This window comes from Dendrobates tinctorius, unplaced genomic scaffold, assembly GCF_039654945.1.
Source record: "Dendrobates tinctorius isolate UK_male_01 unplaced genomic scaffold, ASM3965494v1 ptg000028l, whole genome shotgun sequence".
NCBI lineage: Eukaryota > Metazoa > Chordata > Amphibia > Anura > Dendrobatidae > Dendrobates > Dendrobates tinctorius.
The window spans coordinates 95,450,667-95,739,024 of NW_027361696.1; the positions used below are offsets into that span (position 1 = coordinate 95,450,667).

General features: G+C 42.9%; 2 protein-coding genes across 5 annotated transcripts in view; one reads left to right on the top strand and one right to left on the bottom strand.

The window, feature by feature from the left end:
- The first annotated feature begins 23,638 nt into the window (after nucleotides 1–23,638).
- Nucleotides 23,639–200,807, top strand: FAM83E (family with sequence similarity 83 member E). Of its 2 annotated transcripts, XM_073571184.1 has the most exons (9): nucleotides 23,639–23,707; nucleotides 32,123–32,326; nucleotides 34,103–34,234; nucleotides 34,331–34,543; nucleotides 75,158–75,727; nucleotides 102,625–102,792; nucleotides 162,502–162,626; nucleotides 167,482–168,247; nucleotides 200,557–200,807. In XM_073571184.1, exons 5-9 carry the CDS (start codon nucleotides 75,278–75,280, stop codon nucleotides 200,785–200,787), a joined length of 1,740 nt encoding a protein of 579 aa, XP_073427285.1. In that variant the 5' UTR covers nucleotides 23,639–23,707; nucleotides 32,123–32,326; nucleotides 34,103–34,234; nucleotides 34,331–34,543; nucleotides 75,158–75,277; the 3' UTR covers nucleotides 200,788–200,807. The 2 variants fall into 2 exon arrangements, with proteins under 2 accessions (XP_073427285.1, XP_073427284.1); XM_073571183.1 differs by having other exon boundaries at nucleotides 34,103–34,543.
- A 73,499-nt stretch (nucleotides 200,808–274,306) lies between these two features.
- The window catches only part of LOC141085645 (uncharacterized), a 43,393-nt gene continuing 29,341 nt past the window's right edge, over nucleotides 274,307–288,358 (bottom strand). For 2 of the 3 annotated variants that reach the window (XM_073571185.1, XM_073571186.1), the window contains exons 3-5: nucleotides 288,105–288,166; nucleotides 281,922–282,741; nucleotides 274,307–276,163 (exon numbers count right to left, since the gene is read on the bottom strand). In XM_073571185.1, coding sequence (XP_073427286.1) covers nucleotides 274,764–276,163; nucleotides 281,922–282,741; nucleotides 288,105–288,166 — 2,282 coding nt within the window. In that variant the 3' untranslated portion in view covers nucleotides 274,307–274,763. The remainder of the gene's footprint in view (nucleotides 276,164–281,921; nucleotides 282,742–288,104; nucleotides 288,167–288,358) is intronic. The other variant, XM_073571187.1, reaches the window with a different exon arrangement.

The window sequence follows — 288,358 nt, forward strand, 5'->3', positions numbered from 1 at the left end:
GCCGGGATTGCCCGTGACTCATTATAATGCTGCAGCCATCTTGGTTCTGGCATTACTGTGGTTGGCTGGCCTTGTGACATGATCAGAGGTTACAAAAGAACAGGCGCCGCCCGGCTCGGCACACTGACGCCATTGCACAGCTCTGTGATGCTTTGTATCGGAGGGAGAGAGTGCTTGTCAAGGATTGTGTGCGCAGTATAATGAATCAGAGGCCTGTAGGGTTAAAACTGATGCTGAAGCTGAGCCATACTACTAACTAATAACTATTAATCATTTGCAGCACATTCAATCTGCATTTAGCCTAGGGAGGGAGAGAGTCGCAGGACCAGGGAGAGTGACAGAATCCAGTCTGTAGACAGGCATTAGGCCTGTGCAGTCCGTTGGCAAATACACAGCTGCAGCTTTTTTTGTAGGGGCTGAAAACATGGAATATATTTTGATCCATCAAGCATTATGTTCTTTGAGGTCCTTTTTGTGTTATATAACACACCCAAAAATCATTTAAACATTTTCCGGGGCTACATTTCTCAGCCATATGCAATTCTGTAGTGTGGAGCACATTTCTGTGATCTCTAAAGCTGAGAAAAAGCTTTTAAAAACTTTGCAGCCTTCTGTTTCTCAGCCATGCAGTGTTACGTGGACTGGCAACATTTTTGTGATCTCTAAAACTAAAAAAAAAGCTTTTAAAAATGCTGTAGGGTTACATTTCTCTTTACAACATCATTTCTTGATTGTGGCCTCTCAAATTGCATGCTCCAAGAGGGAAAGGAGAACATGCTGTTTAGTGATGCAGAAATCTTAAAGCAGCCACAGCCACAAGAACATGATCGTGGAGAACAGCACATTTGAGATAAGGATGAAGATGTTGAAGAGACACAGTTGCCACTAAGTCTTATTGTTGTTAAGTGAAGACATGAGGAGGACCAATGTGCGGTGGTGGATGACAAAGTCACGGACAAAACCTGCGAATCTGGCATACATAGCGAGGCCAGCAGCACAGAGGGGGAGGGATTGGCTGCACCAAAACAGGCAGGAAGAGGCAGTGGGATGACCAGAGGGACAAGACGAGAAACTGTTCAGCAGAGCACCGACACTCACGCAGTTCACCAAGTTAGGTGTTCCCCAGTTTGAAGAGTGAGGTTTCTGGTTGAGGTGATCTTACAGCACTGCCCACAAATATCCAGCCTAGAACGAGAAAAGTAGGTTTTAAAAACTTTATTTACTTTGCTTGCCTGAAGAAGGACCAGGAACTGGACTGGATGTCTGTGGGCAGCGCTGTAAGGTCACTTCAACCAGAAACCTGCCTCTTTAACATATTCTGGATTCTGTGGGGAATCCAGAGGGTGAAGCAGCAGGATGGATTCACACATTTACCACAGGGTTGTGCCTGGATGCACAACCAGTAAAGGTGAGCCTTTGACTAACCTTTATCATTCGTGGTCTTGGTTGATGTGCACATGTTGTGCTTTCTTTCCTTTTATTTGTGTTCCCCAGTTTGGGACATCTTAAAGAAAGTTTTGAGACTAATAAAATGGTCATTTTCAACTTGTGCCATGTCAAGATCAGCAGGAGCATGACCACTAAGAACCTAACCACCACCAGCATGATCAGGCAAAAGTTATCTAACCACCTGACTCATTGGGCTGAATGCCTGGGTCCACGATTGGTACCATTGAGTGAAACCACATTCTATTCCATTATGCTAGGGCTTCCCAATTCCGTGTCTAAAACACTGGCGCAGATGCCTCCTGCCCTGCACCTGCATATATCTTTGTACATTTTAGCTTACCATCATCAGGCACTTCCAAATCCTTGTCCCAGCGCAGCATTCAACTGTCCCTACAATAGGCTTTGGAATGAAACAAAGTTCCCAGCCACCAACTCACAGGCCCAAATGTTAATCAAGTATATTATGACAAGACAAGTCACTCCGAAGGTTAGATGAGGGGTGCACAGAAAAGGATACCAGTCCCAATCTAATATAGAGAAAAAATCCGCCACTCCCAAATGCAGAAAAATTAGAAGATTCGTTTTATTCACAGCTAAGTAATCCACAAGATTTACAGATTCTTTCTGCCATTCTAATAGGGATTCTATGCATTTTTATTCTGCCTATATAATTATGGTATTTGTGTAATTGCTTTACAATCTGATGTACATAAGATTCATTCATGTGGAACTTGTCATTCTATGCATCTCTAATTCTGGTTTGACTACACTGGTTTAATATATATGTCAGTTTGAAACCAGCTGTGTATTATATCACATGTCCTATTTTCAATGGTTATTTATTTTTGTTTTCTATCTTTTTGCTACATTACATTTAGTCTAAAGAAGTGAATGCAACACCTGCTCCAAATGTGGACGCACCCCAATAATCCTTTGAACAGACGAAAATGAGTGCCACCTGTTCCCATTATTTAGAGGCTGATACTTCCATACTGTTTGCCTGTGAAGTGAATGCAGGGCCTGCCCTGGCCCAAATTTAGATGCACTCCTGTAACCCTTTGAATAGATGTACAGGATGGCCACCTGAAAGCAATTTTCCCACCAGAGCAGTGAACAGAGGTACTGGTGCCATACTTGATGGGGAACCCCAGAAAGCATACTATGATTTAGCTTTGCAGGATGCTAAAGAGTATGGCAAGCTAAAAATGGAGATTCTTGCATGCTTGAGAGTAACAATGACTATTAAGACACAGTGAGTTCACTGTTGGTCGTATCACCGGGACAAACCACCATGCTCCCAAATGTTTGACCCGTTGCACCTTGTCCAAAAGTGGATACAGCCAGAGTCCTCTACGCCTGCGCAGATAGTAGAATGGGTGGTGATGGACCAGTTTGTGCACTCCCTTCAGAGTCTAGAACACACTTGGATTGCCCAGGGTGATCCCTGGAATGCCGATGAACTGGTCGAGAGATACCATGGCATGGAAGGTTCTGTGGGAAAGCAGCACACTCCATACTGGGTCCCAAACATGAGGCAGAGGGGTGGGGTGCCCATAATGTTTGCTTATGCAGTGAACACAAGAGCTGCCACAAATTTGGACACACCCCAAAACCCCTTGGAAGAGATGTCAAGGAGGGCCTCATAAAACAATTTTTCCATTTTTAGGAAGTGGTGTTGTGAGTTCATTTTCCCCTTCGTCACTGAGGTCTGGTGAACTCCCTATTCCTGTAAAGGAAGGTAATGAGCCTGATTATCAGGCACCTGAGCCTAATGAGAATGACTGGCTGAGTGGAGTCACGGACTGGATATAATGCTGCCGACGACCTTCTGCCCTGCGGGTGATTTCTCTGTGGACTTCTAGGACACCAGTCTGATTCCTGCTCCTCTAAATCTAAGTTTTCTGCTTTGCCTGTTAGCATTTGTGTTTTGTTTTTGTTTTCCTTGCTTTTCTGGATTCTGCCATTCCCTGCTGGGGTGAGCAGAATCTCCTTTTGCTCTGTCTTCAGAATATTCCTGAGTACTGACATAGCTTTTTTGAAGCCTAGCGTCTTTAGGGCCTTTTTCACTGTCAGTCCGTTGGCTCTTATTTTCATAGGGTTTTTCACGGATTGCAGACAGCAGCCTTCCTGTCTAGTTAGCTTGGGCCCGTCTATCTTTCTGTCTGTGTTAGTGTTTTCATCTTGCTTCACCGTCATTATATGTTGGGGGCTGCCTATTGCTTTGGGGTCTGCTCTGGGGCAGTTTAGATTTCCCCTTTCTTTCTTTAGGCCTATTTAATTCTCCAGCTGTGATCGAGGGGTCTAGGGCATCGTAGGAACCCCCCATGGCTACTGTTAGTTGTTGTGGATAGGATCAGGGGTCTGCAATCCGATAGCTGCCAACCTCTCTGGTTTTCTGGACTTAGCTAGCATTTCTGTTTTTGCCTCCTACGGTGACTCAATCATAACAGAATCACCCGCCATACCGCAGATCCTAGGGTACTCAATAGCAGGAAAGAATTGTGTTTAAAAAAAAAAAAAAAGTGTGTGTATATTCTTTCCTCTATATCTCTGAGGCCGTAGGGGGAATTTTTTTTCTCTCAATGGAGATAAAGCAATTGTCTGATCGTGTGGAGCAGCTCGCTGCGGAAGTGCGGGGAATTTCCGCCTACCTTACTCGTTCGCATGCTGTTGAACCAAAGATCCCTACACCTGATGTATTTTTTGTGGATCGATCTAAATTTTTGAGTTTCAAAAATAATTGTAAATTATTTTTTGCCTTGAAGCCTAACTCGTCAGGGAGCTCCGCACAGCAGGTTAAAATTGTCATCTCTTTGCTGCGTGGCGATCCCCAGGATTGGGCGTTTTCTTTGAAACCAGATGATCCTATTCTGACTAATGTGAACGCATTCTTTCAAGCTTTGGGGTTGTTGTATGACGAACCTAATGCTATTGATCAGGCTGAAAAGACCCTGTTGGCATTTAACCAGGGTCGAGATTCTGCAGAGTTGTACTGTCAAAAGTTCCAAAAGTGGGCGGTCCTTACTACCTGGAATGATAATGCCTTGCTGCTCTCTTTCGGAAGGGTTTGTCAGAAGCCGTAAAAGATACTATGGTGGGATTTCCTGTTCCCCCTGGTCTGGACGATTCTATGTCATTAGCCATTCAGGTTGATCAGCGTTTACGTGAACGCAGGATTGCACGAGAGGTGTTGCCACCGGTTGAACAGACGTCTGAACCTATGCAATGTGATAGAGTTTTGTCTAAGGCGCAACGTCAGGAGTTCAGAAGGCGTAATAAGCTGTGTTTTTTCTGTGGAGATGCCTCGCATATTATTTCTGTTTGTCCTAAACGAGAAAAACGCTTTGCACACACGTTTTCTGTTGGTGGTGTTCAACCTAAGTTTCTTCTGGCAATTACTCTGATCTGCTCCCTGTCCACATTTTCCACCAAGGCTTTTGTGGATTCGGGAGCAGCGCTAAACCTAATGGACTTGGATTTTGCTAAACGTTGTGGATTTCCGATGACACCTCTGCAGACGCCTATCCCTTTGAGGGGGATTGATGCTACTCCTTTGGCTAAAAATAAACCTCAGTTTTGGACCCAGGTGGTCATGCGGGTCGCCCCAGACCATCAAGAAAATTGCAGATTTTTGGTGTTGCATGGTCTGCATGATGCCGTTGTTCTGGGGTTTCCCTGGTTGCAAATTCATAATCCAGTTTTGGATTGGAAATCTGTGTCTGTGGTGAGTTGGGGTTGTCGGTGTGCCTTTAGTGAGGCTCCGGTTTTTTCCACCTCTCCTCAGTCGCATGATGTTCCTGACTATTTGGCGGACTTTTATGATGTATTTAGTGAGAATGAGTCTGCGTCTTTGCCTCCTCATAGGAGTTATGACTGTGCAATTGAACTAAGCCCGGGGTGTAAATTTCCCAAGGGTCGGCTCTTCAATTTATCTGTACCCGAGCACGAGGCTATGCGGTCCTATATTAAGGAGGCGTTGGAGAAGGGTCATATTAGACCATCCTCTTCACCCTTAGGGGCCGGTTTTTTTTGTGGCCAAAAAGGATGGTTCTTTAAGGCCTTGTATTGATTATCGTGCCCTCAATAAAATTACTATTAAATATCAGTATCCGTTACCCCTGATTTTGGATCTATTCTCTAGAGTTAGAGGTGCTTGCTGGTTTACCAAGCTTGACCTCAGGGGGCGTATAATCTTATCCGCATTAAGCAGGGGGATGAATGGAAGACGGCGTTTAATACTCCGGAGGGACATTTTGAGTACCTGGTGATGCCTTTTGGGCTCACTAATGCCCCTTCTGTCTTCCAGTGCTTCATGAACGATATTTTCCGAGACATTGTCGATAAATTTTTGATTATCTATCTGGATGATATTTTGATCTTCTCCAAGGATTGGGATTCTCATGTGGAACATATTCGGACTGTGTTCCGGATCTTGAGGGAGAATTCCCTGTATGTCAAAGGATCGAAATGCCTTTTTGGAGTACAGAGGATTTCATTTTTGGGATTTATTTTGTCTCCGTCAACTATTGAAATGGACCCGGCCAAGGTACAGGCCATTTATGATTGGGTTCAGCCCACTTCTTTGAAGGCCCTCCAGAAGTTTTTGGGTTTTGCTAATTTTTATCGGAAATTTATAGCAAAATTTTCTAGTATTGCCAAGCCATTGACTGATCTGACTAAGAAGGGTGCTGATGTGTTGAATTGGTCTCCGGAGGCTGTTGCTTCCTTTCAGGAGCTGAAGCGAAGATTTACCTCCGCCCCGGTTTTGCGGCAACCTGATGTCTCACTCCCGTTCCAGGTAGAGGTGGATGCTTCTGAGATTGGTGCAGGAGCTGTTTTGTCCCAAAAGGATCCTGTAACATCTGAAATGAATCCCTGTGCTTTCTTTTCCCGAAAGTTCTCTCCATCTGAACGTAACTATGATGTGGAGAATCGGGAACTGTTGGCCACGAAATGGGCATTTGAGGAGTGGAGACATTGGTTGGAGGGAGCTAAACATCAAGTTGTGGTCCTCACTGACCACAAGAATTTGATTTACCTAGAGTCGGCTAAACGCTTGAACCCTAGACAGGCTTGGTGGGCCTTTTTTTTTTTTTTTTTTTTTTACACGTTTTGATTTTGTGGTCTCTTTTCTTCCTGGAACTAAGAATGTCAAGGCAGACGCCCTCTCTAGGAGTTTCTTTGCCGATTCTCCTGTGGTGACCAAGCCTGCTACCATCTAAGGCGAAGGGGTAGTTCTTTCTGCCATCTCGCCCGATTTGCGACTTGCTCTGCAAGAGTTCCAGGAGGACAAACCTGAGCGTTGTCCCAGTGGAAAGTTGTATGTTCCTGACCAGTGGAAGAAGAGAGTGATGTCTGAAGTTCATTGCTCTGCGTTGGCTGGTCATCCAGGTATTTTTGGTACTAGAGATCTGGTGAGTCGCTCTTTTTGGTGGCCCACCTTGTCTCATGATGTCAGGAATTTTGTGCAGTCCTGTGGGACTTGCTCCCGGTCTAAATCTTGTTCTCGCTCTAGTGGGTTGTTGATGCCTTTGCCGGTCCCCAGGAGGCCATGGACCCATATTTCAATGGATTTCATCTCTGATATGCCGATCTCTCAAAGAATGACTGTTATTTGGGTGATTTGTGATAGGTTCTCTAAGATGGTTCATCTTGTACCACTCCCTAAGTTGCCATCTTCCTCTGAGTTGGTGCCCCTGTTTTTGCAACAGGTGGTTCGCTTACACGGGATTCCTGAGAACTTTGTATCTGACAGAGGAGTTCAGTTTGTGTCTAGATTTTGGAGGACCTTCTGTTCCAAGCTGGCAATTCAGTTGTCCTTCTCCTCTGCTTTTCACCCTCAGACCAATGGGCAGACAGAGAGAACAAACCAGACCTTGGAGTCGTATTTGAGATGTTTTATTTCCGCTGATCAGGATGATTGGGTTTCATTTTTGCCCTTGGCCGAATTTGCTTTAAATAATAGAGCTAGTTCTGCCACTTTGATGTCACCTTTTTTTTGTAACTTTGGGTTTCATCCTCGATTTTCTTCAGGGCAGGTGGAGCCCTCTGCCTGCCCAGGTGTTGACACTGTGGTGGAGAGAATGCACCAGATCTGGGACCAAGTGGTGGATAAGTTATCTCTCTCCCAGGAAAAGGCCCAGCGGTTTTCCAATCGACATAGGACCATTGGTCCCCAGTTTAAGATTGGTGATATGGTGTGGTTATAATCAAAAAATATTGCTATGAAGGTGGCTTCTCCTAAGTTTAAGCCTAGATTTATTGGACCTTACAAGATTTTGGAGATTATTAATCCAGTCTCTTTTCGTTTGGCTCTTTCTGTCACATATAAAATCCATAATGTGTTCCATAAGTCCTTGTTGAAGAGGTTTGTTGAACCAGTTGTTCCTGGGGTGGCACCTCCTGACCCTGTATTGGTTGAAGGTAACATGGAATATGAGGTAGACAAAATACTGGATTCCCGTCTGACTAGACGGAGACTCCAGTATTTGGTTAAGTGGAAGGGTTATGGTCAGGAGGATAATTCCTGGGTCTCTGCCTCTGATATTCATGCCAAAAGATTGGTGCGTGCCTTTCATCGGGCTCACCCTGATCGCCCTGGTGGCGTGGTTGAGGGTTCGGTGACCCCTCCTCAAGGGGGAGGTACTGTTGTGAGTTCATTTTCCCCTTCATCACTGAGGTCTGGTGAACTCCCTATTCCTGTAAAGGAAGGTAATGAGCCTGATTATCAGGCACCTGAGCCTAATGAGGATGACTGGCTGAGTGGAGTCACGGACTGGATATAAGGCTGCTGACGCCCTTCTGCCCTGCGGGTGATTTCTCTGTGGACTTCTAGGAAACCAGTCTGATTCCTGCTCCTCTAAAGCTAAGTTTTCTGCTTTGCCTGTTAGCATTTGTGTTTTGTTTTTGTTTTCCTTGCTTTTCTGGATTCTGCCATTCCCTGCTGGGGTGAGCTGAATCTCCTTTTGCCTGTTGCTCTGTCTTCAGAATATTCCTGAGTACTGACATAGCTTTTTTGAAGCCTAGCGTCTTCAGGGCCTTTTTCACTGTCAGTCTGTTGGCTCTTATTTTCATAGGGTTTTTCACGGATTGCAGAGAGCAGCCTTCCTGTCCTATCTAGTTAGCTTGGGCCCCGTCTTTGGTCAGTCTATCTTTCTGTGTGTGTTAGTGTTTTCATCTTGCTTCACCGTCATTATATGTTGGGGGCTGCCTATTGCTTTGGGGTCTGCTCTGGGGCAGTTTAGATTTCCCCTTTCTTTCTTTAGGCCTATTTAATTCTCCGGCTGTGATCGAGGGGTCTAGGGCATCGTAGGAACCCCCCACGGCTACTGTTAGTTGTTGTGGATAGGATCAGGGGTCTGCAATCCGATAGCTGCCAACCGCTCTGGTTTTCTGGACTTAGCTAGCATTTCTGTTTATGCCTCCTACGGTGACTCAATCATAACAAAGTGGGTTTCCCATACTGTTTGCCTATGCAGTGAATACAAGGGCTAGCAAAAATTTTGAGCCACCCCAATGCGCCATTGAAGAGACGTGGAGGAGGGCCTCATGAAAAAAGTTTCCCATTATAAAGGAGCGGGTTTCCTATACTTGTAATGCCCATACATACATACAAGTGTATGGGCTGACAAACATTTACCCCTGGGTGGTATACATAAACATACCGTATAAACATTTTTTGTACGGGAATCATAAACACCCTTTAAAATAATTATGTCTGTGTTGCATCACGGACCATGGTTACCCTGGTGATCTTGTGGTGGTGGATGATGAGGATGAGGATAAGGAGGAGGACAACAACAAATAGCCAAAATCAGGAAGCGCATACCCAGGTGTGGGAGTGAAGAGGTGCATGGGAATAGACCTCCCAAAAAAAGACACTGGATTTGAGTTTATGTTACGTTGCTATCATTCGGTAGTGTACAGAAGTCTGGCCCAATCCAGCCCTTGTTCATTTTTATAAGAGTCAGCCTGTCAGCATTTTCAGTTGACAGGTGGATGCGCTTATCTGATATAATTCCACTAGCTCTCTGACCAGTAGCATAGCTACCGGGGGGGCAGAGGGGGCAGTGGCCCTGGGCCCCGCACTCTGAGGGGGCCAACCTGGAGCTATGCTACTGTAACTGTATCGACGTGCGCAGCATGCAGATACAGTTACATTCTGCAGCAGAACAGGGAGAATCTATGTCCCTGCTCTGCCGCCCGGCCGCTCTGGGCCCCTGAGCAGGCGGGGGGCACGATGCCAGCAGTGGGCCCCCCACATGTCATCAATTGCAGGTTCACCTGCTGATACAGCTGACCTCCCATCATCCTCCTCTCGCTGACAGCAGACGCTATGATGTCACTGCCCGGCGCCTGCTGTCAGGAGATGAGCGGGAGCAGTGAGCAGCGCAGGAGTCGGGAGCAAGAGAGGCGAGTACTGGATTTATTTTTTTATGGGGGTGCATTATACTACAGTCTGCCTATTGGGGGCCTGCCTTATACTACAGTCTGCCTATAGGGGATGGGGAGGCTGCCTTATACTACAGTCTGCCTATAGGGGATGGGGAGGCTGCCTTATACTACAGTCTGACTATAGAGGATGGAGGGCTGCCTTATACTACAGTCTGACTATAGGGGATGGGGGCTGCCTTATACTACAGTCTGCCTATAGGGGGGTGCTGCCTTATATTACAGTCTGCCTATGGGGGTAGTGCTGCCTTATATTACAGTCTGCCTATAAGGGGGTGCTGCTTACATTAGTCTGCCTATGGGGGGGCTGCATTATACTGTAGAGTCTGCCTATTGTGGTTGCATTATACTATATTGAGGACTATCTGGTGTATTATACTATATGAAGGCTATCTAGGGGGGTATCACACAGTGTGGAGATTACAGTAAGGGGGGCCATCATATAATGTGGAAATTACAGTGAGGGGACCATCATACAGTGTTGGAGCCATCATTGGGGCATTCTAAAGGGGTCAGTATGTATACAGTTAGGGGATATTATACTGTGTATAGGGGAGCTGTACAGGGGGGGGAGACTCAGGACATTATTAAATGTAAAGTGGGCACTTATTGTTATAGGGGAACTCAGGTTACTGTGACTGTCAAATGGGGCACACAGAGGGCATTATTACATTCTAGGGGACAAAATGTGGGCACTGTTTTCTAGGGCACTTGCACCCGGCATTACTATATTATAGAGGGATGCTTTAGAATTTAGAGGGTACACAGAACCACACAATAGTTGAAGTAATAGGGACACATACAGCAGCAACGGCTCAGCATTGGGGTATCAGGTACAGTAATAGGGGCACATAAGGCAGCAGCGGCTCAGCATTGGGGTATCAGGGCAGTAACAGGGAAATGGATCACCCCCAGGGCAAGTGGGTGGTTCACTTGCTCAGTACTGGGCCGGTGTCTCAAAGGGGATGTGTCCTGGTGGCAATGGCCCGGTCCATGGCCCTGGGTGTCCATGTAAAATGGGTGGATTGAATAAAGTTTATGTATGGATAAGTTCGTGATGCCACCTGTGGTATCTGGACAGAAGGGGACTAGCGCTGCAGTGCAGATCCTCTAGGACAGATGGTGGGGTGCAGCAGAGATGAAATAGCTCTCCACAGGCAGAGCTGTAGTCCCAGGGCAGCGATAATAAATGTGGAAGTAGATGGCGTAGTGTTTAGGCACAGCTGTGATGAAGGGGTTGGCGCAGGAAGGCAATGACACAGCTAAATGCAGTTCCAATGCTTTACTCACGTTTCTGGCATAGACAGGTGCCTGCTTCAGTGCTGTGTCCTCCAGGTCAGGGGCTCAGCCAATTCCCAGGCAGATGGAATACACCCTTCCAGCACTCCCTTTCGTGTGCCTTTTCTGAACGTCTCCTTTCTAGCGCTAATCTGAAGTACTTGTAGTTATGAATTACACTCAAGTTCTTCTTTCTTGCTGTTACTCAGAACTCCACTCGCATGACAGGCAGCTGTAGCCTACTTTTGGGACTCCATACAATCATGTCCCGGCTCACACACGTTGCTGCTGTGTCGTTGAGTCTTAGGAAGGAATAAAGTGGTCACAACTTCTATTCCTCCGGTTTCTGCTGGAAGATAATTACTATCACATACAGCCTCGGATACCGGTGCCCAGCCTTTGGCGCATTAAACTTAGGAAAGGGCTCTGATCTAGCTCTGATCCCAGTTCTCTCCTCCTCACATTCCGTTCTTTTCTATCTTTCTTCCGAAGAACTGATCCTTCTCTTTCTCGCCTTCCTTGCCAGCAGCTCCAGCTCACATGAGGCTTCTGCATCTGCGTCCTTTCACTCCATCCCTCTCAGGGATTCTGCTCTAACTTCCTGTCAGCTTTCCCCTCTTAGTGGAATCTAAGCTCCACCCACCTCCCAGTACCCTTCATGAACCAAGCAGAGGCCATAGATGGTGCTCTGCTGTTCTTAGGTTTCCGTGCTGGGTGCAGGTTGCTGGAGTCTGGTCAGATGTTACTATCTTACCAGAATAGTGAAGCACCACACCTCAGGAGGAGGTGCAGTACCTCTGTGGTGACTGAACCCTCAGGGGCGCCACAGACACAAACAGCAGCAGCGGCTCAGCATTGGGGTATCAGCAGGATGATGGGTTTGTGCAGGTTGGGGATATATGGTGATGGGGCAGGAATATGAGAAGTGAAACGTGTCTTTGTTATATTCTCTGTAGCTGAGTCCTGGCTGGAGACATCATTGTTGGTCTGGGCCAGATGGAAAAGATGAGAAAAGTGAACGATTCCATCAGAAAGAATGTCAGCTGTAAGTCACCAGCTATAACTGTGCAGTAATCATTTATATGTTTTGTAGATCTGGTATTTACCACTGACCATATGGCGGTAATATCCATGTTAGTCTTTATATAGAGATTATTTTCAGTAACAGCGCAGTCATATCCTACATCCACTATTAGGGTGCGTCACCAAGTTGTAATCAAAGTTACATAGGGGCTCACTCAGAATTTTCGCAACCCCCCCGGAACCAAAACTCTAGCTACGCCTCTCGCGCTGACAAAATGCTAGCGGCTAGCATTGCCTGCCTTCTGTCTGCGGCCACCATACTGCTTCTTCCTGCCTCTTAGGGTGCTATACCTCCCTCCCCCGTATGCTGCTGTCCTCACTCTGCATGTCCTCCTGCCAGGTTGGGTCAGTTACTATATCATCCACCACATCGTCTTCCACTTCCACACCCTGGTCCTCCTCCTGATTTTCTGGCAATTGTGTCTCATAATTGTCCACCTCTTGTGACACTTTTCCACCATCGCCTTCATGTGACCATGGCTTCTTAACTATGTGGGCATCGCTACATGCGATCTCCTCTTGCCCCGCTTCAAGTGGAAAAGGCGAGAGACCCAAATCTGTAAATAGAAAAGTGAACAGCTCTTGAAGTGTTCAAGTTTGGGATTAGTTGTCTCCAGGCACTCGGCATGGTGGGAGGAAGGAGGATCAGGGTATGGAATATGCAGTCCAGAGTCACAGCTACTGAGTCTTAACCGTGTGAAAGACTGGGTGGTGGTGGTGGCAAAGTGACTGGAAGCATTATCCACTATCCAATCAACAACCTTTTGATACTGCTCTGGGTCCAATAGTGGTGTGCTGCGGTCCTCTAGTAATTGGGACAGGAAGGTCATGCGAGAAGTGGGTGATTTTTGTGGCACAATTTCAGCTTGCCCACAGCCTTGGTCTCTGCACGCACCATCACCATCACGTCCAGTTCCCCGTCCCTTGCCACGTGCTTTGTCCATTTTAAATAGAGGACAATATTTTCCACGTTCACCACAAATGGCTGAATTTGGAGTGAATTTATATGTGATCCATGTGACGGACAAACCACAGTTTGAAATAGTTGGCCTGTAGGTAACTATTTTGAACAGTAAACTGGTGTTAATCACTTCGCTAACACACTGCAACAAAATTTAAAGGGAGGCCAGAAATGGCAGAATTATGAGCGAGCTTTCTAGCTCTGATCCGTGTGATGGATAAACCACAATTTTAAATAGCTGGATTTTTAGCACTGTAATATGGAAAGGATCTGCTTGTATTCTACAGTGCCAGCTAGCAAATGGAGCCAAAAAACGGTGTTCTCTGGATTGCTTTTTAAGCAAGTAATCAGGATTAAACTCCAAAAAAGCTATTCCTGGCCCCTGATATCTGGGGCTATGTCTAAAAATATCTGTAATAGCAGTAGCAGGCAGAACTGTAATGGACCCTGTTATGAATGGGTCACCGAGGAGGAAAAAACCTAAACATGCTAAGCCCAGAAAAACCAGAGAGGTTGGTAACTATGCAGATTGCAGATCCCCGATCCTAACCACACAACTATCAGCAGCCGTGGAGCGGACCTACGATGAACCTAGTCGCCTCGTCACGGCCGGAGGACTAAATAAGCCTAAAGCAAGAAAAGGGGAAAACTAACTGCCCCAGAGCAGACCCCAAAGGAATAGACAGCCCCCACACATGTATTGACCGTGAAACAAGATAAAAACACAAACACAGGCAGGAAAATAGGCTGAGCAAACGATGGGGCCCAAACTAACTAGAAAGGAGAGGAAAGGAAAGACACTGTCTACAATCTGCCAAAAAACCTACAAAATAATGTCCAACACTTCTGATAACAAAATTAACCCTGAAGTCACTAGACTTCTCCCACTATATCAGCACTCTGAAATATTCTGAGACAGAGCAAAAAGAGGCCAATCTAATAAAGGACAAAAAGCAAATTGGCAAGTACAGATAAATAAGAGTGGAAATTCAGCACAGGCCCAGCCGGGGCTGGCTGACCACACAAAAAACTGAATAGAACAACAAAATCAAGTGTGAACAATAGCAGAGAAACTTAGCTTGAGCTGACTGGAACAGAGCTGAGAACCAAGACTTGACAAGCAGAAGGAATCACCAGCACCAGAGTAGGGCGTCGGCTGTCTTAAATCCAATCTGAGATTCCTGAGATCCAATCATCATCCTCATTATCAGGTGGCAGATCTCTACTGATTAAATCAGACTCACTACCTCCTGTCACCACCAGAGGGAGCCTGGAAGGAGAACTCAATGAACTCACAACAGGACCCTCTTGCTATATGCACTGAAGTCTGTCACATACACTGCCTGCCTAGCACTGATATCTATGCAGCTTTAATAGTCCTCAGAAGGACTGTTAGTTGAGATGGATATGTATATAATATATGGTATACCCACAATAAGTAAGAACCGAGCAAATCTCTCCCTAGCTCAGTAGCAACTCTCTCTACACTGCCTGATTCCAGAGTAGACTGTAATCAGCATGGCGGCACCAGGTCTGATATAGACCTGATGATGCTGTACGACCAGTCAATCACTGTAATACCACAATTATGCTGCGGCATTACAGTGTGTGGCAGAAAATCCCTGCATGTTCATTGACTCTCTAAAGACCGCCAAACATGCAGGGTGGTGACTAGAGCTCCGACCAAGCAACCCTGGAAATACTTGGGCGAGTACCAAGTAGTGGCGAGCATGCTCGCTCATCACTAGTAGTTACAAATAGGGCAGAAGAGACAGTGATATGCCTTATAAGTATAAGGTTTATCTGAATATTATATGATACAAATAAATGTTTGGGACAAGCCCATAAGAGGAATGGGTCTAGTGCCAATAGGAAAGGGATGACTTCCTGATAGTTAGCTAGCCATAATGATAGTGTTTGTTGGTCACAGTGACAAGCTCATATGAGTATATTTCTTCTGGGCAGTATGAGACCTTACAAGACTCACTGTAGACATTCCTGCAATGTTTGGAGCCTAGAGCTCTAAATAGGTGCTATGGAGAGCACCTTAAACCCTTCCAAACCGAAGAAGATGGAAGTGGAAAAGTAACGGATCTTGGCAATACTGCGGAACTGTACCGGAAATCACTAGGAGTTGAAGGAACCAGTAAGTGTAGGGCTAGTGGAGTCAGAACTTAAACTAAAGTGGGACATATACTGTATTACGGAAACAAGAAACTGAGAATGCTATACCTGTCACTGCGTGTTAAATTCTTTTTAATGTTGAAATGAACTGAGTGTCCCCTGATTTGTGTGCCGCGGAGGCCTGCAAGTGAGTGTAAGTACCTTACATTAGATAGCCCACTGGGCCTGGGGAACATTTTCCTATAAAGTGCCAGGACTAGAGTTGAGTGAAACGGGTCAGTCAATTTAAAAAAAAAAAAAAAAAAAAAAAAAAAAATCGCCAACTTTCGCCAAAGTCGGGTTTCATGAAACAAAACCCGACCATAGCGTGAGGTCGGCCATGATGTCGGCGACCCGAGCGCCAAAGTCGCATTTCAAATGATGCTTCCAGCGCCTTTTTTCAACCAATGATGGAGGACGCACACTGTGGGCAACGCGATGACATTGGCAGCGGCAAGCACCATCTTAGAGAAGGGCATTGAAGTGATTGGCTGGCTTTGTGTGGCGTCACAGTGGGTATAAAAGGCTGTGAACGCCGACCGCCATCTTACTTCTGCTGATCTTACAATAGGGAGAGGTGCTGCTGCTGATTCTGAACAGGGAGAGCATTAGGCAGGGAAGAAGAAAAAAAAAACTGCTTCTGCTGATAGCGCTTTTCACTGTACAGTTAGTGTGCAGTGAAAGGGGAGGATTTTTGTTGTGTGCAGCAGCGCTGGTGGTGATTATGCTGCCTTTTAAGGCTACCTGCATTGCTTTGTGCACACTGGTGTTCAAACTGTTTTTTTCAAAGCACTCCAAATTTTATTATTTTGTCCTGGTGAGTTACTGAGAATTCATTTTTTCCACACACCGCCTAGCGGTGTACGCTCCTCACACACTACCGTGTACCGGCTGGTATCACGGACAAATAGAAGCTATCTGGGTGTGACTCTGGAAGAAAAAGCCGAGGAGTTTGTCCGTTTTTCCAGACCTACACCATAGAGTAGTGTCCATTTTTCAAACAGTTTCGTATATCTGCCGTTTGATTAAGGTCAAAACGAGACAGACAGCGGGTGTCAGTCCGTATACAAATACACTGAGCTTGACAATTTTACATACACACATTGTATAGAGCTGTCTGATTCTCCAACAGTATTGTATATCTGCCGTTCGCATTACAGTCACTTTTATACCTAGTCAGCGTGTGTGTGTGACACTCCTTAAATACATATACGGAGATTTGTTTGCACAAAAATCATATACAGCTGTACACTTCTGATACAGTTCCGTATATCTGCTTGTTGGATTACGGTCCAATACATACTGTGAGAGCGTCTGTGACTAACACCTTACACAGCTGGACGCTCCTCATACAGTACCATCTCTCTGCTGGTATTTTTGGTACATTTTCCCAAACATGAGGAAGTATGGTGGAAAAGGCCGTGGACGTGGGCAGGGGAGCACAGCTGGTACTGATGGTGGTGGTGCATTGGCTGGTTCTTGCAAAAGCACAATAGAAGCTAAGGCAGGAGGTGTTGAGCCTGCGTCATCCTCTGGCCCAAGAAGGCCTGTAAGGTTGCCTTTTCTTGGAGTAGGAAAACCGCTTTTAAAGCCGGAGCATCAGGAACAGGTTTTGGCGTACATTGCCGAAACAGCCATCAGCTCTATTGCCTCCTCTTCTGAACGGTTGAAACCTGCAAGCACGGAGTCGTCAGTGCAGGGTTCTGGTCAAAGAAAACCCCTTTCCTTGTGTCCTTCACCCCCACCAAAAGTTAAGGATGCGGCAGCCCACACTTCAGATTACTTTTTGGAGCTCTTTTCACATACCATGCCTGGGTTATCCAGTCAAATCCTGAATTCCCCAGTCCAAGATGAATCTTACATGGAGTGCACTGATGCACAGCCACTGCTAGATGATTCTGCTGGTACATTGATCCACAGCACTACATTGCTCTCGCAGTCTATTGAGCCAGAATCTGACCCTGATGAAACTCAGGTGCCCCTTCCCACATGCTATACCATCTTACACGGTGACACAGAGGAAGGTAAAGAGGAAGGTGCTGATGACTTTGAAGAGGAGGTGATGGATGACCCAGTTCTGGACCCGGATTGGCATCCATTAGGGGAGGAGGGTGGCTCTGGCAATAGTTCAGATAAGGAGAAGGATCCGCAGCAGGCATTGGCATCGCAGCAGCGGTTATCTAGCAGGCCCGTAGCTGTCCTAAAACGTGGAACAAAAAGTAAAAGAGTTGCAGGACAGCTTGACCAGACGGTCAACTTAGCACAGCGTGCAAGGCCAGACAATGTTTACCATAGTAGGAAGAGTGCAGTGTGGCACTTCTTTGTCCAAAATCGTACTGATGAGGCAAAGGTTACCTGTAAGAAGTGCTGAAAGACCTTTAGCCGAGGTAAACAACTCAGAAATTTGAATACCAGTTGCATGCTTAGACATTTAATCAACATGCTCTTGCAAGCGTGGACGGACCACAAAACCTCAGGTAGAACATGTGCACCTGCTCCGACTGAAGGTAGCCAACAACGCTCCATCGCTACCGCCACTGTAAGACCACTGCCACCATTAAGCACATCACCAACACTAAATGTGGAGGTGTTGTCGCAAGGCCAAAGCATTCAGGGAATCACAATGGTTTTGCAACACAACACTAAATCTAGGCCATCACCACCAATACCATCACCAACCCCCTCTCACTCCATCCGGTCCACCGCTACTTCCCCCATATGCAGCTCTCCAGTCCAGCTCACCCTACCAGACACTCTGAGTAGGACAAGAAAGTACTCATCCTCTCATCCATGTACACTGTGTTTGAATGCCTACATTGCCAAACTAATCTCATTAGAGATGATGCCCTACCGTTTGGTTGAAAGCGAAGCTTTCTGCAACCTCATGGCCTACGCTGTCCCACGCTATAACCTACCCAGTCGTCACTTCTCTCAAAAGCCATCCCTGCCCTCCACCGGCATGTGAAATACCGCATTGTCCATGCACTAAAACAGTCAGTGAGTGGAAAGGTGCACCTCACAACAGATGCATGGACCAGTAGGCATGGCCAGTGCCATTACGTGTCCATCACTGCGCACTGGGTTAATGTGGTGGATGCAGGCTCCACTGGGGACAGCGCCGGTGGAACAGTGCTGCCTATCCCACGGTATAGGAAATAGTTGGCTGTAGGCTTTCGCTTCTCCTCCTCGTCTATCAGCGAAAGCTCGTCCACAGAGCACAGTCGCACAAGCACTACATCCGCAGCTGGCAGTGTTGCACACAAGGTGTCCCACTATCGAACAGCTAGTGGTAAGCCTCAGCAGGCTGTGTTAAAGATGATGTCTTTGGGCGACAACAGACACACCGCAGAGGTATTGGCCGAATACTTGCAGCGTCAAATAGAGTCATGGCTGGGCAGTCTACATCTTGAGGCAGGCAAGTTAGTCAGTGATAACGGCCGTGATTTTGTGGCAGCCTTAGCCCGTGCAAAACTCAGACACATACCTTGCCTGGCTCACACTTTGAACCTGGGTGGTGCAGTGCTTCCTTAATAATTATCCGGAGTTAACATCCCTGCTCCATAAGGTGCGAAGACGGTGCTCGCACATGCGTCCCTCGGTCATACACTCCAGTCGTATGCAGAAGCTGCAGCGATTGCTCCACCTTCCCAAGCACCACCTAATCATAGACGTTGCAACAAGGTGGAACTCCACCCTGCACATGGTTGAGAGGCTGTGCGAACAGAGGCAGGCTGTAATGCATTTGTGGGAGTATACACGGGCAGGCAGTTTGAGGGAAGACATGGAATTGTCGGTTGTGTAGTGGTCAAAGCTGAAAGACCTCTGTAAAGTCCTTCAGTGTTTTGAGGAATGCACATGGCTGGTAAGCGCAGACGATGCCTTCATAAGCATGAGCATCCCACTTATGCGTCTGATCATGCAAAGTTTGACACACATTAAGGATCAGGTGTCTGCAGCAGAGGAGGAGGAGGAGGGAAGCCTTGATGACAGTCAGCTATTGTCTGGTTAGGGAACTGTCCTGGACGAGGTGGAGGAAGAAGAGGAAGAGGAGGAGGAGGATGAGGGGGATGACTATTTTGGGCAGGAGGATGTTTCTCATGGGGCAAGAGAAAATGTTGGCGTTCCAAGGTCAGGTACAGTGTTTGTGCGTGACTGTAGGGATGTGGATTTGCCCGAAACTGCTCCTCCACCCACCGCGGGCAGTGCATCATTGACACCTGGAACATTGGCCCACGTGTGCGATTATGCCTTGTGGATCCTAAAAAGGGACCCCCGCATTGCCAAAATGATGAGGGATGACGACTGCTGGCTGGCCAGCATCCTCGATCCACGCTACAAAGGCAAATTACACAACATCATGCCGCAGGAGAACCTAGAAATAATATTGGCTAACGAACAAGCAACTCTGTTAAACCATTTGTTTGAGGCTTTTCCAGCACTCAGCAGCGGTGCTTGTTCTCCCATGAGCCGTAGTGGGCACAATGGAAGCGGTGTTCGTGATGCACACAGCAGAAGTGGCGTTGGAGACAGGGGTTTAATGACCATGTTGTGGAATGATTTCTCAAGTACCGCTCACACGACTGCTAATACTGCATTGATTAAAAGTGACAGGAGGCAGCAGTTGTCAACTATGGTTACAAACTACTTCTCCTCCCATATCGATGTTCTCCCTCACAGGTCATTCCTCTTTGACTATTGGGCCTCTAAACTGGATGCCTGGCCTGAATTGGCACAATGTGCCTTACAGGAGCTCGCTTGCCCTGCTGCTAGTGTGTTATCTGAAAGAGTCGTCAGTGCTGCTGGATCAATCCTGACAGGAAAAAGGACCCGTCTGTCAACCCAAAATGTTGATGATCTAACCTTCATTAAAATGAACCATGCATGGGTTTCAAAGGATTTTGCCCCACCTTCCCCTGATGACACATAGGTTACCAGAAAAGTGCCTCGGTTTTTTCCTCCTCTTCCTCAGACTTGCCCAATTACGCCCTTTGCAGCAGCTGAATGTCCAGCCAACACATCAACATATGCCAATTTTTAAACCTCCCTAACTGGACTGCCCACCCCTCCCCCAATGGCCGGGGTCAAGACCTGGTGCACCCGGGCAAGTGCCGTTGCTCTGAACAGGTGGATGGGCCCACTAATGGCCGACGGCAATGGCACAGGGCCCCTCATAGTACAATACAGTGTCTCAGACGGTGGGAGGGCCCACTCACCGTCAGACACACCAGCGTACTATGAGGGGCCCTGTGCCAGTACCGTCGACCACGATTGTGCCCCCCTGCTTGGTAATGGCCACAGCACTTGCAACTTGCAATACTTACCTCTCCCTGCTCCACCGCTGTGCAGTCTGGGCAGTTAAATCCTTCACAGGGACGGCCACTAGAAATTTGGTGAATTGATCAATGATGGTTAAGATGTAGCTATGGCCTGTCCTGCTGGCCTCTACCTTCAGATGATCAATGGCTACCATTTGAAATGGACGTCAACTTACAAGCGGATGCAGTGGTGGTTTATGATCACCTTTCACAGTTGTGATAGTCACAGACGTGTGACATTCCTGCCACCATTTTTCAATGTCTTCTCTCATGCCAATCCAATAGAATTGCCTACGGCCTGCGGCTTGTCTTTTGCATTCCAAAATGACCAGACACATCATGATAGGCAGTGAGGACCATGGGTACCTCTCTCCCTGTGATCACAATTTGATGGAGACGAATAACGGTGATGTGATCCACGCTACTGCGATAGAGCAATCCTTTCTTCACAAAGAACCTTTTTCGCTTTCTCCACAGACACAGTAATTGAGGGTCTGCATTGTCTCTGCAACATCTACCGGGAGGTTTTCCCACGATGAGTAATTCCAAAATTTCTGCTAACACTCGACTTTGCATCTATACTTGTATCCATGTAGTTTCCATTAGCGGAGATTCTGGACTGGCTTACTGAGATTGAAATATGTACGAAGATTTAAAAGTACCACAACACTGTATACTGGTGTACGCTATGAATACCTTTCCCTTTTTCTACTTTTTTAATTCTGGTGTAATACATAGTGAGCCTGTGAGTGTCTGTGTCTGACTCCGGAAGTATAGACAGAAATTTAACCCTAGACTGGACACACCTGGTATGTGCTGATGCAGTACCTTGTTTCAAAAATGATTATTAAGGTATCATCTGTAGGATAACCAACTGTTGGGGGGACCCTCTTCTTGCCGCAGACAAACACGAGACTGAGACAGAGTTTGTATTGAACAGGTCCGTTTTTAGTGCCCATCCTTCTGTCGACAACAGCAATTCACCACAGCCGTTTCACATTTCTCTGTACACAGGCCCCAATACCTTCACTTCCTTTGTAACTATAATCGTGGCATCCTCTGTGGCTCTTCCACTGTGGCTGGCCTAGGCCCAACCACCACAGCGCTGCACCAGTCTGAGCACACCGTCCGTATGATAGCCCCAGGCCATCTTCGTCTGCGGCTACCGTCCTCTAGGCCACCCCCCCATGACCACCTCAACTGTCCTTCCTCTCTGGAGCCTTTCCACTGTCTCTATTTCCTCAGCAGAACTTCCTCTTTACTGTGCTCCCTTCGCTGACTGACTCTTCCAGAACCTTCCCTCAGCCTTTTATACTTCCAGTTCTGGTAACACCGCCCACCATCACCTAACAGTTTCTCTGACCAATGGCAGTAATTCAGTCCCACTCCTACACTCTCCACTGCCCTCCAATGGGCAAGCTAAAACACTGCACCATTTCTCTTTATCTTAGCGGTTTCACACCTACACTGTGCTACACCTCTGCTTCTCACTACAGACTGGTTTGTCTGTCAGTCCACCTTCCCTACATCATCCATAGTGAATGAGCGTGTGTGAGTTACGCCTCTATATATACATTGAATCGCAGAAACAAATTTTTACACTATACTCGATACAGCTTGTATCTTGTTATACAGTACCTTTGTTCGACATTTAGCATTACGGTCAAATCCATACTGTGTAAGCGTCTGAGAGTGACTACGGGACTATTTATACGGAGATTCCAATTGTCCCCTAAAAAATATATACTTGCTATCTTGTTATCCAGGACCTTTTTTACAACATTTTTTATTATGATCAAAACCAAGCAGAGTGAGCAAGCAAAACCAAAAGGAAAAAACAATGTGTGTATATACCCTAATGAAAATAAATAAGTAAAAAAGCAAGTGCATCAAATAACATAGGGTACTTGGTAAACACTATTTTGATCAAAAAAGTATAAAGCTGTCCCACCACGGCAAGGTGTACCCATTTGAGACAGTAACTACACTAACGGTTAAAACCTACCTAGTGTGAATAGTGGCAGAGTCTCTGAGTCCCAAATGGACATCCAGCTTCAGAGGGACTATAAGTGAACTACACAGCTCAGTAGAAAGGAGGCCACACCCTATTTGTACTGAATACAAAAATGCTGAAGAAAAAACAAAAAACTGAACTGGAGTCGAATTGAATGACATGCATGATGTAAAAGCATGTTCACACTATCCATAAAAGCAAGCAAAACCAAAAGGAAAAAACAATGTGTGTATATACCCTACTAAAAATAAATAAGTAAAAAAGCAAGAGACTCTGCCACTGTTCACACTAGGTAGGTTTTAAGGTGTAGTTACTGTCTCAAATTATATATGTATATACCCTTATTTTCATTAGCGTATATACACACATTGTTTTTTCCTTTTGGTTTTGCTTGCTTTTATGGCCAGTGTGAACATGCTTTTACATCATGCATGTCATTCAATTCTACTCTGGTTCAGTTTTTTGTTTTTTCTTCAGCATTTTTGTATTCAAATAGGGTGTGGCCTCCTTTCTACTGAGCTGTGTAGTTCACTTATAGTCCCTCTGAAGCTGGGTGTCCGTTTGGGACCCAGAGACTCTGACACTATTCACACTAGGTAGGTTTTAACTGTTAGTGTAGTTATTGTCTCAAATGGGTACACCTTGCCGTGGTGGGACAGCTTTATACTTTTTTGATCAAAATCATGTTTACCAAGTACCCTATGTTATTTAATGCACCTGCTTTTTTACTTATTTATTTTCATTAGGGTATATACGCACATTGTTTTTTCCTTTGGTTTTGCTTGCTTTTATGACCTGTGTGAACATGCTTTTACATCATGCATATCATTCAATTCTACTCCAGTTCAGTTTTTTTGTTTTTTCTTCAGCATTTTTGTATTCAGTACAAATAGGGTGTGACCTCCTTTCTACTGAGCTGTGTAGTTCACTTATAGTCCCTCTGAAGCTGGGTGTCCGTTTGGGACCCATAGACTCTGCCTCTATTCACACTAGGTAGGTTTTAACTGTTAGTGTAGTTACTGTCTCAAATGGGTACACCTTGCCGTGGTGGGACAGCTTTATACTTTTTTGATCAAAATCATGTTTACCAAGTACCCTATGTTATTTAATGCACTTGCTTTTTTACTTATTTATTTTCATTAGGGTATATACACACATTGTTTTTTCCTTTTGGCTTTGCTTGCTTTTATGGCCAGTGTGAACATGCTTTTACATCATGCATGTCATTCAATTCTACTCCAGTTCAGTTTTTTGTTTTTTCTCAAACTGAGTGAGGGTCTGAGGGTGACTACGGAAATATATACCGATATTTTCAATTTGGCCAACACTGTATATAGCAGAACGCTTCTGATATAGTAACCTTTTTAGCTATTTACGGTAGATTCTGGTGTAATCCATAATGAGCCCGTAAACATCTGTCTGTTACTCCAGCAATATATTTGGAACTTTAAAATTACCCCAACACTGTATACCGCTGTATGCTTGTGTTACATAACCCATTTACAGCTTTTCATATTCTTGTGTAATCCACTCTGGGCCTGAGAGAGTTTGTGTCTGCCTCCTGAAATGTATACAGAGAATCAGAATGTTTACACTATACTATATATACCTTGTATCTGGTGATACTGTACCCTTCTTCAACTTGTTATTTTATTGGGTAATCCATACTGAGCCTGTGAGCATCTGTGTATGCCTCATGAAATATATATGGAGATTTACTGTTATCCATAGACTGTATAGAGCTGTGCGCTTCTGATACAGTACCATATATCTGCTGGTATTTTGGGTCCATTTTCAAAATTATGAGGAAGTATGGTGGAAGAGGACATGGATGTGGGCGTGCAGGGCCACCTGGTACTGATGGTGGTGGTGGTGCATCTGCTGGTAGTGCCAAAAACACAATAGCAGCTAAGGCAGGAGGTGTTGAGCCAGCATCATGGTGTAGCTCTGGAAGGCCTGTAAGGCTCCCTTTTCTTGGAGTAGGTAGACTGCTTTTAAAGCCGCAGTATCAGGAACTGTTTGTGGCTTACATTGCTGAAACAGCCTCCAGCTCTATCGCCTCCTCTTCTAAAGTTGTAAAAAATGCAAGCACTGAGTCCTAACTGCAGGCTTCTGGTCAGGAGCAACCCCTTTCGTTGTGTCCTTCACACACACCAAAAGTGAAGGATGTGGAAGCACACACCTCAGATTACTCCATGGAACTCTTTTCACATACCATGCCTGGGTTAATTAAAAATAGGGCCCATCATGTACTGGAGCAATGTAAATGGGGAAGATCAGACACTGGAGCAGCATCTAAGGGGCCCATTATACACTGGAGCATTACAAATGGGGCCCATTATATATGGAGCATTATTAGGGCCCATGATACACTGGAGCATCATCCATGAGGCCCATCATGTACTGGAGCAGTGTAAATGGGGCAGATCAGACACTGGAGCAGCATCTAAGGGCCCATTATATACTGGAGCATTACAAATGGGGCCCATTTTATATGGAGCATTATTAGGGCCCATGATACACTGGAGCATCATCCATGTGGCCCATCATGTACTGGAGCATTGTAAATGGGGCAGATCAGACACTGGAGCAGCATCTCAGTGGCCCATTAGACTCTGGAGCATTACAAATGGGGCCCATTATATATGGAGCATTATGTGGAGCTCATCATATCCTGTATGGAACATTATATGTGACCAATTATTCTGTATGGAGAAATATATGGGGCTCATTATTCTGTATGGCGCACAATGTGGTGGCCATAACACTGCATGGAGTAATATACTGTCCTGTTTTTGAACTATTGTACAATTTAAAATAGATCAGTCATGTCATGTAAGCAGTGAAGTATGTGTCATTGTACTATACCTATATTTCTGTGGTGTATCGGAGCATCATGAGTTGTGGTATGTATTAAAGGGGAGCACTGTCACTCGTTGGCCCTGGGCACACGAAAACCTGAAGCCAGCCCAACCCCCCCCACAACTTTAGCCAAATAACCCCCAGTTTTCAATGCGTAACTATTATTAGGAAGTAAATTAAGGTTGACAAGCTTCAGTTATAAGAATTGATGTTTTTGGCATTGAAATGGGCACTGTAGGTGTGTTTACTGTCTTCCACTCCCTGCCGACTTTGCTTCCCCATTGACTTGCATTGGGTTTCATGTTTCTGTCGGCCTTCGACTTTTCCCTATAGTCGGCCGATTTTGTTCGACCCGACTTTTTGCGATAGTCGGGTTTCATGAAACCCGACTCGACCCGAAAAAAGGCAAAGTCGCTCTTTTCTAGCCAGGAAATAATGGGGCAGCAGCTTGACCACGGCTACCTCCCTCCAGCACCTTACATCAATAAGTCCCATTTTTGTCTTGGATGCAATGATAAGTGGAAATTGGTCTGGAGCCATTAAGATGCCTTAGCGAGGGAGCGTGAAGTATCCTGGAGCTGTAAATCAACACAAGGTCACATGTTGCTCGTGCTACTGTGAGAAGCCTACATGGTCTAAACATGCTACCATGGCTTGCAGTATTTCCGAACTTGTCTTGCATTGAGCACTTCTGGGACGTGATTTTTTTGCCAATTGCCAATTGATATCAGTCAAGGTGTGTAAGTACGGTGATTTCTGTACATGCCTGTCATAGTCATCACTGAATAATTTGAGATATTCTGAAAATTTAGTTTCAATTTTCCCATAATTTGCATATAATTACCGTGCTTATCCATTGTGTGATTTACATATATCCAGGGCGTTTCCTCCTCCTGCAATGTTGGGGAATGTATGGATAGAAAGAAATAAAGTACCCAAGAGACATTTATTTTAGAACTTTCCAGTCCATATATTGTAGTTATCAATCATACTTGAACAAACATTATCTGAATGAGTGACGTCTGTAGATATTTCCAGGTTTGGACCAGAAAAAATTGCCTGAAACGAGTTAGTAATAACTAGTAGTTTAGCCAGTTTACAAATCTTCAGTCATATTTCTACCAAGCTGACAGGTTTAACATCATTTTTGCCTATTCCTCACCCCTTTCACTTGAGAAAGTCAATAAGCAGGTATATAGAAGAATTCAGCTTCAGGCATGGCTGGAGAAACTCTGCAACATGATTTTTTATATTACTGAACAAGACAGCAACCCAATAAGGTCTACTATATGCTATCTTGCTACAGTTATATCTATTCTCTACACGTGAATTCTGATAGGAGCAACTCCTTTACTGAAGTTCATAAACGTTTTGAGGAGCCCATTACTCCAATCCTGTGTATACAGTTTTACACCTTAATCCATCTGTGACAAGCAATCTGACTGATGAAGGTCTAGATATGACCAAAACGTTTACAGACTGCAACAATAAAAAACTCTTTTGCAATGACATACTAAGTTGAGTGCCAAATTCTTTATTTTACCTGCCCCTTTTTCCTGACCCATAAATGTGAACTTGGATGAAAATGCACAGTCTGAGGACAAAGTATTGACAGCACCATGCACATGAAACCTTCCTAGACCCCGAGGGAAGAAGAATTGGCAAGTATGTTGTATCGAAAAGAAATGTCAGTGTGGGATGATTACTTATATTTACTGGCATATAATTTAGCACCAAGTTTCATACCTATAGTTGATCATTACATTTAGTTTATGGGAAGTATGTAATCAGGCATCTCCTTACTACAACATCACCTACAAAGAACTTTTATGAGTTAACAAAAAAGCCCAGTTTTAAGAGACACTCAAAAAATCATCACACAAAAAATGTATAATAGATTTTATTATTAATATATAAAAATACATATAAGTACAAAACCAGTGACTATATATAAGGTGGAAGACTAGGCAGCGGAACCACCCGACACAAAGTACAACACCACACAAAATTGTGACCAGAGAGCAAAGTCTAGTGCAGGACACATAGGTACAGGGCTTTTTAATAAAGTGCATGTGCGTTTTAAGTACCAAAATCTCACAATGGTGGTGTTGAAACATCATATATTGTCAAAGCAACTGGGAGAAAACTCCCTATACTCATTACTAACACCCACCAAAAGAAGGCAAGATCGCCCTATCCGTACTGTCATTTGCAGCTATGCCCAAATAATCACACTAGCAGTGTGAGTGCACAATGATAGTATATCTTACCCATGTGGGGGGGTCGAGTGGTGCTGGCTCTGCCCGACGCGTTTTGCTCAAAGTGCTTCCTCGGGGGGCTGTATGGCCTATGTTATGGGCCAGGAACCTTTTATACCAGCATGAATTCAATAATGCCCGGTGTGTGCGGCCATCATGGCGGCGCATGCGTGGTGGACGCGATGTCCCCGCCGTGTCATTTCCGGCCATCCCGGATGTCGACGCGCGTCATAGCGTCCATGTAACCATGGAAGCCCGACGAGCACCGACACTGTATGGATGCCTTTTACGGCACGGCAGGCGCGCGCACAGCGCATGCGCCTCCCAAAACAGTCAAAAGAAATCAGCAAAGGGGTAACAATACTAATGCAGATTTAATCCTTATATCCCAGTAAACTTTAAATCACGCATAAAAGGGATGTAATACATGTCAGGAAAGAGGGTAACATACAATTTATCATGATGATACCACCATGCATAATTTATATAAATGTGCACATATAACACAAAAAAATATATATGAAAAGAAAACATAAAAAAGATATATAACACAGATATTGCTCGTATGGTTGAAGAGGTATGGGCAGAAGTAGCATGCAACAGCGCATTAACCGCAGTATCTTTGCGAAAAATATCCGTCAGAACTCTGCACTCCCCATCAACCACAGTCTTGATATCCAGAAATTCCAGAATTTTAGCGTCAATCTTGTGTGTCAATTTGATATTAATTTTATTTTGGTTGAGTTCATGGATGAAGTCCTGAAGGCCAGCCTCGGACCCCTGCCAAATCAAAAAGATGTCATCAATGAACTGGTACCAGCACTGCGCATGGGATGCGGCCTACGCGCCGCCACCGAAAACCTCACGCCCCCACTACCCCAAAAAGAGGTTTGCGTATGCCGGTGCACAGGCCGCACCCATCGCAGTACCCCGTTGTTGTAAATAGTACTGGTCCTTAAAAGTAAAATAATTGTGTGTCAGCACAAATTCCAAAAGCTCCAGGATCAGTGAGCGCAAAGCGGGTTCATAGTTGCTCATGCCCAAGAAGTACTCCACCGCCAACAGGCCATCTGAATGTCGAATGCTAGTATAAAGCGATTCGACATCAATAGTAGCTAGGAGCATATCTGAATCAATACACAGGCCATCAATCTTCCACAGGACATCCATAGTGTGTCTCTGACATGGGAGGGGAGCGACTCAACCATAGGTTGTAAATAATGATCTATGAATTTACAAATGGAGTCGCATAACCCTCCGATGCCAGAGACAATTGGACGCCCTGGGGGTACCAAAGGATCTTTATGTACCTATGGTAATAGATAAAATGTGGGGATAACCGGGTTTTCAACCATCAGACCATTAAATATTTTCTTGGGGATTATACCCTGTGTTAATGCCTCATCCAAGATTCTGAATAATTCTCCCTGGAACTTCTCAGTCGGATTACCCGACAGCTGGGTATATGCCTCCCGGTCTCTCAGCTGTCGGAATGCCTCTCTTTCGTTCATCCCTGATGGCCAAACGACCACGTTCCCCCCCTTATCTGCTGGTTTAATTACAACGTCCTAGACTACTAAGTTCCTTTATTGCTTTTCGTTGGACATTAGTAAGGGTACCGTTACACTTAGCGATGCACCAGCGATCCCAACAACGATATGGATCACTAGTGCATCACTAAGTGGTCGCTACTGGGCTGCCAAACAGGCAGTTCTCACCAGCGACATAGCAGCGGTCTGGGGTCGCTACTTACCTGTCAGACGCTGCGATCCTGACGTCCTCCCGCCCGCGTCCACGCGACGCTCGTCGGCACCACAGGATGCCCAGCAGGAAGCGCCCGACAAGAAATGGTCCAGGACGTTCTCGCGCGATCAGCAATAATCAGCAGGGGAGCCGGTCGGAGGTAAGTATCACATGTAGCGATATCGCTAGCAATATCGCTGCTACATCACAAAACCAGTGATGTTACAGTGCTATTGCTAGCGATATTGCTATGTGTAACGGGCCCTTAAGATTCTGTCCTCCTCTCTTTTTAGGTAGATTCCTAAAGTCCTCAAGGACCAATTTGTTAAAGATATCCACCTGCGGGCAACTAGAAAAGGAGGGGAACGTGGTCGATTTGGGGAGGATAGATATAGGAAAGGTACCTGTATTATAGGAAGGTATGCCAGTCTCCAGTTCCTCCAAGATGGTTAAGGCTTCTTGTTCTTGGATGGTAGGTAAATCCTCACAGCCCTCATGTTTAAGATGTATTTTGCGCAAAATCACTTTCCTTAGGAAAAGTTGCAAATCCTTCATTGCTGAGAAGAAGTCAAAGGAATTAGTGGGAACAAATGATAAACCTTTACTTAAAACCTCTAATTGAGGCTCTGAGAGAATGTGATTGGATAAATTTATTACCTCTAGGCTGTTTTTTGACTTCTTCTCCAGTGATTGTGGTGGAGTAAGTTTTCTTTTATGCTGTCCTTTCCCCTTTCTTGGGCCAGATTTCACATTTCCGAATCTTTTATTCAAAAGAGATGGGAAGGAGGGCCCAGCCGGCCCCTCCTCATACATAGAGGATGCCGCTGAAAATGAATTGCGATGAATTTTAGAAGCCCCCCTGGCTGGTGCCTGTTTCCTCCTCCATTTATACACATGGTCATTAGAGTAATCAGCCACATCTCTCTGGTATTTTTAAGTTTTTGAGGTAACACTATCCTTCTCCCACCTTGTAAAATCATCCTCCAGATCTTTATTCAATTTAGCAAGGGCTTCAGTTGTCAGTTTCTCTTTTAAACTAATCTGGAGAGAACCAATTTCAATCTCCAGTTCCTTAAGTATTTTATCATTCGATTTAATCAGAAGACCCATGAAGCCTCTTGAGCAATTGGAGGACAATTCCTCCCATTGTTTTTTAAAAACTTCATCTTCAGTAGAAAAAGAAAGAAAAACTTCTACCCGAAGTCCCCTAGGTACCAGGCCTTTATCTATATATCGCTCCAGAAACGATTTGTTCCACCATAACCTCGTTTTTTTTTGTTTAAAAAGTTGTTTTAATTTTAATATTTGATCCTCAGTTTCTCTTGAATTAACAGCAACACTCTGGTCTCCACCAAATACCTCATTTAGTTTTGTAAGCCACGCTTTTTCGCGGGTCTTATGATCCATATGATCAGGTAGAAAGGCTGTGAATATACACAGAAAAACAATTAATTTAGCACCAAGATTCATACCTATAGTTGATCATTACATTTAGTTCATGGGAAGTATGTAATCAGGCATCTCCTTACTACAACAACACCTACAAAGATGATTACTTATTTACTGGCATATTGTATATATTTTTGCACAGGTCACTAAGGAAATATGAAACTGGATCAGGAGCTGAGCCTGCTTCATTCCAAGAAATTGCTGGTTGTATTATATAGGCAGCATGTGTCTGTACATGAACTTGCACCAATCACTGCAATTTAACCCATCCTGCTGTCAATATCTGACAGTGGCAGTTAAATGATGCCATTGCTGATGCACACACACTCCACTTCCTGTTGCTCCCCACAAAGTAATCACAGGGAAGCAATAGGTTATTACAGAAACCATGGGCCCGTAACTGCCATCTTAGCCCTCCTGTTAAGCTAAGTCACAGGCTGGACTTCATAGGAGAACCACCATTTCGCTATATATTGCAATATTGTGGAGATGCAGTTTATAGTATAAGCAATCAAACAATCCCAGGTTCAAGACCACTGAGGAGACTAATAAAAAAAAGGTTTAAAAAAATATAAAAAAAAAATTGTCCCATTTGAGACCCCTCTCAAATGAAACTTCACAGAAAGAAAAAAAAAAAAACAGATATAGGAATTAGTTGTATTGGGAGAGTGGTGGGTAAATTTACATTAAAGTAAGTGTTTAGGGCTTAAAGGGATTGTCCGGTCCCAATCAATACAAGTGTATGGAGCAAGGCCACGCCCACTGGCCAGGAGTATGTATAGCTCATACATACTCTCCGGTCCCAGGTCTGAAACCCACAAATCCTCGTAGCGCATAGTGCGTGTGTTCAGCGAATTCACAAATCTGCAGTTACTCAGAGCTACTGCAGACTTAACGATTTGCACCCCACAATCCCTTTATAGGTAGGTTTTTATAAAGGGCATGATAAATATCGGGTAGCCCCTTTAAAGGGTTAAGGAACATATAGCAGAAATGAAAGCTTCATTTAGGGGATCATAGAGAAAATGATATCGAGAAGCTAAAATTGAGTGCAACTTTCTTTACCCTTTTCTCTTGCCTCTACCCAAAACCACAGGAACAGGACTGGAGTCATACATTAGGCAGCGCGGTGTAAGAAGCCATTATGGGCATGAAAGCTTTTCTATGTTGAGTAAATAACAATTCCAGGAACATCCATAGATCGTATTGATTATTCTAACAAAGACAAGGTCTGTCTGATAATCAGGCTACACATGGGATCTGCGTTATCACAATCCATCCTCCGATGTGACAATAAGAGGTAAATTATCTCATTGTGTTTGTTGTGAATGTTAATAGTAGTCTGTCGCCAAGTGTTCGTGTACTAACAATAACCCTCATTGTTATGTATAACCTGATAATAGGAAATTCTGAATGTAGAATGAATTGCTATCTGCTGTGTAATAGGTGTGATACATAGATATGTAGGCCAGTAGATCATTATGGGAAGTGCTTGGGAACAGATCTCTACCTTCTTACCTATCTGTAATATGTATCTTCACTGCGACTCTGTTTAGCATATACTATTCTGTGACAACTTAAAAGGGTTTTCCATGATTTTTACATTCATTTCCCATCTTTAGGTTAGGACATTAATATCTATTTGATAGGGGAGTGATACCTGGCCCGTTTACTGATCGGTCGTTCCCAGTGTTGACCAGGAATGCTTTGTTGTGAAGCTGCACAGCTCAGTCAACTGTACAGTGACCGAACAGGGGTACTGCACATGGCCTCCTATCAATTTTGAATTGGGGGTGGATATCCAGTACTTAGGTGCAGCCACTGTACTGTTGACGGAGCTGTGCTGTCCAGTACCGGAACTGAGCACTTTCAGCCACCTGAAATAGTTAATTGACAAAAGTGCAGGGTGTCTCACCCCCATTGATCAGATATTGATCGCCCTCCCTGCAGATAGGCCATCAATTCAAAAGCCCTAGACAACTCCTTTAAAAACTTACCATGCAGTTAATTTTTATTTCATAAACCAATAGTGCATGTGAAAAGAATTAACTATGTAATATATCTTATCAGAGAAATTCACTTCTTTCTCCTTCAGGACCAGGACCGATCATTCACTCTGAATTCATGAGTATAGTCTGTAAAATCCGTTTCCAGTGGAGACAAATTTCCCCATTACCGAGATAGGAGATGACAGTTGGTGCTTTTAAAACTCCATGGAGGGGAAGAGATAGAGGCAAGAGATGAGCGACTTTGCCTTTTTTAGGGTCGAGTCGAGTTTCACGAAACCCGACTTTCTCAAAAGTCGAGTCGAACAAAATTGGCCGACTATAGGGAAAAGTCGGGAAAAGTCGTGAAGCACGAAACCCAATGCAAGTCAATGGGGAGAATAGTCGGCAGTGAGTGGAGGACTGTAAACACACCTGGCATGAATTTTAACCCTAGAGGCGGTGAAATCTCTCACTCTCTCTTCTCCCTCTCCCCCTCTCTCTCTCTCACTCCCACTCCCGCTACGCTACGCTCCGCTTCTCTCATTGGCTGAAAAAAGTTATGTGCAAGCATTCGGCGAAACCCGACTTTGGCGCTTGGGTCGCCGACCGCATGGCCGACTTCACACTGTGGTCGGGTTTCGTTTCATGAAACCCGACTTTGGCGAAAGTTGGCGACTTTTGAATCTGACCGACCTGTTTCGCTCAACTCTACTAGAGGCAGACACAGACATTATGCCGCAAGTTTTCTTGAAAATATGGTTAGTTCTCCATAGAACTTTATGGAAAAGGCTGTACTTACTGAAGACAGGTTTTACCTATGAATTGAGAACTTTTGAGAATGAAAAGCTCAATCCAGGAGAAGCAGATTTCTCTGATAAGATATATTACAAAGTTTCTTATTTTCATATGTAATATTAATTTAGGAAATAAAAAATTACTCTTTAATAGAAGGAAGAAGAGGCAGCTAATAACACTAGTCAACCATAAAGTGATATTAGGAACCTAACAGAATGTCTGGTCCGACTCTCTATAAGTCTATCTAGAAGTCTTTCTTGCTTCCTCTCTGTTACCTTTATATTGCAAATAAGTCAACTGATCTGCTGGAGGAGAAAACACTTCCTGGTTGCTGCCGGTAGCTGCACGACCTGCTGGTGCGTCTCTTGTGTCTGGCGTTATGACAGGAAGAACAAAGGCAGTGAGAGCAGGTGGAGAGCAACAAGGTACAGAGAGCCAGTCACTTACAGCTATGCTGACACCTTTCCCACAGTCGCTCACAGATAAAATCAGTAAAAATATTTTCTGTTTCTGCCTACAAGTCTTCAGTCGGAGTTGAATCTGACAAGCACGGCTCAGAATATTCATGGGATTTTTAGGATAATTTCAAATTATTACGAACTTGAAAAGGAGAAACAAGTGGCTCCATAATAAAACCAAGACTGACGAGATGGAAAATAAGACTCCCGACGGGAAAATGATGGCTGAGCATAGAAGATCCTGTGGACTATCTGCACATTGAGACGTCTTTCCAGGTACTATGTTGTTATCATTGTTATTTGTGTACTTTATGAGGTCCCCGTAATATGCCGGTAGGGCGCAGAGTTACTTTGAGTAAATGTTTTGAAATTTCATAAAAATATATCTTCTAATACGTTGTTAACAAAATTTTCCCTATTAGAAGCTGATATCTACGACTTCGGCCGATCGTTGAAGGCCAGGACAATTTATTATTGGATGGCTATCGATCCGGCATGTCTACTTTCAGACTGCCAATCGTATTGTCGTCTGTAGTTAAGACACCACCAGAAATATGGGTCTCTCACAGAGAACAGAGGAGGGCTAGGGAACAGAAAGAGGCAATAAGATTCTAGCCGACAAGCATTGGGATAAGTAAAGAGGATACGCTCACCTCATTCAGTTGTGTGAGACACAACATCGATACCGTATATAGAACAACTGCTGCAGCCCCACGGGTTGAAACAACTGGTAAATGGTCAGTAGGGGAAGGAGAGGTGGGTATTCTACACTGTTGATGAGGATCAAAACGAATAATCAAAGGAAAGTTCCATGAACCAGATGATGTGTAGATATGGTTTTATTTTGAACGTGTTTCTAAATCATCCGACCTCTTCATCAAATTGGGAAGCTGTACAAATGACGCTCTTAATCAGATTAATCAGATATTTTTTTCCTGATGAAGAGGTCGGATGATTTCAAAACGAGTTGAAAATAAGACCATATCCACACCTTATCTGGTTTGCGGAACTTTCATTTGATTGTTTGCTTGGAACCTCATCAGTAGCCCAGAATATCCACCTCTCCTTCCTATATCGGCTGTGTGTGGCACAGCCAGCCAAGATGGCTGCCAGCTGAATGATCATCTGTAGCATCATTAGGCCGGCAGTCATCTGATGTGTATGGTCGGCTTTATCCCACAAATCAAGCCGGACACCAGAGGGAATTTCAGTTGTCGTTCTGGTTTTGTGATAAGCAGACTGTAGACTGTCAATAAAAGTCGGTTGCTTTAAAATAGGACTATTGAGAGTCAGCTCTCAGACTGATGCAGAAAAGTCAAAGGCCGCCTATGAAATTTACATGACGCCAACAAAGGCCCTGGATGGGTATTGTCTGGAGTTTTGTTTTTTGTAGGCAACTCAGTAATCTTTTGCTTTTGCTTCTGGCCCAGAACGTACTAAGAGGGGAAACGTCAGGCTGTTACTTTTATTGTGTACTTGGTGTCAGAAGTGTAAATTGATACACCTGGACCCCTGGGTAAAATATTTCATGGTTTCCCCCAATCATCATGTCTAAATCATAATACAGCGGTCCTGTCCAGCACCATTGTGCCAGATGTGTATTGGGCCCTTCAGACACCAAGACGTAAGTGCAGCTGCAATCCCTATACCCACTATAACTTTTCTCCATGTCTGCACAGTGTTCATTTCACGCAAATTTTGTTTTTAGCTGTGCATCCGAGAAACCAAAGGATTTTTGTGCCATAGTTTTGCAAACGGATGCAAGTCACTGCAAATTTGTATTACTACTACTTTTCAATACTAAATTTTATCCCAGTTTTGTGGACGTCTAATAATGCTAAAATATAACATTTTGCTGTTTTTTTGTGACATCATCTCAAAATTGAAATTTGGCCTTAAGTCATACCTCAATCATTTCAATAAACGTATTGTCTCAAAAGATTTGTGGCAAAAAACTTGTTTTAAAACCGGCCATGATATACACATTGGGGGGATCTTAATGTCACAAGGCTGATCAAGATAAAACTAGAGTGGCAGACGGAAACTGTGCCCCATTCATCTCAGCGGTGCACACAATATATGAAATTTGGTGGTTTTGCCGAACATGTTTCTTTTCCTCCACCGCCACTTTTTTTCTGGCTTATTATTAACCAGTATTTAGCCTGACATGATGATGCACACTCGACATCAGACACTTTTCCAATCAGTCTAGTAAGGTGGAAAAAATTAGAAAAATTTGGGTGGTTTTGAGCACATTTTTGAAAGGTAAATTTTCCCTACTATCAATAACAGTAATAATAATTTCTTTGGTATCTATGATACTATATCTTTCAGATTTGACTCATAGGAGTATATTTACCATAGTATAAGTTCACATTCACATTTGCATTCACAGCATAAAATGAAGGGTCATATATCTTGGCCAAAAGACCCCTCGTACTAGCAATTGATAGGCATTACATGACACAGATCCCTCCAGCATCTGCAGATATGCTTCACTGACATGTCCTGTGTCAAGGTGAACTTCCTTTTAAGAAATTCTAGCACTTTTTAGCTATATTAAAGCCCTCTTCACACATAGCGAGATCGCTGATGCGTCACCGATTTTGTAACGCAGCAGCGATATCGCTAGCGATCACGCTACATGTGACACGTACCTGCGACCCCGCCCCCGTTGGATATCGCTGATCGCGCGAGATCGTCCTGGTCCATTTCTCATCGCCGGCTTCCTGCTGGTGCCGACGAGCGACGCGTGGATGCGGGTGGAAGACGTCATCAGAGCTGCGTCTGACAGGTAAGTAACGACCGCCGACCGCTGCTGCATCGCTGGTGAGATCTGCCTGTTTGGCAGCTCACTAGCGACCATTTAGCGATACACCAGCGATCCTGACCGGGTCGTATCGTTTGCGGGATCGCTGGTGCATCGCTAAATGTAACGGGACCTTAAGCATTTAAAACGCTTTTTTGTTACTTTTTTTTAAATGTTTTTATTTTTTTCCTTCACAGCACAAACTTTATTTTAAAAAAAAGTAGTGATACTGCAATTTTCACACTGGCCATTGGGGCTTTTTTAGACTTTCAGGAAAATTTCTGAGCAAGGCTGCTTATCATCAGAGGCAGGACTATAATGTCAGGTAACACCTCAATACACAGCGGAGAACACCGGATCTGTCAATCACAAAAGTTGATTCATCCATCAATTCATCAATCACAAAAGACCTGACCCAGTTTTTTTTTTTTTGCACATGCACATTAGATGCTTCAATACAAAACATAGGGTTTGAATGTCAGATCTTTTTGGCTAATGTACATTTGTTGTTTCCTAAAACAACAGGAAATATAACTCTGAAATAGCCCCAATGGCCAGTGTGAAATCTGCAAGATTATTCATTTTATCTTTCAATAAAGATCATGATGTGAAAAAAATACTAAATATTAAAAGAAAATACATATAACACTTTCAACAATAGGTTATTTTCTGATTAACGTATATCTTCGCTTTAAAGAATCACTTTAACATATAATGAGATTAATCAAGGAAGATCTCGTAATCCTTGACTAAAATCTATTTGCAGCTTGCTTGGTCGCCTGCTGTGAGTGCGCCACATTTTCCTTATATCTCTTTTGATTACTGTCCTCCAATGAGTTAAAATTTCATTGCAGCAGAAGAGAATCATTACATAGTAATAAAAATATCCGCAGTCTTATATTGTTTACATCAGAGTATGGGACGCTGCAGCCAGTAATTATCACTGCTCGTTTGATATCCAGTATCCGCCCTTCACAATTCCGTGTTAATGGATAAATACAGCCAAGTTGGCGTCGCGTACTGTATGTGCTGCTGGGAAAACAATCGTCTTTAAAGTGAAGATAAATGATACAGCAAATTAACGCCCTTTTCTCACTTTATACTGTGTTGTTTAACATTTAGTATTTTGATGCAAGATCTTGAATCCAGTAGATTCAATAAAGGGGTTGACCGGGACTTTAACATTGATGGTCTATCCTTAGGATAGATCATCATTGTCTGAGTGGTGGGGGTGTGACAACCGGCACCTCCGCTGATCAGCTGCTCCCAGTGTTGGCGGAAATGGTCAGCTATGGAGCAGCACAGCTCCGATGACAGTATAGTGGCCGTGGTTGGGTACTGCACATCCTCCTCTTATTCAAATAAATAAGGGGGTGGATGTGCAGTACCCGGCTGCGGCCACTATTCTGTCAACAGAGTTGTGCTGTGCAGCTCCGGACCATAAGTGATCAGTTCCAGCCACAGTCGACACCTGGAGCAGCTGATCTCTGGAGGTGACGGATGTCACACCCCCACTGATCAGAGATTGATGACCCTTCCTAAAAATGGGCCATCAGTGTTAAAGTCCCGGTCCCGGACAAACCCTTCCTCATTTAATGCCCCTCGCAAATCTCATTATTAAGTTGAGGGTTAGACAGCACCTTTTGTCGCCCTATGACAAATCTCTGAAAAGTCTCATAATAAAACAATTCTGCAACGTTCTGCTTTTTGACTATAGTAGAGCTCTGAATTTGCTGTACAATTAACGGATAGCACTCAGCCATGCAAGTCAATGAGTCAGTGGAAACCATGAGACTGCACTTAGCTGACATCTGAGTGCAGTTTAATTTCCACAGACTGACAGAATGGCGAAAATAGGCATTGGAGACATTTTTTTCCCCATATTATCATCTGAGAAAATCAGATCACACTATGCTCACACTCTGATCAAACTCCAATCAAAGCGTGATTACCATATTTGTCCCGATCCTCTTGGATGGGAGAATATACACTGGTGTGACCCTATCCTAAAGGGAACCTGTCATTAAATTCATGCTGCTTGAACCATAGGCAGCATGAATCCAAACCCAGTTGAGCGATTGCAGACAGATATGTTTTACACTGAAAAGCTGCGTCATTAGAATCGAAATTTATTGTGAAAAGCTAGAAGTGAACTACAGAAAGACAGCTGACGCATCCCTGTCTCGCATCTCATCCCAATTGATTAATACTTCTCTTCCTATGTAAACACATAGGAGAGACTTATCAATCAGCTGGAGTGGGGCAGTGAAAACCCTGCCGGGGGACCTCATCAGACCAATCAGGTCTCTTTCTATAAAACCCTGCAGTGTTTCAGAGTAAAAACATACCTGGCTGCAATTGGTCAGACCGGATCTGATTCATGCTGCCAATGGTTATGGCAACATCAATCTAATGATAGGTTCCCTTGAAAATGTGAAGACAAACAAAAGGTAAGGTAAGGAATATGTTAGGTATTACAAACATGTAGTTGGTGACTATACAGCCAGTAGTAACCATGCATCAAACGTTAATTTAATCACTGCAAACTGAAAAGTTTACCACTTACTGTAAAGAAGTAGAATTTCACTTTTAACTCAGCGTCATTTTAATGGGGAAATAAAGAAGATGTATTACAATAGATAATTACGACGGACACTCATCTGGAGTCATCATGCTACATAACTACACAGTACTTACATATTTGCCCAGCATTTACAGTTTTTCCCCTATAGTTGGTATGTACAGTACTCAATATTGCAATATTATCTGTTGCCACTGGATAAAACCGCTATAGTAGGGACTAGAGATGAGCGACTGCCTTTTTTAGATTCGAGTCAGGTTCATGAAACCCGACTTTCTCAAAAATCGAGTCGAACGAAATCGGCCGGCTATAGGGAAAAGTCGGGAAACACGAAACCCAATGCAAGTCAATGGGGAGAAAAGTCGGCAGTGAATGGAGGACTGTAAACACACCTGGCATGAATTTTAACCCTAGAGGCGGCGAAATCTCTCTCTTCTCTCTCCCCCTCTCCCTCTCCCTCTCTCTCCCACTCCCACTCCAGCTACGCTCCCACTACGCTACGCTCTGCTTCTCTCATTGGCTAAAAAAAGTCACGTGCAAGCATTCGGCGAAACCCGACTTTAGCGATTGGGTCGCCGACTTCACACTGTGGTCGGGTTTCGTTTCATGAAACCCGACTTTGGAGAAAGTCGGCAACTTTTGAATCTGACCGACCTGTTTCGCTCAACTCTAGTAGGGACAATGAGGGAGAGCTATAGAAGGAGCTGGCAGCAGGAAGTCACCGCAGTGTGTGGTGTGAAAGCAGCTATGAGCAGGAGGTCCAACTGTTACTAAGTACACAAGAGAGACATGGTGCTTGAAACATGGTACATCACCTAAAGAAGCAGCCTGAGAAATGGAAGTCTCTTAAGAGCCTTCTGTAAGTTGTACATTTACAAGGAGATATTTTACTGGCAAAATGGTTGCACAAGTCCCCAATGAGTACCTACAACATGTGCCTGAGGCTGCTGAAAAATTATGGCACAGGAGGCAACCGCCAAGAGGCCATTGGGTTGCAGTTCTGGAGATAATTTTTAAACTTTGCCAATTGGGGTGAAGAGGACTTTAGTCTTCAGGTCTCCATGGTTTTGGAGACTCTGTTCCTAGAGATTGTGTGATGTGACCATGTGTTGCACTTAGGAAGCCTGTGTAGTATAATCACAGGCTCAAGCAATGGAACTCAATCTCTGTGTTAGTACAATTAAAAAAAAGTGTTGCGTTGTAAATTGAGTTAACTTGTGAGATGTTACGGTTACAACTGTGCTGCTGTATTTCTCCTACTACAAGTAGAGTTGTGCAGAACATAATGTGATCAGACATCAATATTAGATCACTGATGGTCTGATGTCCTCCCTTGTCCTACTCTATTGCTTAGGGTACCGTTACATTTAGCGATGCACCAGCGATTCCGACCACGATACAACCCGGTCAGGATCGCTGGTGCATCGCTAAATGGTCGCTAGTGAGCTGCCAAACAGGCAGATCTCGCCAGCGACATAGCAGCGGTCGGCGGTCGTTACTTACCTGTCAGACGCGGCGATGAAGACGTCCTCCCGCCCGCGTCCACACGTCGCTTGTCGGCGCCAGCAGGAAGCCCAGCAGGAAGTGGCTGACGAGAAACGGTCCAGGACGGTCTCATGCGATCAGCGATAACCAGCGGGGGAGCCGGTTGGAGGTAAGTATCACACATAGCGATATCGCTAGCAATATCGCTGCTGCGTCACAAAATCGGCGACGCTTTAGTGATATCGCTAGCGATCTTGCTGTGTGTAACGGGGGCTTTACTGACTTTGGATTATCAGCTGCCCAGCATGTGAAACACAATCTCTCCTCAGACAGAGAGCGAGAGTTGATATACTGGGAGCAGTGGAGATAAGAAGCAGTTTTTATTTTAGAGAAGTTAAAAGATATGTAGAAGGTGCAGCATACCTTTTGGGAATTAAATAGTTCACTCTACTTTTCTTTTCAAGTATACAAGCTGGTGCTGGTCTTGCATCCAGCTGTGTACATAATAAAATTCCTAACTCAAACAATCTTACCACCAGTCAGTGGGTCAAAGTAGCTCTCATAGCTTCCATCTATAGAATTGTTGTTGGGCCAATTAGTCTAAAGAAAGCGCAGGAATACAATTTGTGAAATATATAGATAAACTAGCTGAAGAACCTGGCATTGCCTGAGCATAGTAACTAACTGTGGTTAGTTATAACAAATAACGGCGGCAGTTAAGGGGCCTTATTTCTCCTGCAACTCATGCTCCTTCTTTTTACACAGCCTCTTCCTGCACCTCATGCTCCTCCTTTATACACAGCATTTTTCTGCAGCACAGCTTTTATATACACACAGTGGCAGGCAGTGTCACCGAGTAGACAGTGCTGTCCTGTGCCCTACATGTCACCACTGCCCCATCATTTCCATGCTAACACTGCCCCGTCCCCTTCATGCCAGCACTGCCCTGTTCCCTCCATGCCAGCAGTGGCCCTCCGTCACTCTCATTCCTGTTAACCTCTATTAGGCCTGCGAGGACCCGTCTCGGGTCACAGGTGTTACTCATGTCTTTTGCACGGGTTTGCTCCTCTTCCTGCTGGCGTACATGATGTTGGTGTTCATGTCACTGCTCTTTTCCAGCGCAGACTGATAGTGGCACATTTGCCTATGTGTGGTGGGTTTCTTCTTTCCTCCTTCCTACCCGGCCAGCAGTTGGTGTACAGATCCAGTCCCGGGTCTGGAGAGTGTGGGAGGAACAGCCCCCGTCGAGTGTCCGGGCTGGAACCAAAGGAGCCGTCATCTGGGTTCCGGGGGAAACTGTCCCCGGGGGACAGAATTCGGGGACGGACCGTTCTGACAGACAGATGGGCTGGGGGAGGGACCAGTATAAAGGAGGCGGGGAATTCCCCAGGCGATAAGTCAGCAGACTGGGACAGAGACTGCAGGAGAGCGTGGGAGCGACTGGAAGCTAGAGCGACCCACCTGGGCCAGAGAGGACGCTCACCGAGGACTCCAGAGGTACGGTGCCAAGGCGACCGGCCGAGACTTGCTTCCCCGCTCTAGCCTGCGGCCACTGCTGCCTCAGTTCAACCCGCGGCCACTGCCACTTCCTCTCAGCCCGCAGCTGCAGCCTATCCGCAGTCACCCGCGGCCGCTGCCGCCTCCCCTCAGCCTGCGGCTGCGGCCTGTTCCCCGCCACCGGCAGCCGCCCCACTCACCGGCGGCCACCACTGTCCCGCTTCGGTTCGCATCAGGGGCCGGGTCTATGCTGACCGCGGACTCCCCGTCGCAGCCACTAGCTGCGCAGTTGGCCTGTCATTCGCCACCACCCATCGCTACTGCTTGCCCCAGTCCGAGGCCAGTGGCCCACCCGTCCAAGGACTCCGCCGGTGCCTGAGGGGCTCCAGTGTCACCAGAGCCGAAGGGTGCGAAGACTCCGTTAACACCTCAGCAACTGGGCCCAGCAACTACTACGCCGAAAGACCACCAACCCGAACAGCGAGGGACGTCTGGACAGCTAAGTTGACTTTACAATTAAGGACCCGTAGTCGGCCATACCGCGGCCCTATAGTGACCGGCTATTGCCGGAAGTAGTCGTGTTCTACCCATTTGTGTTTGCTTGTCTAGAGCCCGTGCGAGAGCAACCCGTGTTACCCCTGTTGGTGATTAAGCCGTGACTGAGGAAAGTTTCCTCTAGTCTTATAAACGTTATTTTAGAAAGCACCAAATTGTCTCGCAACTTGTCACTGCATCCTGCGTACCTGCGAATACCACATTTAGCATAGTCAGCAGGATGCTGTCTCCGAGCGCAGACGGCAGTGCGCCTGATCAGAGTGGGGCTGCGGGCTCGACGGATGATGGGGGTCCCTGCTCCAGCATCTCCCTCGGGGCTATGCTGAGTAACCTGCCCCGGGTTTCTGGCTCCAATACGGTCTTGTGGAGCTGGACAGAACGTATCGCGGGTCTTTTCCGCATGCACCCCATGACCCCCGAGACTGAGGTGGCCCTTATGGCGCTAGATGGGGAGGCCCAGAAGTCGGTAATGTTGAGACCCCCAGGGTGTCGTAACACCTTCGCCAGGGTCCTACAGATCCTGGAAGAGACCAACGGGGATCCAACAGACATGGGAGAGTTGAGAACCCGGTTGTTTAGTCTGATGTAGTTGGAGGGGGAGACCATCACCCAGTATATGAACGCCCTCCAGGAGCCACACACCGCTATAGAAAGGAAGGACGGAATAGGGGTAGGGCCCATCGACATTACCCTGCATGACCTGCTAGTGACTGGACTCTGGGACCCGCTAATCACGCAGGCATTGCGGGAACAAGTCCAAGTGAACCCACGTTTAGCCTTTTCCGAAGTGGGGAGTCAGGCCCGGGAGCGAGAGCAAGAACAGGGGATGACGGCTCCTGTGGGGAAGGCACGAAGCATGGAGTCCTCCAAAAGTGTTGTCGAAGAACCTCAATGGATTGAGGAAATGAGACAAGAACTGAAGAGTATCCGGGGTGAGCTGGCCAAAGTGAAGAAAAGAACGGAGCCCGCGCCCAGCCGGCCTGGCTACATTTCTGGGCCCTGGGGGCCTCACAATACCCGGGGTGGCCGAGCCCCACCGCCCCGGTGCTATGAGTGTGGAGAACTGGGCCACTTCGCACGGGAGTGTCTGCAGCATGGGAGATACCCACCCCGGCGGGCATTAAACTAGAGGGCTCCGGGCATGGGGGACGCCGCTCGGAGCCAGAATCCACAACGAGGGGTGGTGGAAGTCCTGAAGAACTGGTCGCTAAGTGCCCAATAGTATCGGCCGAAGTGGAGGGTCGTGCTGTGCAGTGCCTAGTGGATACAGGGTCGCAGGTAAAGACCATGCCGGCAACGTACTTCCGGCAGCATTTCCCGGAAGCGGCAAGGCCCCAGTGGGGGTCCATGATACAACTAGTGGCCTCAAACCAACTGCCGGTACCTGTCGCCGGGGTGGTGTGGCTTCAGATGACATTGTGTGGTAAATCCCTCGGTTGCCGGGGAGTGGTCCTGACTCAAGGAGAGACTAACGACCATCATCCGATCATCTTGGATATACCAACATGACCCCGCAATGTGAGATCTAAAAAAGAGATTGAAAAACTGTCAGATTCACAGGTAAACCTCAGATTGAATTCATTGCTGTTCAGATAATTGACAAATTCCGGTATGGCAGATACATCGCCCCTCCAAATAAGGAGGGTATCATCGATATATCTGCCATACCAGAATATAGAAGACACAAAAGGGTTACATGAGGAATAAAGAAAAAGTTCCTCCCAATAGGACATTACCAAATTAGCCACCGAAGGAGAATGTTTGCCACCCATGGACACTCCTCTGCATTGAAGATAAAAATTCTGATCAAACAGAAAATAATTATGATGTAATAAAAAATGCAACACCTGCAAGACAAATTGTGAAAAATCAGACATGTATTCACTATACTTATGCAAATGATGTTCCACAGCCATAATAGAAACCCTTTCAGGTATTGATGTATATAGTGAAACTACATCACAACTAATCCAACAAAAATTATCCTTCCATACCACATCTGACAGTTGTTCAAGAAGATCCTTAGTATCCCTAAGAAAGCCAGGTGTGCAAATGCAGAGGGGTTCTAATATAGAGTCAAGCCACTGACTGAGATGTTCAGTGACTGATCCTATCCCAGAAATAATAAGGCGCATTGGTGGCGGTAAAACACCCTTGTGAACTTTAGGCAAAGCATGCATGATTGGAAGTACCGGGCAATCAATCCTAAGATAATCATACTGTGATTTACTGATAACCCCTAGAGAAAGTCCCTCCTCAATCAATTTAAATGTTTCTTTTTGATATTGTATAGTGGGGTCACTTCTCAGTTTGATATAGGTAGTATCATCCTGTAATAAAAAATTAATTTGATCGCGGTAAACAGAAGAATCCATTGCTACTACTAAGCTCCCCTTGTCAGCCATTTTTACGACTATATCTGTCATGTTTTCAATTTCATTTATTGCTTTATATTGAGAAGGGGTTAAATTGGCATGACTGTTGTTTTTGGTTAATCTATCTAGATTTTTTAATTCTCTTTCAATGACATTCTGGAAGCGATCCATACATTCAACACGAGAATTAATAGGATAAAAATCAGAATTTTTTACAACCAGTCTATCAGATTGATGAACATTTTTTTAACCCTTGACACATCCTCTTGATTCAGTTCTTGTAGATTCTTCAAGGCCATCTGCTCTGCAAAGGAAAACATACGGTATTCATTGATGAAGTATAGTAACCCCGTATACATGGGATCAGAGGGTCCTTGCAACAGAGTTGTGTATGCAATGTATGTGAGACCAAACTGTGTGTCACAACTGTTGTCGGCTGTCCCTGGACCAGGGGCTCTTTCCCTGTAGCTTTGTGGAGTGGCTTGATACATACATAAACACATACATACATACATTCTGTTAGGGTTGGTGGATTGCACTAAATTAAAATAAATTATAAAGTGCAATCGCAACCCGGGGTCCACAGTGCAGAGATGTAAACCTGCTGCTAGTGTGAACAATGATGGATAAAAAACTAGTGAACACACTGCACTTAAACCTCATAGAGCGAACGGGACGCAGAGTTCCAAGCTCAGCAGACCACCGAGCATCACTGCAAAATATAAATACCAAACTCAGCTAACCACCGAGAGGCACAGAAAATATAAGCAGCAAGCTCAGCTAACCACCGAGCAACACTAAAAAATGAAGTGTGCAATACACTGATAAACCCTCAGGGAATAAGCATGTGGGTTGAGCTTGCCCCGAAACTGACCAGTGCTATCTGCACACGTGGCTGAGACAGGTGCTATGTCAAGTGTAAAGGCAAAATCTACACTACCTATCCGAAGCTGACCAGTGCTAACCACACAAACGCATACAGACAGAGCAGTAGAGTATCCGCCCACACACACCAAAACACAAATGACGTTAGCACCACCACGTGCGCCGCTGGAAGTCTTATATGCACTAGGCTCCACAGTAAACACTCACATGCAGTCAGACGGGGCATCGCCCATGGGCCAATCCGGAGCTACCACATCACCAGAGCAGTCTTGAGCACTAATAAGAAGGTGCCACATAACGGACATGCTCAGTCAGTGAGATGAATTCTGGACTTAGACTCGAGAGGGTAGGGCTGCCTCTGTATGCCACTGGTTATCATAGACTTTAGCTGGAGACCCATCAGTAACCACATAGACACTACAAAGCAGTGCAAGATGCTGGTACTGACGTTTGTGCTCAGCAACAATCCCAGTGGCCGGGCCTGAATCGAAAACCATGGAGGCAGTAAGGCTTGGGATCTATCTTGCGCAGAGAAATAATCTTGGTGCCTAACACACTCAACTATACATAGATAGAAGCTAAAATATAGCTTTTAATAAATAACCTTTAAAATGTGAGTAAAGAGAATAACCAACCCACAACCCAACATCCCACCTTGTATTTAAAACTTAAAATGATCTGGGACCCTTAGTCTTAGGCTAGTTTCACATTTGCGGAGAAGGAACTGACCGGAGGAGGTGCGGCCGTGGGTGGAGCTTCACGGAGGACGTCCGCATCCCTCAGCTCCAGGGTACGCAAATGTGAAACTATCCTTACCCCATCAATTAGCCTAGTCTATTGTATATCTCATAGATGTAAGGCACAGAGGGTAAATCAAATAACGAAGGGGATGGCTCTAATAGGATACGTCAAAATTGTTCAACATGGAGAATAAAAATTAGACTAAACTCTAGAATGTAGGATTTAAAAAAATGGAACATCCAGCAATCATCCTTTGGCATAAAACAAGAAGATTTTATTACAGACTCAACAAACTATTTATATAGAAAAAGGAATAAAACATAATTTTTGTGAACATGTATTCCCATAAAAATTAGATTTTAATAATAAAATTAAAAAACACCTATTCCCATGAACAATTGATAAAAAAGACAAAAAATTGAAAACAAAAAAAGCCCTAATTAAGGCTACAATAAACTATCTGTACCCTTCCTTACCGTGGAGGTTGGCATCCTAATAGATACGATTGTTTGGCGCCCCCACTCAACGTCGACTGACCCTGTCTCCCCTATCTCACCCTATGATCACAGGTGGGAAAACAATGTCCAATAGATAAGAAATGAAGGAAGGGAAAAAAGGAAAAACCTTTAACCCCTTCACCCCCAAGGGTGGTTTGCACGTTCATGACCGGGCAAATTTTTACAATTCTGACCACTGTACCTTTATGAGGTCATAACTCTGGAACGCTTCCATGGATCCCGGTGATTCTGACATTGTTTTCTCGTGACATATTGTACTTCATGATAGTGGTAAAATTTCATTCAAATAACTTGCGTTTATTTGTGAGAAAAAAGGAAATTTGGCGAATTTTCCAAATTTGAATTTTTATGCCCTTAAATCACAGAGATATGGCACCCAAAAAACTTGATAACTAACATTTCCCACATGTTTACTTTACATCAGCACAATTTTGGAACCAAAATGTTTTTTTGTTAGGAAGTTATAAGGGTTAAAAGTTGACCAGCGATTTCTCATTTTTACAACACCATTTTATTTTTACGGACCACATCACATTTGAAGCCACTTTGAGGGGTCTATATGATAGAAAATACCCAAAAGTGACACCATGCTAAAAACTGCACCCCTTAAGGTGCTCAAAACCACATTCAAGAAGTTTATTAACCCTTTAGGTGCGTCACAGGAATTTTTTTGAATATTTAAAAAAAATGAACATCTAACTTTTTTTCACAAAAAAAGTACTTCAGGTTCAATTTTTTTTATTTTACCAAGGGTAACAGGAGAAATTGGACTGCAAAAGTTATTGTGCAATTTGTCCTGAGTACGCTGATCCCTGATATGTGGGGGGGGACGACTGTTTCGGCGCATGGCAGAGCTCAGAATGGAAGGAGCGCCGTTTGACTTTTTCAATGCAAAATTGTCTGGAATTCAGATCGGACGCCATGTCACGTTTGGAGAGTCCCTGATGTACCTAACAGTGGAAACCCCCAAGTGACCCCATTTTGGAAACTAGACCCCCCAAGGAACTTATCTAGATATGTGGTGAGAACTTTGAACCCACAAGGGCTTTACAGAAGTTTATAACGTTCAGCAGTACAATTAAAAAATAATATTTTTTCCACAAAAATGATCTTTTCACCCCAATTTTTATTTTCTCAAGGGTAACAGGACCCTAAAAGTTATTGTGCAATTTGTCCTGAGTACGCTGATACCCCACATGTGGGGGTAAACCACTATTTGGGCACATGGCAGAGCTCAGAAGGGAAGCAGCGCCATTTGACGTTTTTGGCTGGAATTGAGATCGGACATCATGTCGCGATTGGAAAACCCCTGATGTAACAAAACAGTGAAAACCCCCCACAAATGACACCATTTTGGAAACTAGACCCCCTAAGGAACTTATCTAGATGTGTGGTGAGAACTTTGAACCCCCAAGGGCTTCACAGAAGTTTATAACATAAAGCCGTACAATTAAAAAATCATATTTTTTCCACAAAAATGATCGTTTCACCCTCAATTCTTATTTTTCCAATGGTAACAGGACCCTAAAAGTTATTGTGCAATTTGTCCTGAGTACGCTGATACCCCACATGTGGGGGTACACCACTATTTGGGCGCATGGCAGAGCTCGAAAGGGAAGCAGCGCCATTTGACGTTTTTGGCTGGAATTGAGATCGGACACCATGTCGCGATTAGAAAACCCCTGATGTACCAAAACAGTGGAAACCCCCCACAAATGACACCATTTTGGAAACTAGACCCCCTAAGGAACTTATCTAGATGTGTGGTGAGAACTTAGAACCCACAAGGGCTTCACAGAAGTTTATAACATAAAGCCGTACAATTAAAAAATCATATTTTTTCCACAAAAATGATCTTTTCACCCTCAATTCTTATTTTTCCAAGGGTAACAGGACCCTAAAAGTTGTTGTCCAATTTGTCCTGAGTACGCTGACACCCTATATGTGGGAGAAAACTACTGTATGGACACATGTCGGGGCTCGGAAGGGAAGTAGTGACGTTTTGGAATGCAGACTTTGATGGAGTGGTCTGCGGGTGTCATGTGCGTTTGGAGATCCCCTGATGTACCTAAACTATTGAAACTCCCCACAAGTGACCCCATTTTGGACACTAGACCCCCCACAGAACTTATCTAGATGTGTGGTGAGCACTTTGAACCCCCAAGTGCTTCACAGAATTTTATAACGCTCGGACGTGAAAATAAAAAAATCATTTTTTTCCACAAAAATGATATTTTTGCCCCCAATTTTTTATTTTCCTAAGGGTAACAGGAGAAATTGGACCCCAAAAATTGTTTTGCAATTTGTCCTGAGTAGGCTGATACCCTACATGTGGGGGTAAAACACTGTTTGGGCGCATGTCAGAGCTTGGAAGGGAAGGAGCACCATTTGACTTTTTCAACTCAGAATTGACTGGAATTTAAATCAGACGCCATGTTGCATTTGGAGAGCCCCTGATGTGCCCAAACAGTGGAAACCCCCAATTCTAACTCCAACCCGAACCCCAACACACCCCTAACCCTAATCTCAGCCCTAGCCCTAACCCTAACCCTAGCCCTAACCCTAGCCCTAACCCTAGCCCTAACCCTAGCCCTAGCCCTAACCCTACCCGTAATGGAAAAATGGAAATAAATACATTTTTTTTATTTTATTATTTTTCCCTAACAAAGGGGGTGATAACGGGGGGTTTGATTTACTATTTATGGCGGTTTTTATGTTTGGCGGCTGTCGCACGCTAAAAGACGCTTTTTATTGTAAAAATAGTTTTTGCATCACCACATATTGAGAGCTATAATTTTTCCGTATTTTGACCAACCAAGTCATGTGAGGTCTTATTTTTTTGCCGGACTAGTTGACGTTTTTATTGGTACCATATTCGGGCACGTGACATTTTTTGATCACTTTTTATTCCGATTTTTGGGACGCAGAATGAACAAAAACCAGCGTTTCATGAATTTCTTTTGGGGGGGTGCGATTACACCGTTCCGCGTGCGATAAAATTGATAAAGTGGTTTTATTCTTCGGGTCAGTACGGTTACAGCGATACCTCATTTAGGTCGTTTTTTATGTTTTGTCGGTTTTATGCAATGAAAACTATTTTATATAAAAAATAATTATTTTTGCATCGCTTTATTCTGCGAGCTATAACTTTTATTTTTTCGCTGATGATGCTGTGTGGCAGCTCGTTTTTTGCGGGACATGATGAGGTTTTCAGCGGTACCATGGATATTTATATGCATCTTTTTGATCGCGCGTTATTACACTTTTGTTTGGCGGTATGATAATAAATCATTATTTTTTGCTTCGTTTTTTATTTTTTAAGGGGTTTGCTAAAGGGGTTAACTAATGGGACAGTTTTATAGGGCAGGTCGTTACGGACGCGGCGATACCTAATATGTGTACTTTTATTGTTTTTGTTTTTTTTATTTTCAAAAAATGGATTTATTTGGGGGAATATTTTTTTTTTTTTTTTTTGTAATTTATTTGGCGATTTTTTTTTTTAAAATTATTTTAACACTTTATTTTTATTTTTTTTTTACTTTATTAAATAGTCCCAGGTGGGACATCACTGTTCTGTGACAGATCACTGATCTGTCACATCACAGATCACTGTGACAGATCAGCGATCTGTCACAGGCAGTGCACAAGGCTTCCTCATGCCAGCTTCCTGCAGGCCCCCGAAGGCCCCCGTCACCATCTTGGATTCGGGGGCCTGCAGGAAAGGAGCCCCCGGCAGCAGCACTGCACATTGCGCTGCCGTGGGGGGCTCAGGGAAGCACGGAGGGAGCCCCCTCCCTGCCGATGCTTCCCTTTAACCCCCGGTACACCGCGATCATGTTTGATCGCGGTGTGCAAGGGGTTAACGTGTCGGGGGCGGTCCGTGACCGCCCCTGACACATTGTGCCGGGTGTCAGCTGTGATAATCAGCTGACACCCGGCCGCGATTAGCGGCGCTCACCACGTGGGCGCCGCTGATCGCGGTAGACGTACTATCCCGTCCATGGGCATAGGGGCCCGGGTCCCATGGACGGGATAGTACGTCGGATGTCAGGAAGGGGTTAAAAACAAACAACATATATAACCACAATACAAGAGTAATCAGTGCGATATGCCCACACCTAAATTGTAATAGAGGCTACCTGATTGAGGCCACTAACACTAAACCTCACAAACATTGAATAATGTCCAAAACAATTATTTGCCTGATGAAGAACAATGGGCCAAAAACCACCATACGTTGCTAAAAGCATGATTCGCAAGATATATATGAACCAAGGACATAAATAGTCCAATAAATAGAATGATAGCAATATATGGCGGAAAATGGATGGTCACCTCTGATAGTTAAAATGACCACTAAGTAGTGCAATAGAATAAACCTAAATAGTCATGATATTAAATTGTCCCATAACAGACAAATAGATGAAAACACAAATAGGACACCACCTAGTGGTTTTACTTATCGTTTAAAGTTGTCCCGACGCGTTTCCCCGGTGTAATGGTTTATCAGGAGGCCACAGACTTTAGTACCACTGATACTGGATATACTCCATGATGCCCCAGATAGCAGGATGTAAAAAGGCCTATTTATTGGACTATTTATGTCCTTGGTGCATATATATCTTGCGAATTATGCTTTTAGCAAAGTATGGGGTTTTTTGGCCCATTGTTCTTCATCGGGCAAAGAATTATTTTGACATTATTCAATGTTTGTGAGGTTTAGTGTTAGTGGCCTCAATCAGGTAGCCTCTATTACAATTTAGGTGTGGGCATATCGCCCTGGTTACTCTTGTATTGTGGTTATATATTTTGTTTATTTTTAAAGGTTTTTCCTTTTTTCCCTTCCTTCATTTCTTATCTATTGGACATTGTTTTCCCACCTGTCATCATAGGGTGAGATAGGGGAGACAGGGTCAGTCGACGTTGAGTGGGGGCGCCAAACAATCGTATCTATTAGGGTGCCAACCTCCACGGTAAGGATGGGTACAGATAGTTTATTGTAGCCTTTATTACAGACTCACCACAATACAGATCAAGGAGAATGTTTAGACTATGTTCACATGTTGCTTTTTTGGTGCATTTTTTAATGCTAATTTTAAGGTGCATTTTACAGTACCTGCACTCACATATTTTTCCTGAATGAAATGGAAAACTGCTGCATTTTTGAAAACTGCAGTATGTCAGTTTCTTCATTTCTGCAACATTTTTTCACCCATAGAAAGCAATGAATAAGTGCAAAAATGCAGGTTTTGCTCCATTTTTAGTGAAAAAAGCAGGCACAGCAGTATGAAACACATTTATTTTTTGTGATTTTCCCAAGTTTAAAACATAATATCCTTGTCTCCTCGCCTGAAAATGTAATTTAAGATTAGTACAGTTTAATCAAATTAGTGATATGTGTAAAGTAAGCATTGGCTGACCAAGCTGTGAAATTGAACCATACCTATCCAACTCAAGGGCCAACCAAAGTGTAAAAGTAAACAGTGTCCTAAAAACTCAATGCTCTGCTAATGGCTTAGGAAAACTATTCCCGACCAATTCAATTCCCCTTGCTGTTACAAAGCTGAACTGTATGATGGCTTGTTTTTGTGGGACAAAATGACATTTTGAGCGGTACCATGTTCATTTACAGTATATCCATTTTTTTGATTGCGTGTTATTCCACTTTTTGTTTGGCGGTATGATGATAAAACATTGTTTTATAGGTCGGGTCATTGCGGATGCGGTGATACCAAATATGTGTACTTTTATGTTTTTTTGTTTTTTTTTTCATTCAAATATTTATTTAGAGATACAATATGTTTTGATTTTTTTTTTATTATTTTTGATTTTTAAAAAAAATATTTTTACAATTATTTAAAACATTTTTTTTAACTTTTTTCTTTTTATATTTTTATATTATGAGACCATCAATTTTTGCAGGCTGATCGCTTCTACAGCATGGAGATGAAGCAGCATCTGCATGCTATAGAAACTGTCAACTCTGCACTGATAAACTTGCTCATCATGCATTGGGCATGATCAGCAAGATTACTACATCTGGTGACCCAGATGTCATTGTAAGGGAGGGACAAGACTGTAGTCGTGACCTGAATAACCGCAATATCTATGTCCAGTCCTTCCCCTACAGAAAACTGTACTCTTCTCTTCAGCATACCTGCATCTCCAGATTCAGCTTCCTCTGGGCACTTCCCAGGCAACCCCCAGCAATGGAGACACAGTCCAAGTTAACTTTAACACTTTCTTTACTTGGTACTTCACACGTTACATCCACAGTTGGTACATCGTGACATTTACTGGTTTCCTCATCTTTCCCTTTCTGGCTGTCGCTTCTGTGCAGTGCACGCCCAGACTGGACTGTCCTAGACTGCTCCCCAGTTCCTTCCTGACTTGACCTCACCATGATGACAATTGTTTCTGCCTGTTTCACCCCAGACTCAAGTCTTCAGTCACCAGTTTTGGTTGCCTCTGGTAAAGCATCCGGCCCGTCTGTACCGATCTCGTCGAAGCTCCAACTTCCTTCATCTCATCAGACCAAACGACTCCTGCTCTAAAAGTGCAATCAGAGGAAGGGAAGCAAGAAGGACATTATATCTCATCCCCTTACATCGTCATGACGACATTGGGTCACCATTGCAACTATCGGGACCCCACATCACACCGCAGGGTCTCCGATCCAAAGACAGGGGTGCTGTCAGCCATCTGCCAGCTTTCAGAATGCTGTGATCATGTTCAGTCGCAGTATTTCGGGGGTTAAAGTGCCAGGAGTGGTGTGTGACCGCACCTGGCACTTAGTGTCGGATGTCAGCTGTCAGAATCAGTGTGCGTGAGCGATCGCTCAGACATAAAATTCCATCCATGATCAAATAGGCTCAGGGCATATGGATGGAATATTATGTCAGATGTCAGAAAGGTGTTAAGTATACTGCTCAAAAATAAAGGGAGCACTAAAATACCACATCCTAGATATCATTGAATGAAATATTCCAGTTACAAATCTTTATTTATTACATAGTAGAATGCATTGAGAACAATAATAAAAAAGTAATCATTGTAAATCAAAATTAATATCCCATGAAGGATTGGATTTGGAATGATGCTCAAAATCAAAGTGGAAAATCAAATTACAGCCTTATCCAACTGCAGTGGAAATTGCCTCAAGACAAGATAATGATGTTCAGTAGTGTGTGTGGTCTCCACGTGCCTGTAGGACATCCCTACAATGCCTCGGCATGCTGCTGATGAGGCAGCAGATGTTCTCCAGAGTGAACTCCTCCCAGACCTGGATTAACGCATCAATCAACTCCTGAACAGTCTGTAATGCAACATGGTGTCGGTAGATGCAACAAGACATGATGTCCCAGATGTGCTCGATTGGATTCATGTGTGGGGAAAGGACAGGCCAGTCCATAGCATCAATGCTGTCATCATGCAGGAACTGCTGCCGCTCTTCTGCATTAGCATTGTCATGCATCAGAAGGAACCCAGGGCTCACTGCACCTCCATATGCTCTCACAATGTGTCTGAGGATCTCATCTTGGTACCTAATGAAACTCTGGCTAGCACATGGAGGGCTGTGCAGCTCTACAAAGAAATGCCTCCCCACACCATTACTGACCCACTGCCAAACTGGTCATGCTGGAGAATGTTGAAGGCAGCAGAACATTCTCCATGGCATTTTCAAACTCTGTCACATCTGTCACATGTGCTCAGTGTGAACCTGCTCTCATCTGTGAAGAGCACAGGATGCCAATGTTGAATCTACCAATCTTGATGCTCTATGGCAAATGAAAATTGCCCTGCATGGTGTTGCGCTGTAAGCATAAAATCCCACTTGTAGATGCTGAGCCCTCATACCTCAGCCCTCATACCACCCCTCATACCACCATGGGAGGAGACACAGATTAGATATTAGAAAAAACTTTTTGACAGTTAGAGTGATTAATGAGTGGAACAGGCTGCCACGAGAAGTGGTGAGTTCTCCTTCAATGGAAGTCTTCAAACAGAAGCTGGACAGACATCTGACTGGGATGATTTAGCGAATCCTGCTTTGAGCAGGGGGTTGGACCAGATGGCCCAGGAGGTCCCTTCCAACTCTACGATTCTATGACCCTCATGGACTCTGTTTCTGACAGTTTGAGCAGACATATGGATGTTAATGGCCTGCTGAGGTAATTTTGCAGGGTTTTTGCACTGCTTCTCCTGTTCCTCCTTGCACAAAGGAGGAGGTAGTGGTCCTCCTGCTGGGTTGCTTCCCTCCTACAGCCCTCGACAAAGTATACTGATATGTCTCCTATTATCTACTCCATGCTCTAGATACTGTGCTGGCAAGACACAGCTACCCTTCATGCCAAATATCACATTGATGTGCCATCCTGGTTGAGCTGTGCTACCTGAGCAACTTCTGTGGGTTGTAGACATTGCCTCATGCTACTGTAAAGTACCTCTAGAGCTGAGAGCAATCGTAAAATGCAAAATTGACCAAAGTAACAGCTAGAAAGTATGAAAACAGAGATCACCTGTGGTCACCCCCCTGCAGAACCACTCCTTTATAAGTGCTTGTCTTGCTAATTGCCGATTATGTAAACCTGTTGTCTGTTCCATTTGCACAACAGCAGGAGAAATTGATTTATAATTGGTGTTGCTTCATAACTGGACAGGTTGATTTCACAGAATTGTGATTGACTTCGAGTTACATTGTGTTGTTTAAGTGTTTTCTTTCGAGCTGTGTATGCCTCCAGGCAAGCCAACATGGAGCAAAATAGAGTTGTGATGACTAGAGTTGAGCGACGTGGGCAACGTGATGACATGGGCAGCGGTCACCACCATCTTTGAGAAGGGCATGCAAGTGATTGGCTTGCTTTGTGTGGCGTCACAGGGGCTATAAAAGGGCATGAACCCCGACCGCCATCTTACTTATGCCGATCTTCGCATAGGGAGATGTTGTGAGCTCACCTGTTCATTCACCTTTTGTGTCCGAGGATCTCCTTCTTCTGGTGAAGGAAGGTAGTGAGGCTGATTTGGATGAAAGAAACCAAACACCTGATCAGGTGGATTGTGACTGGGTAACAGGAACTTCAGACTGGATATAAGGCAGCCGACGCCCTTCTGAGTGGCTGGTGATTTCTCTGCTGGATTCTTGGAGACCAGTCTGATTCCTGCTTCCCAAAGATAAGTTTTTGCTCTGCTATTGAACTTATTAGTTTTGGTTTTGTTTACCTTGTTTTTTTTAGTTCAGCCATCCCCGGCCAGGGGTGTGCTGGACTCTTATTCCTTGATCAGTGTTCTCTTTTGCTCTGCTTTCAGAATACTCTGAGTGCTGATATAGGGTTTGAAGTCTAGTGACTTCAGGGTCCTTTTTGCTTATCAGTTGTGTTGGTAATATTTTTAGCAGGGTTTTCTCGGATTGCAAACAGCAGCTTCTCTGTCCTATCCTTTTTAGTTAGCTTGGGCCCCATCGTTTGCTCAACCTATCTTTCTATCTGTGTTAGTGTTTTCATCTTGTTTCACCGTCATTATATGTTGGGGGCTGCCTATTGCTTTAGGGTCTGCTCTGGGGCAGTCAGATTTTCTCTTTTCTCACTTTAGGCTTATTTAGATCTCCGGCTGTGACGAGGTGTCTAGGATCACCGTAGGAACACTCCACGGCTACTGCTAGTTGTGTGATAGGATTAGGGGTCTGCAATCCGCTAGTTTCCAACCTCTCTGATTTTCTGGGCTGAGCTTGTGTTTTGTTTTTTCCTCCTTGGTGACTCAATCATAACAGGGAGAGCTGCTGCTGATTCTGTAGGGAGAGAATTAGGCAGGGAAGAAGAACAAAAAAACTGCTTCTGCTGGTAGCGATTTTCACTATACAACACAACAGTTTGTGTCCAGTGACAGGGGAGGCTATATTTTTGTGCATCAGCTCTGTTTGTTATTAGGCTGCCTTATAAGGCTCCCTGATAGCTGCATTGCTGTTTGCACACTGCTGTGCAAACTGCTTTTTTAAAAGCAAAAATACTTTTCTTCCTCTTTTCTGCACAGTTACCAAGCGTTCATTTTTCCAGACTTTTGTGTGCAGCTGTCCTGCTTATTAGGCTGCCTGCTGCCATACTTGGACTGAGAGCCTCATTGTCAGCCTCCTAAAATATCTAGGGAGATTCAAATTCTCCCCAATACTATATACACCTTGTACTTTGTCATACACCAGCCAATTTCAGCCTGTTAAATTGAGGTGTAATCTATAGTGGGCCTGAGATAATAGTTTAGCCTCCTAAAATCTCTAGGGAGATTTAAATTCTCCCCAATACTATATACACCTTGTACTTTGTCATACACCAGCCTATTTCAGCATGTTAAATTGAGGTGTAATCTATAGTGGGCCTGAGATAATAGTTCAGCCTCCTAAAATCTCTATGGAGATTCAAATTCTCCCCAATACTATATACACCTTGTACTTTGTCATACACCAGCCAATTTCAGCCTGTTATATTGAGGTGTAATCTATAGTGGGCCTGAGATAATAGTTTAGCCTCCTAAAATCTCTAGGGAGATTTAAATTCTCCCCAATACTATATACACCTTGTACTTTGTCATACACCAGCCTATTTCAGCATGTTAAATTGAGGTGTAATCTATAGTGGGCCTGAGATAATAGTTCAGCCTCCTAAAATTTCTAGGGAGATTCAAATTCTCCCCAATACTATATACACCTTGTACCTTGTTTTACAGTACCATATAGCTGTTGGTATTTTAGGTACATTTTCCAAAAAATGAGGAAGTATGGTAGAAGAGGCAGTGAACGTGGGTGGGGGTTGCCAGCTGGTACTGATGGTGGTGGTGGTGCATCTGCTGGTAGTGGCAAAAGCACAATAGCACCTAAGGCAGGAGGTGTTAAGCCTGCGTCATCGTCTGGCTCCACAAGGCCTCGAAGGCTCCCTTTTCTGGGAGTAGGTAAACCGCTTTTAAAGCCGGAGCTTCAGGAACACATTTTGGCTTATATTGCTGACACAGCCTCAAGCTCTATTGCCTCCTCTTCTGAAGTTTCAAAAAATAAAATCACTGAGTCGTCAGTGGTGGCTCCTGGTCAGGAACAACACCTTTCCTTGTGTTCTTCACCCCTACCAAAAGTGAAGGATGCGGCAGGCCACACTACAGACTACTCCATGGAGCGCTTTTCACATACCATGCCTGGGTTATCAAGTCAAATCGTGAATTCCCCAGTCCAAGATTAATCTGACATGGAGTGCACTGATGCACAGCCACTGCTAGATTTTTCTGCTGGTACATTCACTCAGAGCACTACATTGTCCTCACAGTGTACTGAGCCAGAATCTGACCCTGATGAAACTGAGGTGCCCCTTCCCGCATACTATACCACCTTACACGGTGACACAGAGGAAGTTGCACATGAAATTGAAGAGGAGGTGATGGATGACCCAGTTGTTGACCCAGATTGGCATCCATTGGGGGAAGAGCGAAAAGGAGATGAATCCAGCGAGCCAAGTTTGAAGTACATAAAAAATCTTTTTCTTTATTTCAAACGTAGATTAAAAATATTTATCCATAGCAGCATATTATAAATATAGGCAGAGATAGGAAAAATTACTGCTGTGAAGCGCACCACATTACAGCAGTAATTTTTCCTATCTCTGCTTATATTTATAATATGCTGCTATGGATAAATATTTTTAATCTACGTTTGAAATAAAGAAAAAGATTTTTTATGTACTTCAAACTTGGCTCGCTGGATTCATCTCCTTTTCGCATTTATTGTTGGCAAGAGCTCCTGTCATTTATCCGTTGCTGAGAGCCTATACAGTATAGCAGCTTATCTTTTGAACCAACCGGGTAAGCTGGCATTTTTTCTTTTTTATTGGGGGAAGAGGGTGCCGCTGCCAATAGCTCAGAAGAGGAGGAGGAGGATCGACATCGCAATAGCTGTTATCTGGCAGGCCAGTAACAGTCCAGAAACGGGTTACAAAACCAAAAGAGTTGCAGGACAGCTTGGCAAGACGGTCAAATTAGCACAGTGTGCAAGGCCTCAAAATGTCTTCCATAGTAGGAAGAGTGCAGTGTGGCACTTTTTTGAACAAAATCCTAATGATCAGGCAAAGGTTATCTGTAAGAAGTGCGCAAAGACCTTTAGCCGAGGGAAAAATCGGAGAAATTTGAATACCAGTTGCATGCTTAGACATTTAACCACCATGCACTTGCAAGCATGGATGGACTACCAAACCTCACATACCACATGTGCACCTGCTCCAAATGAAGGTAGTCAGCAACGCTACATCGCTTCCCCCACTGTAAGCCCACCGGTTAGCACACCACCAGCAGCAAATGTTGAGGTGTGGTCGCAAGGCCAAAGCAGTCAGGGAATCACAATGTCATTGCTACGAAAGACTGAATCTAGGCCATAAGCAAGACCACCAACATCATCACCATCACCAACCCTCTCTCAGTCCGCCATGTCCACCGCTAGTTCCACCATATGCAGCTCTCAAGTCCAGCTCACTCTACCAGAGACTCTGAGTAGGAGAAGAAAGTACTCATCCTCTCATCCGCGTACACTGTGCTTGAACGCCCACATTGCCAAACTAATCTCGTTAGAGATGATGCCCTACTGGTTGGTTGAAAATGAAGCTTTCCGCGAGCTCTTGGCCTACGCAGTACCACGCTATGACCTACCCAGTCGGCACTACATTTCTCTAAAAGCCATCCCAGCCCTCCACCTGCATGTGAAAGACCGCATTGTCCATGCACTCAAGCAATCAGTGAGTGGAAAGGTGCACTTCACAACAGATGCATGGTCCAGTAGGCATGGCCAGGGCCATTACGTGTCCATCACTGCACACTGGGTTATTGTGGATGCAGGGACCACAGGGGACAGCGGCGGTGGGACAGTGCTGCCTAGCCCACGGTATAGGAAACAGTTGGCTGTAGGCATTCGACCCTCCTCCTCCAGAAGTGAAAGCTCGTCCACAGAGCGCAGTCGCACCTGCACTCCATTCGCAGCTGCCAGTGTTGCACACGAGGTGTCCCACTATCGAACAGCTAGTGGTAAGCGTCAACAGGCTGTGTTGAAGATTATGTGTTTGGGATACAACAAACACACCGCGTAGGTGCTGGCCGACTACTTCCAGCGACAAACTGAGTCATGGCTGGGCAGTCTACATCTTGAGGCAGGCAAGGTAGTAAGTGATAACTGCCAGAATTTTGTGGCAGCCATAGCCCTTTCAAAACTCCGACACATAACTTGCCTGGCTCACACCTTGAACCTGGTGGTGCAGTGCTTCCTCAATAATTATCTGGAGTTAACAGCCCTGCTCCATAAGGTGCGAAGACTGTGCTCGCACAACCGCTGGTCGCCCGTACACTCTAGTCGTATGCAGCAGCTGCAGCGATTGCTCCACCTTCCCAAGCACCGCCTAATTATCGACGTTGCAACAAGGTGGAACTCCACCCTGCACATGGTTGAGAGGCTGTGCGAACAGAGGCAGGCTGTAATGCATTTGTAGGAGGATACATGGGCAGGCAGTGAGGGCAGACATGGAGTTGTCGGGTGTGCAGTGGTCGAAGCTGAAAGACCTCTGTAAAGTCCTTCAGTGTTTTGAGGAATGCACACGGCTGGTAAGCACAGACGACGCAATCATAAGCATGAGCATCCCACTTATGCGTCTGCTCATGCAAACTTTGACGCACATTAAGGAGCAGGTGTCTGCAGCCGAGGAGGAAGAGGAAGAGGAGTAGGGACGCCTTGATGACAGCCATTGTCTGCTCAGGGAACTCTCCTGGACAAGGTGGAGGAAGAGGAGGAGGAGGATGATGGGGATGATTATTTAGGGAAGGAGGATGCTTCTCAGGGGGCAAGAGAAAATGTTGTCGTGGCAAGGTCAGGTACAGGGTTTGTGCGTGACTGGAGGGATGTGGATTTGCCAGAAAGTGCTCCTCCACCCAGCCCTCGCAGTGCATCATTGACACCTGGAACATTGGCCCACTTGTGTGATTATGCCTTGCAGATCCTAAAAAGGGACCCCTGCATTGCCAAAATGATGAACGATGACGACTACTGGTTGGGTAGCATCCTGGATCCACGCTATAAAGGCAAATTCCAAAACATCATGCCACAGGAGAACCTAGAGCTAATATTGGCTAACAAACAAGCAACTCTGGTAAACCGTTTGTTTGAGGCATTCCGAGCACACAGCAGCGGTGATGGTTCTCTCACTAGCTGTAGGGGGCAACATAGAAGAGGTGTTTGTGGTGCACACACCGAAGTGGCGTTGGAGACAGGGGTTTCATGACCATGTTGTGGACTGATTTTTCAAGTACCGCTCACACGACTGGTAATACTGCATCGATTGAAAGTGACAGGAGACAGCAGTTGTCAACTATGGTTACAAACTACTTCTCCTCCCATATCGATGTTCTCCCTCACAGGTCATTCCCCTTTGACTATTGGGCCTGTAAACTGGACACCTGGCCTGAATTGGCACAATATGCCTTACAGGAGATCGCTTGCCCTGCTGATAGTGTGTTATCTGAAAGAGTCTTCAGTGCTGCTGGATCAATCCTGACAGAAAAAAGGACCCGTCTGTCGACCCAAAATGTTGATGATCTAACCTTCATTAAAATGAACCATGCATGGGTTTCAAAGGATTTTGTCCCACCTTCCCCTGGTGACACATAGGTTGCCAGAAAAATGGTTCGCTTTTGTCCTCCTCTTCCTCGGACTTTTCCAATTCCTCCTTTGGCTGCTGCTGAATGTCCAACATCAACATATGCCATTTTTTCAACCTCCCTAACTGGGCTGCCTCCCTCCCAGGGCCCGGGTCACCACCTGGCGCACGCACCCGTGCGAGTGCCGTTGCCCTGAATAGGTGGGTGGGCCCACTCTTGGGCGACGGCACTGGCACAGGGTCCCTCATAGTACAATCAAGTGTCTCTGATGGTGGGGGTGCACACCCGCTGTCAGACACACCGGCGTACTATGAGGGGCCCTGTGCCAGTACCGCCGCCCACGAGTGGGCCCCCCTGCTTGCTCAGGGCCCCAGCACTTGCAATACTTACCTCTCCCTGCTCCACCGCTGTGTTAGTCTGGGCTGTTAAATCCTTCACTGGGACTGCCACTACAAATTTGGTGAACTGATAGATGATGGTTAAGACGTAGCTATGCCCTGTCCTGCTGGGCTCTATCTTCAGATGATCAATGGCTTCCATTTGTTATGGACGTCGACTCACAATGAGATGCAGTGGTGGTTTATCATCAGCTTTCACAGTTTTCCTACTCACATACGTGTGACATTCCTGCCCACATTTTTAAATGTGTCCTCTCATGCCAATCCAATAGAATTGCCTACGGCCTTTGGCTTCTGTCTTTTGCACTCCAAAGTTACCTGACAGATCATGATAGGCAGTGAGGACCATGTCTACATCTCTCCCCGTGATCACAATTTGATGGAGATGAGTAACGGTGATGGGATCCACGGTACTGCGATACAGCAACCCTTTCTTCACAAAGAACTGTTTTCGCTGTCTCCACAGACAAAGTAATTGAGGGTCAGCATCGCCTCTGAGAATTCTCCCGGGAGATTTTCCCGTGATTAGTAATTCCAAAATTTCTGCAATCACTCGACTTTCCGTCTGTACTTGTATCCATCTCGTTTCCTCTTGCGGAGAGTCTGGACTGTCTTACTGAGACTGAAATATATATGAAGATTTAAAAATACCCCAACAGTGTATATTGGTGTACGCTTTGAATACATTACCCTTTTTCTACTTTTTAGATTCTTGTCTAATCCAGACTGAGGCTGTGAGTGTCTTTGTCGGACTCCGGAAATATACACAGAGATTTTTCATGTTTAAACTATGCTATATATACCGGTTATCCGGAGATACTGTACCCTTTCTCAACTTTCTACAATCTTGTCGAATCCATACTGGGCCTGAGACCGTCTGAGTCTGCCTCCTGATTAGAGATGAGCGGTGTTCGAGTCGAATTGTTCGCCAAGTTCAAATTCGAGCTATTTTGGGCGGTGTTCGAGCCGTTCGTCGAACTCGAACACTTTGCTTAAAATTCAGCTGTTCGAGATTACGTTCGAGAACGGTTCATTCACCAAAAGCGTAACTTTATTTTCACATTAATAATGGTTTTCAATGTTAATAGACAGTTTTATGGCATAGTAGCAGTGTCTGGTAGCCAGCGGTGTAGTACAACTGTCAAGGAGCTACACCGTGTGTTTCCAATAATTTTTTACTGCATCTTGTCCAGAAAATCCTTTAGGGCCTTGTAGCACTGTCTGCTACTCAGCAGAGGAGTCCACCCATGAACCTAGCTATGCCGCCTGTTTAAGAAAGAACCAGTTTTTGACTGCATTTAGTCCAGTTAATACTTTGGGCCTAGTAACTGTGTCTGTTACTGAGCAGAGGAGCCCATCCGTGAACCAAGCTGTGCCGCCTGTTTATGTAAGAACCATTTTTTAACTCCATTTAGCCCAGTCAATACTTTGGGCCTAGTACCTGTGTCTACTGCTCAGCAGAGGAGCCCATCCGTGAACCTAGCTATGCCGCCTGTTTATGAAAGCACTGTCTGCTACTTAGCAGAGTTGCTCACCCGTGAACCAAGCTATTCCGCCCAGGAAGGAGCCCAGCTGTTAAGCAAGCTACAGCACCTATGGTTTGGACACTTAATTTTTGCTCATTCTTTCTGGAATGCCGGTTAGGCCTAATTCCAGTTGACCTGCACTTACTGGGAAATCCTCGTTCGCGGGGAAGAATTGGAATCGAGGATCCCCATCACTAACGGGGTTCAGCGGGTTATCCGCACCTGTAAGCGACACACGCTGGTCATTTCAGTGTAGTGCGCGTGTAGCCCCAGACATGTAAGGGCATGACAGACCTGTTATTGCTCGATCTCGCGTGCCAGAGCCTCGCGTGTCCCTCTAGTAAGCTGGACGCGGACCACGGGGGCATGCCGGAGTCTCGTTCGTTAACGGAATTAAGCTGACAAATCGCTAGCACATCTAAAAACGGCCATGCACCACCACCCACAGAATTGAGAAAGCTTGCAATCTGTCCATCCTTTCCGTGGCTGGCATGGTTGAGGTTGCCCGTGTGGAGTCCAATTAAGCTGCACGCTCCACTCCTTGTGGTGGCGCCCTTCTGGACATTCCTTTAAGGTTCATCTTTGCAACCATACTGCCCCTGTAAACCAAACACTTTGCCTTCATGGACGCTGTTCGGAGGGTCGTGGGAATAACGCCGCCCGATCGGCAGTCGGCATAATTTATGGTGGGAAGTCTGACGGTATATGATCGTCTTCGATTTTAGAATTTTAGAAATTTTTTTGTATTTTAGATTTTTTTTCCAGCCTTTCTTGACTTTATAAGGGCATGACATGCCTATATCTGTGTCTCCTCCTCATCCTTTTACCCCTCCACCTCTTTTCTACATGTAGTTGCCCTTTTCCATATGTTATTTGTGTCTTCTGAGCATTTTGTCTGCTTTGGGACACCTTTTAAGGTGTTTTGTATGTGTTTTCTATGTGTTTGTATGTGTTTGTGTTTGCCTGCCATTGTCTTCAATGGGGTTCGACGGTGTTCGTCGAACGTTCGACGAACATTCAATGAACTTGCCTCCTGTTCGACGAACCGAACCGATCTCGAACACTAGTGGGGTGGCTCAACACTACTCCTGATATATAGACATACATTTTTAATGTTTAAACTATGCTATTTATACCTGGTATCTGGTGATACTGTACCCTTTCTGCCAGAAAGTCTTCCTCCACCCACCACTCTAAGTGCATCATTGACACCTGGAACATTGTCCCACATGTGTGATTATTTCTTTCGGATCTTCTTTTTATATTGTGGTGTGATCCATCCTGAGTGTTTGAGAGTCTGTGGGTTACTCCTGCAATTTATATGTAGATTTAAAAATTACCCCAACACTGTATACAGCTCTACGCTTGTGATACATTACCCATTTATTGTTTTTTATATTCTGGTCTAATCCAAACTGACCAAGTGAGAGCCTGTTTCTGACTCTGGAAATAAATACTGAGATTGACAATGACCCCTACATTGTATACAGCTGTACGCTTCAGATCCATTACCGTTTTACGGCTTTTTATATTGTGTTGTAATCCATACTGAGCCTGAGAGTGTCTGTGTCTGCCTCCTGAAATATATACGGAGATTTAGAATGTTTAAACTATACTCTATATACCTGCTATCTGATGATACTGTACCCTTTTTCTACTTTTTATATTCTTGTCTAATCCATACTGAGCCTGTGAGCATCTCTGTGTGACTCATGAAATATATACAGAGATTTACAATTATCCTTTGACTGTATACAGCTGTACGCTTCTGATACAGTACCTTATATCTGATGTTATTTGGGGTACATTTTCTCCAAAATTTGGAAGTATGGTGGAAGAGGCCACGGACGTGGGCGTCGGGGGGGCCAGCTGGTACTGAGGGTGGTGGTGCATCTGCCGGTAGTGGCAAAAGCACAATAGCAGCTAAGGCAGGAGGTGTTGAGCCTGCGTCATGGTCTGGCTCCGGAAGGCCTGGAAGGCTATCTTTTCTGGGAGTAGGTTAAACTCTTTTAAAGCCGGAGCATCAGGAACTGGTTTTGGCTTACATTGCCGAAACAGACTCCAGCTAATATGCCCTCCTCTTCTGAAGTTTCAAAAAATGCAAGCACTGAGTCGTCAAGTGCTGGCTCCTGTCAGGAAGAACCCCTTTCCTTGTGTCCTTTACCCCCACCAAAAGTGAATGATACAGCAGGCCACACTTCACATTAGTCCATGCAGCTCTTTCTCACATACCATGCCTGGGTTATAAAGTCAAATCGTGAATTCCCCAGTCCAAGATGAATCTGACATGGAGTGTGGGTCACCAGCCAGGGCAGTGGGGTTAATCGGTACCGGGCCGGTGTCTCAGAGGGATGTGTCACGGTGGTGGTGACCCAGTCCGTGGCCCTAGGCGTCCATGCAAAGGGGTGAATAACGTTTATAGGTGAATGATACGTGACGCCACCTGTGGTTTCTGATCAGATTGACCAGTGCTGCAGTGTTGCTTCTCTGGGACAGATGTTGTGGTGCAGCTAAGATGTAGAAGCCCTGCACAGGTAGAGCCGTAGTCGCAGGGCAGAAGAAAGAGTTGGTAGATGGTGTGCAGTGCAGGATGTAGCAGAGCCGTGTGCCAGGCGCAGGAGAAAGATGACAGACACAGTCGTGCAGTTCCTTTACCTGTACTTGGTAAATGCCATCCAGGACCCAGAGTACAGGTGGAGAAGGAGTTGGTCAGCCTGGAAGCAAATTAGGTATACTCTCTCTGCAGATAGGTAGTGTGGCCTCCGTTCTAGCGCTTATCTGAGGTACTCGCAGTACTGAGTTCACTGAAGTTCCCCCTGTTGACTCTCTTTTGGAACTTTCTCGTATGGCAGGCACCTGTAGCATTTTCCTTCTGGCTCACACAAGTCGCTGCTGGGGCCTCCGAGCCTTAGTTGGGAACAGAGCATTTACAGCTGCTACTTCCTCCGGTTTCTGCTGCAGGACCGTCAGTGTCACTACAAACTCGGAGACCGGAATCCGGACCATGCGCTCCAGCTAGGAGTGAGCCTTACCTCTGCTCTTCCTCCAGCTCCCCTTCTCACGTCCACACACTTCCCCTACCTTCACAGACTGCCCAAACTTCCCTCCTCCCAACCACAGAGAGCAGCTCCTCAGCAGTCAGGTTCAGAGCTCTCCCTGCTGGCCTGGAGTGGGAACTGTGTTGTGTGTTGGTTTAACTGCTACAGAGATCCTTCGTTGCTCCCAAGCATGACATCACACTCCCTAGGAGGAAGGTAATGCCACTGTGGCGACCGTACTCCTGGGGGCGCCACAAGTGCGCTGATGCCCAGCCACTGCTAGATGATTCTGCTGGTACATTGACCCAGACCACTACATTCCCCTCGCACTCTACACAGCCAGAATCTGACCCTGATCAAACTCCCCTTCCCACATACTATACCACCTTACACGGTGACAAAGAGGAAGGTGCAGATGAAAGTGCAGGTTCCTTGAGCAGGTGGGGGGGCATACTCATGGGCGATGGCACTGGCACAGGGCCCCTCATAGTACGCAAAAGTGTCTCTGCCGGTGGGAGGGGAGGGCCACCCCCACCCGCCGTCAGACACACCGACGTACTATGAGGGGCCCTGTGCCAGAGCCGTCGCCAACGAGTGGGCCCCCCTTGCTTGCTCAGGATCACAGCACTTGCAGAGTTGAAATACTTACCTCTCCCCGCTCCACCGCCGTGACGTCTTCCGCGTTTCCTGACAGTGACATTCTGGTCAGAGAGTGCGATGACATCACGTCTGTACGCCCTCTGCCTAAACAGTCCAAGTGCAGAGAGATGGAAGATGAGGACGATGAGGAATCCAGAGTACAGGGATTCCCTAGCAAGGAGACTTATTTAATTGTTTTAAAGGTTGGGAGCAATTTTTAGGGAGCACTATACTCTGGAGAATGATATATGGGGCCCACCATACACTGGAGCATTCCAAAGGTGGACATCAGACACTGGAGCGGCATTTACAGGGCCAATTATACATTGGAGCATTAGAAATGGGGCCCATTATATATGGAGCATTATTTGGGCCCATAAGACAGTGGAGCTTCATCCATGGGGACCAACATATACAGTAGCATTATGTGGAGCTCATCATATACTGTATCGAACATTATATGGGACCAATGATTCTGTATGGAGAAATATATGGGCCTCATTACTCTGTGTGGCGCACTATGCGGTGGCCATAACACTGTATGGAGTAATATACTGTCCGTTTTTGGAGCTATTGGAGAATTTAAAATGGATATCAGTCATGTGATGTAAGAAGTGAAGTATTTTTCATTGTACCATACCGCTATTTCTCTGCGGTATCAGAGGATCATGAATTGTGGCATGTGTTAAAGGAGCTCAGTGCCACTCTTTGGCCCTGGGCCCACGAAAATCTGGAGCCAGCCCTACCCCCCCACAACTTTAGCCAAATAACCCCCATTTTTCAATGCCTAACTATTATTATAAAGTAAATTAAGGTTGACAAGCTTAAGTAATAAGAATTGATGTTTTGGGCATTAAAATGGGCGCTGTAGGTGTGTTTCCTGTCCTCCACTCACTGCTGACTTTTCTTCCCCATTGACTTGCATTGGGTTTCGTGTTTGAGTCGGCCTTCGACTTTTCACGATAATCGGCCGATTGCGTTGGACCCAACTTTTGCGAAAGTCGGGTTTCATTACTTCCAACTCGACCCGAAAAAATGCAAAGTCCCTCATCTCTAGTGATGACACAGCATTTAATTATACAACATGTCTAATTTCAGTAGCCCAGAAGACATAGGCTATTGTCTGAATGTTGACTATTAAATTTGTGTTTTTCTTCAGTGGGTCAAGAACCATAGATTGTTGTGATATGCATCTTAAAGTTAACTTTTGAAATTGATGAATGACTGCTGTTTACCTGTTATATCAGCTCCTACAGTTTAATATGTTGATAACCCATAGTACCAGGCTATGTAGCTTGTTGACCTGCAAAATAGTGAAGGACGAACTATTTAGATTGATTAAATACTTAAACAATAAGAGTTAAACTCATCCCACCTCCCCCCTGACCTGTGAATGATGACCTGAACCATAGATGTGGAAAAAGGCATGTTGATCCTTCTGCAAAAAGAAAAAGGAGAGTCTCTACAGAACAACAGCCAAGACACCATTGCACCATCAAGGAGAACACAGATTTGGCATTCTACAGTATGGCATCTTAAGAGACCTCGGCCCTAGCTGAAGGAATACAGATCTGCTTCATTGACTATCGCTGAACCCATGGAAGCATTTGGGGAAGCCGGGATTGTGACTCTCCGGTCATTTGGCCCCATTGATCTGTTTGGAGAAGCCAGGATTGGGGCACACCGGTCACCAGGTCACGTACCTCAATGAACTGTCAGCTTCCTAAGCTCGTCATTACCTCCTCTCTGTGGGTGCTCGCCAAAATGCAGGGTGCTAATTGGCCCTGGAAGACCCAAAATCGCCGCTGTGCTAATCCCGGTGAGCCAGTGGAAGGGTGAGACTCTGTAATTTGCACCACCTTGTGTACTTTCTGGGATGGTACTATATGTTATTGTCTGTTGATGGTTCAATTAAGTGTTGCCAGACTGTTTTACTCTCCCCCTGTGCTGTCTGAGTAGTATTCTACCCACAGAAAAGGAGAGTGGATGTTCATTGAGATGAAAGAATAAAAAATTCACAGCACCTCATAGCAATAAGGGGTTAACTTTACCCACAATAGAGGCGCACATCAATTCCGGAGAGTCCTTCCTGGAAAACATCCAGACATTCAAATAGCAAATGAAGACAATGCCTCATAAGTTGGTGAAAAATTTCCAGTTCCTTTACTCTGCCCTCTGTGGCGATGTTTCGATCTATGTGCTTGAAAAAGATCATGTAGATTGAAACGTCGCCACAGAGGGTAGAATAAAGGAACTGCAAATTTTTCACCAACTTATGAGGCGCTGTCTTCATTTTCTATTTGAATGTTCAGTGAGATGAGTCCTGGTCTATGTGATGTTGGGCCAGAAAGACAAGAGAACCCATTGAACCTTGTGTCACCACAAGAGGGCAGCAGACCCAGGAGAAGGGAGCAGAAAATATAATACCTGGGTCAAGTGTGTAACAGAGACCTTGTTAGAATCTTTGGGGCTCCTCAGATTGCATATTGAAGAAAGAAAAAAATATTTGATTGTTCATATTTTTAAATAATTCATAATTTTAAAGGCTATTTATTAAGGGTTATATTTTAGATTATATTTATCATTATTTTCCAGAAAATGCATTTAGGACCTTTATTATATAATTTCGCCTATGGTTATTTATCAGGCATTCCATGGCTGATATTGTGTGGGTCTGAGATTTATTGTCAATTAGCCTATGCCTGACAGGATCTTTCCTGAAAGAACCAGTGAGGCTAACAGCTGATTGGTAGAGCCCCATAAGTGATCCTTATATAAGGCATAAAAAACAACTCTAGATGTTAAGATGGAGGGAGTTCTATTTATTGACTTTGGCTGGAATAAAGGATGTGTCACCTCAAGATAAATTAATAAAGCAGGCAGGTGCTCTGTGTATGTGACTTACTGTGCACAAATAGAGTACAATATATACAAGTAGCAATATGCGATAATTCTCAAAGAAAAGTCAATGGAAAACATAAAAATATACACGTGATACAGAGAAATGGGTCCTGTTGTGTACCTGGTTCGTTCAAAATCCAGTTCTGTGAGATTCCTGGGTCGTCTTGCACACACTGATATTTTGGGATCTAGCCACAGATTTTCAGTGTTGTTAAGATCAGGGTACTGTGAGGGCCATTGTAAAACCTTCAGGTTGCACCTTTTGAAGTAGTCTGTTGGGGAATTTGACGTGTTTAGGATCATTATCCATTTATAGAAGCCATCCTCTTTTCAACTGCAGCTTTTTTACAGATGGTGTTATTTTTGCATCAAGAATTTGTTGAAATTTCACTGGATCCATTCTTCCCTGTCCCATGAAATGTTCCCCTTGCCATTGGCTGCAACATAACCCCAAAGCATGATTGATCAACCCCTATGCTTAAAGGGAATCTGTCACCCCATTTTTGGCCTATAAGATGCGGCCACAGCCATCAGGGACTTATCTATAGCATTTTGTAATGCTCTAGATAAGCCCCCGATGTAACCTGAAGGATAAGAAAAAAGAGATATATTATACTCACTGGGGGGCGTGGTCCGGTGCGGTGGGTGTCTCGGTCCGGTCCGGCGCCTCCCATCTTCTAGCTATGGCGTCCTCCTTCTTACTTCTGCTGCAGCTCCTGCGCAGGCGTACTTTATCTGCCCTATTGAGAGCAGAGTAAAGTACTTCAGTGCGCAGGCGCCAGGAAAGGTCAAAGAGGTCCGACGCCTGCGCACTGCAGTACTTTACTCTGCCCTCAATAGGGGAAAAGTACGCCTACACAGGAGCCACGGCAGAAGTATGAAGGAGGACGCCATCGCTAGAAGATGGGAGGTGCCGTACTGGACCGCGACACCCATCGGACCAGACCGGACCCCGGGGTGAGTATAATATAACTCGTTTTTCTTATCTTTCAGGTTACATCAGGGGCTAATCTACAGAATTACCGAATGCTGTAGATAAGCCCCTGATGGCAGTGCCAGCTTCTTATAGGCCAAAAATGGGGTGACAGATTCCCTTTAATGGTTGGCGAGATGTTCTTTTCCTGAAATTCTTTGCCATTTTTTCTCCATGCATACCTTTGATAATTGTGGCCCAAAAGTTCTATTTTAACTTCCTCAGTCCACAGGACTTGTTTCCAAAAGGCATCAGGCTTGTTTATATGTTCTTATGCATGCTTCTGATGCCAAATTTTATTTTGAGGACGCAGGAGAGGTTTTGCTGCATTTTTTCAGCACGGAAATGGGACAAAAACGCTATGGAATCCTTATGCAAGCAAATTCAATGACGATACTGAAGTGTTGTGCACATGATCAGTAATTTTCCCTGAGTATTTGCAGTGTGTTTTTTGGTGCAGCATGTCAATTCTTTGTGTGTTTCTGCAGTGTTTTTCACCCATTAATTTCAATTGAGTCAGTCAAATCTGCAGCAAAAGCTCAGGTGTAAAAATGTTTGCGGATTTGCTGAGTTTTTGTTTGCGCCTTACCGGCTTCCTATGGTGTTTCCCACACTGTCATCTGTGTGACAGCGTTTGAAATGCCAGCATGGTGGTTCTTATCGGCGGTAATGCTACCGTTGGTAAAGCTGTCAGAGCCTTGCGGGTTCATGCTGTCAGATGTCAGCATGACCCTGCGCTGTGACTGTGACCCGCAGCGGTGACCTGTGGTAAAAAGCTTACCACAGGTCAGCAGGTGTGGGCTGATAAGACTACTGCTCTCATCGGGCTACATCTGCTGCCACTGATAACAGTGATGGCAGGAGCCACTGATGGGAGACATAGTCTCATCAAGCGGTGCCAGAGCTCACAGTTAAAAAATAAAATAATTACATACATGTTCAAATAAATATAAAACAATCCTTTATACTCACCTCACACCAAATCCCTGATCCCCTGTTCTCCTGGAAAAAAAATGTAAAATAATAAACCAACAAATACTTACCTGTCTGTCGTAGTCTACATAATCCTGAGTGTCCCACAGTAATCTCACGTGTAGAACAGTCACATCGTGAGACTGCGCAAAACAAAAAAACTTTTTTTTTAATTATCTTCATTTGGCTAAAAAAGCCATCATTACTGTAAAATGCATACAAAAAATGCAAACAAAAAATCAGCAAAAACACGAGTTCTTAGCGCGGCACTTTTTTTGCTAAGTGATGCATAGACCGTGCAGAAATTTCTGCATGCAAATACTCAATGTGCACACATAGCCTTAATTTCCATGTATTTTGTCTTTGGTCAGGATCGGTTTCTATTTTGGAAGTAATATTATTATATTAATCAGTGATATTTTGCCAATTAATGGTCTACTCCCAAAATCACAAACATTTTCCATAGCCTACATTTTATTTCCAATGACATCTGTAAACTATTCTACAATAAAATAAACAAGAAGCATTGTGCCGTAATTGACAAGGTTATTTCTTCACAAACGCAATTTTATTTGTGCGAGTGCATGTTAGTTCTCTCCTTACATCCTCCAGAAAAGGATAGAGAAACATTGCATGCTGACTGGTACCCTCTAAGACAAAACTACTCCCATACGAATATATGACATCAGTTTTGTGATCAGATGTTTTGACACTGAACAACACAAGGGGGATTCCTTATGAGGGGAATTTATGAAGGCAGTTTTGCTTGCGGTTGTGTTGGTCGTTATTTGTGCCAAATTGATCAGTGTTGCTTAATGCTTCAAATATTTGTCACATCTTTAGATATAACACTTTTATCTACCGCTGTTATTTCACATCGTAGTCCACCCCCTATTGGGTTAAATTGCTACATTTTTGCAACGTCAAAAAAAAAATAAAATAAAAAAAACAGCAAGAGTGGTGTAAAATAGCAAAAAAAAGGTTGCATGTTTTTGCACAAAGACAGCACTTGACAAAAACTTGCTACTTTTTTGAAAAAAAATAAAAGTATAATCATTCCCTACAAATGTATTATCTAAAATATTGGTTAAAGGGAACGTGTCACATCAAGAAACATTATTCACATGCAACTATAGGGGCAATACGGAGGTAAATCCCTATGTACTGGAGCAGTGGCTACAGGGAAAAAATTTAGGTTTATTCACCTTGAAGCCGCTGACTTCCACTTACAGGGGCGGCACAGGAAGCAGTTACAGCCGCCACTTACTACACAGTGAGTGCTGCTTAAAATCCCTCTCCGACACTGTAATCCACACATCCACACGCACGGGGCACATACATGCTGTAGAGCAATATATTCATAAACCCCTCAGGAAGCACACTTGAAACTTGCACTGGGGTCTGTGGGCCACATTGAGACAGATTGAGTATGGTTTACCAGTTGTATAAGTGAATATGCTTTGGTGCAGTCCATGAATTATTTTATTCAGTTTTGGTAAAAGGAGGAATAGTTAGTATTAGAACCTTTACTTATGCACACTAATCTTCGTCTATATTACTATAATGCTATACTTACAGGTATTTTTGTATTTCATATTACTATTTTTGCATACTTTTACCTTTATCTGACTGCAACGTTTGATTATTTTTTCTTGCCCCTTTATACAATGTCCCTATTTGTGTCCATTTCTATTTGAGCCCTGATTTTTTTTCTTGTATTGATGCAGTTACATAATTTTTGTCATTAAAAAAAAAAGTGACATATTTTTTACCCAAGCATTTTAAGTAAAAATTTGTAATAGTCATGCTTTGGTTTTAATTTTTTTTTTTTTATAGATATTGATATTAATTTTCATGAGGCCCATGATCCCCTAATACTATTTTCCATTTTCTATGTTCGGATATTCATCTTACTAACTGTATGATTTCATCCAGGATCATTCTGGGGTTTCAGAGAAAAATGCACATTAAAAGCCATCAGGGACCAAACCCCATGGCAGACTAAATGGACAGGCAGGGGCACAGCAGTGGCTTCTACTGCTCCCCTGGACTGACAGGTTTATCTCTATGCAAGGCAGACAGGGTGAAACCTCTGGGCTCCCGCCTATCCGACCAGTCTTCTATGAGGCTCTGTTCCCGGCAGCTTTTAAAGTATGTTTTTCTTTGAAACACTGCAGTGTTACTGGCTGGAATCATGCAGCCCGTATCTAATACATGCCTCTTGCCTGTGGATTATACAGCAGGAGTCAGTCGTCAGTCTCTCTTTAACTTTTGCTCATAATAGATACCGTAAATTCAACTACTAATTTTACCTTCATTTTTGTTTTCCTTTCCAGAATTTACCTTCAATGTACCGAGTCCTGCAATTACGAGACTTACAAAGTATTAACAGATAAACTGAATACATGTTTTAATTTCTCATTAAGAACTTGCTAAAAAGATCCCTAAGTCTTGAAATGGCCAACTCTCAAGTGAAATGTTTGGAAGATGAGCTGGAATTTGTAGACATTTCTGACACAAGTCCTGAATTTTATTATTCGGAAAAACAACGAAATGCCTTGGAAATACTTTTATCCACCGGGGAAGCGGCTTTCTACAATTATCTTAAAAATGAAGGAGCTCGACAATTTGTATCCCGAGAGGAAGTTATTTCTCTAGGAAGCTCAGCGGTTGATTCTCAACTAGGAAAACTGGAATATGGGGACGATTCAGAACTAGATGATGATTTAAGTGTGAGCTACTGGCCGGGAAACTCGGATGTACCAACTCCAATGCTGGACCTTGGGTGGCCAGAAGGAGAAACATGGAAAGGAATTACTCGAGCAGAAGTTTACACACATCCTCCTACCAATAATGCTGCTCACATTAAAGTGGTGATTAGGAGAACGATTCAAAATTCTGCCAAGGTATGTGCACAGGGATCATCATAAGGCTTTGCCCTTGTTCACAATTTCTGTGATTGCATCGGTCTATTTTCTTCCATTTCTATCCTTTCTTAATACTAAACAGACAACAATTGTCTGATCGGAGGGAAAAGCACTTTATCTTTTTATGGTGATCTTCCTTGACTGTAACATGATATATGAATAGACAAACATATGTCCTAATACAGAACTCAGGCCACAGAGTTCATTGTTTATTTTCCTCATTTTTTTACTTCCTGTTCCTGTCAAAGCAGTTTGAGGCGGTTCTGTTACAAAACTCATTGTTCTAAACTCTTGGTAACATTTCAGCACCATGTGTAAAAATGTAATTCTTTTACACTTAAAAATACAAGTAGGCATGTACTGCGATGATGATGATCACGGCACAAGGCTACATGTGTTTTTAAATTGTGAATCAAAAAAGAAATTCAATTTTTCTAACAGATGCTCACATTTATTTTTTTTTGGTTAATGAAAAGTAATTCATGATCCAGGAGCTTCTGTGCAAATGAGATCCAGATCCTCCAATACAGAAGCTTCTAGCCTGGTGAGATATAGCCCCTTCTTTTTCTTCTATGTTCTGAACTGGAATTAAAGGGATTCTGCCAGTAGGATCAGCCCTCTCAAACAATCTATATGAGCATGTAGGTCATAGGAAGTTGAATAAAATGATACCTTAATGTAAATGAGCTGTTAAGAGCTATGGGCAGGACACTATTCTGCATGAGAATCTGCTCAGAGCTCATTTTCAATGAATGGGGCGTTATCAGTGAGAGACATGTAATGACTGACAGTCTGCTCTCATATTCACACACAGCTCTGCAGCAAAAAGAAAGATTATTTAATACTACAGAGGGATTTGGAGAAGCTGGAGACCTGAGCGGGAGTATCGTAACAAATGATTAAAGTGGATAAATGAGAGTTTATATAGTAGGAAATCAAGCTGACCCATACAATTATGTATTAAATCACACTGAAAAAAAATTGTGATATTGGCGGACAGCAATCTCAATTCTTGGTATAAGGGAAGGGCAGCTGTTATCAAAGCAAACAAAATTGTGGAATACATCAAAAGCGGCATAGATGCACATGCAAGAACAAAGACTCTCCTGTCTATAATTCCTTATATCTTAGTAGTTTCCCTATGAGAATTGCAGACCCATGTATTTTAAATAGATTAGCTTGTAAAATAGTTCCCTGGCCTATTTTGCTTATCTCTTCTTCACATACCGTGCCATAGGAATCCTATTGGTTAGTGTCACTTACACACAATTGACTATACAGGATTGAGTAAATGGAAGAATGAACAACTGTGTAACCCTCTTTATCAAGTCACTTTACCCCATAAATACATTGCTTCATATAGTATAGTTACCAACTAACTGTCCCGGATTTCACTGAGCACCTCAGCTGAAGGGGCGTAAATGTAAAACTACATCCAAAATTGGGCATTTTGTTGTGGGCTGAGGCTTATTGGGTTGTAAGGAGACTTGATCAGGACTTAGGAATTATGGTAAATATGCCCAGAGGTCTCACCTGACAAACAACTTCCCACTAAATTCCAGAAGTTTTTTCTTCTAGCCTAAGCCCAAATCTTCAGAGCTCCAACTCAATCAACAAGTCCCCTCTCTTAAAATTCTTGCCTTATCCCACAAAGGCTCTGTCCTCAAAAGCCGTAATCTTACAGTGGGTACGGAAAGTATTCAGACCCCTTTAAATTTTTCACTCTTTGTTTCATTGCAGCCATTTGGTAAATACAAAAATATATTTTTTTCTCATTAATGTACACTCTGCACCCCATCTTGACTGAAAAAAACAGAAATGTAGAAATTTTTGCAAATTTATTAAAAACTAAAAACAAAAATAACATGGTCATAAGTATTCAGACCCTTTGCTCAGTTTTGAGTAGAAGCACCCTTTTGAGCAAGTACAGCCATTATTCTTCTTGAGAATGATACAAGAAGGTTTTCATACCTGTATTTGGGGATCCTCTGCCATTCTTCCTTGGAGATCCTCTCCAGTTCCGTCAGGTTGGATGGTGAACGTTGGTGGACAGCCATTTTCAGGTCTCTCCAGAGATGCAGTGGATACTGTGTACGGTGGCACAAGTGCCCGATTTTCATGCACAACTAAGATATTTTGCAGCTCTATATGCTCAGCTTCCAATACAGATCTCCGCTATATTATAAAGCACATCAGGTCTCGCATCAGAGATATTCTCGTACCTTGCATACTGAGTGTAACACGTAACTAAAGGTCACAACAGACCAAAACGTTTTTTCATGTGCTACAATAAAATAGTTTTTTCACGCATCTAAGTTGAGTGCTAGGTTTATACTTAATTTGCACTGAGGAGAAGCTTCCATTGGGCCACTCTGCCATAAAGGCCCAACTTGTGGAGGGCTGCAGTGATAATTGACTTTGTGGAACTTTCTCCCATCTCCCTACTGCATATCTGAAGCTCAGCCACAGTGATCTTGGGGTTCTTCTTTACCTCTCTCACCAACGCTCTTCCCTCACGATTGCTCAGTTGGGCTGGATGGCCAGGTCTAGGAAGACTTCTGGTGGTCCCAAACGTCTTCAATTTAAGGATTATGGAGACCACTGTGCTCTTAAGAACCTTGAGTACTTCAGAAATTCTTTTGTAATCTTGGCAAGATCTGTGCCTTGCCACAATTCTGTCTCTGAGCTCCTTGGTAATTTCCTTTGACCTCATGATTCTCATTTGGTCTGACATGCACTGTGAGCTCTGAGGTCTTATACAGACAGGTGTGTGCCTTTACAAATCAAGTCCTATCAGTTTAATTAAACACAGCTGGACTGTAATGAAGGAGTAGAACCATCTCAAGGAGGACCACAAGGAAATGGACAGCATGTGACTTAAATATGAGTGTCTGAGCAAAGAGTCTGAATACTTATGACCATGTGATATTTTGGGTTTTACTTTTTTAATATATTTGCAAAAATGTCTACATTTCTCCTTTTTTTCAGTCAAGATGGGATGCAGAGTGTACACTAATGAGGAAAAAGAATGCACTTTTTTGAATTTATCAAATGGCTACAACAAACAAAGAGTGAAAATTTTTTAGGTTGTCTGAATAATTTCCGTACCCACTGTATTTGCACAGAACCTGCAATTCAGAGGCCCCTTTCCATTTTATCAAGGCCTCTCCAACCCAGAGCCACACCAGTTATTTCAGAGACAACTTTGTTGATGGACCACAAAACTGAACTACCCAGTGCACACCAGGGGTCAGCTATAGTCTCAGCATCATTCACCCGTCCCTGGTTCCCTCCAGGCTGATAATATCTCTGCAACCAAGTTCTCTACCATACCCTTCTACACCTGCTGCTTTGTCCCATTCATGTATGATTTCCCATATTTTGTAGGCACAATGATTTACTTATGTTCCTTGTAAATTGACTATAACTTTATAATGAAATTAAAAAAGTAGCATTGGCTAAACTTGCACAGGCAGAGTATATGAAAGAAGAAAGAACAATGTAAACAAGGAAAAGGCCTCAGTCCTAGCTATTGTGATCCAAATAAATCCCAATAAAATCACCATAAAAACCATACACAATCCCACGAATTATATAATTCCACTGATGTCAGAGCAGTCTGTTCTCATTCTGTTCTCATTCTTGATTATGCGTATCACAGGACACTCAAAGATAATTTAAAGAATGCCATTTAGCTACTGCTCCTTTCCATATGACCTTTCAGTGTCTCAATCTATCAGGAGGCCACGTGTAAGAGTGTGCCTGTCTAAAAGAAGAATATTCAGAATTGAGAGTCCTCAGTGGTTGATATCTTTTAATGGCTAACTGAAAAGATGGTGACACATTGCAAGCTTTCGAGACTACTCAGGTCTCTTCATCAGGCTAGATTAAAGGTACTGTCGCACTTAGCGATGCACCAGCGATCCCGACCAGCGATATTACGCGGTCAGGATCGCTGGTGCATCGCTAAGTGGTCGCTAGTGAGCTGCCACACAGGCAGATCTCACCAGCGACATAGCAGCGGTCGGGGGTCGTTACTTACCTGTTAGACGAGGCGATCCTAACGTCCTCCCGCCCGCGTCCACGCGTCGCTTGTCAGCGCCACAGGAAGCCCAGCAGGAAGCTGACGACGAGAAACTGCCCAGGCCGTTCTCGCGCAATCAGCGATAATCAGCGGGGAGCCGGTCGGAGGTAAGTATCACACATAGCGATATCGCTAGCAATATCGCTGCTACGTCACAAAACCAGTGACGTTAATATATCCGTTTTTGTGAAGACACGTTTATTCCATCCAAATCTGTCCACTTTCGGGGAAACAACAAGCCGTGGTTTACAAATAAAGTCAGGTTGATCCGTAAGAGAAAAGAGGAGGCTTATAAAGCAGGCGATATTACTGAATTCAAGAAACTTAGGAACTCGCTATCTAAAGAGATCAAGTTAGCCAAACACGAGTATGCAAAGATTCTGGAGGAAAGGTTCTCATCAAAAGATACTAGATCTGCATGGAGAGGATTAAGAGAGGTCACCAATTATAAAAGCCACCCCACTATAGTGAACCCCAGCAGAAGTCTGGCAGCAGAGTTAAATGAATTCTACTGCAGATTTGAGGCAAGCTCTGCACACAGTGGCTATTCATCTCTAAGCTCCTCAGTCTGTTCATATAAAGATCATTCATTGTGCAACACCCAAGTAGTGATCTCCGAGGCAGAGGTGATACGCATCCTGAAGGGACTTAAGGTCAAAAAGGCACCTGGCCCTGATGGTGTATCTCCAATGTGTCTGAAAGTATGTGCTACCCAGCTTGCCCCTATACTGACAAATATATACAATGTGTCACTGAAAGAGTGCGTTGTACCTCAGTGTTGGAAAAATTCCACAATTATCCCTGTCCCCAAGAAAGTGGGATCCTCTGAGTTGAACGACTATAGACCAGTAGCACTCACATCTGTAGCTATGAAAGTCTTCGAAAGAATTATGATGTCCCACCTGATAAAATTCACGCAGAAGCTATGGGACCCGCTTCAGTTTGCCTATAAGGAGAATCGTTCGGCAAACGACACTGTCAATCTGGCACTGAAGTACATTTTGGATCATACAGATGAGCGGCACTCATATGTCCGGATTCTTTTCATGGACTTTAGCTCAGCGTTCAATACCATTGATCCGAATTTACTTCATAAGAAAATGGTAGCTCTTGGAGTCCCTCTCAACTTATGCTTGTGGATTTATAACTTCCTGACAGCCAGGATACAGAGTGTAAAAGTTGGACCATTCACTTCGGACACCTTGGTCACAAACATCAGGGCACCTCAGGGGTGTGTTTTGTCCCCGTTACTGTTTTCTCTCTATACGAATGATTGCATCTCTTCAGCAGACTCAGTAAAAATCTTGAAATTTGCCGATGATATGACACTGATTGGTCTCATCAGGGGAAATGCTGAAGACTTGTATCGGAGTGAGGTGGAAAGAATATGTGACTGGTGTAAAGCCAATAATCTTGTACTCAACACTAAAAAAACTGCTGAGATGGTTGTGGATTTTAGGAAAGATCAACATGAGATACTTCCAATCTACATCCATGACGAAGTGGTTCTTAGGGTCACAGAGACCAAATTCCTTGGTGTTATCATCTCTCATGATCTTAAATGGGGGAAAAACGTGGATGCTGTTATAAGAAAAGCACAACAGAGGATGTTCTTCCTGCGTCAGCTGAAAAGATATGGTTTGTCTAAGAATCTGCTGATCTTATTCTTTAATGCTGTCATCAGATCTGTGATTTGTTCCTCTCTGATAGTCTGGTATGGGGGAGCCACTGCGCATGACAAACTCCGCTTACAAAGGACTTTCAGAACAGCAGAGAGAATTATAGGCTCCCCCCTTCCTAAAATCCAGGATCTTTATGATAAGAGTATTCGATCCCACGCATTGAAAATTTCATCCGATCCCTCTCACCCGGGACACTCCTCATTCCAACTACTCCCTTCAGGACGTCGCTTCAGAGTCCCCAAATGCAGTACCAACCGCCATATGAACAGCTTCTATCCACTCTCTGTTCAACAATTAAATCGTCATGTGTAGACTATATACTGTATCTGTCTTGTTAGATGTTACTTGTTGTATCTGTTGTTATATATTATGTTGCCTCTTTGCCACAAAGAATTCCTTGTATATATGTAATATGTACTTGGCGATAATAAATTTGATTGATTGATTGATTGGTTATAGCGATATTGCTAGCGATATCGCTTAGTGTGACAGGCCCTTAACACATCTTTACTATCTTTTCAGTTAGCCATTAAAAGGTATCAACCACTGAGGACTCTCAATTCTAAATATTCTTCTATCTACTGGCTAACACGGTACAAAGATATACATCTTTCCTGTCTAAAAGAGTAAAGATGTAAACCTATTTCCAGTGGAAATTTACCCTGGGAAAATGTGGGTCAACTTTCACCCAAACAAATTATGTTAAAGTGGGCAGAAACCTAGCAACAACAGCTGACCATTGTTTTTATTCAAAATGATTCTTAAAGTTGCAACTTTTATGCCACTTTTTTGTTTGTGTTTTCTTCGATTTATATAACCAAAAGCACAATAGAATGCATAAAGCACAAATCCACAGCAGTTTTAGGCTGGTTCCACACATTCTTGAAACATGGAGCAATCTGCATAGGAAGCTTCGGCTTAACTCACGGGTCTACCGACCTGAGTTAAGGGCTTTACATACGAAGAGGTACAGAAACAAAGTGGGAATCATCTTCTGGAGGGAGGGGAGCTTGTAGTACGGGCTTCCATAGATGATTGTTCTCAGAACCATTCTGAGTCAGCCTACCAGCCAGAAATGGTTATTATGCTAGAGCCTACAAAGCAGGTGCCATGAGTAAAACCCACGTTTATAAATGTTTCTTTTGTTTTAACCCCTTAGTGACGGGGCCAATTTTTTAAATTCTGAGCAATGCCACTTTATGTGGTAATAACTCTGGAACTCTTCAACAAATTCCAGTGATTTTGAGATAGTTTTTTCGTGACACATTATAATTTATGATAATGGTAAATTTAGGTTGATATGTTTTTTGTTTATTTATAAAAAATATCACAAACTTGACAAAAATGTAAAAAAATTGCAATTTTCAAACTTTGAATGATTATCCCTTTAATCCAGATAGTCATACCACACAAAAACAATAATAAATAACATTTCCCACATGTCTGCCTTACATCAGCATCATTTGTAAACCACTAATTTATTTTCTTAGCCTTTTAGGAAGTTTAAAAATGTAGCAGTAATTTTTCATTTTATCAAGTAAATTTACAAAAGTTATTTTTTGAGGAATACATCCAGGTTTGAAGTGACTTTGGAGGTCCTATATATTGGAAAACCCCAAAAGTGATACCATTTTAAAAACAGCACCTCCTGACATATTGAAAACTTCTGTCAGGTATTTTATTAACCCTTCAGGTAATTTCCAGGAATTGATGTAAAGTGGTATAGCAGGAATGAAAAAGTGTTTGTTTACCACCTAAATGTCGCTAACTTCAGAACTGACCGCTACAGCCGGCAGACTCTAAGACCGCTATTTGGCCATGAACTGCTATGGCAAACATCAGGACCACACAATCATGATCTCGGTGTGTCAATTAGATTAAGGCTGTGTGCCCACGTTGCTTTTTTTAATCGTTTCCGCAGCGTTTGTGCCGGCTCAGATGCTGCAGAAACGCTTAAAAGATGCTTCAAATTAATTTGCATGCGTTTTTGGCCTTTTGTGCCAATGCATACATTTTTAACCGCTTAGGAATCGCTTAGAGGCTAAAAATGCAGCATGCTCATTAACTTCCGCATTGCTGAGCATTTTTAGCCTTCCCCAATGTTCCCAGAAAACGCGCGTCAAAAATGCGCGGCTTTTTTGCAAAAAAAGCACAAGAAACGCGCGGAAAAAATATGCGCGTTTTCTGGGAAGGGGATCAGTTTCCTGAGCGTTTAAAAACGCTAGCGTGGGCACATAGCCTAAAGCGGAAGCCCCCACAATCTATTAACCATTTATTTGATGTAGTCACTTTTGACATCAACAGCTAAGGGGTTAAATAGATATGGACGGTGACAAGACTGAGCGTTTGTGATACAGCAAGTTGTCAGCTATAGTGTACTGCCGATAGCTGCTGGTTGTTACCTGTATGGGAAGACTATTCTCTTATATCTCAGGTCAGTTAAAAGACGTATTGGCGGTCATTAAGGGGTTAAGCAAGGTTTAATGTCAATGCCTTCTACTGCCTGAACTGATGAAAATGTGACAAGTTTAACAAGCCATTCTGGAAGATCGCCACCAGATAATTGGTCAAATTTGGAGGAATTTGGAATGAAATGAGATGAAGCAAAATCTGTGCCTCGCAACAACCATTTCCAATCCTTTATTTCACAAAAAGAAACAAAACGTCATAGCCGCACTTTGTTCTTGTTAAATTAGTCATCACAAAATAAATGAAATACTAAACAACTCGAAAACAAAAAATGAATGGCGCCAAATACAACCTTTGCTAAAGTTTGTTGGCATACTGACTCAGAATGGTTCCACAAACATTCACCTAGCGGTGAGAGGTCGTAGTGCAAATACTCCACCCTCCAGAAGATATTTTACCCTTTCTTCTGGGTCCCCTCCTATGAAGCAATTAGCTTAATTCAGAGGACACGACCTGATGAGAGAACGGTTCATGTTTCACAGATAGTCTAAAATCAGTTCTACTTAGCAGGTAGAGCCAATTATGTTATTAAGTTATCATTAGGATCAGGTTTTATTTACCGTATAACTTAGATGTCATAACTGTACAATAACAATGATGTTTTTAAATGGTGCTGAAAAGTTGCGCAAGATCTTCTATGAAAGAATTTAGTGTTATTTAGGACTTATTCAAAGATCAGTGTTTGTTGTCTGTGTGTTGTCTGTTTTTTCCACTGGCAGCACTCGGTACGTTTGAAGGGTCTATTCAACTGTCTGAATTTTTTCTGGACTAATAGTCAACATAAAGGTGTCAGAGATAGCACAGGTGAAATGAGTATACAACACATTACCAATTTTCTAAATAAATATATTTCTAAAGGTGCTATTGACATGAAATTCTGGCCAGATGTCAGTAACAGCCCATCCAATCCATGCAGGCAAATAAATAAAATAATAGATGTCCATAAATTAAGCTTTGTGTAATAATGAGAAATGAGACAAGTAGTGATGAGCGAATTTGTTCGGAAGACAAATCGCCAAACATAAATTGGTCACGAAAATGGCACATTCGGATTCGTGATCAGAAACCTGAGCGAAATTTTATAAATTTGGTAAAAATCAGTAACATTTGGTAAAAATGTAGGAAAATATTTGCGTTGCCACAAAAATATTTTCAGCACTTTAGCAACAATAATGGTGGCAAGTCATGAGCGTTTGGCACGTGTTTGATGAGGGGAGGGGGTTTGCAGAGCTCAGAGGTGCGGCGTTCTTGTAAGCGCGGCACAGCAGTCATTTTTTTTCCTAACGTTATGTGTGCACATTGCGGCTAGCCAATCAGGGCGCAGGAAACACCCACAATGTCCTGACACAATGTCTTCTGTTATTGGCTGCTGAAATCACATGTCTCTCTCCATATAAATAGCGTACATCTTGTATTAGTGCCATTTTGACACTGTAACAGCACAGAGAGGCTGCTCCTGACGCTTCCACTGTTAACAGCAAGATTTTAGCTAGTTTGGTGGTTGTATATCAGTCAGATAGTGTAGCTAGATAGTGTCCAGTGTGACTGTAAAATATACTGTCCATAATTTTTTTTTTTTTTTTTTGGGGGGGAGCATTACTGAGGTTTATAGACAAAGCCAGCAGGGCACATGTCCTACAAGTGTGTTGTGCACTGCTTCTACAGTGCTCCATGCAGAAGTATAGCATTCTAAATAATATTTTTTCACTAGTTAAATGTGAAAAAGCCTGCTGTATCGCACATTTCAGCTACTTAGATAGGTGGTTGTACATCAGTCAGATACTGTAGGTAGCTAGTGTCCAGTGTTGCCTTCCAGCATTTTTTTTCTTTTTTGACCATACTGAGGTCCACAAAGAAAGCCAGCAGGGCACGTGTTGTGCACTGCTACTATTGTGGTTCATGCACGAGTATAGCATCCTAATTCACATGTAGCTAGTGAAAAAATATTAAGCAGCCTGCTGTATCCCACCTTGTCATTTAGGCTAAGTTCACACGTACCGGAACTCTCGCGGAAATTACCACGAGAATTCCGGAATTCCATTCCACGGGAAAATCGCATTTTAAATTCCCGCGATTTTCCCGCAGAAAAACTAGCATTTTGCAAGCGTATTTAGCTTGCAAAATGCTAGCGTTTTCCAAGCGATCTGTAGCATCGCTTGGAGAACTGATTGACAGGTTGGTCACACTCGTCAAACATAATGTTTGACGAGTGTGACAACTTTTTACTACTGAGGCCGCCTATGCAGCATCAGTAGTAAAAGATAAAATGTAAAAAAAACTAAAAAAATGGTGTTATTCTTACCTTCCGACGTCCCGCGCAGCCGTTCCCAGTAATCCTTTGCGAAAATGCCCGCGATGACGTCTGTTCTCGCGGGATCGCGATGTCTCGCGGTAATTTGCGATGACGTCGTGCGAATGACCACGAGACTTCGTAATCCCGCGAGAACGGACGTCATCGCTGGCATTTTCGCAAAGGATTACTGGGAACGAGAGCGTGGAGAGAAGCGGGAAGGCTGCGCGGGACATCGGAAGGTGAGAATAACAATATTTTTTATTTTAAATTCTATTTTTTACAGGGATATGGTACCCAAAGCCCGGAGGACAGTCTCCTCTCCTCCGGACCGTGGGTACCATCCGCAAATGTTCTGCTTACTTTTCGCATGGTGTGCACAGCCACATGCGGGAAGTAAGCAGGACAATGCATTCCTATGGGTGTGGGATCGCCGCAATTCCACAATATTAATGAGCATGCTGCGGTTTTTACCGCGAAGCGATTCCGCCACGGTAAAAACCGCAGCATTAGCACAGCATTGCGGAATCCCATAGGAATGCATGGGATGCTTATTTTTCGCGTTTTCGCAGCAAAATCGCGCGGTTAAAACCACCGCGGAAACGCGAAAAAAACTCCACCTGTGAACATAGCCTTAGTGCTGTGGTGATATAAAACTGTCTGCAGACCTAAGGCACATTAAAAGAAAGTTATAATTTTTTTCTGTTGCTAAATGTGAAACAGGCTGCTGTATCCCACATTGTCATTTTGTGGCGATGATATGAAACTGTCTGCAGATCTAAGGCACATTAAAAAAATAATAATTTTACAGATGCAAAAAGACAATCCACCGTATGACACTTTGTCATTTGGTTGGGTTGAAATTAAGCTGTAGAGGCCTGATCCAGAGGCCACAAAAAATTCTTCTGTTATTAATGTCATACAGTAAGGGACCTGACTTTAACCCCTTCACTACCAAGGGTGGTTTGCACGTTAACTACCGGGCCAATTTTTACAATTCTGACCACTGTACCTTTATGAGGTCATAACTCTGGAACGCTTTCATGGATCCTGGTGATTCTGACATTGTTTTCTCGTGACATATTGTACTTCATGTTAGTGGTAAAATTGCATTCAAACAACTTGCGTTTATTTGTGAAAAAAACGGAAATTTGGCGAAAATTTTGAAAATTTCGCAATTTTCCAACTTTGAATTTTTATGCCCTTAAATCACAGCGATACGGCACACAAAAAACTTAATACATAACATTTCCCACATGTTTACTTTACATCAGCACAATTTTGCAACCAAAATTTTTTTTTGCTAGGAAGTTATAAGGGTTAAAAATTGACCAGCGATTTCTCATTTTTGCAACACCATTTTATTTTTAGGGACCACTTCACATTTGAAGCCACTTTGAGGGGTCTATATGATAGAAAATACACAAAAGTGACACCATTCTAAAAACTGCACCCCTCAAGGTGCTTAAAACCACATTCAAGAAGTTTATTAACCCTTTAGGTGCGTCACAGGAATTTTTTGAATATTAAAAAAAAAATGAACATTTAACTTTTTTTCACAAAAAAAATACTTCAGGTTCAATTTTCTTTATTTTACCAAGGGTAACAGGAGAAATTGGACTGCAAAAGTTATTGTGCAATTTGTCCTGACTACGCTGATACCTGATATGTGGGGGGGAACCACTGTTTCGGCGCATGGCAGAGCTCAGAATGGAAGGAGCGCCGTTTGACTTTTTCAATGCAAAATCGGCTGGAATTCAGATCGGACGCCATGTCACGTTTGGCGAGCCCCTGATGTACCTAAACAGTGGAAACCCCCCCAAGTGACCCCATTTTGGAAACTAGACCCCCCAAGGAACTTATCTAGATATGTGGTGAGAACTTTGAACCCACAAGGGCTTCACAGAAGTTTATAACGTACAGCGGTACAATTAAAAAATCATATTTTTTCCACAAAAATGATCTTTTCACCCACAATTTTTATTTTTCCAAGGGTAACAGGACCCTAAAAGTTATTGTGCAATTTGTCCTGAGTACGCTGATACCCCATATGTGGGTGTAAATGACTATTTGGGCGCATAGCAGAGCCCGGAAGGGAAGCAGCGCCATTTGACGTTTTTGGCTAGAATTGAGATCGGACACCATGTCGCGATTGGAAAACCCCTGATGTACCAAAACAGTGGAAACCCCCCACAAATGACACCATTTTGGAATCTAGACCCCCCAAGGAACTTATCTAGATGTGTGGTGAGAACTTTGAACCCCCAAGGGCTTCACAGAAGTTTATAACGTACAGCAGTACAATTAAAAAATCATATTTTTTCCACAAAAATGATCTTTTCACCCTCAATTCTTATTTTTCCAAAAGTAACAGGACCCTAAAAGATATTGTGCAATTTATCCTGAGTACGCTGATACCCCACATGTGGGTGTAAACCACTATTTGGGCGTATGGCAGAGCTCGGAAGGGAAGCAGCGCCATTTGACGTTTTTGGCTGGAATTGAGATCGGACACCATGTCGCATTAGGAAAGCCCCTGATGTACCAAAACAGTAGAAACCCCCCACAAATGACACCATTTTGGAAACTAGACCCCTCAAGGAACTTATCTAGATGTGTGGTGAGCACTTTGAACCCCCCAGTGCTTCACTGAAGTTTATAACGTCCGGGCGTGAAAATAAAAAAATCGTATTTTTTCCACAAACATGATCTTTTAGTCCCCATTTTTTTATTTTCCCAAGGGTAACAGGAGAAATTGGACCCCAAAAGTTGTTGTCCAATTTGTGCTGAGTACGCTGATACCTCATATGTGGGAGAAAACTACTGTATGGGCACACGTCAGGGCTCGGAAGGGAAGTAGTGACGTTTTGGAATGCAGACTTTGATGGAATGATCTGCGGGTGTCATGTTGCGTTTGGAGAGCCCCTGATGTACCTAAACAGTGGAAACCCCCCACAAGTGACCCCATTTTGGAAACTAGACCCCCTAATGAACTTATCTAGATGTGTGGTGAGCACTTTGAACCCCCCAGTGCTTCACAGAAGTTTATAACGACCGGGCGTGAAAATAAAAAAATCGTATTTTTTCCACAAACATGATCTTTTAGTCCCCATTTTTTTATTTTCCCAAGGGTAACAGGAGAAATTGGACCCCAAAAGTTGTTGTCCAATTTGTCCTGAGTACGCTGATACCTCATATGTGGGAGAAAACTACTGTATGGGCACACGTCGGGGCTCGGAAGGGAAGTAGTGACGTTTTGGAATGCAGACTTTGATGGAATGGTCTGCGGGTGTCATGTTGCGTTTGGAGAGCCCCTGATGTACCTAAACAGTGGAAACCCCCCACAAGTGACCCCATTTTGGAAACTAGACCCCCTAATGAACTTATCTAGATGTGTGGTGAGCACTTTGAACCCCCCAGTGCTTCACAGAAGTTTATAACGACCGGGCGTGAAAATAAAAATATCGTATTTTTTCAACAAACATCATCTTTTAGTCCCCATTTTTTTTATTTTCCCAAGGGTAACAGGAGAAATTGGACCCCAAAAGTTGTTGTCCAATTTGTCCTGAGTACGCTGATATCTCATATGTGGGAGAAAACTACTGTATGGGCACACGTCGGGGCTCGGAAGGGAAGTAGTGACGTTTTGGAATGCAGACTTTGATGGATTGGTATGCGGGTGTCATGTGCATTTGGAGAGCCCCTGATGTACCTAAACTATTGAAACTCCCCACAAGTGACCCCATTTTGGAAACTAGACCCCCCACGGAGCTTATCTAGATGTGTGGAGAGCACTTTGAACCCCCAAGTGCTTCACAGAAGTTTATAACGCCTGGGCGTGAAAATAAAAAAAACATTTTTTTCCGCAAAATTATATTTTTGCCCCCAATTTTTTATTTTCCTAAGGGTAACAGGAGAAATTGGACCCCAAAAGTTGTTGTCCAATTTGTCCTGAGTACGCTGATATCTCATATGTGGGAGAAAACTACTGTATGGGCACACGTCGGGGCTCGGAAGGGAAGTAGTGACGTTTTGGAATGCAGACTTTGATGGATTGGTATGCGGGTGTCATGTGCATTTGGAGAGCCCCTGATGTACCTAAACTATTGAAACTCCCCACAAGTGACCCCATTTTGGAAACTAGACCCCCCACGGAGCTTATCTAGATGTGTGGAGAGCACTTTGAACCCCCAAGTGCTTCACAGAAGTTTATAACGCCTGGGCGTGAAAATAAAAAAAACATTTTTTTCCGCAAAATTATATTTTTGCCCCCAATTTTTTATTTTCCTAAGGGTAACAGGAGAAATTGGACCCCAAAAGTTGTTTTGTAATTTGTCCTGAGTAGGCTGATACCCTACATGTGGGGGTAAAACACTGTTTGGGCACATGGCAGAGCTTGGAAGGGAAGGAGCACCATTTGACTTTTTCAACGCAGAATTGGCTGGAATTGAGATCAGACGCCATGTTGCCTTTGGAGAGCACCTGATGTGCCCAAACAGTGGAAACCCCCAATTATAACTCCAACCCTAACCTCAACACACCCCTAACCCTAATCTGAGCCCTATCCCTAACCCTATCCCTAACCCTAACCCTAGCCCTAACCCTAACCCTAGCCTTAACCCTAGCCCTAACCCTAGCCCTAACCCTAGCCCTAACCCTAGCCCTAACCCTACCCTAACCCTAGCGGGAAAATGGAAATAAATACATTTTCTTTTAGTTTTATTATTTTTCCCTAACTAAGGGGGTGATAACGGGGGGTTTGATTTACTATTTATGGCGGTTTTTATGTTTGGCGGCTGTCGCACGCTAAAAGACACTTTTTATTGTAAAAATAGTTTTTGCATCACCACATATTGTGAGCTATAATTTTTCCATATTTTGACCCACCGAGTCATGTGAGGTCTTATTTTTTGCGGGACGAGTTGTCGTTTTTATTGGTACCATTTTCGGGCACATGACATTTTTTGATCGCTTTTTATTCCGATTTTTGGGATGCAGAATGAACAAAAACCAGCTTTTCATGAATTTCTTTTGGGGGGTGCGTTTACACCGTTCCGCGTGCGGTAAAATTAATAACGCGTTTTTATTCTTCGGGTCAGTACGGTTACAGCGATACCTCATTTAGGTCTTTTTTTATGTTTTGTCGGTTTTTTGCAATGAAAACAATTTTATATAAAAAATAATTATTTTTGTATCGCTTTATTCTGCGAGCTATAACTTTTTTATTTTTTTGCGGATGATGCTGTATGGTGGCTCGTTTTTTGCGGGACAAGATGACGTTTTCAGCGGTACCATGGATATTTATATGCGTCTTTTTGATCGCGCGTTATTACACTTTTTGTTCGGTGGTATGATAATAAATCATTATTTTTTGCTTCGTTTTTTATTTTTATTTTTTAAGGGGTTCGCTAAAGGGGTTAACTAATGGGACAGTTTTATAGGGCAGGTCATTACGGACGCGGCGATACCAAATATGTGTACTTTTATTGTTTTGTTTTTTTTTTATTTTCAAAAAATGGATTTATTGGGGAATATTTTTTTTTTTTTTAACTAATTTATTTAGCGATTTTTTTTAAATTATTTTTAACACTTTTTTTTTTTTTTTTTTTACTTTATTACCTTGTCCCAGGTGGGACATCACTGTCCTGTGACAGATCGCTGATCTGTCACATCACAGATCACTGTGACAGATCAGCGATCTGTCACAGGCACTGCTGCAGACTTCCTCATGCCTGCGCTTTGCAGGCACTGAGGAAGCCAGCTTCCTCAGGCCCCCGAAGGCCCCCGTCGCCATCTTGGATTCGGGGGCCTGGAGGAAGGGAGTCCCCCGCAGCAGCGCTGCACATTGCGCTGCCGTGGGGGGCTCAGGGAAGCAAGGAGGGAGCCCCCTCCCTGCCGATGCTTCCCTTTAACCCCCGGTACACCGCGATCGCGTTTGATCGCGGTGTGCAAGGGGTTAACGTGTCGGGGGCGGTCCGTGACCGCCCCTGACACATTGTGCCGGGTGTCAGCTATGATAATTAGCTGACACTCGGCCGCGATCAGCGGCGCTCACCACGTGGGCGCCGCTGATCGCGATGACGTAATATTCCGTCCATGGTAATTAGGTCCATGGTCACATGGACGGAATATTACGTCAATTGTAGGTAAGGGGTTAAAAATAGTTTGTAGCATCTAGTGTGCTATAGGGCACTGATCCATAAGCCATAAAAAATTATTCTGTTATCAATGTCATACAGTAAGGGACCTGACTTTAACCCCTTTACCTCCAAGGGTGGTTTGCATGTTAATGACCAGGCCAATTTTTACAATTCTAAAAACTGTCCCTTTATGAGGTAATAACTCTGGAATGCTTACATGGATCCTGGTGATTCTGACATTGTTTTCTCGTGACATATTGTACTTCATGTGAGTGGTAAAATTTCTTTGATATAACTTGTGTTTATTTGTGGAAAAAAAATGAAAATTTGGCAAAAATTTTGAAAATTTTGCAATTTTCCAACTTTGAATTTTCATGCCCTTAAATCACAAAGATATAGCACACAAAATACTTAATAAGTAACTTTTCCCACGTGTTTACTTTACATCAGCACAATTTTGGAACCAAAAACTTTTTTTGTTAGGAAGTTATAAGGGTTAAAAGTTAACCAGCGATTTCTCATTTTTACATTTTTTTTTAGGGACCACATCACATTTTAAGTCACTTTGAGGGGTCTATGTGATAGAAAATACCCAAATGTGACACCATTCTAAAAACTGCACCCCTCAAGGTTATGAAAACCACTTTCAAGAAGTGGGGGGGAACCACTGTTTTGGCGCATGGCAGAGCTCGGAAGGGAAGGAGCACCGTTTGACTTTTTCAATGCAAAATTTTCTGGAATTGAGATCGGATGGCATGTCGCGATTGGAGAGCCCCTGATGTGCCTAAACAGTGGAAACCCCCAAAAGCGACTCCATTTTGGAAACTATACCCTCGAAAGAACTTATCTAGATGTGTGGTGAGAACTTTGAACCCCCAAGGTCTTCACAGATATTTTGACTTTTTCAACACAGAATTGGCTGGACGCCATGTCGTATTTTAAGCAACAAAAAAGGAAAGAAGACCACGAAAAAATGGGTTTCCTCCCTTCTGCCATCCTGTTTGTACTGTTGCCTTGGTATGGACCTTTCATGCATTTCATTATACCTATTTCACATGTGAGCTGTTGCTTCTAACCGTGAGAGGGCTGCCATTCACTGGGCATACTTGGCTGTTTTTCAACAGCGTTTTTTGCCTGATATCTCATTGCCACTTATTTATGTGGCGTCTTTCATGCAGATCCACATTAGTGTGGTTTTCACTTGGTATTATCATGGCTTCTTGAGTAATATCTGCCTGTTTGATACTTTATTACCACTCATTTAAGTGGTTTTATGTGTGCAGCTCAGCATCCAGTGCGGTTATTTATTTATTCATCTTTATGGGATTGAACCATTTTTTTGCACATGTTGTGCGCTGGTCTATATATATTTTTTCTGGACCTTCATCTCAAGTATTGTGGATGTTATATATTCTATTAGACTATGTGGCACTTCAGCTGTGATTGACATGATATCCATGGTATTTTTCCACGTGAAGGCTATTTTATTGTTTGAGTCTCCAGCATTAGGGCGGTTTGATCAGGATTGTGCGCCATTAGGTGCTCTTTGGGGTAATTATATATTTACATCTATCATATGGATACACCTTATTGTGGATGTTTTTCCTTTTTTTGTTCCTTTATTTATGCTGATGATATATGCATGAGACTCAATTCATTATTGTATTGATCAGGACTAACAGGGGGATTGTATTCCCTTTTTGTTTTTACATGTTTTTAAATTTATATTGTTGTCAATAAAGCTTTTCCTGTTATTATTATATATATCGGTGGTGTGCATTTTTTTTGTGGTCTTCTTTCCTTTTTTGTTGCATTAACTCTTCATGTGACCATTTGCAACCCCGACATTATTTCATTGAGTATTTGCAGTGCGCCCTTACATTCTTTTTCCCTTCATGTCGTATTTTAAGAGCCCCTGATGTGCCTAAACAGTGGAACCCCCCCACAAATGACACCATTTTGGAAACTAGACCCCTCCCCAAGAAACTTATCTAGATGTGTTGAGAACTTTGAACCCCAAGGGCTTCACAGAAGTTAATAATGCACAGCCGTAAAATTAAAAAATCATATTTTTTTCCACAAACATAATCTTTTAGTCCCCAATTTTTTACTTTCCCACAGGAGAAACTGGACCCCAAAAGTTGTTGTCCAATTTGTCCTGAGTATGCTGATACCCCATATGTGTGAAAAAACTACTGTATGGGCAGACATTGGGGCTCGGAAGGGAAGTAGTGACGTTTTGGAATGCAGACTTTGATGGAATGGTCTGGGGGTGTCATGTCGCGTTTGGAGAGCCCCTGATGTGCCTAAATAGTGGAAACCCCCCACAACTGACCACATTTTGGAAACGAGACCCTTAAGGAACTTATCTAGATGTGTGGTGAGTACTCTGAACCCCCAAGTGCTTAACAGAAGTGTATATCGCCCGGCGTGAAAATAAAAAAATCATATTTTTTCCACAAACATGATCTTTTAGTCCTCGATTTTTTTATTTTCCCAAGGGTAAAAGGAGAAATTGGACCCCAAAAGTCGTTGCCCAATTTGTCCTGGGTACACTGATACCCTATATGTGAGAGAAAACTACTGTATGGGCACACGTTGTGTCTCGGAAGGGAAGTAGTGATGTTTTGGAATGCAGACTTTGATAGAATGGTCTGCGGGTGTCATGTCGTGTTGGGAGAACCCCTGATGTGCCTAAACAGTGGAAAACCCCCACAAATGACCCCATTTTGGAAACTAGACCCCCCCCCAAGGAACTTATCTAGATGTGTGGTGAGCACTCTGAACCCCCAAGTGCTTCACAGAAGTTTAAAACGTAGAGCCATAAAAATAAAAAATCATATTTTTTCCACAAAAATGATCTTTATGGCCCCAATATTTTATTTCTCCAAGGGTAACAGGAGAAATTGGACCCCAAAAGTTGTTGTGCAATTTGTCCTGAGTAGGCCGATACCCCATATGTGGGGGTAAACCACTGTTTGGGCACATGGCAGCGTTTGGAAGGGAAGGAGCACCATTTGACTTTTTCAACGCAGAATTGGCTGGAATTGAGATCAGACGCCATGTCGCATTTGGAGAGCCCCTGATGTGCCAGAGCAGTGGAAACCCCCCAGTTCTAACTCCAACCCTATCCCCAACACACCACTAACCCTAATCCCAAACCTAACTCTAGCCCTAACGGGAAAATGGAAATGAATACATTTTTTTTATTTTATTATTTACAATTTATAGTGAGTTTTTATGTTTGGCAGCTGTCACACGCTAAAAGACACTTTTTATTGCAAAAAATAATTTTTGCATAACCACATTTTGAGAGCTATAATTTTTCCAGATTTTGACCCACAGAGTCATGTGAGTTTTTATTTATTGCGGGACGAGTTGACTTTTTTTTTGGTACCAATGTCGTGTATATGACATTTTTTGATAGCTTTTTTATTCCGATTTTTGGGGACGCAGAATGAACAAAAACCAGCAATTCATGAATTTCTTTTGGGGGGCGTTTTCACCATTCTGCATGTGGTAAAATTGTTAAAGCAGTTTTATTCTTTGGGTCAGTACGATTACAGCGATACCTCATTTACAGTGGGGCAAAAAAGTATTTAGTCAGTCAGCAATAGTGCAAGTTCCACCACTTAAAAAGATGAGAGGCGTCTGTAATTTACATCATAGGTAGACCTCAACTATGGGAGACAAACTGAGAAAAAAAAATCCAGAAAATCACATTGTCTGGTTTTTTTTTCATTTTATTTGCATATTATGGTGGAAAATAAGTATTTGGTCAGAAACAAAATTTCATCTCAATACTTTGTGATATATCCTTTGTTGGCAATGACAGAGGTCAAACGTTTTCTGTAAGTCTTCACAAGGTTGCCACACACTGTTGTTGGTATGTTGGCCCATTCCTCCATGCAGATCTCCTCTAGAGCAGTAATGTTTTTGGCTTTTCGCTTGGCAACACGGACTTTCAACTCCCTCCAAAGGTTTTCTATAGGGTTGAGATCTGGAGACTGGCTAGGCCACTCCAGGACCTTGAAATGCTTCTTACGAAGCCACTCCTTCGTTGCCCTGGCGGTGTGCTTTGGATCATTGTCATGTTGAAAGACCCAGCCACGTTTCATCTTCAATGCCCTTGCTGATGGAAGGAGGTTTGCACTCAAAATCTCACGATACATGGCCCCATTCATTCTTTCATGTACCTGGATCAGTCGTCCTGGCCCCTTTGCAGAGAAACAGCCCCAAAGCATGATGTTTCCACCACCATGCTTTACAGTAGGTATGGTGTTTGATGGATGCAACTCAGTATTCTTTTTCCTCCAAACACGACAAGTTGTGTTTCTACCAAACAGTTCCAGTTTGGTTTCATCAGACCATAGGACATTCTCCCAAAACTCCTCTGGATCATCCAAATGCTCTCTAGCAAACTTCAGACGGGCCTGGACATGTACAGGCTTAAGCAGTGGGACACGTCTGGCACTGCAGGATCTGAATCCATGGTGGCGTAGTGTGTTAATTATGGTAGGCCTTGTTACATTGGTCCCAGCTCTCTGCAGTTCATTCACTAGGTCCCCCCGCGTGGTTCTGGGATTTTTGCTCACCGTTCTTGTGATCATGCTGACCCCACGGGGTGGGATTTTGCGCGGAGCACCAGATCGAGGGAGATTATCAGTGGTCTTGTATGTCTTCCATTTTCTAATTATTGCTCCCACAGTTGATTTCTTCACTCCAAGCTGGTTGGCTATTGCAGATTCAGTCTTCCCAGCCTGGTGCAGGGCTACAATTTTGTTTCTGGTGTCCTTTGACAGCTCTTTGGTCTTCACCATAGTGGAGTTTGGAGTCAGAGTTTGAGGGTGTGCACTGGTGTCTTTTTATACTGATAACAAGTTTAAACAGGTGCCATTACTACAGGTAATGAGTGGAGGAAAGAGGAGACTCTTAAAGAAGAAGTTACAGGTCTGTGAGAGCCAGAAATCTTGATTGCTTGTTTCTGACCAAATACTTATTTTCCACCATAATATGCAAAGAAAATGAAAAAAAAACAGACAATGTGATTTTCTGGATTTTTTTTTCTCAGTTTGTCTCCCATAGTTGAGGTCTACCTATGATGTAAATTACAGACGCCTCTCATCTTTTTAAGTGGTGGAACTTGCACTATTGCTGACTGACTAAATACTTTTTTGCCCCACTGTATATAATTTTTCTATGTTTTGCCACTTTTATACAATCAAAACAATTTTATATAAAAAACAATTATTTTTGCATCGCTTTATTCTGCGAGCTATAATAACTTTTTTTATTTTTTTGCTGATGACACTGTATGGTAGCTCATTTTTTGCGGGACAAGATGACGTTTTCTGCGGTACCACGTTTATTTATATCCGTCTTTTTGATCGCGTGTTATTGCACTTTTTGTTCGGCTGTAAGATTGATTAACCCGTTCAGTATGCCCGTTGGACTGCGAGTGAAAAGCTGAAGAGAGCGACAAATGGATCCCAAGTCAGTTGCAAAACGCCCTCATGAATTTAGGGACAAACTGCACCCTCCGATCTAAGACAACATCGGTAGGAACCCCATGCAGTGTGATTATTTCCCTGATGAAGATTGCACCAGAGTCTTGGCGTTAGGCAAAGCTGGTAAAGCAATAAAATGAGTCATCTTACTGAACCTGTCCACCACCACCAAGATTACAGTGTTCCCTGCAGACAAAGGTAAATCAGTAATAAAATCAACTGACAAGTAAGTCCAAGGTCTGTTGGGAATCTCCAATGGTTGGAGAGCCCCATATGGACGTGTATGCGAAGTCTTAGAACGCGCACAGACATTGCAATTTTTTAATTGTACGGCTGTATGTTATGAACTTCTGTGAAGCCCTTGGGGGTTCAAAGTTCTCACCACACATCTAGATAAGTTCCTTGGGGGGTCTAGTTTCCAAAATGGTGTCATTTGTGGGGGGTTTACACTGTTTTGGTACATCAGGGGTTTTCCAATCTCAATTCCAGCCAAAAACGTCAAATGGCGCTGCTTCCCTTCCGAGCTCTGCCATGCGCCCAAATAGTGGTTTACCCCCACATGTGGGGTATCAGCGTACTCAGGACAAATTGCACAATAACTTTTAGGGTCCTGTTACCCTTGGGAAAATAAGAATTGGGGGTGAAAAGATCATTTTTGTGGAAAAAATATGATTTTTTAATTGTACCGCTGTACGTGATAAACTTCTGTGAAGCCCTTGTGGGTTCAAAGTTCTCACCACATACCTAGATAAGTTCCTTGGGGGGTCTAGTTTCCAAAATGGGGTCCCTTGTGGGGGGGTTTCCACTGTTTAGGTACATCAGGGGCTCTCCAAACGTGACATGGCGTCCGATCTGAATTCCAGCCAATTTTGCATTGAAAAAGTCAAACGGCGCTCCTTCCCTTCTGAGCTCTGCCATGCGCCGAAACAGTGGTCCCCCCCACATGTCAGGTATCAGCGTACTCAGGACAAATTGCACAATAACTTTTGCAGACCAATTTCTCCTGTAACCCTTGGTAAAATAAAAAAAATTGAACCTGAAGTATTTTTTTTGTGAAAAAAAGTTAGACGTTCATTTTTTTTTAAATATTCAAAAAATTCCTGTGACGCACCTAAAGGGTTAATAAACTTTTTGAATGTGGTTTTGAGCACCTTAAGGGGTGCATTTTTTAGAATGGTGTCACTTTTGGGTATTTTCTATCATATAGACCCCCCAAAGTGGCTTCAAATGTGATGTGGTCCGTAAAAATAAAATAGTGTTGCAAAAATGAGAAATCGCTGGTCAATTTTTAACCCTTATAACTTCCTAACAAAAAAAAATGTTGGTTCCAAAATTGTGCTGATGTAAAGTAAACATGTGGGAAATGTTAGTTATCAAGTTTTTTGTGTGCCGTATCTCTGTGATTTAAGGGCATAAAAATTCAAAGTTGGAAAATTGCGAAATTTTCAACATTTTCGCCAAATTTCCGTTTTTTTCACAAATAAACGCAAGTTATTTGAATGAAATTTTACCACTATCATGAAGTACAATATGTCATGAGAAAACAATGTCAGAATCACCGGGATCCATGGAAGCATTCCAGAGTTATGACCTCATAAAGGGACAGCGGTCAGAATTGTAAAAATTGGCCCGGTCATGATCGTGCAAACCACCCTTGCGGGTCAAGGGGTTAAATAACGGCCCGCATGCGGACATACAAAGCTGACGTGTGAATAAGACCTTAACATAACTAAATGTGTTCTTTCTATTACAATTCATATAATTATATAAGAAATCTTACAATCACATGTTCAATTAATCACATGACTTGCAAATGAAAAATGCAACCAAAAAAGGGAAAGTAAAAAATCGAGTACTAAAGCATAACAAAAAAAATATTTAAACTGCAGGATCATTTACATGCATTATTAGTTTATATAAAATAGTAAAAAAAAGTTTGTGTCTAGGCACCCATGATGGTTTGTTTTAATGTAATGTTAGTAGGATGGTAATGTGTAGAAACAGACACACTAACCAAACTCTGATGAAAGTGTTATTCAGAACACTGATGAAACTCGTGACCGTTTTTGCTTAGATGACCATCATTGACAACTCAATGTGCCCTAAGGGTATGGGCAGATGATAAGGAACTGGAGCGCTTTGGACGCAGAGCATGGTTGTTGTGTCCAAAGCGCTGACGTCTATTTAACGCAGGTGAATCCACATTTGATCACTGAACCATGCTGATTCACCACGTCCAATACATTGTAGGGTGAAATTTCTCTTGCGGACATCTGGACGCTGCAGGTTTGATGCTGCACAAGTACGGCATCCAACCCACAGCGTTTACTGACTGTTTGCACATACCCTAAAGCTTTATTCACATATCCATATTTTTGATCAGTATTTGATCAGTATTTGTATGCCAAAACAAGAAGTGTCTCCTAAACACAGAACAATCTTTCAATTATACAGGAAAGATGTACACTCACTGGCCACTTTATTAGGTACACCATGCTAGTAACGGGTTGGACCCCCTTTTGCCTTCAGAACTGCCTCAATTCTTCGTGGCAGAGATTCAACAAGGTGCTGGAAGCATTCCTCAGAGATTTTGGACCATATTGACATGATGGCATCACACAGTTGGCGCAGATTTGTCGGCTGCACATCCCTGATGCGAATCTCCCGTTCCACCACATCCCAAAGATGCTCTATTGGATTGAGATCTGGTGACTGAGGAGGCCATTTGAGTACAGTGAACTCATTGTCATGTTCAAGAAACCAATCTGAGATGATTCGAGCTTTATGACATGGCGCATTATCCTGCTGAAAGTAGCCATCAGATGCCTGTTCTTAGCTGAGAGGAGTGGTACCCAGTGTGGTCTTCTGCTGCTGTAGCCCATCTGCCTCAAAGTTCGACGCACTGTGCGTTCAGAGATGCTCTTCTGCCTACCTTGGTTGTAACGGGTGGCAATTTGAGTCACTGTTGCCTTTCTATCAGCTCAAACCAGTATGCCCATTCTCCTCTGACCTCTGGCATCAACAAGGCATTTCCGGCCACAGAACTGCCGCTCACTGGATTTTTTTTCTTTTTCGGACCATTCTCTGTAAACCCTAGAGATGGTTGTGCGTGAAAATCCCAGTAGATCAGCAGTTTCTGAAATTCTCAGACCAGCCCTTCTGGCACCAACAATCATGCCACGTTCAAAGGCACTCAAATCACCTTTCTTCCCCATACTGATGCTCGGTTTGAACTGCAGGAGATTGTCTTGACCATGTCTACATGCCTAAATGCACTGAGTTGCCGCCATGTGATTGGCTGATTAGAAATTAAGTCTTAACACACAGTTGGACAGGTGTACCTAATAAAGTGGCCAGTGAGTGTATATCTTTGTACCGTGTTAGCCAGTAGATAGAAAAATATTCTGAATAGAAGAGTCCTCAGTGGTTGATACCTTTTAATGGCTAACTGAAAAGATGGTAACACATTGCAAGCTTTCGAGACTACTCAGGTCTCTTCATCAGGCATAGACTAATACAAAATCTGAAGAGTCACATATTTATGCACAATACAGCCTAGAAAAAATGCAATAGATGAGACAAGTGACGTGAAGCAGAAATGATTATGGGAGAGGGAGAAACATAAATATTGGACCAGTTCATAGATAAGGAGTCTGGATGTTTTATTGTCCTCTGATTGGGGTCTCCTAATGTGTTGTGATGCCCCCACAAGGTCTTAGGAGCAAATTCCTTAATTGATGTAAAACGACATAAATCCATGCGACACATTCATTCCAGCATTGACAGTGTCAAAGGTCATCATAAATTTATACTCACTGACTCTTTTCTCTCTCTGAGATGTGAAGTTACCTTTCAATACCAGTAATTTCACATCCATGGTGTTGTGGTCCATCATACATTATTATGTGACGATGTCATTGTCACACAATAAGAGAAAAAAGAATGGATCTACCTGTGGCAAAACATTTTTGTATGATGGACCACAACACCATGGATATGAAATTACAGGTATTAAAAGGTAGCTTCACATCTCAGAGACAGACAAGAGTCTGAGAGTATAAATTTATGACAACCTTTGACACTCTCAATGCTGGAATGCATGTGTCGCATGGATTTATGTCTTTTTACATCAATTAAGGAATTTGCTCCTAAGACCCTGTGGGGGCATCACAACACATTAGGAGACCCCAATCAGAGGACAATAAAACATCCAGACTCCTTATATATGAACTGGTCCAATATTTATGTTTCTCCCTCTCCCATAATCATTTCTGCTTCACGTCACTTGTCTCATCTATTGCATTTTTTCTGTGCTGTATTGTGCATAAATATGTGACTCTTCAGATTTTGTATTAGTCTATGCCTGATGAAGAGACCTGAGTAGTCTCGAAAGCTTGCAATTTGTTACCATCTTTTCAGTTAGCCATTTAAAGGTATCAACCACTGAGGACTCTCAATTCTTTCAATTACAGTTTTTCTTTGTAAGTTCCACTCCTTGTTTTGGCTTACAAACAATGATGAAATGTACTGATTTCTGAATAAACCCTAACAGGAATAAATAATTGCTAAAAACCTGGTGCTTATCTCTGATAGAAACTGTTATGTTATTTTCCCTTGAAAGCAGATACTGGGAAAAATTCTTCCTTCTTCAGATCCTCCAGGAAGGAATGAATTACTGTGAGTAACTTTAAGTTTTTCTTTTAGGTCATTGCAGTTGTGATGGACATATTCACAGATCCAGATATTTTCTTAGACATGTATGAAGCAGCTACAAGACGTATGGTTCCAGTCTACATCATCCTAAGTTTACAACATTTGGCTTCATTTATTCATATGGTGGAATCAACCGGAATCAATGTTAGATTCACAGAGGTACAGTTTCCACTCTTTTCTTATATCTACTGATTTTAAAACCAATACTTTCTCTTTTAGATAATTTCCAAAAGTTGGCAAAGGTGTGCGATTGTGCAGAATTTAGAATAATATGTGAAATTGCGACATTCTAGAAAATCTCATGGCTGCAATATTACCGTAATTGTATTCTTTCTGGTTACAGAGCTTTAGTTTCATTTTTATAGGGCAGAAATATTGTAGAAGTCTACTGTTGACATAGTAACATACATAGTTATTAAGGTTGAAGGGAAACTTTACGTCCATCTAGTTCAACCCATATTCTATCCTAACATGCCCTAACATGTTGATCCAGAGGAAGGCAAAAAAAACCCATGTGGCAAACAGTAAGCTTCACATTGGGGAAAAAAATTCCCTCCTGACTCCACATACGGCAATCAGACTAGCTCCCTGGATCAACGCAATATCAAGGAAACTAGTGCATATACCCTGTAATATTATACTTTTCAAGAAAGGCATCCAGTCCCCTCTTAAATTTTAGTAGGGAATCACTCGTTACAACATCATATGGCAGAGAGTTCCATAGTCTCACTGCTCTTACAGTAAAGAATCCGCATCTGTGAGTATGCTTAAACCTTCTTTCCTCCAGACGTAGAGGATGCCCCCTTGTCCCCGTCACAGGTCTAAGAGTAAAAAGATCATTAGAAAGGTCTTTGTATTGTCCCAGCATATATTTATACATTGTAATAAGATCACCCCTAAGCCTTTGATTTTCCAAACTAAATAACCCCAAATGCAATAACCTGTCTTGGTATTGCAGAACCCCTAGTTCCCTAATAACCTTGGTCGCTCTTCTCTGCACCCGCTCCAGTTCAGCTATGTCTTTCTTATACACCGGAGACCAGAACTGTACACAGTATTCTAAGTGTGGTCGCACTAGTGACTTATATAGAGGTAAAATTATGTTCTCCTCATGAGCATCTATGCCTCTTTTAATGCATCCCATTATTTTATTTGCCTTTGCAGCAGCTGCCTGACACTGGCCACTAAATGTGAGTTGGTCGTCCACCCATACACCAAGGTCTTTTTCAGTGACAGTTTTGCCCAGTGTTTTACAATTAAGCACATAATTATACATCTTGTTCGTTCTACCCAAGTGCATGTGGAGCGCCCCGCTGGGACTGGGGGTACTCGATACCGGGCCCATCGACTTCCATGGGGGACGGTGTCACGGCAGCGGCTACCCGGTCTGTGGCCCAGAGGCGTCCAGTATTAAAATAGGGGAAAGTTGTGTGGTATTTATGTGGTAAAAATGAAAATAAAGTTATTAGATGGTGAAATACGTGACGCCACCTGTGGTATTCTAGTCAGAGGTGACCAGCGCTGCGGTGTTGCTTCTCTGGGATGGATGTTGGGCGCAGCTATGATGTTGTAGCCCTCCACAGGTAGGGCTGTAGTCCCAGGGCAAAGATGTTAAATAAATAGTAAAAATGGCTGTAAACGTTGGGGTGCAGATAAATGAGAGAGAGACACAGAGAGGTGCAGTTTCTGTACCTTTTACTGGTAATAGGTTGCAGTCCGGAGTACCACATACAGGTGATGGAATGAGTCTGGCTCGCCTGGAGGCATTCAGGGGATCCACCTTGTCAGGTGGGGATTTAGGACCTTCCTTTCTGCGCTTTGTGTGTGGGTCTCCGCTGTATATAAGTATGCTGCGACCCTCTATTCGTGATGGTTTCACTAACCTGTACGGCTGTCAGCATGAGCCTATTCCACGGGTACCGTTCTCTTCACCATCGGCCCTGGGCTCCTTATCCGCTGTCATGCCCTCAGGTGATTAAAGTGCACAGGAATTTACAATCCCCTGTACTTTCAGATTCGGCTATCAGGGCGTACAGTTCCTGTCAGCCTAGGACTCTGATGTCCCTTTTCTCTTTATTAGCGCTTCACTCAGGGGTCTGCGATATGCAGTATTTTAGCTTCCCTAGAGTCTCTTAGTCTCTGCTCTTGTCCTTTCCCTCTTCACAGATCAGCTGCCTCTCTTGAACTGACAGGATCTTCCAGAAAGATCTCTTTTACCTGACGTCCTCACGTTTAACTGTCATTATCATTTCTCATCACAGCTCACAGCTGCTTCGTTTCCATGACAACCCCCTCAGCTGATTTCTAGCTGACTCACCAACCCCCTCTGCTGGCCAGAATTTATAAGGCATCTCCCTTTTCTGACCTGCAACAAGAAATTTTGATTTAATCTATGCTGCCTGGCATGGGAGTCTCTTTCAGCCTCCAAGCATGACTTCACCTCATAGAGGGAGGCAATATCACTGTGACAACCGGACTCTGGGGTGTCACACATGACCTTACATTTATCCCCATTAAAGCTCATTTGCCATTTATCAGCCCAAGCTTCTAGTTTACATAAATCCTCCTGTAATATAAAATTGTCCTCCTCTGTATTGATTACCCTGCAGAGTTTAGTGTCATCTGCAAATATTGAAATTCTACTCTCTATGCCCCCTACAAGGTCATTAATAAATATGTTAAAAAGAAGCGGGCCCGAAACTGACCCCTGTGGTACCCCACTGCTAACCGTGACCCAGTCTGAGTGTGCTCCATTAATAACCACCCTTTGTTTCCTATCCCTGAGCCAGCTCTTAACCCACCTACACATATTTTCACCTATCCCCATTGTTCTCATTTTATGTATCAACCTTTTGTGTGGCACTGTATCAAAAGCTTTTGAAAAGTCCATGTACACCACGTCCACTGCATAAAAAGTCCCTAGTCTCACTTTATGCCATTGCTGTGAGACTAGGGACTTTTTTTTTTTTTAAGTGGCGGAGGAATACAGTGCGGAAGGATACCTACCTTCCGTCATTGGATTCCTGCAGCCCGTAGAGAACGGCAGCATCATCTGATGCTGCAGTTCTCTACCCAAGATCGTCGTGGGACACACTCGTGGACTGCTTCGGATCGTGGGTGAGTATTTTTGTGGTTTGTTATGTTAATATTTATTCCGGAAAAGACAATGGCTTCGGGGAACAATGTGACAAGTATTGGTAAGTATGTTACTCTATGTTATATGTACTGTATGTCTATGTATGTATTGTATGAATGTATTGTATGTATGTAGTATATATGTGGTATGTATGTAGCATGTAGTATGTATGTAGTATGTATGTAGCATGCATGTAGCATGTAGTATGTATGTAGCATGCATGTAGTATATATGTAGTATGTATGTAGCATGCATGTAGTATATATGTAGTATGTATGTAGCATGTATGTAGTATGTATGTGGTATGTATGTAGCATGTAGTATGTATGTAGCATGCATGTAGTATATATGTAGTATGTATGTAGCATGTAGTATGTATGTAGTATGTATGTGGTATGTATGTAGCATGTAGTATGTATGTAGCATGCATGTAGTATGTATGTAGCATGCATGTAGTATGTATGTAGCATGCATGTAGTATGTATGTAGCATGCATGTAGTATGTATGTAGTATGTATGTAGTATGTAGCATGTATGTAGTATGTATGTGGTATGTATGTAGCATGTAGTATGTATGTAGCATGCATGTAGTATATATGTAGTATGTAGTATGTATGTGGTATGTATGTAGCATGTAGCATGCATGTAGTATGTATGTAGCATGCATGTAGTATGTATGTAGCATGCATGTAGTATGTATGTAGTATGTATGTAGCATGCAGTATGTATGTAGCATGTATGTAGCATGTATGTAGTATGTATGTAGCATGTAGTAAGTATGTAGTATGTATGTAGCATGCATGTAGTATGTATGTAGCATGCATGTAGTATGTATGTAGCATGCATGTAGTATGTATGTAGTATGTATGTAGTATGTAGCATGTATGTAGTATGTATGTGGTATGTATGTAGCATGTAGTATGTATGTAGCATGCATGTAGTATATATGTAGTATGTAGTATGTATGTAGTATGTATGTGGTATGTATGTAGCATGTAGCATGCATGTAGTATGTATGTAGCATGCATGTAGTATGTATGTAGCATGCATGTAGTATGTATGTAGTATGTATGTAGCATGCAGTATGTATGTAGCATGTATGTAGCATGTATGTAGTATGTATGTAGCATGTAGTATGTATGTAGCATGCATGTAGTATGTATGTAGTATTTTTTTTTTTTTTTTTTTTAACATTTAACACATTAGCCGGATGATGGGACTACTACTGTCCCATCATTGGCTAATGTGTCAATCACTGTCATGGTAGCAGGCATCGCCCGATGGGACTTGTAGTCCCATCGGACGATGCTTGCACAGCCCCCCGGCAGGCCGGCACAGCCCCCCGGCAGGCCGGTACAGACCCCCACAGGGTGCACAGACCACCGGCAGGCCGGCACAGCCCCCCGGCAGGCCGGTACAGACCCCCACAGGGTGCACAGACCACCGGCAGGCCGGCACAGCCCCCCGGCAGGCCGGTACAGACCCCCACAGGGTGCACAGACCACCGGCAGGCCGGCACAGCCCCCCGGCAGGCCGGTACAGACCCCGGGCAGTCCACACAGCCCCCCGGCAGGCCGGCACAGCCCCCCGGCAGGCCGGCAGAGACCCCCGGAAGGCCCGAAATGACGGCGCATCATGATGACGTCAGTCTGTCAATCAACTTTGAACTTCCGATTCCGATGCCGAATTCCGATATTGAAAAAATATCGGAAGTCGGTATCGGAATTCCGATACAGCAAGTATCGGCCGATACCCGATACTTGCGGTATCGGAATGCTCAACACTAGTCATGAGGTTATTCTTCTCCAGATACTCCAGTATAATATCTCTTAGAAAACCCTCCAGGATTTTACCCACAGTTGATCTTAAACTTACTGGCCTATAATTTACAAGTTCAGTTTTTGTCCCCTTTTTGAATATTGGCAACACATTTGCTATACGCCAGTCCTGTGGTACAGACCCTGTTATTATGGAATCTTTAAAGATTAAAAATAATGGTCTATCTATGACAGTGCTTAATTCCTGCAGTACTCGGGGGTGTATCCCATCCGGGCCCGGGGATTTGTCAATTTTAGTGATTTTTAGACGCCGCCGTACTTCCGGCTGGGTTAAGCAGGTGACATTTAATGGATAATTTTTATCCCTGATCATGTTATCCATCATGGGATTTTCTTGTGTAAATACTGTTGAAAAAAAGTCATTTAGCAAATTGGCTTTTTCCTCATCCTCATCCACCATTTCCCCCAGACTATTTTTAAGGGGGCCAACACTATCATTTTTTAGCTTCTTACTATTTATGTAGTTAAAGAATATTTTGGGATTATTTTTACTTTCTCTGGCAATGAGTCAATTTAATTTTCTGTATTTATTTAATGCCTCATCACTACCTACTTGCTTAAATTCTCTAAATGCTTTATTTTTATCTCTTATTGCACCCCTTACAGCTCTATTTAGCCATAGTGGTTTCCTCCTATTTCTAGCATGTTTATTCCCATACGGTATATATTGTGCACAGGTCCTATTCAGGATGCTAATAAATGTCTCCCATTTTCTTTGTGTATTTTTATGCCTCAGGATATCGTCCCAGTTAATTGCACCAAGATCATCTCTCATCCGTTGGAAATTTGCCTTCCTGAAGTTTAGTGTCCTTGTAACCCCTCTACTGTACTACACATCTTATTAAAGGACACCTGATACCTTATTATCTTGTGATCACTATTACCCAAGTGACCCTCAACCCTTACATTTGATATGCGGTCTGGCCTGTTGGTTAATATTAGGTCTAGCAGTGCCCCCCCTCTTGTTGTGTCCTGAACCAGTTGTGAAAAGTAATTGTCTCTCATAGTTGTCAAAAACCTATTACCTTTGCTGGAACTGCAGGTTTCGGTTCCCCAATGTATTTCAGGGTGGTTGAAGTCCCCCATAATAATGACTTCTCCTTGAGTCGCCGCTTCATCTATTTGCTTTATGAGGATATTCTCTGTTGCTTCCATTATTTTTGGAGACTTATAACAAACCCCTATCAGTAATTTATTATTTTTCCCCCCTCCCCTTATCGCTACCCACAGGGACTCTACATTTTCATTAGATTCATATATATTATCACGAAGGATGGGTTCTAAGGATGATTTTACATATAAACACACGCCTACCCCTCTCTTATTTGTTCAGTCATTTCTGAATGGACTATAGCCCTGTAAATTAACCACCCAGTCATGGCTCTCGTCCAGCCATGTCTCAGATATCCCCACCATATCATAATTATGTTCCAACAACATTAACTCCAATTCCTCCATTTTGTTGGCGAGGCTTCTGGCATTAGTATACATGCACTTTATGTATCTCTCTGTACCTCTATTCTTTCTTAAATTATTAACTGTTCTAACCCGACCCCCCATGCCACCCCCACCCCCAATTTCATTATTTGTGCCCAGGTCTCTATCTGCACTGTCTTTCCCTCCTATAAAAGGAATACCTTCCCCCCCATCCCTAGTTTAAACTCTCCTCCAACCTTCTAGCCATTTTCTCCCCCAGCACAGCTGTACCCTCCCCAATGAGATGCAGCTCGTCCCTAGCATAGAACCTGTAGCCAACTGAGAAGTCGGCCCAGTTCTACAGGAACCCAAACCCCTCCTTCCTACACCAATTCCTGAGCCACTTATTAACCTCCCTAATCTCCCGTTGACTCTCTGGCGTGGCACGTGGTACAGGAAGTATTTCCGAAAATACCACCTTGGAGGTCCTTGCTTTAAGCTTACAGCCTAATTCCCTGAAATCCTCTTTAAGGACCTTCCACCTACCTCTAAGGCTGCTTTCACACGTGGCATTTTTTTCACGTTTCTGCGGCGGTTTTAACCGCGCGATTTTGCCGCGAAAACGCGAAAAATAAGCATTCCATGCATTCCTATGGGATTCCGCAATGCTGTGCTAATGCTGCGGTTTTTACCGCGGCGGAATCGCTTCGCGGTAAAAACCGCAGCATGCTCATTAATTTGCGGAATCGCGGCGATCCCGCACCCATAGGAATGCATTGTTCCGCTTACTTCCCGCATGTGGCTGTGCACACCATGCGGAAAGTAAGCAGAACATTTGCGGATGGTACCCATGGTCCAGAGGAGAGGAGACTGTCCTCCGGGCTTTGGGTACCATATCCCTGTAAAAAATAGAATTTAAAAATAAAAAATATTGTTATTTTCACCTTCCGATGTCCCGCGCAGCCTTCCCGCCTCTCTCCACGCTCTCTTTCCCAGTAGTCCTTTGCGAAAACGCCCGAGATGACGTCCGTTCTCGCGGGATCGCGAAGTCTCGCGGTCATTCACACGACGTCATCGCGAATTACCGCGAGACATCGCGATCCCGCGAGAACGGACGTCATCGCGGGCATTTTCGCAAAGGACTACTGGGAACGGATGCGCGGGACGTCGGAAGGTAAGAATAACACCGTGTTTTATTTTTTTTTACATTCTATCTTTTACTACTGACGCCGCATAGGCAGCCTCAGTAGTAAAAAGTTGGTCACACTTGTCAAACACTATGTTTGACGAGTGTGACCAACCTGTCAATCAGTTCTCCAAGCGATGCTACAGATCGCTTGGAAAACGCTAGCATTTTGCAAGCTAAATACGCTTGCAAAATGCTAGTTTTTCCACGGGAAAATCACGGGAATTTAAAATGCGATTTTCCCGCGGACTGGAATTCCGGAACTCTCGCGGTAATTTCCGCGAGAGTTCCGGTACGTGTGCACTTAGCCTAACTTGTCATTTGTGCCAATGTGCACCATGACCACTGGATCCTCACCAGCCCCTCCCAGTAATCTGTCAACCCGATCAACGATGTGTTGGGCTCGAGCGTCAGGTAGGCAGCACACCGTTCAACGATCCCTGTCTTTGTGACAGATTGCCCTATCTGTTCCCCTAATAATTGAGTCTCCCACTACCAGAACATGTCTGGCCTGCCCTGCTCTCCTGTTTCCCCCCTTACTGGAGCAGACACTCTTCCGGCTTTCAGAGGACATGCCTTGCTGCAGCAATGCTACTCCTGCACTAACACTCCCCTCATCTGCCAAATTAGTAAACTTATTGGGGTGTGCCAGATCAGGACTATCCTCCCTGGTGCTCTTCCCTCTACCCCGCCTTCTGTCACCCAGCTAGCTGCTTCATTGTCCTGCAGCTCCAACGTAGCATCCCCCCCTCATCTATTCCATTGAGCGTATGCTCAGTGATCAGAAGACTCCTTTCCATATTGTCTATGGATCTCAGTGTTGCCAGCTGCACATTTAGATCCAGTATCTGGGCTTCCAAATGCACAACGTGCTCACATCTCGCACAGCAGTATGCACCCTCGACCGACTGTTCAAGGACTTCATACATGTGGCAAGACGTGCACTGGATGGCATTGGCAATAGTGGAGCACATCCTAATGGGGATTGCACCAGACAAAAAGATAAGCAAAAATAAATAAAAAGTATTAATAAAATATAACAGCAATTCAGTAATACCTCCCTTGGAAACTCCCTGAATCCAAAGTCACTGAATCACAAGTCACACACTTACCACAGTTCGCACTTACGCTCAGGTCACACTCAGCTCGTTCACACTCGCTCAGGCAGAAGATTTAAAAGATTTTTTTTTCCCTTTTACCAGCACACCACCCTGCTGCTCAATGCACTTCCAAAAGCATGAGTTTTCATTCTTGATGGCTTAAGCTAGATTAACACACATAGGCCGGGATCACACTACCGTGTGTGATGCGAGAAACTCGCACAAGTCTTTCACAACTACACCTGGCGCTGCCGCCGGCACTCAGGACTGGATCTGCGGCTGCATGTATTTCTATGCAGCCACATCTCCGGTCCTGAGTGCTGGCGGCAGCACCTGGTGTTGATGCGTGAGACTCGTGCGAGTTTCTCGCATCACACATGGTAGAGTGATCCCGGCCATACACTGCTCTCTGCGGAGCTTTGTATCCGGGGTTTCTATCAGAATCCCCTAAAAACAAAATTCTGACGGAAAAGCCAACAGAGCCATAATAGAGCCATTTAGTATTGTAAGGATGACATAGTCGCTGTCGTATTTATTTGGCCACCCTCCTGGCAGTGTTTGTCTTTTTCAGATGTGCATAAAAATGTAGCAGACCATGTATGTATGCTTGTCTGAAAAAGAAAAACACTGGCGAGACAGTCCAGACAGTGTCCAAAACAACTGCACTGGTATCATAAAGTGAATGGCTCTGTCAGGATTACCTTCCTGATGCTGTGCTATATGGAAAGAACTGTATGTATGTGTACCTAGCCTAGATTTTGGAATCAACATCTGTGATGGTCAAAGATTTTTGTCTTCTCTTTACTCTGCTGTAGCCTTAGAAAATATTAAAAAAGGAGCTGAATGTCCACTGATAAAATATCTTTGTGGCTATTAGTAGAGATGAACGAGTACTAAAATGCTCAGGTGCTTGTTGCTTGAACAAAGCAATTGCTAATACTCGAATACTTGTTTTGAGTTTAATGGGAGTCAATGTGAAATCCAAGCTTTTTTCCTTCAGACACTTCAAAGAGGTCTAGGAGGTAGTGATAATATTGAAATGGATGTGAAAAGTGCTGAATGGAAGGAGAACAGCAAGGGAAAGATCCGTAGAAGAATCTCTGACTCCGAGATCGCTGCTGAGAACAATTATGTCACACTATTACTCCATTTTAAGGACTGACAATAAAACATTCAAAATCAATGAAAAATTGCAGTTTACAGAAAAAATTGTTAAACTTTTTTCTGTTTTTAAAAATGATTTGAAAAAATATAATTTAAGTAAACCAAAATTGTATTTTTAATTAAAAGATAGGACATTTTAGAGTAATTTAAGAAGGAAGCAAGAACTGCCAAAATTTAGGGACTCAGAGGTACTCGGATACACCCTGTATTAGATGTAAAGGAGGGTCTTATACACATTCTGTTCAAATTGTCATACAGTGGTACCTCTAGAGTAATACACTGCATTCCAAATTATTATGCAAATTGGATTTAAGCGTCATAAAGATGTAATTTTTTGTTTTTCAAATGAACTCATAGATGGTATTGTGTATCAGGGCTCTTTGGATCACTGAAATCAATCTCAAATTCCTGTGATAATTAGTTTACCAGGTGAGCCCAATTAAACGAAAACTACTTAAGAATGATGTTCCACATTATTAAGCAGGGCACAGGTTTCAAGGAATTTAGGTAAGAAAAAGGACCTCTCTGCTGCTGAAAAGCATCAAATAGTGCAATGCCTTGGTCAAGAGATGAAAACATTAGATATTTCCCAAAAATTTAAACGTGACCATCGTTACTGTTAAGAGATTTGTGGTTGATTCTGAGCACAGACATGTTTGTGCTGATAAAGGCAGAATGAGGAAGGTTTCTGCCAGGCAAGTTCATCAGATTAAGAGAGCAGCAGCTAAAAAGCCATTACAAACCAGCAAACAGATATTTAAAGCTGCTGGTGCCTCTGGAGTCCCTTGAACCTCATGGTGTAGGATCCTTCAAAGGCTTGCTGTGGTGCATAATCCTACTATTCGGCCACCCCTAAAAATTGTTCACAAGCAGAAATTATAGCAGTGGGTCCAGACATCCTCTGGAATGCTCTACCCCAAAATATTAGGACCATCCACAATTTGCATAGTTTTAGGCGCTCGCTCAAAACACATTTGTTCAGAGCGGCCTATCACATTCAGTAATCAAAGTCATGTTATGTTTGTGTGTGTGTGTAGCCCATTCACTATCTCCATCTAACCCCCACCCACTGAAGATTGCTGGACCGTCATTGTAAATACATCATTGTAAATACAAACCTGTGCTTTGTATCCCCCCCACCTCATTGTAGATTGTAAGTTCCACGAGCAGGGTCGTCTTATTTCGCTTTAATTATTGTATTGTTAACGTTGTTACTTATGACTGTTGTGTTTGAAACTGTTCAACTGTAAAGCGCTGCGGAATATGTTGGCGCTATATAAATAAAGATTATTATTATTATTATTATTACATACATGAAGACTATTTTTCATACAGTCTTGTTTACTGATGAGTGTCGAGCAACCCTGGATGGTCCAGATGGATGGTTGGTGGATGGTCACTATATCCCAACAAGGCTGCGACTTCAGCAAGGAGGAGGAGGAGTCAGGTTTTGGGCCGGAATCATGGCGAAACAGCTGGTAGGGCTCTTTAAGGTTCCTGAAGGTGTGAAAATGACCTCTGCAAAGTACTGTATATAGAGTTTCTGACTGACAGCTGTCTTCCATGGTATAAAAAGCAGAAATGTGCCTTCAGGAGCAAAATCCTCTTCATGCATGACAATGCACCATCTCATGCTGCAAAGAATACCTCTGAGTCATTGACTGCTATAGGCATAAAAGGAGATAAACTCATGATGTGGCCACCATCTTCCCCTGACCTCAACCCTGTAGAGAACCTTTGGAGTATCATCAAGCAAAAGATCTATGAGGGAGGCAGTTCACATCAAAACAGCAACTCTGGGAGGCTATTCCGACTTCATGCAAAGAAATCCAAGCAGAAACTCTCCAAAAACTCCCAAGTTCAATGGATGCAAGAATTGTGAAGGTGATGTCACAGAAGGGTTCCTATGATAGCATGTAACTTGGCCTGTTAGGATGTTTTGGAGTTAAATAGCTTTTTTGTTCAGTGAATGTGACCTCCTGATGCTGAAAATGCCACAAATGAACATTTTCAGTTCTTTAAAACAGATCAAATGTTTAGAAATTCTACTGTGCCTAATAATTTGGAACAGTGCAATTTGAGTTCTTATTCATTTTGGAGATTATACTGTTATCATTGGGAGGTTTCTTCAATAAAATTTGATGTATACTCTAAAGGGTGATGACTTTTATTAGACTGACTGTCATTTGTACTGACTATTTAGGAAAATCATAGAAAAATATCATTTGCATAATAATTTGGAACACAGTGTAAAGGCCATGTAATAAGTGCAAATCCTGCCAAAAAATGACAAGCAAGGTTATTCATACACACTTGAAGCTACCAACTGTAGTGCCTCATTCAAATATTGTGATGACAATGTAGTTGATATAATCCCATACTCAAAGGCTTTACCCAAAGTGCAAAGCCAGGAAAATAATTATAGTAGGGTCATCCATAAACCCTAGAAGGCAACAACTGCCGGGCGTCATTCAAATATAACATTAAAACACTTTATGTGCTGCTGATATCTGGTGTTGTGGAAAAGTGTTGGAGCAGGTATTCCACAACTGACCTTTGTTGATCACAAAGACTTGCCAGCATGTGCACTGTGGAGTTTCAGCGAGTGGTGACATCACACACAAGTCGATGAGCTGGCACTTGCAAGAGCTGCTGCAGCACTGCCAGAGCAGTGGCAACTCTAGCTGACTTGCGTAAACAGACACTGAAGTGGTGTACCTTAACCATAAGCTCTGTCAAATCTGGGTAGGTTTTCTGAATTACTGAAGTACCAAGCTGAGCACATGTGCCAAGCATAGTATGTGTGTGAGCTTGCCAAGCTTCACAGCTGCCACCAGGTTACATCCATTATCATACACGACCATTCCAGGTTGGAGGTTCAGATCTGTTTGGTCTGTTATTCATTTCAGTAACTGTGGCTTGTTGTGTGATTTGTCTCCTAGACAAATTATCTTCAGCAGAGCATGTTGCTGCTTTGCTGAGGCTGTGCTACAGAAACTCCAGCTGATGTGGACGTCGTGCTCTGAGATAGCACAATGGAGATGGAGAATGAGGAGGAGCAGGATGGGAGGCAGGAATTGGTGTAGGAGGTGGAGGAAGCCCTGATAGAAGTAGAGCCAGCAATCCTTGGCACTGGGAGCACATGTGCCGTGCCAGAGTGTGACTCGACCCCAGCCTCCACAATGTTCAACCAGTTTGCTGTCAGGGAAATATAGCATCCCTGGCCACAAGCGCTTGTCCATGTGTCAGTTATTAAGTGGACAATGTTAGTATGTGCATTAGTAAGCATACGGAATATGTTTCTTGACACGTGCTGGTAGAAGACCGGGACACCACAAAGGGAGAAATAGTGGCGGCTGGGGATTGAGTTACAGGGACCAAATTTGTACACCTGTATCAAGAGTTTTTTTTTATTTCAAATCAACAAAATTTCACACAAACCAAGTTCTATAGTATAAGTGACAATTTTTTGACCAACCTAATGTAAAGATTTTGAAAGTGTATTTTATGTACTTATACATTCATAAAGGATTTGCAAAAAGTGAAAAGCCAGTAAAAATTATAAAGAGGGTCATCCATAGAACCCTGAAATGCAACAACTGTCGGGCCTCATTAAAATATTTTTTAAGAGAAGTTCCTGTACTCCTACACTCATAAAGCCTTTCAAAAAGTAGAAAGCCAGTCAAAAATTATAAGCTGAGTAATACAGAAATCCTCTTCAGGTGTCCACTTCTTCTTCCTCTTGGGGCTGGGGAGCTGCCTCCACCTGCTTCCTGGAGTCTGTTTTCCAGATGCCTGGGCAGTAAGAGACACGGCTTCAGGTAGTGCCAGAGCCCCTAACATATAGAAATGGGCAACATCCCTCTGTGTTACCTGCACCATCAGCTGCTCCCTTTTATGAGGTGAGAACCCCCAAGGACAGTCCAATCTCTTGAGGTTAATAGCAGCCCTTTCTCGAGGAGCCTCTCCCATGCCGATTAATTTCTCAAGAAGGGTTTATTAAGCTCCCTTCCTTCTGGTATCACACTCACTGCATACAAGCAAGGTTTCCTCTTGATTGTGACGAACATGACCCTAGAGCAAGCCGTCATCTCTTGCAGCCTTCAAGGCAAGTGTTCCGTCTCTTCTGCCTGATGGGTGAACGATATGTGATGATGGGTTCCAAACTTTTCAATGGACCCTCTTCTCCATTGACAGTTATTAGTAACTACCACCACCCTGGAAGCCAACTCTCGGTAACTTAAGGCTAACGGGCTCGATAGCATTTATTCAGACCTGGTCCTGTCTCATCTTGTCTCTTCCGACCAGCCTAGGACCCCCAGTCAGCTCACCACTCACAGTCATCCCTGTTTGTGGAGTTTTGCAAACTTTTTTATATGCTAAGTGAAGAAGTATTAGCTTTTTCACAAGCAGTCCAAAAATTATCCCGTTATTTAAAGCTCAAGAACAGGTGTGTTGTTTTAAAAAATAAAGAAGTAATGGCTTCTCAACTAGTAATGAAAAAGTTATATTTTTTTAGATCTGCAAATGTTTTGCTATTCTGAAAATAATTGAATATTTTCCAGGCTTTTTATTAAGCCTTCAAAAAACTAACTTTTTTTAGGGAACAGGAATAGGCAATCTGTTTTGAAAGATAAGAAGGAGGCTCTAAAAAGTATTGTTTCTCCTTGTGGAGAGTGACATGTTAAGCATGGCGAGATGAGGAGACTAAAGGTACTGTCGCACTTAACGATGCACCAGCGATCCTGACCAGCGATATGACATGGTCAGGATCGCTGGTGCATCGCTAAGTGGTCACTGGTGAGCTTCCAAACAGGCAGATCTCACCAGCGACATCGTAGCGGTCGGGGGTCGCTACTTACCTGTCACACTAGGCGATCCTGACGTCCTCCCGCCCGGCTCCACGCTCGTCTCTCCACAGGAAGCCCAGAAGGAAGCTGACGACGAGAAACAGTCCAGGATGTTCTCGTGCGATCAGCGATAACCAGCGAGGGAGCGGGTCGTAGGTAAGTATCAGACACAGCAATATCGCTATAACGTCACAAGTTATAGCGATATTGCTAGCGATATCGCTAAGTGTGACAGTACCTTTAAAGTCTCAATGCTTCTCTGGGAAATATGTAAATAGTCTCTTCAGAGAGGAAGAGGACAGGAACTCTAGTGCCACCTATAGGAAGTAGCAATCCTAGAAGTCAATGTCCACCCTATAGCAAGCCTTGTTATATGACTGAGGATAAAAGCCAAAATGAGAATCTCAATTTGCAGACACTATGTTTTGGGGAACTGCCCCTCGTCAGTAAGTGTGAGATCTGGTTTAGCTGTGTGAGAGGCATCTGACCAGGATCCAAAAAGTATTGTTTCTCCTTGCGGTGAGTGACATGTTAAGCATTCGAAGATGAGGAGCCTTAAAGCCACAATGCTCCTCTGGGAAATATGCAAATAGTCTCTTCAGAGAGTAAGAGGACTAGAACTCTAGTGCCCCATATAGGAAGAAAAGAAGCAATAGCTTGTCAACAAGCCTTGAAAAAAATTATCGTAATTGGGAGCTGTTTCCGGTTTGTTCACTCTCTAGAGAGTACAATTCACGGCAACAATACAGTTTAGGCTAATTTCACACTTGCTTTTTTTTGCAGCGCGTTTTTCCCGCAAAAAAACGCATTGAAAAAACGCATACAAAAGCATACAACTGCTGCGTTTTTTTCAAGCATTTTTATGAGCATGCATGAAAAAAACGCAGCGTTTTTATGCGTTTGTATGCGTTTTTAGTGCGTTTTTCTACCGCGTTTGTGTTTTTTCCAAACATTAGGTGGCCCCTCACACTAACCCAAACCATGACTTTACTAACCCTAACCCTGACCCTGACCCTAACCCTAACCCTAACCCTGACCCTAACCCTAACCCTGACCCTAACCCTGACCCTAACCCTAACCCTGACCCTAACCCTAACCCTGACCCTAACCCTTAGCCAAACCATACTTAACCCTAACCCAAACCCTAAACCCTGACTAACCCTAACCCTGACCCTAACCCCAACCCTAACCCTGACCCTAAACCCCCTTAACTAACCCTAACTCTAACCCAAACCCCTAAATTCCATGGTTAACAAAAAAAACACATGTGCAAAAAAACGCATACATAAGCATGCCAATGCGCACATATGCTCACCATAGACTTATAATGGGTGTCTTGCTGTAAAAAAACGCATTGCGCGTGCATGCGTTTTTTTGAGGCAAGTTGGACGCCCAAAAAATGCAACAGGATGCATTTTGTGCGCCCGAGCGCATACCGCAAAAAAACGCATGCGCGGAAAAATGCGTATAAACGCATGTGTATGCGCACATAAGCGCATCCCATGCAAAGTATAGGGAAAAAAAACGCATGCGCTATTTAGCGCTAAAATACCGCGAAAAAAAACGCAAGTGTGAAACCAGCCTTAGCACTGTAAAATACAGTGGGCAGCTAGTAGATGTGTCATGCAGGGCCAGAAGCTGGCAGTGAAGTACCAGCAATGGCAGCCCCAGTCTATCACTATAAAACAGTGAATAGCGAAGTTATGTGTGGTTGGTGTGGCCATGCAGAGGCAGTGGCAGAAACCGCACAGTAGAGAATTATGCAGGCTGCAAGCAATATTTTTGACATTTTAGGGCAGCAATATTATTACAGTATTGATAACATGATGGACAAGTAGATGCCAACTGAGCATAGGCCATCAGCACTTGCTCAAAACTGCATAACACAGACAATGGACAGCCATCGACTGTAAGTGAATGAAATTCGTCACTGATCCATGAAAGATTAATTTAGATAAAGGCTCTCCATGGTTGCGATGGAAAACCTGGTCTGCTTGAGTGTGACAAATCCACTGCTCATGCTGAATACTCTGATGGCTGGACATGACAGTATGCCCATAGCAAACTGGGCCAGTTCTTGCCACTGGTTTAGTCTTCTGACCCACAAGTCCAAGGTATTCATGCTCAGGGTATTTGCCTGTGAAAAGACACAGTCTAGGTATGACTGAACCTGACATATGAGCTATTAAAGTGCATCAGGTTGGAGCAATAGCAGATACAACATCTGGTTTATCTTATCAAATACAGTATACTGTAGCTGTTCCTACTCCTGTAGTTCTGATGCAAGTTCAGGATGAGGAGCCTTGAGTCTGTGGAGACTGCAGAAGGACCTACTAGTCAATAATATGGTCAGCAGTAGAGTTGAGCGACTTTAGTCGGATCGGGTTTCATGAAACAAAATTTGAGTCAGATGAAACTGGCCCGACTAGGGCAAAAAAAGTCGGAGTTTCGTCCGAAACCCGACCCCAATGCAAGTCAATGGAGAATAAAAGTCGGCATTGAGTGCATGAATGTCATCCGCTCAATGCCGACTTTTATTTCCCATTGACTTGCATTGGGGTCAGGTTTCGGACGAAACTCCGACTTTTTTTTTTCCCTAGTCTGACCAGTTTCATCCGACTCAAATTTTTTTTCATGAAACCCGATCCGACCAAAGTCACTCAAGTCTGGTTAGCAGTCATCTACTAGTCAATGATATGGTCAGCAGTCATCCACTCTGTAAAAACTTTGCAGAGCAGGTGACAGACCTTATCTTGGTATAATAAGTCATTTTGGACTCTGTCAATAGCTGGAAAAAAAGTCCCCATTTTATTTTGTTGGCAGCGGATTAATCAGGATACTCTCCAAGCATGTGACAACAGAGCTCCTTTATTCAGGAACAAACAGGAACAATATATGAAAAGCTTAATAGAGCAGGAATAAATCATTTGTGTGTCTCTATCTGTGCACCATCTACAGCAGGCTGCTTCTCTCATACACAGACTCAGGAAAAACAGGAAATACAGTCACATGCTCTCCCTGTGTGAGTCTCTGGGATTTTTTTTGTTCTAACTTTATAAACAGCATACAAATTTAGCAACTAAACACTCCTAGACAGGAATGGAGTTGTTGCACCAAACATATTCCAACGCCCCCACTCAACAACTACTTATCCTGTAAGTCCCAATGCAATTCTGAAGTCCACAAACTTGGCTCTTGATAATGGCTTTGTCATACCATCAGCTATCATCTTGTCAGACTCGCAATAAACAAACTCGAGTACACCATGTTCCTCTAAGTAACGTAAGTAGTGATGTTTTACATCAATGCGCTTAGTCCTTGCACTAATATTCTCAGTGCTGACAAGTTTAATGCATCCTTGGTTGTCCTCATAGATAACTGTTGGTTGAGCTAATGGCTTGCCAAAATCTTCCAAAAGTTGTTTCAACCAAATTACTTCTTGATTTGCATAAGCAGCAGACATATATTCTGCGTCTGTAGAAGATGCGACTGACACTTGTTTTCTGCTGGACCAAGAAATTGAATTTTCTCCTAACCTGAACAAGTAACCACTTGTTGATTTCCAATCACTTGAATATCCAACCCAATCTGCATCCACATAATCTCTGAGAGTGAGATCTCCTGATGCAGATATCTTAAGATTTTTAGTCTTTGAGTTTCTTTAAGATATTGAAAAATTCCCTTAATTGCATTCCAGTCCCTTTTGCGTGGCTTACTTACATGTCGACAGAAAATTCCGACTGTGGCTGCAGTATCCAGATGAGTTGTGGTTGCTATGTACAGAAGCTTGTCTGTATCTCTCATTGCTGCGTAGCAGATCTTCTCCTTCCAACTTTAAGTAGGACGGATCAATTGGTGATGACGCACCTTTGGATTCTGACATTCCAAACTGGTTTAGGAAGTGTTCCGACCATATAAGAAAAGCGTCTAGCTGGGATACATTTGTTTGGCCTTTCTGATCTCCTGACTGGAGGTTGACTTGGTTTTTCTCTGTCTTCCTTGGGGGCTTCAGAGCTTATCCACACTTCAGTGTTTTCCTTTTCGGTGTCTGGGTTTGATGATTGAGATTCTTGTTATTGCTTCTTAGGTTGAATAACTGGTGTAACTTCATAAACTCAGAATCACTATAGGAGAGAAAAGCGCCAATATTGTCTTATCTGGTGATAATTTTTAGAAATAATTTAAGCTTGCACTCACCTAATATTCCACAATACAAAGGCATATAGGAATCATCGGAGCCAACAGCTGCTATGGATAAACAGGTCAAACCATTGACCGATTCTCCGTACCAGATAGAAGGAGACGTGGATATCACCCACGCTGCTATATTAATAATGAGGCTTGTAGAAAGCAAAAGATGGTATTTTATTCACTAATCAGTCAACGCGTTTCGAAGTACATGAGTCATTGTAGGGAGAGCTGCTGGTGAGGTAGGGTCAGAGCTGGGGATTTACTAGTCAGTGTGGGGTCTACCATCCTAAAGTACTCAAATCCAGCTAAACCAACAGTCCTTCTAAGGACTAATTCCGGAGTATATAGGTTCCAATGTTAGGTAGGCAGGGTAGTGTACGTCGCTCTACTGTATACATATCAGTGCAAAGCCTGCAGGCACTGTATGTGTGTAAATAGATATATCATTGCATACACCAAGAGGGTCCATTCCCTTACTGTCTACTGCTGCTGCTGCTACCTATAGCATATATTGACAGTATATATCTAGCCCCAGGTCTAATTGGCTAGGAAAATTTTTTTTTTTTGCCAGGTTAATAGAGCTTATTTTATTGCAAAGCAATTCAGAGCCCTTTTTTTTCTCTATTTGCTTTTTGTGCCAGCTCATATATCTGCATGCTCTAAGTTTGGGCATTTTAGGCCTGTATTCCATTTTTTTTTGCTGTCTGTCACTGTAGTTATATACAGCACTATTTTGCATTTTTTAAAAATAACAGGCCACATATTTGGCAGAGCGGTATCTCCGTGCCAGGCCTCCTATATCTGCGTTGTCCAAGTTTGCCCATTTTAGGCCGGTATTCCAGTGTTTTCCTGTGTGTCACTCTAGTTATATACAGCACTATTTAGCATAAAAAAGTAAAAAATACAGGCCACATATTTGTCAGTGTGGTATCTCCGTGCCAGCTAATATATCTGCGTGAACCAAGTTTGGCCATTTTAGACCGGTATTCAAGTGTTTTCCTGTGTGTCACTCTAGTCATATACAGCACTATTTAGCATAAAAAAGAAAAAACAACAGGCCACATATTTGGCAGTGTGGTATCTCCGTGCCAGGCCTCGTATATCTGCATTATGCAAGTTTGGCCATTTTAGGCCGGTATTTCAGTGTTTTCCTGTCTGTCACTCTAGTTATATACAGCATTATTTTGCCTTTTTAAGAAAATAAAGACCACATATTTGGCAGTGTGGTATCTCTATAACAGGCCTCATTTTTCTGTGCAAAAAATTTGGCCATTTTAGCCCTACATATTCTAGTGTTTTTACAGTCTGCTACCGTACTTATTGACACAAATTTGATAAGCAAAAAATCATTTTTAACTACAGTCCAGATAGGATAAAGTGTTTTTTTCCTGCACACGTATCACATGCAGTTTCACTCCCAATTCAGCCATTTGTAGTGAACGTGTATAATATTCTTGTCCATTTACAATGGGCAAGGCGCGTGGCAAGGGGCGGGGACGTGGACGTCATGGTGATGGTGCATGCCGAGGCCGAGGCCGTGGGCAAGCTGAAATTGTGCCACCCAAAATACCCACATCTTGCTGGACCTTAGTGTCCAAACTCCTAGGGGACAGCAGCAAGACAGCACTATTGAAGCCCAAGCAGTGTGAAAATTTGTTGGTTGGATAGTGGATAATACTTCCAGTTACTTATCCACCACCACCAGCACCCTGTCTTCCACCGCATATTCCTCACCCTGATCCTCCTTCCTCCCACCATGTTGAGTGCCCAGCGACAAATGATCCCACACTTGGACACTCAGAAGAGCTGTTCAGTTTTCCATTTGGAGATTCGTGCCTCTCGCCTGGTCTACTTGAAGCGGGGCAAGATGAGATTCCATATAGCGATGAACAAATATTTGAGCAGCCACATTCACAAGAGGTGGACGATGAAGAGTCACAATTGCCGGAAAGTCAGGAGGAGGACCAGGGTGTGGAAGTGGAAGATGAGGTGGTGGATGATATAGTAACTGACTCAACCTGGCAGGAGGACATGCAGAGCAAGGACAGCAGCACACAGGGGGAGGAAGGCATAGCATCCCTTCAGGCAGGAAGAAGCAGTTTTTTGGCTGCAGACAGAAGGCATGCAACCGTTCCCTGTAACAACAACATGACGGAAGTTGCCAGTCCAACTGTTAGGTCTTCCCGAGTCTGGTTATTTTTTTAAAGACTCTGCCGATAACCCCAAACAGGCCATATGCAACATCAGCAGGGATAGCAAAACTACCAGCCTTACCACACCAGCATGATCAGGCACATGGCAGCAATGCACTTGACTTTGTGGACCCAACCCCAGGCTCCAGGAACAGTGTCTGTGGGTGACACCACTGCTTCTTCCACTGTTGTGCGTGCAAGCCAATCCCATGTCCACAGTGCATGCGAAAATGCCTCCTGCCCTGCACCTGCTGTTGCCCACAGTCAAATGGCACCATCATCAAGCATGTCCACTTCATTGTCCCAGTACAGCCTTCAGTTGTCCATACCCCAGTCATTGGAACGTAAGCATAAATACACAGCCAACGCTCCACAGGCCACAGTACTAAATTCTAACATTTCTCGTCTGCTTGTGCTCGAAATGTTGCCTTTTAGGCTCATGGAGAAGGAAGCTTTCCGCAACCTGATGGCTGCGGCCGTCTCAAGGTACTCGGTCCCCAGCTGCCACTATTTTCCCCACTGTGCCGTCCCGGAATTACACAAGCACGTGTCCCACAACATTACCCGTGCCCCCAACAATGCAGTTACTGGTAAAGTACACCCTACCACGGACACGTGGACAAGTGCTTGTGGCCAGGGATGGTACATCTCGCTGACAGCACACTGGGTTAACATAGTGGAAGCTGGGACTCAGTCAGACCTTGGGATGGAACACGTCCTCCTGACGCCAAGGATTGTGGGCCCTACATCAATCAAGGTTGCCCCCACTGTGTACAGCTCCTGCACCTCCTTCTCCTCTTCAGCCTCCATCTCAGAAATGAGCACATCAGTCACAAGCTGGAAGCACTGCCAAAGCCAAGCAGCAAAAGGCTGTGCTGAAGCTAATTTGCTTAGGTGACAAACCACACAATGCTGAAGAGTTGTTGACAGCTCTGAAAGAGCAGGCAGATGTGTGGCTGACACTGCTGAATCTCCAGCCAGGCATGGTTGTGTGTGACAATGGTAGGAACCTGGTGGCGTCTCTGAGGCGAGGCGAACTGACAGACGTACTGTTAGGAGTCTGATTTCTTCCTCTCCTATGATGAAATCTAGACCCTTGCATTCTGCAGTCTCCTGCGTTTCATCTGCGGTAGAGGAGATTGCAGAGGAGAGTGCCTTGCGGCAACTCTCTCCAGAGGCTAAGTCCTCTGTTCCCTCCACTGAGTATGCTCATGGGACGAGCTCCTATTGGAGTTTGGGAGTCACGTGCTCAAGTCCTATGTGGAATCCTATTGGCTCCTCCTGGAGCCTTGGAGATTTCCGGAAGGTCCCGTTTGGTATAAAAAGCGCGCATGGCGGTTCTGCCATGCGCTAGTATTTCATACTTGCTGCTGTATGTATGGTGATAGATGCTTGGACTGGTGACTGACTTATTAAGAAACCCCTTCCCTCTGATAATACAATTGTGTGAGTGTTTGGGTTCAGCCAGTAGCTGCACTTGCACCCACGCACTTACTCTCCATCTACTTCAGCAGCTAGCGTCCTGCATCACGCTTGCAATATAGCGGTGCCAACTCTGCGGCATAGGTTTTGCCGCGCTGCGCTTGCAGTCTTGTCGGGCGTTCGCAGTTGCGACGTCACGCACCTTATTTTACGGTAGGTCTAGAAGGAGTAGTCCTGTTGTTTAAGGCTACTTCCGTGACTCTTAATACCATTTATGCATCGCTGATAGTCTGTGACCCTGAACAGACTCAGCGTTTAATTTATACTTAATGACTGCAGCTCTGTGCAGATAACAGAGCTTGCTCCAGTGCACAGTGGTGCAGTTTAACCCTGTGCACAATACCGCCTTAGTGCTCTGTCTCTTATAGCAGCAGTTTTTCCATCCGCCGCACGGTGGACCCCGAGTGGCGAAGGCACTTTATTTATTTTTTATTTAGTGTCTTCCGCCACTCCTAACACGTACCATGCTTAGCCCATGTGCTTAACCTCGTTGTTCAACGTTTTCTAAAAGCTACTCGAAACTGCCAGATCTGCTGGTGAAAGTACGCCGCCTGTGTGCTAATTTTAGAAAGTCAGCTGTAGCTTCAGCCACCCTTGTCGTGCTTCAGCAGCGATTGCAGATTCCGGTTCACCGTTTGGTGTGTGATGTCCCCACGCGTTGGAACGTTACACTGCATATGTTGGAAAGGATTTGTGAGCAGAAGCGGGCAGTTGTTGAATACCAGCATCAACAAGGCCGTCGATATTCAGGTCAGACTCCACACATAAGACCTCAGGAGTGGACACGGATGTCAGACATATGTAACATCCTCCAAACTGAGGAATCCACCAAGATGGTGAGTGGCGATGACGCCATAATTAGCATCATCATTCCACTAATCTGCATTCTGAAAAGCTCTCTGCTCACAATGAAAGAGGATGCATTGCAGGCAGAGCATGAGGACATGGATCAAGGAACCATATAGGGTGATTACACACAGCCCAGCCTCATGTCATCCCAACGTGGATTGGTTGACAATGAGGAAGAAGAGGAGGAGGAAGAACAGGAGCTACTTTCATGCGCTATAGACCGTACTACAACCATAACTGTCATGCCGTCTGTCCAGCGTGGATGGCCTGAGGACAGGGAGGGAGAGGAGGAAGAGGACACCTTGGTCAGTCGTCCTTTGGTGAGAACACGGAAGGCAAGCCTGTTACCAGTCTGGCACCCATGGCTGACTTTATGTTGCTCTGCCTTTCCCGTGACATTCATATTGTAAAAATATTGGGTAACAGTCATTACTGGGTAGTGAAACTTTTAGACCCACACTACAAGGAGAACTTTCAATCTCTTTTTCCAGATGCAGACAGGTGTACTAAAATGGTGCAGTACCAGAGGGCCATTGTTGCAGAATTATTAAAAAATTCCCATCTCTAAACGATGGCGGCAGAAATAACAGTTCATTGGACAACCAAGGAGTACAGGAGAGAGAGACACAACTCCAATCCAGCAGAGGCAGGGGAACACTGGCAAAGTTCTGGTACAGTTTTCTCAGACCCTCCCATTGCCCGGGCCATAAGGCATGGGGTAATGTCTCAGGGATTGGAATGTTTGCTAAGATGATGAGGGATTACCTTGCTGACCGTACCAACATCCTCTGTGCCTTTTAATTATTGGGTATCCAAGCTGGACACGTGGCATGAACTGGCTCTCTACGCCTTGGAGGTCCTGGCCTACCCTGCCACTAGCGTTTTGTCAGAGTGGAGTTTTAGTGCCGATGGTGGAATTATCACAGATAAGCGCATTCGCCTGTCAACGGAAAATGCAGACAGGCTGACTCTTATAAAAATGAACAAGGGATAGATTAGGCCAGACTTCTCGACACCATCAAATGATGACAGTGAAACTTAACCTCCAATGTAGTGTATTTTTGGGAGGTGTATTCCCATGCACCTCTTCACACCCACACATGGGTATACGCTTCCTGATTTTGGATATTTGGTGTCCTCCTCCTCATCCTCACCATCCACCACCACTCAAACACCAGGGTGAACGTATTCTGTCATACTCCAGACACTCTATTTTTTGGCAAGGGTGTTATGATGCCCGTCAACAAATTTAACCCCTTCACTACCAAGGGTGGTTTGCACGTTAACTACCGGGCCAATTTTTACAATTCTGACCACTGTCCCTTTATGAGGTAATAACTCTGAAACGCTTCCATGGATTCCGGTGATTCTGACATTGTTTTCTCGTGACATATTGTACTTCATGTTAGTGGTAAAATTTCATTCATATAACTTGCGTTTATTTGTGAGAAAAACGGAAATTTGGCGAAAATTTTGAAAATTCCGCAATTTTCCAACTTTGAATTTTTATGCCCTTAAATCACAGAGACATGGCACACAAAAAAGTTAATAAGTAACATTTCCCACATGTTTACTTTACATCAACACAATTTTGGAACTAAAATTTTTATTTGTTAGTAAGATATAAGGGTTAAAAGTTGACCAGCGATCTCTCATTTTTGCAACACCATTTTATTTTTACGGACCACATCACATTTGAAGCCACTTTGAGTGGTCTATATGATAGAAAATACCCAAAAGTGACACCATTCTAAAAACTGCACCCCTTAAGGTGCTTAAAACCACATTCAAGGAGTTTATTAACCCTTCAGGTGCATCACAGGAATTTTTTGAATATTTAAAAAAAATTAACATTTAACTTTTTTTCACAAAAAAAATTACTTCAGGTTCAATTTTTTTTATTTTACCAAGTGTAACAGGAGAAATTGGACAGCAAAAATTATTGTGCAATTTGTCCTGAGCACGCTGATACCTGATATGTGGGGGGGAACCACTGTTTCGGCGCATGGCAGAGCTCAGAATGGAAGGAGCGCCGTTTGACTTTTTCAATGCAAAATTGGCTGGAATTCTGATCGGACGCCATGTCGCATTTGGAGAGCCCCTGATGTACGTAAACAGTGGAAACCCCCCACAAGTGACCCCATTTTTGAAACTAGACCCCCTAAGGAACTTATCTAGATACAGTGGGGCAAAAAAGTATTTAGTCAGTCAGCAATAGTGCAAGTTCCACCACTTAAAAAGATGAGAGGTGTCTGTAATTTACATCATAGGTAGACCTCAACTATGGGAGACAAACTGAGAAAAAAAAATCCAGAAAATCACATTGTCTGTTTTTTTTCCTTTTATTTGCATATTATGGTGGAAAATAAGTATTTGGTCAGAAACAAAATTTCATCTCAGTACTTTGTGATATATCCTTTGTTGGCAATGACAGAGGTCAAACGTTTTCTGTAAGTCTTCACAAGGTTGCCACACACTGTTGTTGGTATGTTGGCCCATTCCTCCATGCAGATCTCCTCTAGAGCAGTGATGTTTTTGGCTTTTCGCTTGGCAACACGGACTTTCAACTCCCTCCAAAGGTTTTCTATAGGGTTGAGATCTGGAGACTGGCTAGGCCACTCCAGGACCTTGAAATGCTTCTTACGAAGCCACTCCTTTGTTGCCCTGGCGGTGTGCTTTGGATGATTGTCATGTTGAAAGACCCAGCCACGTTTCATCATCAATGCCCTTGCTGATGGAAGGAGGTTTGCACTCAAAATCTCACGATACATGGCCCCATTCATTCTTTCATGTACCCGGATCAGTCGTCCTGGCCCCTTTGCAGAGAAACAGCCCCAAAGCATGATGTTTCCACCACCATGCTTTACAGTAGGTATGGTGTTTGATGGATGCAACTCAGTATTCTTTTTCCTCCAAACACGACAAGTTGTGTTTCTACCAAACAGTTTCAGTTTGGTTTCATCAGACCATAGGACATTCTCCCAAAACTCCTCTGGATCATCCAAATGCTCTCTAGCAAACTTCAGACGGGCACGGACATGTACAGGCTTAAGCAGTGGGACACGTCTGGCACTGCAGGATCTGAGTCCATGGTGGCGTAGTGTGTTACTTATGGTAGGCCTTGTTACATTGGTCCCAGCTCTCTGCAGTTCATTCACTAGGTCCCCCCGCGTGGTTCTGGGATTTTTGCTCACCGTTCTTGTGATCATTCTGACCCCACGGGGTGGGATTTTGCGTGGAGCACCAGATCGAGGGAGATTATCAGTGGTCTTGTATGTCTTCCATTTTCTAATTATTGCTCCCACAGTTGATTTCTTCACTCCAAGCTGGTTGGCTATTGCAGATTCAGTCTTCCCAGCCTGGTGCAGGGCTACAATTTTGTTTCTGGTGTCCTTTGACAGCTCTTTGGTCTTCACCATAGTGGAGTTTGGAGTCAGACTGTTTGAGGGTGTGCACAGGTGTCTTTTTATACTGATAACAAGTTTAAACAGGTGCCATTACTACAGGTAATGAGTGGAGGAAAGAGGAGACTCTTAAAGAAGAAGTTACAGGTCTGTGAGAGCCAGAAATCTTGATTGCTTGTTTCTGACCAAATACTTATTTTTCACCATAATATGCAAATAAAATGAAAAAAAAAACAGACAATGTGATTTTCTGGATTTTTTTTTTCTCAATTTGTCTCCCATAGTTGAGGTCTACCTATGATGTAAATTACAGACGCCTCTCATCTTTTTAAGTGGTGGAACTTGCACTATTGCTGACTGACTAAATACTTTTTTGCCCCACTGTATATGGTGAGAACTTTGAACCCACAAGGGCTTCACAGAAGTTTATAATGTACAGCGGTACAATTAAAAAATCATAGTTTTTCCACAAAATGATCTTTTCATCCCCAATTTTTATTTTCCCAAGGGTAACAGGACCCTAAAAGTTATTGTGCAATTTGTCCTGAGTACGCTGATATCCCATATGTGGGTGTAAATGACTATTTGGGCACATGGCAGAGCTCGGAAGGCAAGCAGTGCCATTTGACTTTTTTGGCTGGAATTGAGATCGGACACCATGTCGCGTTTGGAAAGCCCCTGATGTACCAAAACAGTGGAAACCCCCCACAAATGACCCCATTTTGGAAACTAGACCCCCCAAGGAACTTATCTAGATGTGTGGTGAGAACTTTGAACCCCCAAGTGCTTCACAGAAGTTTATAACGCCCAGGCGTGAAAATAACAAAAAAATTTTTTTCCACAAAAATGATATTTTTGCCCCAAAATTTTTATTTTCCTAAGGGCAACAGGAGAAATAGGACCCCAAAAGTTGTTTTGCAAATTGTCCTGAGTAGGCTGATACCCCATATGAGGGGGTAAAACACTGTTTGGGTGCATGGCAGAGCTTGGAAGGGAAGGAGCACCATTTGACTTTTCAACGCAGAATTGGCTGCAATTGAGATCAGACGCCATGTTGCGTTTGGAGAGCACCTGATGTGCGCAAATAGTGGAAACCCCCAATTCTAACCCTAACCCTAGCCCTAACCCTAACCCTATCCCTAACCCTAGCCCTAACCCTAACCCTAGCCCTAACCCTAACCCTAACCCTAATGGGAAAATGGAAATAAATACATTTTTTTAATTTTATTATTTTTCCCTAACTAAGGGGGTGATAACGGGGGGTTTGATTTACTATTTATGTCGGTTTTTATGTTTGGCAGCTGTCGCATGCTAAAAGACGCTTTTTATTGTAAAAATAGTTTTTGCATCACCACATATTGAGAGCTATAATTTTTCCGTATTTTGACCCACCAAGTCATGTGAGGTCTTATTTTTTGCGGGACGAGTTGATGCTTTTATTGGTATCATGTTCGGGCATGTGACATTTTTTGATCGCTTTTTATTTTGTTTTTTGGGACGCAGAATTTACAAAAACCAGCGTTTCATGAATTTCTTTTGGGTGGTGCGTTTATGCCGTTCCGGGTGCGGTAAAATTTATGAGGCGGTTTTATTCTTCGGGTCAGTACGGTTACAGCGATACCTCATTTAGGTCTTTTTTTATGTTTTGGCTCTTGTATGCAATGAAAACAATTTTATATAAAAAATTATTATTTTTGCATCACTTTATTCTGCTAGCTATAACTTTTTTATTTTTTCGCTGATGATGCTGTATGGTGGCTCGTTTTTTGCGGGACAAGATGACGTTTTCAGCGGTACCATGGATATTTATATACGTCTTTTTGATCGCGCGTTATTGTACTTTTTGTTCGGCAGTATGATAATAAATCATTATTTTTTGCTTCGTTTTTTATTTTTTAAGGGGTTCGCTTAAGGGGTTAACTATTGGGACAGTTTTATAGGGCGGGTCGTTACGGACGCGGCGATACCAAATATGTGTACTTTTATTGTTTTGTTTTTTTTCTATTTCCAAAAAATGAATTTATTGGGGAATATTTTTTTTTTTTTTTTTTTTATTTATTTATTTAGCGATTTTTTTTAAAATTATTTTTACACTTTTTTTTAATTTTTTTTTACTTTATTACAATGTCCCAAGGGGGACATAACTGTCCTGTGACAGATCGCTGATCTGTCACATCACAGATCACTGTGACAGATCAGCGATCTGTCACAGGCACTGCACAGGCTTCCTCATGCCTGCGCTTTGCAGGCACTGAGGAAGTCAGCTTCCTGCAGGCCCCCGGAGGTCCCCGTCGCCATATTGGATCCGGGGACCTGCAGGAAAGGAGGCCCCGCAGCAGCGCTGCACATTGCGCTGCCGTGGGGGGCTCAGGGAAGCACGGAGGGAGCGCCCTCCCTGCCGATGCTTCCCTTTAACCCCCGGTACACCGCGATCGTGTTTGATCGCGATGTGCAAGGGGTTAATGTGTCGGGGGCGGTCCGTGACTGCCCCTGACACATTGTGCCGGGTGTCAGCTATGATAATTAGCTGACACTCGGCCGCGATCAGCGGTGCTCACCACGTGGGCGCCGCTGATCGCGATGACGTAATATTCCATCCATGGTAATTAGGTCCATGGTCACATGGACGGAATATTACGTCAATTGTAGGTAAGGGGTTAAAAAAAAATGTACCCCCCAAGGAGAAATGTTTTTCAGCCCATACACATAGTTTATGGGCATTGCAAGTCTAGGAGACCCGCTCCTTTACATTGGGCCTATTTTTTAATGAGGCCTTCCTCCACGTCTCATCATCCACCGCCACTAGATCAGCAGGGTTAACGTGTTCTATGCTGCTACAGCCAGTGTCGAATTATTAACAAGGGTGGGTGGTTATGCTGGGCGTAAAATACCTGTTCAGATAAAGGGTGAGGTGTACCCCACAGGGGAAATGTTTGCCAGCCCACACACTTAGTGTATGGGCATTACATGTCTAGGAGATCTGCTCCTTTACATTGGGCCTAGTTTTTAATGAGGCCTTCCTCCACGTCTCATCATCCACCACCACTAGATCAACAGGGTTAAAGTGTTCCATGCTGCTACAGCCAGTGTCGAATTATTAACAAGGGTGGGTGGTTATTCTGGGTGTAAAATACTTGTTCAGAAAAAGGTTGAGGTGTACCCCACAGTGGAAATGTTTGCCAGCCCCTACACTTGTATGGACATTACAAATATAGGAGACTCACTCCTTTGTAATGGGACTTTTTTATGAGGCCCTCCTCCATGTTTCTTCCAAGGGGGATTGGGGTTATTGGGGTGCATATGACTTGGCAGCAGTGCAGGCCTTGCTGTCAATGCATAAGAAAACAGTTTGAGAGTACAAAATGAATAATGTAAAGTGGATTTTCCTGTGCCCTTCCAGTACCTGGCTTCAAAAGCTTATTGGGGTGCATGTAACTTTGGGGCAGGACAGGCCATGCATTCAATGCAACATTTTTCCAGGAAGCCCTCCTGTACCTCTCGTGAAAGGGGTATTGGGGTAATTCTTGGCAGCCCATCCACTCACTGCATAGGCAATAACAGCATTGAAGACCCACTGTTTAATAATGGCCCTTTAAGAAGATTAATGCTGCCTGATGCCCCTTTAAAAATAGGCCAGCTAGGGTTCTTAAATGTTCCAATGACATTTCCCAATGAATGCATTTGTATTGGTTGAAAGCAATGCTAAAGTTGCAAAATACATCAAAAACGCTGTGTGTGGAGGAACATTTTTGTTTTGGGTTAATTATTTTGGCTTAGATAAAAGTCATTAACCTGGAAAGGATGTTCCTTAAAATATTTCCCAGCAAAATCCATTTCGTTTTTGTTGGTTTTGTGGTGCGCCTTTAAAAAGGTCGTGAAACTCTGACAACATTGTTTAAAGCTGTGACCTAGGAATGAGAAATGCTTTCAGGGAAAGTTGCCATGATGTTCCCGTGTCATTTGAGCAGTGTTTCCATCATTTTCTGACGTTTTAGACCTTGAAAGGACCCCCGGGGGGATCGCCGTAAAAATGCTCGGGTCTCCCATAGACTTACATTGGGCTCATTGTTCTGTCCGAATACCCTAGTATTCCAATTTGTTCGACCCAAGCAACGAGCACCTGAGCATTTTAGTGCTCGCTCATCATTACCGTGGTGTAACTTCATGGAATTTGAGCGATACAGAGTTTTCATCAATCATTACATCTCTGCTGCTTGTTATTGTGTTGGTCTCTGGGTGCAGGATTCTGTATCCCTTTTGAGTTTCGCTATAGCCCACCAGGACTCCTTGCTTTGCATGTGATTCCCACTTGGAACGTTTTTCTTTGGGAACAAATGAAATAAAGTTAGCCTGCACACTGTAAAGACTTAGGTGAGGTGCTGGTGTAAAGGACCATGAAGGCCCCAGACCAGTATAATAGAGAATTCACCGCACACTCAAGTGGAATATCATACACTAATAGTAAAATTTATTAGGGATCCTACAAGTCACAATCGACACTTTCCAGAAGGAGAAACCTTACCCCTTAGACCCCAGTCCAGAGCCTCTCACCTAGCCAAATCAGTTCTCATTAGTGTTGAGCATTCCGATACCGCAAGTATCGGGTATCGGCCGATACTTGCTGTATCGGAATTCCGATACCGACTTCCGATATTTTTTCAATATCGGAAGTCGGCATCGGAATCGGAAGTTCAAAGTTGATTGACAGCCGAAATGACGTCATCATGATGCGCGGTGTGTGCGCATCATGATGCGCCGTCATTTTGGGCCTTCCGGGGGTCTCTGCCGGCCTGCCGGGGGGCTGTGTGGCCTGCCCGGGGTCTGTACCGGCCTGCCGGGGGGCTGTGCCGGCTTGCCGGTGGTCTGTGCACCCTGTGGTGGTCTGTACCGGCCTGCCGGGGGGCTGTGCCGGCCTGCCGGGGGGCTGTGCTGATGTCCGGGGGTCTGTGCAAGCATCGTCCGATGGGACTACAAGTCCCATCTGGCGATGCCTGCTACCATGACAGTGATTGACACATTAGCCAATGATGGGACAGTAGTAGTCCCATCATCCGGCTAATGTGTTAAATGTTAAAAAAAAAAAAAAAAATACTACATACATACTACATACATACTACATGCATGCTACATACATACTACATGCTACATACATACCACATATATACTACATGCATGCTACATACATACTACATGCTACATACATACTACATATATACTACATGCATGCTACATACATACTACATGCTACATACATACTACATATATACTACATGCATGCTACATACATACTGCATGCTACATACATACTACATGCTACATACATACTACATATATACTACATACATAATACATGCATGCTACATGCTACATACATACCACATACATACTACATACATACTACATGCATGCTACATGCATGCTACATGCTAAATACATAACACATATATACTACATGCATGCTACATACATACTACATGCTACATACATACCACATACATACTACATACATACTACATACATGCTACATGCATGCTACATACATACTACATGCTACATACATACTACATATATACTACATGCATGCTACATACATACTACATGCTACATACATACCACATACATACTACATACATACTACATACATACTACATGCATGCTACATACATGCTACATACATACTACATATATACTACATGCATGCTACATACATACTGCATGCTACATACATACTACATACATACTACATACATACTACATGCATGCTACATACATACTACATACATACTACATGCTACATACATACCACATATATACTACATACATACTACATGCATGCTACATACATACTACATGCTACATACATACCACATATATACTACATACATACTACATGCATGCTACATACAATACATACATAGACATACAGTACATATAACAGAGTAAAATACTTACCAATACTTGTCACATTGTTCCCCGAAGCCATTGTCGTCTACGGAATAAATATTAACATAACAAACCACAAAAATACTCACCCACGATCCGAAGCAGTCCACGAGTGTGTCCCACGACGATCTTTGGTAGAGAACGGCAGCATCAGCTGATGCTGCCGTTCTCTACGGGCTGCAGGAATCCAATGACGGAAGGTAGGTATCCTTCCGCACTGTATTCCTCCGCCACTTAAAAAAAAAAAGTCCCTAGTCTCACTTTATGCCATTGCTGCGTGGGAAATTCCCACACAGCAATGGCATAAAGTGAGACTAGGGACTTTTTTTTTTTTAAGTGGCGGAGGAATACAGTGCGGAAGGATACCTACCTTCCGTCATTGGATTCCTGCAGCCCGTAGAGAGCGGCAGCATCAGCTGATGCTGCAGTTCTCTACCCAAGATCGTCGTGGGACACACTCGTGGACTGCTTCGGATCGTGGGTGAGTATTTTTGTGGTTTGTTATGTTAATATTTATTCCGTAAAAGACAATGGCTTCGGGGAACAATGTGACAAGTATTGGTAAGTATGTTACTCTATGTTATATGTACAGTATGTCTATGTATGTATTGTATGAATGTATTGTATGTAGCATGTATGTAGTATGTATGTAGTATATATGTGGTATGTATGTAGCATGTAGTATGTATGTAGTATGTATGTAGCATGCATGTAGCATGCATGTAGTATATATGTAGTATGTATGTAGCATGTAGTATGTAGTATGTATGTAGTATGTATGTGGTATGTATGTAGCATGTAGTATGTATGTAGCATGCATGTAGTATGTATGTAGTATGTATGTGGTATGTATGTAGCATTTAGTATGTATGTAGCATGCATGTAGTATATATGTAGTATGTATGTAGCATGTAGTATGTATGTAGCATGCATGTAGTATGTATGTAGTATGTATGTAGTATGTATGTGGTATGTATGTAGCATGTAGTATGTATGTAGCATGCATGTAGTATATATGTGTTATGTATGTAGCATGTAGCATGCATGTAGCATGCATGTAGTATGTATGTAGTATGTATGTGGTATGTATGTAGCATGCATGTAGTATGTATGTAGTATATATTTGGTATGTATGTAGCATGTAGTATGTATGTAGCATGCAGTATGTATGTAGCATGCATGTAGTATATATGTAGTATGTATGTAGCATGCATGTAGTATATATGTAGTATTATGTAGCATGTAGTATATATGTAGTATGCATGTTGCATGCATGTAGTATATATGTAGTATGTATGTTGCATGTAGTATATATGTAGTATGCATGTTGCATGCATGTAGTATATATGTAGTATGTATGTTGCATGTAGTATATATGTAGTATGAATGTAGCATGTATGTAGTATGTAGTATGAATGTAGCATGTATGTAGTATGCATGTAGTATATATGTAGTATGTATGTTACATGTTGTATGCATGTTGTATGTATGTAGCATGTATGTAGCATGTAATTTTCTTTTTTTTTTTTTTTTTTTTTACATTCAACACATTAGCCGGATGATGGGACTACTACTGTCCCATCATTGGCTAATGTGTCAATCACTGTCATGGTAGCAGGCATCGCCCGATGGGACTTGTAGTCCCATCGGACGATGCCTGCACAGACCCCCGAAGCCTGCACAGACCACCGGCAGGCCGGCACAGCCCCCCGGAGCCTGCACAGACCACCGGCAGGCCGGCACAGCCCCCCGGAGCCTGCACAGCCCCCCGGCAGGCCGGCACAGCCCCCCGGCAGGCCGGCACAGCCCACCGGAGCCTGCACAGACCACCGGCAGGCCGGCACAGACCACCGGAGCCTGCACAGACCCCCTGGCAGGCCGGCACAGCCCCCCGAAAGGCCCGTACAGACCCCAGAGAGGCTGTACAAGGCAAAAACAGGGTTTTTCTTATTCCGATACCGGAAGTCCCATAGACTTGAATGGGACTTCCGGTATCGGAATCGGCGATACCGATACTTTTTTTTTTAAGATCGGCCGATCCATTCCGATCCGATACTTTGAAGTATCGGACGGTATCGCTCAACTCTAGTTCTCATACTTTGCACTGACGAGGGCCAATAACCCAAAACACCGTCTGCAAATTGAGATTCTGATTTGGCTTTAACCCTAAGTCATATTGCAAGATTTTTTAAAGGGTCGATTGTGACTAGTAGGATCGCTACTTCCAACAGGTGGCACTATAGAGTTCAAGTCCTCTTTCTCTCTGAAGAGGCAATTTGCATAATAGAGATGAGCAAATATATCCTCAAAGGATTGAGTCCTAATTGAATTTCCTGAAATTAATGATCTCATTTCATGGTGACACTTTGAGATTCAAGTTTCTGAAAAAAAAACAATTGCCTGGCATTATTTCCCACACTGCTGAAAAATCATTGAATGGCTAATGTGCTAATTTTGATATGCATGGCCACGCTGGCTTCCCAACAACGCCCTGCAGCTGTGACATAACTTGTACATTAGTGTACCATGTACCACATTATCATATTTCTCTCTCTTTCTCTTTTTCTCTCTACTTCCCCTTACCAGTGCTAGGATCAACACAAATTTATTCACTACAAATTGAATTTTTAGGGTAAATTTAGCAAAACTGAAAGCTAAATTTCTCTTTTTGGTGAGTGGAGCCTAGAGAGCCAGATCCTCAAAAATAATGTTTTGCCCATCGCTAGATGACATCACCTCCTCGGCACCCAAGTCTGGTTTCCTGGTCTCGTGCTCCTTAGAATGATTAACGTTATCTATAATTTGGCTGACAATTGCTTCTGTGTGGGAAATGGTCTGATCTCTTTGCCTGCCTGATTTCCATTTCAAGTTTTCCTCTGGCTCAGCTACTACCACTGTCAGTGCCTCTAACTTCATGGCTCGCAGAGCCAGCAGAATAGCTTGGCATTAGAATCATGTTTTCCATCTCCTGTGGCACCATGTCATCCAAGCACAAGGGCAGACTGCTTATCTCAAAGAGGTTGACTTAAACAGTACCTTCCTTAGACATGCAGTGCTGCTGGTTAGGGAACTAAAGGGCAGCACAGAAACAGGTGTCATTGATTGAATGGAAATGTACAATATTTAAGGAAATTGACTACTACTAGGACAACTCCTTCTCGTTCTGAAAGTTTGGTTCCGATATAATAAAAACACATACTCACCCCGTGCCGGTGCCATTCCAGTGGTGTTGGGGCTTGCATTCCCAGGGCCCTTGTGCAGTTATGACACGTGAGCCCTGCGCCCAATCAGCTCTGACGTCACTGTCTCAAATCAAATCAAAATCAAACATCAAGAAAAAGTTAGAGAGTAGTGGACAACCCCTTCAAATTTTTGACAATTGAAGAGATGGACTGAGCAGAACATTGACTCAAGCTGTCAGAGTCTCAGACGTTATGCTGAGAGGCAAAGAAGACCAAGTGTGACCTGCATTTGGTACAATTACTGCCGAGATGGTTGATACCAGCAGTTCTAGTGGTGGTGCTGCTGCTAGCCTCTCCCACATAATTTTACATGGTATGTTTTTTTTCTGTCTTGCGCTACCATTTCAGTGGCAATTTTTGGTTTAATATACATTTTGGTCACATGTTAAATGTTTAAGTTAAATTTTGAAAAAATATGGAATCAACCAAGAGTCCTAAGCAGGGATCACTGGACAGCCAAAAAGGCTACTGCAATACCAGGCTGCCCATAATATAGGTGTGTTTCCAATTTGACAATTTAAACAGAAGTGCCAAGACAGATCTATACATTTAATTGTCTGAATTTACTATAATAATTTGTTTTCAGATTATTAATTCCCTTTGCCTTAAAACCACGTAACAACAAATGCAAGAAGGTTAAATGCTGCATCAACCCACAGTATAGTTGTGGTGTGTAAGATTGCCTAATCATAATATAAAAAGAGTTGTACACTTGTTAAATTGTAGTTGCAAAACAGTTATATAAAAAATGTACCTTTATTTTATTTTTATATAATTTGGTTTAAATTCACCCACCCCTTCACCCTCACATGAAAATATTCTGTAACTGTAAAAAGCTATGCAGCTACAGTATGTAGGTACATGCACAAAAAGTATGTTGGGGTAACTTTCAGCAGTCTTATTGGGGAGTGTGCACTTGTTAAATATGACTAGCATAACTTTTACCTTTTTTAATTTTACATTATTATTATTATTATTATTATTTAATGATTCTATATTTATCCCCCAAAATACAATGTATCCATAAATGCCTACAATGCAAAGTAGTTACACACAGATTCATGCCATATGGTATGTTCATGTGGTGTATGGTTGCTAAACTGGACTATTAAAACAAGTATTAAAAAATTAAAATGTGTCCATTTTCAAAATAATGTAAAAGATAAATAGGTTCACGACCCAAAAACAAACACCTGTAATAGACCTTTGCATTTGGGTGGTCTATATGGTCCTATAATATTGGACTATTACAAGGAAGCATGCAAAAAAAGATTTTTGCAAAACAGACAACTGGGAAGTAGAAATTTATGAATTATGGAGAATTCTTTTTTGTCTTTACAAAAAATAATGGCTTGCACACCTCATTATCCGTTAAGCACTTTTTTGTGACACACAAGCTTTGGATTCAGAAGAAAGGAGTATTAAACTGCCCATCTTGTTTGCAGTGTGTGAAAAATAAAACAATACTGTTATTATGGTGCTGTTACTTCATTATGTAACAGATCGATCAATTCACGGTCACACTGACTATGCAGGTACAGCACTTCACTATCACTTGAATCTTTGTAGTATTATTCACAGACTGAGACCAACACTCCTATTTTCAATGTCACTCATCAATGCTGCAATCCAACACTATGGATTTAGACCTTTTCTATCCCTATGTATGATGATGACATGTACATTCTTAGCTCCTATCACTACACTGAAAAATCTTAAAATGGCTCTGCTTGGTCAGCTCATATCTTTTATACGGGCTATGATAGCCCACACTGATGGACTGCGAAGAGAATCAGAAGCAATGAAATTATGGAACTCTCTGCCCATGATTTTGTAACGGTTGATTCATTAAAAAAAAATTCAAAGAGGAGCTCAATGCCTTGTTTGAAAAGTATAATATTACAGCTTATGGGCTCTAGATTCTGAGATGGGACCTTCATCCAGGGAACCAGTCTGATTGCTAATTTAGGAGTTATTAGGAAGAAATTAGCAATTGGCATGTGACTCATGAGGTTTTTCACCTTCATCTAGATCAATAAGCTAGGTCATTGGTTGACCTCAAAGGGTTTAGGCCTACCTTCAACCTTAAAAACAATGTCAACAGGAAATCATTTGAATTCATGTGGACCAGAAAATTTCAGGAGTTTCAACTCAAAGTCATCCACAGTAGATCGATCCACTCATGTCCAATGACTGCCTTATAACAAGTTTTTAAAAATGTTCATACACTAATTCTAATATTAGAACAAGAAGGCAGGAGTATTCGTCATCAAAGTAAGAAAACCTTTACATTAGGATTACTAAAGTAATAGTCATAAGATAACACACCTTGCCTCTGGTCAGCCAGTTAATCTCTCTTTTGTTCTTACACAAAGTGATGACACCCCCGGTGACTGACTAGAATTGACAATGTCAAGACTGTCACATTCTAAAGTTAAATTTATTATATGAACGCTTCATGGTCTTATAGCATATAATATCATGATTTTTTTCTATTTATTAATACATTTCTATGTTTGCTTAAAGCATTTGTTGCACAAATATCCATCATCCTAATTTTTTATTATGTTTCTAGTACAGAGTTGAGCAAAAAGTTTGAGCCCAATGCAAAGTCATTGTTTCGGTGTAATGCACTCATAATGACCTACTAAACAGAAGATGCTGGCAGAGAGGAGAAGGTTCACAGGGCTCTGAACCAGCAGTCATGAATAGAGTTGAGCGATACCGTCCGATACTTCAAAGTATCGGATCGGAATGGATCGGCCGATCTTAAAAAAAAGTATCGGTATCGCCGATTCCGATACCGGAAGTCCCATTCAAGTCTATGGGACTTCCGGTATCGGAATAAGAAAAACCCTGTTTTTGCCTTGTACAGCCTCTCTGGGGTCTGTACGGGCCTTTCGGGGGGCTGTGCCGGCCTGCCAGGGGGTCTGTGCAGGCTCCGGTGGTTTGTGCCGGCCTGCCGGGGGGCTGTGCCGGCCTGCCGGGGGGGCTGTGCAGGCTCCGGTGGGCTGTGCCGGCCTGCCGGGGGGCTGTGCAGGCTCCGGTGGGCTGTGCCGGCCTGCCGGGGGGCTGTGCCGGCCTGCCGGTGGTCTGTGCAGGCTCCGGTGGGCTGTGCCGGCCTGCCGGGGGGCTGTGCCGGCCTGCCGGGGGGCTGTGCAGGCTTCGGGGGTCTGTGCAGGCATCGTCCGATGGGACTACAAGTCCCATCGGGCGATGCCTGCTACCATGACAGTGATTGACACATTAGCCAATGATGGGACAGTAGTAGTCCCATCATCCGGCTAATGTGTTGAATGCAAAAAAAAAAAAAAAATTACATGCTACATACATGCTACATTCATACTACATACATGCTACATTCATACTACATATATACTACATGCAACATACATACTACATATATACTACATGCATGCAACATGCATACTACATATATACTACATGCATGCAACATGCATACTACATATATACTACATGCTACATACATACTACATATATGCTACATATATACTACATGCATGCTACATACATACTGCATGCTACATACATACTGCATGCTACATACATACTACATACACTCACTGGCCACTTTATTAGGTACACCATGCTAGTAACGGGTTGGACCCCCTTTTGCCTTCAGAACTGCCTCAATTCTTCGTGGCAGAGATTCAACAAGGTGCTGGAAGCATTCCTCAGAGATTTTGGACCATATTGACATGATGGCATCACACAGTTGGCGCAGATTTGTCGGCTGCACATCCCTGATGCGAATCTCCCGTTCCACCACATCCCAAAGATGCTCTATTGGATTGAGATCTGGTGACTGAGGAGGCCATTTGAGTACAGTGAACTCATTGTCATGTTCAAGAAACCAATCTGAGATGATTCGAGCTTTATGACATGGCGCATTATCCTGCTGAAAGTAGCCATCAGATGTTGGGTACATTGTGGTCATAAAGGGATGGACATGGTCAGCAACAATACTCAGGTAGGCTGTGGCGTTGCAACGATGCTCAATTGGTACCAAGGGGCCCAAAGAGTGCCAAGAAAAAATTCCCCACACCATGACACCACCACCACCAGCCTGAACCGTTGATACAAGGCTGGATGGATCCATGCTTTCATGTTGTTTACGCCAAATTCTGACCCTACCATCCGAATGTCGCAGCAGAAATCGAGACTCATCAGACCAGGCAACGTTTTTCCAATCTTCTACTGTCCAATTTCGATGAGCTTGTGCAAATTGTAGCCTCAGTATCCTGTTCTTAGCTGAGAGGAGTGGTACCCAGTGTGGTCTTCTGCTGCTGTAGCCCATCTGCCTCAAAGTTCGACGCACTGTGCGTTCAGAGATGCTCTTCTGCCTACCTTGGTTGTAACGGGTGGCAATTTGAGTCACTGTTGCCTTTCTATCAGCTCGAACCAGTATGCCCATTCTCCTCTGACCTCTGGCATCAACAAGGCATTTCCGGCCACAGAACTGCCGCTCACTGGATTTTTTTTCTTTTTCGGACCATTCTCTGTAAACCCTAGAGATGGTTGTGCGTGAAAATCCCAGTAGATCAGCAGTTTCTGAAATACTCAGACCAGCCCTTCTGGCACCAACAATCATGCCACGTTCAAAGGCACTCAAATCACCTTTCTTCCCCATACTGATGCTCGGTTTGAACTGCAGGAGATTGTCTTGACCATGTCTACATGCCTAAATGCACTGAGTTGCCGCCATGTGATTGGCTGATTAGAAATTAAGTCTTAACACACAGTTGGACAGGTGTACCTAATAAAGTGGCCAGTGAGTGTATATACTACATGCATGCTACATACATACTACATATATACTACATGCATGCTACATACATACTACATGCTACATACATACCACATATATACTACATGCATGCTACATACATACTACATGCTACATATATACTACATGCTACATACATACTACATGCATGCTACATACATACTACATACATACTACATGCATGCTACATACATACTACATGCTACATACATACTACATATATTCTACATGCATGCTACATACATACTACATGCTACATACATACCACATACATACTACATATATACTACATGCATGCTACATACATACTGCATGCTACATGCATGCTACATACATACTACATACATACTACATGCTACATACATACCACATACATACTACATATATACTACATGCATGCTACATACATACTGCATGCTACATGCATGCTACATACATACTACATACATACTACATACATACCACATATATACTACATACATACTACATACAATACATTCATACAATACATACATAGACATACAGTACATATAACATAGAGTAACATACTTACCAATACTTGTCACATTGTTCCCCGAAGCCATTGTCTTTTAAAGGAATAAATATTAACATAACAAACCACAAAAATACTCACCCACGATCCGAAGCAGTCCACGAGTGTGTCCCACGACGATCTTGGGTAGAGAACTGCAGCATCAGCTGATGCCGCCGTTCTCTACGGGCTGCAGGAATCCAATGACGGAAGGTAGGTATCCTTCCGCACTGTATTCCTCCGCCACTTAAAAAAAAAAGTCCCTAGTCTCACTTTATGCCATTGCTGTGTGGGAATTTCCCACGCAGCAATGGCATAAAGTGAGACTAGGGACTTTTTTTTTTTTTAAGTGGCGGAGGAATACAGTGCGGAAGGATACCTACCTTCCGTCATTGGATTCCTGCAGCCCGTAGAGAACGGCGGCATCAGATGATGCTGCAGTTCTCTACCCAAGATCGTCGTGGGACACACTCGTGGACTGCTTCGGATCGTGGGTGAGTATTTTTGTGGTTTGTTATGTTAATATTTATTCCTTTAAAAGACAATGGCTTCGGGGAACAATGTGACAAGTATTGGTAAGTATGTTACTCTATGTTATATGTACTGTATGTCTATGTATGCATTGTATGAATGTATTGTATGTAGTATGTATGTAGTATATATGTGGTATGTATGTAGCATGTAGTATGTATGTAGCATGCATGTAGCATGCATGTAGCATGCAGTATGTATGTAGCATGCATGTAGTATATATGTAGTATGTATGTGGTATGTATGTAGCATGTAGTATGTATGTAGCATGTAGTATGTATGTAGTATGTATGTAGCATGCATGTAGTATGTATGTAGCATGTAGTATATATGTAGCATGTAGCATGCATGTAGTATATATGTAGTATGTATGTAGCATGTAGTATGTATGTAGCATGCATGTAGTATATATGTGTTATGTATGTAGCATGTAGTATGTATGTAGTATGTATTTAGCATGTAGTATGTATGTAGCATGCATGTAGTATATATGTAGTATGTATGTAGCATGTAGTATGTATGTAGCATGCATGTAGTATGTATGTAGTATGTATGTGGTATGTATGTAGCATGTAGTATGTATGTAGCATGCATGTAGTATATATGTGTTATGTATGTAGCATGCATGTAGTATGTATGTAGTATGTATGTAGTATGTATGTAGCATGCATGTAGTATGTATGTAGTATATATGTGGTATGTATGTAGTATGTATGTAGCATGCATGTAGTATATATGTAGTATGTATGTAGCATGCATGTAGTATGTATGTAGTATATATGTGGTATGTATGCAGTATGTATGTAGCATGCATGTAGTATATATGTAGTATGTATGTAGTATGTATGTAGCATGCATGTAGTATGTATGTAGCATGTATGTAGTATGTATGTAGTATGTATGTAGTATTTTTTTTTTTTTTTTAACATTTAACACATTAGCCGGATGATGGGACTACTACTGTCCCATCATTGGCTAATGTGTCAATCACTGTCATGGTAGCAGGCATCGCCAGATGGGACTTATAGTCCCATCGGACGATGCTTGCACAGACCCCCGGACATCAGCACAGCCCCCCGGCAGGCCGGCACAGCCCCCCGGCAGGCCGGTACAGACCCCCACAGGGTGCACAGACCACCGGCAGGCCAGCACAGCCCCCCGGCAGGCCGGTACAGACCCCGGGCAGTCCACACAGCCCCCCGGCAGGCCGGCACAGCCCCCCGGCAGGCCGGTACAGACCCCGGGCAGTCCACACAGCCCCCCGGCAGGCCGGCACAGCCCCCCGGCAGGCCGGTACAGACCCCGGGCAGTCCACACAGCCCCCCGGCAGGCCGGCAGAGACCCCCGGAAGGCCCAAAATGACGGCGCATCATGATGCGCACACACCGCGCATCATGATGACGTCAGGCTGTCAATCAACTTTGAACTTCCGATTCCGATGCCGACTTCCGATATTGAAAAAATATCGGAAGTCTGTATCGGAATTCCGATACAGCAAGTATCGGCCGATACCCGATACTTGCGGTATCGGAATGCTCAACACTAGTCATGAACTAACAAAGTGGTCCAAAGTCCTGAAAATCTTTTTGCTTAACTACAGTTTTTAGGAAGTCATGCATATGTAGGGAAGTGGACTGACCTAAGGGCCTGTCTGCAGCAGGAAGGTGAATACAAAATGTGACTTGACGTGAACTGGTGTATATGTATGTGAGGTGACAGCTAGAGACAGTGAAAGATGGTAAAGTACTGGGTTTTGACCAATAGGGGGAGACCAAAAGCAGCAGGAAAAGGAGATGGTGCAGTACTAAGGTTTGGCCACAAGATGGAGGCAGAGAGCAGTGAGGAAAGGGCTTAAACAGCAGCTTAAGGCTAGGAAACCGCAAAGTCATGGTGGACGGAGTTACAGGGACTCTAGAGGGGAATTACTGGGGAGGGGAATAAAAAGGCAGAGAGAGTTCCAGAAGGAAGCCAGTCCAGGAGGAGGAGTTTAGCAGAGAAGGAGACTGAAGGAGAAAGAGACGGAAAGAGGAAGAGCTCCGGGAGGGACTGGAATGAGAGACGGTCAGGGGGGTCGCCCTGACAGAATAGCCGCAGGACAGAGGATGCCCGGGGGTACCAGAGGACAGACTCGGACAGACGAAGCAATGTCGTGGTAGGCCTAGGGCAGCCACAGTGATAGAACCGCGAGGGATGTCACTGTAAAGCAGGGGTGGGGAACGTCCGGCCCTCGGGCCATATACGGCCCACCATATCATTTTGTGCGGCCCGCAGCTGCTTTCCCCACTTTCCCTATTTTATGGCCGCGGGCCCTTTAAGAATTGCGTGCGGTATCTTGCCGTGCTTTTCCCATCAGTGGGGACTTGGGAGACTCCTGCTGTGTGGCTCCAGGTGAGGGACTGAGTCAGTGGGGAGACTCCTGTGGTACCGGCTCCAGGAGTGAGAGCGTTATAATCCTGCTGCAGCAATAGACAAGGGGGCTGCATTGTCAGCGAGCCTGCACCAGGGAGACACCGGACTCCGTGCACAGGAACCAACCCTGACAGGAGTCGTTGCCCTCCCCCGCTCCATCCACTGCTGAGCGAGATAGCAGAGCTGAAAGTGTCACGTCCTCCTGTGCGGCTGCAGTGTGCAAGGTAATCCCGATACCTCAGGCCCCATGTACCCCCTGTCATGATCCAAGTGCAGGTTTTTGAGCTGCACACCGGGGGTTAATGTCTGGAGCTCTGTGCAGGTTTTGACCTGCACACTTGGGGTTAATGATTGTGGCCTCTTTCTGGTTCTGGGAGAGCTTCATAAACCCCTGGGTAGCTTCAATCCCTGCCAGTTATACTTTTGCCTTTGGCCAAGTGTACTGACCCCCATGTGCCTGTTTGTTGCTATAGCTTGTTTATATGGTTCTGACCCGATTCTGTTTCCCGTTGTGAGTTTGCCTGTTGATTTTGTACTGCGTTATTATCTGTGTATGACTCATTGCCTGTGACTTGACTACTCTCTGCTCGCCCCTCTTGTACCTTGCAACTATCTGTGTATGACTCATTGGCTACGTCCTGACTATTCTCACTGTCTATGCCCCTTGGTAACTTTGTCTCGCAGTTACTCTGCTAGGAATTGTCTTGCAGCTCCTAGCTCTGTGGAGTTTAGGCCACGCCTCTAGCAGTCACGTGCTTCAGGTCCTGCAGGTGTGAAGTACACATATACTCGGTTGCTGCCCGCTCCACAGGTAGCTTTGAGCACTGTTCGCTTTACTCAGGACACGCGCACTGGCTCAGTGAGCAAGTTCAGTGCGGTGTCTCTGACACCCCCCATGTGCTGTATACTTCAGGCCCCATGTACCACCCATGTGCTGTATACCTCAGGCTCCATTTACCCCCCATGTGCTGCATACCACAGGCTCCATTTACCCCCATTGTGCTGTATACCTCAGGCTCCATGTACCCCCCATGTGCTGTATACCTCAGGCTCCATGTACCTCCCATGTGCTGTATACCTCAGGCTACATGTACCCCCATGTGCTGTATACCTCAGGCTCCATGTACCACCCATGTGCTGTATACCTCAGGCTCCATTTACCCCCCATGTGCTGTATACCTCAGGCTCCATGTACCTCCCATGTGCTGTATACCACAGGCACCATGTACCCCCATGTGCTGTATACCTCAGGCTCCATGTACCCCCATGGGTCCCTCATAGTGCAATCAAGTGTCTCTGACGGTGGAGGTGCACACCCGCCGTCAGACACACCGCCGTACTATGAGGGGCCCAGTGCCAGTACCGACGCCCATGAGTGGGCCCCCCTTGCTTGGGCAGGGCCCCAGCATTTGCAATCTTTACATCTCCCTGCTCCTCCGCTGTGTTGTCTGGGCCGTCAAATCCATACTGGGCCTGACACCATCTGAGCCTGCCTCCTGATCTATAGACATATATTTTGAATGTGTACACTATGCTATACATACATGTTATCCGGGGATACGGTACCCTTTCTCACCTTTGTGCAATCACGTGTAATCCATACTGGGCCTGACACCGTTTGAGCCTGCCTCCTGATCTATAGACATATATTTTGAATGTGTACACTATGCTATCCATACATGTTATCCGGGGATACGGTACCCTTTCTCACCTTTGTGCAATCACGTGTAATCCATACTGGGCCTGACACAGTCTGAGCCTGCCTCCTGATCTATAGACATATATTTTGAATGTGTACACTATGCTATCCATACATGTAATCCGGGGATACGGTACCCTTTCTCACCTTTGTGCAATCACGTGTAATCCATACTGGTCCTGAGAACGGCTGGCGAGCTGTTAAGCAAGCTACAGCACCTGTGGTTTGCACACGTAAGTTTTTCATTTTTTTCAGGAATGACGGTTAGGCCTAATTCCGGAACTGCGGTTGACCTGCACTTACTGGGAAATCATCGTTCGCGGGTAATAATTGTAATCCCAGATCCCCATCACTAACGTTGTTCAGCGGGTTATCTGCACCTGTAAGCGACAAACGCTGGCCTTTTCAGTGTAGCGCACATGCAGCCACGGACATGTAAGGGCATGACACACCAGTTATTGGCCAATCTCACGTGCCAGAGCCTCGCGTGTCCCTCTAGTAAGCCGGACTCGGACCGCGGGGCATGACGGAGTCTCGTTCGTTAACGGAATTAAGCTTGCAATGTGTGCATCTTTTTTGTGGCTGGATGGTTGAGGTTGCCCATGTTGAGTCAAATTACGCCGTAGGCTCCACTCCTGGTGGTGCCCTTCTGGACATTCCTTTAAGGTTCAGCTTTGCAACCATACTGCCCACGTAAAACAAACACTTTGCCTTCATGAACGCTGTTTGGAGGGTTGTGACTCGTGGGAATAACGCCGCCCAATAAGTTAACCTGCTAGAGGGATCCTTCGTTGCTCCCAAGCATGACATCGCACTCCCTAGGAGGAAGGTAATGCCACTGTGGCGACCGTACTCTTGGGGGCGACACAAGTGCACTGATGCCCAGCCACTGCTCGATGAATCTGCTGGTACATTGACCCAGACCACTACATTCCCCTTGCACGCTACACGGCCTGAATCTGACCCTGATGAAACTCAGGTTACCCTTCCCATATACAGTTCCATCTTACACGGTGACAAAGAGGAAGCTGCAGATGAAAGTGCAGGTTCGGCACACCCGCCATCAGACACACCACCGTACTATCAGGGGCCCTGTGCCAGTGCCGTCGCCAACGAGTGGGCCCCCCCTGCTTGCTCAGGATCACAGCACTTGCAAGGTTGAAATACTGTGCAGTGAGATGGAAGAAGGGGACGACGAGGAGTCCAGAGTAGTACAAGGATTCCCTAGCGAGGAGACTTATTTGATTGTTTTCAATGTTGGGACAGCAATTTTTGGGGAGCACTATACTTTGGAGAATGATAGATGGGGCCCACCATACACTGGAACATTCCAAAGGTGGACATCAGACACTGGAGCAGCATTTACAGGGCCCATTATACACTAGAGCATTAGAAATGGGGCCCATTATGTTTGGAGCATTATTTGGGCCGATAAGACAGTGGAGCTTCATCCATGGGGACCAACATATACTGTAGCATTATGTGGAGCTCATCATATACTGTTTCAAACATTATATGGGACCAATGATTCTGTATGGAGAAATAGATGGGCCTCGTCATGAGATGTAAAAAGTGAAGTATTTTTCATTGTACTATACCGCTATTTCTCTGCCGAATCGGAGCATCATGAGTTGTGGTATGTGTTAAAGGGGCACTCTTTTGCCCAGGGCACATGAAAACCTGGAGCCAGCTCTACCCCCCCACAACTTTAGCCAAATAACCCCCATTTTTCAGTGCGTAACTAGTATTATGAAGTTAATTAAGGTTGACAAGCTTAAGTAAGAAGAATTGATGCTTTTGGCATTCAAATGGGCACTGTAGGTGTGTTTACTGTCCTCCTCTCACTGCTGACTTTAATTCCCCATCGACTTACATTGGGTTTCGTGTTTCGGTCGGACCCCCGACTTTTCCCTATAGTCGGCCGATTTTGCTCGACCCGACTTTTGGAAAAGTTGGGTTTCATGAAACGAAACTCGACCCTAAAAAAGCAAGTCGCTCAACTCTACTGAAGACCTGTTTAAAACCGAAAACAGAAAAACACAAAACAGTAAGAACAAAATTGTCCTTCAGAAAGAGCCTAGCCGGTAGGCTCTAATTCCTTAGTGGGGAAAGTTTGTGTAAGGATCCCATTAGAGGCATCTTTTAGCTGTCAATCATAACTGCACTATTCCTAGAAGGAAAATAATCTCATGTGATACGACTCCATAAAGAAGTAGAGAAGTAAGAAAACCTGTGGAAAGAAGCAGAGTGATACACTGAACAAATAATCAAAAAGTGTAGAGAGGCCTTTTAACCAGGAGAGAAAATATGTAGGCAGGGTCTTTCCGTTGGATCATCCCATCTCTGAAGAGTGCCTGGGGTCTTGAGAGTTAGAGTTTCTGTGGCGATTGGGTATCCTGCAGTAGGACAGGAAATCTCTTCCTTCCTTAGGCGAGAATAGGACGGTCGTCTTTCCTTTGTAGAATACCAAAAGTTTAAGTGGAAAGCCCATTTAAAGGGGATATTATTTTTCCTCAAGGTGGAGGTGACTGGCTTAAAAGACCTTCTTCCTTCAATCGTTTCCTTTGAAAGATCCGTGAATAGCTGAAGGTGAGCATAGGGTTCTGGAAAACCTCCTAGATCTTTAACCGATTTTTGAATTTTTTCCTTGATCTTGAAGAAGTGGACCCTTAAGATGGTATCTCTAGGTAGATCTTTATCGATATTCCGTGGTTTGGGAAGTTTGTGGATCCTATCTATGATGAGATCCTGGTCTGTAAATGCCGGTAGTAATTTTTTTAAAATTGTCTTGACGAAGTCTTCTAGTTTATCCGGTGAGATACATTCTTGTATTCCTCTTATGTATTCCTCTTAATTTCAAGTTGTTTCGTCTGTTCCTGTCTTCTATATCCGCAACTTTAACTTTAAGGCTGGTTTCACATTTGCGTTTTTTAGCGCTGGAAAAAAACGCTAACCTGCGCATGCGTTTTTTCCCCTATATTTAACATGGGTGCGCATACCTGCGCGCTTGTAAGCGCATGTATGCGATTTTCATGCGCTGCGTTTTTTTGGGGTGTGCGATTGGATTTTCCAGACGCAGCATGTTGCATTTTTTGGCCCTGCAAAAAAGCGCATGCGCACATATGCGCACGTTTTGCGCTAAAAATGGCCATTATAGCCTATGGATGCGCATATGTGCGCACTGGCATGCTCATCTAAGCGTTTTTTTGCATATGCGTTTTTTTTTTAACCATGGAATTTAGGGGTTTGGGTTAGAGTTAGGGTTAGTTAAGGGGGTTTAGGGTTAGGGTTAGGGTCAGGGTCAGGGTTAGTGTTGGGTTTTGGGTCAGGGTTAGGGTTAAGTATGGTTTGGTTAAGGGTTAGGGTCAGGGTTAGGGTCAGGATTAGGGTTAAGTATGGTTTGGTTAAGGGTTAGGGTCAGGGTTAGGGTTAGGGTCAGGGTTAGGGTCAGGGTTAGGGTTAAGTATGGTTTTGTTAAGGATTAGGGTCAGGGTTAGGGTCAGGATTAGGGTTAAGTATGGTTTGGTTAAGGGTTAGGGTCAGGGTTAGGGTTAGGGTTAGGGTTAGGGTCAGGGTTAGGGTTAGGGTCAGGGTTAGGGTTAAGTATGGTTTTGTTAAGGATTAGGGTCAGGGTTAGGGTCAGGATTAGGGTTAAGTATGGTTTGGTTAAGGGTTAGGGTCAGGGTTAGGGTTAGGGTCAGGGTTAGGGTTAGGGTCAGGGTTAGGGTTAAGTATGGTTTTGTTAAGGATTAGGGTCAGGGTTAGGGTCAGGATTAGGGTTAAGTATGGTTTGGTTAAGGGTTAGGGTCAGGGTTAGGGTTAGGGTTAGGGTCAGGGTTAGGGTTAAGTATGGTTTTGTTAAGGATTAGGGTCAGGGTTAGGGTCAGGATTAGGGTTAAGTATGGTTTGGTTAAGGGTTAGGGTTAGGGTCAGGGTTAGGGTCAGGGTTAGGGTTAAGTATGGTTTTGTTAAGGATTAGGGTCAGGGTTAGGGTCAGGATTAGGGTTAAGTATGGTTTGGTTAAGGGTTAGGGTCAGGGTTAGGGTTAGGGTCAGGGTTAGGGTTAGGGTCAGGGTTAGGGTTAGGGTCAGGGTTAGGGTTAAGTATGGTTTTGTTAAGGGTTAGGGTCAGGGTTAGGGTCAGGATTAGGGTTAAGTATGGTTTTGTTAAGGGTTAGGGTCAGGGTTAGGGTTAGGGTCAGGGTTAGGGTTAGGGTTAGGGTCAGGGTTAGGGTTAGGGTTAGGGTTAGTTAGGGTTTAGGGTTTGGGTTAGGGTTAAGTATGATTTGGTTAAGGGTTAGGGTCAGGGTTAGGGTTAGGGTCAGGGTTAGGGTTAGGGTCAGGGTTAGGGTTAGTAAAGTCATGGTTTGGGTAGTGTGAGGGGCCACCTAAAAATGTTGGAAAAAAACGCAAACGCGGTAAAAACGCACTAAAAACGCATACAAACGCTTAGGCTGTGTGCACACGCTGCGGATTTTGCTGCGGTTCCGCAGCGGTTTTGGCCGCTGCGGACCCGCAGCAGTTTTTGCTGCGGTGTACAGTACAATGATTCCCTATGGGAATCAAAAACCGCAGTGCAGACGGTGCGGAATTTTCCGCGCGGATTATCTGCGGTTTTCAATCCGCAGAAAGAATTGACATGTCAATTCTTTCTGCGGATTCTCCTGCGGTTTGCCATCTCCTCCATTGAGGAGATGAAAAACCGCAGGGCAAAACCGCAGAGCAATCCGCAGGTAAAACCGCAGGTCTTTTGACCTGCGGTTTCACCTGCGGATTGTACAAAATCCGCGCGGATGAATCCGCACCTTTTCCGCAGCGTGTGCACACAGCCTTAAAAACGCTGCGTTTTTTTCATGCATGCTCATAAAAATGCTTGAAAAAAACGCAGCAGTTGTATGCTTTTGTATGCGTTTTTTCAATGCGTTTTTTTGCGGGAAAAACGCGCTGCAAAAAAAAGCAAGTGTGAAACTAGCCTTAGTCTGTGAAATTCAGATTTGAGGTCATGGGTGTCTTTTGATAAATTATCAGTGTGTTCTTCCACTACAGTTAGACGTTTTTCGTGGTTGTCTAACCTGCTGCTAAATTTATCCAAGGTGGACTGTAAAATTTTATTTTGGTTTTCAAATGATTGAGACATACTGGACGTGATTTTCTGGGCGAGAGTATCCATGTAAGAGTGTATGGATATAACATCCAGATTTTGGGAAAGAGAAGGATTGGTGTTATCCATCTTAAATTTTAACCTTTCCGGCGAAAAGTTTGGTGAATTATCTCCAGACTCAGGACTTGAAGCGTCGGTTGGCGATGTGAATTTTTCAGAAGTTTTACCAGGATTTTTCCTTTTTGATGAGAGAGATGTATCCATGACCTCTTTATGAAGAGATCTGGCCTTAAATGGGTTAACGATATCCACTTGATCTTTAAAGTGAGGATTGTAAGAATCCTGAAATTTTTGTGCTTTTTGAGGAGTCGTATTAGACACTTTCGTTGATTTGGACACTGGAGTAGCCTTGTGACTCATCTTGTGCCCTTTTTTGAATCCTGCCTTGCAGGGATTATATTAGAGAGAATTGATATTATTGGTTATGTTTATACTGAATAAACGTTAAAAATATAGAAAATTCTTGTGTCTTCCTATGCCTTTTTCTAAAAGGGACTGTGAGGAATGAGATATACCACAGAATCAGATGGCACTTTTAATATTGTATGATGCATACAGTAAAATCCTTTATTAACTGCGCGCCGATATAGACGCGCTCCCTGTGACTTTAAATGCAGCCGTGACAGGTGGCTAGCCTTCACACAGGGCTCAGTGACATCAGTCCCCGCTCATAAAATATGCAACAGGGGAGCCGGCAGTGGATACACGGCACCGCTGAAGAAAGGCAGATCACCCCAGTGGAGCCGCACAGGAGCGGTGGGGAGCGGAGGTAACATAGAAATAGGCACAAATCACGGACTATTTTGTCTCCTTCCGCCTCACAGATCTGTTATGACAGGAAAATGGCGTACTTGAGATAGGACGTTGAGATGAAAGAGATCCCTCCACAGCCGTTATAGCTCCCTCAGCCTCGCACAAAGCAGGGGAATATAGCTAAATTAGGACACCCTGGGACTTCCTTAGGGTCTAAAACAGACAAGAGGAGATTTAAAAAAAAAAAGTCAATGTTTTTTAATTATGCAATGAGAGAAATCCTGTCAGATTAGGCACAGGGTCGGGACTATTTTGTATCCTTCTGCCAATCAGCTGGTATATGACAGGATTTTTGTAAAAAAATATCTCCAAAAGACAATAAAAATCTTTAAAATGTGGTAGACAAGCGTGGAGATACTTTTTCTGAGGACAAGGACAGCCGGTGGGTAATGGAGGGAGCAGGGAAAGGATTTTTTCACTCACTGTTCAAAATAGTGTCACCTTGCAGTAAAATGGCGGGAAAAGGCCTCAGATTTCAAAAATGTCTTTTTTAATGTCCAAAGCTCAGACAAGGGGTATCAGAATGTACCTGTGAGTAATGAGAATACAATCCTTCCGTGGGTTAGTGAAGAGAGCGATTTTCTTTTGCTTTATTTGTCGCTTTAGGAGATGCCTCCTCAGAGATCCTGAGCCGTGCGTGTTACACCATCGCCAGCTCAGACCACGCCCCCACTCATCCATTTTGGAAGACCCAAATGTGAAAGGGTCCAAACCCTCACTGATGGTATTAATATTCAGTTCTAGATACTCCTGCACCATCCTCTCCATTCGTTCACCCCGTGTAAGACTTGGACTTGCTGTGCTGGTGCACGAGTTGGTCTAAAACAAGAGTCAAAGGACTCACCACTGATGCTGCTAATGTTTTGGTGTTGACGAATTGACATGTTGGAAGTTGGAAGTGTAGAGATGCGATGCGAACTGTGTGCTTCACTGCTGTCTTGGGGAAAAGCTATCTTAAGGTTGTGTAAAAGCGTGTTTCGATACTCCAGCATTTGCGGGTCCCTTTCTAGGGAGGGAATCATCTGGCAAAATTTGGTTTTATAACATGGATCTAACAGAATGGCAGCCCAGTAGTCCACATTATTCCTAATCATAACTAAATGGGGAACATGTTGCAGATAGTGCAGCAAGAAGGCACTCATATGTCAGGCTTCACCATGAGGTCCAAACCCATGCTGTGTTGGTAACTGGGTAACAATGAGGCTCATTTCCTCTGTCCATCCCCCCAACCACAAACAACAGAGAGGGGAGAATTATCCTCTTTATCTGACAGTTTCTCGCCTGTCACCTCTTCCTCCTCTATTTGTTCCTCGGATCTTGCACCTTCGATAACAGCTTGTCTGTTATCACCAGCTCCCCTCGATCACAGTAATCCACCCTCCCTTGGAACCCGCCTGTGTGATGACAATCTTGAACTTAGAGACCATGTTATCCCTTTCGCATCTTCCTCTGCTTCCTCCTCTTCTTCTGGGACCATCATCTCCTCTCACAGGCTATTCAAAGTCTGCTCCAGCATATAGATGACCGTAATAATGATGCTGATGATGGCGGCATCAGCGCTAACCAACTTAGTAGCCATTTCGAAACTGTGCAGAAGGGTGCAGAGGTCCTTAATCTGTGCCCACTCTGTAAATGTGATATGCGCCCCATCCATACTGCATTGACCCAGGCTATACAACATGACATACTGCATCAGGGCTCGTTTCTTCTGCCACAGTCACTGCAACATGTGCAGAGAGGAATTTCACTGTGTCAGTACATTGCATATCAACCTGTTAACTGGCATGGACAAACACCTCTGTATTGATGCAAGTCAATGATCAGAGGGGTGCAAATGGCAGAAATGATCACACAGCTTACATGCTTTCCGGAGCAGCTCACCCAGGCCAGGATAGTAGCGGAGAAAATGCTGTACCACCAGGTTGAGGACGTGAGCCATGCAAGGCATATGTGTGAGCTTGCCTCGCCGTACGGCTGCCACCAGGTTCCTTCCGTTATCGGACATGGCCTTCCCTGCATGCAGGTTCAGCAGAGACAACCATTGATCAAACTCAGCATGGAGAGCTGTCCACAACTCTTCAGCTGTATGACTGCGATCTCCAAGGTATATCAATTTTAATACTGCCTAATTATAGTGAGCCCTGGCTGCGCAGTAAGGAGGTAGTGGGGATTTGCTCTGCACTGTTGGAACGCATGTCTTATTAAGGCAGAGGTTGAGGGCACAGGTGGAGGCCCTAGAGGAGGCAGAAGCAGTGGAGGAAGTGTTAAATGTAGAAGTTTGTCCTGCAAGCCTTGGGTATTCCAAGACTTGTGGAGTAGTGCATGTCCCCACAGCCACTAGAGTCACCCAGTGCTCAGTCAGCGAGATGCAAAGCCCTTGGCCATGCTTACTCGTCCAAGTGTCCATGGTGAAATGCACCCTGGCAGACAGAGATTTTGTCAAGGAATGGATGATGCTGTCTGTAACATGATGGTGTAGCGCAGGCACAGCTTTCTTTGAAAAGTAATGATGACTGGGAAAATGGTACTGAGGGACTGTGATAGCCATCAGCTTTTGGAAACCATCTGTATCTACCAGGCGGAAAGGCAGCATTTCCATGGCCAACAGATTGGAGATGGTGAAGTTCAACCTCTTAGCTTTGTCATGCGTAGGAGGAAATAATCTTTCACGTGACCACAACTGCAAAACCGTGGTCTAATCACACCCTTTTATTCCCTAAAAAATCCCTTCCTGACTGCGGAGGTTGGCACCCTAGTTGTTGACGACGTGGTGCCCCCGCACAACATCGGTATCCCTAAAAAGCCCTAGACCACCCTACATATACAAAAACGAGATACACAGAAAAAACACACACATACTGTACATAAATTTCTGAAAAACCCCCTAGTGGAGAGACACTCGGTCTCATAGAAAAAGTGCAAAAGTGCTGTAAACTTATCTCGTAGTATATATCCCCAATAATCAGGGCTTATCTCGGAGTAAAAAATGGTGAAAATGCAGCTTTAGTTAGACTTATCTCGTAGTCAAAAATACTCATATGCTGCAAAGTACAGACCACCGGGTAAATACCCCTTTTTGCAAAAATACAAAAAAAGTCTACAAAGGGATCAAGTAGTGAAATAAGTATTAAGCACACGCAAAAATTCAATTGTCCCAAAATAAGAGAAACCACATGGGGTGTAAATCAGAGAATACACACTTAGAATGACAGATCCAGAATGTCTCTAGATGTAATAATCCATCTGTTGAAAAGTAAAATGCAACAGTTCATGGGTACTAAATAGACCCTAATTACACGAGGCTAATATTATTCACCTCACATAGAAAATTCAGTAAAAATTCACATATTGCAAAAAACCAGAGGTCTGTCAATCATATAGTATAAAGAAAGGTCAATACTTATTAGCCAAAGATGAGAAGGGAACCCGACGCGTTTCTCCCTCTAAGTTGCTGAGGGTTCATCAGGGGTCAAAAAGTGACATTGATTCTGTACTTTGTTATTGATCTTAGACCCTCTGGTATTTTTCAATTGTCTATTATGATGTTTTAATTATTGTCTATTATGAAGTTTTAATTATTGAATTAAAAGGCTAATTTTTAGGGGTTATTTTTCTTTTTCTTTGTGCTCCCTGGTTTGCTTTTTAACTTTGTAATCCCAAATATTTTTTCTGAGGTTTTTTCTCACAGGCACATTTGTAGCTGATGCATTGCTTGTCGTGGCTGCAACACTACGTGTCTGTAATGTACAGCGCAACGTAACCTCCTCATCTTCCTCCTCAGATAGCCTACTCAGCTGTGTGCCTCTATGTTCACACCAACTGGGATCTAACACCTCATCATGATCATCCTCTATGTTATCGTATTCCTCACCCTTGGAGTCACCCTCCTCCTTTTCTTGTCCTGACAGTACAGTACAGTCTGCGTGAGCCTCAGTTATCTGAGTCTCATCAGGATCACCTTTCCCCAGGAGTTAACGTCTGATGACGAGGGTCTGGATGCTGTTCGGACCGTACTTCATCCTGCCCCGGATCCGAGCTAAAAAAATTTTGGTCATCAGTGCAGATTTCATTCTCTTGCCTCTGTGAAGCTTTTGAGTACACTTCTGATGAACATGGCATAGAATATGTGAACAGCTCTTAAGACTCACTCATCTGTGGTTCCGTCAGTTGAACCCTTTGGATAGTTGGGACACGAGTGCAAGCAAGGGGAATTTGGGTGCCACCTCTGTGGACTGTACTAGGTGTGATGTTGAGGTGGAGGAAGAGGAGGAGAGGCCACTTGAAGCTGCACTTGCCATCCACTTGAGTACATGCTCATTCTGTGCATCATAAACAAGGCATGCATCTGCTAAAGAAAGGTAGTGGTGTAGCCTGTCCAGTAACATAAGTTGTCAGTTGTCTTTGCATAGGATGTGATGTTGCTTCACTAGTGTTTTCACAAAGATTACTACCTACCCCACGTACACCTTGAACACCAAGCCTAATTCCCCTTCCACTACGGCCTCACTTTTCCCCAGTCATGTTACAAAGATAGTGTGATAGGAGCACAGTATTAGCAACAAAAAGTTAGATTTTAAATTCTGCACTACCTCTGCAAACAGCTGAATTTCAGTGACAGTAAATAAGTTGATATATGGCATGCTATATCTTGTTAGTCACAGAAAAAAGAATTGTTTTAGTATGGATAAGGCCTGTTTGACAAAGAAGTTATGCTACAAACAATTTGAGTCAGGTCCCGTACTGTATGACTCTAGGAACAGAACAATTTTTTGGTGGCCTTTAGATCAGGCCTCTATAACACTCTAGATGCTACAAACTATTTTAAAGTCAGGTCCCTTACTGTATTACACTAGAAACAGAAGAATTTTTGTGGCCTCTTGATCGGGCCTCTATAGCTTAACTTCAACCCAACTAAATGACAAAGTGTGATACGGCTTTTTGCAACTGAAAAATTATATATTTTTTTAATGTGCCTTAGGTCTTCAGACAGATTCATATCACCACCACAAAATTAAAAGGTGGGATACAGCAGGCTGTTTCACATTTAGCTAGTGAAAAAATATTAATTAGAATGCTTTACTTGTGCATGGAGCACAATAAAAGCAGTGCACAACACACTTGTAGGACATGTGCCCTGCTGGCTTTGTCTGTGGACCTCTGTAATGGCCAAAAAAATAAAGTAGACATGAAAAGTGGGTGGTAACAGTTACCTTCATTGTTCGGACCAACCATAATGTAAAGTGTGTAACAGTACAGACACAGAGGGCTAATAGATGCATAAAGCATGAAGGCAGTTCTTCATCTGAGGAGAAAAAGGGCCCCAGGAAGTCTGGATGACCCCCTCGACAATCACTTAGGCATTTTCCAGACAGGAGGCTTGCTTGAGGGCGAATCATGTAATTCAGATTTCTTATTTAATGTTTGCATGCTATAGCACAACAGAGTGCTACTTTATTTTGTTAGTTATATATGGAAATGGCTACTCTTACTAAGCGCGTGTTCACACCTGATTTATGTTTGGAAGTGACTGTCAGTCTTTTGATATTTATATTCTTCAGCATGGGCAGAATCACAGTCTATGTGCTGCAATATAGGTCTTTCTCCCTGTATGTAAAAATTGTGAGGCGTGCCCTTCTTTAACTTTGCCTATGCATCAAGATCGTTCGTGACCCCTCATACTCCACTGAATAGCTTTTTTTTGTGGGGGCTATTTGGGACTTTTTCTATGGTTCTCCATGATTTGTATGTATGTTCCTGCATGAATTGTTCACTTTTTGGTACTTAATAAATTGGATGTCATATATTCAGGTGTGCCCAATTCCTCCATGTATTGTCTTGTCTCTTTTTGTATGACCAAACTGTGCTCAGGCTTCAATATTCAGTTTCAGCTCTGCTCACCTTCAATTCCATATTCAATTTTCATAAATGTCTCCAGTGCAGAAACTTCATAGTTACTTCAATAATGGCACCTTCTTTTTCTTCTTCATCGCCATATTTGACTGTAACATTTACTTTTGATACTATATTTGTGTAAAATGGGATTATTTGTTAGCATGAAGCATTCAGTGGCAGGAAAAATCCTCCTTGCAAAACTCTTCTCTGTTCTCTCCACAGGAACGTTTTTTTTATGAGGTCCTATAGACCCCCAGTGTTATAGAAATGTTTACAGACATCTTTTTCATAAATCTTTTTAGCGTGCCAAATGGGTTAAAATAGATGAGTCAGAAAGAGCCTGAGTCAAAACACCAAAAGAGCGCTCCATAATGTGGTTCAATGAGATTTAAGTATTATAATAAATAGGAAGACACCTGTTCACCTAAACAAGTGACACAATGGTATTACAATGCCTGGTAGAGATCAGTGACGTCACCTGCGGAGGCGGCGCTGATCAGAGCAGAGCAGGGACTAGCCCCGCCATTGAAATGAGTGTCACTGATGAAGCTTCATTTTAGGGAGGCGGCAGGGGCTGCCGCAGTGACCGCAGAATTTGCCCACTGCTTTTTTGACTATCCCAGGATGCACCGGCTGCTCTCAAACGATTCGTCATCAGACAGGAAATTTAACCAGCAGTTAAATAGTGTAAAATAATCAAAAAAAACCTTCGGCACTCAAAACTATTTTATTTTCTGACAATATATCAGGCAGAGGCTTTATACAAAAATCAAACAAAATAGGGCATAAAAGACCTAAAGGCAATCTCATGGGGGGTTGGAATTAGATTCTATGACTAAGGTCATTCTGTCTCTGTGCTTTACCTGATGTGAACATCATTATATTGCAGGCAGTAGACTCATTTGTTCCATGCTTGGGGGGTAACACCACTACTGATTGCCCCATATGTGGATATCAGTGGAGAGCTAGATATACTGATCCCGTATATTTCAGGTAATAAGAATTTTTGATCAGCATAAGGAACAACATGTTCCTATTGGAACCTAATAATAATTGTAAATACCTTTGTTTATGTTTTTCTAATTTTTTGCTTTTATAATTTTCCTTTTTGTTTCTTTATGATTACCAGCAAGATTAATCATTGTTATGTCCATGGCGCCATGGTCTCCTTTTTTGAATATTCTATTACCAAATTATGACGAGACTCAATCATTATACAGATAATACTTTTTGATAAATTGTATGTAATTTCACGGATCTTTATAAATGCATGGATAGTGATTGTTGAATTGTCCCTTATTATGCAAGTAAACTTTATATTGTGTTTATATTTCTATATAGATGTAGGCTTGACAAAGGCTTAAATTAGCCGAAACGTTGCAAGTATCTGAATTATCAAGAATTACTGAGTTTTTTCTGGGAGGGGTTGTGTCTTTTATTATTTTTGTATAAAGCCTCTGCCTGATATATTGCAAGAAAATAAAATAATTTTGAGTGCCGAAGTTTTTTTGATTATTTTGATCTGACTTTCTTCAGAGCATCTATTTTTCTAGAGATTTCAGGAGTGAGCACCCCTTTACCTTTCTAGTTAAATAGTGTAGTTAGGGAACAGTAGGGAATTTTTAAAGCAGGTATAACTTAGATTATAGCATCAAATAGATAGGGGTTTAGATAAAATTTAGTTTTGCCTTCGGACCACCCATTTAAGTTCAGATAGACCACACGTGGTTTCACTTAGACATTGCCAATGATTTTGAACGGTATGGTCCAATGCAGTTAAAAGGCTTTATTTAGACAATGTGTTTTGGAGATGATCTAACACCTCCATGATTTAAAAAAAAAAAAAAAAAAACAAGGACTATCCCCTAGGCTATTTTTAATGAATACTGATGGCGTAATCAAATCCCATGATCAACAATGGGATAAATAAGTAAACTTATAATAATAAATAAAAATTAATATATAAAGAGAACAAGCAGTTTACATGCTCTTCCTGCTTTTACTGTACGCACTTCTCATTTGTATTTAACAGAATATTCGCGTACGGGTACTTTCTGGATGCACGTTTAGTACTCGAAAATTGAAGCAAGTAGCTGGAGTGATGAAAGAGAAATTTCTGCTGGTTGATTGCAATACTGTAATCACTGGGACATACAGGTAAGAAAGTGAAATCATTTAATTTTTAATGTTTTTGCCATGAGCCACTACTACATAACGAGAAACTGTCATAAAGGTTTTATACCTAAACTGATGGCATGTATACTATTTAAAGGTACTTTAATGCTGAGTAAATCCTTACCTTTCTTGTAGAAATCTGTTTAACTATTTTATTGAAATACATTGTTGAAATTGTATGCTAATGAGCTACAAGTGCAGTGGGTGGGCCCTGTACTTCCAGCTCTCCTACCTCTCTCCCTAGTTCCTGCCCACTGCCTGTCTCTGACTGACAGGTCTCTGACAGGTCACTCTTCTTTTAGGCTATGTGCACACGTAGTTTTTTGAGTGTGCGGATTTTGGAGAGAAAACCGCAGGTAAATCCTCAGGACAAAAGTCCTGCGGTTTATCTGCGGTTTTGCCCTGCGGTTTTACACCTCATAATGGATGAGGTGTTAAACTGCAGCGTTTCTGCACCAAACAATTGACATGCTGCGGATTGTAAACCGCAGCAAAACCGCGTGGAAAAATCCGCAGCATGTGCACTGCGTTTTTTTTTTCCATTGAAAATAAAGGTACTGTACAACGCAGCAGAATCTGCTGCGTTTCTGCAGAGCCAAAACTGCTGCGAAAACGCAGCAGATTTCACTACGTGTGCACATACCCTCAGCGATTTGTCAGTCAGAGACAGCAGGCACCGGGCAGGAAAAAGGCAGAGAGGCAGGAAAGCTGTAAGTGCAATGCCCACCCTTATTGATTTTTCTAAAACAGCAAATCAAATTTCTACAAGAAAGGTAAATATTTAATCAACATGAAAGCCCCTGTAAATACTGTACCTTCTGTAACACCGGCGTCTTTGCATTCTGCCTCCCCTCAGAGAAACCAACTCACTCACCGTCGCAGTCCTGCACTCCCTTCCCCATCTCCTGCTTCTACTGCCTGGGGTCTTCGCACTGCTCTCAGATTCACAGGCACTGTGCTTGGGACACGCGCTGTGTCCCATGCTCTTAAAGGGCCATCTTGGTTCATCCTAAAGTGTTCTTGCCTCCTGTCGCTTGGGGATCAGCTGCCACCCACTCGACGTCAGACCTGGTGTACCACCTGATGTCGCCTCCCACATCCCTTCTAGGATCGTGATATTGTCAGCCACCTGGCATGCAAAGTTGGACTTGGTGAGGCACCTAGTCACGTCCCTCCAGCCTCTCCTTGGATCACAGTACAGTAGTTCTACTACTCAGTCCGCAAAAGTTGTCTTAGGCCATGGAATCCGCTGGCTCTCAGGCTTCCTCCATCTCTGACCTGTACCAGGAGGTCTCCTGCCAGAAAGACCAACAAGATAAGATCCTATCCTACCTGCACACAGTAAAGACCTGCCTAGACACGATGACAACTCCTGCCGCATTCGCACCTACCCAAGCTGCAACATCTCCGGACATGACTCATCAGCCTGCCAGCTATGCACCCAGCCATGGACCACGTCTGTCAGCTATTCCACAATATGGCGGTGATCCTGTTCTTTGTAGGGAGTTCATTAACCAGTGCATGCTACACTTTGAAAGCTTAGCTCCTCACTTTGTTTCATATAGGGCCAAAGTGGCCTTTATCATGTCCCAACTCAATGGCGATTGTCTGGTGTTGCTAAACACCTATAGGAGAGAGGGGAACCTCTTGTGTTGAATTAGCAGCTCTTTCTAGAAGCCATCGTAAGGTCTTAAATAAGCCTGGCAGTGTGTAGGGAAGGTGACCTGATGGACGGACGGACTTGTCAGAATAAAGAAAGGAAGGTTTGCACAGCTAAGACAGGTGTCAGTTACTACAGTGGGGAAACAGCTGAGAAAGTGTAGTGGACGTGCAGTACCTTGGATTGACCATTAGAGGGCAGGGATGAGTGTGAGCAACGGACTTGACATCAGCTTAGAGCTTAGGAAACCGTTGGTCATGGGGGGCGGAGTTACAGGGAACCAGGAATGATATAAATGCTGAGGTAAGGTTCCTGAAAGTTCCAGTCCCCAGGGGGAGCTCAAGTGACAGAACTACGACAGTTTGTGCACTCTGAGGAAAACCAAGCCAGGGGGACTAGGAGAGAGAACATCAGGGGGGAGGTCCTGACAGGAAAGTACCGCAGCATAGACGAGGCACCAAGGTAAAGCATACCGTATTGAGAGAGATGACTGTTCAGTAAAAGTACTGTTGGTTTACGGGCCTAAGGTGGCCACAGTGAAGGATCTGACAGGAGCGTTGAAGAGTGAAGAGGGGACGGTGAGTATATGTACGTCCCCGGTGTAAAGTACGGTGTGCGTGAAGCTGCCTTGGAAACGGAGGGCCGATTAGTGAAGTGAAGTAAAGTGCTGTGAATTGAAGTGCGTGTACTTCGGAGGCCGTCAGGTGGACGGCGAGAGAATAAACTTGGACCTGTTGTACCTGACATTTGCCTCCATCGTGTCTCTGTGACATTTCTGCGCGGTAAGAGAGGGACCACCCCCCAGCCCGGCCCACCGACCCTACATTTGGCGTAGTCAGCAGGATCGCAGCCGCTAATACATCATCTTCTGCGGCAGGCCTGCCTTAAAGAATGGAGAAAGACTTGGATTATACTGCTTGGATTATAAACACCTGTGGATTACAAATTACCTACCTGTGGAATACAAATAGGGAGCACTGTGGCGGATCTGTGTTGCCAGCAGAGGATCTGGGGCGGTACCGGGTACTGTGCAGTATGGCGGTATTGCTTCAGTGCCGAGGAGAGGTCCGGGTGTTCGCAGTTGTTCAGAATGGACTAGGACCCCCTCCAACGTACCCCAAAGGGAGACCGACGCTTCCATATACTGGTGGGTGGAGAGGCCTGCCGACGCCCCACCCTACAGAAGGAGTGACACCGACGAAAAGCTTGGGTGCGGCTGCTTGGCGCCATTCGATTGCTGCCCACCGGACGGAATGAGGCGCTGCGGGTGTCGGGGCATCGGCCGCCAGGAGTGGCAATGGCGGCGGGAGACCGAGCTACGCCAGAAGACGCCACCCTTAGGACCACAGGCAGGCAGCGGAATGCTGAGCGGGACAGCGGAGCCTGTGCGGAGCCAGAAGGAGTGACTGCCACTGATACCGGTGGAGAACTTCCCCACAGAGCCTCTGAGCCTGGAGGCTAGGCCTGCTGGATTGTGGGAGGAGCCGCGTGGTGATGTGACGGAGGCCGCGGCGCAGTGGAAGGTGAGAGTTCCCCCGGCCCTACTGACAGTTCCGCAGGCGGCTCCCACCATACAGCCGCAGTGTGCGGCACCCTGTGTTCCCGAGGCCCCGGCTAAAGAGGGCCGACCATCTACGCGGAATTTAGCCGGGCCTCCACTCCAGCTCCCGAACCACCCCGCCCGGTGGCGCCACGCCCGGTGTCGCCAGAGCGGAGCCTAACTTTAGCAGGCGCTGATATGTTTCCCCCGCCGCTGGTGTCTTCTTCACCCAAATCAGCTGCTGCTCTGACTCCAGTTGAGACCACGGGTGCGGCTTGTCCTACAGCTGCAGCTATGCCTGCATTGGAACCGGCTGCGGCCTACATTGCGAACCTGGGTATTCAGACTCCCGGAGACACATCTGTTTCCGTCCGCCACCCATCCCCAGCGGCTGCTGGGCCGCTGACCTCATCGGCCGCCTCTGCCCCACGCTCTTTTTCGGCAGAGTCCCGCCCACCAGACTCTGGGACTAGAGCGGCACCCTCCGTTTGGGTCGCGGAGGTGATCAAGCAGAAGGTCCGGGAGCAGGAGGTATGGAGCCTGCTCCACTCAAAGGGGGAGGCTGGCATGGCGGTGAAGAGATCACCGGGACGGCTGGTATACACCAACATCGATCGAGGATACGGTTTCATCCGGGATGAGACTGGACAAAAGGTCTATATTAATGTGGCATCTATTCGTCACGGCCGGGCTCTACACGAGGGGGACTGGGTGTCATACTACAAAGAGTACTGCCCCCGTGGCTACTATGCGGTAGCTGTGATTGCTGAGCCAGAGGGCCATGAGCCCCCGTAGTAAGAACCCCTAGGACACTCCCTATGTCCCGGGAGCTCCATGGCTGTGGGGCCCCTCGCTGCCGGCTGCCTGGGAGTGGTTTGAACTCTCGAAATTTCGTTGCACCGTTGTGCAAATCATAAGGACAGTTGATGTATACGTTAATGAAAAGTTTGATATAAGAGTTAAAGTTGTTGGTTGTATTAAGCATGGCAAAGCGGGGATGTCAAGAAGCGAGGGAGTGCATATGTCCAAGGAAGGGGGGAAGAAGGAAAAAAACATGTGATGTGTTATTTGTTAAATGTTGGTTTAAAAAAAATGAGTAAAAGAAAAAAAAAATATATAAAAAATGGGGTACTTGTGATATTATAAAGTTATTTGGTTGTATAATATGCACAAGTAAATGCAACAGGTCCGGGTAAGAGAAGGTCTGAGGGACCAAAGGGAAGCGTGAGATCCGGAAGGGGTCTATGTGTTGAGAAGGTCTGGGAGACCGAGGCGCCGACCATGACATGTAACTGAAAGAAAGGTAAATGAGATGGAAGATGTGAGAAAGACAGCCATCCTAGGTCAGGTCCCCTGAAAGGGGGGCTACAAGGACTTTGAGGACCCAACCTAGGTTACTCTTTCCTTGTATAGACCCCAATGAAATCTGGCTTTAATCACAACCCCTAATGCATCCCTGTGAAAGAGGTTAAACCACCCTAACATGATATGTTTCTATCTTCACTGCAGACCTCATTGCTGGACCAAAAAGAGAGAAAAATATAGGGAATTAAACAGGAAACTCCAAAAACATCTCCTGTGTGAAAATTTCCGACATCTTTGTTTCTCACTTTTACAATATATTCTTTCTTTTTCAGCTTCACATGGAGTGACTCAAGACTAGACCGGAACTTGATCACACTTTTAACTGGAGAAATAACTGATTCATTCGATAATGAGTTCCGTACATTGTTTGCAGCCTCTCGGCCACTTCAGAGATATGATTTTGCCAAAGATTCCAGTAAAGATACCAATAATAAAGTCATAATCCCTTCCCCTACGCCAGCTGTGACTAAAGATGCTGAAACACTGAATGTCACTGCACAACTTGTGCCAGTTGAGGTAGAACCCTATACAAATGGATTTTCGTCACCGCAAAGATTCACCACCAATGGAGCCTTGCAGCCAACAGATGTAATTTCTTCCCCATACTTGACCCCAATTATTGGACTACAATTTTCAAAAAGTATTAATAACATAGCAGAGCGGCGGACTGTTATACCTGCAGTAGTAAAAAGTAATGGTATGGATGCTGGATTTACCAGGACTTCAGGTGTACCACAGGACTCTTCAGCATTAGTTAAAGAAGCAGTAAATGTACCTGATTACTCCATCCGCCATCGCCTTGCTGCTTGTCGCAATTTTGAAGGACCTACCTTGAATTTTCGAAGTCCCCAGGAGTCTCACAGTGCTTTGAGTGATATCTTAAAGAATGTTCAGAAAAATAGGCTGTCTGTGGCCAAGACAACAGCAGGACGGCCAAGCAAGTCTCTTTGGGATCTTAGCCAGCTATCTCAATTGTCAGGCTGCAGTGGAGAACTTGGTGTAAGACAAAACCCTTTAGAACTTGGGGAGGACACAAAGGTGAGCGTATTGTATTTTATTTGTCATAGAATGTGTTTTTTATGAATATAAAATATGTTAATTTTTTTTACAAAAGTTTGACAAATTTTATTATGTAATTTATAATAGTTTGTCTGGCAAATGGTTCGGCAGCCTTATAGTGGTGGGTATTTACTATTACTGGTAACTCAGGTTCTTAAAATCAATCTGTTACCAGGTTTTAAACTCGATTTGTGTAGGGGATTATAGTATTTATTATATATTTTCAAGGGTTTTACTACTGTCTTAAAATACACTGGGGCCTATTTACAAAGACAGGCGTTGATTTACAAAAACAGGCGTTGTTCATTGATGAGGGGACATGATGGAGTCAGACATTCTTAATTCATGAAGAGGCATATACAGTGGGGAAAAAAGTATTTAGTCAGCCACCAATTGTGCAACTTCTCCCACTTAAAATGATGAGAGAGGCCTGTAATTGACATCATAGGTAGATCACAACTATAAGAGTCAAAATCGAGGATACAAATTATGGTGAAAAATAAGTATTTAGTCACCTAAAAACATGCAAGATTTCTGGCTCTCACCAACCTGTAACTTCTTCTTTAAGAGGCTCCTCTGTCCTCCATTCATTACCTGTAGTAATGGCCCCTGTTTGAACTTGTTATCAGTTTAAAAGACACCTGTTCACAACCTCAAACAGTCACACTCCAAACTCCACTATGGTGAAGACCAAAGAGCTGTTGAAGGATACCAGAAACAAAATTGTAGCCCTGCACCAGGCTGGGAAGACTAAATCGGCAATAGGCAAGCAGCTTGGTGTGATGAAATCAACTGTGAGAGCAATAATAAGAGAATGGAAGACATACAAGACACTGATAATCTCCCTTGATCTGGGGCTCCACGTGGGGTCAAAATGATCACAAGAACGGTGAGCAAAAAATCCCAGAACCACACGGGGTACTTAGTGAATGACCTGCATAGAGCTGGGACCATCATAACAAAGGCTACCATCAGTAACACACTACGCCGCCAGGGACTCAGATCCTGCAGTACCAGACGTGTCCCCCTGCTTAAGCCAGTACATGTCCATACCCATATGAAGTTTGCTAGAGAGCATTTGGATTATCCAGAAGAGTATTGGGGGAATGTCATATGGTCTGATGAAACCAAAGTAGAACTGTTTGGTAGAAACAAAACTCGTCGTGTTTGGAGGAGTTGCATCCAAAGAACACCATACCTACTGTGAAGTATTGGGGTGGCAACATCATGCTTTGGGGCTGTTTCTCTGCAAAAAGACCAGGATGACTGATCCGTGTACATGAAGGAATGAATGGGGCCATGTATCATGAGATTTTGAGTGCAAACCTCCTTCCATCAGCAAGGGCATTGAAGATGAAACATGGATGAGTCTTTCAGCATGATAATGATTCCAAGCACACCTCCAGGGCAACGAAGGTGTGGCTTCATAAGAAGCATATGAAGGTCCTGGAGTGGCCTAGCCAGTCTCCAGATCTGAACCGCATAGAGAACCTTTGGAGGGAGTTGAAAGTCCATGTTGCCCAGCGACAGGCCCAAAACATCACTGTTCTAGAGGAGATCTGCATGGAGGAATGGTCCAACATACCACCATCAGTGTGCGGCAACCTTTTGAAGACTTACAGAAAACGTTTGACCTCTGTCATTGCCAACAAAGGATATATAACAAAATATTGAGATGAACTTTTGTTATTGACCAAATACTTATTTTCCACCATAATTCGCAAAAAAAATCATGACTCTCATAGTTGTGGTCTACCTGTAATGTCAATTACAGGCCTCTCTCATCTTTTAAGTGGGAGAACTTGCACACCTGAAATCCTACTCCAGTCCCTGCTGGAGTAATATTTGTAGCATAGTAAACAGCACTACTAGTCATGAATTTACTGAGCGTCAGTCGCCACACCGCGACCTGCCCCAGTTCTGCGCTAAAGTGCTCATTACTCAAGTATCGCAGGTGCTCGAGTGACAAGTTTTATTACCTGTGGCCTGTTAGACAGCCACAAAACATGCTGTGATTGCCTGACAAACACAGGCAATCCCCGCATGTTTTGTGGCTGTCTAACAGTCGTGAAACATGCGGCAGTGGGGACTAGAACATGTCACTCGAGCACCCGCGATACTTATTTCATACCCAAGCACCCTAGGCAAACTGGAGTAATGAGCATTGCACTCATCACTACAGTAGATCTCAAACTTTACCCAGTCCCCCTTAAACAAACAATATCTCAAAAGTGTCATCAGTTTTTTTGAATACCCCAGAAACCTGGCCTCATAGTCAGCAATTTGCTGCTACTTTGTTGATAATTTTTATTTTTGGGACGATCTAATGGTTCTGTGCACCTTTTTCTGTTAAACAAGTCTCAGATGCAACACTCTTTGTAAGCTGTCTAGTGCTGACAGCAAGATGATGACAAGTCCAAATATTGGTAACACAATAAAAAAGCTATAAGGGGTGTTACATAATGGCGGGCCATGGACAGAAATCCAAGAATGAGGAAAAAGTTGAAAAAAGTGTTTGGCTTGTGATCTATTCATAATCCATTGAAGATTGACCTGTAAACCACCCAATAGGCTGCCGATTCCTGGTCTTGCCTATGAGTCTGACGTTAGACTGAAGAAAATGGTTGCTAGATCTAAAAGCATACAGATTATTTTTCATACCTCAGTTTGTCCTCTTGATCAAACAGTCATCAATCATTTGAAATCCAACACCTGCTGGTTCTTACTGACACAAAAGAGTTTGTGGTTAAGACTCGGTAAACTCTTGAGAATTTCCTAAGAAAGTGCTAAATACAACAAACAAGTTCTAGGTATCAAATATCACGGTAACAGGACAGCATGAAAAAAGGGGGCTTTTTTATGCATTTAAAACAGAAAAGGAAGAATTTTTTATGTGTTTTTTATTTTCTGATAGCAATTTTTTTATTTTGTTTTTTATTTTATTGGGCATCCATCTGAGATACTGATAACTTTTTTCAGAGATATGCTTTACAGCTGATATATCATAAAAATGTTAATTTCCTTCAGAATTAAGGCCCCGTTACACGCAACGATATTGTGAACGATATCGTTGCAACGTCACGAGTTTGGTGATGTTGCAGCGATGTCGAAACGACATCGTTGAGTGTGACACGTAGCAACGATCAATGATCAGTTGGCTGATTGTTAATCGTTGCCTAATGGTCTGGGCCATAAATCTATCGTTGGTCTCCCGCTGGGCAGCACACATCGCTGCGTTTGACAGCGAGAGACCAACGATCAGTGAGCTCCCAGCGCCATACATCAGACACTGGAAGCTGGTATCCAGGGTAAACAGCGGGTAACTAGGAGCCGCGTGGCACTTAGATACCCACTGTTTACCCTGTATACCAGCATGCTCACTGGTCCTGATCGGGTATCCAGGGCCAACTAAGAGCCACGCAGCGCTTAGATACCCGCGGTTTACCCTGGATACACCAGTGTGCTCGCTGGTCCTGATCGCTGGTGAGTCTGCCTATGTGACAGCTCACCAGCGATCAGCTATGTCCCAGCGATCCCATCCACATCGGATCATTGGTGGGATCGTTGGGACAATGAAGCGTGTAACGGGGCCCTTAGAGTTTTCGAGGCATGGTTTGTGATCTTTGCATAGGTCACAAAGCAGGAAGGGAACAGAACAATGTTACCTGCTGTGAAGGACATGATCCAATATTACCTATAGATACAGTCAAGGCCAAAAGTTTTGAGACTGATAAATTTTTGTTTTCACAAAAATTACCGTTTTTAGATTTTAGTAAGATGTTTCTATGGTTACAGAAGTATAGTTATTAGTATTTCATAACTTTTTAAACTTTTATTGACCAATACATCAAGTTTATGCAAAGACTCAAGATTTACAGTGTTGACGCTTATTTTTCAAGACTTCTGCCCTTCCTCCTGGCAGATGAATATCATCATCTGGGTCTAATCTTGACTGACGGCAATCTATTCTTGTCTCATCAGCACTTGTAGTTTATAACTATATCTGTGTTTTTTTGTTTGTCCACCCGTTTTTGAAGGATTGACCATAGGTTCTTAATGGGATTGAGATCTGGGGAGTTTCCTGGCCGTGGATCCAAAATGTTCATGTTTGTTCAGGCCACATAGTCATCACTTTTGTCTTGTGACATGGTCTTCACCATGCTAGAAACAGCATTGTTCATCACCAAATTGCTCCTGGATCATTGTGAGGAGGTTTACATACCATTATTTATGTTTAAAGAAAAATTCAGCACTCCCAAATATGTGATGCAAAAATCATATATAAGGTTTTATTGACAAATTATCCACTGTCGACAAAACTGTTGACGTTTCGGCCAATTCTTAGGCCTTCATCAGAACTCTAATAAATAAACATAAAGAAATCCATATCAGTGTGATACATAATATATAGTAATAACACATAAAAAAACATAAGTCCATAGAAGTGGAAAAAATAAAAATAATGAAAATTAAAACACAATGCAGATGAAATATATAAGCCCACTTTGAGTAATCAATTTGTACCATACCTCTATTTATTCATGGCAGTACTTTTAGGTAAAATTGAAATGATTCCATTCTATGGATGATATGTCCCCACACAAGGATGGTCTCAGGGTGCTTTACTTTTGGCATGACTGCTGAAGACTGTGGTAAAGTTATTTTCTCTGATGAAACTGCTATAAGTGTCCATCCCCCCCCCACAATGCTATTATGTGAACTGATGGATTGTCATGGCAGCTGGTGGTCTGTGAAAGGCAGACACTGTGTTTCGGGGGACTGCCCCTTATCAGTGCAAAGTGCAAAGAGGGGCAGTACCCCGAAACACAGTGTCTGCAAATTGAGAGTCTGGCTTGGCTTTTATCCTAAGTCATGTAACAAGGCTCGTTAAAGGGTCGACATTGACTTTTAGGATTGCTACTTCCAATAGGTGGAACTAGAGTTCTAGTCCTCTTCCTCTCTGAAGAGACAATTTTCATAATTAGCATATTTCCCAGAGAAGCATTGCAACTTTAAGTCTCCTCACCTCGACATGCTTAGCATGTCATTCTCCGCAACTAGAAATGATGCTTCTTGCACAACAAAAAAGCAAACGTTATCCATCGGATCAGAGCTGGATTGTCTGTAACACTCTGTGGCTTTGCTTGCCTGGCTCTGGCCTGTGTTCAGACTCACACAGATCTGTCCTGCACAGGGCTTCCTACTCTGCTGCTTGCAAACCAAAGACTGGCACACAAAAGCTAAACTGGAAGTTTAAATGGGAATCGTGGACATGGGTCACTCCCAAAACTCAGAGTGGGGGGAGAGAAGCCCATGTCAAGTTTCCCTAAATCTGACCTGGTCAGCTAGCTTGACCAAGTCCACACTTACTTTAATTCTGCATTAGATTTGCTTTGATTATAATGCTCTCCAGCGGGTTCAATATATTTCTAAGCACATTCTAGGGGATACATAACGGCCCCCACATGTGATTCCCTTTACTGTCCCACAATGGTAAAAAGAAAGGAAAGGAGTTAATTAAATGATACACATCAGTATATATCAGATATATTTGGTATCGCAGTAAAAATAATGAAATAACATTTAAAGCAACCATTGTTCTTATGGGTCAGCACTGCCTGACGCTATGGGCTCGTGCACACGACCATATTTTCTATCCGAGTGCTACCCGTTAAAAAAACAGATCGTACTCTCGACCAATGTAATTCAATAGGGCAGAGTAGGTTATCGATTTTTTTCCACTGGCTGAATCGGCAGCATGCACAATTTTCCACTGTAAATTGGATAAGACTCAGCTATCCAAATCTATGGGTCAGATGCCGTGCAGAGCCACAGTATAGCATACAATCTTTATGGATACATTGCAATTCTGTAACATAGGAAACTGTAAATGGTTTATAGCTGCAGCTGTAAAAAATTGGTTTGTATAGGGATGACAAGTGAGAAAAAAATTGGTCCACTTTTCTAAATGGAACTAACAATTATCTTATATGCTCGATTATTTTATATGGTATATATATATTGATCCCAGTGTCAGATCAAAATCAGCAATGCAAGTCTGTGGTTCCGTGGAGAACATCGAAAGCAGCCGATTTTCATGGTAAGGCTGAGTGCACACGTAGCAGAAAATTTCTGCTCAAAAACCTGACTCCCTTCCCTGAAACCGCGCCTTTTTTGTCTTCGCATTTTTGTTGCCTTTTTTGCACGGTTTTGATGTGTTTTTTTCCGGTGCGTTTTCAAAACGCATTGAACAAGCCAGAAACGTGGAAAAATCCACAAAATTAATGAGCATGCTGCGTTTTTTACCGCGATGCATTTTTTTCACGGTAAAAAACACATCAATGTGCACAAAAGTGCAAAATGCATAGAAATGAATGGGAAGCTTCTTTTTCATGTTTTTCCCGCGGATTTTTTGGCAAATCCGCTGGAAAAACCGCGAAAAAAACGCTGTGTGTGAACACAGCCTAAGACTGAATGGAGAAGCTGGAGAAACTTTTTTTTCTCCACCTCTGAGAAAATCGGATCACACTCTGATCAGAGTGTGATTGGCATTAATTTTCTTACAGTATGGATATTCTAGCAGGACAGTTCTGTTAGCTAGGGGTAAACTTCCACCATTATGCTATGTGCATATGATGTATTTTTCAGACAGATTCAACTCAGAATCCTCCTAAAAAAAAAAAGCTTGAAAACCCCTGCAAAAAAATGGACATTTTGACATTGCTGTGCACGTTATGTGTCTTCTTTTAACTGGTTCAGAGTTTTGAAGTTGTTAGAAGAGACAGGTTATGATCATTCTTAGTTTGGAAGCTGCCCACTGTCTATTATGGAGGACACAGAAAAGAAAAACGTCGCCTTAAACGACCACAAGATTCCAGGCAGAGTGGCTATAGAAAAAAAGATACTGGCTTTTTCCTGAAGTGTCTTTGAGACCCTTATGTTGCTGAAAAATACATTTTATATATTTTCCACTTTCTATGTAGAAATGACTACATGGTGGATACGTTACGTTTAATACGGTATCTGTAATTCCCAGGAGACCCCTGCACATTCTTCCACCCAGGACCGGACTGGCCATCTGGCAATTCTGGCAAAAGCCAGAAGGGCCTGTCTAGTCAAGAGTCACCTTGTTTGCTACATTGTTAACAGAATCTGAGTTCTCAAGACACCCATACTGTCAAGAGTTGTGATGAAGCACAAAGTTGCTGACTCCGTCACTCAACCCAGCAGGCCACAGGTATCGTTAGAAACATTGGTCTTGTAGTAAATCTTGCGTCCTCCATCCAGGGTAATATTCGTAATATATCCACATCTGGTGCTTGGGAACAGGGACAGCATGGGCCTGTGTGATTTCAAATGCCAGGGCTGAATTTCAGCCCCAGTCCATACCTTCTTCCACCCATTAGGCATACAACACCGTGAGTCCAGACACAGGCTTATATACTCATCGTCTGACAGCAATCCCAGAATGCAGTGCGCAATGAGGCTATGTGCAGTTTTAGTCTATGTTCACATTGTGCCTTTTTGCTCACCTTTGTGCTTTTTGGAGCAAAACTGAGCAGAAAAGATCTTGATACCAAATAAAAAACACAGGGATTGGCATGTTACCACTCTGGTCTTGCACCTTTAAAAAATATTCCACAGGTTCTCTATATTTTTGACTGTACAACATTAACAAAATTGTTTTCTTAAAGTGGTTCTCCACCACTCATTCATGGCATTAGAATAGTATAGACGGTAGTCAACCCTTATGGATCCCCAAACTGCTCATAAAGGGACTGTCCAGTGTCACTTACATGCCCTTACCCTAGTGAGTAGGACAAGGAGGGTAAAGATCTGCCTGACTTCTTTCTCATGTCCACCTCTGGACCTAAAGCCATCCATACACATGACATGACTGTCGGCCAGGACAATGCTCATTAGTCTACAGTTATCTGGGCCAGATCTCCCATACACAGCCGGGCTGGTTCTCCAACAGACATGTCAGCTGATGATATTATCAAATTTCAAGTCCTTAATTGATGTGATACTCCTATAATCATAGGTGCACCCTCCCTGACCTCAAAATGCTATTTTACAAAATCCCAGGTGTGAATATAACTTTAGGAAAAGGGAGTGGCTGAGAGAACAAAATGCTTTTAAAATAATTTCATTTTATTAGTAATATAGTGAAATACATGATTAAAATTTCAAGAAAAGTGCAAGAGTCAATGCCAACATTTTTTCGTGGAGTTCCAATATAGATAAACGATTACATGAAAATAATTATTTTAGGATCATATTGATCATATCATATTCCAGAGATGTCACTTCCTGGATTGCATGTTGTGGCTTTGAAAATCTTCTGCTGGTACAACACTAATTTTATCACTAGGGGACTAGTGAGCCTGATGCCGGACAGTCCAACCACTCATTGGCAGCTTTTTGTGCTCACTACACACGGGAGAGAGCTGCCAATCAGTGATGTGGGCGGGGTTATGCAGAGAGCAGCATTCTGAGCACTGCTAGATCTACAACAGATAAACCAGTGATTGTATCAAAATAACAGCATGCATCCAAGTAAGTGCTACATCGCTGGAAGCAGAATCTTTCCTCCGACATTATACTGCTCTGAGATGGGGTAGCAAAAACCTGGTGACAGATTCCCATTAAGGAACGGATCAAATTAATCTCAAAACATGTTGTCCTACACGTGATAATGATCTTGATATCTCTCCAGCAATTTTCTTTCCTTGTGCTTTAACCATGTAAAGACAGCAAACAGAATCTTTGACCCATCGCAGGGAAGGCTAGGCCTGACTCCAGATGATGACATCATGCTATTCAGATGAACTTGTTACCCATGAAAGTGAAGTGAAAACATGTTCCTGCCTTTTATCCTCCTCCATAGTGATCTATGAAGTGTGTTCTCCTGTGTGTGGTTTCCTCCCTTGTCTAATATTCCCTCCACCTTGTTTCAATATTTGCTCTGCAGGTCCGACCGATATGTCAGTTTGTCTATATAACTTTCTGATGCATTTAATCTTTTTATCAGCACGCAATAAAATAATGGAAAACATACCGCAAGATACAGCAGGTAAAGCCCATAAACGGCGATCGTGGCTGACATAGGACATGACTGCACTCACAGAGCATTAATATAGGTCAGGAGAACACATCACAGATTCGCATATCTTAAGTAATTCATCAAATTCCAGGCGTGAAAAAATATTTTGTATAGCTGCGCCATCAGGTGAACGCTGGCTGCAATTACTTAATAATTAACTTTTTCATCAGGACAACCACCTGATGAAGCTATATACTTCAAAATGCATTGACGAATAAACCACTTACAATCAGATTGGCATCCGTCATCCTTTCTCCAACGGCAGAGCAGAATTAGCCTATTTGTTTTTTCTATTTGCTTTCATCTCTTCTTGGGTCTGTAGCAGCCTTAAGTATTTTCAGGGCTTATGGGCACAATTGTGCTATCTCTTCTAACTCTGCTACCCAAATAAGACCCTATTTGAGATTTGTCTCCTTCTAGTCTTTTACTCTCAGCATGATATAGAGGCAGAGACCCTGATTCCAGCAATATATCACTTACTTTGCTGGGATAAAATCCCTGTTTTCTCTGCTGCAGATCTCCCAGTTCTCTGAATGCTGAGCCTTGTGTAACTCCACCCACACCACTGATTGGCAGCTTTCTGGGTACACTGTATATTAACCGAAAGCTGCTAATCAGCGCGGTGTGGGTGGGGTTACACAAAGCATGTTGACTACAAGGCTCAAGACACCTAGTCCTGTAGTGATAATCTCCTGCTGATAAAACACTGATTTTATTGAAACAATACACAGCCTAATAAGTGACACATTACTGGAATCAGTGTCTCAGTCTCAACAGTATGCTGTTATTATATTAGCACCTGCTGACAGATTCACTTATTCACAAATTATTACATTAGGAGCAGAAAAATGGGCAGGGGATGATACGAGCGCAAAATTGTGATGGTTAAATGGCAGTGAGGTCTTGTGGGGTGTTCCTGGTAGCAAAAATATACAACACGTTTCAGGAACATGCTCGGGCATTCATGTTATTACCAACACCTGTAATTAAAAGGTCAGCTACTAACAGTGCTCAGCATAAATGAGTACACCCCTTTTCAAACGTAAGATTTTAATTAATATCTCTCTAAACATAAGAACAATTGGACCGCTAAAATACACAGACATGTTAAAAGTTCCATAGACTATAAGGCTATGTTGAGTATCTGGCGACTTTTGATGTGGCAGGTCTTATACAACATTTCTGCCGGTATTATGTAGATTAGCTTATTTGCGTTTATTCATTGCATTTTTTTCATTGCGTTTTTATGTGTTTTTTTGTCTCTTTTTGACATGTCATGTTTTAAATAAAGTTGTTCTGGCTTTTACAAAACTCTATTAATAGTCATGTGCGGATTGTGGGGTTTTTTTTTTTTTTTTTTTTTTTTAGATTTTCCGTATTTTATTCAATTGTATAGCAAAACTCTGCACATAAAACTCATCGCAGTTGTAAAAAAAAATTGACATGTTGTGGATTTCATACACTCACCGGAGGCCAGTTTACGCTGCTAAAAAAATAAAAGCGAACAGAGGCCAGGGGATTTCTATAAATCCAATCCACCTTTCTGTAACTGTAAGACAATGCATTTTTTGCTCAGCAAAAATACACAGGATCAAAACCTCAGCGTGGGAGCGTAACCTAATAGGTTCGAGTATAACCTATTTAGAGAAAAATTCCAAAAATGCCAAAAAAACAATAATAATAATAATAATAATAATGGTGGAAGAAAGGAAAACAGTATACTATGAAGTATGAGATTAAAAAAGCCATATATACATGACAATAAAAATAGCAAAAAATGCCAAAAAAATCTTAATAACATGATTAGTTAAAAGAACCTGCAATAACACAAGACATGACATAAGCAGTGGCAGAGCTAAATAGATAATTAAATATAATGCACAAGTTGTGCATATATACTGTATTTCATAATAACAGAGGTAAAAATAGCCCAGGTTATAATTAAATTATGACTCCTAACAAATCACTGTTTATATAAATTAATGTGAATGTATATAAACAAAATGCATGTATAATTATCAAAAACATATATATGTAGGTAAAGTGTAAGTGCGGACAAACAATTGTAAAGATGCAAAAGGTGACAAAAGGTTAAAAATTCTGACCCTGCAAAAGGCCACGTTCAGTATTTTGTCAGTATTTTACCTCAGTATTTGTAAGCCAATACCCGGAGTGGAACAATCAGAGGAGAAGTATAATAGAAAACACGTCACCATTTCTGTATTTATCACCCACTCCTGGTTTTGGCTTACAGATAATTATCTGAAATACTGACCAAATACTGATAGCGGGACCATAGCCTAAGGCTCCTGTAGAGTGACATTGGTGACGTTTATAATATCAGTATTTGCTCCACTCAACTCCCATAGACGTGGAGTGCATATTCATTACTTTAATGAGTGGTACCATGTGACCGCTGAAAAATCGAACAAGCTGCCGGTGCCAGAGACCATTGGAGAAGCAGGGAAGGGCAGAGACCACGCCAGGAGGTGGTGAGTATGACAAGGAGGACAGGGGGAGCCATGCGATATTCACCTGTCCCGTTCCAACACTGCGCACCGCTCTGTCTTCCGCGTCCTCTGGCTGTGACGTTCAGGTCGGAGAGCACGATGACGTGTTTAGTGTGCACCCTGTGCCTGAACAGTCACTGCAGAGACCCGGAAGACAGAGAGGTGGAACGGGGACTGGTGAATATCACAGGTGCCAGGGACCTGAGCCAGTGGCGACACCGGCACCTGGCCCCCAGTGACGAGAGGTGAGTATGTCATTTTTTTTTAAATTGCAGCAGCAGCATATGGGGCATTTATATCTATGGAGCATCTTATGGGGCCATCAACCTTTATGGAACATCTTATGGGGCTTATTATTCTATGGAGCATCTCATGGCGCCATCATCCTTTATGGAGCAGCATATGGGGCATATACACTACCATTCAAAAGTTTGGGGTCACCCAGACAATTTTGTGTTTTCCATGAAAACTCATACTTTTATTAATCAAATGAGTTGCCAAATGAATTGAAAATCTAGGCCAGACATTGACAATGTTGGAAAAAAAAGGGGTTTTTTTTTTAAATAATAATTTTCTCCTTCAAACTTTGCTCCCTTTGCAGCAATTCCAGCATTGCAGACCTTTGGCATTCTAGCAGTTAATTTGCTGAGGTAATCTGGAGAAATTTCACCCCATGCTTCCAGAAGCCCGTCCCACAAGTTGGTTTGGCTTGATTGGCACTTTTTGCGTACCATACGGTCAAGTTGCTCCCACTACAGCTCAATGGGGTTGAGATCTGGTGACTGCACTGGCCACTCCATCACAGATAGAATACAGCTGCCTGCTTCTTCCCCATGTAGTTCTTGCATAATTTGGAGGTGTGCTTTGCCCATATTAATCTTTTCCTTTTATTAGCCAGTCTCAGATATGGCTTTTTCTTTGCCACTCTGCCCTGAAGGCCAGCAACCCGGAGTCGCCTCTTCACTGTGGATGTTGACACTGGCATTTTGCGTGTACCATTTAATGAAGCTGCCAGTTGAAGACCTGTGAGGCGTCGATTTCTCAAACTACAGACTCTAATATACTTGTCTTGTTGCTCAGTTGTGCAGCGGGGCTTCCCACTTCTCTTTTCACTCTGGTTAGAGCCTGTTTGTGCTCTCATCTGTCGGGAGTAGTACACACCGTTGTAGGAAATCTTCAGTTTCTTGGCAATTTCTCGCATGGAATAGCCTTCATTTCTAAGAGCAAGAATAGACTGTCGAGTTTCACATGAAAGTTCTTTTTTCTGGCCATTTTGAGAGTTTAATGGAACCAACAAATGTAATGCTCCAGATTCTCAACTAGCTCAAAGGAAGGTCAGGTTTATAGCTTCTCCGATCAGTCAAACTGTTTTCAGCTGTGCTAACATACATGCACAAGGGTTTTCAAGGGTATTCTAACCATCCATTAGCCTTCTTACACAGTTAGCAAACAAGAAGTACCATAAGAACACTGGAGTGATGGTTGTTGGAAATGGGCTTCTTTAAACCTATGAAGATATTGCATTACAAACCAGACATTTGTAGCTAGAATAGTCATTTACCACATTAACAATGCATAGAATGTATTTCTGAATCATTTAATGTTAGCTTCATTGGAAAAAAACTGTGCTTTTCTTTCAAAAATAAGGAAATTTCTAAGTGACCCTAAACTTTTGAATGGTAGTGTATATCTATGGAGCATCTTATGGGGCCATCAACCTTTATGCAGCATTATATGGGGCATCTTATGGGGCCATCAACCTTTATGGAGCATCTTATGGGGCATATTATTCTATGGAGCATCTTATGGGACAATCAACCTTTAAGGAACAGCATATGGGGCATATTATTCTATGGAGCATCTTATGGGGCTATCAACCTTTATGGAGTAGCATATGGGGCATATTATTCCATGGAGCATCTTATGGGGCCATCAACCTTTATGGAGCAGCATATGGGGCATATTCTATGGAGAATCTTATGTGGCCATCAAACTTTATGGAGCAGCACATGGGGCATATTATTCTATGGAGCATCTTATGGGGCCATTATTAACCTTTGTGCATCATTATATGGGGCATATTTTTTGTATGCAGCATCTTATGGGGCCCATCATGTACTTTATGGAGCATTATATGGGGCATATTTTGATATTTTGTATGGAGCATCTTATGGGGCCCATCATGAACTTTATGGAGCATTATATGGGGCATATTTTGTATGGAGCATCTTATGGGGCCCGTCATGAACTGTATGGAGCATTATATGGGACTCCTGATTCAATATGGATATTCAAAAATATTCATCCTACTGATGTCTCAATTAAATTTACTTTTATTGGTATCTATTTTTATTTTTTAAATTTACCAGTACCTGCTGCATTTCCGACCCTAGGCTTATACGTGAGTCAATGAGTTTTTTGTGGCAAAATTAGGGGCCTCGGCTTATACTCGGATCGGCTTATACTCTAGTATATACGTTAATAATATTACAAGTACAATAGAATGATATAACACCCGGTCTATAATGAAGAAATTAATGCAGGGTCAATTTAAATAAAGTATGAAAGGGTCAATATTAATAAACAACAATTAGTGTATCATGTTGGAGGAGGATTTTTTTCTCTAGCAAGATGGCCAATAGCTGCTATTGTGCAGGTGCGGATGCTGCCATTTTCAAAAGGATTTTTGTTTTTTAGGAACTTCAGGATTACATCAAACAAATCTTTATATAATTAATTACATATGCGATCAGACTGCAGCACAGGTGATGCTGCCGGCACCTGCCTGCAGAAGGTTTTGTTTTTCCATTATATATATATTATTCATTATGTAAACTAAGGGACAGGTCAGTGAAGGATCAGTGACCTGTCAGAAGCCATTCAGATGAATACCTAAGCAGAGCACCACATGAAGACCCCCCACAGGCCGCCCCGAAGCACAAGCATATCATTAACTGAAAATAAAGATTAAGCAACAACCACAAGATGGATTTCATCAACTAAAGTATCATTGTAATCAGTATAACGGCACCGACCTGACACTGTAGGTTACTGTGCACAATCCTGCTGATAGGTTTCCTTTAATAAGTGCAGCACAAAATAAAAAAAAAATAAAAAAGCATAACTAAATAATATATGAACTGAAAAAATACATATAATATACAGTGTAATAAATTGGTAAACATAAATAAATATAGATAAATATAATATAGAATTACATAGGAACCAAATAGCGTAGCCCATAGATTCATAAAGTGACAGTGCTTAAATTGCTAAAGAGGCTACATACTATAGTAGGAAAGTGAATAAATACTCAAATGTAGGTGGAAAATAGGAGAATAAATAGTATCATTCCATCAGAATGAGAAAGTGCCAGTGATAAAATGAATAGGCTGACCGGTTGATACAAACCGCACAGGTTCCCAACCCGCGTTTCGTCTGAGCATTGACAAGGGTACCCATATGATCCTTTATAATACACACAAATAATACAAAAAAATGCAAGGCTGGTTAGTGACCAAGGGCCTTGGTTCCCTGCGTTATAATTATTTCACCATTTTGTCTCCTGCACTTACCTGTAAGTACATTCCAAAATTCTGGCTGTAGTCCACTTTGCCATTTGCTTTGGTCACCTTTTTTATGTTACACAGATCTGTTCCAGTTCAGAGTTGCCACCTTTTCAATGTTATTCTTTATTGTTTGATTCAACTAATACTAAAGCTCTTTGCACTTTTTTCCTTCACGCGGCACGACTGTGAAGGGTACGTCTAGTTTTTTTTCCAGGCGTCCTTCCAAATCTCTCCTTTGATTCTTCTGTCTGTGTTCTGTCTTTGCATTGTATTTTGTATTGTTTTTCTACATTTTTATGATTCAATAAAGTGATTGACCTTTTATCTTTCTCTATCGCCTTGCTTCTTTTTGCCTTTGTTGTGTCCTAAATATCTACAGCACTGTAGACATCTATATTTTATTATTTAAAGCCTGCCTTACATCTTCTAATACCTTAGTAACAGTCAGACATCAGTTTTTCATGCATATGTTGTAGCCGTGATTTTCCAGGATAGAACACGTATCCATTATAAACTTTGGTGCCATTCACCTTTTTTTGCGGACCATGTTTCAGTAGAAAATCACAGTGATTTCCATTTTTCCGACCGCTATCACGGATGAAACTAATACAAGTTTATGGGGGTTTCGGAGCATACACTACTGATTCATTAAGCGGCGCACATCTTCTAATGAAACAGGTGGGATGTGTGCCTCTATGAGCGCCGCTCCACAAATCTTACTGCAGCCTCTGCTGGAGTAAAAGTTGTGGTGTAGCGTACACCACCGCTTGTCAAATTCATGACCTATCAAGCCCCCGTTCCGCCATAGCTCCACTTACTTTGGTGGACCTGGGACAAGAAAGGTGTGAAAACAACAGAAATCACTTTTTTTGCTCCACCTTGTGATGTGCAAAAAGCGTTATTATGACTTTTCAAAGCTTACTTTTTATTTTAAAGCTTCGACGAATAGCGCCTCAGGGGTCCTTGAAAATAACGGACAGCGGACAGATGGCAGTCCGTGTGTTTTCCGTGCTTAACACTACAATGTACAGAAGAAGCTATTTAATAAATTATTATTATGAAGAATGCGGATGTGAAAACTGACAGTGACCAAACACTGATGAGACTTGGATCCAAAATACTGATGACACTGGTAGCATTTTTTTGGGCATGTGAAATAGCATCAATGTCTGAATTAGATCTTGTAGCTTAGTACAAATTACTTCCTAAATCTTCTCTGCTGTATTGAAAAAGAGAGAAAGAGCAAAATTTTCAAAGTCCCAACTTATTTCGCCAGTTGTCAGTTTTAGCCATTTTTCCCCTTTATCTAATATACAGCATTTTACTATTACATATGTGTGACTGATTGTGACCCCTCTGTACCTCGCCTGCACTTCTACCTACTCCGAAGTATTTGTATTCTGGTATTTGATTCTGTCTCCCTGTACTCACTGAATTTGCCTACTTACTCTGTTTTCACTCTCATTTTCTCCAACACTGGTATACCTCTGTGTAGTCAAGGCTCTTTAGTTGACACTGTTAATCACCTGATTTCTTAATAAGCTATCAAAAGAACTACTAGGTAAACATTTGATTCAGTAAATCTTAACCCCTTCCCGACATGAAGGTACGCCAATGGTTAGGTCCCAGATTTTGATGCAAACCTGCATCTTTCTGGCAGATGATGGCTAGATTATTCAGCCATCATCTTCTTCCAACAGCCACTAAATTCGACTGTTAATCTCTGACAGCATCACCAGCAAAGGGTGCGTTATTCTACATGCCCATCGACACGGCCGTGACATGATTGCAGGGTGCCGATGGGTTACTACAACAGCCAAGGGTCTACTAAAGACCTCCTCATGATGATTCTCCTATAAAAACTAGCCTGCAGCTGTACGAGAAGGCTGGTACATTAATAAGTCTAAAAGCATTGTTACAGCTGATTTCCCAGCACAGGGATAAACTGCTGAGATACCAGTAAGGGCAGTTTCACACGTCAGTGTCTCTGGTACGTGTGGTGACAGTTTTCGCACGTCCCGGAGACACTGACACACGTAGACACATTCTAATGAATGTGTCTATGCAGATTTCAGCATGTTTTCACGGACCGTGTGTCCGTGTGCAAAACACGCTGACATGTCCGTTTTTGTGCAACAGCACGGATCACACGGACCCATACAAGTCAATGGGTCCGTGTAAACACGTACCGCACACGGGTTAACATTGAAACTAATTTTTCCAATACACGGACATGGACAGCACACGGATGGTACACACGGACATACGGACAGCACACGGATGTCACACGGATGGACTACGTATCCACACGGACAGCTCCGGTACCGGTTTTTCCGGTACTGGAATTATCTGGACGTGTGAAACTGCCCTAAGGTGTAGATGACTGTGTGAAAGTGCTAGATTGTTTCTATCCTTGTGCCACCTTCCTCTGTTGTCGGGTCCATGGACTAGTCACTACCAATTGAGACCAGCCTGCTGATGATGCCCACACATCTCTATGTGCATTGCCTAGTAAATACCAGTATCCTGCTTCTTTTTGTGCATTCTTGTTTTCCTTATCAGACTGCTTATTATTGTTGCTGTGCCAGCACTGCGAATTCGGGCTACATGCCAGGCATAGCATCACATCTAATCTACTTTGCATTACAGCCAGGCCCGGTTTTACATTTAGCCTGCTGTGATCATGCTATTTAGTTTTTAACTTTATTAAAAATTGCCCTGAAATATGCAACTATGGTTTTTTGGGTGATATAAAAAAAAACTCTTCCACTAGGAGCATTTCTTTTTTTTTTACACAAAAAGTTCTTTACTCACCCTTCCTTGGTCCATCATTAAGTTTCCACTGCTCACAGTGTCTGTGCAAGTGCCGGGACACTGAGCAGGCTGGGGGCCCACTCGTCATCAGGGACACTGCCTGTGCCAGTGCCGCATGAGGGTCCTTCCTCTTGCTCACTGCCCCTGCACTTGTGATAGTTACCTCTCCCTGCTCCACCGCTGTGGTGTCTTCTACGCCCTCTGCCTGAATAGTCACAGTGCAGAGAGCCGGGAGACGCCGACGGTGAAGAGTCCGAAGTAGAGCAGCGGTCAGCGAGGATAAGTGAGTATTTCATTTTTCTTTTTTATGTTTGGAGCAATATGTGAGGACCATCATACACTGGAGCATAATATATGGGGCCCATTATATATGGGGACAATCGTATACTGAAGCATTGCATATGGGGCCCAATATATATGGGACCATCATACACTGGAGCATAATATATGGGACCCATTATATACGGGGACAATCGTACACTGAAGCATCGCATATGGGGCCCAATATATATGGGGACCATCATACACTGGAGCATCGTAGATGGGGCCCCTTATATATGGAGCCATCATACACTGGAGCATCATATGGGGCACTTTAGATATGGAGCATCATATGTGGCCCATTATATATGTAGCACCAAATGGGGCCCATTATATTTGAACTATCATATGGGGCCCATTATATATGCAGCATTATATGGAGCCTATTCTGTATGGAGTATTATATGGTGCCCATTCTGTATGAAGCAATATATAGGGCCCATCATATACTGTATAGAGCATTATTTGGGACTCATTGTACTGTATGGAGCAATATCTGGGGATCATTATACTGTATGGGGCCCATCCTATACTGTATGGAGCATATTGGGCCCATTATATATGGAGAAATATATGGGGCCCATCATATACTGAAGCATTATATGGAGATCATTCTGTATGGAGCATTATATGGGGCTCATCATATACAGTATGGAATATTATATTGGACCCATTATGTAAGGAGCAATATATGAGGCTCATTATACTATATAGAGCATTATTTGGGGCTCATTATACTGTATGGAGAAATATATAAGGCTCATTATTCCTTATGGAGCATTATATGGGGCTCGTTATACTGTATGTAGCAATATATGGGGCTCATTATACTGTATGGTGCAATATATGGGGCCTATTTTATACGGTATGGAGCAATATATGGGGCTCATTATTCTGTATGGAGCCATATATGGTGCACATTATACTGTGTGGAGCTATATATGTGGCTCATTATACTGTATGGAGCATTATAAAAGGTCAATTATTCTGTATAGAGCAATATCTGGGGCTCATTATTCTGTATGGAGCACTATGTGGTGTGCATAATACTGTATGGAGCAATATATGGGGCTCATTCTTGATGGGCACTATGTGGTGCCCATAATACTGTATGGAGCAATATATGTGGTTCATTATTCTGTATGCAGCACTATGTGGTGCCCATAAAACTGTATGGAGGACTGTACTGACTGAGCTATTGTAGAATTTACAATAGATATCACTCATTTAATATAAGAAGTCAGTGAAATCTTTGGCAGTGTTCTGCACCTATAATTCTCTGCCATATCTGTGCATCATGTATGGTTGTATGTGTTAAATGGGCCCACTGATAATCTTTTGCCCTTAGCTCACCCAAATCCCAGGATAATTCTGAAGGTGAAGATGCTGGGGCTGTCACCCTTGCCTTATCTCCTGGGTTAGTCCTCCATCTGTTCTCTTCCTCCACCAGGGAAGAGGAGCGCTACTGTGCACAACAGGACACCAACCTGACAAATAAGGCTACACAAACAAGGTTAAACTGAAAACACCAGGCATACAAATATTCACTCACATATAACAGAGGAATGAACCAAGGCCTGAAGGGTGGGGAAAAACAAAGTAGGGAAGGGAATTACCAGACTTACAAATCACGCAACAGTCACAGATAACTTCTCCAAAACTCCTCATATGAACACCTCTCCTCCTAAGCCATGCAGCAAATGCTAGCTCTGACACGGATTTGAATCAGGACCCACATTATAAAGGGGATGGAAGTGGCTAACTGAGCTCAGCTGAGAGCTCAGAGCTTCCAACATGGCCGATTAACCCCTGTTCTGCCAAAAGGAATAAAGATCATTAAAACTAAAGAGAAGTGCTTTTTCCCAGTGCAGGCGTAGGAGCAATCAGACGCTGCGGTCTTCTGGCTTCTCTCTGTTGCAGTAACCCTGTGACATGTATGCTGCATATCAGAGGGGAAGAAGTTATCAAAATAACAGAAAATGCATAAATGACACTATAACAAGAACAGGTAAAAACAATATCCTTTTCATTGTTCTTAACCCGTTGACTTCACAAATATCACCAATGTATCAGTTCCATGGGGATTGTGTTGCATAGAGCTCTATTATTAAAATTTCAGCTGACACTGTATCAGCATAAATCCTACTGATGTGACCAGGTGATAAAATGATAAGTTCTGAGCAAAGTTTTTGGCAGTGCCTGAATACAGGAGGCTTGCCTTTACAATACCTTGTCGACATCATTTGCGTCCAACAGTCAAGTAGAGAAGAGAAGCATCCTGGCAGGTTATTCCCTGGCAACAATCCTCTGTATACAGGTCTCTGCTAGGCTGGGATTATATCACTATTACCTGTAATATGTCTACAAAGTAAGGTTGGGTTGACACATATCAGGTTCTCGCATATTCCTCCAGGCAAAGAAACTAAAGTAGAATCCCAAATTTAATGTGAAGCCACATATCCATTTATAATAACTGAAATCTACATGTACTGTTTATGATCACACTTACAGTAGAAATGTACGTTAAAAAAGAAAAATTGCAAACTACAAAAAATTTAAAAAATATCTCACTAAAAAACTTTGGGGTATTGTGATATACACGTACCTGGCAACCAAGCAACCTAAGAAAGCTTCTCAAAAATACTACAAATATAGTACAAGGAACACTGTCCTGTACTCCAACATACATTTCGCATACTGCTTCGTCAGGGGCAGTATGACCAACGAGGACGTGAAATGCAAATTGAAGTACAGGACAGTGTGTCTACTTTTGGCAGACATGGCATTTGGTTGGTATTTGTTCATGGGGGTTTTGCCCTAATTTAGGATATACTGTTGTGGCCAAAAGTGTTGACACCCTTGATGTTGTTCCAGAAAATGAAGTATTTCTCTCAGAAAATGATTGCCATTACACGTTTTGATATATACTTGTTTGTTTCCTTAATGTGTATTGGAACAACACAAAAAACTGAGAAAAATAGTCAAATTGGACATAATTTCATGCAAAACCCCCAAAACGGGCCAGACAAAATTATTGGTACCCAAAACTTAATATTTGATTACCCATCCATTGGAATACATAACTGCAATCATTTGCTTCCTATAACCATCAACAAGCTTCTTACACCTCTTAGCTAGAATTAGACTAATCTTCTTTTGCAGACTGCTCCCGGTCTCTCATATTTCAAGGTGCTTTCTCTGAACAGCAGTTTTAAGATCACTCCACAGGTGTTCAATGGGATTTAGCTCTGGACTCATTGCTGGCTACTTCGGAGACATGAAAGAGAAACATTGGGCAGTTTGCAAAAGAAGAGTGGTCCAAAATTCCAGTTCAGCGTTCCAAGAAATCTGTTGATGATTATAAGAAGCATGGGAAGCTATGGAAGCATTTGATGTAAATGTCATGATCTTACAGAAAAATTTGTCTTTAGCACAGAACATGTACCGTATTTTATTAACCCCTTTCTGACATCAGACGTACTATCCCATCCATGGGACCCGGGCCCCTATGCCCATGGACGGGATAGTACATCTAGCGCGATCAGCGGCGCCCACGTGGTGAGCGCTGCTGATCGCGGCCGGGTGTCAGCTGATTATCACAGCTGACACCTGGCACAATGTGTCAGGGGCGGTCACGGACCACCCTCGACACGTTAACCCCTTGTACACCGCGATCAAACACGATCACGGTGTACCGGGGGTTAAAGGGAAGCATCGGCAGGGAGGGGGCTCCCTCCGTGCTTCCCTGAGCCCCCCACGGCAGCGCAATGTGCAGAGCTGCTGCGGGGGACTCCTTCCCTACAGGCCCCCGGATCCAAGATGGCGACGGGGGCCTTCAGGGGCCTGTAGGGAGCTGACTTCCTCACTGCCTGCAAAGCGCAGGCATGAGGAAGTCTGCAGAACTGCCTGTGACAGATTGCTGATTTGTCACAGTGATTTGTGATGTGACAGATCAGCGATCTGTCACAGGACAGTGATGTCCCACCTGGGACTATGTAATAAGGTTAAAAAAAAAAAAAAGTGTAAAAATAATTTTAAAAAAGTCGCTAAATAAATTAGTAAAAAAAAAAAAAATATTCCCCAATAAATTCATTTTTTGAAAATAAAAAAACAAACAAAAGTACACATATTTGGTATCCCCGCGTCCGTAGCGACCCGCCCTATAAAACTGTCCTGTTAGTTAACCCCTTTAGCGAACCCCTTAAAAAATAAAATTAAAAAACGAAGCAAAAAATTATAATTTATTATCATACCACCGAACAAAAAGTGCAATAACGCGCGATCAAAAAGACGAATATAAATATCCATGGTACTGCTGAAAACGTCATCTTGTCCCGCAAAAAACGAGCCACCATACAGCATCATCCGCAAAAAAATAAAAAAGTTATAGCTCGCAGAATAAAGCGATGCAAAAATAATTATTTTTTATATAAAATTGTTTTCATTGCAAAAAACCGACAAAACCTAAAAAAAGACCTATATGAGGTATAGCTGTAACCGTACAGACCCGAAGAATAAAACCGCTTTATCAATTTTACTACACGTGGAACGGTGTAAACGCACCCCCCCAAAAGAAATTCATGAAACGCTGGTTTTTGTTCATTCTGCGTCCCAAAAATCGGAATAAAAAGCAATCAAAAAATGTCACGTGCCCAAAAATGGTACCAATAAAAACGTCAACTTGTCCCGCAAAGAATAAGACCTCACATGACTCGGTGAGTCAAAATACGGAAAAATTATAGCTCTCAATATGTGGTGATGCAAAAACTATTTTTACAATAAAAAGCGTCTTTTAGCGTGCGACAGCCGCCAAACATAAAAACCGCCATAAATAGTAAATCAAACCCCCCGTTATCACCCCCTTAGTTAGGGAAAAATAATAAAATAAAAAAAAAGTATTTATTTCCATTTTCCCATTAGGGATAGGGTTAGGGTTAGGGCTCAGATTAGGGTTAGGGGTGTGTTGGGGTTAGGGTTGGAGTTATAATTCGGGGGTTTCCACTGTTTGGGCACATCAGGTGCTCTCCAAATGCAACATGGCGTCTGATCTCAATTCCAGCCAATTCTGTGTTGAAAAAGTCAAATTGTGCTCCTTCCCTTCCAAGCTCTGACATGCGCCCAAACAGTGTTTTACCCCCACATATAGGGTATCAGCATACTCAGGACAAATTGCAAAACAACTTTTGGGCTCCAATTTCTCCTATTACCCTTAGGAAAATAAAAAATTGGGGGCAAAAATATCATTTTTGTGGAAAAAAATTATTTTTTTATTTTCCGCCCAGGCGTTATACACTTCTGTGAAGCACTTGGGGGTTCAAAGTGCTCACCACACATCTAGATAAGTTCCGTGAGGGGTCTAGTTTCCAAAATGGGGTCACTTGTGGGGAGTTTCAATAGTTTAGGTACATCAGGGGCTCTCCAAACGCACATGACACCCGCAGACCAATCCATCAAAGTCTGCATTCCAAAACGTCACTACTTCCCTTCCGAGCTCCGACGTGTGCCCATACAGTAGTTTTCTCCCACATATGAGGTATCAGCGTACTCAGGACAAATTGGACAACAACTTCTAGGGTCCAATTTCTCCTGTTATCCTAGGGAAAATAAAAAAATTGGAGACTAATTGATCATGTTTGTGGAAAAAATACGATTTTTTTATTTTCATGCCTGGGCATTATAAACTTCTGTGAAGCCCTTGGGGGTTCAAAGTGCTCACCACACATCTAGATAAGTTCCTTAGGGGGTCTAGTTTCCAAAATGGGGTCATTTGTGGGGAGTTTCAATAGTTTAGGTACTTCAGGGGCTCTCCAAATGCACGACACCTGCAGACCAATCCATCAAAGTCTGCATTCCAAAGCGTCACTACTTCCCTTCCGAGCCCCAACGTGTGCCCATACAGTAGTTTTCTCCCACATATGGAGTGTCAGCGTACTCAGAACAAATTGGACAACAACTTTTGGGGTCTAATTTATCCTTTTACCCTTGGGAAAATAAAAAAAATGGGGACTAAAAGATGATGTTTGTTGAAAAAATACGATATTTTTATTTTCACGCCTGGTCATTATAAACTTCTGTGAAGCACTGGGGGGTTCAAAGTGCTCACCACACATCTAGATAAGTTCCTTACGGGGTCTAGTTTCCAAAATGGGGTCACTTGTGGGGGGTTTCCACTGTTTAGGTACATCAAGGGCTCTCCAAAAGCAACATGACACACGCAGACCAGTCCATCAAAGTCTGCATTCCAAAACATCACTACTTCCCTTCCGAGCCCCGACGTGTGCCCATACAGTAGTTTTCTCCCACATATGAGGTATCAGCGTACTCAGGACAAATTGGACAACAACTTTTGGGGTCCAATTTCTCCTTGTAGCCTTGGGAAAAGGAAAAAATTGGTGACTAAAAGATCATGTTTGTGGAAAAAATATACGATTTTTTTATTTTCACGCTCGGGCGTTATAAACTTCTGTGAAGCACTGGGGGGTTCAAAGTGCTCACCACACATCTAGATAAGTTCCTTGCGGGGTCTAGTTTCCAAAATGGTGTCATTTGTGGGGGGTTTCTACTGTTTTGATACATCAGGGGCTTTCCAAACGCAACATGGTGTCCGCTCTCAATTCCAGCCAAAAACGTCAAATGGCGCTGCTTCCCTTCTGAGCTCTGCCATGCGCCCAAATAGTGGTTTACCCCCACATGTGGGGTATCAGCGCACTCAGGAAAAATTGCACAATATCTTTTAGGGTCCTGTTACCCTTGGAAAAATAAGAATTGAGGGTGAAAAGATCATTTTTGTGGAAAAAATATGATTTTTTAATTGTACGGCTGTATGTTATAAACTTCTGTGAAGCCCTTGGGGGTTCAAAGTTCTCACCACACATTTAGATAAGTTCCTTGGGGGGTCTAGTTTCCAAAATGGGGTCACTTGGGGGAGTTTCCACTGTTTAGGTACATCAGGGGCTCTCCAAACATGACATGGCGTCCGATCTGAATTCCAGCCAATTTTGCATTGAAAAAGTCAAACGGCGCTCCTTCCCTGCTGAGGTCTGCCATGCGCCGAAACAGTGGTTCACCCCCACATATCAGGTATCAGCGTACTCAGGACAAATTGCACAATAACTTTTGCAGTCCAATTTCTCCTGTTACCCTTGGTAAAATAAAAAAAATTGAACCTGAAGTATTTTTTAGTGAAAAAAAGTTAAATGTTCATTTTTTTTTTTTAATATTCAAAAAATTCCTGTGACGCACCTAAAGGGTTAATAAACTTCTTGAATGTGGTTTTGAGCACCTTAAGGGGTGCAGTTTTTAGAATGGTGTCACTTTTGGGTATTTTCTATCATATAGACCCCTCAAAGTGGCTTCAAATGTGATGTGGTCCGTAAAAATAAAATGGTGTTGCAAAAATGAGAAATCGCTGGTCAATTTTTAACCCTTATAACTTCCTAACAAAAAAAATTTTGGTTTCAAAATTGTGCTGATGTAAAGTAAACATGTGGGAAATGTTACTTATCAAGTTTTTTGTGTGCCGTATCTCTGTGATTTACGGGCATAAAAATTCAAAGTTGGAAAATTGGGAAATGTTCAAAATTTTCGCCAAATTTCCGTTTTTTTCACAAAAAAAACGCATGTTATTTGAAAGAAATTTTACCACTATCATGAAGTACAATATGTCACGAGAAAACATTGTCAGAATCACCAGGATCCATGGAAGCGTTCCAGAGTTATGACCTCATAAAGGGACAGTGGTCAGAATTGTAAAAATTGTCCTGGTCATGAACGTGCAAACCACCCTTGGGGGTGAAGGGGTTAAATCCATTTGAATTGTTACCAGTCACTTTTGCATCCCTAGACCTACATCTATCTGCTCTTATGCCTATAATAAACCTTACTGTACCGAGGAGCTTTGAGCCATCTTGTAGATGTAACATACATCTAAAAGAAGGAGGTAACAAATTCTGACTTTTGTTGTGGGGATTAGTGATGACGTAGGTGAGGCAGAGTACAAATATTGTTATATATAGGAGATTGTGGGATTATTTTGTGATGTAAAACTGTTTCGTTATCCTAATTATATTAACTTACAAAAAGAGAAAATGGAAAAAAAATTTAAAGATACCAGTTTTTCTATTGGCACTAGATTAAAAACCCATTTGTGACCCAGAAAGATTTTAAGAAAAAAAAATCATCCATGAAATATTCACCCTTTGCAGTGGGCATTCAGCTATCAGAAGGGCTTGGTTGTGAAAAATTTAGTAATAGACTAGGCTGTACTGTATAGGCTAAAAAAATTCTGACATGCTTCTTTAAAATGACCACATGTTAATGGCTTGCTTAGGCCTCTTTCACATATCAGTTTTTTGCCATCAGTGACAATCCATCGTTTTTTGAAAAAAACTGATCCAGTGACTGATGCCGATGGATCCGTTTTTTTCTCATAGACTGGTATTAGCCACTGATTACAATGGATGGCCGCACGTTTCATCCGTCGTTCAACGAATCTGTCGGAAATTCTTTGTCTGTCAGCCAGAGACGACGGACAAAGTAATGTTTTTTGTCTACATCGAAAAGCCGGACAGCGACGGATCCAGCGCCATCCGTCGTTGGCTATAATGGAAGCCTATGGGCGCAGGATCCAGCGCTGCCCGTCAAATGACGGAATCCGACGACAGATTCCATTTTTTTTAAAACGGAGCATGCCCGGAATAATTTCTATTCCTTTAACCCCTACAGCTGCTGCAACGGATCCGTAAAAAAATGGATCCATCGCATCAGTTTTGCACAATCTGCGCAGGATCCATTTTTTTCAAACTTTGAAGGCTTGTGACTGATGGCAAAAAACTGATGTGTGAAAGAGGCCTTTATGCATTCATGTCTGCAGCGTGTGTACTGTATATGCATGCATGTCTATTCAATGTATTCAGGCTCGGACTGGCTGACAGTAGAAGAGGAGAGTTCACCGGTAGGCCCCTGTGAAGCTTGATTCACAATTTGCAGAAAAAGGTATCATTCATTCATTAAACAAACTAGCCAAATTAATATCATATAGAAGCAAAGTAAAGTTGGGTACTAGGGTCAGGTTATTTTTGAATGTAGCTGAACAGTGGGTCCCAAAAATCACCCAGTCCGACATTGAATGCGATCATGCATATGTGCTGTGGTATCTGGATTTAGATGAGTGCAGAAAGTTGTGTACAGTCATAACACAATAACATTTCATGGCGGTATTAGAAAAAAGTGTTTGTTTCTGTACTGTCTGAAAGCCGCTCAAATATAAAGGGGTTGTCAAGTCTAAACACAATGTCGCCTGGAATCTTGGATTCTCTGAATACATTAACCTCTCCCATACTCACAGAATACTATGCTCCTTGGCCTGCAACGGCACCAGAAGTAATTAGGTAACCAATCACCCATAATTGAGCAGCTACAGCCTGTGATTGGCTGCAGTGGTCAGGTGCCTTATACATCAGCGGATTTTTGAAGTACAGGAAACAGTGGTTCTGTGACCAGTGATTAATGATGTCATCACTTCCTGTGATGGATCAGCGGTATAAAGGCCCCGTCACACATATCGACTCACCAGCGATCCCGACAACGATATCAACGTGTCAGGATCGCTGGTGAGTCGCTACATGATCGCTGGTGAGCTGTTAAACAGACAGCTTAACCAGCGATCAGCACAGCGACGCCCAGTGCGCGGCGTCGCTGTGTTCGTTACGTTACCAGCGCACTGATGCAGGGAGCTGGTAACTAACGTACACATCGGGTATCCAAGGGACGTGCGTCACTTAGAAACCCGATATGTACCTTAGTTACCAGCTCCCTGCATCAGCGCGCTGGTAACTAAGGTACACAGAGGGTTTCTAAGTGACGCACGTCCCTTAGATACTCGATGTGTACGTTAGTTACCAGCTGATCGCTGGTCTTCCACCTGTCACACGCAGCGATGTGTGAGGGCCAGCGGGAGACCAGCGATCAAAGAAATGTCCAGGGCTTTCCTACAGCGATCAGCGATACCGGCAGGGGGGCCGGTCGCTGATCGCTGTCACACACAGTGATCTTGCTGTTGAGATCGCTGTTGTGTCACAAAACTTGTGACTCAGCAGCGATCTCGGTAGCGAGATCGCTATGTGTGACGGGGCTCTTATAGTAGGGGAGTATGGGGGAGTAGTTGTTATTTTCAGGGAATCAAAGCTCGGAGGTAACATTGAATTTAACCCTTTAATGGCTTTCCTTTATAATGGGATCATCTCCTCTAATCTAGAGCATAATTAGGGAACTGAAAATGATGATGCTACAAACGTTTTTATATCTTGTATATCTTAGACCAGGTCTTGAGAGGTCAGAGCTGTTTTTGTGGTGTAAAGAGGGAGTTTTATGATCTTAAGAGGGTAGTTTTAATGTAATTGCTGATAAAGCCCTGTATAATCTTTAAGAATCAGTCAACTAAAGCTCTGATCTCTCTTTACTGTAAGATGCTAATACATATAATAGAGAAAACGTATCGTTCATGTCATAGGTGGCCCTGGGTTGGGTAAACTGGTATTATTAATGGAGTGCTGTTCTGCCATTGAGGGCACATTGGCTGTCAGTGACTGACTGCAGCAGTCAAATCTAGTCATCACGTGACCACTGCAGCCTGTTTACAGACCAGAGGCAATGGTGGAGAATTGGTGGATGAGTAAAGCTTAGATCTGTTTTTTCACCTTTGTGAGTCTTATCGGTTACAATGTATATACCATTATATTTCTCTTATTATTGTCCTTTTGTCCTGGTGCTTCTGCCGCAGATCTGACAAGACTCTGTTCCTGGATGCATAAACTATCTCTGCGAACCTCCTGCCATATGTCAGTGTTAGAGATAGCAGCATGGAGGGAAAGAGGCTGGAAATTAAGAGTGTGCAGAAGCATCTAAATCTTTATGGAGGGCAGATTACACAGGATCTACTCTACCAGACTGTAGATAGGAAGGAAAGCACTGTCAGTTTGAACATCGTGTCACAGATTATGCTTGAGAGAATGGCATATTTTTCCAGTTGGTGAAGGGAGATCTTGTGGATAGTAAGACAATATTGGAAAGTGAACAATTATGCGATTTTTATCCCTCTTTAGTTTAACTATGAAAAAGTATACAAGAGCCACAATGAGATGACTGCTATAAGAGTAAATTGAGCTGCAGCAGAGTATGGTGCCTTATGTAGAACCTGCGTGTGCGAATAAATAGTGAACTGGTGCCCTCTGTCTGCCATGTGCCTTATCACACAACAGATTGTTTCAGAACTCTTCATATAGATTGGAAGGTCCTAAATACCACAACAACTTTCAACATGTAATTAATAACTGTAAAAAAATTCCACAAATATTTTATGCCAAAATATATTAAATGACCAGTTATTTTAAAAGGCACAAACTACTGTAAAAAAAAGCGATAAAATGTGTAATGAATTTATACTTGTCTATATTTCCCCTTTTCACATGTAAAGCGCCATGGAATAAATGGCGCTATATAAATGCATAATAATAATAATAATAATAATGAACATCGTGTATGCGAACAAACCTACTAAATCCTCTTATTGGTACAGGGTCTTTGTGTACATGCTATATAGATTTTTTTAAATTAATTTTATTGACATCTGGTACAAAATACAGTATATATAGTACTAACGAAAGTATAAGGGGGAAATAGCCAAGTGAAAATATTGAAATGTTGAATAGCAATTGAGGGCAATAAAATTTCGATTAATCATACATCGCACAGATTTCAACATTAGAACAAAAAGGTTGCAAAGCATTAAAAGTCACCTATTGAGGATCAACAAATAAAACAAAAACAGTGTCCATAATTATGTGAGTGTACATTTATTGCTGCGATCGGGGAAAAGTACAGTAAGGGATATTGCACTCAAAGTGGATGGCCCCCTAACAATATGGTACTGTGTATATCTATGAGTGAATACAGTGCTGTGCAAATTAATTGGGACAAAGCATTTTTTTAAGTAAAATCATAAGTTGGTTACCAGTCAGTGATTCAAACCAGTTTTAACTGCTTTGAACAAGCACTCACACCTGTTCACAGCAGTTAAAACTGGTTTGAATCATGACTGGTAACCAACTTACGATTTTACTTAAAAAAATGCTTTGTTCCAATTAATTTGCACAGCACTGTAACTGGGTGCAATGTGTAACTATGTTGCTACTGGTGTACTGGGTACAGTTCTGTATCTCGTTCATTGTAGTAATATTGTGACGCTGCTACTGATGCAAATGATCCATTATGGATGTCATTATAATTAGTGTTATCAGCTTGACTTTTTATTTTTTCCTTGTACATTGTAATTTAGAGGTCAGAGGTATCCCCCTCTACTCTTAGATGACGAAGCCCAGAGCTGGAGAGTGCATCTCAGACTTCCAAAGCCAAATGTAGAGCGATTAGTCAGAGAAAATGTCTAATCTTCTAGAAAAATTAGGCGGGAACTGGACATCAAAGGAACGTAAAAGTTAAAAAGGACAGCACCGAGCACATTAACTCTACATTATTGTGAACTAGAAGTTCACTTTAATTTTTCTAAAGGCATTGGCTGCTTAGAAAGTGGTATTAAAGTGGTATTTCGGCAATGGCGGATCCCCGACGGCTTCTCCCCACCCACTGCAATGGATTGACAGGTCTCTGCTTGTCCCACTAGTCTGCCATGCGGCTAAGTCACTATCTTTTACAAGTTTGTCTTTCTCTGAAAAATTGCAGCTTTTTAGAGTTAAACATACCTGGCTGAGATTGTACAGCCAGTCAGGGTTTTTTTTTAGCATTGTAAGAAAGCATTCAATATGCCTGTGACAAACACAGAAATCATATGGCCCCATAGCAAGTTCTAATTGCCCCTCTTCCACCCACAGCCTACCTTACACTCAGTATTATGTCCCCTACAGCCCCTCACTCAGTATGATGACCTTTCATTCAGTATGTTGCCCCTTCTCAGTATTAGGGTAACGACAGTCCCCCATTCAGTCTGAGGGTTCCCACAGCACAAACATTTAATATGATGTCCCCACAACCTCCCCATACTCAATATGATGGTGCCTCAGCCCACCGCTCAGTATGATGGCGCCCCACAGACAGTGCCCCACTCAGTATGATGGCCCCACCATCCCACACTCAGTATGATGCTTCCGTAGTCCAATACACAGTATGAAGGTCCCCTCAGCTTCTCAGTATGATGGCCCCAAAATTTCCTGTTTCACGCAAATTCGAACACTTTTAGATTTTATTTGCAGGTTGCAAAAAAAAAAATACATTTTCACAGCACTGGGTAAGTTTCTCTATTCTGTAGTGTGTAAGCTCTTATGATCAGCAGGGTCCTTTCTTTCTCTCTACTCTGTAGAGCGTAAGCTCTTATGACCAGCGGGGTCCTCTCTCTCTTCTGTAGTGTGCAACTTCTTATGGCCAGTGTTGTCCTCTCTCTCTATCTCTCCTGTAGAGTGTAAGTTTTTATGATCAGGAGGGTTGTCTCTCTCTTTCTCCTGTAGAGTGTAAACTCTTATGGTCAGCAGCGTCCTTTCTCTCTATCCCACTCTCCTACATAGACTCTTATGGTCAGTGGGATTCTTTCTCCCTTACTCTTTCATATGCAATTTCAAACTTTCTGATATTGAGATTTCTGCAAATTTATTAGTAACAAATCACATTTTTGGGGAAAATTCATTGAAATCTGCAAATTGAAATTTTAACAAATCTGCTCACCTCTGTAAAAAAAAAAAATCTGTAGGAATAGATTGAAAAGCATAACACAGCGTACTGAAAAAACCCTTTCCGATTAGATGATTAGAGATTTCCTTTAGTCCATTTTCCATTAATTCAAAAATTTTGAAGTGAGTTGATAGCAATCTACAATGGATATTCACACCTCCAAAACTAAATGGAAAATTTAGTTGATTTTGTGAGTGAGTAAGCCTTAACATATCTTTTTATTCTTTCCACCAGAGCAAATCCCGATGGAATATCAAGGATACCCCAGCAATGCTACTGATGCGACAAAGAGCTTTTCCTGAGGACAACAGACCTCGAGAGTCCACCATCAAGCCATTTCAGTCACCAAATAATATGACACCATTAAGACTGCAAGGACAATTAGTGCATGGTGTATCTAATACGTCTCTGCCTAGACCATGGACTACTTCCACAAGACAACTTGGACGACTACCCTACTATTGATACAGGAAAGATGTATATCTTTGTACCGTGTTAGCCAGTAGATAGAATGTATTACCATCTTTTCAGTTAGCCATTAAAAGGTATCAACTACTGAGGACTCTCAATCCTGAATATTTTTCTACCCTACTATTGATCATCAGTTGTACTTCATGGAGATATTTGTTCTCTTTCAGTTCTACTGATAGTAAGGAAGATGCAGCCTTACTTTGTCCTCAGATCCGAGAACGAACCTTGTGTCATTTCTGTCTCTGCTGCATTTACTATCTTAGCAAGCTGAGTAGTAAGACGTCCCACATGACACTTGAAGCACGGGAAAGGTCATTTATAGAAGGTACTTCTGGTCATCTGTCATTGATTTTCAGTATTTTATGGGGTTACTGCAATGAAGTATACAGAGCAGGAGATATGCTCCACAAAGTGGGAGAGGGGCACTGTAGGCAATACCATAAGGAACTGGATGACTTTCAGCGTATGGAGCCTCCAAATTCTTCCCTGATGGGTGATGTTGAATTTAAACTCCCAATCGTTTTGTTCTTACTTACAGAAGACAAACTACCTCCAAAGGTGTCTTACAACAGCTTTCTCCCCTCTTCCCAATGAAAGCACATGTTTTATCAATCCAAGCATAACTGCATCATGGTGATGGTGGTAGCGGGACATTATGGGGAACATCCAATTCTTCCATGACAGATGATTCCAAGATAAAGAGTAAGGCATGTTCCAATTACAAAAAATAGAAAAAGTTTCAATTCAGCTCACCACTCATGTTTTAGAGATAAGTATCCCAGGAGACTTCCAGGGTAGACCATGTGTGGTCTGGGTGTGCTGAATTGAGTATGCACTGGTCTGGCCTCCAGGTCAAATAGCTCTCAATGATCCAGAAGGGAATGTTCTCCAACTCCAAAGGAAGGTAGTTAAAACAGCCTTTAATCATATAGGATAAAAAAAATTGGAAGAATGTGCACATATTAAGAAAAAAACATAGTGCTTACACATTACCTCATTTTGTATGTGCATAACATGGATAATGACAGTAGTCCCTCAACAAGCGATCTGCCGCTGTTCTCCTATGAATAGCTTGCGGTCCATATCCGCTACTCATAAGCACTCACCTTCCCTGGTAGTGCAGGCTGGGATGAGATTTGGGATCGGTTGCCTGCTAGAGAGGTGGTCAGCAGGATGATGAGTGCTATAGACCTCCTCCAGCAGCTGTGGTTTCTGGGACATTCTGTGTGGATTTTGTTTGACGACTCTTTGCATTGAGAGTGGATACGGGAAAGGTCATCACTGTGTTATTCACTAACCTATTAGATTTGCTATCTGATCACATAGATAAATCTAGATCACAGTTGATTATATGTGGCAAATAGATACAATTTCTTATTAAATTTTTTATAAAATTTTAAGAATTTAAAAATAAAAAAATAAAAATAAATATAAATATATCAATGAAAATAACCAATAATGGAGAGATCTATATACAAGTAAATATCGAATCACCTCTCTAGTTTTTTAAAAACATTTTTATCTGTTTAGGTGGGACTTGGAAAAGTTTTTGCTAGTGCTCATAGACCTTTTTAGTTCAACAAACGCACAGAGAGAGGTATTGAAATAGAACTATGTATAGGTGCTTTTTGCTTGTTTTTGTTTTCTTTTTTGGGGTGGGGGAAATGTATAGGAGAGGTGATGTTAAAATAATATGTGTGTACAATGTTCATATCTTGGGGATGAAGTTTAGAGTACATAAAATTTCATTGTTAAATAAATTGACCAACAGTTTTATAGATAGCTATTGGTTCCTCAACTAGAATAACCACACCCATTGGTAAAGGAAATGGGGTACAATTATCTTTAAAAAAAATCATTTTATTACACATCTGATGAAGGCCCACAAGGATGAAACTTGTTATTTTTTTATATTGATTCTTATTGTCTATACAGTATTTTGTCAAAATATTTTAATCACTGCAACATAGCTAATAAAATAATGCCCAATCCATCATCAGAGTTCTATGGGTTTTTTGGTTATACAACCCTGACATATTTTCCTAATAGTGCTTATAAATTTTGGTTAGAAAACCCTTAAAACCTTAAACTAACCATAAACAGGTAGTCATTATGGATTTCATTTTTTAATATATTCACATTCTCCCATTTTTTTACCTATATGATTTAAGGCTAACTTTTATCTACTTTCCTTTTATGCTGGAGAATATCCCCTTTTGGATGTTCAAATTTAACTTCCAAGCATTTTGCTCCTAGGGGAGATAAGTTGTCTCCAAAGGTGTCTGGCAAAGGCTTTTTCCACTCTCCACAGGGGAAACACACATATGCTACTCCATGGTGTGTATGGTGATGGTAGCTGGAGGTTGAAAGGAATAACTAATGGCAGAACAAATGTCAGACAAAAAGCTTTTGAAGGCTATAGGCTCCATTAGTGGTTAAGTGCTTCCACCTCTTCCCAATGCTTTCAAGCACAGATAACCGTTTACTTACTATTTCTGCTCTATGACAGGATCTACATTTTATGGTGTAGAACTAATGTGCAACTTTTCCTATAACCACACCTAAGCAGAAGTCTAGGCAACCTGAAGAACTACAACCCACAGAGTACACAAAAGGGAAGCCACAGTAAGAAAAGCAAACATACATTCTGCAAACAGGTTATACTGATTAACTATGTGTGTAATTATAGCAGTGGAATTGGGCTTTAACGACATGAAACAATGGTGCTGTTACAAACAATAACGACTGTTAATGGAAATTACAGAAGCCAATTTGAGATGAGCACATGACCCTTAAAAAAGGTCATGAAATGCTGAAAGAATAAAAAATAGCTGAACAGCAAGAAAATAAAAAAGCAAACAACCAATTAATTTCCTTTAGCCTCCTTCACAAACACACTTTATTTGGTTGCTTGTGAAAAAAAATGAATTTCAACCTTTTTTTTTAGAGCAGTATGGCACTTTTCTGTTCACACAGTTTGTAACCATATGTTTTTCAATTCTTAAAAGCGTATGATAGTGTCCCTAGTGGTTCAGAATGGTGGTGTGTCACTGGTGGTGGTGTGTCCCTGGTGGTTCAGAGTGGACGTCTGTTCCTATTGGTTCAGACTGGGAGTGTGTCTCTGGTGGTTCAGAGTGGTGGTGTGTCCCTGGTGGTTCAGAGTGGAGGTCTGTTCCTATTGGTTCAGAGTGGGAGTGTGTCCCTGGTGGTTCAGAGTGGTAGTGTGTTCATTGTAGGTTAGAATGGTGGTTATGTCCCTGCTGATTCAGAGCAGTAGTTTGGGGGGTGTCCCTGTCCCTGGTGGTTCAGAATGGAGGTCTGTTCCTGTTTATTCAGAGTGGCAATATGTTCCTGGTGATTCAGAGTGGTGCTGTGTCCCTGGCGAAGATGTATCACTGGCGGTGATGTGTCCCTGGTGGTTCAGTGTGGAGGTCTGTTTCTGTTGGTTCAGAGTGGGATGTGTCCATGGTGGTTCAGAGTGGTTGTGTGTTCCTTGTAGATTAGAGTGATTGTATGTCCCTGGTGATTCAGAGAGGTAGTGTGTCCCTGGAGGTGGAGAGTCCTTGGTTTTTCAGAGTGGTGGTGTGTCCTTCGTGTTTCTCAGAGGTGATGTGTCCCTGGTGGTTCAGACTGGATGTGTGTCCCTACTGGTTCACAGTGATAGTATGTCCCTACTGGTTGAGTGGTGGTCTGTCCCTGGTGGTTCAAAGAGATGGTATGTCCCTAATGGTTGAGTGGTAGTGTGTCTCTGTTGGTTGCGAGTGGTAGTGTGTCTCTGGTGGTTGTGAGTGGTGATGTGTCACTGGTGGTTTTTCCCTTGTGGTTAAGTAGTGGTGTGTACCTGGTGTTTCAGAGTGGTGGTGTGTCCCTGGTGTTTCCGAGAGATGGCGTGGTAAATACTGTGTTCTCTATTTGCCTTTGGTCGTGAAGGGATTATATTGTCAGTTTACCTGGTAGTTAGAGCAATGTGTTCCGGCTATCCTTCCCTTTACAGATCATAGAGATCAGTAAAGTAAAAGTCAGGGCACTATGCACTTCACACCTAAATGTGAAACAAGTGTTTTATAACCACATGAACTTTATAGGTGGTTTCTCACAAAGCTTTTTCCTGGCAGTTTTTCCTCATTCCTTGTTCCAAGATGTTTACTGGAAATGAGTAGTGAAATATAAAACGCACTGCAAACTATGTTTTGGGTATTTTTGTGGCATTTTGTTTAGTTAAAGTTGGCTTTTAAAGGAGTTGTCCACTACTTGACTACTGCAGCTCAATCACTTCAAGTCCCAAATAAAGTAAAAGTAGGCGGAGTCTAGTGACCTAACAATGTCATGTGACCTGCCGGGAATAGCGGTGTTGACATAGTTGGAATGGCAGCAATGTCGGAGGTGAATATGGACTGTTTTTATTTTAATTGGTGTAATTGGGGCCCTGAAGTGATTAAGTTGACCAGGTCCAGTAACAGAAAACACCTTTAAGTCATTCACAATTAATTTTAAAAAAATGCAGCATGCTGTAGATATGGTTTACTTTGTCCGGAATTTTTCTGTAAATTTCTCTCTAGGACAGAAAAAAACCCACAATAATAAATCGCAATAAATATGATACAAAATTCATGTTTTTCAAGTGAAAACAAAAAAAAAAAAAAAACTGTGGGTGAAGTAGGCCTAAGGGAAATTAAAATGCTTTTTGTTTTTCATCTCACTTTTGCTATATTTGTTTTCAAGATTATTTTTTTGCAAATGAAAGCATTATGTATTATGCCGATGTGGCTGGAGGCTCATTCACTTTACATAGAATCTCTCACTCTGAAACACAAATTATTGTATATTTAAATTGATAATAAAAAGTGAACTTAAATGTTATTCATTAAAATTACCAATTTACCACAATCTTGTCTAACGGCAGAATCATTGTCAACAAGTGTGAGAGTCCTTTCATGCCAAAACTATATATTAACTTGCTGGAAATCATTGAGGGCTCGATACAACATTTGTGGGGTTTTTTGACACTTTTCATTTTTGTCTTGTGAAATTTGTTGTTATTTTTTGCCGCCCAAGTATCCAAAATGGTGCACATGGTTCATAAATTTTGAGCAACATCAATAATCATCTTCAATTTTTATGCTAACATATTTGTTACGCCCTTTCGGTGCCAAAAGGCACACATTTGGTAAAATGATGCAAATAATTACTGGAATATATAAAACCACTCAGGGACGACACTGGAGTACAGTTGCAACAAATTTTGTGACATTTCAAAAAGACACAAAATGATGAAAACAAGGTCACAAATGAAAAACAGACAAAGTTCACCAAAAAAAACACAAAAATTGAGCTTGGCTTGAGTTGGTATACATGCAGCACATAAATGCATGTTGACATCGGCCATAAAGCATAGGATGGGTCTCAACCAGTAGACACCAGTCTGGGGAAGCTTTTAAAATGTAATTACCAGCTCAGGAAAGGAAGGCCACACCCAACCTTGCACAGAATGCAAAAATACAAAGAAACACAAAAATTGAGCTTGGTTTGAGTTGGTATACATGCAGCACATAAACGCATATTCACATCTGCCATAAAACATAGGACTGGGTCTCAACCAGTAGACACCAGTCTGGGAAAGCTCTTAAATGTAATTTCCAGCTCAAGAAAGGAAGGCCACACCCCGCCTTGCACAGAAGGCAAAAATATAAAGAAACAACACAAAAATTGAGCTTGGTTTGAGTTGGTACACATGCAGCACATAAATACATGTTCACATCAGCCATAAAACATACAAAACCTACAAGAAACAAAATGAGCAAAAACCCTGCTGTAACTAAATAAGTAAAAAGCAAACGTTTCATTTAAATAACACAGAGTTCTCAGTAATACTGTTTTTGATCAAAAATAGCATAATAGCCATCCCACCATCGACAAGGTGATTCTGATCAGGACAGTCCTACACTGTCTAATATTAAAAACCTTACCATGTGTCAAAGTTGACCTCAGTGTGTGAATAAGGGCAGACAAAAGGACCGGGTCCAAACCAGTAGACACCTGTCTGTGGAAGCTTTTAAATGTAATTTCCAGCTCAGAAAAGGGAGACCACACCTCACCATGCACAGAATGCAAAAATACAAAGAAAAAAAACACAAAAATTGAGCTTGGTTTGACTTGGTATACATGCAGCACAGAAATACATGTTCACATCTGCCATAAAACATACAAAACCTACAAGAAACAAAATGAGCAAAAACCCTGCTGTAACTAGATAAGTAAAACGCAAAAGTGCTTTTAAATAGCATAGAGTTCATATTAATGCTGTTTCTGATCAAAAATAACATAAAAGCCATCCCACCGTCGACAAGGTGACTCTGATCGAGACGGTCCTACACCAAAAAGTAGACAAAATTAAGGAGCAAACATAATAATGAATCCAGAACAATGTAACAGACTGGGTGGTGGAACCACTGTGCCATGATCCAAGGAAAGCCTGGAGGGGCGTGACTAGGTGGCTCATCAAGTCCGACCTCGGGTGCACGACGGATGACGATACAGCAATCTGAGGAGGGACAAGCATGGCAGAACCACTTGTTACTCCAGGACTGACCTTGGGTCGATGGCAACTGAACCCTTGGGGATAGGAGACTGAAATGGCCAGGAATGGTAGACTTGGCAAATACTGGCTGGCACATCTGGTATAGTGATGGGCACGACTGACACACAGGCAGGCAGGTACTGGTAGGCAAGACAGGTATCTTGACAGACAGGTAAAGGTGGACACGGCTGATAGAAAGGCAGGTGGAGCGTGCGGTGACCTGACCAGCTATGGGTAAGGAGTGACTATGGGGTTATTATCTAAGGACCGGCTAGCAAGGAATTATTTTATTATTTTTTCACACCTCACTGGGGGATCACAATACCGATGCTAATCAGTACCTATGGGCCTCTGAGAGATTATTGCACTTGCTAAGTACTTTACCTAGCTGCCAGGCACGCCGCTTCTGTTGCACCTTTGTCTCTTGTAAATTGACACTCTGTCATATGAACAGCTACATATAATTGACTATTTTTAGTATATGTTTTGTGATAAATAAAATCTTTTTTATCTTATCTTGGGAACTCAAACTCCTTTCTTCTTTTTGAAAATCTATGTGCTTAGTGGAGTGTTCCATGGGCTAATGTCCTTTTGGTGGTTTGGAACGATTGCTGTTGACCACTATTGATTATGTACATTGCCTTTGGGATTTTGTATTAACAGTATACAACGTTGCACAGACACCTCCATGCAGAGCCTTAATTGGACTTGTCTCCCAGTCATTGGGTGGGGACACTTTAGGTTGGCACGAGTTGACCCTCTAAAAGGAGGCAGTGGATGCGCACCCTAAGCACAGTGCCTGGGGATTCTGTATGTGTACTCCGGACATCAGCAGGAGAGGAGAGAGTAAGTGCTGGACCATGGTGGTGAGTGAGTTGGCGTCCCTGAATATACATAAGACTGCAGACTAGAATACTTCCCAACTACACTATGCACAGTCGACTCGAAAAAGCATGTAGGTCTTTTTATTTGTTTTAGAAGAGTGCTGGCGGCGAGACAGGGCAATCATGTGACCATAAGTATGGGCTATGCATTCTCCCGGCCACAATATGACGCAGCATCATTCAAATCACTTGTATTGAGCAAGATCTCGTACATCTAGTTGAAATGTGGCCGGGAGTATTCATATCTGTGCTCCTGTATGTTGTCTTGATTCATCTTCTTTATGTTATCTTTTGGATTTGACCATGTTTGACGATGAGTCTTCCTGTCTCTCATTCCCTCCTCCAGATGGCAGCCTTTCGTGGAAGCAATCCAGTGAATCCCATTGTAAAACCCAATCCCTGTACAGGGTTTAAAAGCAGGTTGTCGGGTTCCTCTGAATATTTCAAACAGAGTAGCTTGTGTCAAGTTTGTCAGAGGTAGCTTTTTTGAGCCCGTGGCCTTTGACAGATGTGGCAGATAGACTAGCCCCATAAATTATGGATCCCCTCTAAGCGGGGTGGATCAAATGCAAGTCTTGACCCATTTATTCGAAACTAGCATATGGATATTCTAAAACTTAACCTTTAATGGGTTTTTTTTAAAAAAGATATAAACGTGTACACATAAGGAACCCTGGGTGCAAGGGAACCCTAAATGAACATACAAAGGGGATTTTTATCTAGGACCTCATAGTCCTCACTCTTCTCTAATAAGGATAGACACAGTGTTCAATATACATTGCTGTCCACAATGACCACATTCCCCCCCCTTTAACAGAGGGTTTTATTGTGATACTGGAATCTTTCTCCAAAATGTAGAGACAAGCTATTTCAGTCCTATATAAATTATGTTGAATCCTATATTGTGTTGTTGGCAATTTCATCAAATTGACGAAGGCAATGCCAAAACGTGCGTCGGGGTGGGCGCATCCTGGGGACTTCACAAGCACATGAGGTAATAGCACTTTGCGACTCACTTTAGTAACCTAATTGTTATACCATGCACTGGTTATTCTTTCAACAACATTCTATAATGATTCATTAGGTCTCTTCTTGTTATGTGTACAAATTTGCTGATGCACTGGTATCGAATTTAATGCACTTGTACTTTATTTTTATTATTTAGCAGCCTTATACTTCTGCTTTTTTTGCACTTTAGCCTTTACCCCATGTACTACACTTGTGCTTATATGTAAACTTTGATGTGTTGTCCCATTTGGCTTTTATTGGTATATTGTATTGTCCCCTGTGTTGCGCCCTTTTCCTTGGCATTGGTTTCACGCCCCTTCTTTATTGTCCTTCACATTTCCGAATAAATTTTGCTAATTATTGGACATTATTTCGGTTTTGCTTCGTTGGTTTCTTATTCATTCATTCTGAGTTGTCCCTTATTATCATCTATGAGTGCATAATTCATATTTATTTGGAATTTTCATTTTATAATATTTTACTATTTAATTAGGTACAGGAAAGATGTACATCTTTGTACCGTGTTAGCCAGTAGATAGAAAAATATTCAGGATTGAGAGTCCTCAGTAGTTGATACCTTTTAATGGCTAACTGAAAAGATGGTAACACATTGCAAGCTTTCGAGACTACTCAGGTCTCTTCATCAGGCTAGACTAATACAAAATCTGAAGTCACATATTTATGCACAATACAGCCTAGAAAAAATGCAATAGGTAAGACAAGTGACGTGAAGCAGAACTATCAATATGGGAGAAACATAAATATAAACATTGGACCAGTTCATAGATAAGGAGTCCGGATGTTTTATGGTCCTCTGATTGGGGTCTAGTTTTGTGTTGCAATGCCCCCACAAGGTTTTAAAAGGAAATTCCTTAATTGATGTAAAAAGACATAAATCCATGCGACACAATCATTCCAGCACTGAGAGTGTAAAAGTTTGTCATAAATTTGTACTCCCAAACTCAGTCTCTCTCTCTGAGAATTGAAGTTACCTTTCAAAACCAGTAATTTCATATCCACGTTGCTGTGATCAGGGATACAGAAATGTTTTGCCACAGGTAGATCCATTCTTTTTTCTCTTATCGTGTGACGATGAGCATTCATCCTTGTTCTAAGCTTTTGCCCTGTCTCCCCCACATACAGACCCCCAGTTGGACATTTAGTACAAATAATTAAGTACACCACATTAGATGTAATGCAGGTGAAAGTACCTGGGATCTTGTAGTCCTGATGTGAGTTGGGGATCTTTATCTTGTCCGTGGTCATTATAAATGGACAGGTTTTACATTTTTTCTGGTTGCAAGGAAACGTTCCTGCAGCTGTTGGAGAGGACAGGGAGCTTCTGACAATGATGCTTCTTAAATTTGGGGGCTGCCTAAAACACAGCAGTGGGGGGTCTGGAAAAATGGATTTTAAATCGGGCATCTTTTTGTAGTAAAGGTTGTAATTTCCGTGCAGCTCCCCTTAGCACCTCCAGATTTGGGTTGTAGGTGACTACTAGAGGCACTCGGTTATTTTCTTCTTTAGCTTTGTAATGTAGCAGGTGATTCCTTGACAATCTGGTGGCTCTTGTAATTTGGTTTTCAATTGTTCTTGGATGGTAACCCTGATTCAAAAAGGTCTTTTTGAGGAGACCAAGGTGTTTGTCTCTATCCATGTGGTTAACGTGGATATGAAATTACTGGTATTGAAAGGTAACTTCAATTCTCAGAGAGAGAATCTAATGTGGTGTACTTAATTATTTGTACTAAATGTCCAACTGGGGGTCTGTATGTGGGGGAGACAGGGCAAAAGCTTAGAACAAGGATGAATGCTCATCGTCACACGATAAGAGAAAAAAGAATGGATCTACCTGTGGCAAAACATTTCTGTATCCCTGATCACAGCAACGTGGATATGAAATTACTGGTTTTGAAAGGTAACTTCAATTCTCAGAGAGAGAGACTGAGTTTGGGAGTACAAATTTATGACAAACTTTGACACTCTCAGTGCTGGAATGAATGTGTCGCATGGATTTATGTCTTTTTACATCAATTAAGGAATTTCCTTTTAAAACCTTGTGGGGGCATCACAACACAGAACTAGACCCCAATCAGAGGACCATAAAACATCCGGACTCCTTATCTATGAACTGGTCCAATGTTTATATTTATGTTTCTCCCTCTCCCATATTGATAGTTCTGCTTCACGTCACTTGTCTTATCTATTGCATTTTTTCTAGGCTGTATTGTGCATAAATACAGTCATATGTAAAAGTTTGGGCACCCCTATTAATGTTAACCTTTTTCCGTTATAACAATTTTGGTTTTTGCAACAGGTATTTCAGTTTCATATATCTAATAACTGATGGACTCAGTTATATTTCTGGATTCAAATGAGGTTTATTGTACTAACAGAAAATGTGCAATCTGCATTTAAACAAAATTTGACCGGTGCAAAAGTATGGGCACCCTTATCATTTTCTTGATTTGAACACTCCTAACTACTTTTTACTGACTTCCTGAAGCACTAAATTGGTTTTGTAACCTCATTGAGCTTTGAACTTCATAGCCAGGTGTATCAAATCATGAGAAAAGGTATTTAAAGTGGCCACTTGCAAGTAGTTCTCCTATTTGATTCTCCTATGAAGAGTGGCATCATGGGCTCCTCAAAACAACTCTCAAATGATCTGAAAACAAAGATTATTCAACATAGCTTTTCAGGGGAAGGATGCAAAAAGTTGTCTCAGAGATTTAACCTGTCAGTTTCCACTGTGAGGAACATAGTAAGGAAATGGAAGAACACAGGTACAGTTCTTGTTAAGCCCAGAAGTGGCAGGCCAAGAAAAATATCAGAAAGGCAGAAAAGAAGAATGGTGAGAACAGTCAAGGACAATCCACAGACCACCTCCAAAGACTGGCAGCATCATCTTGCTGCAGATGGTGTCACTGTGCATCGGTCAACAATACAGCGCACTTTGCACAAGAAGCTGTATGGGAGAGTGATGCGAAAGAAGCCATTTCTGCAAGCACGCCACAAACAGAGTCGTCTGAGATATGCAAAAGCACATTTGGACAAGCCAGTTACATTTTGGAAGAAGGTCCTGTGGACTGATGAAACAAAGATTGAGTTGTTTGGTCATACAAAGAGAGTGATGCGAAAGAAGCCATTTCTGCAAGCACGCCACAAACAGAGTCGTCTGAGATATGCAAAAGCACATTTGGACAAGCCAGTTACATTTTGGAAGAAGGTCCTGTGGACTGATGAAACAAAGATTGAGTTGTTTGGTCATACAAAAAGGCGTTATGCATGTGCTGTATTGTTGACCGATGCACAGTGACACCATCTGCAGCAAGATGAGGCTGCAGGTCTTTGGAGGTGGTCTGTGGATTGTCCTTGACTGTTCTCACCATTCTTCTTCTCTGCCTTTCTGATATTTTTCTTGGCCTGCCACTCCTGGGCTTAACAAGAACTGTACCTGTGTTCTTCCATTTCCTTACTATGTTCCTCACAGTGGAAACTGACAGGTTAAATCTCTGAGACAACTTTTTGTATCCTTCCCCTGGAAAGCTATGTTGAATAATCTTTGTTTTCAGATCATTTGAGAGTTGTTTTGAGGAGCCCATGATGCCACTCTTCATAGGAGAATCAAATAGGAGAGCTACTTGCAAGTGGCCACCTTAAATACCTTTTGTCATGATTTGATACACCTGGCTATGAAGTTCAAAGCTCAATGAGGTTACAAAACCATTTTAGTGCTTCAGGAAGTCAGTAAAAAGTAGTTAGGAGTGTTCAAATCAAGAAAATGATAAGGGTGCCCATACTTTTGCACCGGTCAAATTTTGTTTAAATGCAGATTGCACATTTTCTATTAGTACAATAAACCTCATTTGAATCCAGAAATATAACTGAGTCCATCAGTTATTAGATATATGAAACTGAAATAGCTGTTGCAAAAACCAAAATTGTTATAAAGAAAAAAGGTTAACATTAATAGGGGTGCCCAAACTTTTACATATGACTGTATGTGACTTCAGATTTTGTATTAGTCTAGCCTGATGAAGAGACCTGAGTAGTCTCGAAAGCTTGCAATGTGTTACCATCTTTTCAGTTAGCCATTAAAAGGTATCAACTACTGAGGACTCTCAATCCTGAATATTTAATTAGGTGCACTTTTCCTTGAGTTTTGGGTAATTATATAGTGATGGTGTACAAGAACTCTCTTCAAATGGTTGAGATCTAACAATGTTGTCTGAATTAGCAATTCAACTTGGGCACATTGAACTTGCAAATGTTTATGTCTTATATGACCATTAAGACTGCTTTTTACCAACAATCTTGACAGGGAATGCTCATCTTTGGATGGGGTAGCATGATTCCATTTCTCTGATTGTGTACTCAATAGGGTTTTATGATGGTCCCTGTGTCTCTTTCATTGCTGCTATATTTTACTATGATTTTTGTTTCTGGTGGCTTCCAATGGACATTTGTTATAATGAGCGGTGTATAGAGCGTGTTTAGTAGTATTATAGCTCACTCACTGATATATGTCTTTTTGTCCAATGGGAATAATTTGTTGGTCATTACAATACCACACTGGTTATTTTTGGCTGGAATATACTGTGATGCTCTATCTATTTATATGATCTCATGCACATCTGAGAATAATTAACCAATATTTGGTAATGGTGAAAATTAACGATATATTATAATGTATAGGGCAGGTTTATACAAAAAACTTTCCTATTTTCCAGCGGTATTGTGTAATTTACGTATATTCCCTTTTGGAGGCCATAGACCCATCAAATTGGGTCTCAATGACCTTGGATTTTCATTGGTTTTAATCATTTGTCCCTCACTCTTTGCATGTTGGTTTAGGGTTCCCTTGCACCCAGGTTTCCTTATATGTACACGTTTGTATTTTTTTAAAAACCCCATTAAATGTTAAGTTTTAGAATATCCATACGCTAGTTTCAAAATTTCAACTTTGGATATCTTATTCCCGCTTTACACATTCACCCATTTATTCTAGGATGTTGCAGAGCAGATTCATCATCATGAATTTTCTCAGGTACATGCCAAGGCAGCACCTCCCTTTATTTGTCCCGAACCCAGTGTTAACCTCCCTAATTGATTGTTAAGGTGACCGTAAGATTATTTTTTTTCCATTTTAGGGAGAGCTGTTGCTTGTATTTCAATCTCTGCCCACAATGATTCTGTTCTGATAGCCAGCATGAAGGTCTTATTTCATAATCTCCTTGATGCAGGTGTGACCCCAGGCTTAGTCCTTTTATCTACCCCTTGATGCTCCAGAGCTCTTTACAGTCGAAGCGTTTTTTGAGGCCTTAGGGCGTCTATATGATGATCCTGACCAAGTAGCTTTCGCTGAAAGTAAATTAATTATGAATCAGGTGAAGTCCTGCTGAGGATTATTGTACAGAGTTTCGGCGCTAGGCTTCTGAATTAATGGAATGCCCAGAGCCTTCACCATCACTTTGGTATTGGACACCTGTTATCCTACTGATGTGCTTATGGCAGAGCTGTCAAACTCAAGGCCCGATATGTCATCTTATGTGGCCCACAAAATCAGGACCCAGAAGCACCGACTATCCACTTTCCCTGTACAAGAGCCTGTGTGAGCAGTGTGGAGGTGTTCGCCAGAGCTCAAAACCACACTCCTGCCATTAACCCCCCTACAAAATGCTGGCTACACTCTATGTCGACAAAGCCAGCACTTAGAAGAGGTGATGGAGCCAGCACAAAGATCAAGTACCATCTTTGTGAGTGAACAAGTGAGTGAGTGAACGTAGTCAGTCAGCACAAAAAGTGAACGCAGTCACCCAGCACTTTTGTATGGTTACACCTTCGAGTCAGAACAGACACAGTCAATAATTAGCATAGGGAGCTGTCAATCTTGAACTCTGAGATCTGGCACACTTCTCTATTAGCCTTACTACTCAGGGACAGCTGTCCTAGCCTACTTCCCAGGGATAGCTCTCTTACCTCTGCTTCCCAGGGATAGCTCTCTTAACCCTACCATCCAGAAATAGATCTTTAGCTCTACTACCAAGGAACGGGTATCTTTGCCCTACTACCCATGGAGAGTGTGCTTAGCCTTTCTACCCAGAAAGAGCACTCATATCCCCTACTACTCAGGAACAGCTCTCTTAGTCTTACTACCCAAAAATGGCTCAATTAGCCCTACTACCCAGGGACAGGTCTCTTGACAGAATTACAAGTGTCAATTTGAAGGCAACCATAATGCTGATGGGTCCCTTGGTAAAAATAAATTTGATGCCCCTGGCCTATGCAGATTAGAATGACTCCCATCAAATACAACTGGCCAAGAACCAAACATTGAATCTTGATAGCAACTGTGGAGAGTCTGGACATCAGATGCATGCCTGCCCAAAACAACCACTGCCAGAAAGTCACCAGTGCACAGGTGGGTAAAACAATTCAAGAATTTCGCCAATGGCTTTCTCTACATCTTAGCTCACAAATACTGAAATGGATACCCCAAAATCTAAGCACATCAGATTCTTTCATAAGGAAACCTCTACTGCCCTATCCTTTTTGGGCATGCAGAAATTCATTTTAGACCCTAACAAGTTAAATCTGGAAAACCTACTTCTCCAGTAGAAAACAAGTTGGATTGCTAAGATCAAATCCAAGTACCCACAGGATCTTAACCCCTTCCCTACATTTGCAAGTGCTTCCCACAAAATTAAAATATCATCAAAAAGTTAATTTATTTCAGTTCTTCAATACAAAAAGCAAAAAGTCAAACTCACATTGTTAAGGGTTGGCGGATCGCACAAAATATAAAATAATAATAAGGTGCGATCACAACCCAGGGACCACCGTGCAGAGATGCAAAACTGCTGCTATAGAGTAATGGCGAAACACATGGCAAGCATACACCTAAAAATGACTGCGTTAACTCCACGCAGTGTGAACAGGACACACAACATACAGCTCTGTTAACTTCACAGAGCAAAGGAGCTAAAGGTTGACCACGCTCTGTAATTGACCCATGTGTTCTGTCCCCACATGAGGCGAATGGAGGTGTAGTTGAGTGGGGCTGGGAGAGATTCCTACCTTCCGTTTCCTTGATGCAGAGCAGACAGGACCATTGTTGCTGTTTTGCTGTTCATGCGTCCGGAGAGATGATACACACCAGATATTGTGAAGTCCAGACCTGTTTATTGGAAATCTGGACATACAGCGTATGATTGGTAATGCAGTACTTCTCCAGAAATGCAGGTGTGACCACCCAGGTGGTACAGCAAGATGTGTGCAGCAAGGTATGCAGCAAGATGATTCAGCAAATTTAGCAAATTGTGGTAAAAGAACTGATGCCTTCCACAGCCTGGTAAGCGTGTCTCTCCCGGGTGAAAAAGAAACTAGTAATGGCCACCGGCAGGAAGAGAAGGAGTCACCTGACCTGGAAGTGGGAGGCATGTACTAGAATTAATTAGCTGCCATCTGCTATACAGAAAAGGACAGCAGGTGGCAGCAGACCAAATGCAAAACTGAATACAAAGAAAGGTAACATAACACAATTATATTAGCATACAATCATAACCTTAGATGGAACAGCACACCATGTCAATCGCACACGTGGCCGAAACAGACGCAGTCAAAAGGAAAATGCTATACTGACGCTAGTTAACTAAAACAAAACCCTGTAGAACTCACAGGGGAGCAAAAAGGCTCTGTGACTGGACTTGCTCTGTAACTCCGCTGTGCTGACCGCACATGCGACCAGATACAAATGCTGGAAGCCAAGCGGCAAGCAAAACCCTAACTAGTACTAAGCTGAGCAAGATCACAACACCCACACATGCAGTCAAAGTGGTAGCGCATCCACTCACACACACCAACACTAATTTTGTGAGAACCATCTGTATACTACTCTGCGAGAGCTGTGTTCTCGCAAAAAGAAGTATATGTATGGCACACTGATCGTGCAGCCTCACACTAACGCTACTTTCACACCTGCCTTTTTATGTGCTGCGTTTTTGCGCATAAATGCGCATGCATTTTTTTTCCTATACTTAACATGGGTGCGCATTGTCATGCGTTTGTACGCGTTTGTATGCGCATGCGCTTTTTTTTCTGTAGTGTGCGCCCGGGTGCACAAAATGCATCCTGTTGCATTTTTTGTGCGTCCGACCTGTCTAAAAAAAAACGCATGCACACACAATGCGCACGAAATTCATCCAAAAACACATTAAAGTCTATGGGAAAGCTGACGTGCGCATGGTCATGCGCACGTCAGCGTTTAAAAACGCATGCTTTTTTTTTGCAAAAACCATGGGCAAAAAAACAAGAAAACGCATTAAAAATGCATGATACGTTTTTTATGCGTGTTTGCACTGCGCACGCAGCGCAAAAAACGCAAGTGTGAAAGTAGCCTAAGCGTTGCGATGATTGGGTGAGGGTGTCAACTCTATGTGACAGCTGATACCCTGCAGCAATGCTCATGATCAGTGCTAGCACCAATCAAGGGAATTTGACCCCTCTGATGCCACTGTTAATATTGACGGCGACATCAAGGACATCGCACATAGGGATGGGGCTCCGTGAGTGCTCCCCTCAGAACAACGAGATCCGATCTTGTTATTCTCATGGCCGCAGCATGGTAGCGGGGCCCTTCAAGGAAAGTGGCTTCTCAGTGCCTGGTAAGAGTAGTAGCTGAATTGCCTCCTTCCCTGCATTTCAGACGTTGCTCTAATGCCCTGCAGTGCAGAAGCATTGCACAGTATCAGATCACCGATCTGCTACTGTACAATGAAGTCCAATCCTATCACAATGTAAAAAAAATATATATATAAATATTAAAAAAAGTGTAAAAATATTTTTAAAAAATCCCCAAATAAACCAAAAAAAGAAAATAATATTATTCCAATAAATACATTTATGTAAAAATAAATAACTAAAAAAAAGTACACATATTGATATCACTGTATCCGGAGCGACTCGCTCTATAGAACTTTTCTACTAGTTAACCCCTTCAGTGAACACCGTAAAAGAAATTTAAAAAAATGAGGCAAAAAAAACAATGCTTTATCATCATACTACTGAACAAAAAGTGCAATAAAATGCAATCAAAAAAACGAATGTAAATAAAAATGGTACCACTGAAAACATCATCTTATCCTGCAAGAAAAAAGCCCCCATACAGCTCCATCAGCAGAAAAATAAAAAAGTTATAGCTCAGAATACAGCAATGCAAAAATAATTTTTTCTATAAAATAGTTTTTATTGTGTAAACGCGTAAAAACATAAAAATCCAATATAAATGGGCTATCACTGTAATCATACTGACCCAAAGAATAATGCTGCCTTATCAATTTTACCACACACGGAACAGTATAAAAAAAGAAAATTAAAAAAATTCCTGCAATGCTGGTTTTTGTTCATTTTAACCCTCAAAAATTTGAATAGAAGACGATTAAAAAATGTCATGTGCCCGAAAATGGTACCAATAAAAATGCCAACTTGTCTCACAAAAAACAAGCCATCACGTGACTCTGTGGGCCGAACAATTATAGGTCTCAAAACATGATGATGCAAAAACTAGTTTTTGCAATAAAAAGCATCTTGTATCGCTGTAATCACACTGACCAGAAGAAAAAAGTCGCCTAATCACTTATACCGCACAAGGAACAGTGCAAAAAATAGATAAAAACAATTCTTCACATTCTGTTGATTTTTTTCATTCTGCCTCCCAAAGATCGAAGGAAGGCTCGGAGCACATTTATCCTGAGCACTTATACCAGTGTTTCCGTGTAAATCTCTGAAATACATGATTCAATCTGAACCTCTGGTGGAAGATTCCTTATAATGAGGCAGATGGAGGCACTGTGGATGCAATAGGATCTGTGATCCGGCTGAGTCCGTCTTTTTAGATGAGCATAAAAGTGCAGTTGACCACAGTTTTGTGTACTTCTGAAAAGAAGGACAACTCTGAACAGAGGCAAGATGGAGTCCAGAGTAAATCTGCAGCATCATTATAGTGAATGGATCCCTCAAAGGTTTCATCTGAGATTTAGATGGAAACCCCAAAGTAAGTGCTCAGAGTAGAGTGCTGGTTCAATGTGATCCTAAACGTTATGTAAACTGTTCCCAATAAAATCTTCAACTCAATCCACAAAAAAAGAAAGTTCTCACTCAGGTCTGTTCTCTGTGGATGGAAATATAGGGGGCCTCAACGTTACTGGAAGCACAAGGGCTCTAGAAAAGCAAAATGGCTCCTTGCCCCTCAAAAGAAATTCAGCAAATTCTGCTCTCCCAAATCAAAATGCCCCCTCCCTTTTGAGCCCCAGTGTGTCTAAACCACATATATCGCCCACATGTTTACCACTTCTGTAGTGATGAGAGCCTGCTTAATTTATGGGTGCATGTCTCCAGAAGCATGAGATGGTCATAATTTACTGGTCACTAAAACGTACTGGTCACTACAAAGCAGTTTGCAATTTTCACTCGGCAACATCCACTGCTGCTTGTTTCTGGAAAATACCCATGGAGTCAAAATCATCACTACACCAGTAGATAAATTCTCAATGGGTTATTATTTCCAAAATGGGGTCACTTGAGGGGGATTCTGATCTTCTAGCACTTAGGGGCTCTATATGTAGTCCACAAACAATTCTAGGAAAATCTGCACTCTAGGAGGCAAATAGTGCTCCATGATTCCGGAGTCTCTCCTTATGACTAAGCAGCATTGTACAGCCACATATGGGCTACTTCTACATTCAGCAGCAATTGTGTACAAATTTTGGTGTCATTTTTCCCTATTTCCTAGTATGAAAATACAAAATTTGGGGCTAACACAATTTTGGAGGCAAGAATTTTTTCTTCACTGCCCAATGGTATAAAATTCTGTGACGCACCTGTGGTGTCAATATGATCACTGCACCCCTAGATGAATTCATTGAGAGGTTTATTTTGCAATATGTTGGAGTTCTGCTGTTTTGGAACCTTAGGGGCTCTGTCAATATGACATGGTACCCTGAAACCAGTGCAGCAAAATCTGTACTGTAATATGGCGCTACTTCCCTTCTGAGCTTTGCACTCTGCCTCAAAAGTAGTTTTCAACCACGTATGGGGTATTGGTGAACTCAGAAATTGCATAACACATTTTGGCGTCCATTTTCTCCTGTTACTCTTGTGAAAATGCTAAATTTTGGCTAAAAAACATTTTTGTGGGAAAATTTGATTTTTTTATTATTTTCACAGCTCAATGTTATGAACTTCTGTGAAGCACCTAGGGTATCAATGTGCTCACCATACATCTAGATAATGTTAGGAGTGGCGGAAGGCACTAAATAAAAATATAAATAATGTGCTTTCACCACTCGGGGTCCACCTTGCAGAAGATTTAATAACTGCTGCTAGGTGATGGCAGAGCAATCTGGCGATAATGTGCACAGGGGTTAACGGCACCCAAAGTGCACTACACAGACTCTGTTGAACTCACAGAGTCAAATAAAGAAAATACAAAACGCTGAGTCTGTTATGCGCACAGACTGACAGCGCTACACCCGCCGTATATGGTCACAGGAGTAGCACACTTACTCCGTCTAGACCTACCGACAAGAATCGGGTGTAATGCGTCGCAACCGCGAATGCACATAAAGCTGCAACCGCAGCGTGGCGAGAACAGATAAGTTCCCTGTGAGGTTTAGTTTCCAATATGATGTCACTTGTGGGGGGTTTCCACTGCTTAGGCAAATCAGAGGCCCTTCAAATGCGACATGACATTGGCTAATTAAGCCACTAAATTTTACATTCAAAAAGTCAAATGGCACTACTTTCCTTCAGAGCCCTGCCGAGCACCCACACAATGGTTTTCTCCATCATATGGGGTATCGGCATGCTCAGGAGAATTTGCACAACAAATTGTATGGTGTAGTTTTTTCCAGTTACCTTTTACCCAATGTTAATCTATGGGGCAGCTCCCACCATCTGATTTTTTTATAAGCCGTTTTCCTTTGGCCGATAAAATCGCAGCATGCTGCGATTGTCACCGATTATCTGATCGGATTCGCCAATGCAAGTCTATGGGTGCGATAAAAAAATCGGATTACAAATGGACCACAAGTGTGACTTGCGAGAAAATTGCACCTGGTGTCCTCTAACCCCTTTACCCCCAAGGGTGGTTTGCACGTTCATGACCGGGCCAAGTTTGACAATTTTGACCACTGTCTCTTTATGAGGTAATAACTCTGGAACGCTTCCATGGATTCCGGTGATTCTGACATGGTTTTCTCGTGACATATTGTACTTCATGATAGTGGTAACATTTCATTCATATAACTTGAGTTTATGTGTGAAAAAAATGGAAATTTGGCGGAAATTTTCCCAATTTTCCAACTTTGAATTTTTATGCCCTTAAATCACAGAGATACGGCACACAAAAAAATTAATAAATAACATTTCCCATATGTTTTCTTTACATCAGCACAATGTGGGAACCAAAATTTTTTTTTGTTAGGAAGTTATAAGGGTTAAAAGTTGACCAGCGATTTCTCATTTTTACAACACCATTTTATTTTTAGGGACCACATCATATTTGAAGTCACTTTGAGGGGTCTATATGATAGAAAATACCCAAAAGTGGCACCCTTCTAAAAACTTCACCCCTCAAGGTGCTCTAAACCACATCTAAGAAGTTTATTAACCCTTCAGGTGCTTCACAGGAATTTGAATGTTTAAAAAAAAAAAACTTAACATTAACTTTGTTACTAGTGTTGAGCATTCCGATACCGCAAGTATCGGGTATCGGCCGATATTAGCGGTATCGGAATTCCGATACTGACTTCCGATACTTTTGTCATATCGGATTGCGGAATCGGAAGTTCCCATCATGCTATGAGCCTGCTTGCTTTGATTAAGCCAATGGGAATCCTCCGAAGTGTGGGCACATCCTGTTAGGCATGTAGGCATGTTAACTATTGGCATGGCTGTGATTGGCTGCCGAAATGATGTCATGATGCACTATAAAAGCCACCGCAGCCGCCATTTCTGGTCACTCTGCTGTGAATTCAGTTAGGGACAGGCTGCTGTAGAAGACTGTGAGGGACAGTTAGAAATAGCGATTCCACCAAACATCTAGTGCTTTACCCAGGCTACATAAACCACCACTGTAGCCTTCTTTGCCCTAGCAGCAGTGTTCACAGCTGTCTGCAAGGGCTGTGTGAGTGCAGCTCACGCTGTGGAGTGGGTCCTGCAGCCACGTCAGGCTGTAGGCCACCCAGTGTGATCACTGCTGCCTCATACATCTTTTATTTTTTGAGCTGCATTTTTTACATAATTTCAATCTAGTGTGCTTCCATCCGTATCCATATACGTTGGTTGCAAACACTAGTAGTAGACAGCGGAGCCTTTCTGCAGCCTTTCAGTGCTAGTGTCCACTTTGCTGCACTGTTCACGGCTGTCAGAGAGGTCTCTGACTGTGTGTGAGTGCAGCTCACGCTGAGTAGTGTGTCCTGCAGCTACGTCTGGCTGTAGGACGCTCAGCGTGCGTCAGTGCCTCACACATTTTTATTTGAGTGCAGCTCATTTTTTCTTCTATTAGTGTGCATCCATCCGTCTCCATCTACGGTGGTTGCAAACACTATATAGGAGGACACAGCGGAGCCTTTCTGCAGCCTGTCAGTGCCAGTGCCCACTTAGCTGCACTGTTGACGGCTGTCTGAGAGGTCTCTGACTGTGTGTGAGTGCAGCTCACGCTGAGTAGAGTGTCCTGCAGCTACGTCTGGTTGTAGGACGCTCAACGTGCGTCACTGCCTCACACATATTTGTCTTTGAGTGCAGCTCATTTTTTCTTCTCCTATTAGTGTGCATCCATCCGTATCCATCAACATTGGTTGGTTGCAAACACTATATAGGAGTAGATAGAGGAGCCTTTTTTTCTGGCTTGTGCCCTGCCGGCGCAGCCAGATTAGTATTACCCAATTTTTTTGGAGCCTCATCTTTTGCATTGTAGGTTACCTGCCTGCATTGTAATAGCTCCAAAAAGTTGGTGATACTATCAGTTTCAATTCTTTGTTCACATACTTTGAGTTTGTTTGCAACAAAGAAACCACAAAAAAAGTTCACCAAACACTACATTTGGAACTTGTGTAGGCCACATCAGCTCCTATTAAAGTGTAGTCCACACACACACACTTCATAAAATTAGTGTTTCTTGTACCTGTAACCAGCTGTTCAGGAATAAGCACACTAAGGCCCCCCTTTGTACTTTTCTGCCTATCTTAAGCAGTCTGGCAAGATGAAGGCAGGGAGTAAGGCGCGTGGGCGTGGGTGTGGAGTTTCAGCAGGGAGAGGACGTGGGGATTCTGCAGGGAGAGGACATGGGGATTCTGCAGGTAGAGGACGTGGGGATTCTGCAGGTAGAGGACGTGGGGATTCTGGGCCTGCTGCGGGCACCAGTGGATCAGCATCCCCCAGTTTTAGCAGGCAACAGTCCTTTATGCGCAGCTTTGTAGGACCTCAACGTACCCCACTGCTGCGGGAGGAACAAATTGAAGCCGTTGTCGGATGGATGGCAGCTAACGCATCGACTTCAATTACTTCCGCATCCTCTCAGGATCAGAGCACCGAAGAGCAACCATCTGTCTCTTCACCACCTGCCAAAGTGCCCAGGCAGTCAGAGAGACATGGACAGGAGCCATCACAGTCTCTACTTCTGTTCTCGGAATCTGTTGGCTTGGAAAGAGGGGGCCAGCCAAGCAGCATTCCTGAATGTGAAGAAGAGGGAGTATGCAGTGATGCTCAACTTCTTTGTCCCTCTGAATCTGAAGAGGCGAGTGGGCCAGTGCCTATGGTCAGCACACCTCAGTATGCATCAGATGATGACGAGACTCAGTTGCCACTTTCTGGTGCGTACGGTGCTGGCGAGACAACCCCGGAGAAGCAGCTGTTTGAAGAGGGGAGGGAAGATGATGAGGTCCTTGACCCATCATGGCGTGAGGAACAGGAAGGTGGTGGGAGCAGCTCGGAGGAAGAGATTCCCCTACCGGCCAAAACAGGAGGCAGAGGGAGGGGGAAGACTTGGTTGCCTGTACCCTCCACTTCGGCACCCGTTAGGAGCATTCCTCATTCCAAAGGCAAACCGGGCGCTCACAAGAGTTGCAGTGCGTGGTCCTTTTTTGACACAGTTGCAGATGACATTTGCTTTGTCAAATGCAAGCTGTGTCATCAGATAGTCAAAAGAGGGAGAAATGTCAGCAACCTCAATACCACAAATATGTGGAAACATGTGCGCACCAAGCACGAGTTGGAGTTGCAGAGACACCCTGAAGACGTAGGCCAACGTACAGCACCACCTACCACCTCTTCAGTTCGTGTTGGGGCCTCTTCCTCCAGCTCACACACTGCTGGTTCGGCTTCCTCACAGGATCGCCAAGGAAGAACCTCTGCCACTGTTGTCCGGAGACCCTGTCAGATTCCACCCATAGCAGCACGTTCCCATCCATCACAGCCATCGGTAGCACAGGCATGGGATAAAAGGCACCCTTACTCGGCAAACCATCCCCGAGCACAGTCTCTGAATGCTGGCATTGCCAAACTTCTGGCAGTTGAAATGCTGTCATTCAGGCTGGTGGACACTGACACCTTCCGGGACTTAATGGCATTGGCAGTCCCCCAATACAACGTGCCCAGCCGCTTTTATTTCAGCAGGCGAGCCGTCCCTGCCCTGCAGAAACATGTTGAGGGCAAAATAAAACATGCGCTACTAAACGCCGTTAGTAGCAAGGTCCACCTGACCACCGATGCGTGGACCAGTAACCATGGACAGGGACGATACCTTTCCCTCACTGCCCACTGGGTCAATGTTGTGGAGCCGGGTACAGATCTGGAGAGTGGCGCTGTACGTGTTCTTACAATGCCACGGATTGCAGGACTCCAGTCTGTACACATAGACTCCTCCTCCTACTCAAGTTCCTCAGAAACAGCAGAGCAGGAGCCTGTTACGACCGATATGAGCACAGCCATGGCCAAACGTCAACAGGCTGTACTCAAATTAATTTCTTTGGGGAATCGAAGCCACACAGCGCTGGAGCTCTGGAATGCTATCAAGCTGGAGAGCGATGTCTGGTTTGGGCCAGCGAATCTCCAGCCGGGCTTGGTAGTGTGTGACAATGGCCGAAATCTGGTGGCAGCTCTTGGCCTAGGCAACCTCACACACATCCCATGTCTGGCACATGTGCTTAACTTGGTCGTGCAGAGCTTTCTGAGGGACTATCCGGATCTTGATGCACTGTTGCACAAGGTCCGCATAGAGTGCGCTCACTTGCGACGTTCCAGCATGGCAAGATCGCGCCTCGCTGCTCTGCAGCGACGATTTGGCCTTCCGGAACATCGCATCATATGTGACCTACCCACCCGGTGGAATTCAACGTTACATATGTTGGAGCGGTTGTGTGAGCAGCAGGCAGCAGTCATGGAGTACCAGCTGCATCAGGCGCAAACAAGTCGCACTGTGCGCCGTTCACACTTCAGCACCATTGAGTGGGCCTCTATGAAGGACATCTGCCTCGTTTTGCGTGCCTTCGATGAATCCACGCGGATGGCGAGTGCAGATGATGCACTAGTCAGCATGACTGTCCCCCTTATCTGCCTGCTTCAACAAACACTGCAAGCACTAAGGGATGAGGTTTCGGAAGAGGTGGAGGATGAGGAGTCCCAAATGCCATCTGCTTCTGGACAGTCTGCGCTACGTGTTTCCTCACAAAGGCCTAGGCAGGGGACACTTTGTGAGGAGGATGAGGAGGAGTCGATGGAGGAGGAAGACATCTCTCCAGAGGAGGGAGGTACACAAACCTCTACTCAGTATGTACAGCGAGGGTGGGGTGATGCAGAGCAGGCCGAGGTCACGCCTCAAACAGGGGACAGCGGTTCTTTGGCAGTTGGGAGTCTGCAGCACATGGTTGATTTCATGCTGCAGTGCCTGAGAAACGACCGCCGCATCGCCCACATTCTCGTCTCGGCTGATTATTGGGTGTACACCCTCCTAGATCCTCGCTACCGGGACAGCGTACAAAGGCTCATACCAACGTTGAACCGGGAGCGTAAACTGCGGGAGTACGAAGAGTCACTGGTGCAGTCCATAATGTTTTCCATTCCACCCGACAGCATTGTTGCTAGTGCTTTACAAAGCAGCTCTGTGCGTCGAGGCAGTGGAGGAAACTCTGCACAAAGAGGGAGCAGAGGCAGCGCCGCAGCACAAGGCAAGACCACTATGGCCCAAATGTGGCAAAGTTTTGTGTGTCCACCACAATTGTCTACACCATCAGCGACGCCTCGAGTCAGCAGGAGGCAACGCTTCCGTCAGATGGTGTCAGACTACATGTCTTGCCCTGTCGCTGTACTCCGAGATGGCTCTTCCCCCTTCAAGTTTTGGGTCTCTAAGGCTGGTTTCACATTTGCGTTTTTTTTCGCGGTAATTTAGCGCTAAATAGCGCATGCGTTTTTTTTTCCTATACTTTGCATGGGATGCGCTTATGTGCGCTTACACATGCGTTTGTACGCGTTTTACCGCGCATGCGTTTTTTTGCGGTATGCGCTCGGGCGCACAAAATGCAACTTGTTGCATTTTTTGTGCGTCTGATTTGCCTCAAAAAAACGCATGCGCGCGCAATGCGTTTTTTTACAGCAAGACACCCATTATAAGTCTATGGTGAGCATATGTGCGCATTGGCATGCTTATGTATGCGTTTTTTTGCACATGCGGTTTTTTTTTTACCATTAGTTTAGACAATGGAATTTAGGGGTTTGGGTAAAGTTAGGGTTAGTTAAGGGGGTTTAGGGTTAGGGTTAGGGTTAAGTATGGTTTGGTTAAGGGTTAGGGTCAGGGTTAGGGTTAGGGTCAGGGTTAAGTATGGTTTGGTTAAGGGTTAGGGTCAGGGTTAGGGTTAAGTATGGTTTGGTTAAGGGTTAGGGTCAGGGTTAGGGTCAGGGTTAGGGTTAAGTATGGTTTGGTTAAGGGTTAGGGTTAGAGTTAGGGTCAGGGTTAGGGTTAGGGTCAGGGTTAGGGTTAAGTATGGTTTGGTTAAGGGTTAGGGTCAGGGTTAGGGTCAGGGTTAGGGTTAAGTATGGTTTGGTTAAGGGTTAGGGTCAGGGTTAGGGTTAGTAAAGTCATGGTTTGGGTTAGTGTGAGGGGCCACCTAATGTTGGAAAAAAACGCAAACGCGGTAAAAACGCACTAAAAACGCATACAAACGCATAAAAACGCTGCTTTTTTTCATGCATGCTCATAAAAATGCTTGAAAAAAACGCAGCAGTTGTATGCGTTTTTCAATGCGTTTTTTTGCGGGAAAAACGCGCTGCAAAAAAAAGCAAGTGTGAAACAGGCCTAAGCTGGATACATGGCCAGAGCTTAGCCAGTATGCATTGGAGGTGCTGGCTTGCCCTGCTGCCAGTGTATTATCGGAACGTGTCTTTAGTGCCGCAGGTGGTGTACTAACAGACCGTCGCACGCGACTATCTTCCGATAATGTTGACCGGCTGACTTTTCTGAAAATGAACAAGGCCTGGATCTCCAAAGACTTTGCCATTCCTCTTACAGACTAAATTAGTGGTTGGCAACTGTATCCAGGTCTGCTGGTGTGTTCATTTTTCTACCACCTGAACTATAATCCCTGTGCTTCAACACAGCCAGTTGTCGCTCAGATGTGTCGTCTGCACAGAGAAACACACTAGCTCCTGTGTTAGTGGGGTTCAGTAACGCCAGCTGATCCCCTGCTGTGTGGACGGCAAAGTCACCAGCTCCATCAACATTCAAACCACTACTGATTTTTAACCGTGCCCAACTTAGGTCTCTGGCTCCACTGTCTCTACTATTTCCCCTGACCTCCAACCCCGCCATCTACATCTCTGAAGTGGCGTCAGCACAATCTACACTTGTTCCTGTGTTCCTGTGGCTCAGTCCCATCAGTTTATCCCCTGATGTGTGTCCGGCAAGGTCTCCTGCTCTGTCCACATTCCCATAACCAGTAGTGGGAATGAGGACAGAGCTGGCGAACTTGCCGGACAAACATCAGGGGATCAACTGACGGGACTGAGCACCAGTAACACAGGAACAAGTGTAGATTGTGCTGACGCCACTTCAGAGATGTAGCTGGCGGGGTTGGAGGCCAGGGTAAATAGTAGAGACAGTGGAGCCAGAGGCCTAAGTGGAGCATGGTTAGAATCAGTAGTAGTCAACAACCTCCATAAAAACCGCTGCCCATTGGCCTCTGCATGCGGCATGCGTAATCCTGGGCTCCAACAGCGTCAGTTGGTGTTCAGAAGTGACATCTCCACAGAGCCAAACACATTAGTTCGAGTGTTAGTGGGTTTCAGCACTGCCAGCTGTTCCCCTGCTGTGGAGATGGCAAGTCTCCTGCTGCCTTCACCTGCCAAAATCCAGTAGGCCCCAGCCTGCTCCACGCCTAATCCTGGGCTCCAACAGCATCAGTTGGTGTTCAGAAGTGTTGTCTCCACAGAGCCAAACACATTCGTTCGAGTGTTAGTGGGTTTCAGCACTGCCAGCTGTTCCCCTGCTGTGGAGATGGCAAGTCTCCTGCTGCCTTCAGCTGCCAAAAGCAACAGGCCCCAGCCTGCTCCTCGCCTAATCCTGGGCTCCAACAGCGTCAGTTGGTGTTCAGAAGTGTCGTCTCCACAGAGCCAAACACATTCGTTCGAGTGTTAGTGGGTTTCAGCACTGCCAGCTGTTCCCCTGCTGTGGAGATGGCAAGTCTCCTGCTGCCTTCACCTGCCAAAAGCAACAGGCCCCAGCCTGCTCCTCGCCTAATCCTGGGCTCCAACAGCGTCAGTTGGTGTTCAGAAGTGTCATCTCCACAGAGCCAAACACATTCGTTCAAGTGTTAGTGGGGTTCAGCACTGCCAGCTGTTCCCCTGCTGTGGAGATGGCAGTCTCTCCTGCTGTCACCTCATTCCAAATACAGTAGGCCTGTGCCTACACCCTCCTATTTCCTGGGCTTCAACACAGCCAGTTGTAGCTCGGAAGTGCCGTCCACACGGAAAGAGATACTTGCTCCCGTGTCTCAGTGGGGTTCAGTAACGTCAGCTGATCCCCTGCTGTGTGGATGGCAGTCTCTCCTGCTGTCACCTCATTCCAAATACAGTAGGCCTCTGCCTACACCCTCCTATTTCCTGGGCTTCAACACAGCCAGTTGTAGCTCGGAAGTGCCGTCCACACGGAAAGAGACACTTGCTCCCGTGTCTCAGTGGGGTTCAGTAACGTCAGCTGATCCCCTGCTGTGTGGATGGCAGTCTCTCCTGCTGTCACCACATTCCAAATACAGTAGGCCTCTGCCTACACCCTCCTATTTCCTGGGCTTCAACACAGCCAGTTGTAGCTCGGAAGTGCCGTCCACACGGAAAGAGACACTTGCTCCCGTGTCTCAGTGGGGTTCAGTAACGTCAGCTGATCCCCTGCTGTGTGGATGGCAGTCTCTCCTGCTGTCACCACATTCCAAATACAGTAGGCCTCTGCCTACACCCTCCTATTTCCTGGGCTTCAACACAGCCAGTTGTAGCTCGGAAGTGCCGTCCACACGGAAAGAGACACTTGCTCCCGTGTCTCAGTGGGGTTCAGTAACGTCAGCTGATCCCCTGCTGTGTGGATGGCAGTCTCTCCTGCTGTCACCTCATTCCAAATACAGTAGGCCTCTGCCTACACCCTCCTATTTCCTGGGCTTCAACACAGCCAGTTGTAGCTCGGAAGTGCCGTCCACACGGAAAGAGACACTTGCTCCCGTGTCTCAGTGGGGTTCAGTAACGTCAGCTGATCCCCTGCTGTGTGGATGGCAGTCTCTCCTGCTGTCACCACATTCCAAATACAGTAGGCCTCTGCCTACACCCTCCTATTTCCTGGGCTTCAACACAGCCAGTTGTAGCTCGGAAGTGCCGTCCACACGGAAAGAGACACTTGCTCCCGTGTCTCAGTGGGGTTCAGTAACGTCAGCTGATCCCCTGCTGTGTGGATGGCAGTCTCTCCTGCTGTCACCTCATTCCAAATACAGTAGGCCTCTGCCTACACCCTCCTATTTCCTGGGCTTCAACACAGCCAGTTGTAGCTCGGAAGTGCCGTCCACACGGAAAGAGACACTTGCTCCCGTGTCTCAGTGGGGTTCAGTAACGTCAGCTGATCCCCTGCTGTGTGGATGGCAAAGTCTCCTGCTGCCTACACAGTCGTACCACTACTGATTTTTAACCGTGCTCCAATTAGGCCTGTGGCTCCACTGTCTCTCGTATTTCCCCTGTCCTCCAACCCCGCCAGTTACAGCTCCGAAGTGGCGTCTGCACAATCCACACTTGTTCCTGTGTTACAGGTGTTCAGTCCGGTCAGTTAATCCCCTGATGTGTGTCCGGCAATGTCGCCTGCTCTGTCCACATTCACATAACTAGTTATGGGAATGTGGACAGAGCAGGCGACATTGCCGGACACACATCAGGGGATTAACTGACCGGACTGAACACCTGTTACACAGGAACAAGTGTGGATTTTGCAGACGCCACTTCGGAGCTGTAACTGGCGGGGTTGGAGGACAGGGGAAATACGAAAATCAGTGAAGCCACAGGCCTAAGTGGAGCTTGGTTAAAATTAGTAGAAGTCTACAACCGATCTTAAAATTTCTTCAATGCAGCCTCAGCCTGCTCCGTGCTTGTCCCTGGGCTTCAACACAGCCAGTTGTTGCTCGGAAGTGCCGTCTTCACAGAGTAAAACACTAGCTCCTGTGTTTGTGGGGTTCAGTAACGTCAGCTGTTCCCCTGCTGTTTTGATGGCAATCTGTCCTGCTGCCTCCCAATTGACAGCACATCAGGCCTCAGCCTGCTAAGTGCTTGTCCTGGGCTCCAACATCGCCAGTTGCTGCTCATAACTGACTTTGGCACGGGTACTCCCTCCTGCCCAGCTTGGTTCCAGCCCTGCCTGCTGTTTCCGGGAAGTGTCAATGTCAGTCTGCCACCCCAAGTTGCCATGTCGTGTTGCGGTTGGGTTAGCCGAGGCTAGGGTGCCAGCAGTTTAGGTGCTTCCTATGTGGACTGCGGGTTCTGGTAAGAAAGGCTTGTTCCGTAGTGCCAGTAGGACAAGCACCCCCTGTAGGACTGTGTGATTCGGTAACTGCGGCCAGCTTGCGGCATGCCAACTTTGCTTTTCAGGGGTAACTTCTGCTATCCCTCCGGGTTCCAGCACCGTCAGCTGGTTCTCGTCAGAGCCTTTGGCCTAGGTGCCTCCATCTCGGTATCCGAGTTCCGGCAACGTCTGCTGGTCCTTGGTAGTGCTTTGTAGCACAGGTACCTCCTGCTTAGTAACCGGGTTCCAGCACCGTCAGCTGGTCCTCGGTTGTGCCATTGGCTCTTATTCCTTCTGCTGCCCCTCCGGGTGCCAGCACTGTCAGCTGGTCCTCGCTATTTCCATTTGCTCTTGCAGCTTATGCTACCCCTCCGGGTTCCAGCACCGTCAGCTGGTTCTCGTCAGAGCCTTCGGCCTAGGTGCCTCCATCTCGGTATCCGAGTTCCGGCAACGTCTGCTGGTCCTTGGTAGTGCTTTGTAGCACAGGTACCTCCTGCTTAGTAACCGGGTTCCAGCACCGTCAGCTGGTCCTCGGTTGTGCCATTGGCTCTTATTCCTTCTGCTGCCCCTCCGGGTGCCAGCACTGTCAGCTGGTCCTCGCTATTTCCATTTGCTCTTGCAGCTTATGCTACCCCTCCGGGTTCCAGCACCGTCAGCTGGTTCTCGTCAGAGCCTTTGGCCTAGGTGCCTCCATCTCGGTATCCGAGTTCCGGCAACGTCTGCTGGTCCTTGGTAGTGCTTTGTAGCACAGGTACCTCCTGCTTAGTAACCGGGTTCCAGCACCGTCAGCTGGTCCTCGGTAGTGCCATTGGCTCTTGTTCCTTCTGCTGCCCCTCCGGGTGCCAGTACAGTCAGCTGGTTCAAGAGGACAAAGAACAGGAAGACAACCACCAAGATGCAGAACAACAAGAGAGAGAAGACAAAGAAGCATAAAAAAACAAAGCAGAAGAACATTAAGCATAAGACTAATACTCTGAGCAAATGATATTATCTTATTTATAAGCAGAAGACTAAGCAGTGTATGGGGGTGAGTCCGTTCCTCCTCGTGGTGCCCCTGGAAAAGGCCTGCTGCTGCAGGCCAAACTACGCGGACAAATCCTGTTGTAAATCTTTTGTGACAGGCAGAACGGAAGGTGTAAACTTCTAACTTTTCTAGATAACAACTACAGGAATGCCTGACACAAACAAGAATATGATGAAGAAGAATAGGAAGAAGATGAAGAAGTTGAATATGTAGAATAATAATTGTTGAATAAGAAGAATATGAAGAATGTAAGAAAAGGAAGAAGAAGAAGAATGTAAAAAAAGGAAGTAGAAGAATTTAAAAAAAGGAAGAAGAATGTAAAAAAAGGAATAAGAAGAAGAATGTAAAAAAAGGAAGTAGAAGAATGTAAAAAAAGGAAGAAGAAGAAGAAGAATGTAAAAAAAGGAATAAGAAGAAGAAGAAGGTAAAAAAAGGAAGAAGAATAAGAAAGAAGAAGAAAGAAGAAGAAGACATACATGTCTGGCAAAATATAAATGAGGCTAACATAGTCAATATCTTTGTAACTCCTAACGTCTTTAAAAAAAAAGTTTAATTCCTGCTATTCCATTTGATTGGGCTAAACCTCTATGGCTTTAATGTCTGCTCCACCACCCACAATACATTCTACATTATTCTTAGTTGTTTTTCTTCATGTAGAATTAACCTACAAGGAAAGAAAGGGTTTTTTTTAATTCCGATATTTTGGCCCCATTGACTTGCATTGGTTCCCGGTATCGGAATCGGCGATACCGATACTTTTTTTTTTTTTTAAGATCGGCCGATCCATTCCGATCCGATATTTTCAAGTATCGGCTGGTATCGCTCAACTCTATTTGTTACACAAAAAAATTACTTCAGGTCCAATTTTTTCTTATTTTACCAAGAGTAACAGGAGAAATTGGACTGCAAAAGTTATTGTGCAATTTGTCCTGAGTACGCTGATACCTGATATGTGGGGGGGGGAAACCACTGTTTTGGCGCATGGCAGAGCTCAAAACACTACCAAATTGGACACCATGCCGTGTTTGGAAAGCCCCTGATGTGCCAAAACAGTAGAAATCCCCCACAAATGACACCATTTTGGAAACTAGACCCCCAAGGAACTTATATAGATGTGTGGTGAGAACTTTGAACCCCCAAGGGCTTCACAGAAGTTTATAACGTACAGCCATACAATTAAAAAAAATCATATTTTTTCCACAAAAATGATCTTTTCACCCCCAATTTTTATTTTCCTAAGGGTAACAGGGCCCCAAAAGTTTTTGTGCAATTTGTTATGAGTACGCTGATACCCCATATGTGGATGGGTATATTGAGCACCTTGAACCCCCCAGGTGCTTCACAGAAGTTTATAGCAAAATATAATTGTGGTATACGTGAAACCAAACAACATAATTAGTTACATGGCAGAATGATACATCCAAGTCACATATACATATTGGACTATAATCCGGACAACTCCAGTCTTGATAGAGAAGAACCAAAAGGAAGAAGCAAACAGTCAAAAGTCCCATACAAATTAGTACTTTATTAATACTTTATGTAACAAACATGGAAAAAGGGGGAGAAAATGGGCAGGCGTGTACAATGGCAAAAATGGGCCGAAATGCCGCCTACATGCTCCAGGATGTGGACCCTATATAATGATATAGTGTAATCAATATCAGAGTTGGAACAAACATAGAGAGTCCAAACACACATATGTCAATCACTACGCATTACACTACACAATTTATATGAAGCCCGTGCGTATTATCATAAGCAGGGACCAACAGGACTCCCTAGTGGGTAAGTAATCAAGGAACAAGTGTTCATAACGGATCCAGCATTTAAAGGGTCCACAGCATTAATCTTTTTTAGCTCCATATTTTGCATTTTCAGAAGAGTAACAGGAGAAATTGCTCCATACAATTTGTTGTGCCCTTTCTTCTGAGTATGCCAGGCTTTTTATTGCAAAAACTAGTTTTTGCATCACCATATTTTGAGAGCTATATTTTTTTCATAGTTCGGCCGACAGTCATGTGAGGGTGTGTTTTTTGTGGGAAGAGCTGACGTTTTTATTGGTACCATTTTCGGGCACATGACAATTTTTTTATCTCTTTCTATTCCGATTTTTGGGAGACTGAACAAAAACAGCAATTCAGGATTTTTTTTTACTGTTCCGCATGTGGTAAAATTGATAAGGCAGCTTTATTTTTCGGTTCAGTACAATTACAGCGATGCCTCATTTATATCATTTTTTTATGTTTTGGCGCTTTTATACAGTAAAAACTATTTGTTTATAGAAAAAAATTATTATTGTCTGCCAAGCACTGTAATGCCGTTGCCATGTTGGTTGTGGCATTACAGTGATTGGCTGGCAGCACAGCGTCATCAGGTCTTTATCAGATCTGGCACCGCCATGCTTGTCAATCACCTCCAGAATCACCAGTGTAGGGAAAGTTGCTGCAGCGATAGGGACAGAATACAGTAGGTGGGGTATACAGTTACTATGGGTATACCATAATTGAATACACAAATCCAGCTAAATCAACAGTACTTCTAAGGACTAATTATGGGGTACATAGATTGCAGTGCTAGGTAGGCAGGGAGTGTATGTGGGTATATACATATCAGTGCAAGGCATGCAGGCACTGTATGTGGGTATATAGGCATCAGTAGCAGGCAGGGATTGTATGTGGCATACTTCATTGCATACATCAACAGGGTCATTTCCCATTACGGTCTGCTGTTGCTGCTGCCTATTACATACAGTATATTGACTGTATATACATAGCCCCAAGTAGTGGCCAGGAATATATTTTTTTTTTTGCATCTAAATCCTGATTATTTTATTCAAAAGCAATCCAGAGCATGCGTTTTTTTTTCTCCATTTGCTTGTTGACACTGCAGAATACAGCCAGATCCTTTTCATAGTACAGAGTGAAAATCAAGCTATTTTAAATGTGTTTGCCAGTCCCAGCAATCACATCTGAGTGCGCAGAAAATTCTGCCATTTTTGAGTTACTGTAAAAAATTTTTTGGAGTGTCTTATACAATTTCTTGACACCAATTTACTGTCAAAAAAATATTTCGCTACAGGGCAGATATTTTAAACCGCCACATAGATCACATATCATTGCGGTCAAAATTGTGCCATTTCAGGCCTTCATAGAATTTATTTTGTTGTGTTTTGGTCTAATTGACATTATTTTGCCGACCAAAATAAAAAATAAAAAATACAGGACAGATATTTGAAATTGTGGCATCTCCATCTATATGTGGGCTACAAATTTTGGCATTTGAGGCTTCCATTCAACTGTTTTTCCTGTGTCTTAGCCTACTTCTTGACACCAGTTTGGTGAAAAAAAAAAAATAAAATTATTGCCTACATGCCAGATATTTTAAACTGTGGTTTTCCCCGTATATGGATCACACATAAGTTCGCTCGAAATTCAGCCATTTGTAATAAAAGTGGAAAATATAGTAGTCCATATAAAATGGGCAAGGCGCGTGGCAAGGGACAGGGAAGTGGACGTGATGGTGATGGTGCATGCAGAGGCTGTGGGCAAGCTGAAATTGGGCCACAATAAACATCATCTCACTCGAACTTCCTGTCCCAATTACTAGGGGTCCGCAGCAGCACACCACTATTAAACCCAGAGCAATGTCAAAAAGTTGTTGTTTGGATAGCGGATAATGCTTCCAGTCAGTTTTCCACCCCCACCGTCATCAACATGGTCAAGTCTGAGTAGCCGTGAGTCTGTACCGCATATTCCTCACCCTGAACCTTCTTCCTCCCACCACGTTGAGTGCCCAGAGACAACTGATCCTACACTTGGATACTCCAAAGAGCTGTCCACTTTTCCATTTATAGATTCAGGCCTATCGCCCGGTCCACTTGAAGCGGGGCAAGATGAGATGTAGTGATGACCAAATATTTGAGGTGTACGATTATGAGACACAATTGCCAGAAAGTCAGGAGGAGGACCAGGGTGCGTAAGTGTAAGATGAGGTAGTGGATGATATTGTAACTGACCCAATCTGGCAGGAGGACATGCAGGGGGAGGGAGTGTCAAATATAGCGTGGCACTACCGCAGGGTGCGCAAGTAGGTTACCCAGACCAAAGTGAATAATAACGTAACTTGGCACTCAACTGAATAATCCGTTGCAAATTAGATTTATTTTATAATTTATTGCAGTCCTGGCCAGCTGACGAGCAGGGGAATACCACGTCCCACCTGTGTATGCCACCTCCATATCTAAACAAGCTTCATATGGACCCATTTACCTCCTGGACTATACAGCACTAGTTTCAAACAGACTAAGCGTCCATGATACCTCCAAGGAGATTTATACATTTCTCTATGTATGGTTATATATTCCTTTTTGCAAGGCATTTAAATCAGTATATCCACTCTTATAATAATAGGAGATACCATTTAAATCAACATGATATTCTAAAATCTCCATAGGAATCCTTACTTGGGTACCGGATTAGTATTTCACGATAGCAGTCGGCAGACTGAGGAAGGCCGATAATAGGCCGAAACGTTTTCCAGGACTGCGATAAATTATAAAATAAATCTAATTTGCAAAGGATTATTCAGTTGAGTGCCAAGTTACTTTATTATGCAGGGAGAGGGAGGCATAGCACCCCAACAGGCAGGAAGAAGCAGTGTGGTGGCCACAGACAAAAGGCGGGCAAACCGTTCCTCGTAACACCAACACGACGGAAGTTGGCAGTACATCTGTTAGGTCTTCCCGAGTCTGGTTGTTTTTTAAGGACTCTGACGATAAACTCAAACAGGCCATTTGCAACACCTGCCATGCCTGCATCAGCAAAGATAGCAAAACTACCAGCATAACCATCATCAGCATGATCAGGCACATGGCAGCAAAGCACCCGACTTTGTGGGCCAAACCCCAGGCTCCAGGAACAGTGTCTGCACTCAAAACGTTGCCTCTTAGGCTCCTGGAGATGGAAGCTTTCTACAACCTGATGGTGGTGGTCATCCCAAGGTACTTGGTCCACAGCTGCCACTATTTCTCCCGGTGTGCTGTCCTGGCATTACACAAGCATGTGTCCCACAACATTACCCATGCCCTCAACAATGCGGTTACTGGGAAAGTCCACCTAACCACGTACACATGGACAAGTGCTTGTGGGCAGGGGTGGTACAGATTGCTGACGGCACACTGGGTTAACATAGTGGAAGCCGGGACCCAGTCGGACCTCGAAATGGAACACGTAGGATTGCGGGCCCTACGTCAATCAGGGTTGCCCCCACAGTCTGCAGCTCCTGCACCTCCTCCTCTTCAGCCTCCATCTTCAAAATGACCACATCAGTCACAAGCGGAAGCACAGCAGCACTGTCTCAGCCAAGAGGCAACAGGCTGTACTGAAGCGAATATGCTTAGGTGACAAACTGCACAATGCTGAAGAGTTGTGGACAACTCTGAAAAACCAGGCAGATCTGTGGCTGACACCACTGAACCTACAGCCAGGCATGGTCCTGTGTGACAATGGCCAGAACCTGGTGGCGGCTCTGAGGCGAGGCAAGATAAAACACGTACCATGCCTGGCCCATGTGCTTAACTTCATGGCTCAGCGGTTTCTCAAAAGCTACCCGGAGCTGCCGGATCTTCTTGTGAAAATACGCCGCCTCTGTGCCCACTTTAGAAAGTCAGCTACAGCTTCCGCCGCCGTTGCCATGCTTCAGCAGCGTTAGCAGCTTACGGCTCACCGACTGGTGTGTGATGTCCCCACGCGTTGGAAACGATTTGTGAGCAAAAGAGGACAGTTATTGACTACCAGCATCAACAAGGCCATCGGTATTTGGTTCAGACTCCACACATAAGACCTCAGGAGTGGACATGGATGTCAGACATATGTATCATCCTACAAAACTTGGAGGAGTTCACCAAGATGTTGAGCGGCGATGAAGCCATAATTAGTGTCACCATCCCGCTTCTCTGCATTCTGAAATGTTCTATGCTCACAATGAACGAGGATGCATTGCAGGCGGAGCATATGTGGGGGGGTAAAACATTGTTTGGGCTCTGCCATGCGCCCAATGTTTTACCCTCCCACATATGGGGTATCAGCCTACTCAGGACAAATTGCAAAACAACTTTTGGGGTCCTATTTCTCCTGTTGCCCTTAGGAAAATAAAAAATTAGGGGCAAAAATATCATTTTTGCGGAAAAAAATATGATTTTTTTATTTTCACGCCTGGGCGTTATAAGCTTGGAAGGGAAGGAGCACCATTTGACTTTTTCAATGCAGAATTGGCTGGAATTGAGATCAGACGCCATGTTGCATTTGGAGAGCACCTGATGTGCCCAAATAGTGGAAACCCCCCAATTCTAACTCCAACCCTAACCCCAACACACCCCTAACCCTAATCTCAGCCCTAGCCCTAACCCTAATAGGAAAATGGAAATAAACACTTTTTTAATTTTATTATTTTTCCCTAACTAAGGGGGTGATAACGGGGGGTTTCATTTACTATTTATAGCGGGTTTTTATGTTTGGCAGCTGTCGCACGCTAAAAGACGCATTTTATTGTAAAAATAGTTTTTGCATCACCACATATTGAGCTATAATTTTTCCATATTTTGACCCACCGAGTCATGTGAGGTCTTATTTTTTGCGGGATGAGTTGACGTTTTTATTGGTATCATGTTCAGGCACGTGACATTTTTTGATCGCTTTTTATTCCGATTTTTGGGACGCAGAATGAACAAAAACCAGCGTTTCATGAATTTCTTTTGGGTGGTACGTTTACACCGTTCCGTGTGCAGTAAAATTGATAAAGCAGTTTTATTCTTCGGGTCAGTACGGTTACAGCGATACCTCATTTATGTCTTTTTTTATGCTTTGGCACTTTTATGCAATAAAAACAATTTTATATAAAAATAATTATTTTTGCATCGCTTTATTTTGCGAGCAATAACTTTTTTATTTTTTCTCTGATGATGCCGTGTGGTGGCTCGCTTTTTGCGGGACAAGATGACGCTTTCAGCGGTACCATGGATATTTATATGCGTCTTTTTGATCGCGCGTTATGGCACTTTTTGTTCCGAAGTAAAATAATAAAGCATTATTTTTTGCTTCGTTTTTTATTTTTTAAGGGGTTCGCTAAACAGGTTAACTAATTGGAAAGTTTTATAGGGCAGGTCGTTGCGAACGCGGCGATACCATATATGTGTACTTTTATTGTTTTTTTTATTTCCAAATGAATTTATTAGGGAATTTTTTTTTTTTTTTTTACATTTATTTAGCGATTTTTAAAAAAAATTATTTTTACACTTTTTTTTTTTTTTTTTTTTTTTTTTTAACTTTATTAGGTTGTCCCAGGGGGGACATCACTGTCCTGTGACAGATCGCTGATCTGTCACATCACAGATCACTGTGACAGATCAGCGATCTGTCACAGGCATTGAAGCAGACTTCCTCTTGCCTGCGCTTTGCAGGCACTGAGGAAGCCAGCTCCCTGCAGGCCCGCATCGCCATCTTGGATTCAGGGACCTGCAGGGAAGGAGCCCCCCCGCAGCAGCGCTGCACATTGCGCTGCTGTGGGGGGCTCAGGGAAGCACGGAGGGAGCCCCCTCCCTGCCGATGCTTCCCTTTAACCCCCGGTACACCGCGATCGTGTTTGATCACGGTGTGCAAGGGGTTAACGTGTCGGGGCGGTCCGTTGTGATAATCAGCTGACACCCGGCCGCGATGAGTGGCGCTCACGCCGCTGATCACTGTGATGTACTATCCCGTCCCTGGGAATTAAGTCCCAGGGCACATGGACGGGAGAGTATGTCACATGGCAGAAAGGGGTTAATCCAGCAGAGGCAGGAGAACACTGACAAATTTCTGGGAGAGTTTTCTCAAACCTTCCCATCACACTTGCCCTGAGGCACCGGGGTACTCTCACAAGGAGTGCAAAGTTTTGGAAGATGCTGAGGCAGTACCTTGCTGACCGCACAAATATCCTCCGTGGTTGGTTTGTGCCTTTTAATTATTGGGTATCCAAGCTGGACACATGGCATGAACTGGCTCTCTACGTCTTGGAAGTCCTGGCATGCCCTGCCGCTAGCATTTTGTGAGAGCGTGTTTTTAGTGCCGCTGGTGGAATTATAACTGAAAAGCACATTTTTGGGGGCGGTATATTTCCATGCACCTCTTCAAACCTACACATGGGTATAAGCTTCTTGATTTTGCCTATTTTCTGTTATCCTTCTCATCCTCATGAGCCACCACCACTAGATCACCATGGTGACCGTGGTCCGTGATGCAACAGCCACGTTATTGTGTTAAAGGGTGTTTTTGATGCCCGTAAAAAAATTTTTTTACACATTATGTTGGTGTGTACCCTCCAGAGGGAAATATTTTTACAAGTATAGGAGACCCACTCCTTTAAACTGGGTAAGCTTTTTTTTGTAGGCCATCGTCCACATTTATTCCAAGGGGGATTGGGGTGTGTGCAAATTTGGGGCAGGCCTTGCATTGACTTCATGGGCAGACTTTATGAGAGTACCAAATGACTTATAATTGGAAGTTTGCTTTCATGTGGCCATTCAAGACGTCTGTTCAAAGGCTTATTGGGGTGCGTGTAACTTTGGAGCAGGGCCTTGTATTCAATGCATAGTCAAACAGTATGGGAGTACCAAATTAATACAGGGAACTTTGGTTGCAAGTGGCCATCCAGTACATGGGTTCAAAGGTTAGGGCAGGCCTTGCATTCAATGCATAGGCAAACAGTATGGGAGGACTATGAAGGCGCTGATATTTTCCAGATTCATATCTGTAATGGCATAAACTACTACACTCCTCCTTACAGTTGTGGCCAAAAGTATTGACACCCCTGCAATTCTGTCAGATAATACTCAGTTTCTTCCTGAAAATTATTGCAAACACAAATTCTTTGGTATTATTATCTTCATTTAATTTGTCTTAAATGAAAAAACACAAAAGAGAATGAAGCAAAAAGCAAAGCATTGATCATTTCACACAAAACTCCAAAAATGGGCCAGACAAAAGTATTGGCACCCTCAGCCTAATACTTGGTTGCACAACCTTTAGCCAAAATAACTGCGACCAACCGCTTCCGGTAACCATCAATGAGTTTCTTACAATGCTCTGCTGGAAAATTAGACCATTCTTCTTTGGCAAACTGCTCCAGGTCCCTGATATTTGAAGGGTGCCTTCTCCAAACTGCCATTTTTAGATCTCTCCACAGGTGTACTATGGGATTCAGGTCTGGACTCATTGACAGCCACCTTAGAAGTCTCCAGTGCTTTCTCTCAAACCATTTTCTAGTGCTTTTTGAAGTGTGTTTTGGGTCATTGTCCTGCTGGAAGACCCATGACCTCTGAGGGAGACCCAGCTTTCTCACACTGGGCCCTACATTATGCTGCAAAATTTGTTGGTAGTCTTCAGACTTCATATTGCCATGCACACGGTCAACCAGTCCAGTGCCAGAGGCAGCAAAGCAACCCCAAAACATCAGGGAACCTCCGCCATGTTTGACTGTAGGGACCGTGTTCTTTTCTTTGAATGCCTCTTTTTTTCTCCTGTAAACTCTATGTTGATGCCTTTGCCCAAAAAGCTCTACTTTTGTCTCATCTGACCAGAGAACATTCTTCCAAAACGTTTTAGGCTTTTTCAGGTAAGTTTTGGCAAACTCCAGCCAGGCTTTTTTATGTCTTGGGGTAAGAAATGGGGTCTTCCTGGGTCTCCTACCATACAGTCCCTTTTCATTCAGACGCCGACGGATAGTACGGGTTGACACTGTTGTACCCTCGGACTGCAGGGCAGCTTGAACTTGTTTGGATGTTAGTCGAGGTTCTTTATCCAACATCCGCACAATCTTGCGTTGAAATCTCATGTCAATTTTTCTTTTCCGTCCACATCTAGGGAGGTTAGCCACAGTGCCATGGGCTTTAAACTTCTTGATGACACTGCGCACAGTAGACACAGGAACATTCAGGTCTTTGGAGATGGACTTGTAGCCTTGAGATTGCTCATGCTTCCTCACAATTTGGTTTCTCAAGTCCTCAGACAGTTCTTTGGTCTTCTTTCTTTTCTCCATGCTCAATGTGGTACACACAAGGACACAGGACAGAGGTTGAGTCAACTTTAATCCATGTCAACTGGCTGCAAGTGTGATTTAGTTATTGCCAACACCTGTTAGGTGCCACAGGCAAGTTACAGGTGCTGTTAATTACACAAATTAGAGAAGCATCACATGATTTTTCGAACAGTGCCAATACTTTTGTCCACCCTTTTTTTTTATGTTTGGTGTAGAATTATATCCTATTTGACTTTAGGACAATTCTTTTTGTGTTTTTTCATTTAAGACAAATTAAATGAAGATAATAATACCAAAGAATTTGTGTTTGCGATCATTTTCAGGAAGAAACTGAGTATTATCTGACAGAGTTGCAGGGGTGTCAATACTTTTGGCCACAACTGTACATGGGAGTTTAGTGTACACCTCCCTAAAGAGTCTCCTTTGGTTTGTCTATTAAGAATATGAAGTACTAAACTTCTACATGTGTTCAGGAGCTTTTTATCACTTTTACCACTGCTCCAAATATATAGATGTTCCCATCCGTGGTCAGGAAGTCGATTTCTCTCCCTGTTCTTGCATCGAGGTCTCCAAAGATGAGAACTTTGCCCAGGGCCTGATAGTGGGCGGCTTCTCTTTGTAAGATCTCGAAGCTGGCTGGATTTAAGTAGGGGGACTCTGGCGATGGTACATAGGAGGCTCAGAGGTGGACCTCAGACTCAGAGGTAAGGATGGAGCTGCTTATCCTGATCCATATGTGGCTGCCTCCTCTCTTCACTGGTTTGATGTACTGGTGGAGCTCATCTTAATACCAGATCAGTATTCCTCCTGAGCTCCGGCCCTGTTTGATGTTTTTATTTTTCAGGGCAGGGACAGAGATTTCCCTGTATCATATGGGCACCAGATATTCATTTTTGGCTCTGGTCCATGTTTCCAAGAGGATCTAAATGTCTATATTTTTCAGTCTTTGCATAAAGTCAAGATCATTTGCTTTACATCCAAAGGTCGAGGTGTGGAGACACTGAATATTCCAGCTGCTGATTGTAAAGGCCTCGTCTCACATAGTGAGATCGCTAGCGAGACCGCTGAAATGTCCCAATTTTTCGGACTGACTGACCTTCATTTCTTAAAGTAATGATGGCCACTCGTTTTTCTTTACTTAGAGTTTGCATTATGGCAAGAAAAAAGCAGCTAACAGTCTATTCAGTAGGACTATCAGCTGTGTATCCACCAGACTTCTGCACAACACAACTAATGGTCCCAACCCCATTTATAAGGGAAGAAATCCCACTTATTAAACATGACAGGGCACACCTGTGAAGTGGAAACCATTTCCGGTGACTACCTCTTGAAGCTCATCAAGAGAATGCCAAGAGTGTGCAAAGCAGTAATCAAAGCAAAAGGTGGCTACTTTGAAGAACCTAGAATATAAGACATATTTTCAGTTGTTTCACACTTTTTTGTTGATTATATAATTCCACATGTGTTAATTCATAGTTTTGATGCCTTCAGAGTGAATCTACAATTTTCATAGTCATGAAAATAAAGAAAACTCTTTGAATGAGAAGGTGTGTCCAAACTTTTGGTCTGTACTGTATATTTATATTGTTTGCACAGGGCAGTGTGCCAGGCTGAGAGCTGGTCTGTGTAGAATAACAGGTTAATTTTTGTTTTATCTTCCTCTTCGCTGTAAATCAGCAAAAAGAGTTTCTGACTTCTCTCTCATTGTGTTTCCTTTCTTGACTTTACTGCTCCTCTGCCCCTGTGTTGTCTCAATTTCTGACCCCTTGGTGTCCTGTCTCCATCTCTGTGTTTTGCTCATTTACTTCTTCTAAATTTGGGTTTTCCATTTTTGTGGTTATATATTAATTATAATCCTTATTTTTAAGAGAATTAATTTGTAGGAAGTCTATAGATTGTTTGGGGGTTGCAGGATGGTCCTACCTTTGGACGCAGAAAATAAGTATTTGATCACCTAGCAACCAGCAAGAATTTTGGCTCTCTCGTTAGTTTTTCTTTAAGAAGCCCTCCTACTCTCCACTCATTACCTGTATTAATTTCACCTGTTTGAACTCATTACCCGTATAAAAGACACATGTCCACCAACAATGAATCACTCTCCAACCTCTCCACCATGGCCATGACCTAAGAGCTGTCTAAGGACACCAAGGGCAATTTTAGATTTGCACAATTCTGGGATGGGCTACATGACAGGCAAGCAGATTGGTGAGAAGGCAGCAAATATTGGCGCAATTATTAGAAAATGGATGAAACACAAAATGACTGTCAATCTTCCTTGGTCTGGGGCTCAATGCAAGATCTTGCCTCATGGGGTAAGAATAATTCTGAGAGGAGTCAGGAATCAGCCCAGACCTACATGGGACCAATGACCTGAAGAGAGCTGGAACCACAGACTCAAACATTACCATTAATAACACACTACTCCGTCATGGATTAAAATTCTGCAGGGCACGCAAGGTCCTCCTGCTCAAGCCAGCACATGTCCAGGACAGGTTAAAGTTTATGAATAAGCATCTGGATGATCCAGAGGAGGCATGGGAGAAGCTCATACGGTCATATGAGTCCAAAATAGAACTTTTTGGCATCAACTCTACTCGTCGTGTTTGGAGGAAGTACAACCCCAATAACTCCATCTGTGACTGGGTTACTGCAACAGAGTGGAGCCGAGAAGACCGCAGAGTCAGATTGCTCGTACTCCTGTGCTGAAAAGCACTGCACCTTCTTTTTAAATATTACTTTCTTTGGCAGAACAGGGGTTAGTCAACAATGTTGGGAGCTCTGGTTCTAAAAATTCTGTAAAATACTTGTGGGTTAAAAGGTGCTCACCTCACCTGTAACCCCATAATAACCAGAGCTTTTTCCGGTTTTGCGTTTTTTCGCTCCCCTTCATCCCAGAGCCATAACTTTTTATTTTTCTATCAATATGGCCATTTGAGGGCTTATTTTTTGCGGGACGAGTTGTACTTTTGAAAGACATCATTGGTTTTAGCATGTTGGTTTTCCAAGTGCAGTGAAATTGCAAAAAAAAAGTGCAATCCCACACTTGTTTTTGTTTGGCTTTTTTGCTAGGTTCGCTAAATGTTAAAACTGACCTGCCATTATGATTCTCCAGGTCTTTACGAGTTCATAGACACCAAACATGTCTAGGTTCTTTTTTTGTATCTAAGTGGTGAAAAAAAAATCCAAACTTTGCAAAAAAAAAATTGCACCATTTTCCGAGACCCGTAGCAACTCCACTTCTCGTGATCTCAGGTTGGGTGAGGGCTTATTTTTTGTGCACAGAGCTGACTTTTTTTTAATACTACTTTTGTGCAGATATGTGCTTTTGATTGCCTGTTATTGCATTTTAATGCAATGTCGCGGCGACCAAAAAAACATAATTCTGGGGTTTCGATTTTTTTTTCTTCCTATGCCGTTTAGCGATCAGGTTAAACCTTTTTTTTTATTGATAGATCGGGCAATTCTGAACACGGCGATACATAATATGTGTGTTTTTTTTATTTTGAATGGGGCGAAGGGGGGGGAGGGATTTAAATTTTTATATATTTTTTGTGTATTTTTAAAACTTTTCTCTTACTTTTGGCATGCTTCAATAGCCATGGGAGGCTCGAAGCTGCCATAGCTTGATCGCCTCTGCTACATACAGGTGATGCTCAGAACGCCTGTATGTAGAATTACTGCATTACTATGAGCGCTGACCACAGGGTGGCGCTCAAAGCAATCCAGCATCAACAACCATAGAGGTGTCAAGGAGACCTCTGGTGGATATGCAGACGCACTGATGCCCCCGAACACATGACTGGGGTCAGCAGTGCGCGTATTTCTGGTCCAATGGCCGGAAGCAAGTGTTAAATGCCGCTGTCAGCGTTTGACAGTGACATGTAACTAGTTAATAGGCACGGGTGGATTGCGATTTCACCCGTCCCTATTGCGGGCACGTCAGCTGTTCAAAACAGCTGACATGCCCCACCTTTAATGCGGATTCACTACTGGAGCCCTCATCAAAACAGGGATACAACCATTGGACATACTATTCCGTCCAATGGCAGTAAGGTGTTAAATTCCTAGAGGTTGTAGCTTACAAAATGGTGTCATTGTTGAGTGTGTAGGGACATCAGGGGTTCCACAAACTTGAAAGTGTTCACTATCTAATCCAGTCAATATTGCACTCCAAACGTCACTTTTATTTTGCTTGCTTTGATATAGCATCATTAATTCCACAACGCTTTAACCCCTTCATGACCCAGCCTATTTTGACCTTAATGACCTGGCCATTTTTTGCAATTCTGACCAGTGTCCCTTTATGAGGTAATAACTCTGGAACGCTTCAACGCATCCTAGCGATTCTGAGACTGTTTTTTCGTGACATATTGGGATTCATGTTAGTGGTAAATTTAGGTCAATAATTTTTGCGTTTATTTGTGAAAAAAAATGGAAATTTGGGAAAATTTTGCAATTTTGAGTTTCTATTCTGTTAAACCAGAGAGTTATGTGACACAAAATAATTAATAAATAACATTTCCCACATGTCTACTTTACATCAGCACAATTTTGGAAACAAATTTTTTTTTTTGTTAGGAAGTAATAAGGGATAAAAGTTGACAAACGATTTCTCATTTTTACAACAAAATTTACAAAACCATTTTTTTTTTTTTTTTTTTAAGGACCACCTCCCATTTGAAGTCACTTTGATGGGTCTATATGGCAGAAAATACCCAAAAGTGACACCATTCTAAAAACTGCACCACTCAAGCTACTCAAAACTACATTCAAGAAGGTTATTAACCCTTCATGTGCTTCACAGAAACTAAGGCAACGTGGAAGGAAAAAAATGGACATTTTAATTTTTCCAAAGAAAATTTTCTTTTAGCATTAATTTTTTAATTTTTACATGGGTAACAGGATAAAGTAGATCCTAAAATTTTTTGGGCAATTTCTCCTGAGTACGCTGATACCTCATATGTGGTCATAAACCACTGTTTGGGTGCACGGCCGGGCTCAGAAGGGAAGGAGCGTGATTTGACTTTTTGAATGGAAATACGCTGGAATATTTAGCGTCTGCCATGTCGCGTTTGGAGAGTTCCTGTGTGCCTAAACATTGGAGCTCTACCCCAAGTGACCCCATTTTGGAAACTAGACCCTCCAAGGAACTTATCTAGATGCATAGTGAACACTTTGAACCCCCAGGTGCTTCACAAATTGATCTGTAAAAAAAAGGATTTTTTCACAAAAATTTATTTTATTTGTTCAAATAGTTCTGCACAGATTCTAGGTGCACTTAATAAGCGGAGCCCTAAGTTTTCCTGATAATGGGTGATAACACGTTATTCTAGTCAATGCAAAGTTTAATTACCTGGCTGAAGTTCCGTGATTAAAAGGTCCTATAGACTTGTTCCTTGTTCTGCATCACAGAAGTTTATAACGCAGAGGCATGAAGATAAAAAATCATTTTTTTCCCTCAAAAATCATTTTTTAGCCCGCTATTTTTTATTTTCCCAAGGGTAACAGGATAAATTGGACCCCTAAAGTTGTTGTACAGTTTGTCCTGAGTACGCTGGTACCCTAAATGTGTGTGTGTGTGGGGGGGGTGACACTGGGCGCACGGCAGGGCTCAGAAGAGAAAGTGATGTTTTGAAATGTCGACTTTGATGGAGTGGTCTGCGGGCGTCATGTACGTTTCCAGAGCCCCTGATGTGCTTAAACAGTAGAAACTCCCAACAAGTGACCCCATTTTGGAAACTAGATCACCCAATGAACTTATCTAGATGTGTGGTGAGCACTTTGAATCCCCAAGTGCTTCATAGAAGTTTATAACGCAGAGCTGTGAAAATAAAAAAATTTTTTCCACAAAAATAATTTTTTTAACCCCCAATTTTTTATTTTCCCAAGGGTAACAGGAGAAATTAGACCCCCAAAGTTGTTGTGCGCAATTTTTCCTGAGTACGCTGATACCCCATATGTGGGGGTAAAACCACTGTTTGGGCACACGTCTGGGCTCGGAATGGGGGGAGCACTGTTTGACTTTTTGAACTCAAAATTGGCTGGAATAAAAAGTGGCGCCATGTCGCGTTTGGAGACCCCGTGATGTGCCCAAACAGTGGAAACCCCTCAATTCTAACTCCAACCCTAACCCCAACACACCCCTAACCCTGACCCTAATCATAACCCTAACCCCAACACACCACTAACCCTAATCCCAACTGTAACCCTAACCACAAGCCTAACCCTAATCCCAACCCCAACCCACCCCTAAGCCTAATCTTAACCCTAAAGGAAAAATGTAAATATTTTTTTTTTTATTTGATTTGTGCTTACCTATGGTGGTGATAAACTCTCACAGTGATCAAAATAAAAAAAGTAAATAAACCCCCCGTTTATCACAGTAATCAAAATGAAAAAATTGGATCTACAGCGTTGTAGATTAGACAGGAGAACTGGGCATGCGCCCGCCATTTTCCAAGATGGCGACGCCCATGATCCGAGATGGCGGGACAGCCGGAGGGACTTTATAGGTACCATGGGGTGTGGGGGGAAATTGGAAGGTGGGGGGGTGGAGGGAAGGGGGAGCAGATGATGATGGCGGCGACCGATCGCCGCCATACGTCGGTGGCGGGGGCCGATCGCCCCCGCCAGTCAGTGTGTGTGTGTGTGTGTGTGTGTGTGTGTGTGGGTCGGGTCTCTGTCTCCAGCCATGGCCGATGCTATTGCAGCATCGGCCATGGCTGGAATGTAATATTTTACAAAATTTCATTGGCGAAACATTACAAATCGCTTTGATTGGCTGTTAAAAGTGAAACAGCCAATCAGAACGATCGCAGGCACGTGGAGGCTAAGCCACGCCCCCTGGGGTTAACTATGAAGTGTCCTCTGTGGGGGGGTGGGGTGACCTTTCAGTGACCCCGGTCACCCAACCCGCAGGGGGGCAATCAATTCATGATGCCACATAGGCGTCATGGGTCGTATTGGCACTTTTCATGACGCCTATGTGGCGTCAAAGGTCAGGAAGGAGTTAAAGACATAATCACTGTACTCATTAGGGCTCACAATTTAACCCCTAACTACTGCCGCTATGCCTTTTAACGGCGGTAGTTAAGGGTACTTAAACCACAGCGCCGTTAATTCACAGCGGTGTGGAGAAAGTAAATAGCACCCCCCCAGTGTCGGATTTTCTCTGGGGTCTCGGCTGCCGGGGATAGCAGAGACCCCAGAGAACATGAATCAGGTCGGTTTTTACCATCCACCCCTTTTGCAATCGCTGTTATTAACCCTATAACGGCGACCACAAAAAAAGAAAGCAGCGATTTTGCATTTAATTTCTCTTTCCTCTGATGTGATCGCACATCAGAGGAAAGAGAAATAAGGTCCCCGTTCCCCCCCGGTGGTCGTGGATCCTCTCCCGGTGGTCCTGTATCCCGCCGGCGTCCTCCGGTGGGCGCCGCCATCTTGGATCCGGAAGAAAATGGCGGGCAGTGCGACCGCCGTGAATCTGCAGGCTCCGGCTGGCAGATTCCTTTCATTCATTTTGATCACTATGATAAACTATCAGAGTGAGCAAAATAAAAAAAATAGTAAATAACCCCCCCACTTATCACCCCCTTAGTTATGCAAACATAATGAAAGAAAATTTTTTTTTTTTTCATTTTTCCATTAGGGTTAGAATTAGGGTTAGGGCTAGGATTAGAATTAGGGTTAGAAATAGGGTTAGGGCGAATTAGGATTAGAATTAGGGTTGGGGTTAGAGCAAGAATTGAGGGGTTTCCACTATTTACCAACTTTGGGGGTCTAAAAATTGGGGGCAAAAAAAAAAAAAATCACTTGTGGAAATAAGACTTTATGTTCACGGCTCTGCGTTATAAACTTCTGTGAAGCACTTGGGGGTTCAAAGTGCTCACCACACATCTAGATAAGCTCCTTGGGGGGGTCTAGTTTCCAAAATGGGGGTCACTTGTTGGGGTTTTCCACTGTTTAGGAACATCAGGGGCTCTCCGAACGCAACATGGCATCTGCTCTAAATTCCAGCCAATTCTGCGTTGAAAAAGTCAAATGGCGCTCCTTCCCTTGCGAGCTGTGCGCTGAAAAAGTGGTTTACCCCCACATATGGGGTATTGGCGTATTCCGGAGAAATTGCACAACAAATTGTGTGGTTCATTTTCTCTTTTAACACATGTGAAAATAAAAAAAATTGGGGCAAGATTTTTGTGGGAAAAAAAATAAAAGGTATTCATTTACTCTTTACACATTGCTTTAATTCCTGTAAAGCAAAAAAGGGTTAAACTTCTTGAATGTGGTTTTGAGGATTGTAAAATGGTGTCACTTTAGGTATTCTCTGCCACATAGGCCCCTCAAAGTCCCTTCTAATGTGATGTCCCCCCAAAAAAAAACAAAAAAAGTTTCACCCTTCTACCTTTCTAACAAAAGCTAGTTTAAAAATGATGCTAATGTAGGCATGTGGTAAATGTTAATGATCTATTTTGTGTGTATAATCTGTTTAAGGGCAAAAAAAATTAAGTTTGAAAATATCTAAAATTTGAAAAAGTTAAAAATTTCACAATTTTTATAAATGCAATTCCTATCGACCAAAGTTCACAATTGACATTAAGTACAATCTTAATCACTGGAATATGTTGAAGTGTTCCAGGGTTATTTGAAAAGTGCCCCGAGTCAGAATTGCAACATTTGGCCTTCTCAGGATGGTGAAAGCAGACTTGGGGGGGTGAAGGCATTAAGCATTCCCTTGTTATCTCCTCTCACTGAATCGCACCCTTAATTCTTCCACCTGTCTTTCAAACTCTTGATTATCAGAACAATTATTATGTATCCTAAGATATCGTCCTTTGGGGATTTTTTTTTTTTTTTTTTTTTTTTTAAGTCAACTGCCACAAACCATTTGCTCAAATGGGAGAGTAGAGATCTCGGATCCTATTTTTGGTCAGTATGTCCAGAAAACTCTAAGCTTGTTTTTCGGCTTCAAATGTAAAGCACAGACCCTTGTTCTTTACGACTCAAATAAAATTTGAAAGTGCTACTATATTATATGAAGAACCTTCATAGAGTGACTTATTGGTGAGAACGTGGGAAAACCTTGAATAAGAGAACTTCAAAGAGAGTCTTTCATTTTCGTTGTCCAAATCAGACCAAATGACATTCAATTTTACTTACATTCCATATTGGCTAATAAATTCTAAGTAGTGACACTGCAGCAGATGTTTTTTTTTTTAACTTTTAAAATGGTGTACATAACATATCACAAAATAATTCTCACAATGCCTCTGAGGGGCGTGGCCTAGCTCTTGCCATGTGAGGAAGCAGGAGTCTGGAGCTCCCACAGGATTTCCGAGAACCTACTCAAAAGTGGTCTTTGAAGTTCCTATTCACCATAGGGAATAATCCTATCTCCCCTGGAACATTTTGAGACCTAACTCAGACCCCTGGGACCATTTAATCCAAAGATATTCATCACAGAAGATAATAAGATCACACTGCTGCAGGATCCCAATATGGCTGCCAGACTGCCTTCACACAGCTATAGACAAGATCCCGCCTCCTCCCCTACCATGGGTGTGTAAACATCCCTGCTCCTATTACTGAACTGCAATAAAAAAAGAGAAGAGCCAGCACTGCCAGTGGTCAGAACGCATAACATGAGGTGCATATGCACATATCTTACTGCATTCAAAATGAGACATTTAGCAAAATATTGATCAATATATTGAGCCACCCCGCCACGCCAAGGCAATCTCATATGGGGGGTCCTACTCTACATTTTTATTTATTCACTGTGCCATTGCGGCCTCCTAAATGTTTTAAAAGCGAGACAATATCAAATGCAATCCATACCTGAAGCATATCTGCATCACTCCCGTGCAGCCAGATGGAGCAGGTGCAGATAAAGGCCAACCAGGTCTGAACACAGACATCTCAGGTTTGACCTCCACACACTGCCTAACCAGCAAACACAGATGAAGGGCAATGCAGGCTCAGACATGGATGCAAAAATAAATAAAGCCTGGGGGCAGGGCGGGGCTGCCGTGAGTGTGCACAGCAGCCTAGATCAATCACAATAAACACAGAAAAGATGGCGAACATGACCCAGCGTGCACGGCAACAGTGGTGGTCAGCCACAAAACCAATTTGCAATAAAAAAAATTGCGCCCGGCATCGCTGTAAAAAATAGAATCAAAATAAAAAATATAGTTATTCTCACCTTCCGACGTCCCGTTCAGCCATCCTGCCTCTCTCCACGCTCCGGTCCCAGTGATCCTTTGCACGAATGACCGCCAGATGTCACGGTCTCGCCGGAGCGCGAAGTCTCATGGTCATTCGTGCAAAGGATCACTGGGACCGGAGCGTGGAGAGAGGCAGGATGGCTGAACGCGACGTCGGAAGGTGAGAACTTTTTTTTTTTTTTTTTTTACACCTGATCGCTGGTCTCCAGCCTGTCACACACAGCGATGCGTGCTGGCCAGCGGGAGACCAGCGACCAAAGAAATGTCCAGAGGTTTCTTCCAGCGATACCGGCAGAGGGGGCGCTCGCTGATCGCTGTCAAACACAGCGATCTCGCTGGTGAGATTGCTGTTACGTCACAAAAGTTGTGACTCAGCAGCGATCTCGCTACAGAGATCGCTTAGTGAGACGGGGCCTTAACAATCCTTCTACTTGCATCTTTAACAGCAGGAGATCATTACTGGTGATTGACTTACTGAATTTAAGAGGGACAACAGTTTCTCATACTATTTTTCATTATATTCCTTATCTGTGTGCTTTGTACTTCTCTTAAAAGGGATACACTGTATACTTAAGAGGTCATTTGTAATACTATAATGCTGCCATGAACATCTCATAGACAGTTGGATTTATTTCTATATCTATTTCACCCTTTGTTAACCAGACACATTACCAATTGTGTTATAGAGGCCAGTCTACTGTAACTAATATAGGGTATATTCTGTTTATATCAAGGCACCTTATATTCTCTATATACTTGACTATCTACTTCAACGTCTATTACATTAAAGGGGTAAAGGTGCAGAAGGAGTCAAACTCAAAACTAACGTCCCATGATTGATCCAACATGTCTGATTACAGTAATATCAAACACAGGCGACAGAGGAACAAGCCCTCTTCTCTCATATTACATGCAAAATTTCTTGAGGACTTCCCTAATCTTACCAGTCCTGTGAAATCCAGGTCCCCTTTAAAAAGGGAGGAATAGACTACTTCTATACCTAAACAACGATCAAAAGCTTCATATAGCAATATTGCAAAAAAAACCTACAACTAAAAGCAACCAGCCCCTGTATTCCAATACCAAGTCACCTCCTCATCCAGTACCAAATGAGGGGAAAATTAAGTTTCCTCTACCAGAAATTGTAAACACAGAAGATATGGATCTATCTACCTCAGGAAAGAGAACCATTTTTGACCTAGATAAAGACGTCACAGGCTCGCATGATGATTCGGATAACTTCTCAAGCGATACTTCACCTAATGACAGCCCAAGTAAAGCTAGGGGAAAAAAAAAAAAAAGTGCTCTTTCGACTCACAAATAGGAGAACTTCAAATTCCTCCTATCAATCTAGAGAATATCTCCCTGACAGGAATTAAATCTAATGAGGATCTTATTTTAATTATCACTAAAACCATACAGCAAAACCCTAAAATTGGTTTTGAGACACAGCAGAAATAATTTCAAATGGTCTGTGACAGCATCACTCTCAGAGTGGAGAAATCAGAAAAAAAGAAAATGATAGAGTAGAGGATATACAACTGCCACCCTCTCTGAAAAATCCTTGGCCCTCCAAGCCGAAATTAACAGCCTAAGGCAGGGGTCACACTAACCAACGCAAAATACGGTCAGTATTTTACATGCGTAATATGGATGAATGGCCCCTAAACAGTGCTCCGTATGTCATCCGTAATCAAGGTGTGGTCGCGTATTTTGCGCATGTCAGCATCCGTATGTAATCCGTATGGCGAGATTTTCTCGCAGTCTTGCAAAATGGACATATAATGGAGCCCTATGACAGGGTTTATAACAGAAACCAAAGAATAGATATAGACACATTATATATATATATTCTAACAATGTGAAAAACATATAGCCAGCTCACCATAAAGGAGTTCCTCTTGATGCAGTGATCGGTGTTCACCCTATACTTTGCATGGATCCAGGCAGGGAGTATGCCCCAACAAATAGAAATATGAGGAAATTGGGATCCAGCAAAAGGATGAAAGTTCACCAGATTTGTAAAAACTTCTTCTTTATTAATCCATTATGTCATAAAAAGTATAAGGAACTCCAATCAATTAATAGCATTCCAGCAAGGGACTACATGTTTCAGCACTATGTGCCTTCCTCACGGTCCTATTTGAACTGAGCTCCAACACTGGCAATATATCCTCCTTTGTGGAACATATTCAAATGACCCTTAATTAAAAACAGTGGAACAAACCATTTAAAAACATCTGAGTAGATGGTTGAAACTCAGTTCAAAAATGTTGCCAGGAAAATACCCATACTGAACATGTTTTATACATAGACCAATGATATAAACATTTAGTAATGAATCAACAATGATATGGAATAACTGCCACAAAAAGCAACAATATATAAACACTAGATTAAGGCCCGATGCTATCGCATCGAGAGGATAGTGACACACCTCTTGCCATGTTAACCCTCAATACACACACACCTCCTCAACATACACTCCTCTCACCTTTCACCATCTCCACTCACATCCACTCACTCTTTCACTCCACATACGACCCTTTCTCTCACTCCGTCTCTCATACTCACACTGTCATCGTCGCTGCTCCATGATCCCCGACATCTTCTTCCGCCGGCGCCATCCTGGATCCCGACGTTGTCCACGCCGGCGACATGTTCTTGAGGCCATGCCATCTTGAGTATTCCGAAATCCTGCGAGTGGACATTAGTGGAGATAGTGAAAGGTGAGAGGAGTGTGTGTTGAGGAGTGGTGTGTTGAGGGTTAACATGGCAAGAGGTGTGCTGTGATGTCACCAGTTACAACTGGACGGAAGTTGTTACAACCCGGAAGCTGCTTAGTGCATTTATTATAGTAGATTAAGGCCCGATGCTATCGCATCAGGAGGATAGTGACACACCTCTTGCCATGTGAACCCTCAACACACAGTCCTCCTCAACACACCACACCGCCTCAACACACACTCCTCTCACCTTTCACCATCTCCACTCACTCTTTCACTCCACATACGACCCTTTCTCTCACTCCGTCTCTCATACTCACACCGTCATCGTCGCTGCTCCACGATCCCCGACATCTTCTTCCGCCGGCGCCATCCTGGATCCCGACATTGTCCACGCCGGCGACATGTTCTTGCGGCCATGCCATCTTGAGTATTCTGAAATCCTGCGAGTGGACATTAGTGGAGATAGTGAAAGGTGAGAGGAGTATGTGTTGAGGAGTGGTGTGTTGAGGGTTAACATGGCAAGAGGTGTGCTGTGACGTCACCAGTTACAACTGGACGGAAGTTGTTACAACCCGGAAGCTGCTTAGCGCATTTATTATAGTAGATTAAGGCCCGATGCTATCGCATCGAGAGGATAGTGACACACCTCTTGCCATGTTAACCCTCAATACACACACACACACCTCCTCAACACACCACACCGCCTCAACACACACTCCTCTCACCTTTCACCATCTCCACTCACGTCCACTCACTCTTTCACTCCACATACGACCCTTTCTCTCATTCCGTCTCTCATACTCACACCGTCATCGTCGCTGCTCCACGATCCCCGACATCATCTTCCGCCGGCGCCATCCTGGATCCCGACATTGTCCACGCCGGCGACATGTTCTTGCGGCCATGCCATCTTGAGTATTCTGAAATCCTGCGAGTGGACATTAGTGGAGATAGTGAAAGGTGAGAGGAGTGTGTGTTGAGGAGTGGTGTGTTGAGGGTTAACATGGCAAGAGGTGTGCTGTGACGTCACCAGTTACAACTGGACGGAAGTTGTTACAACCTGGAAGCTGATTAGCGCATTTATTATAGTAGATTAAGGCCCGATGCTATCGCATCAGGAGGATAGTGACACACCTCTTGCCATGTGAACCCTCAACACACACTCCTCCTGAACACACCACACCGCCTCAACACACACTCCTCTCACCTTTCACCATCTCCACTCACTCTTTCACTCCACATACGACCCTTTCTCTCACTCCGTCTCTCATACTCACACCGTCATCATCGCTGCTCCACGATCCCCGACATCTTCCACCGGCACCATCCTAAATCCCGACGTTGTCCACGCCGGCGACATGTTCTTGCGGCCACGCCATCTTGAGTATTCTAAAATCCTGCAACTGGACGTTAGTGGAGATAGTGAAAGGTGACAGGAGTGTGTGTTGAGGAGGAGTGGTGTGTTGAGGGTTAACATGGCAAGAGGTGTGCTGTGACATCACCAGTTACAACTGGACGGAAGTTGTTACAACCCGGAAGCTGCTTAGCGCATTTATTATAGTAGATAGATGTATCACACCTATGTTTTTATGTGGATAAGATATTTACATAGTGAGCCTCAAGAAGGACAGTATTACTGATGTATGTAAAGTGCTATTGAAATAATAGTACTCTATTAATAAATAATTATTATTACCTAAGTTATGTAGGTATGTGTTAGCTATGTAGTTGAAATCTACGTATGTTTGCCTAAATTTTTTTTGTTTTTGCCTTTTTTTTTTTAATCTATATATACCTATACCTATGTATATTTTTATGGATTTAAATATGTCTATGACATATATGTGAAAGAGATAATTAGTGTAAGATATATCTATCTGCTTAAAATATTTATATATATAACATATATCAAGCTATGTATAGAAGTCTTAGAAGTCTATTATCTATATCTATTTAGAATGTAACTATTATTTATATATCTATCAATTCCAGGACCAACTTAAATAGTTTAAAGTAAGACATTTTTGTAAACGACATTTCTAGTGAAGATTTTTGGGCTATTAGGTAGCAATTGTCCTTGAAGTGGTGTATCCATCACTTTGACCCTAACGTTGCTGCGTTGCTTTACTCGGGAGAATGCAACATACAATTGTCCATGGGCAAATACAGGTTCGGGCAAAAAAATTCCAACTCGATTGAGGGTCTGTCCTTGGGATTTGTTAATGGTCATAGCAAAAGTAGGTTTTAGAGGAAACTGTCGACGTTTTAATTTAAAAGGTAACTCAGTTTCTGAAGGACACAAATCGATGCGTGGAGTAAACACAATGTCTCCTTCAGCTGAGCCAGTAATCACTTTAGCCTGTATGATGTTGCGGAGTAAGGCAATGACAATGAGGCGAGTGCCATTGCAGAGACCTTTCTTGGTGTTTAGGTTTCTTAATAGCATCACAATGGTGCCAATTTTAAGTTTTAAGAGATGTGATGGCATTCCTGATGGTGTCAGAGAGTTTAAAAATTCAACTGGGTAGTTTTCACATTCCTCTGCCTCATCAGCATCGACAGAATCATCACTTGTATATACAGTATAATCACCACTAATGCGATCCATTACTTTACAGTTCAGAAAATCGACGTCATCATTTTTCGGACATAGTATAGCATGTGATGCAGCAGTGTCGAGGCTTTGTTGGTCATTAACATCAATGCAAATATGGTCTCCAAAGATCTCGGTTACTATAGAGCCAGTGCAAAGCATGTCTGGAGGAATTTCAATGACATCCTCTCCAAGGTTATGTTCATTAGACAGCTCACCATTTCCAAGTTTAAGCAACCAAGTGCTGTATTCAGGATCAGTGGAGCGCATGTTGTTAATAATTAGCGGTAGTCTGGTAAAATGTTGCCAATGTTCTGAATATTTAATGCAGGAATCTACAATGTCTATTCTTGTTCCATGAGCGATGATGGGAAGACATTGTCTGAAGTCTCCTCCAAGAACAATAACTTTACCTCCAAATGGTGTTTTATTTTTTTCAGCAACATTTGTTGTCATGATGTCACGTAGAAGTCTATCTATCACATTCAATGCATGTTTTTGGACCATAGTGCACTCATCAATAATAAAAAGTTTTGTACTCTGTAAATGTTTTCCTGCATTTGTATCGTTTTTAATCCTGGAAACAGATGTTTCGTTGATCGGAATAGGTATGCCATATAGAGAGTGGATTGTTCGGCCTCCTTGTATCAAGTTAGATGCTATTCCTGTAGTTGCTGCAGGTGACACAATTTCTCCTTGTCCTCTTAAATGATGTGTAAGTAGATGGTATAGGTAGGTCTTTCCACTGCCACCAGGTCCATCGAGAAAAAAGCACTTTGGTATTAAACTGCTATTTTGTAAAGCTTCAGTAATGACATCATAGGCAAAAAGTTGCTCCTGATTAAGAGTTTCTTTCATCTCTGCAGCTTTTTTTAACTCATAATCCTTATCATATTGTTTAAGGAGTTGTTTAATATTTTTTGCTGGGCGTGGTAAATTATAATCAGCAAAAGTTTTTCCATGGACTATGAGGACATCTTGGACATCTTTCATAGCATATCCTTCACAATCGATACATACCACAGCAACACTGAAGAGTGTATGACAATAGTCTTGTAAAAAATGGTCCTTAAATTCATTCCACAATTCAAGTGGATTACTGGGGGGGCCAAAAATACAGATATAAGCAAACATGTCTCTAAGTTGGGAAGGCATGTTAAGAATGCAAGCATCTGTTAAAGTATGTCTCCAGATGCTATCATCAAATAATAATCCAAGTGCTAACGCAGCATCCTTAAAGGTTTCATGCATAACTCCATTGACGGTTTTAATGCTGTCAAAACTGGTAGCAGCTTTTACATGCAGTAACAACAAACGTAAATAATAGCGTTCTTGGTCTTTCACATTAACAGTATACATTCTTCCAATAACTGTGAGACCCCCTCGTTTTCTTTGTTCCCATGTGCCTTGTTTCCAAACGTAGTGTTCTGGAATTTCGCGGTAGAAATAGTTATGTGCATTGTGGTCGATCTTATTAAGGTTGAAATACGCCATAAGTGTAGAATTGGAATTGAGCTTTTGATGGATGTTGTCTGCAGAGTCATTCTCATGAAAATAGAGTGGTTGAGAATTAGGCAGATGTACGGCTAGGCGAATGATGGCATGAGATTGTTTATGCATAGGAAAAGCAAATATCCGCCATGCAGCCTCAGGTGCACTAACATATCTGGTATCCGTAAATTGGTGTGTTTCATCATGTTGGATGTTATTTTGGGAAATTTCAAGGTTGGCTTTGTCATGTCCTTTGTAAACGTATTTAAATAAATATTTTACACTTTGAATGGAAGCACATATTTCTACATTAATATGGCACTTGTATTTGGTGAGTAAAAATGGGTTATATGGAACTACCCATGAATTGTCAATCGTCTTAGAATGGTGTTCATATGTTTTGCCAATGGGTCTGCGGTAAGTGGGATAGCCATCCTTTTCTTTGATGGTATATGGTTGGTTTTGTTTTGGGAAACCTTTGCTACACTTTCCAAGATCCATACAGGGAGAATTAGGATTGTGTTCTCCACAGGGACCATGAATCATGTGTTGAAGAACAATGTTATGGAGCTGAGGGTAGATTGTTTCATCAGGTATTTCAGCCCAGACTATATTGTCTATGTCCGCCTCAGTCCGTAATTTAGACAGGCTGTCAAGAATAATTAAAATATGAGCGTGTGGGAGACCATGCTTCTGAAATTCAATGACATGGACCATTGCAGTGACGTTTCCAAATAATCCACTGCTAATGTCTTTTAAGAGGGATTCCAGTTTAATTTTAAAGACACGTGCAACCAAGTCTGGTCTGTGTTCAACACGCTGCCACGGTTCTAAATGTGTAGTAATCTCATTCCACTTAGGATTACATGTCATGGTGATAAATAGATCTGGTCGACCATACTTTGTAACAATAGCCATAGCATCCTGGTAGCGCTGCTGCATGTTTCTTGGACTGCCTTCAAAAGAAGATGGTAAAATGACGGTTTTCCCAATAGGGATGCCCTTTTGAACCGATTTTTTGAGTAGATGTTCTTGAAGGAGGCAGTAATCCTCCACTTTTAAATCTTTTTGGTGTTTGCGGATGTAATGTAGGCGATTAGCTTCGATTTTGACATAAGCATCTACTAAATATTGCTGTGTTAGCTTACCACCATTGAGGAGTGGATTAAAGTAATTTCTGACAGATAACATATAGCAATAGTATTGGAGTTGAGTGATCCTCCTCGAACTTTTGCCTTGTTGTTTGAGTCCATCATGCCATCCTTGGTCTCCATAAGGGAAAAATATTGGATAGAGGAGGGCATCCAAATTGCTATGGAGAATACTAATTTGTTGTGTTTTTGGAGCTAAAGGGTTATGGGGATCAGGTTTTAAATGAATTAATATGTCTCTATTGAAAGGTGGCTCACCATTGTCATTTTGAAACACGACTGCTACTTCACTGACAGTGGGATTATTGTAGCGTCGAGGGTCTTGAGTACGATCTTGTTTAATAGCCATAGTGATGTTTGGCATGACAGTTCCGTTTTGTAGAGATTTAATTTTTTCTTGTTCTTCCACATCACGTAACATTTGATAAGCTTCCACAAAAGGATTAATAGTTTGGATTTGAAGGGCAATAATGTTCATCAATGTAGGATGACATTTTTGATTTTCTTTACATCGTAAGCGTTGTTCGTTTGCGGTAGTGGTATCGAGAATGTAAAGTTGGGCAAATGCGCGTTGCTGGTCATCTGAGGGATGTAGTGTTCCAGTTCTATGATAGATCTGGCCATGTATGCGGAAACAGTATGGGCCATATCCAAGAGGTGGTGAAATATTTAGAATCATAGAATCGTAGAGTTGGAAGGGACCTCCTGGGCCATCTGGTCCAACCCCCTGCTCAAAGCAGGATTCGCTAAATCATCCCAGTCAGATGTCTGTCCAGCCTCTGTTTGAAGACTTCCATTGAAAGAGAACTCACCACTTCTCGTGGCAGCCTGTTCCACTCATTGATCACTCTAACTGTCAAAAAGTTTTTTCTAATATCTAATCTGTGTCTCTTCCCCTTCAGTTTCATCCCATTGCTTCTAGTCTTTCCTTGTGCAAATGAGAATAAAGTTGATCCTTCTACAATGTGACAGCCCTTTAGATATTTGTAGACAGCTATTAAGTCTCCTCTCAGTCTTCTCTTTTGCAAACTAAACATTCCCAAATCCTGCAACCTTTCCTCATAAGACAGGGTTTGCAGACCGGTCACCATTCTGGTCGCTCTTTTCTGAACTTGCTCCAGTTTGTTGATGTCTTTTTTAAAATGTGGTGCCCAAAACTGGACACAATATTCCAGATGAGGTCTGACCAAAGAGGAGTAGAGGGAAATAATGACTTCACGTGATCTAGACTGTATGCTTCTGTTAATACATCCTAGAATTGCATTTGCCTTTTTTGCTGCTGCATCACACTGTTGACTCATATTCAGTCTGTGATCTATTAGTATACCCAAGTCTTTTTCACATGTGCTGTCACTTAGCCCTATTCCTCCCATTCTATATATGCTTTTTTCATTTTTATTGCCCAGATGTAGTACTTTGCATTTCTCCCTGTTAAAAACCATTCTGTTAGTTGCTGCCCACTTCTCCAGTTTATTTAAATCTTTTTGAATCCTCTCTCTCCTCTCTAGTATTAGCTATCCCTCCTAGCTTTGTGTCATCAGCAAATTTAATCAGTTTACCCTCAATTCCTTCATCTAAATCGTTGATAAAGATGTTGAACAATACAGGGCCCAGGACAGAGCCCTGTGGTACCCCACTTGAGACATTCTTCCAACTGGATGTGCAGCCATTTACGACCACTCTTTGGGTCCGATCACTAAGCCAGTTATGAATCCACCTAACAGTTGCCTTGTCCATTCCATACTTAGTCATTTTTTCAATAAGGATTGTATGAGAGACTTTGTCAAATGCTTTGCTGAAGTCAAGATATACTATATCTACAGCATTTTCTTGATCCACCCAATCAGTGATACCGTCATAGAAGGAAATTAAGTTAGTCTGACATGACTTATCAGTTACAAACCCATGCTGACTCTGTTTAATCACTTCATTCTTATCCAGGTATTGACATACATGTTGTTTAATAATTTGTTCAAAGATCTTTCCTGGTATAGAAGTCAGACTCACCGGCCTATAGTTGCCTGGGTCCACCTTCTTCCCCTTTTTGAAGATAGGAACAACATTTGCTCTTCTCCAGTCTTCTGGCACTTCTCCTGTTCTCCAAGAATTTTCAAAGATTATGGAGAGGGGTTCAAAAATTTCTTCTGCTATCTCCTTCAGTACTCTGGGGTGTAATTCATCTGGACCTGGAGACTTGAATTCATTTAGGTTAGCTAAGGCCTGTTTCACACTTCCGTTTGTGTGTCCGCCAAACGGATCCGTTTCCGTTTTTTTGACGGAAACTGATGCAAACGGATCCGTTTTTAAAAAGACGGATCCGTTTTTTTGACGGATCCGCGGTAACCACTAATGGAAGTCTATGGGACAAAAAAAACGGATCCTGAAAAAAAAAATGGCGGATCCGTTTTTTTACGGAAACCAACGGATTTTGACGGATTTGAAAAAACGGAAGTGTGAAACAGGCCTAAGTGTTAGCTAAGTGTATTTGCACCCATGGAGGCAAAAGCAAAGGAACTGTTAATACTTCGAATATTATCCATGAAATTTTTGCTAAATTCACTTTGCCCTTTCAGCAAACGTGTAAAGACATCAGTATATTGTAGTATGGGTACATGGACTTTACCCTTCTGACAGCAGAGCGTAAAGTTGTTATCAGAAGGTATCCCTGCTACAAAATGCAAAGCTTCGCAATGCTCACATACATGGGTCATGTCACCACAGCTGTGTTCGGTAATACTATTTTCATCATTAGTGAAAATGTGAGGTTGTAGTAGAAGTGCATGTCCAACCGATGGGGTGCGCCTAGTTTTGAGACCAACGTATATTTGTCTTGGTTGCACTTTCTGCGGGCTAACTGCAGCTTGTATGTGAAGAAACTGTGCGTTGGTATTGAATGGTGGTATTGATAGGGCAGAAACAGATTGCTGATTAGTTATGTCAGTGAACGGCATATAGGATGAAGTGTGGTAGTAACTTGTTCCACATGCTGATGTGGAAGCATCCTGTTGTGAGTCTACTAATAATGATGAGGAAGAAGCCGTCTGTTGTTGGCGGTGATGGCGTGTAGAGGCTTCTTCAGCCAATGTAATAGATTTAGAGTTAGGGGATTTGTGTGTGAGGCGACGGCGTTTATAAGCCTTAATCTTCTCAAGACGATGGTGTTTTTCCTCAGGAGTCTCATTAGCACGGCGTTGTTTTTGTCGTAGTGCTAAAGCTGCTTTCCTTTCACTGGCATTGGCATACTTTGTTATGACTCATGTTGGCACAGGTAAAGGAGTCTATTTGGCAGTTATCTGGCAGTGTAGAATGCGTCCTGGAGTATTGTAGAGTAAACAGATACTAATTGACCCTGTAATTGCCCAGCAGTAGTTATGAAGTGGTAGTGGCAAATTGGCCCTGTAGTTAGATACCGGCAGAGGAGCAAGGCAGCAGTAGTTATGGCGGTAGAGGCAAATTGGCCCTGTAATTAGACACCGGCAGAGGAGCAAGGCAGCAGTAATTATGGCGGTAGAGGCAAATTGGCCCTGTAATTAGACACCGGCAGAGGAGCAAGGCAGCAGTAGTTATGGCGGTAGAGGCAAATTGGCCCTGTAATTAGACACAGGCAGTGAACAGTCAGAGGAGCAAGGCAGCAGTACTTATGGCGGTAGAGGCAAATTGGCCCTGTAATTAGACACCGGCAGAGGAGCAAGGCAGCAGTAGTTATGGCGGTATTGGCAAATTGGCCCTGTAATTAGACACCGGCAGAGGAGCAAGGCAGCAGTAGTTATGGCGGAAGAGGGAAATTGGCCCTGTAATTAGACACCGGCAGAGGAGCAAGGTAGCAGTAGTTATGGCGGTAGAGGCAAATTAGCCCTGTAATTAGACACTGGCAGAGGACAAAGGCAGCAGTAGTTATGGCGGTAGAGGCAAATTGGCCTTGTAATTAGACACCGGCAGATGACCAAAGCAGTAGTTATGGCGATAGAGGCAAATTGGCCCTGTAATTAGACACTGGCAGAGGACAAAGGCAGCAGTAGTTATGGCAGTATAGGCAAATTGCCCCTGTAATTAGACACCGGCAGAGGACAAAGGCAGCAGTTATGGCGGTATAGGCAAATTGGTCCTGTAATTAGACACCGGCAGAGGAGCAAGGCAGCAGTAGTTATGGCGGTACAGGCAAATTAGCCCTGTAATTAGACACCGGCAGAGGAGCAAGGCAGCAGTAGTTATGGCGGTAGAGGCAAATTGGCCCTGTAATTAGACACAGGCAGTGAACAGTCAGAGGAGCAAGGCAGCAGTACTTATGGCGGTAGAGGCAAATTGGCCCTGTAATTAGACACCGGCAGAGGAGCAAGGTAGCAGTAGTTATGGCGGTATAGGCAAATTAGCCCTGTAATTAGACACCGGCAGAGGAGCAAGGCAGCAGTAGTTATGGCGGTAGAGGCAAATTGGCCTTGTAATTAGACACCGGCAGATGACCAAAGCAGCAGTAGTTATGGCGATAGAGGCAAATTGGCCCTGTAATTAGACACTGGCAGAGGACAAAGGCAGCAGTAGTTATGGCAGTATAGGCAAATTGCCCCTGTAATTAGACACCGGCAGAGGACAAAGGCAGTAGTTATGGCGGTATAGGCAAATTGGTCCTGTAATTAGACACCGGCAGAGGAGCAAGGCAGCAGTAGTTATGGCGGTACAGGCAAATTGGTCCAGTAATTAGACACCGGCAGTAAACAGGCATAGGACCAAGGCAGCAGTAGTTATGGTGGTACAGGCAATGCCAAGCGTCCGCACAGCAAGTCGGCGTGAGGTAAATGACGCAATTTCACGAATGCAAGATGGCGTCGGCGAAATCTCGTGAGATTTCGCCGACGTCGTTAACACCTCTTGCCATGTTAACCCTCAACACACCACACCGCCTCAACACACACTCCTCTCACCTCCACTCATGTCCTTTCACTCCACATACATTCCTTTCTCTCACTCCGTTTCTCATACTCACACCGTCATCGTCGCTGCCCCGACATCTTCCTCCGCCGCCGCGATCCAGGCGTTCTCCAGGCCGCCGACATGTTCTTGCGGGACGCCATCTTGGATTTCGTGAAATCCCGCGATATTCAAGATAGCGTCGCCGCAACAACATGTCGCTGGCGTGGACGACATCGGGATCCAAAAAGATGGCGTCGGCGAAATCTCGCGAGATTACGCCGACGCCATTTTGGATCCCGATGTCGCCCACGCCATCGACATTCTTGCGGGACGCCATCTTGGATGTCGTGAAGTCCCGCGATATTCAAGATGGCGTCGCCGCAACAACATGTCGCTGGCATGGGCGACATCGGGATTCAAAATGGCGTCGGCGTAATCTCGCGAGATTTCGCCGACGCCATCTTTTTGGATCCCGATGTCGTCCACGCCAGCGACATATTGTTGCGGCGACGCCATCTTGAATCTCGCGGGACTTCACGACATCCAAGATGGCGCCCCGCAAGAACATGTCGGTGGCCTGGAGAACGTCTGGATCCTGGATCGCGGCGGCGGAGGAAGATGTCGGGGCAGCGACGATGACGGTGTGAGTATGAGAAACGGAGTGAGAAAGGAACGTATGTGGAGTGAAAGAGTGAGTGGACATGAGTGGAGGTGAGAGGTGTGTGTTGAGGCGGTGTGGTGTGTTGAGGGTTAACGTGTGTGTGTGTGTGTGTGTGTGTGTGTGTGTGTGTGTGTGTGTGTGTACGTCACCGGTTACAACTGGACGGAAGTTGTCACAACCGGAAGCTGGTTAGGGCATTTATTATTATAGATACATGAAAAGATGCATCATATAGTAGGCATGATCTAAACATCAGAAACAATCACAAAAATAACTCTCAGAAGGTATAATATCATAGAGTAGGTTTAAGCTAAAGATATAATCTTTTGTAAATTCATACATGAACTCTATCCCTTTTCTTATCCTCTCCCTTTCCTCTTTTCCTCCTTCACAAAAAAAAAAAAAAAAATATACCTAATATTGTGTAATGAGATCCATTCTACTATTCAGTCCGTCTGGAACTCTAGTCTCTAATAAAAAGATCCACCTACTTTCTCTGGATAGGATTTTACTTTTAAAGTCACCACCCCTATGTGGTTTTGTAACCACCTCTATTCCCCTAAAGGAAAAACTTTTTAAATCTCCTTTATGCACATTAGCAAAGTGTTTAGCAACCGCAGAGGCTCCTGCAATAGGCAAATTAACCGAATCCGACAAATGTTTTCGCATACGCTGTTTCAATGAATTAGTGGTGCAACCCACATATTGAAGTCCGCAAGTATTGCAATCAATAAGATATATTACATATTACAATTAATAAAGGAAAAAATCTCAAGGTTTTTTCCATTTTTTTTATAGAAGAAAATGTTTTTGTTTTGACAATATATTTGCAACACTTACAGATTTTTGCACCACAACCGTAACAGCCTACAATTTTCATCCAATTTTGTTTCAATTTTTTGTCTGGATCAGTAAATAAACTTGCCGTCAACATACAACCTATAGTAGGAACTCTCCTCGCAACAAATTTAATTGTTTTTTTTTTTTTAATATTTCTTTCAATTCACCACTTTGTTCTAAAATGGGCAAATGTTCTTTAATAATGGAGACTATTTCTTGATACTGTGGACTAAATTTGGTGCTAAAAACTATACCCAATTCATTGTTTTTTTTTTCTTTGATATTTTTATATTCCAACAATTCCTGTCTATTTAAATTGTCTACTATGCCTCTCGCTCTTTTTAGAGACCAGTTTGGGTAACCCCTAGATTTTAATCTTTTTACCAAAAGTTCAGATTCTTTCATACAAGTATCTTTTTCTGTACTATTTCTTTTCGTTCGAATCAGTTCACCAGTAGGTATATTCCTAATTACATGATTAGCGTGACATGAATTTGCCATCAATATACTGTTCACAGCTGTAGATTTACGATAGGGTTCCACCAACACTTTTTTTCCGATTCGAATCTAATTTCAAGGTCAAATCCAAAAAATTGATTCATGTGGCATGTGAATTTGAGATTAAAACTATTGTTTAAATATGAAAAGGATACTAAATCCTTCTTCCCCCTCCACACAAAAACCAAATCAATGAAACGTCCCAACCAAAAAATGTTATAACCAAATGGATTATTAAGATGAAAAATATACCTCTCCTCCCATACTGACATAGTTAAATTTGCTAAGGATGGTGAAAATTTGGCCCCCATGCTCACTCCCTGTATCTGTAAATAATATTTCTCAAAAACAAAATAGTTATGAGTGAGCAAAAATACAAATTTTTACCCACTTAAATCTAGACCCATTGGTAATAACATTTTTTGGTTGGGACGTTTCATTGATGATTTGGTTTTTGTGTGGAAGGGGGAAGAAGGATTTAGTATCCTCCTTTTCATATTTAAACAATAGTTTTAATCTCAAATTCACATGCCACATGAATGAGTTGTCAATTTTTTGGATTTGACCTTGAAATTAGATTCGAAAAAAAGTGTTGGTGGAACCCCATTGTAAATCTACAGCTGTTAACAGTATATTGATGGCAAATTCATGTCACACTAATCATGTAATTAGGAATATACCTACTGGTGAACTGATTCGAACGGAAATAGTACAGAAAAAGACACTTATATGAAAGAATCTGAACTTTTGGTAAAAAGATTAAAATCTAGGGGTTACCCGAACTGGTCTCTAAAAAGAGCAAGAGGCATAGTAGACAATTTAAATAGACAGGAATTGTTGGAATATAAAAATATCAAAAAAAAAAAAAAAACAACAGTGAATTGGGTATAGTTTTTAGCACCAAATTTAGTCCACAGTATCAAGAAATAGTCTCCATTATTAAAAAACATTTGCCCATTTTAGAACAAAGTGGTGAATTGAAAGAAATATTAAAAAAACTCAATTAAATTTGTTGCAAGGAGAGCTCCTACTATAGGTTCTATGTTGACGGCAAGCTTATTTACTGATCCAGACAAAAAAATTGAAACAAAATTGGATGAAAATTGTAGGCTGTTATGGTTGTGGTGCAAAAATCTGTAAGTGTTGCAAATATATTGTCAAAACAAAAACATTTTCTTCTATAAAAAAATGGAAAAAAACTTTGAGATTTTTTCCTTTATTAATTGTAATACAGAAAATGTAATATATCTTATTGATTGCAATATTTGCGGACTTCAATATGTGAGTTGCACCACTAATTCATTGAAACAGCGTATGTGAAAACATTTGTCAGATTCGGTTAATTTGCCTATTGCAGGAGCCTCTGCGGTTTCTAAACACTTTGCTAATGTGCATAAAGGAGATTTAAAAAGTTTTTCCTTTAGGGGAATAGAGGTGGTTACAAAACCATATAGGGGTGGTGACTTCAAAAGTAAAATCTTATCTAGAGAAAGTAGGTGGATCTTTTTATTAGAGACTAGAGTTCCAGACGGACTGAATAGTAGAATGGATCTCATTACACAATATTAGGTATATATTTTTTTATTTTGTGAAGGAGGAAAAGAGGAAAGGGAGAGGATAAGAAAAGGGATAGAGTTCATGTATGAATTTACAAAAGATTATATCTTTATCTTAAACCTACTCTATGATATTATACCTTCTGAGTTATTTTTGTGATTGTTTCTGATGTTTAGATCATGCCTACTATATGATGCATCTTTTCATGTATGTTTATATATTGTTGTTTGTGGCAGTTATTCCATATCATTGTTGATTCATTACTAAATGTTTACATCATTGGTCTATGTATAAAACATGTTCAGTATGGGTATTTGCCTGGCAACATTTTTGAACTGAGTTTCAACCATCTACTCAGATGTTTTTAATTGGTTTGTTCCACTGTTTTTAATTAATGGTCATTTGAATATGTTCCACAAAGGAGGATATATTGCTAGTGTTGGAGCTCAGTTCAAATAGGACCGTGAGGAAGGCACATAGTGCTGAAACATGTAGTCCCTTGCTGCAATGCTATTAATTGATTGGAGTTCCTTATACTTTTTATGACATAATGGATTAATAAAGAAGTTTTTACAAATCTGGTGAACTTTCGTCCTTTTGCTGGATCACAATTTCTATATATATATTTTTTTTTATTCTATGTGTCTATTCTTTCGTTTCTTTATTAAAACTGTCAGTGTGAGTTTACTGTATAGCACACTGAATTGCCGGCTTTGCTAAAAGACACCGAGTGCGTATTTCTCGCAAGTCACACGTGTGGTCCGTGTGTAATCCGTATTTTTTGCGCACCCATAGACTTGCATTGGCGTATTACAGGCGTAGTACGCTGACAATCGCTGCATGCTGCGATTGGCACGGAGCGTAGAATACGGATGAGAAATATACGGCTGGTGCGAGGGACCCCATAGAGAATCATTGGTCCGTGTCTAATGCGTGCTTTTAGCGCCTCTCACTCGGCCGTATTCCTCGCCAGTGTGACCCCGGCCTAAAACTAAAAATCGCTGACAGCGGATCGAAACCGGCGCAACAACCTAAAAATCAGGGGCATACCAGATAGCATTCCTCAGTCAGAACTCAGACTAAGCAAAAAATATGCTAAGGAAAGCTATACCTTCACTAACCAACCACGAATTAAATATAGACAGGATACACCTGTTACCACGTCAAAGTCACATCTCACCTGATAAACCCAAGGACACCATCCTTCACCTACATTTCTTTAATACAAAAGGAGAAAATCCAGTCCTACATCAGAGACAATGGTTCATTTCCCGATCCCTTCAGTCACATGAAAATCTTTGCGGACTTCTCAAAAGCGAAAACTGACGCTAGAAAGCAATTTAGAGAGGTCACCCTTATTTTAAGGGATAAAAACCATCCGCTACAGATGGGGTTTTCCCACTAAGCTTTTGGTCTTTTTTTTTTTTTTTTTAGAGGGAAAACTCTCTCTCTCTACAACCCCAGGGAAGGAATGCAATTTATTTCTTCCATCTCCGTCATTACAGGGGGAATAACTATATTAAGGTTTAGGTCACTTATTTCAATAACAGTTAAATTCTGTGATTTACGCATGTTTTGTTTACCAAGCCTTTGTCGGGAACTTCTTTTAATTATGGGAATACTGTGGGATCCACACCACAAACTTTTCCCCAACCTAGGAGATATCTCATAGTTGTGAGATCCTTCAGGAAGACTCAACTCAAGAACATTATATAAGGTTAGGTTAACAACTGGTTACTCTTGTTCAAAGTAATGTTCCTGACCTTTGTATTTTTCATTTTTTATTTTTGTATTGTTGTCTTTAAACTTTGTAAATATCTTGACCAGTGCTTATCTTGTGGTATTTGACCAGGTTGACACTTTTTATTGCATTACTTTTGATTAGCCAGGTACCAAAACATGTCCATAAAACTCATGTCATACAATGTCAGGAGATTGAATAGCCCCAGGAAAAGATATGTCCTATGGAAAGAAATTAAAAAAAAAAAAAAACAAGCAGACGTGATTCTGCCTACAGGAAGTAAAACATCCGAAATTTGACAAAAATTATTCTAATATCTTCTTTTCCCTTAGTTCGAGAAGTAAAGCAGGGGTGATCACAGTGATCAAGAATTCTGTCCCATTTAAGTTGGTCGAAGAGGTGTCTGATCCCCAGGGCAGGTATCATATCCTAATATGCTATCTCAACAACAAACTGTGTACCCTAGTAAACATCTACATGCCTAACAAAAGACACCTAAAGTTTCTAAACAATTTACAAAAGAAAATTGAGACATACAAAAAGGGGGATTTAATTTTCCTAGGGGACTTTAATATGGTCCCTGACAGCCACCTAGACTCAACTTCCTCCACCTGTCACATTCAACCTTCTTTAAACAAATGGATTCACCAAAACGAGTTATTTGATGTTTTTAGATGTTATAATTCCACTTCTAGGGAATACACATACTGCTCTGAAGTCCACAAGACTTCTCGTATAGATTTGATTTTGTCCGATGTCTTCACACTAAACAAATATTTTGGATAAAACATTTTCAGACCATTGTCCGGTCATTGGAGAAATCCGGCTAGGTCCACATATCGAAAACACTTTCTTACGGAGATGCAGCCCTACTATTTTAAAAATCCCCGAGTACAAAAAAAAAGAAATAGAAACAATACACTATTTTCGCGAGAATACCTCGGACGAAGTTAACCCCTTCACTTTGTGGAATGCAATTGTGAAAGCAGTTATTAGAGACCACCTAATACAAATATCCACTAGACACAAAAGAACGCAGAAAAAAAAAAAAATCTAAGACTTAGTCACAAATAAAAAATAAAGACCAGCAAAATAACCTCACTCCCCGTTCACCAACAATTCACTCAGAAATAATGACATTGATGCAACAGCTAAAGACAGAAATTTACTCAGAACATGATTTCATGATTAATTACTCCAAATTTAAAACATACTTCTCCATCAATAACCCAACAAAATTTATGTTAAATAAATTAAAACAGGATAGAATAAAGAAACAGATTGATAAAATCAAGTCTTCAACAGATTGCAATATCCTTTGAGTGGTGTTTGTAAACGCCTTTGTGGAATTTTACAAAAAAATTTATACAATCTAGCTAATGACTCCTCCCTATAACCCTGAAAATACCACCACATTTTTTAAAGACTTAAAATTGCCAAAAATTGACACCACAGAATTAGAAATATTATCAGCTCCATTCACAGCTAAAGAAATAGAAGATGCAGTAAAAAAAACCACTTAAACCTCAACAATCTCCAGGGCCAGATGGTTATACTAAAGACTTCTATAAAGCTCTCTCTGATCTATTATCTCCATATTTGGCTCGGGTATTTAACCAAGCAGCTACACTTGGAACATTTCCCAAAGAAATGCTAGAAGCGACGACTATACTAATACCCAAGCCAAAAGGTGACTTAGATTTGGTCTAAAATTACAGGACCTTTATCTCTGATAAACAGGGATATAAATTGTATTAGAAGATTATCGCAGACAGATTGACAATATTACGAGGAAGAATGTTACTCAATGACCAGATAGGTTTTGTGGAGGGACGCCAAAATAACTCTCTCACCTGGACCCATCTAAAAGATTTGATTAATAATTATGTCCTGTAGGGGGCAGCAGTTATTAATCACCTTTTTAGACCACACCTACCTAATCCTAAGGGCCCCGTCACACATAGCGACTCACCAGCGATCCTGACGATATGACCACCTCAGGATTGCTGGTGAGCTGCCAAACAGGCAGCTTCACCAGCGATCAGCACCAGCGACACGCAGGTAACAAGCGACGCACGTCGCTTAGTTACCCGCTGTGTATGTTAGAAGCCAGCGCGCTGGTGCAGGGAGCTGGTAACCAAGGTACACATCGGGTTTCTAAGCGCAGCGCCGCACTTAGAAACCCGATGTGTACCTTGGTTACCAGCTCCCTGCACCAGCGTGCTGGTAACCAAGGTACACATTGGGTTTCTAAGCCCTGCACTGTGCTTAGAAACCCGATGTTTACCTTGGTTACAAGCTCCAGCTCCCTGATCGCTGGTCTCCCGCCTGTCACTAGCAGCGATGCGTGATGGCCAGCGGGAGACCAGCGATTAAAAAAAAAAAAATGTCCAGGGCTTTCCAACAACGATCAGCGATACCAGCAGGGGGGCTGGTCGCTGCTGTGTCACACACAGCGATCTCGCTGGTGAGATCGCTGTTGCGTCACAAAACTTGTGACTCAGCAGCGATCTCGCTGTGTGTGAAGTACCTCTTAATCTATCTTCCAGGCGTTGACTAGCGCTTCGACTATACTAGCTAAACCTAACAAGAGAAGAAACAAACTAGAATTAACAACAATCTTCCCAATTTCCTTGCTCACTACCATCTATAAAATGATCTTCTGGATAATTGGAAGCAATCGGGAATCAAAAAAGTAAGAGACATGCATAATGGGCTGAATTTTATATCCTTTAACAAAGTCAAAGAAAAATTTAACCTAACCTCCCAAGACTTTAATGTTCTTTTTAATTTTAAAAGATAGCATTTGTAAATTTATAAGCAACAAAAATCCGAAGGCAGAAATTATTGCTATATTAGAAAATCCTAATAATTTTTATGGAGCACCAAAAATCTTTATAGTTATTTAAATAAAGAATACTTTCCATAAAAACTCATATGTTAAAGTGGGAATCAGAACTAAATATTTCTATTAACCTCGAACAATGGTAAAACGCTATCAAACTCATTCGCCCAACATTTCTTCACGAGACTTACTATAAAACCCTCGTTAGATGGTATTACACCCCTTCTCGCCTAGCTCATATTGACCAAAAGAACTCACCCTTATGTTGGAGGAATTGCGGACTACACTGTAATCTTCTCCATATTTTTTTGAGTTGCCCTAAAGTTAAAAGCCTGTGGAAATAGGTATCGATATACATTGACTCCCTTCTCAAGAGGCATTACCCGTTAACTACAAAGGCAACTCTTCTCTCTATTGACCTTGAAGAGTTCGACCCTTCGATAAGGTTTATTCTAATACATATTTTCCTGGTGGTTAGGAATTCCCTGGCATTGTACTGGAAGAGTGGATGTGCCAAAGTTTTCAGATATTTTGGAGAAAATCTCTTTGCACTACTCTTTGGAACTACGCTTTGCTATTAATAATAAATTAAAGAAACACGCAAAGAAATGGGACAAATGGAAATCAATTCCTGTTACAGCTTAAACCAAAGATATACTTTATTGTTCAAATAATAAAACGACACCTGCGCTACAGTACGGCTGATGGAATACTCCCACAGATCTGGTCAACACAACCCTTAACTATACTGGTCATTAAGTGCCTACAGGTTTTTGTTTTTTTTTATATAAACTTAAGTTAGATACAGTTCAGTTTACATCTGCATTAATTTCATATGCAAAGCTATGGAAATGTATATTTGGAGTTTTCTAGTTTTTATTGTCACCCCATTTCCCTTCCCTAATTTTACCCCCCTCCCCCTTTTCCTAAAACCTTACCTTTCCCTCCTCACTCCTCCCCATATTAAAACTTAAAAAAAAAAAAAAAATTCAATAAAAAAGTTAAATACAATGCCTTTGTGAAAGTACCATGTAGTGTTTAGTAACTGTTTTAAAACACTTTAAGATTTGATCCAGTTTTTAAGCTGGATTTTAAAGTATGCAGCAGACCTGCCTGTCACTTGTTTGCCATGTTAGCGTTTCTTCTTGTTCTGGTGTCATTTCCAAATTGTTTTGAGGTTTGCTTTGTTCTACAGAAGCCTCCTGCTGCATGGGTGTCTCTTGCACAGAATATACAATCCTTTCAGGATTCAAAAAGTCTTCAACCTGCTTTTTGTGCAGAATGGGTTTGTCTTGCTTTCTTTGGCTGGAAGGTGTATTAACTGTTTTCTGTACATCCGATATTGGTACGGATTGCTCGGTGCCAGGAACATATGGATCATTTTTTGTGGGGTCAATTGTAGGTGGAGAAGTGGTTGTTTCATCTTGTGAGTTTCTTCCCATGATATTTTTGGTTTGAACAGCTCTTCCTTTGAATTGTTCCTCTTGCTCATATTGGTTTCTGTTTTGAGAGATGCTTTTCTGTTTTAAAGGTGGCTCATCTACTGGAACAAGGAGAGATTTGGTTTTGAGATTGCCTCTAGTAGGGAACACTGAATAGTCTGATGTGTAGCAATTATTTTCCGTATTTCTTTGGCTGGAATGTGTATAAACTGTTTTTTGTACATCTGATGACATTAGCACGGATTGCTTTGAGCCAGGCAAATATGGATCATTTGTTTTTGGGGGGTCACTTGTAGGTGGAGAAATGGTTGCTTCATCTTGTGAGGTCTCAACATCTCTTCCATTGGCTAGTTCCTCTTGCTCATATTTGTTTCTGTTTTGAGAGATGCTTTTCTGTTTTGAAGGTGGCTCTACTACTGGAACAAGACCAGATTTGGTTTTGAGATTGCCTCTAGTAGGTAATGCTGGGTAGTCTGATAGGTAGCAATTATTTTCAGTATGGAAGGTGAAGCTAGGTTGTAAAGCGGGAACTGCTTCTTGCCCATGTTTTTCCATTACATTCATGGAGTGGTGTGGCTGTAAATGTTCACTCTCGGTGTTCTCTTCCTGAGGAACCAATGATTTATGTGGTTTTGTGTCTGGTATTAACGAGCTTGCATTAGGTAGTATTTGCTGCAAGTTTTCTGGACCATTAAATGTGTTGTTGTGAGATGATGTATTTTGCCCATTACAAGAATCAGGATTATTAGACAACTTTATTTCACTCCCTTTATGAGGGCCATGCATGTCTTGTTCCATCACAAGTGAAAAACCTGATGAGTGTAAAATAATTTGAGGTACACTGTAATTCTCAGATGTATTTTGTGAAAGGCCATTTTTGGTGGCTAGCCCAGACACCAAAATGTGATCATCACTGAAGGACAACGGTGCAGCCTCTTCCAGTTTATCATTCTGTGATTTTAAGGAATCTGCAGAATATTGGTTTGATGCAACTTCCCTTGGCAAGTCTCCTTTAGTAAGCAAAGAAACAGTACGTTGTAGAGCAGCATCTAAAAAATAAATAAAATAATTAATAAGCAGGACAAGTTGTCTAGATTCAGTGATTTCGTTAACCCATCCAATGTCGAGGCAGATATTATTGCAAATATAAACACTACTTTTAAAGTTTTGTTTGATAAACTCAACATAGAGGAGAATTTCAGCACTTCCTCATACTAAGATGTGGGACAAATGTAAAACTTGTCACGGACACCGAACTGTAGGTACAAAAACAAAACTATGGCCCAAAAGGAACACAGTGGGGAAAATTAAGTATTTGATACACTGCCGATTTTGAATGTTTTCCTACCTACAAAGAATGGAGATGTCTGTAATTTTTATCGTAGGTACATTTCAACTGCGATAGACAAAATCTAAACAGAAAATCCAGATAATCACATTGTATGATTTTTATATACTTATTTCATGCAATAAATTGCAAATTAATTTTTTGATACTATAGAAAAATAGAACTTTATATTTGCAACTGCAAATAAAGATGAGCGAATTGGTTTGGATTCAGTTGCTGAACCTAAACTTGTCAAATTTGTGCCATATTCAAGCTGAATGTGTGTGTTATGATCGGTTCCAAACAGGTTTGGAAATTTCTACTCCCATTGATACCAATGACATTGGGCTGTATTCAACGAATAATGCAAAATTAATATTCGGCTGCCGATCGTATTCGGAACCAAATCCGAACAAATTTGCTCATCTCTAATTGCAAACAATTACAAATATAAAGGTCAGATGTTTCCTGTAGTTCTTGACCAAGTCTGCACACACTGCAGCATGGATTTTGGTCCACACAGATCTTCCAAGTTTCAGGACTCTTGCTGGGCAAAATTGAGTATTGGCTACCTCCAAAGATTTTCTTTTGGGCTCAGGTCTGGAGACTGGCTAGACCACTCCAGGACCTTCAAATGCTTCTTACGGAGCCACTCATTTATGCTGGCTGTGCCTTTCTGGTCAGGTTAGCCAGTCATGCTGTAAGACCCATTCACGACCCATCTTCAATGGAAAGGAAGTTGCTGGTAGAGATGGGCAGACAGCTGAATATTCGGGTTCAGCCAAACCTGAACAGTGACACTGACTTCCTGGTGAAGTCTGTTCGGTGTCTGTGCCCGAACAGTAGGTATTCGGTACGGACGCCGAACTTTACTGTTCGGGTTCGACCATCTCTAGTTGTTGGCCAAAATCTTGCGATACATGACTCCATCCCTCCTCCCTTCAATACGGTGCAGACTCATGTTTTCCCCTTTGCAGAAAAGCACTCCCAAAGTATGAGGTTTCCCCAATCATGCTTCACGGTTGCGACTGTTCTTGGGGTTGTACACCTTCTTCCTCCAAACACGGCAAGTAGAGTTGACACCAAAAAGTTCTATTTTGTTCTCATCTCACCATATGACCTTCCCCCATGCCTCATCTGGATCATCCAGATGGTCATTGGTGAACATCAAATGGGCCTGGAAATGTGCTGGCGCAAGCAGGGGGATGTTGCATGCCCCTGCAGGATTTTAATCCATGACAGCGTAGTGTGTTATCAACGGTAATGTTTGAGACTGGTCACCAAGCTGCTTGCCTATTGTCCTGAAGCCCATCCCAGCCTTGTGCAGGACTACAATTTTGTCCCTTGTGTCCTTACACAGTTGTTTGGTCTTGGCCCAGTGGAGAATGATCCATTGTTTGTTGACAGGTGTCTTTTATACAGGTAACAACTTCAGATGCAAGTGCAATTAATACAGGTAATAAGTGCAGAGTAGGTTCTATTTTTCTATACTGTAGCATCAATACTTATTTCATGCAATAAAATGCAACTTATCTTAAAATCATACAATGTGATTTTTTTGGATTTTATTTTTACATTCTGTCTTTGACAGTTGAAGTGTACCTACAATCTGCAGTGTATCAAATACTTATTTTCCCCACTGGAAGTACAAAGGTGAGTTTAAGTCTCAATTTAGTCCAGATTAAAATTATCAATTTCAATACTGGATAGTGTGAATAAATCATAAGAGACGGCGGGGCGGAATCTCTGGCCGCACGTCCACGCAGGTGCGATATCCAGGCCATGAAGTGATGAGAGAGGACGGACAGTGCTAACTGCGTATGCCCAAGAAAATATATTACAGCGCAGGCGCCAGCATTTGAAATTGAACACAAGGGAGGCAGAACAAAGACATAAGGAGGAAACGAATGACGGATGCGAGGCGTCGGTGTCAAAGGGGGAAAGACCTGCCCCCCAGTCAAAATTCAGGTATGTCTGACCAATTTTATAAACCATTATTTCTGCGGTGGAAGGGACGCTACATAAAAGAGCCACCTTGACAGAATGCAGCATTAGTGCTGCACTGCACGAGGTGGCTCTTTTACTTAAAAAGCCGGGGGGGGGGGGGAAGGGGGGCGTGACAGGTTCCCTTAATTACTCAACATTCAGAATCATCAGGGAGGCATGCGATTGGCTTCAAATTTATTCTGCAGCAGGATAACAGTCTAAAACATACAGCCAATGTAACTAAGAATGATCTTCAAGATAAAAGAGGACAAGGAGTCCTGGAAGTGATAAGGCTCCAAAGGTCCCCGATTTCAACATCATCCAGTCTGTGTGAGATTATATGAAGAGCTAGAAGCATTTACACAAGCAACATCTGGCTACTTCTCCAGGATGTTTGGAACAACCTCCCTTCTTGGTTCCTTTAATACTGTGTACCTCATGCGGTTTTGAAGACAAGAGGTGGTCACACCAAATAGGGGTGCAATTTTAGATTTCTCTCCATTTGGTTTGCCTTTTAGTGATATAAAAAAATAAAGTGAACACTTCTATTTTGGAAATCATTCTTAATACTAACCAAAAACTCTACACAGTATTATGTAAAAAAACAGGGGATTTTTATGCCAAACTAAGAAATCTGTCTTACAGGGATGATTATTATAGGGCTGAAGTCTCCCGTATGAATGGAAAAATGGTTAAACTTGAGTTTTTGGATACTTGTGATACTCAGTGCATACAAGAGCTCTCTAGGCAAACTGTAGTAGTGGACACTTGCGCTCAACACTAATAATGTCTTAGTCCATATGACGACCTAATGTTATCACATTCTGTGTTGTACCTATGGGTTCCAAATGCTGACCCCTGGATAAAATCCTTGAGGGGTGTGGTTTCCAAAATGATGTCACTTGTGGGGGATTTTCACTGTTTAGGCACATCAGGGGCTCTCCAAACGGGACGTGGCGTTCACTCTTGATTCCAGCAAACTTTGCGTTCAAAAAGTCAAATGGCGCTCCTTCCCTGCCTTGTACCCAAACAGTGGTTTTCCAACACATATTGGATATCTGTGTGCTCAAGAGAAATTGCACAAATTTGGGGGGCCATTTTCTCTTGTTACACTTGCGAAGATAAAAAAAAAAAAAAAATTGGGTGTAAAGGTAATTTTTGTGTGAAAAGTCAAAAAGTTCATTTTTCTTCCTTCAACATTGCTTCAGTTTCTGTGAAGCTCCTGAAGGGTTAATAAACTTCCTGAATGAGGTTTTGAGCACTATGAGGGGGATCAGATATAGATATATATATATATATATATATATATATATCTATCTATATCTATATCTATATATTTTTCCCCCCCCTTTATTTCACTTCCTATACAGTCATATGTAAAAGTTTGGGCACCCCTATTAATGTTAACCTTTTTTCTTTATAACAATTTTGGTTTTTGCAACAGCTATTTCAGTTTCATATATCTAATAACTGATGGACTCAGTTATATTTCTGGATTCAAATGAGGTTTATTGTACTAACAGAAAATGTGCAATCTGCATTTTAACAAAATTTGACCGGTGCAAAAGTATGGGCACCTCAACATAAAAGTGACATTAATATTTCGTAGATCCTCCTTTTGCAAAAATAACAGCCTCTAGTCGCTTCCTGTAGCTATTAATGAGTTCCTGGATGAAGGTATTTGTGACCATTCCTATTTACAAAACAATTCCAGTTCAGTTAAGTTTGATGGTCGCCGAGCATGGACTGCCCGCTTCAAATCATCCCACATATGTTCAATGATATTCAGGTCTGGGGACTGGGATGGCCATTCCAGAACATTGTAATTGTTCCTCTGCATGAATGCCTGAGTAGATTTGGAGCGGTGTTTTGGATCATTGTCTTGCTGAAATATCCATCCCCTGCGTAACTTCAACTTCGTCACTGATTCTTGCACAGTATTGTCAAGAATCTGCTGATACTGAGTTGAATCCATGCGACCCTCAACATTAACAAGATTCCCGGTGCCGGCATTGGCCACACAGCCCCAAAGCATGATGGAACCTCCACCAAATTTTACTGTGGGTAGCAAGTGTTTTTCTTGGAATGCTGTGTTTTTTAGCCTCCAATGTGCATAACGCCTTTTTGTATGACCAAACAACTCAATCTTTGTTTCATCAGTCCACAGGACCTTCTTCCAAAATGTAACTGGCTTGTCCAAATGTGCTTTTGCATACCTCAGGCGACTGTTTGTGGCGTGCTTGCAGAAATGGCTTCTTTCGCATCACTCTCCCATACAGCTTCTCCTTGTGCAAAGTGCGCTGTATTGTTGACCGATGCACAGTGACACCATCTGCAGCAAGATGATGCTGCAGGTCTTTGGAGGTGGTCTGTGGATTGTCCTTGACTGTTCTCACCATTCTTCTTCTCTGCCTTTCTGATATTTTTCTTGGCCTGCCACTTCTGGGCTTAACAAGAACTGTATCTGTGTTCTTCCATTTCCTTACCATCTTCCTCACAGTGGAAACTGACAGGTTAAATCTCTGAGACAACTTTTTGTATCTTTCCCCTGAAAAGCTATGTTGAATAATCTTTGTTTTCAGATCATTTGAGAGTTGTTTTGAGGAGCCCATGATGCCACTCTTCATAGGAGAATCAAATAGGAGAACTACTTGCAAGTGGCCACTTTAAATACCTTTTCTCATGATTTGATACACCTGGCTATGAAGTTCAAAGCTCAATGAGGTTACAAAACCAATTTAGTGCTTCAGGAAGTCAGTAAAAAGTAGTTAGGAGTGTTCAAATCAAGAAAATGATAAGGGTGCCCATACTTTTGCACCGGTCAAATTTTGTTAAAATGCAGATTGCACATTTTCTGTTAGTACAATAAACCTCATTTGAATCCAGAAATATAACCGAGTCCATCAGTTATTAGATATATGAAACTGAAATAGCTGTTGCAAAAACCAAAATTGTTATAAAGAAAAAAGGTTAACATTAATAGGGGTGCCCAAACTTTAACATATGACTAACTTAAATGCCAATATCAATGACTTTAACAGGGCTCATCCTATTGACAGATTCCCTTTTCTAGAACTATAAAAATTTCAATAGAATATTTAAAAGTAAAATAGAATGTACAGGTAGAAACGAAAGTTGTTCTTTTGGCCACTTTCCAAATTAGAGCCCCTAACAATTCAGACTTCTAGAAAAAAAAATATTTATAAGCATTTTTATAGGTGTCTGTACATGATCAATGATTCATTTAAAATAGAGGCGGAGCTCAAAGCAGTTATCAAAATTGACCTCCAAAGCCATTTCATCCACTTTTTAAAACCGCTCTTCTCACCCTGATGGCAATTAATTTCCCTTAAAGAGGGAATCCTTCACAGGTTCTCACCACCTTTTTATAGCAAAATACATTCAATCAACTGCAATCCTATACAAGGACTACATAGGACATATGGGCCACATTTGGGGTATACACTTTTATAGGCTATGAACTTGAGACTTACCTTGCTGTCCATTGGCAGGTGTGATTGGATTCTTTTTTGCAGAACCTGGATACACAAGCATTTGTACCCCTATACCTTCGGTTTTCACAACATCGTTCATTTCCACCAAGAGATGTTTCAATGTAACTGAACCCCTGAATTTGAGGGGCTGTCGAAACTTTGTTAGATACAGTTTTTGTAGTTGGAAAATTGAAATGCCGCTGTCATGCTGAATCAGTAGCTGCTGAATGTTTTTTTTGATGACGGAGGTTGGCTGTATTGAGGGTCTATGTTCTGCTCTAGAAGACTGAGGTACACTGGTTGAATTAACCCCAGGGTTTACTTTGAATCTTACATTATTTGGAGGTAATTGTTGTCCGTGATTGAACTTGTTCATGTTGAGATTACTTTTGCAGGCAGATGCATAGGACACATCTGGTTTGATGCCAGGTTGGGCAACCATTGGCATATAGTTAATATAAAATGGGCTGCTTAACAATGAAGTACCTGGAGTTGGCAGCAAACCTGTTTTTTTATTTTGCATAGCTGAACTGGCATATGGGGAATGTGGCATTTTTGTGCTTGTTTTTGGTTTTAAAAATGTGGAATTTTGTGGTTTTATCTTGGAAAGATTTTCTGCAGGTACAGGCTTAGCGATCGGAGGTTTATGGTTCACAGGAAATCTATAGCTTTTTGCAGTCTTTCCATGTGGCGATGATCCAGGTTGGGGACTGTTTTTATGCTTAACTGCAGGACTGGGGGGTTTAGCAGATTGACAGTATCGAGATTTTAAAGTTTCTTTAGACTTTTTGTTTGTTGCTGGGTGAGTGGTCTTCACCTGCTGAGAAAGAAAAATATTTAAGTTTCTACATTCACAAAATAAGATTCCCAAAAATGGCATGAGAAATTGAGAGGGTTGTCTTACTGTGCACCTACACTCCCTGACAGAAGTTATGTCGCTTATCCATGTTATGTAAACAAAAGCTTATAACCGGACGTTAAATTTATCCATTGGTTGTGTAAATTACCGTATATACTCGCGTATAAACCGGAGATTTTCAGCCCATTTTTTGGGGCTCAAAGTCCCCCTCTCGGCTTATACGAGAGTTATAAACTGGGTGGTCAGTGGGGGAGGGTGGACAGGGTATCCGATCATACTCACCCCCTCCTGGCGCGGTCTCTGCAGCCCCACCCCCGCTTCTCCCAGGTCTCAGGCCCCTTCCTGCGGCGGTCACATGGTACCGCTCATTAAAGTCATGAATATTCCGCTGCAGGAAGGAGCCAGAGACCGGGAGAAGGGGCTGCACAGAGACCGCGCCAGGAGGGGGGTAAGTATATGCTATATTTACCAATCCCTGGTCCATTGCTACGCGCTGCTCTGCTGTCTTCCGTCCTCTGTCTGTGATGTTCAAGCAGAGGGCGCGATGACAGTCAGTGCGTGCCCTCTGCCTGAACGTCACTGACAGAGGGACCCGGCAGACACAGGGGAGTGCAGCGATGGACGGAGGATCGGCAAGTATCGCCAGTGCTGGGGTCACCGCTGGCTCAGGACCAGCGACGGAAAGGTAAGCATTTTTTTTCTTTTTTTTTTCTATTTGCAGTGGCAGCAGCATATGGGGGGGTATACTATGGAGCACCTTATGGGGGATTCTATGAAGCACCTTATGGGACAGCATATGGGGGGTATACTATGAAGCACCTTAGGCTATGTGCACACGCTGAGGTTTTTGCTGTGATTCCGCTGCGGTTTTGGCCCTGCGGAACCGCAGCAGTTCCGCAGACATGGTACAGTACCATGTAACCCTATGGGTTTTCAAAACCGCAGTGCTCACGCTGCGTTTTTTTTCCACACGGTTTATAAACCGCAGCATGTCAATTGTTTCTGCGGATTCCGCTACGGTTTCACACCTTTAACATAGTAGAGGTGTGAAACCGCTTGGCAAAACAGCAGGCCAAACCGCAGGTCACTTTACCTGCGGTTCCACGGGGAAAAATCCGCAGGTTATTCCGCAATGTGTGCACATAGCCTTAGGGGCAGCATATGGGGGATTATATGAAGAAACTTATAGGGCAGCATATGGGGGTGTATACTATGGAGCACATTATGGGGCAGCATATGGGGGAATTCTATGAAGCAACTTATGGGGCAGCATATGGGGGGGGTATACTATGGAGCACCTTATGGGGGCACAAACTATGGAGCAGCATATTAGGGCATAAACTATGGGGCAGCATAAGGGGCAACACATGGGAGCATATCTATGGAGCAGCATATGGGAGCATCTTATGGGGCCATAACCTTTATGGAGCAGCATATGGGGCATATTATTCTATGGAGCATCTTATGGAGCCATTATTAACCTTTGTGCAGCATTATATGGGGCGTATTTTGTATGGAGCATCCTATGGGGCCCATCATGAACTGTATGAAGCATTATATGGGGCTCCCGATTCATATGGATATTCAAAAACATTTAACCTACTGATGTCTCAATTAATTTTACTTTTATTGGTAGCCATTTTTATTTTTGAAACTTACCAGTAGCTGCTGCATTTTTCACCCTAGGCTTATAAGCGAGTCAACAACTTATCCCAGTTTTTTGTGCCAAATTTAGGGGGGGGGGGGGGGGGGGGGGGGGGTCAGCTTATACATGAATATATACGGTATTCTTTTGAAAGCTGAAACCCTCCTAAATGTGGTTTCGGTTAAGAAAATAAATTGGCATCAATGCAGAAATATCGATCATTTAATGGACAGATTTGGGCAAGACAAAAGTTGTGTCGCCTGGTCATATAATGCACCCAATCCTAGTTTACATCCTCACCTGTGCTCAGTAAATGATCGGTTAATCAGTGGGTGTGTATAAAAAGAAACCCCAGCACCCCAGACCTTCACTTGAGCTGCAACTTGAGCTCTGACAACATGCCAAAAATCCACCCTGCAACCAAAGCCTAGATTATCAAGAGGCTGAAGACCAGATCCACTGCAGAGGTGGCTGGCACCTTTAATGTGTCTCAGCGTCAAGTACAAAGAATTAAAAAAAAGATTCGAAGAGACTGGAGAGGTGTTTGACAAGCCCAGGTCCAGCAGACCCCACAAGACAGGAAGAATGTTTGTTGATTAGAAAATCCAAAGCAAGCCCCTCTTCCACTGCAGCAGAGCTCCAACTGGCCTGGTCACCTCATGTCCCTGTGTCAACTAAACAGTTTATAGGATTCTGTCTCAAAATGGCCTTCATGGTTGAATCAGTGCCCAAGAAGCCAGCACTAAACAAAAGGCAAATAAAAACCGTGTGGCATTTGCAAAGTCCCACAGCCTGCTAAACAGATGGACGCTGGAGAAATGGCAGAAGGTGGATTTCTCTGATGAATTTTCAGTAGAATTACACCACAGCCACCGCAAATACTGCAGGAGACCTACTGGAGCCTGTATGGATCCAAAATACACCCAGAAAACAGGGAATTTTGGTGGTGGAAAGATCATGGTTTGGGGTTACATTCAGTATGGGAGTGTGCAAAACATTTGCAAGGTGGAAGGCAATATCAATAGCCTAAAATATCAAGAAATATTAGCTACCTCTTATATTCCAAATCATAAAAGGGGTCAAATTCTGCAGCAGGATGGTGCTTCATCTCATCCATCCATCTCTACAACAAAGTTCCTCCAGGCAAAAAAGATCAAGGTGCTCAAGGACTGGCCAGCCCAGTCACCAGACATGATCATCATTGAGCATGTTTGGGGTAGGTTTAAAGAGGAAGATTGGAAGACAAAACCAAAGAATCTAGATGAACTCTGGGAGGCAAGTAAGACTGCATTCTTTGCTATCCCTGATGACTTCATTAATAAATTGTAAGAATCATTGTTGAACCGCATGGATGCAGTCCTTCAAGCTCATGGAAGTCACACAAAATATTAAATATGACTCTAATAGCACCACAACTTCATTCACCAATGTTATGCAACATATATTTGTATTTGAAGTTATTTGTTTGAATATCACATTACTTTGTGGCCGACAAAACTTTGTCTTCCCAAAATCTGACCACTGTGCCCATTAAATGATCAATATTTCTGCATTAATGACAATTTATTTTCTTAACCTAAACCACATTTCGGAGGGTTTCAGCTTTCAAAAGAATAATTTATACAACCAATGGAAGAATTTAACATCACGTTAAAAGCTTTTATTTACATAACATGGATAAGCGACATAACTTATGTCAGGGAGTGCATTGACCCTTCTGACTGAGCTGCTGGCCACAGAGCCCGCATGTTTCATATAACAGAAGGTAAAACTGCAGAATGACTTTAATCCAGTATCAATCACTATAAGGAAAAGATCTAATAATTCCATTGCACCGCACAATGACTCCTTTCCTCCACTGTATCACTAGAAGTACACATAGAAGAAAAGTGTTTTTAAAGGCACCAGAATAACATTTAAAAAACTTACTATGATGTTTTATCTGAGAGCTGCGTTTTGGCTCCATTGGTTTGAATAATGTCCTTTGAGACACAATGGCTACCTTTTTTATGCCAGCACAGTATAGAAAAGTAACTTGTTTTTTTCCCCAGGTACCTTAAAATACTTGGACAGACTGTTTTCAATAGTCACCAGCAAACTAGTTTTCAAATTAAGTTTTTTTGCAATATCATACAGGTTTGCAATACATATTCAGTGCAAGGCCGGGGTCATACTTGCGAGTGCAGCGCGAGTCTCTTGCATCAATACTCGGCACTGCCACCGGCACTCGGGACCGGAGCGTGTGGCTGCAAGTCTTTCTACGCAGCTGAATGCTCTGGTCCGAACTGCCGGTGGCAGTACCGGGTATTGATGCACGAGTTTCTCGCATTGCACTCGCAAGTGTGACCCTGGCCTAAGTAGTAAGTTTCTCCTAGTAGAGAAGGCCAAGTTGACTTGAGGAGACTTATAAAAGGGATCCCAAGTCATGTGGCAAGGCCCTTTTAAAAGGAATGTTACTTCTAGGGTTGATTGAATAGCTTCGGATAAGAGCTTATCTGAATAGCTATAGCGCTTACCGAATAGGTGCCTCGGTAACCTGGAGCACTCCCAGTAATCAGCTGTCCGGCGCTGCAGCTGCTTGTGTTGCGCTGTGTGACAGTCACAACACATGCATAGCCCAAACAAACAGGAACAGTCACACAGCCACGACACATGCAGCTGCGGCACCGGACAGCTGAATATCAGGAGCGATCCGAGTTTCTGATGCAGCTATTTGGGAGGCGCTATAGCTATTCGGATAAGCACTTATCCAAACCTATTCGATCAACCCTAGTTACTTCCAATAGATGGCACTAGACTATCTTCAGAGACACAGAGGGTATTTTCACATGTAATTAATAGTAAACCTCAATGTGCACTATGGGGGTTACTGTGGTCATGTTAAATTGATTGCTTTACCATTGCTGTATTAAAAGGAATCTGTCAACAGGTTTGTGCCATGTAATCTGACAACAGCATGACGTAGGGGCTGATAACTTGATTCTATCAAGTAGTTTACTGGGTGCAGAAGTTGTGATAAAATCACTGTTTTCTCTGCAGCAAACCTAGCAGTTCTCTGAATGCTGGACTCTGTATAACTCCGCCCACACCACCGAATGGCAGCTTTCTGTATGCACTGTGTATAGGCATAAAACTGCCAGTGGTGGGTAGGTGGATACACTTGAGCAGTTGACTACAAGGCACGACGCACCTACTTCTGTAGTGATTTTCTCCTGTTCATAATACTGATTATTTGAAGAAAAAAAAAAAAAAAAAATGCAGCTCCTTAAACACCACATCTCTGGAATCTTGGTTACAGCCCCTAAATCATGTTGCCCTTAGATTTCATAATAAAAACCTACTAACAGATTCCATATAAAATGGGAAACTACTGATCAGGACCTTCAGTGTTCGCTCCCTGTAGAGGAGATCAATGACAGCTTGATCTTATGGTAGCAAATAGATTTCTACTGGCTGTTGATTAACAAAACCAGAAGGGGGAGAAGAATGAGAATTTGTACAAAACAAACCTTTTCAAAAATGCCTTCATTTTTACTCCTATAATTGTTTTCTTTGCCAAAGATATTTAGCAGTGCACTTTAATGCCTTGTTTCAGATATAGTATGTTATCCCTATCTGTAAGCAGCCCCATGTCAGCCATCCATGCACCCAATTCTTGTTTCTGTGGTCTAGTGCTTACCTTTCCTGCTTTCTGCTGCAGAAGTGGTGTAGGTTTTGCTTGATCAGTTTTCTTAACAGGACCTATCAACATGATTGAATTAATTATTTGTGGGTTTAATTTTCGAACACCATATTTCATAGTGTTATGTAATAAGGGAAGGCAATTGTCAAAGATCTGCAGTGCAATTTGTTGTATGACCAAATCATTGTTGCAGATGCTCAATAGTATGTATGAACTAAGACATTTTATTTGAGCACTAACAACCTTTTCCA

Bases quoted from the DNA above. Each gene is read 5' to 3' on its own strand.
- FAM83E (XM_073571183.1), top strand. From the start codon at position 75,278: ATGGCCAACTCTCAAGTGAAATGTTTGGAAGATGAGCTGGAATTTGTA. The intron at 102,793-162,501 runs GTACAGTTTCCA...TGTATTTAACAG, and splicing joins TCAATGTTAGATTCACAGAG to AATATTCGCGTACGGGTACT. The intron at 168,248-200,556 runs GTGAGCGTATTG...TCTTTCCACCAG, and splicing joins AACTTGGGGAGGACACAAAG to AGCAAATCCCGATGGAATAT.